Here is a 288,358-nt window from a genome sequence, read left to right as displayed (position 1 = left end):
GCTGACTGAGAATCTTAAGGCTGTCTTTTGACCACAACTGAAACACATGCAGGGATAAATGCTTTTCAAGCAGGGTAAATAGTCCACACAGCACTTCAGTTTACAGTGGAAGTCCTTAGAACAACAAACCTAACTAATCAATTGGAAACAAGCAGCTACTTGTAATGATATACAAACATTTTAAACCAACTCATGAAAATCAAAGCAGTTCAAATTTGCAACCAATTGGTCTGAGTCTGAAAAGAGAAAATATGGTTGATGGTATAAAATGTCTTAATCAAGAGTCCAATAGACTGGAAGTCTTTTTTTAAAAAGTGAAGGGCATGTACTGTACTGTAATGTTCTATGCTCTAAATACATTGTCCTGAAAGAATCTAAATTATGTGATGGATGAATTAATCTTAGTGGTAACTGTGGCTTTTTTGAGTATATTGTTGGTGTGAGAGGAAGAAAAAAGAATGTGATTGCCAGCTCTGGCTGATATTTCTGGCATTTGACTTGCCCTGTGGAATATTTCTGACAGATGTTCTAATCTGCCATTGAAAAAAATCTTCTCTCTGCTCTGACTCAGTGTTAAAACATCTGTTTCTGTTTAGAAAGAGCGGCATTTAAAAGTGACCAACATGTGCCACACACTGGGAATTGTCTTGCTTACATCTTTTCCCAGTAAAGCAATTGAAGATTTATTGCAGTTCAGGGTGGATATGTCTAAACTGTCGAAATGGTGAAAGATTACCACAATGCCACCATGACACAGTATAACATACTTGCTATCTCCCCTGCCCTGCCCCTCCCTAATAAAACGGCTTGAGCATAGACTTTCAGGGCTATCATATATCCAATCCATATGTTTTTCTCGTCCCACCACTCAATTTTCTCTTGACAGGAGCAAAGATGAGTCCATTTGGCCCACCATTTGGTCAAAGCTTTTGAGCGGGATAGTAATAAGTCATATAGTGTTCAGTAAAATCCTTAGTAACTGGAATTCAAGCAACCGGCAGCCTCAAGCAACTGGCAAAAAATTGAGAAAAATATTTTAAAATAAATAGGAGTAAAATAATATGTAAAAAAGAACACAAGTTTAAAATTGTAAAAGTAAATGTAACACATAAACCTTTGGTGAAGATGGGAGGAAATATTCAGCCAGTGGAGCACCTTGGTCGTGCTTTGCTTGAAGCAGCTGTTTGAATAAAGTTGTGTTTGAATAAAATGGGGTCACCCAGGCTGAAGTGACTCTATTAAAATGCCTCCTTATCCCTGTTCGTAAGAGTTGCCCCGATCAGAGGTTTAATCTGTGAACTTGGGGGTGAGGTTAATTATCTTTTATGTTATTGGTTGTCTTTCAGGTGGCTGTGTGGAGGGGGAGGAACCTGCAGATGCAGCGACAGTTAAATGTTTTCAAAGAATGTGACTGAAAATAAAGTAAAATGCTTTAAGGTTTATATATTCATGCAAATTAAGTTTGTTCAGCGTAAGTGTTTTTGTCTTTTAACCTGTTTATTCTTAAATACCCTTATCTGACGACCACCAATTTCCATAGGTGCCAGATACCAGGGATTTTACTGTATATAAAACAGTAGGTCTGAAGACGAATTGAAATTTTCCATTGAAAGAACGATGATGTAAACTTTGTGCTGTAAGGGGATAGAACAGATAGCACAGTGACATTAGGAACACAAGGAACCACAAATCATTATTTAGATTAGACTATGTGTAACGAAACAATGCTGGATCGTGATATAACCATATAAAAGTTTACAGTGCAGAAACAGGCCCTACGAGTCCGCGCCGGTTGTCTTGAACAACTTCACTAGCTCCCCCCTCCCACTCTCCGCCCATAACCCTCCAACCCCCTCACATCCATGTACACATCCAACCTTCTCTTAAATGACAGAAAGGATCCTGCTGCAACTATCTCCTCTGGAAGATCACTCCATTTTGCCACCACTCTCTGATTGAAGAAGCATCCTCTAACATGTTTTCTAAAGTTTTGTCCCCTTACCCTTAATTTATGCCCTCTTCTTCTCTCCATAGGTGTAAGCTGGTGACCATGGCCTCAGTGTCAAAGGACAAAGTTCAGGTCCTGCATTTCAACCTAGGAAGTGGACCCCTTCCAAAAAATGCCAGCTCTGGATTGGTGGCCAATGTATTGTAAGAGTGGCTGTTGCACCTCCAACATCATAAAGGGAGCTCCTAAAATGAATGCAATAAAATGTGAGAAAATAAAAAAAACATATTATTTTATTTTGGTTGGCTGACTCACCTATGAGTCCTAAGTTAGCACCCTCCCTTTATACTAAGTCCACATCCATGAGAAAATTAGGAAAAGAAATATGAGAACAGGAGCACGACAGTATTATATATTATAATGCAATTGTTGACAGTGTAGCAGAATTGATTGCGTTGCAATATAAATTATAGCAATGTAATAGAAATGAACATGTAATAACATGACTGATGATGGTGTAATGGAGGTGGTAGCACTAGAATGTGATTGATACCATTATTAAGTAATTGAAGGCACTGGAATGAAAGTGATGCTATTATAATGTAATTGACTGTGCTGTTATTGGAAGAAAGGTAATGGATGTCACCGTTAAGTAACTGAATGTCAGTAAAATGATAGCCCTATTATGCAAATGATCACAGTATAATGGAAATGTTGATATTACAATGTAATTGATGGCATTGACATAGTTCCATTTTACTGCCCCAGATGCAGAAAACCTAATGATTAAAATTCTATCTTTACCCATATGTACACTTGTGTTTAAAAACTGAAGAGGGGAAATATTGCATTCATACTTCAATCATTATGAAAATTATGTTCCTCGTCCATTCTTAAGTATGTCTGATTATATTAATAATGAGTTTATTGTCGTTAACATTGTGCAATGTACATAAGCACTGAGCAGAAATTTATGAAAACAAACTGCAATAGTAGACATGAAATTAAAAATAGGTAATTGATAGATAGAAAAGATAGATGGTTAATAAATATTCACAGTTGCCATGGTGCCGGGTTAAAAAAGTGGTGTTACAAAGGTGCAGACAGTCCTTTTGTAATGTTGGAGCAGTCTCTGATTAGTGTAACAAGGCAGTGCGGGGGAGGGTTTCAAGATGTTCCAATTTCAGTTTTATTATCAGGGTACATACATGACATCACATACAACCCTGAGATCTTTTGTCCTGCAGGCGCGGCAGAATTACCATTAATTGCTAGTGCGAAAAAAAGCTGTACACAGCGTATACAGTTAACAAATAGAGAACTGTAAACATAAAACAAATGTAAACAGAGAGAATGCAATACAGAGAGAATAGAAAAATCAATAAAGTGCATTAGGCCTTAAATGAGTCCCTGATTGAGTTTGTCATTGAGGAGTCTGATGGTGGAGGGGGAGCAGCTGTTCCTGAACCTGGTAGTGTGAGTCTTGTGGCACCCATACCTCTTTCCTGATGGCAGCAGCGAGAACAGAGCATGTGCTGGGCGGTGGAGGGCCTTTGATGATTGCTGCTGCTCTCCGACGGCAGAATTCCCTGCAGATGTACTCAGTAGTGGGGAGAGTTATGCCTGTGATGTCCTGTGCTGTGTCCACTACCTTTTGGAGGGCTATATGCTCAGGAGTATTGGTGTCCCCATACCAGACCATGATGCAGCCAGTCAGCACACTATCCACCAGACCTCTGTAGAAATTTGCCAGGGTTTTTGGTGTCATACCAAACCTCCGCAAACTCCTGAGGAACTAGAGATGCTTACGTGTTTTCTTCACGATACCATTGGTGTGTTGGGTACAGGAAGGATCCTCAAAGATATTGACTCCTAAGAGCTTAAATTTATACATTCCCTCCACCTCTGATCCCACAATAATCACTAGATGTAAACCTCTGGCTTTCCTTTCCTGAAGTCAATAATGAGTATTGAGCGCACCATTTAGACAAATTTTCAATCTCCATCCTGTACGCTGACTCTTCCCCTTCCTTTAAACAACCCACTAACGTGGTATCATCGGCAAATTTGTAGATGGTGTTATTGTTGTACCGAGCCAGGTGTAAAGTGAGTAGACAGAGGACAGAGGTCTGATAGCCATTGGAAATGAACTGTCCTTGATCCTAGTGGTTTGGTCTTCAGGCTTCTTTACCTTCCACCTGAAAGTAGCATTAAGAGGAAGTTGTGACCAGGATGATATGAGTACTCTATGATATAGGTTTCCTTCTTGAGAATGCCAGTACTCTTGTCAAAGCCTTCTGATTTATTCCTGCCTTTCTCTTTAAATCTTTTCAATGTTTTACTGTTTCACAGTTTGAACCTTTTATATCCAGCAACACACCCATAAAATAATTTGAGGTAAAATTTTCCAGTTCTGAATCTACATTAATAATTCAGCAAGTAACTGGACCAACCAATGGTCACATGGACAACCATCCAATAGCAAGGAACTTGGCCTCCTAAATCCCCAAGGAACCAAGTAAGCTTTTTCCACTGAGGTTAGGTGGGTTACCAACCAGAGGACACGGGTTAAGGGTGAAAGCGGAGAAATTTAGGGGGAACATGAAGGGGAATTTCTTGTGAAACCAGCTGGCAGCTGAAGTAGTGAATGCGGGCTCAATATCAACATTAAAGAAAAAAATTAGAAAGCAACATGGATGGGAGGGGAACACTAGAAGGGCTGAAGAGCTGTTTTTATAGTGCTTTAATGTTCTATGATTCTATGGAATAATTTCAACTTTCCACGATCAGTGGAGCTCCATTAACTTTCATAAACATCCAGTGTAAAGTGTCCTATATTATCAGTGCATTTATCATGAAAATTTTAATTTTTTTAAATTTTAAATTTAAATTTAGACATACAGCATGGTAACAAGCCATTTCGGCCCATGAGCCACAATTACAACTAATTAACCTGGTATGTTCCGAATGGTGGGAGAAAACCAGCGCACCAGGAGGAAACCCACCCAGACATGGGGCAAACGTACAAATTTTCTTCAAACAGCACGGGATTCGAACCCAGCACTGTAATAGCATTGCACTAACTGCTACACTAACTGTGCCATCATAAAACAGAGAACAATAAGGTACAGGTACAGACCCTTAGGCCCATATTTCTGCACTAAACATAATGCCCAAATTAAACTAAAATTCTGCTGCTTGCACAGGTCACATCCCTCTATTCATGTATATTCATGGGTCTATCTAGAAGCATCATAGAGCCTCATAAATTGATTAGATGGAAATCGGATCTATCAGATCAATGTTTTAGATGTGGTGAAGAAATTTGAACATTTTTATACAGAGTTGTAAAATACTTTATTTTAAAATTTTTAAACCACAATAACATCAATTATAATAAAATACATATAGAGATAAAATATTTGGATAATAACAAAAAAGACCCTCCCCAACCTCCCTCTGCCTCCTCACTAATACCCACCCTCCTTCCCCTATATCTACCACTAAAAAAACAAAAGAAGGAGATCATTAAATATATATATAATTCAACTACTCAGCTCTGAAACCAAGATGCCTCACTGGAATGGATTGAGAGCTCAAATCTTCAAACCAAGAATTTTCAAATATGGGCTCCATACCTTTACAAAAAAAATGATATTTGTCCCTCAAATTATATGTTATCTTTTCAAGAGGGATACAAGATTTCATTTCAGTGTGGCATCTTTGCCTTCCTAGAGCTAAATCAGATTTCCACGTAATAGCCAAATACTTCTTAGATACAGCCAAAGCTAAATGTAAAAATTCAATTTGATACATGGTCAATCTTAATCTTAAAGCAATTGTCTTAATATCTCCTAATAAAAACAACATTGGATCAAATTGAAGTTTAACTTTTAATACTTTTTCCAAATATAATTTAACTTGTATCCAAAAGATCTTAACTTTAGAACAGATCCAAGTCAAATGGAAAAAGATACCTATCTCTTCACCACATCTAAAACATAAATATGAAGACATTAAATTAAATCTCTTTTCATTTTTGAGGGGGTTAGGTATAATTGATGTAAAAATTATCTAATCTGTGCCTTACATTTATAACCTTATTCATAATATCTTTACATAAATTCCTCCAAATATTTTCATCTATCTTCTTATTCAAATCAGTTTCCCATTTTAATCTTGATTTATAAATATTTTGTTTAGACATTTTACTTTGTAATAATTTATACATCTCAGAAATAAATTTATTTATATTTCCTTCAGTAAGTAATAACTCTAAAGCAGATTGTATAGGTAATTTTAAACTATAACCTAACTTTTCAATTAAAAAAGCTTTTACTTGATATAACAAAAAAAAAGTATTATTAAGGATCTCATATTTTTCCATCATTCAATTAAAGATAAAAATTTCCTCACTTCAAAACAATCTTCAATATTTTTAATCCCCAAATGATTCTATATCTTCAAAAACTGATAATTAACAGTAAAAGGAAAAAGCTTATTTTGGTAGAAATATGCTTTAGATGAAATCTTACTTTTCCCACTTATCTCATAATCAATTTTATTCCATAATTCAATTAAATGCTTCATTATCAGTGGATCTCTACCAATTAACAATTTTGAATTCCATTTGTAGATCAATTCTTGTATACATTGTTCATCAATTTTAGGTAACTCTACATTTTCCCAAACAGAGGATTTATTTAAATCAAACATTCCACTAATAAATTTCAATTGCACAGCTTGATAATAATTCTGAGAATGTGGAATTTGTAAGCCATCTAATTCCAATTTCCAAGTTAATTTTTCCAAGGATACTCCAGCCATTTTCCCTTTCCATAAACATTTTCTAACTATTAAGATCTTTTTTTAAAATTTGAGGTATTTGACAGGGAATAGACTGAAAAGGATATTGGATTCTTGGAAATATATTCATTTTAATACAGTTCACTCTACCTATTAAAGTTATGGGTAAATCATTCCACCTATTTAAATTGTCTTTAATTTTACTAAGTAAATAATTCAATTTATACAAACCGTCTAAATTTTTAATCAATTTTAATACCTAAATATTTAATCAGATTTTGTGTTCATTTAAGTTGAGCAATTTGTTTACATCGATCATAATCATCCTCAACTAATGGCCTAACCTTACTTTTGTCCCAATTAATTTATAACCAGATATTTTCCCAAAATCTTCTAATTTGTTATGTAGAAAATATGAATTTTCAGTATCTGTTATATAGTTTAATATACCAGCAAACATATTAATCTTATATTCCTCTTTATTAACTTTAATTTCTTTAATACTAACATCTTTTCTTATTAATTGTGCTAATGGTTCAAGTGACAAAACAAATAATGTCTTTCTGATCTAGTTAACGAGAAAGAAGAAATTTGTCCATTAGCGACTACTCTAGCCAAAGGATTTCTATATAAAGTCTTAATCCAATTAATAAATATTGATCCAAATTGAATTTGTTCTAAAAATTAAAATGAATAATTCCATTCCAATCCATCATGAGCCTTTTCAGCATCTACTGACAAAATTAAGGCTGAATCTGACACTTCTGAGAAACATGAATTAAACTAATTAATTTAGCAATATTATCAGCAGAATGTCTCTTTTTCACAAATCTGGATTGATTTGAATGAACTAAATCTGGTAAGTATTCATTCAATATATTCAACAAAACTTTAGCTACAATCTTATAAGCGACATTTAATAAAGATATAGACTCTGGTTTTAATAAATCTCTATCTTTCTTAGGTATTACTGCTATTTAAGCATTTGAAAAAGATTCTGGTAATAAATAAGTTTGGATTGCTTGTTTTCTTTTCTTTGGCTTGGCTTCGCGGACGAAGATTTATGGAGGGGGTAAAAAAGTCCACGTCAGCTGCAGGCTCGTTTGTGGCTGACCAGTCCGATGCGGGACAGGCAGACACGATTGCAGCGGTTGCAAGGGAAAATTGGTTGGTTGGGGTTGGGTGTTGGGTTTTTCCTCCTTTGCCTTTTGTCAGTGAGGTGGGCTCTGCGGTCTTCTTCAAAGGAGGCTGCTGCCCGCCAAACTGTGAGGCGCCAAGATGCACGGTTTGAGGCGTTATCAGCCCACTGGCGGTGGTCAATGTGGCAGGCACCAAGAGATTTCTTTAGGCAGTCCTTGTACCTTTTCTTTGGTGCACCTCTGTCACGGTGGCCAGTGGAGAGCTCGCCATATAATACGATCTTGGGAAGGCGATGGTCCTCCATTCTGGAGACGTGACCCATCCAGCGCAGCTGGATCTTCAGCAGCGTGGACTCGATGCTGTCGACCTCTGCCATCTCGAGTACCTCGACGTTAGGGGTGTGAGCGCTCCAATGGATGTTGAGGATGGAGCGGAGACAACGCTGGTGGAAGCGTTCTAGGAGCCGTAGGTGGTGCCGGTAGAGGACCCATGATTCGGAGCCGAACAGGAGTGTGGGTATGACAACGGCTCTGTATACGCTTATCTTTGTGAGGTTTTTCAGTTGGTTGTTTTTCCAGACTCTTTTGTGTAGTCTTCCAAAGGCGCTATTTGCCTTGGCGAGTCTGTTGTCTATCTCATTGTCGATCCTTGCATCTGATGAAATGGTGCAGCCGAGATAGGTAAACTGGTTGACCGTTTTGAGTTTTGTGTGCCCGATGGAGATGTGGGGGGGCTGGTAGTCATGGTGGGGAGCTGGCTGATGGAGGACCTCAGTTTTCTTCAGGCTGACTTCCAGGCCAAACATTTTGGCAGTTTCCGCAAAGCAGGATGTCAAGCGCCGAAGAGCTGGCTCTGAATGGGCAACTAAAGCGGCATCATCTGCAAAGAGTAGTTCACGGACAAGTTTCTCTTGTGTCTTGGTGTGAGCTTGCAGGCGCCTCAGATTGAAGAGACTGCCATCCGTGCGGTACCGGATGTAAACAGCGTCTTCATTGTTGGGGTCTTTCATGGCTTGGTTCAGCATCATGCTGCATCATGCTGTTTTAATACTTCCATTAATAATATTTTAAAAGATCAAACCAACAACCACAAAGAAGGTGTATTACACAGGAGTAAAGATGAACAATTACTTTATTAACAAAAAATTCACCTTCAAACTTTAATTCAAACACCCCCCCCCCCCCACTTTTATAACAATGCCCACTGGTTACTATGCAAATCTCCATAACAGTGTAAAAGTTATAAATTCCCCAGCCTAAATATAACATACGTAATCAAAGTCTAAGCTGCACTTCCAACCAGCCCACAGAAAAACTTAGACACAGAACAAAGACAAAACACACAAGAGTGACAAAACTTAGATCTCAACCGAAGCAAAGATCATAAACAACATTCAGTTTGTTTGGTAAACTGAAGCCAAAAGATCTTAGAGTTGAGACAGAGAGAGAGAGAGAGAGAGAGGGAGAGAGAGAGAGAGAGGGAGAGAGAGAGAGAGAGAGGGAGAGAGAGAGAGAGAGAGAGAGAGAGAGAGAGAGAGAGAGCACAAAATTCAAAGTTGTCTTGTGTTGCTTGCAGAGAGAGGAACAACTGGCATGGTCCGGATCCTTCTGGCTGCCTTCAGATTGTTCATCCTTTTTGAAATCCCAACATTCTAAACTGTCCTCCAGTCCATGACTCATGCTCTGGGCCTTCTTCCACTCCACAGCACATGCTCAATACGTCTCCCACTCTCTCAGCAGTCCACCTTCACCTTGGCTCTCTAAGCAAACTGTCACTCTTTAACATAAAACCACAAAGCACATAGGCCAATACACAACACAGAACTCTGTAACACCTCCCCTGCTAAAAAAATTTGGTCCACAAGAACAAATTTTTAACAATTAATAGAAGTATTACATAAATAAAATAAACACTTCATTTTTTTTACAATAAGTATGTGATTAGATTCATATCTACCCAGATTAACATATTGACAAACAATCTGCTATTACTTTATCTGTCCCCTTTATGTGTGTAATAATTAAATCATACTCTTGTAACATTAAGCTCCAGTTCACTAACCGTCTGTTCTTATTTTTCATTTTAGACAAAAAAACTAATGGATTATGATCAGTATATATTATTAATGATTTTTGAGCAGTACAAATATACACATCAAAATGTTGCAAAGCTAAAACAAGCGCTAATAACTTCTTCTCAATGGTCGAGTAATTTAGTTGATGGCCATTAAATTTTTTCGAGAAGTACAAAATAGGATGTTCTACTCCATCACCATCCTTCTTCTGTAACAGTACAGCACCAATCGCTTCATCACTGGCATCCACGACTAAAAAGAATGGCTTTTCAAAGTTAGGGGACAAAAGTACAGGCTAATGGCATAAAATGGCCTTTAACTTCAGAAACACTTCCTGGCATGTACCTGACCAGATAAATTTTCTTTCTTTCCAAGTACTTTTGTTAATGGGAGTTCAATTTCTGCAAAGTTTTTACAAAATCTAAGATAGTAGCCATTCATACCTAGAAATTTCCAAAGAGCTTTCTTATTTACCGGGGATAGGGAACGCAGTGATAGCCAATACTTTCGCTCCAACCGGTGCCACCTGTCCCTGTCCTACCACATAACCCAGATAAATTACAGTGGCATGTCCAAACTCACACTTATGCAAATTCACTGTGAGGTGTGCTTTCACCAGTCTCTGAAATAACTGCTCTAATTCAAGCATGTGTTCTTCCCATGTATCCGTACTAATTACTAAATCATTGATATAGGCTCCTGTGTCCTCTAAACCCTGAATTACTGCATTAATCATTCTCTGAAATGTGCCAGGTGCATTTTTAATCCCAAAAGGCATAACATTATACTCATACAATCCTGAAGGTGTAACAAATGCAGAAATCTCCCTGCCTTTCTCTATCAAAGGAACACACCAGTATCCTTTTAAGAGATCAATCTTTGTAAGAAACTTATCTATACAATCATCTATTCTAGGAATAGGGAACATATCAGTCTTTGTCACCATGTTTACCTTTCAATAATATGTACAAAACTTAACTGAGCCATTTAGCTTAGGCACCAGAACATAGGGTGAACTCCAATTTGAACTTGATTTTCAGATGATGTCATTTTTGAGCATATAATACACCTCTTGATCCAACAATTTGCTCTTTTCCTGATTAACTCAGTAAGGATGCTGCTTAATAGGCCTAGCTTCACCAACCTCCACATCATGACAAGCCACAATAGTTCTTCACAGAACATATCCTTAAATTTCATAAGTAATGTCTTCATTTCTTCCCTTTCTGATTTAGTCAAATGCATTAACTTGGTGTTGAAGTTTTGCACCCTGGGACTTATCACTTTCTGTGCTCCATGACCTTCCACAAAATTTATCTGCTCCTTACTTTCCTCTATAAACTAGCACCTTGGTTGGAATCCTAGTCTCCTCCTCAGTCATTTTCTCAAAGTAAGGTTTAAGCATGTTAACGTGACAGACCTGTGCCTCTTTTTGACAATCAGGCATCTCAGTGACATAGGTGACCTGGTTAATTTTTGATTTCACCTTATATGATCCTGAAAACTGAGCTCTCAAAGGGTTTGACTGCATTGGAAACAAAACCAATACTTTGTCGCCAGGTTTAATGTCCCTAATATTTGCTTTTTGATCATACCAAATTTTCATTTTCCCTGAGCAGTTTTTAAATTTTCCCTTGCCATCTCACAAGCCTGATGTAATCTGTTTTTAAATTTGAAAACATAATCCAACGGATTTGATTGTATATCATTATGTATCCACTGTTCTTTCAACAATAGTAATTGTCCCCTGACTTCATGACCAAACACCAACTCAAATGGACTAAAGCCAAGAGACTCCTGGGTTGCCTCTCAAACAGCAAACAATAACAAATGGATTCCTTCAACCCAATCCTTATTATTTTCCATGCAATAAGCTCTCATCATATTTTTCACAGTTAAATGGAATCTTTCCAAGGACCCTTGACTTTCAGGATGATAGGAAGATGACACAATTTGATGGGCTCCAAATTCATACACCACCTGTTGAAATATTCAAGACATAAAATTACTCCCTTGGTCCAATTGAATTTCCCTTGGTAGGCCAAACAGTGTGAAAAATTTTAGCATAGCCTTCACAATTGTCTTTGCTTTAATGTTTCTCAGGGGAATAGCCTCTGGAAACCATGAAGCTGTGCACATGAGCGTTAACAAATATTCATTTCCCGCTTCGGTTTTTGGCAATGGGCCAACACAATCCACTATCACTTTTGAGAAGGGCTCCCTGAAAGCAGGGATGGTTTGTAAAGGTGCCACTGCTGGTCCTTGATTAGGCTTGCCCACCAGTTGACAAGTGTGACAGGTTCAAAAAAAGTTCACAACATCCTTTCTTAATTTTGGCCAATAAAACTGTTTCCTTATCTTTTCTACCATCTTCTTCATTCCAAGATGACCAACTAAAGGTGTGCTATGAGCCATCTTTAATTTCATTCCTGTAAGTTTTGGGAATTACAACTTGCCTTACTACCTCCAAGTTTTCACTGGCAGGTATCACTTGTGGTCTCCACTTTCTCATCAATATTCCATCTTGAGCAAAATAACCTACTGGCACAGTTTCAATTTCCTGGTTAGACAGAATCTTATCTCTTATCCCAGCAAGATCAGGATCATGCTTTTGTCTGGCTATTAATTCTTCTCTTGACAACAGCAAAGCTGGATCCTTACATTTGTCCTCAATGCTTGTCTCCACTACTGGATCATCACAGACTTTCTCTACTTCTACCTTTTTTCTAGACATGGTTCTAGTAATGGCACATGCAGGGTCGGTTTCCAAATCCTTTTCAGACTCATAAACCAATGGCTTACTTGTGAGTTTCACTGCAGGTATGACTTTACCCTCTGCTAAATAATTTCCTAACAAAAGAGAAACTCCATCCACCAGCAGATTTGATCTTATCCCTATTGTAACCGGGCCATTAACTAAGTCTGATTTCATCACTATTCTATGCAAAGGTATAGGCTCTGCTTCACCACCAATGCCTTTAATTAAATTCACATCTCCAGTATCGGTCTCCTCACCAAAATTCAAAACATTGCTTAATACGAGAGAGAGAGAGAGAGAGAGAGAGAGAGAGAGAGAGAGGGAGAGCACAAAATTCAAAGTTGTCTTGTGTTGCTTGCAGAGAGAGGAACAACTGGCTTGGTCCAGATCCTTCTGGCTGCCTTTGGAATGTTCATCCTTCTTGGAATTCCAACATTCTAAACTGTCCTCCAGACCATGACTCATGCTCTGGGCCTTCTTCCAATCCACAGCACCACCCAGTGGTGGTTTATCATCCAAATCCAGAATTTTATTTTACATTTTCTGCACATGCTCAGTCCATCTTCCACTCTCTCAGCATTCGACCTTCACCTTGGCTCTCTAAGGCAAACTGTCACTTTTAACATAAAACCACACAACACATAGGCCAATACACAACACTGAACTCTGTAACAAAAGGCATTAATAAATCTTTAAACCTTTTATCAAATTCACTGGTAAACCCATCTTCACCTGGAGATTTACAATTTTTCATGGTATTTTAAGCCTTAATATCTTATTTCAACATAAACAGAGAATCTAAATCTTTACGAGCATGACAATTTAAAGATGGAAGTTGAAGCTTATGTAAGAATGCATTAATTTTCTCTTCATCATCCGTTGACTGAGATACATATAGCTTAGTATAATAATCTTTTAAAAATCATGTCTTGCAGTTTATAAGTAATTTTTGAATTCTTTTTAACAGCATTAATAGATTTTGATACTTGTTCCATTTTCAATTGCCAAGCTAATACCTTATGTGCTCTTTCTCCTAGTTCATAATATTTCTGTTTAATTCTTTCAATTAATTTCTCTGTTCTGCATTTTCTTATTTATTAAATTCCTGCCTCTTTTTCTAAGACAAATCTTTTTGTAATTTTCTTTCCAAGATTGCTATTTCTTTCTCTAATTTATCTACCTCTTTAAGATAATTTTTCTTAATCTCAGTTGAATAGCTTATTATTTGACCTCTTAAATAAGATTTTAGTGCTTCCCATAAAACAAATTTATTATCAACCGAATTTGTATTTATATCTATTCTTAAATAAGAATCAAATCAATGTGATTAAAATGAATAACCTCTTTCCCTTGGATTCTATTTTCTCCAAATTCCTACCAAATTCAAATCTTTCATTAACATCCAAATTCTTTAGATTTTGTTAAATATTTTTGAGATTTATCTAAAATTGGATCTAAACAGCAATTAAAATCTCCACCAATTATTACATTTTCATTTGATTCCACCAAATTAAAAAAACAAACATCTTGAATAAATTTCTCATCATTTGTATTAGGCGCATAAATATTCATAAGATTCCAATTCTCTGAATAAATTTGACAATTCACCAAAACAAATTATCCCACAAGATTAGTAACTATTGATTCTAATTTAAATTCTATCTTTATTAATTAAAATAACTACTCCTCTTGCTTTAGAATTAAAAGACAAAGCTATAACTTGACCAACCCATTCTCTCTTTAACTTTTGATGCTCTTTCTCAGTTAAATGAGCTTCCTGAAAAAAAAAGCAATATCTGCTTTCAGCTTTTTAATATGAGCTAAAACTCTCTTCCTTTTAATTGGGTTATTGAGCCCATTCATATTAAATGTTACATGATTCAAATTATCTAACCCTGTAATATAATTGCAAAAATACTTGACTCCCATTTCCACCCTGGCACATCTCGGCTCCACAGCCAATCTTAAGAACAAACATCTCCAAAGATAGAAAATAAAGAAATCCCAAAATAATAAAAAATAAAATATATTTTTTTAAAAATACTGATTAGATTCAGCTCTAATCCTCTTTATTACGAGAAATGGCTCTCCCCACTAATGGCATGAGGCTTTGAAAGGAGAAAGCAGGAAAATAGAGAATCCACCTCTCCAGACAGAATATAAAAATATCAACCAGTCAATCAAGTATGGTAAGCTTCTTCAAGATCTCTGTTAACTTGATCATCACCAATTTCAGCTTCATTGTTAGTCGGCTTTTGGCTTTCTGTTAAGAACTCTTCTCTCATTTGATCCTGATTAGTTTCCATTTGCTGAGATGAATAACGTTCCATTTTGTTTATTGTTGGTAATGAATTAGTAAACTCCAAAGCTTAGATTCATTAGCAAAAAATTGTGCTTGATGTTCTCCATAGAAAACTTTAAGGATTGCTGGATATCGAAAAGCAAATTTATATCCTTTCTTCCATAAAACTGACTTTGCTGGGTTAAATTCTTTTCTTCTCTTCACAATAACATTACTCAAATCTGCATAAAAGAATACTCTATTATTCCAAATTATTAAGGGACTCTGCTGTTCCCTTGCTTTTTGAATTGCCTTTTTCAATATTATTTCTCTATCTTAATAATGTAAACATTTAATCAGAATAGAGGGTAGTGGTTGTCCTGGATATGTTTTTTTTCTAAGAGCTCTATGTGCTCTGTCAAGTTCCAATCCATTGAGAACATTTTCAGGCCCCAAAATTTTAGGCAACCAACTTTGAAAAAACTGCACTGGATTAGTTCTCACAAAATCTTCAGGAAGACCAACAATTTTAACATATTTCTTCGATTCTGATATTCCAACATATCAACTTTTGGCAACAAATCTTTTTTTCAGAATCTCCCACGCTGTAAGAGTCTTTTTATCTTATTTAACTGTATCTTTACACTCTTCTACTTCCATATGACAATTTTGAAAATCTTCTTCAAACTTTTGAATTTTAATTTTATCAACAGATTTTATACATTTTGCCATATCTGTCTTATATTACGGAGTCCAGAGGACCCTAAAAACCAGCATCAATAGATATGCACCACAACACAGGGTTACTTAAACAAAAGTAGTTTTTAATTATAATTGAACAAAAAAAATTAAACTTTAACTTATTAATTAGCCTACTTACTTAACCTAGCTAACCTACTTAATCCCCCCTCTAATACTAAGCGTAGGTGTATGTAATGTGAATTTAAGATTTGAAAAGTTATTTGGATCACAGTCCAATCTCATTGGTTGCAGGCAATTCTTGTACGGTGCACAGAAGTTAGCATTAATTAAGTTCACCAGTCTTTGGTATTTAACAGGCAAATAGTTATCACTCAGGAGGGTTCTTGCTGGTTTTCAGAAATTCCTTTTTCAGGACATCCGCACCTGATTCCTTCTCAATCAGTCTTGCTGATGAAACTTGCCCCCTTCAGGGTTCTCCAGATGATCCTCTTTCTTTCAGGTCACCTTTCAGACCGCCAGTCTTCTCTGACCAGACAGCCTTCGAAAGGTTTGCCAGCTTTGTCCTTCTTGAACTGATTTCTGTCTCTCCTCTCTGTTTTGCTCCCTCCCTCTCTGAGAGCAAAACTGCTCTGTCTCTGCCTGCAAAGATCATATGCTCTTCCAGGCAAGCTGCTGCCATTGCTACTTTGTTGCACTTTTGCAAAAAGCACTCTGCAAAAGTGCTGCAAATATTCTGTGATTTAAAATGTGTGTGTGCAAGCTGCTCTAGCAATTCCTCCCAAACCCCCTCAAAATACTCTGTCACACTTCATTACAGTCATTTCTTCATTAATAGCCCCCAATTGTGCAGCAAAATCTGTTCTTAGTTCTGCAAATTTTGTGTCCATTCATTAAATCAAATTGTTCATAAATTTTATGAAAAACCTGTGGATCCAAAGGTTCAGGAGTAACATAATATGCTCCCACTTTACCTTGAGAACATTAGCTTCTTCCTTCATTTTCTGAATCCCCTCCTTGTGACTGTGCCACATATCTTTCTTCTTCCACTCTGACCTCCTCTTCCTTTTCTTCTGTTGACGTTGTCAACGGTTGAACTTGTGTGCAGGCTCTTTGTCTAGCCCTTGTTTGACTAGCGATACTGCTTGCTGGAGGGCCCGCAGGCTCCGTGCTGGTCGTTTCCAATATAGTCACCTCTGCCGTCTTTTTCCTTGCTCCAGCGCCATCTTCTCCAGCTCCCTGAGGAGGTGGCGTTGGAGATTTGATCCTTAACTGAAGAGGTCGCACTGCACATGGCTGGAGAGGAATGAAGATCGGAGGCTGAACTTTCAAGATAGGCCCAGTTTCTTCCAGTACTGTTACTTCTGTTGCAGCCATTTTCTTAACAGGTTGGGCTTTAGATTTTCTTGCAGCCATTTCTTGAGACCTTTAGAAGAACTTTAAAGTTATCCAGTTTTTTTTAAATTAAAAGTCGGGTTTTAATTAATTCTACCAGGAGAGGTGTTTTCCACGTCTTTCCCCTACACCATCACGCTATCCCCCCCCCCCCAACATTTCTTCATTCGACTTGGTTTTGTTTAAAAGTTAAACCTTTTTGTATTTCTATTAGCAATTCTTCGCAACAGGTTACAGGTGTTGTTTTTCCCGTTGAATCCTGAGCTATTTTTGATGGGGAATTTCTAAATGAGATTTATCAGATTTCCAATTGAAATTTGTTAAATTATCTCTGGTGATAGCATGGAAGTGTATCGCTGTTACCTGGAAGTCCGATGTCTCTTTAACATTAGGAAAATGGCAAACAGAAGTTCAGAGTTGTATTCCATTCAAAAAAAAATCACATATAATTTGAAAGTTTCTTGAAGATTTGGAGCCCATTTGCTCAATTATTAGGATTGAAATTATGAATAATTCCTTTGATTCATCCTTTGATTTCTTTGTTTGCTCTAGTTCTGTGAAGTCTTCCCTCAATAAACTATGGAGACGGTGCCTACGCAGTTGTGGTTGCACCTGAGGTGAAACCCTCCAAAGACTTGCTCGTACCTACTTTCGGCCTTGGGGCTGCTCCTGCTGCACAGGTGGTGGAAGTGGAGCCCCGAGAAGATGTGACCACCTAAGCAGACTATCGTGCAGAGGACGAAAATGACACAGTAAGACCTTGTGCGCTCATTGACACACAGGCAGAATACCAGACAGATCCACACCTGTTTTGTGAAACACCTGTAACACCTGATCTAGTACATGTTCTTCTTGAATTAGGTCCTTGTCAGCCAGATCATTTAGACAGTTTTCCAAAAGATGAAGTTGAACATCATTTGAGTGCAACTTGGTACAAGAAGCAAGTTAAAAGTGGTTGTGAAATGAATGAGCACTGGTTGGTTCACTGACCAAGAGCAAACATTATGCTTTGTTTTGCTTGTTGGCTTTTTGCAAATCGGTCGGAGGGTTGGGAGTGATCCAAAAACTGGTTGCAGAATTTTTGTTAAAGGTACACACAAACTTGACAAACCTGAAAAAAGTGAGTCACCAAAAAGCAGAGAAAACTCTTTCACTTACCAACACTCTTTCAACAACAGAACTGCCTTTCCTGGCCTCGTAACGGCAGAAAGGAAAGAGATGGAGGATCATTCTTAGGATGATTCTAACCCGTGTTATAGATGCTGTACTCTATTGGGGAAATCAGGGATTGCCATTCCATGGTCATTGTGAGTATCAAGGTTTAGGTTCCCCAAGTACAAATGAAGACAATTTTATGAAACTTATTAAGGTGTTTGGCAAAAATTATACATTTATTACTGAGTGACCGAAACACAACATTTCTCAGCCCTGGCATACAAAATTATCTGATACAGTCCTTATCAGCCCAGGTTCTATGAAAGATTTGCAATAATCGTTGACTCTACTATTGATATCTGCAGAACTGATCAGTTTTCTTTATCCTTGCATTATGTAACATTAAATGGTGATGCGCTGGAATGATTTATACAATACAGGGCTGGAGCAAGGGCTGAAGAGTTGTTCAATATTCTTCTCCCAGCAATCAAAAACTTAGGGCTGTCAATGTCTATGTGTTAGGGTCACTCTTACAATGGAGCTTGTCATAAAAAATATCGGGTGAAATATCAGGTCTCCAAATGTAGTCTTTATACACTGCTAAGCACAGAATTTAAATTTGGTTCTAATTGATGCAGTAAGCTCCAATATTCAAACCAAGTTGTTTTTTGGAACTCTAAAAACTGTCTATACCTTTTTTTCTGGAAGTTTACCTCATCGTTCAGTACCAAAAGAAGAAAAATGCAATCATATCAAATCTTTCACACTGACTCTAGAGAAACTTTGTAATACTAGATGGTTATCGAGAAAATTTAGCAGTAGAGGTCATCTTGCAGAATTTACCAGCACGACTGGTTGTTCTGCAAAGAATTCTCGATGGTGAGATAAAGAGAAGCTGTTCTACTAAAGAGTTTGCTGAGGCAAAGGGTATACTGGAAACACTCAGAAGTTATGAATACTTAGTTGTTCTTATATTCTGGAGTAAAGTGGGAGACAAGGTTTTCAATTTATCCATATGTTTACAGAAAAGTCATCGAGATCTGGTCACGACTTCTCATATCATTAATCTTTTAGAAAAAGATATGCAAAACGTGTGAAATGAGTATGAATCTCAATTCAAACAGATTGAGAATGAAGCCACCGGGTTGGCTGGAAAATGTGTAATTAATACTGAATACAAGCAGCACTGAGAGCGTAAAAAAAGAAAGATTCCATATAAGCATATAACCATTTACAGCATGGAAACAAGCCATGTTGGCCCTTCAAGTCCGCACCAGTTCACTTGAACAACTCCACTAGCTCCCCCCTCCCACTCTCTGCCCATAACCCTCCAAACCCCTCATATCCATGTACACATCCAACCTTCTCTTAAATGACAGAAAGGATCCTGCCACAACTATCTTTTCTGGAAGATCATTCCATTCTGCCACCACTCTCTGAGTGAAGAAGCATCCTCTAACATTTCTCCTAAAGTTTTGCCCCCTTACCCTTAACTTGTGCCCTCTTGTTCCAACCTCCCCTGCCCTCAGGGGAAAGAGTCTACTCACATCTAGTCTATCTATTTCCTTCATATTTTTAAATACCTCTATCAAATCCCCTCTCAGCTGTCTACTTTCCAATGAATTAAGTTCCAGTCTCCTTAATCTTTCTCCAGGCAACATCCTTGTAAATCTTCTCTGCACCCTCTCCACCTTATCTATATCCTTTCTATAATTTGAAGTCAAGAACTGAACGCAATACAGCTACACGATCCTTTATCCGGAACCCTTGAGGGATAGTGTGTTCCGAATTTTGGATTTTTCTGAATTTCGGAAAGCCCACCCGAATTGTGCTGCCGTATCCACCCCCACCCCCTTCCAGTCATCCGGCTGTCTCCCCCAACTGCTGGTTCCTTGGCTGTCCGGCCGTCTCCCCCAAGCACCGGCCCCTCGGCCGCCTCCCTGAAGTGTTGGCTGCCTGGCCGCTTCCCCCAAGCACCGGTCCTTTGGCCGCCTCCCCCAAACACCAGCAACCAGCTGCCTCCCCCAAGCAGCAGACCCTTGGCTGCCTCCCCCAAGCGCCAGCCACCTGACCGCCTCTCCCAAGCACCAGTCTCTCGGCTGCCTCCCCCAAGCACCGTCCTCCCACCCACCTCCCCCAAGCGCCGACTACCCCTGCCACCTCTCTCCCCACTTACCAGATTTTGGAGCTTTCTGGATTTTAGATGTCCAGATAAAGGATCATCTTGTACTCCAAACCTGGCCTCACCAATGTCTTAAACAGCCGCAGCATCACTTCCCAGCTCCTATACTCTATACCATGATTTATGAAGGCCAGCATACCATATGCCTTCTTAACCACCCTGTCTACATGGGAATCCACCTTCAATGAACTCTGTACCATAACCTCCAGGTACCTCTGTTCCTCTGCCCTCCCCTTAACTGCATATGTCCTATTCTAGTTATTTTTTCCAAAATGCAGCACCTCGCACTTGTCTACATTAAATTCCATCTGCCATCTTTCAGCCCACTCTTCCAAACAAACCAAATCCTTCTGTAATCCAAGAAACGCTTCCTCACTATCCATGAACAAATTGTAGAGGGTGAAGGAATATTTGATGCTCGAAAGAAATTTATAGTTGAATCCTACTTAGTGTCCTTAGATTCTGTTATAAACAGCACACGTAAAAGATTTGAGCATTTTAAAAATGTGGTTCTAAATTTAGTGATTTAGGTCCAAAGAATTTTGACAATGCAGATAATGTGAACAAATTAGAATTTTTAGCAGACACGCACTCAGACGTCATCGACAGTCAAACTCAAATCATGTTAGAGTTTCTTTCATTCAAAGAAGTACAAAGAGATAGAGCACCAGCAGTAAGGCACATTCAAGTGTTGAGAAACTGACCATCAACCATATACTAAAATTCATGATCACCAATGGCATGTGTTCCAATTATCATAACCTGTCCACATTGCAACTCATTTTTCTGACCTTACTACTAACCAGTGCAGTCGGCTCAAACACATAAAGTCCTACCTTGGTTCTGCAATGGGCGAGGACAGATTGTCTGGGTTGGCTTTGGTCTCCATTGAAAGACAGTTGGCTACTGAGGTAGATTATAATAAAGTAATAGATATCTTTGGTAGAATGAAACTGAGATGAAAGAGGCAATATGTTTTTGATATTGCTTCATTTTGTTTTCATTTTAGGTTTAAAATGTAAAATAATTAAATAAAACATGTGTTTTTATTATGTTTTGATTTAAAATACAGATAACAATTATGTACTTCCTTTAAAAGTGTATTAAGTTCCTGAGAGATGTCGGGCAGTTTAACGTTTGCACTGTTGCTGAGTGATTGTGTTTCAGCGGAACATTAAACATCAAACACAATTTGTTAAAATTGTGCTGGCAGTGGCCAGAAAATGCATAGCAGATATTTGGAAGTCTGATTCACATCTAGGTCATAGCACATTGGAACATGGAAAAGTACAGCTATACTCCCCTTGAGAAGATTACCTATAACTTAAGAATAAGTACAACATATTTTTACAAGTTTGGTGTCCATATTTGCAAATCTCAGGTGTAAATCTTGTGTTCTTGAGACCTGCATTGATCCTCTTCAAAGAAAAGTTAGATAGAATATGAAATGGAGTGTACGGCACTTTTCATCAATTCATTCTGCTCTTTCTTTCTATTTCTTATCTATTTGGAGGAACTCAGTAGGTCTTGCAGAGTCCATAGGAGGTAAAGATATATAACCAATGTTTCGGGCCTGAGCCCTTCACCAGGCCTAAATCATTGGTTATATATCTTTACCTCCTACAGATGCTGCAAGACCTGCATTTCTGTGTTTTTACCACAATCACAGCATCTGCAGATGTTGGTGTTTCATTTTAAATATAATAGTTTAATGCTTACTGCTATTTGAATATTATGCAATGACTTGAATTCAATTTTTTCCAGCTGCAATTTGAACTCGTATCCCTGAATTCATTGTCCAGAACACTGATTATGAGCTGTTGAGCTTAACTACAAGCTAATATGTCTCCAACTGGTCTGCTGATCTGGAAACACTCGGCAAGTCATGCAGCCACTGTGAAAACAAAAGCAATGTTTCAGATCATAGACTGTTCAGCAGAACTGTGGAAGAGATCCCAGTTGGATCTTTTTCAGTTCTCATTGTAATGGATTTGTGTTAACCTTTAATTTAATGTTAAATTATGTTTCTTTGATAAAAATGTCTTAGTAAAGTAAATTATAGAGTTAAAATATTGAATCTGTATTCTTAGTAAGTTAGCTGTAGGTTGGATTATGGTCACACACAGGTCACATTTATAGAGAACCATTGTTTTCAGAGAAGAGTGTTCATTCTCAGAGTTAATGTATCTTGGACAGACAGAGCTAATGGATTTCAAGTGGGTCTTAATTATTCAAAGACTGCTGAATGAACTCATCTGTTTTTAATCAAAGCCACTTAAGCCTCTTGAACAGAGATGAGGTCAGAGGTTGTTATGGATAGGAAATGGTTTTGAAAAGGAACAGAATTTTGGTTGAAATGAAAGTGATGGTTGTGTGGTTTCCAAGAAATAGGGACTCATGATGATGCAATGGTCATATGATTTGGAGAAATATATTGCTGAATTCAGACATTTTGAGTTCAGATTTTGGAAGAGTACAGAAGTCAAAAACCCTGTGTCATAGGGGTTGAAACCTTGTTAAAGTCAGGGTGGAATTACAGGAAAGGGGGAACACAAAATCAGTGGCTTTTGAAAGAAGGAAGACCATTTCACTGTCTGTTTGGAAAAGAAGACAGATTTCTACTAGGTCTATTTTCATGTGTGGCACTTCATTTAACCCTCATCTGGTTTGTGACTTCATCATGGAAAAAATAGACACAGTGTGAGTAAAAAATCCAAAAGATATAATGTTTAAAAGCACCTTATAATTATTTCTGAACTGAGAATTTAAGACTTTCAAGCAGAACTAAAATGATGCTGAACTTTTAAAGATTAACTTTTCAGAGTGGGATTTTAATTACACACAGACACATTTAGAGTTTAGAGTTAAGCAAGTTTATAGATAAGTAAGAAATGTTATGTTCTATATAGTTTAATTAAAAACTATGTTTATGAATTTACAATTGCTGTTCCTGTGTTAGTGCTAACAAAATCCTTTTAGTCCCAAACAAAATTTAGAAGAATTGTTAGTTCGTAACATCATAAAGAGTCCTGAACTTGAACCATTAATTGTTTATCTTTCCACAGGTGCAGTCTAAACTGCTGAGTGCTCTCAGCATTTTCTGTTTTTTTGATTTTTTATATTCTCTATTATCACTCTCTCTCTCTCTCTCTCCCTCCCTCTCTCCCTCTCTCTCTCCCTCTCTCTCCCTCTCTCCCTCTCTCTCTCTCTCTCTGACTCAGGTTGGATAATGCTACAAGCCTGCCCCTGCATCCAGTATGATTATGCTGGCCTCATCTACACTTGTGTGCCATTTCACAATAACCTTCAATCCATTAGTCTTTAAAATATTTTTTCATCTCTTCCACTATTTTTTGGAGCTTGTGTAGAGTAATCTAAAAGTTTATGCCAGGTGGAGAAGACAAATGCTATGCTAGCATTCATTTCAAGAGATCTGTGCTGTCATTGTTATATGGTTATATAGTGTATAAGCGTAGAGATGTGTTAATGAGACCCTATGGGGCATTAGTGAGACCCCATTTGGAGTACTGCTTACAGATTTGGGCCCCCTATCTTAGAAAGGATGTGATGTTGTTGGAGAGGGTGCAGAGGAGATTTACTAGGATGATTCCTGGAATGCAGGGGCTGGTGTATGGGGAGAGTTTGGAATCTCTTGAGTTGTATTTGTTGGAATAGAGGAGAATGAGAGGAGATCTCATAGAGACATTTCGAATATTGAAAAGTTTTGACAGAGTGAATGCAGATAAGATGTTTTCCTTGATGGGTGAATCGAGGACAAGGGGTCATAAAATTAGAAGTTATCCAATTAGAACAGAGAGGAAGAAGAACTTCTTTAGTCAGAGGGTCGTGGATCTGTGGAACTCACTGCCGCACAAAGCAGTGGAGGCCAGATCACTGGGAGTATTTAAACAGGAAATGGACAAGTATCTCATTAGTGAAGGTATCAAGGGATATGGGGAAAAGGCTGGGTGTGAGCATAGTTCAGCTTAGTGTAGAGTCACGGAACAGACTTGATGGGCCTGGTGGCCTGTTTCTGTTTTTTTAATCTTGTGATCTTGTGATGATTCTCTGAGAGAAGAAATTTCTGCACACCAAATTTCATCATATCCAAAAAAACCTTGACATATCCAAAAAGGAATTGACATATCCATGTCGGTGTCAAACATTAATTAACCATCAACATTAATTGAATTACCAGCATTTGATCAGAATCTTCTATGCCTCGACAATTGAAGTACTCATCTCGATATTTCTTAATTTGAGTTAGATAACACACATGAACAGAACTCAGATAGAGCATTCCAGATGCCAAATCATCTCTGGCTGAAAAAGCTCTTCTGGTCCTCTCTGAACTTCAACTTCTTAACCCCCTACCTATGTTCTCTAGTTTCTTGACTCCTCTGTTATGAAGATGTTTCTTATTAGGGCTGTTTGATTAGCGTAGCGGTTAGAACATTGCAATTACAGTGCCAGTGACCCAGTTCGAATCTGACGATCCCTGTAAGGAATTTGTACATGTCTGCGTGGGTTTCCTCAGGTTGCTTCAATTTTCTCCCATCCTTCAAAAATGTATGGGGTGTCATAGGTTAAGTGGGTGAATTTGGGTGGCACTGGATTGTGGGTCAGAGGACCTGTTACTGTGCTGTATGTCTAAATTTAAATGTAACATTTTAATTTTTAGCAATATTCTCTGCCCCTCATAATTTGGTATTTCTCTGTCAAGTCCTCCTCACCCTCTGCTGCTCCAATGAAAACAAACCCGGCCATTCCAGACCAGAAAACTAACCAGTTTGGGAAAGAAACCCAACCTATCCAGTATTGGGGTAAAATAAAACAATCTCTCCAGTCACTTCATATGCTTTCACTCCAAATGGGTCTCTTACTCATTGTAATTATATACAAATAGGTGCTTGTGAACCAGGAGCCTGGTTTAAATCTCTTAACATTTTATTAAATTTATTGAAGATCAAAACCTCCCACAGCAATTAGAGAATTCAAAATCAGTTAATTATGTGATTACAATACTGAGAAAACAAATTGATCGCAGAGGGTGAGTCTCCTGAGATAAGCGATGTCCTTCCTGACACCTCAAGCCCTTTCCAGCATCTACAAGACACAAATCAGGAGTGCAATGGAATACACTCCAATTGCCAAGTTTATGGTCATCTGACTGCACGAGTACAACCCGACAAAACTGAGTTCTCCGGCCCTCGGTGCAAAACACGCAGACACACAACCAGACATAACACACATTCAGACAAACGATACTTTTGCAGGAGAAGTATTCATAGGTACAAATAAATAAATGAATATTGTTTTGTAAAATGAGAGTCTTGGATGGTTCGTTTGTGCAGTTCCTTTGGTGCATGTACATAGCAGCAATAATTCTCAAGAAGCTTGAAACCAAGAAGGACGCTCTACCAATCGAAACATTTGCAATCTTCAACACAGGTGCAGCATGGCTGCATTATGCACCATCTATAAAATACTCAGGCTCCTGCCACAGCATTTCTCAAAGCAATGACCCCTCCCACCATGGAAGCATGGGAACACCATCGCTTACCAAATCCCACAGAACCCTGACTTAGAAATATACCACCAGTCCTTCCTCATCACCTGATCGAAATCCTGGAACTCCTCCCCAAAAGAACTGTGCAAGTTACTTTTGCCAAAAGGACTCCCATGGTTCAAGAGGATGGCTGACCACCGCCATGTCAAAGAAATCAGGAAAAGGAATACATGTTGGCTTTGGTCATGACATCCAAACCCTGTGTAATGTATGGATTGTATGTACTCATTGGTTGGTAAAGGCTCGGGCTGGCCTGCCCCCTGATGACACTCTCCCCTGGACTCCTCCCCTGTGACCCAGGCCATAGAGGTCGAGCCACCTCTCCCTTCCCTGCACTTCCCTAGCTTGGATCCAGGCCAGCTCAAGTTTTATGTACAATAAAAGCCTATCGTTCCCCTCAGTCTTTGTCCTTGTGGTTAATGGGGTAACTGGTAGAGTACCTAACACCCTGAAAATGCATATATCAAAAAAATAATTTTAGGAAATACAAAGCCAGTATCAGTAATCAGAAAATTGTCAGTTAATCTTTAATACCCTCTTGGTTAAAATACATCTGGTGCCCTTACCTGTCTATGTGACTCTTGGTCTGCTTAGCTGCCTCTAGAATGGGCCAGCAAGTGACTGCAGTTCAGTGACATTTAGGGCTGTGGAATAAATGCTAGGTTTTCCATTGACAGTCAATTTTTAAATTTAAATTTAAAAAAAAGTTTTATTTGTTTGCACCACAGTACAAACTCATTCTGGCCATTTAAACCCGAGCTGCCCAATTACACCCTAATTAACCTACAACCCCATACATATTGGAGGCTGGGAGGAAACCGGAGCAGCCAGAGGAAACCCCCGCAGACATGGGGAGAGCATAGAAACTCCTTACAGATGGTGCTGGTTTCAAACCCTGGTTCGGATCGCTGGCACTATAACTCCGTCACGCTAACTGCTATGCCAACCTTGCCGCCCTTTCCTGCCTAATCCCTTTAATTCCTGATTACCTTCATGTCCAAAACTCTATCCGCGGCACCCTTGAATATTACTTGTAAATCATTCACGGCCCTCTGGAGTTGAGAACTAAGTATAATTTGGAATGTGAAACAGCTCGATGATTTGCTGGTGGGTGTTGTACATTTTTGTTACATAGGCGTCAAAATCTACCCACTCCGTACATAATGCATTTTGGGATTTCCTGTGATGGAATAAATGGTCAGTATCTCATGCATGAATACTAGAGAAGTGTTTGTAGATACAAAGCTGAGAATAAAAGGATTTAATCAGTGCTCCTTTAAAAAAATTATTGATCTGTGGGATATTCATATTGTGTCATTTATCATAAAAAAAATAGCTGGTCTGAATTCCCTGCAGATTTTATTGGACCCTGGTCTTCATTAATCAAAGCTCCTTCCTAATGCATAGCCTAGAGTTCAGGTTTGTTCACTTGGCAGCAGCAAGTGACTGCTATGAGGAAGTAGCGGGTCATGGGAAAGGTCCTGTCATGTCTGTAGTGGTATACACTAAACAAACAAAGCCACCTGGATCGCGACAACTCTGCCATACAATTTTAGAAAACGTCTGAGGGAATTTGGCAGGTCTGAAAGGAGGTCAGCTCCCATTGTGGTGCCGCAGGCCCATTTAAAGGTGAAGGATCAGGAAAGTCAATAATCACGTCGATCTTCAGTTTTAGCAGTGGCTACAGTGGGTAAAGGGATGAACGGCCTTCAAGTGGTGTACTGCACACTCCATTTGTTTAAGATTGTGGGTTACTTTTACTGAACCATTCTTGAATATATGTGTGAAGTTTGTTGTGGACCAATTTTTAGGGTAAAATTTAGGTGGGGGGTCAACGATTACACTTATTCTACTTTTAAGTACCTGCGTTGTTCGGGGAGCTGGGAGCTCGGGCAGGTGAGTGGGATCGAGTGGTAAGTCAGCATTCAGAGCGTCGGGAGCTCGGATGGGTGGATGTCTGAGTCTTGTGGTCGGTCCACAGTCAGTGCATCAGAAGTTTGGATGGGCGGTGGCTGGGGCAAAAATAGGGGAGTCGACTTTTACATGGTATCGACTACAGGTATTACACATGCATATACGGTAAGTCACATCAACTGATAATTAAAATGTAGGTTAATGTTGTTATGAACCAGGTAATGTTACTGGGCTGTAAACATTACCAATAGGGAAGAAACTCATAGCACAGTCAGAATGATAGTACTTTTCCATTGTGAAAGCTCTTCACATACTTGGGACTTTGCAAAGTGCCTCTGACTGAATCTCCACACCATTCTCAATGGGGGTCCTACAGGCCACCAGGTGGCACAGCACATTTAAGTCTTAGTTTCTTTGCACCTCACCATAAATATTGTTATATTTTTATGGAAGAGAAAAGTACGGAAGAAACCAAACCGTGACTGCTTCACATGGAAGGGGGCCCATAAATTTTGAGTTGTGTCCTGGGCAGGGGTGAGGGGGGGAATATAGCCAATAAAAGACTGAGAATGGCTGCTTTAGACCTGATGATTATCTTCAATCTTAGCCACGTGGCTTGAAAGTAGATAAAGATGTAAACACTGTTGTCTTCGTCATAAGAAAATAAGAAATAGGAGCACAATTAGGCTATGTGGTCCATCAAGCAGTAAAATCTGTCAACACTGTGGTTGAAGTAAAAACACATAATGCTGGAGAAACTCAGCAGGTCAAACAGTGTCCTTTATACAGCAAAGGTGAAAAAAACATTACCGACGTTTCAGGCTCGAGCCTTTCATCAAAACATGGAAAAATGTCAGCAGGCATCGGGCAAAAGTGTAAGCGGGGGGGGGGGAGAGAGGTGTGCTCGCAAAGGCAGAGGTAATAGGTGGAGAAGAGAGGGAGGGGACAGCAGCGATCAAGGGGAGGAGGGTTGGCTGGAAAAGGGAGGGGGAAGGGAAGGAGGAGAACTGAAAAGGGGAAGGGAAGGGGGGGAAAGAGAGCAGCTTAGCAGAAACTGGAAAAGTCAATGTTAGTGCTATCAGATTGAAGAGGGCCCAAATGGAAAATCAGGTGTTGTTCCTCCAATTTGCGGGTGGTCTGAGTGGGATAGTACACAAGGCCATGGACAGACATGTGAGTGTGGGAGTGTGATACACAATTGAAATGGTTGGCTACTGGGAGGTCCCTGTCACTAATGCAGACAGAGCGAAGGCGGTCAGCCAAGTGATCTCCCAGTTTGCGCCCAGTTTCTGATGTAGAGAAGGCCACAAAGGGAGCACTGGATACAGTAAATCAGTCCTGCGGATACACAAGTGAAATGTTGCTTCACTTGAAAGGTCTATTTGGTGCCCTTGACAGTGGTGAGGGGGGAGGTGTGGACAAAGTGTTGCACCTCCTGCGACCACAGGGAAAAGTTCTCGGGGGGGACGACACTTATCGGGGGATAAGTGCACAAGTGAGTCACGCATGGAGTGGTCCCTACAGAAGGCAGAGAGGGGAGGAAAGGGGAAAATGTGTCTGGTAGTGGTATACCGTTGTAAGTGCTGGAAATTTCAGAGGATAATGTGTTGGATGCGGAGGCTGCTGGAGTGCTCCCTCTGGGAGCAAGAGAGGGTCAGGGCAGATGAGCAGGAAATGGAGGAGATGCAGGTGAGGGCTGAGTTGATGGTGGTGGAGGTGAAGCCATGTTTGTGGAAGAAGGCAGACATTTTTGAAGATCTAGACTGAAAGGACATATCTTGGGAACAGATGCAGCAGAAGATGGAGAAATTGAGAGAAGGGGATAGAATCCTTGCAGGGGTCAGGGTGTAAGAAAGTGCAATCAAGGTAGTTGAGGAAGTTGGTGGGCTTGTGATATATGTTAGTGGAAAGCTTGTCTCCCGAGTCGGAGACAGAGAGATCTAGGAAGAGGAGAGTGTTGTCAGAGATGGACCTGGTGAGTTTGAGATCAGGGTGGAAGTAGGCCGCGAAGTGGATGAAGTTTGCAAGCTCATCGCGGATGCATGAGGCAAGATATTTCATGAACCCAACATGGTAATGGCATCGTGAAGAAAGCACATCAGCGCTTCTAGGAGTTTGATGAGGTTTGGTATGACACCAGAAACCTTGGAAAATTTCTACAGATGTGTGGTGAAAAATGTGCTGACCAGCTGTATCATGGTTTGGTATGGGATCACCAATACTCCTGAGCACAAAGCCCTCCAAAAGATAGTGGGCACAGCCCATGACATCACAGCAAAACCCTACCCACCAATGAGAACATCTAAGGAAATGCTGTTGTCAGAGAGCAGCAGCAATCATCAAGGATCCACACAACCCAGCACGTGCCCTGTTCTCTCTGCTGCCATCAGGAAAGAGGTGTAAGTGCGACAAGACTCGCACCACCAGGTTCAGGAACAGCTGCTCTCCCTCCACCATCAGACTCCTCAACAACAAACTCATTCAGAGACTCATTTAAGGACTCTGATTTGTGCTCTTTATTGAGTTTTATCCTCTCTGTATTGCAAGTCACTTTGTCACATTTAGACAATAGACAATAGGTGCTGGAGCAGGCCAAATGGCCCTTTGACATTTCTTTTACTGCTTCACCCACAGGAAAAAGAATCTCAAGGTTGTGTATATACGAGAGTCTCGGGTGATCAGTGTGAGCAATTCCTTTGGTCATTCAGTGTTCTCACTGCCCCTGGGATGAAGCTGTTTCTCAGGGTGGTGCTGGCTCTGATCCTCCTGTATCTCTTTCTCTTACAAGAGCAGCTAAAGGATGTGTGCATGCTGGAAGGGGGTCCTCAATGATTTTGTATGCCCTCTTCAGTCCACGATGCTGGTTGATCACATCGAGAGGGGTGAAGAAGAGTCCAGTGATCCTCTCTACTACTCTTACAATCCTGTGGATTGACATCTGATCCATTTCTCTGGCACCCGTACCACATAGTCGGCCAGGACATTCTCGATTGAGCTCCACATAATGATGGCCGGTAGCCTTGGCCGCTTCATTCTTCTCAGGAAGTGCAGTCACTGTTGCACCTTTCTGAGAAGTGAGGAGATGTTGAGGGTCCATGATAGGGTCACTGGTTAAGTGAACTCCAAGTTGCTGCGAGGTGTGGCAGAAATAAGCAATTCTGCCATTCTGGTCAACCCAAGTGGTTAAGGTTTCAATTAACTGGATTAAGACTAACATGATTTTGGATTGGTCGGTCACACACAGGCATTTGCAGGGAAATTTTGATGTGGTTTTGAAGAAATTATTATAAAAGCTGGTCTCAGTAATCGTCACCACACAATGCTGAATTGTTAAAAACAAAATGGTTTACCAACAAACCTTAAAGAAAGAACGCTGCTGTCCTGATACAGTCAAGTTCATCCAATTGCTCTAAGAGGAAGGTTTCAAAGAACCTCTTAATGAGCATGGATATATTTAATACATCGAGGGTTCAATCTTGAAATTAGGTCTAGATTTGGTACCAATGGTGGAGTGATTACATCCAGGATGATCAGGAGTCCAGAATTAGAGGGTGCAGATATCTGACAATTTTATTTAAGTCCTTATTTTTCATACATAGTTACATGTGTTTCTGAAAAGGATTTACTATTTAGATATGGGAAGTTTGCTTGTGTAGCTGCAAACTGAAACAAAAGTGAAGTTTTAGAAAAAGGGTTTTGCCATTTAATAATTATATTTAATTTATTAATTCTTGCAACACGGGCATCACTGATAATTACAGTCTATATCCACAGTGGTGGTCTTGGGGGCACAAAAAAGCGAGACACGAAAGTCAGCGGACACTGTGATTGTTACACAGACATGCTGGAGGACCTCACGCAGTGTCCCTAGGAGGTAAGGACATATTATCGACTTTTCAGGCCTGAGCCCTTCCTCAAGGCATAAAAGATAAATATGCCTGTTGAGAGTTTATCTCGCTGCTGAAGATCCAGCTGCGCTGGATGGGTCACGTCTCCAGAATGGAGGACCATCGCCTTCCCAAGATCGTGTTATATGGCGAGCTCTCCACTGGCCACCGTGACAGAGGTGCACCAAAGAAAAGGTACAAGGACTGCCTAAAGAAATCTCTTGGTGCCTGCCACATTGACCACCACCAGTGGGCTGATATCGCCTCAAACCGTGCATCTTGGCGCCTCACAGTTTGGCGGGCAGCAACCTCCTTTGAAGAAGACCGCAGAGCCCACCTCACTGACAAAAGGCAAAGGAGGAAAAACCCAACACCCAACCCCAACCAACCAATTTTCCCCTGCAGCCGCTGCAACCGTGTCTGCCTGTCCCACATCGGACTTGTCAGCCACAAACGAGCCTGCAGCTGACGTGGACTTTTACCCCCTCCATAAATCTTCGTCCGCGAAGCCAAGCCAAAGAAAAGAAGAGGTCTGCTTTGTTCATGAATGAGTGAGTCAAACACCAGACTGAGTCGAAATCAAGGTTCTTTATTGCCGGATTGTAACACTTGCAACTAACAGTGTTAGTTGGAGAAGGCGCATTCTGCCGTTATCAGCAAGTGGTGTTTTTTTATACCTCAGGATACGTACTTAGTAAATGATCATACCATGACATTGTCCAATGAATAAACTGTTGCTATCCTTCTCTGTTAGCCTGCTGCACATCATTCTTGTTAGTGCAAAGCTTATCTTGAGTGGACAAGGTCACATCTGCATTCTGTTACTCCTTAGTACTGGGTGACTCCTTCTCCGGTCCCATCTCATGATGTTTTTACCTTACACTCCCGAGATGGAGACAGAGGGATTAAGGAAAGGAAGAGTGTTGCTGTATTTTGGTCACAAAATTGTGCCCTAGGTAAGAATGGCAGATGTCCTTTCCAGGACATTAATGAACCAAATGTTATTTTAATGATAATGTAGCAGTTTCATGCTTACCTTTACTGAAACCATTCAAATAAATCAGGCTTATTTAAGGATTTGTTTTTGTGTTAATGATCATTTCCAGCTGACTTGAGCGCCAATTTCTCTGATAATTGACCCTGCGATATTCGTCTCTGAGGCTGATGTCAGAACATCATTCAAGAGGGTGAACCCTCGCAAGGCGTCAGGCCCTGATGGTGTACGTAGCAGGATACTGAAAATCTGTGCCACCCACGAGCTGGAGTGTTCACGGACATTTTCAATTGCTCATTGCTGCAGTCGGAGGTTCCTACCTGCTTCAAAATTGCCCAGTAGCACTCTCATCTACTGCGAGGAAATGCTTTGTGAGATGGGTCATGGCCAGAGTGAACTTGTACCTAAGTAAAGGACTGGGCCCAGGGGTGCAGTGTTGCTTATGCTCACTGGAGCGGAGTTCCGGAACCTCATCGGGCCACTCTGGCACCTCATTGGGCCACTTTGGGGCTGCTCTAGCACTTCTCAGGGCTTGCTCAATGCAGGATCAATGGCCGTCTTCATTACCCATAACACCCCGCTGCAGGTGGAACTGCTCTGCCAGTGCCAGAGAAACACGAATGCCTGTCGCACCCTCCTATTTTCTATTCTGGACAGATCTGTTTCTTCCACGGCTGGTTGTTCGACATCATAGACCTACAGTTCGTTGTCAATTATACAACGCCAAATGCAACATGCTGGCCATCAAAGTCAGATCTCACGATACCACCTTGTCATCATTTTTGGTGAGCTCCAGCACCTACAAATTTGCACTGCACCGCTGACTGGACCTACTGAAATTCGTCTGCCATCACAATCACTCCACAGCAGATGCAATAGCTCTGGATCACCTCGAAAACAGCAACTCATACATACGGCTGCTCTTCATAGACTATAGCTCAGCCTTCAACATCATTATTCCCTCAGTGCTGGCCAACAAGCTCCAAATCCTGAGCCTCTGCACCCCTCTCTGCAACTGGATCCATGACTTCCTCATCGAAAGACCAGTCGGTACAAATCGGAAACGTCTCCTCCTCACTGTTAATCAACAATGACGCACTTGAAGGGCCTGTGCTCAGCCCACTGCTCTACTCACTCTACACCCATGACTGTGTAGCCAGACCCAATTCAAATGCTATCTACAAATTTGTCGATGACACCACGGTTGTTGGCAGAATTACAAACGGCAATGAGGAAACGTACAAGAGGGAGATAGATCAGCTCGTTGAGTGGTGTAACAGCAACAACCTTGCAATTGATATTAGCAAAGCCAAGGAGATGATTTGTGGACTTCAAGAGGAAATCATGAGAACATGAACCAGTCCCCAAAGAGGGGTCAGGAGTGGAGAGGGTCAAGAACTTCAAATTCCAAATTATTTTCATTTGGAATAAAATTAACCAATATGTAGGAATCAAAGGGGGGCTGTCCCCAAAAACACCCCTGAATCCAAATTGATTAATACCATTGATGGTAGGTAACAAGATCCTGGATACCTGGCATCGAAATGGCATCAGGCGCATAGAGGACTGTTACGAGCGGGGGAAGCTAATGTCATTTGAACAACAGGCATAAGTATGATTTATCAAATAAGATGTTCCACTGCTACCTTCAGATCAGATCTTTTCTGCAGGACAAATTAGGTCCAACTAAGGACCTGCCAACTTGCAGTGACATGGTTCAAAGGGGGAACACACAGAAATTCATCTTGCTTCGAGTGGAAGGACCTAAACCAGGCCTTCACAAATCAAGGCAGAGGTGGGAGTCGGACCTAGGAATAACAATTGGTGAGCGGTGATGGTCCGACTTGTATCGGACCAGCATGACTGCAATCATTAATGTGTGGTACAGGCTGGTACAATACGACTTTCTGCACCAGCTGTACCTGACGCCGCAAAAATTGAACAGATCTAAAGCAGAATTATCAGACCCATGCGACAGAAATCTTTGTGCACACAACCTGGACATGTACCAAGGTAGACCCTTCTGGTTGGAACTAGGACAAGTCCTAAGCAAAATTATAGGTAAAGAATTCCCACAGGACTCAGAGTTGTTCCTGTTGGGAAACATAATGGACCTAAGACTTGCAATGAACCTGTCCAAATTTCAAATCCAATTCAAAATGATCACAATGGCAGTGGCCAGGAAGTGTATAGGGGCTACCTGGAAATCCGACTCTTGCCTGAGCATTACCTGCTGGGACATAGAAATGCAAAACTGTGTTCCCCTGGAGAAAATTACTTACAACTTAAGAAAAAAGTGTAGCACATTTTTTTGAAAATTTGGCAACCATAATTATATTTAATAAGAGCATGATTAAAGAGTGGGCAATCATGCCTTGCCACCCTACATTCCCCATCTATCCCTCACTCAGGGAGGGGAGGGGTGGTGGGCACGGGTTCCATCATCCCATCCCAACCAGGAAAAGTCAAGTGAAAAAAAACAGCCTGAGCACTGGCTGCCGAGTCATGACAAACCCGTAAAACCCTGATATATGTCATACCTTTGTTGTGAGTGTCTTGAATGTTGTGTGTAAGTGCGGTTTGTGAAGTGTTCAGTGTGGGGGGTGGGGGGGTGGGGTGAAGAGGGAGGGAGATGAAACTGTATAAAATGGATAATTGTAAATTGTAGTCAATGGTGACACCATTAACATTGACAACGATAATGTTGATAACTGTTTGAGTTGAAATTTGGAAAATCATAAAATATTCAAAAGAAAAGAACTTCAAATTCCTGGGTGTCAACAAATCCAAAGATTTCTCCTGAAGCCTCCATGTCGATCCGATCACGAGGAAGGCCCACCAGCGGCTATACGTTGTGTGGTTTTTGAGGAGATTCAGTGTTGATACGCACGATCAATTACTCCAAAGGCTGAGCGAGGAATGATAGGCTTTAATACTCAATAGATTTCAGCTGGCCCAACTCCATGAGCTCGAATGAATGGAAGGAGGTAGGGAGGTCGACCTTTATGGCCAGGTCATGGGGGAGGGGTTACCGGGGATCAAGTCATCAAGTAGGCAGAACGGAACAGTATATACCTATCACCCACCGTAGGTATGTCATCGAAGACTTTCAAAAACTTCTACTGGTGTACCAAGGAGGCGATTCTGTGTGGTTGCTTCACTTTTTGGTATGGAGGTTCCAACACTCAGGACAAGAAAAACTCCAGAGGGTTGTTAACTCAGCCTGAGACATCACAGGCACCAGACCTCACTCTACAAGAGGCAGTGTCTTAAGAAAGGACCTCTTATCCTCAGGGACCGCCATCACCCAGCCATGCTCTCTTTACTCTGTTACCCTTGGGAAAAAGGTACAGGAGCCTAAAGACGAGCACTCAACGGCACAAGGACAGCTTCTTCCCCGATGCCATCAGATTCCTGAAAGATCAATGAACCAGAGACACTGCCTCACCTTGACTTTTTCTTTTTCTCACACAATTTCTATTTTGTAAGGTGGTTTTATATAAATGTCTGCACAGTGATGCTGCAGCAAAACAATGAATTTCGTGACACGTTCATGACAATAAATTTTGATTCCAATTACAATCAATGCATTAAGTGCAGTAAAGTAAACTGCATCCATAGTCAAAAGAACAGTAAGACATGAATTAGTGTCTAACGTGACACTAAAGTTTAACATAGCATCTTCTAAACTGTAATTTGATGTTCAGTTCAGATTCCAGATTTATTGTCAAGAGTACATACATGACATCACATACAAGCCTGAGGTTCTTTTTCCTGTGGGCCAGGCAGAATTACTACTTATTAGCAGTGCAAAAAAAAATCTACATAGCATATACATTAAACAAAGAACTGTAAACAGGTAATTAATGTAAACAAACTGACTGCGTAATACAGGGAGAATAAAAAAATTCAATAAAGTGCACAAGATTCCTTAAATGAGTCCGTGATTGAGTTTGTCGCTGAGGAGTCTGATGGAGGAGGGGGAGCAGCTGTTCCTGAACCTGGTGGTGCGAGTCTTGTGGCACCTGCACCACTTTGCTGATGGCAGCAGCGAGAACAGAGCTTGTGCTGGGTGGTGGGGATCCTTGATGATCGCTGCTGCAGTGTTTTCTGCAGATATTCTTGATGGTGGGGAGGGTTTTGCTTGCGATGTCCTGGGCTGTGTCCACTACCTTTTGGAGAGCTTTACGCTCAGGGGTATTGGGGTTCCATTATCAGTCCATGATGCAGCCGGTCAGCACACTTTCCACCACACATCTGCAGAAATTTGCCAGTGTTTCTGGTGTCATACCAAACCTCCACAAACTCCTGAGAAAGTAGAAGCACTGACGTGCTTTCTTCACGATGCCTTTGTGTGTTTGGTCCTGGAAAGATCTGCTGAGATAGTGACTCCCAAGGACTTAAACTCACCCTCTCCACCTCTGATCCCCCAATGATCACTGGATTGTACACCTTTGGCTTTCCCTTCTTGAAGTTAACAATCAGCTCCTTGGTTTTGGTGACATTGAGGGCAAGGTTGTTGTTGGTGCACCATTCGGCTATGTTTTCAAGCTCTCTCCTCTATCTTGGCTCCTGTCCACAGGTTTCACCGTGAGGTTCTTTGATGATCTTGATTCAAGACGCTGGCAGTCTAAACAACCAGTAACAGGCAGTTGTGTCAACCATTCCCTCTAAATTGTGCCCGAGTGCACGCGCACAAACATTAGGCAACCAGCACACAAAGAAAATTAATGTGCACACAGAAGGTTAGTGACCTAAAACCATGCAGTTATAGATGATACTATCAAATGTTACTTCATTAAATGCAATCATATTAAAACCTAGAAATACAGTTTTATTAGCCATGAGAGATAGGCTGTGCCAAATTCATCTTGAAATAATTTCAAGTTGACATTTGCACAAGCATTCGATGCACACATACGTTGGTCACAGGAAACAAAAATTTGCACGAGATTTTTTGCATACACTGACTGCTAAACATTAGAGGGAATACTGATTGTGCCACTTGTGGCATGAGATTAGAGCCGCCCATTGAATCACTTGGTCAGGTGGCCACGCACCGAGGATGTACTTCCATGTATTTTCCCTGACCTACGGGGTGCCTTTTCTGCACTTGGTTATCATGGGAGGTTCTGCAAGTCCGGCCACCATCACCACAGTGATCAGGACTGCAACAACACAGATCTGCTTACAACTCTACAAAGCTATCAGTTTAGTCGGGGCATCAATATGCCAAGGTACAGTTTGTTGAGTTTTTCAGATGCGCACATTTACTGAACGAAAGGAAGGTGAAAAGCAAGACTGGACAACAATTTTTTTCAGAATGTTTGCTTCCTAAAATAAATGGGTATTATGATAGACAACCTCAACCTGAACACAAAGATAATTTCAGATTTGCTGCATCATGTAGGAAGTTGAAGAACCATTAAGTTTACTTTTATTGAGTTTCGCATATTTAACTGCAGAATTGATGCTGCCCTAAAAATGATTTTCATTTGTACTTAACTTCTGATGCCTTTCATGTCAAAGTCAAAGAGTCAACATAGGAACGTAGGAAGTAGGAACAGGAGTCGGCCAAAAATGGCCCCTCGAGCCTGCTCCGCCATTCAATACGATCACGGCTGATCTAACTCCACCTACCTGCCTTCTCCCCATATCCCCTATTTCCTCTATCATGTAAAAATTTATCGAACCGAATTTTAAATATGTTTAATGAAGCAGCCTCAACCACTTCCCTGGTTAGCATTGTCGGCCAGCATTGATGGATTCCAGTTGACCTGATATCGTTTTTCCACGGTCGCAATTTCCTGGTGAAACCTTTCACCACGTTCGTCACCAAGATCAGTCCAAATGCGAACGCAGAAAATAAATTTTCAGTGACATGCTGCACTTCGTAGTTTTGTCTGCTTGAAGTAGACTTAAAATACGACAGGAAATCATAATATCGAAAATAAAACTACGTGATAGCAACCTTTTAAGGTTCAGTGACCCAAATCTATAAAATGCACCCAAAGTGTTCAGTAAACAACATCACCATTGTCCTGTGCAATCATTGGACATTGATGTCCACGTCAAAACTCCTATCTGCAGCCCCTCCCTCCACATTTAAGATGTTTATTACCAAAATATTTATTGATACTGTACCTTTGAAGTACTTTGATATTTAACTACATTATGGTCACTATACAAATGCAAGTTGTTGCTGCTAGATTTGGTTTTAAGTCTGCATTTACAGGAAACGCCTTTGACGCTTTTGGCTACCTTTACCTTGCATACGATGCTACTCCTCTGGAAAAGTAATTCTCACATGAAGTGGTTTGAAGTGTTTTGTGGTGAGGTTCACAAAAACACCTGATGTAGAAGGCGAACCTACTTTGAAAAAAAAATCCAAACACAAAGACGGTGCTTCATTTTAAATATTGCATGTGGCTTGTTTATTCCAGCCTTTTCACTGCCGTTGCCAGGGAAACCTAAACAATAAAAATAAGTACTCTATCCAGCTTTGAATAATTGCCATTTCTGTGGATTTAAGTATCATATTTCACTAAATCCACCTAATTATCTCAGAGCAGGAGTGAGAAACATTTTCATAACATTATTACAAGCTTTAAGAGTGACCAAAGTATGCCGTGGTGGTGACCAGAGAGTGAGACTTACTCTCCAATAGATGGAAGCAGTCTTTAAGCCACAGTTTTGGCAGGTGTCCCCCCAGCGAGCAGGTGCAAGGGAGTGTATTATGGCCGGGTTGCCCTCGAGCTCGACTGTGGCTTTCATTTAGAGTGAGAAAGATGGTAAAAAAGGCTGATTGGAAAGTTCACAGGGGTTCTGGGCAAACACTGCATGCAAGCATGCGTGTGAGTGACCCTACGGGAAAGGTGGGCTTCATTCATTCACACAACTCTGAAACCAGCTGCTGAATTCTCTCTCTCTCTCTCTTTCTCTCTCTCTGTATTCTGTCTCTCTATCTCTCTTTCTCAGTCTCTCTCTCACATACTTTTTTCCCCTAGTCACCCAACAGCAGCCCTATATAATCACAAAAATTTAACTTGCTGTGTTTTCATTTGTAAAATATCAAAAGGTAAATCTTGAAGACACTTTGGGGACTTTCTGTGGGTTTCTGAGAAATATATAGTCAATTTCTGCAGTGGAGATCATACAGATGAGATTGATCAGGGTTTAAACAGGGAAAACTGGAGATGATGGAGTTGAGTGCAATGCACAAGTGTGCTTGAGGAGCTCAGCAGATCATGCAGTATTCATAGGAAGTAAAGGGTAACCAACGCTATCAGGGTATGAGCAAAACGCGTCAACAGGCAAGAGGTCACATGTGAAGAGAGGACGGTAGAAGACAAAAAATGCTGAGAAAGCTCTCCCCACCAGACACATCTTCCCCTCTTGCTTTCCTTTCGGACCGCTCCCTCCAGGTCTCCCTTATCCACTTCCTCAGTGAGCACAGAAATGATAGGTGCTTAAGTGAAAAGATGAGAGGAGAGGGGGCCACAAAACAGTCCTTCACTTCACTTCACTTGTGAATCTGCAGGGGTCATTTACTGCATTGGATGCTCTCAATGTGGTCTCTACTTCAGAGAGACTGGACGCAGACTGGGAGATTGCTTGGTTGAGCATCTTCACTCTATCTGGTCCACAGCAATGACTGCTCAGTAGCCAACCATTTTAATTCCCACAACAACATGTCTATCCATGGCTTCATGCACTGCCAAACTGAAGCTACCCAGCAATTGGAGAAACAATACCTTACATTCTCCAACTAGATGGCATTAACATCGACCTCCTGTTTCCGATAAACCCCTCTCATTCCCCATCCCTCTGTCACCTTTACTCCAGCTCCCCTTTCCTCTCCATTTGGAGAGTGGCACCGTCTCTCATAACTTCCCAGCATTTTTGTTTCCTACCCTCTCAAATGTACCCACCTCTTACCTGTTGGTCTGTGCTCCTCCCCCTGCCACTTCCCCCTCCTTTCCACTCCCCCTCTTCCCATCTTTTCACTCAGGCACCTGTCTAGCTTTTGCTTATACCTTGACAAAGGACCTGATACATTGGTTACCCTTTGCTTCCTACTTGACTTGGTGAGCTTCTCCCGCATATTTGTGTCTTGAGATTTACCAGGATGTTGCCCAGCACAGAACATTTCAGTTAGGTGGAAAGATTCTGCAGTAGGGGTTTATTTTCCTTGGAGTGGAGGCCCTGTGAGGGAATGTTGTCTCAGGGAAGATCTGATAGAAGTATACAAAATTATGAGAAAGAAAGATAGGGTAGATATGGAGAGGGTGCAGAGGAGATTTACCAGGATGTTTCCTGGATTAGAAAATAAGTCTTATGAGGCAAGGTTAGCAGAGCTGGGACTTTTCTTTTTGCAACATAGAAGGAAGAAATGTGACTTAATAGAGGTCTACAAGTTTCTGAGAGGCAAAATTAAGGTAGATAGCCAGCACCTTTTCCCAGGGCGAAAGCAGTTAACACTGGAGGACATGTACAAAATGAAGGGAGGAAAGTTTAGGGGAGAAGTCAGGGCAAGTTTTTTTTAGACAGGGAGTTGTGGGTGTCTGGAATGCCTTGCGGGGGGGGGGGGTGGTGGTGGAGTCTGAAACATTTGGGGCATTTAAGAGACCCCGAGACAGGCCCATGGATGAAAGAAAAATAGAGGGTTATGAGGTAGGGAGGGTTTGTTTTTGGTGGGATAACATCGAGGCCAAAGGGTCTGTACTGTGCTGTAGTGTTCTATGTTCTGTATGAGAAACTTTTCCTCACAGAAAAGATGTTTACAGTCAGAAGGCATTGGTTTAGGAAAAGGTATAGAAGTGAACTGAGGAACAGTATTTCACCCAGAAGATGGTTGTCATCTGGAATGCACTCCTGAGAAAGTATCAGTACCGGCACCTGAATTGTCAAGCCATAGTAAGTATAGAACATGTGCGGGAGTGTGGAAAATGAGTACTTGGTGGTCAGCACGGATAGAGGAGTGGGTTTCAATGACTCATGACCAGAACTGCTTCATTCGTAGAGCAACTGTTTCATAAAAAAACATGCCAAGGCACTTCACTGACTGCCAAAATAAATTCTAAATGTAAGTCACTTAAATTTTTTTTTAAATTAATTTAGACATTCAGCACAGTATCAGGCCATTTTGGCCGCCCAATTTACATCCCATTAACCTACACTGGTACGTTTTTGAATGGTGAGAGTTGAAATCAGAGCCCCTGGGGAAAACCCACACAGACACGGGAGAACGTACAAACTCCTTACAGACAACGTGGGATTCAAACTCATGTCCAGTCCCAATCACTGGCGTTGTAAAGGTTTTCCGCTAATAGCTACGCCAACCGTGCTGCCCTTAACTATTCAAGAGATCAGCCTTGCAAATATACAATGAGTCTTCAAAGATTCACAGTTATCTGAGAGCTAATTCCACATCAATGTCTTAAATGTGCCACTCCATATTCTGGAAACATTAACCTTAGTTCTAGATACCCCACAGGGACAACATCAAAAGCTTGTTGAAAGAAATACATTTTAATGAGACTTTTAAAGAAATATATATTTTTTGGGAGCAAATTCCAGAATTTAGAATGAGAGTTTATTATCATATAAGATAAGCTCAATGTATGGACTAGATCTGAGATTGGAACGTCTTTACATTCAACTCGGCAATATCCAAAATTTTGGTTAGGGGGTAGGTGATTTTTTTGGATTGAATCACGGGGGTCAAATCCCCACAGGATCCGATGTTATTTTTATTGAGTAATATTAAGGCTACAAGGCCAAAATTAAAATTAAATATCTATCAAATTGAATTTGTGTTGATTGTTTTAGCATTTTCAAGGAAATATATTTCAATATCTTGGAAGTCAGAAATAGACTTAGGAATGGAAAGATAGCATACCGAAATTTATAGATGTATACCATTAGAGAAGATTACTTATAATCTGCGAGATAAATATCATGGGTTTTTTTGATGGGGGAAAGCCAGATTTGAAGAAATGAGAAGGGATTTGCAAGGAGTGGTATGGGCTGATTTGTTTTATGGGAAGGAGGTTGAGGAGCATTGGAGGTCTTTTAATGGTGAGATTTTGAGGGTGCAGAATCTTTATGTTCCTGTTAGGATAAAAGGCAGAGCCAAAAGTTCGAGAGAGTCGTGGTGTTCAAAGGAGATTAGAAATTTGATTCGAATTAAAAGGGAGGCCTACATTAAATATAAGAAACAAGGTATAAATGAGGTGCTTGGAAAATACATGGATTATAAAAAGAAGCTTAAGAAAGAAATTAGGAAAGTGAAAAGAAGGTAAGAGGTGGCTATAGCTAACAGGGTGAAAGTAAATCCGAAGGGTTTTTACAAATATGTAAATCGCAAAAGGAGAGTGAAGGGTATAATTGGTCCCTTAGAGAATCAGAGCGGACAAATGTGTGCAGAGCCGAATGAAATGGGAGAGATATTGAATGAGTTCTTCTCTTCAGTATTCACTAGGGAAAAGGATATGGAATCGTGTAGGATAACAGAAGCAAAAGGGGTAATTATGGAAAATGTAGGGATTAGGAAAGAGGGCTTGTTGGAACCTTTGAGGCATATCAAGGTGGATAAGTCTCCGGATCCTGACGGGATTTTCCCCAGGACCTTGAGGGAAATCAGGGAGGAAATAGCAGAGGCTCTGACAGTGATTTTTCAACAGTCACTTGAGGAGGGCATGTTGCGCAGGATTGGTGTGTCACAAACGTGGTTCCTCTGTTTAAAAAGGGTTCCAGGTGTAGGCCCAGTAATTATAGGCCAGTAGATTTGACGTCAGTGGTTAGTAAACTAATGGAAAGTATTCTTAGAGATAAAATGTATAAGTATCTAGAGAGGCAGGGACTGATCAGGGACACCCAACATGGGTTTGTGCAGGGAAGGTCATGATTGACAAATCTTGTTGAATTTTTTGAGGAGGTGACTAGGAAGGTTGATGAGGGTAGAGCAGTAGATGTAGTGTATATGGATTTCAGTAAGGCCTTCGATAAGGTTCCACATGGAAGATTGGTAAGGAAGGTTCAAGCACTAGGTATTAATGTTGAGATAGTCAGATGGGTCCAATGGTGGCTAGAAGGTAGATGCCAGAGAGTCATGGTGGGTAACCATCTGTCAGGATGGAAGCCAGTGATGAGTGGTGTGCCTCAGGGATCGGTGTTGGGTCCCTTGTTGTTTGCCATTTACATTAATGATTTAGATGATAGAGTGATAAATTGGGTGAATAAATATGCGGACGTTACAAAAATAGAGGGAGTTGTGGCTGGTGAAGATGGTTTTCAGGGACTGCTGAATGATTTGGACTGCTTAGAAGAGTGGGCTGAAAGATGGCAGGTGAAGTTTAATGTAGATATATGTGTGAGTGCTTCATTTTGGGAAAAATAACCAAAACAGGACATATGCAGTGAAGGGGAGGGCATTGAGGAATGCAGAGGAACAGAGGGATTTAAGGAGTAATAGCTCATTGTTCTTTGAAAGTGGAATCTCATGTGGATTGGGTGGTGAAGAAGGCTTTTTGATATGCTGGGCCTTTATAAATCAAAGTATAGAATATAGGAGCTGGGAGGTGTTGTTGGCATTGCTGAGGCCAAATTTGGAATACTGTGTGAATTTCTGGTCCCCAAATTATAGGAAGGATATCAATAAGGTAGAGAGGGTGCAGAGAAGATTTACTAAAATGTTGCCTGGATTGCAGAATCTAGAATACAAAGAAAGATTGAGTAGACTGGGTCTTTATTCATTGGAGCGTAGAAGGTTGAGGGGGGATTTGATAGAGGTATTTAAAATTATGAGGGGGATAGATAGAGTAGATGTAAATAGGCTCTTACCCTTGAGAGTTGGAGAGATTGGAACAAGGGGTCATAAGTTAAGAGTTAGGGGAAAAAGTTTATAAATAATATGAGTGGAAGTTTCTTCACTCAGAGAGGGGTGACTGAGTGGAATGACCTTCCGGAAGAGGTGGTTGCAGCAAAGTCTATTTTGTCATTTAAGAAAAGGTTGGAAAAGTGCATGGATGTGAGGGGATTGGAGGGTTATAGGCAGAATGCAGGTAAGAGGGACTAGAGTAGATCACTTAAAAATCGGTACAGACTAGAGGGGCTGAGATGGCCTGTTTCTGTACTGTAATTGTTATATGTTATATGGTTAAAATATAGCACCCATATTTACAAAATTTGGGTTTGCATGTTTAATAGGCTCTCTGAAGACCTCACTTCTTGGTAACCTCCAATAGATTTTATAGTATAAAAATATTTTATTTTCTTGGCATACCTCCAGTTTTTCTTTTTTTCTTCTTTCTGTTTTTTTCCTTTTTCTAGGAGTTGAGGGGAAGGGAGGTGGGAGGATGGGATGGCAGCGTGGGATTATATATACCACACATATAATTTTCTTTAAATAATTTCTGGAATTGAATGTGAATATGATTGTGGTTTAAAATTTATAAATAATTTTTTTTTAAATTTATGGACGCGCTGAAATTCCTGCTTTCTGCAGCTACATGGGTATGTAAAATGCACTAACAAACAATGTATAAATTAAATGACCATATGTCAGAAAAAAAATATATAAAAGGGAGGATAAATACAATTATAGTTTGTGCGAAATAGTGGCAGAATGGAATGATCTTCCAAATGAGATAGTTGCGGCAGGGTCCTTCTGTCATTTAAGAGGTTGGATGTGTACATGGAGGTGAGGGGTTTGGAGGGTTATTGGTGGAGAGTGGGAGGTTTGAGCTAGTGGAGTTGTTTTAGTGAACTGATGTGGACTCGAAAGCCCGACATGGCCTATTTCCGCTATATGGTTGTATGGAAACATGCGATGTTGTAATAGTGCAGACAGATATTGTATGGTCTTGGAATAGTTTATGATTAGGGTAATACAGAGACCTTCAAGACCCTGTTTTTGAACCTAGAGGTCCAGACTTCAGGCTTCTGTACCTCCTGCCTGAAGGCAGCAATGAGAAGAGAGCATAATCAGAGTAATGGGAGCATCTCACATAGATGTCATATACTTTCTGCAGCATTTGCATTCTTATGCCCTCGAGGTTCCAAACCAGGCTGTGATGCAATCAGTCAGTATATTTTCCACAGTAAGTCTGTAGCAATTTGATTGCGCATATGATGGCATGCTGAATCTACCCAGATTCCTTAGAAAAGTAGAAGCGTTGGTGTTCCTTCTTCAATTTTGCCTTGATGTACTGGCTCCAGGAGAAGTTCTCCGACATGTGGAATTTGAAGCTTCTAAACCTTTGCACTTTCATCCTGTAAATGAAGGCAGGCATATGGTCCGTCAGCCATCAACCCCACCCCCCCCTTCCTCAGGTCTGCATAAGTTCCTTGGCCTTGACGTTGGGAGCAAGATGGTTGTTCTAGCACCATATTCTTGATTTCCATCCTATATAAGGACCTCATTATCTGTTCTTCAGCCAACAACAGTGGTGTGGTCTGCAAATGTATAGGTTGCGAGGGAGCTGAATTTTGCTATGTGATCATGAATATAGAGGGGACAGAGCAGGTGATGAAGCAGGCCGCCCTGAGGTGCCCCTTAGTTGATGGTCCCCTTGACCTGCTGTAAGAAAACTGAAGTGGGCACAATACTTACTGAGGCAGGAGTTAATCTTGATGGATGCTCTTTTTGGGTATTGATATGATGGATGCCCTTTTGAAACAGATGGGGACCTCAGACTGTAGCAGTAAACAACCCAGGCAGTTGAAAGCACAATTGAGAGGGCAAACTTGATTGGGTAAAAGGACTGAATTTGGAGCAGCCCAGTGATCTCAGAGGCATGTATGGCTTTAGAAGATTACTAGAATAGAGAAGGGATAATCCCACAAAGGAAATTGAATATGGGATTTTTAAAACTGCCGTGCTGTTGGCTCTACGACTAGTGTAGGTTAGTGAATGCAGCTGTGGTGGAGATTGGGCATTGCTGTTGTTGGGGAAATGGTGCATAGAAGCTATGCATAATTCCAAAGGCCAAGAAATGACCATCAGATAATTCTGGAGAGAGATCTTAGAGCAGGGGTGTCAAACTCAAATTCACGGAGGGCCAAAATTAAAAACTTGGACTAAGTCGAGGGCCAAACTAAATACTTATTGAAAATTTTCAACAACATCTGCATGTTTTCTCTTCTTTCAACATATGTAATGTTAAACTTTAGGATATAACTTTAGGAGGATAATGTTACAGGTCAGGAGTAGGTAGCTCAAGTTCACCCTTCGCTTGACCTGAGGGAAACCTATTTGGTCCCTGTGGAGATGTAGTCAGCATTCACAGGCTGTGTCCATTTTGGCCTGCATCAGGACTCAGCATTTCCTGCTCACTCCTCAGGCTCTAGGCATCTATTCACCCTCGACCCACCATCCCTCTACCTGACCAGTCCTTTACCCATCCTCTACTCACCCCTCACTCCACTCGCTCTGCCTCTACCCACCCCATCCTATACACGCCCCTCTACTGCCTCTCCCCTCAACCTGTTCCTCCCTCCATCTGTCTCTCACCCTCTAATCACCCCTCCCCTACTCGCCCTGCCCCTCCACTTTAACCTCTTCCCTATCCACCCCTCCTTCTACTCATCCCTCCCTCTAACCCTCGCACCACCCTAACTTCCCCTGCCCATTACTCCTCACCTACACCCTCTGCCCACCCCGCTTACCCACCCACTCAGGCCCAGTGCGCTGCTGATCAGCCTTTGCGGACAGCCACCATCTCTCTCTTCACGTGCAGGGCCGAACCAGCCGTCCCTGGGGTCCGCGCGGGTGCAAGCGCTGAAGGCCATGGCGACCGGGAGAAGTGCGCTCGCGCTATGGAAGGGCCGTCCGGTGCCAGTCGCGCGGGGCTCGCGCTGCCCGGGGGCCGTTCGCAGCCTGCCATGCCCGTCGCGCCGACAGGCAATCACAGGCGCTCGCCCATCCGCCGCACCGCTCGACAGGTGGGAGAAGTGACTGGTTGTGCGGGGAGCCTTCCAACCGGCTTGCCGGCTGATGACATCGACAGACTTCTCGTGTTACAATTTCTCGTGTTACAATGGGGAAGGATGTGCAATGAAGGGGGAGGATGGTGGGGGTGACATGACCAAAAAACAGCATCGGCTCTCGCTGCAGGGCGGGCCACCTCTAATACATTTTTGAAATGATCTTGCGGGCCAAATATAATTATATCGCGGCCAAATTTGGCCCCCGGGCCAGAGTTTGACATGTGTGTCTTAGAGATTAGGAAAGAGTAATTGGGTTAAAGGTGCTTCTGTATTCAGGGATCTCCAAACTAAAGATTATAATTATAAGAGAGTTTATCAGGGAATTCAGAAGGAAGGTCTCTGTTGGAATACGACCTCAAAAAATTTTGTATGAATAAGACAGAGAAGCATTTAAAAGAAACCTACTGGATGGCATTAACATCGACTTCTCTGGTTTCTGTTAAACCATTCCCTTCCCCCAGCAGTTTCTCTCTCTGTTTCGGTCTCTCACTCTCCCTCTTCCCCTTTCCCTCAGTCTCCTTCCCCCTCCCTCTTTCCCCCTCTCTCCAGTCTTTATTCAGATGTCTTCCTGTTTTTTGCTTATAACTTGAAGGGCTCAGGCCTTCTTTATGTCCCTTGGACACTGCCAGGCCGGCTGAGTTCTTCCAGCATTTCTCTGTGTTTTTACCATTTAAGAGGAAGCTAGATAATTTTCTTTAGATGTACAGCCCTTTCTGCCGACAAGCCCATGCCACTCAAATGCACCCAATTGACCCCAGTATGTATATTTGTTAATATACAAGGAAGAAAGAAACTGAAGAAGCATCCTGATAGTGTTAGGTGTATTGCACATATACAACGAAGCAAAACAATGTTTCTCCAGACATGCTGCACACACATCCATACATAATACACAACACATAATAATCAATATACCTGTATTCATGAAAATATAAAATGAAATAAATATGTAAAAACATGAGCATTAGCACAGAAAAATTGGACCAAATGTCCATATTTTATTTTAGTTACTTTTTAAAAATTTAGACGTACAGCACGGTAACAGGCCCTTTCACCCCACAAGTTCATGCAGCCCAATTACACCCAAATGACCTACAACCCCTGGTATGTTTTGAAGGGTGGGAGGAAACCAGAGCAACCGGAGGAACCCCGGGCAGACACAGGGAAAACATCCAAACTCCTTATAGATAGCTCGGGATTCAAATTCTGGTCCCGTTAAGCTAATCTTGCCACCGATTCTGTGCAATTACATTTTACATCTAGTATGTAAACTTTGGCCACTTTAAAGTGATATTATGTAAGCAAGGGACACTCTAATTTGAACATTACTAATCTGAAAAGGGAAAATTACGACCATAGGGTCCTTTTCTATGGAAATTTGGTGATGCGTGAATCATGGAATTATTTGCATTTTGAAAATATCATGAATTAGTGTGAAAGCAACACAGTCATTATTCAAGGAAATAAGGGACCTACAGCTGAAGGTAATTACTAGTCAATTAAGAGACTAATTGTCATGCCCTTAATTTATAGACATTGTTTATTCTGTGCAATATTAAGCTGCAATGATCCAGTCACGGCCAATTGTCCACTCACAGTGTCGCCTTCATGTGAGGTGCTCATTAGATGTGAAGCCAGCGACGTTGCGCTGTTGAAGGTGCAGCAGGGTAATCATGAACAAGGCTGACGAACCACAGAAGTGGACATCTGGAGGAATGTTTTTCACTTGTGTTCAAATTATGAAGCTGCTTTTGGGTTGACAACTCCCAGGTGGGGATCTTCCTGGATGTGTTAATACGTGGCTTGACTCCAAATCCCTCCCATCCAAGTCATGCCATTGACTGGATTCCCATCTTTATGGTGTTCTACCTTCCCAAACTAATGAGAGTAGGATTATCATTGTTTAACAGAATAATTCTCCACACAGTAAAATGTCTGCTCCAAGAAAATTTTGAAAAAAAGAGAACTGTTTCTGTTTGCAGTGGAGAAGGGAAAAGAGAGATGGGTTGATGGAGGGGCTAAATCAGTGGTTCGCAATCTATTTCTTTCCACTTTCAAGTAATCCCTATGCCACAAGTGCTCTGTGATTAGTAAGGGATTGCTTAAGGTGGGATGTGAGTGGGAAGGGAAGGTTGAGAATCACTGCTCTAGACCCAATTGTTACTGAAATATTTTGCTTGAGAAAAATTGTCATTGGCCCATTTCCTTTGGAGTTCTTAAACCTTGCACATAACGAGTCAATTAGGTACAATTAAAAAAGTGGTTTTCAAACTTTTTCTTTCCAGCCACATACCACCTTCAGTAATCTCTTACTAATCACAGAGCACCTATGATATAGGGATTACTGAAGGTGGTATGTGGCTGGAAAGAAAAAGTTTGAGAACCACTGAGCTAAATAGAAATTGGCAAAATATTTCCTATTCTGTTTGGGTAGCTTATAACCCAATGGTATAAACAATGAATTTAAGAATTTCAGGTAACCTTTATCCTGGGTGTTCTCCTAGTTTTGCTCACCTCTCCCATCCCCACCTGGTTCTATCTGCCCATCATTCCTTCCCATCAGGTTTTACCTATCTGTGATATTCTGCACCTCTTCCTCGTTCCATCTGTCCATCATCCCCTCTTCACCAGCTGTCACCTAATAGCCTCTATCCCAGCACACCTTGAACATGCTGCTGTGTATTAGCAGCCTTTCCTATTCCCTCTCAGTCCCCATGCTGGGCTTTGACCCACACTGTTGACTTTTGTGCTTGTTGGTTTCTTGTTGTAAACTACGAGAGTGGGACTTGGAATGAGAAGGGGAGGGCTTGAGAAGCATAGGCAAAAGTAGGTGCTTGCTTAAATTTCTCCATTGGCTAATTACTGTGGACAATAAAAGGAAGTTCAATGGCCCAGAGTTGGAATGGGGAATTGAGGCTTTGGTGAGAAGAGGCTGAGGACAAAGAAGCAGGTAAGAAGGGCAAGTTTTTCCTTCTGCTTTTGATAATTTGGTCATGGTACCTTGTAGTACAGTGCAGCAAAGTGATAGCAGATATGGCAGTGGCAGATATGCTGCTCCTGTGGAATCAGATGGGTTCCATGATCTCTCCACCTGTGAGAAGTACAGCCATCTCCAGCTCCCGAAAGATCATATTAAGGAACTGGAGCTGGAATTGAATGAACTGAGAATCATAGGGAGGCTGAGAAGGTCAAAGATAAGATTTCTGAGCAGGTGGTTACCCCATGAGTGTAGGATTCAGCTGGTAGAATAGTGATCACTGAGAAAAAAGGGGAGAAATAAATCAATACAGGGTCACCTTGTGGATATCCTCTCGGCAAAAGGTATACTTCTTTGGATATTGGTGTGGGGGATGACCTATCTGGGCAATGCAGTCGGCAAACTAATAGCACTATGGTCAGTTCTGAGCCTCACAAGGGAAGGATGGAGTCAGGTAGACCGATAGCCATAGGGGACTCAATAGTCAGGATCAGATAGGAGATTCTGCAGTTGCAAAAGAGACTCCAGGATAGTGTGTTGCCTCCTGGTGCTCGGGTCCAGGATGTCCCTGAGTGGGTGCAGAATGTTCTTAAAGGGGAGGATGAGCAGCCAGAGGTTGTGGTACAAATAGGCATGAGTGGGTCAGTGGTCTTGCAAAGTAAGTTTCGAGAATAAGGAAAGAGGCTGAAGACCACAACCTCCTAAGGTGGTGATCTCTGGATTTCTCCTGATGCCATGAGCAAGGAAAGGTCAGAACAGGAAAATAACACAGAAAAATGAGTGGCTGAGGAGATGGGACAGGCTTTCAAGTTCTTGGATCTTTGGAACCTTCTGTGAAAGGGGCAACACGTACTAGTAGGGCAGGTTGCACCTGAACTGGAGGGGAGCCAATGACCATAGAACACTACACTGCAGAAACGGGCCCCTTCGGCTCTTCTAGTCTGTGCTAAATCATTTTTTTTGCCTAGTCCCACTGACTTGCACCATCCATGGCCCTCCACACCTCTCCTATCCATGTACCTGTCCAAATACCTCGTGTTAAAATTGAGCTTGCATTCACCACCTCAGCTGGCAGATCATTCCTCATGCCCACTCCACCACTCTCGGAGTGAAGATATTTCCCTCTCACATTCTCCTTAAACATCCCCTTTCACACTTAACCCATGTCCTCTGGTTTGTATCTCACCTACCCTCAGTGGACAAGGCCTATCTACATTTACTCTTTCTATCCCCCTCTTAATTTTGAACATCTCTCTCAAATCTCTTCTCATTCTTCTACACTCTAGGGAATAAAGTCCTAACCTGTTTAACTTTTCCCTGTTACTCCGTTCCCAAAGTCCAGGCAACATCCTAGTAAATCTGCTCTGCACTCTTTCAATCTTATTGATATCCTTCCTGTAGTTAGGTGACCAAAACTGCACACTATACTCCAAATTTGGCCTCACCAATGTCTTATACAACTTTACCATAACATCCCAACTCCTGTACTCAATACTTTGATTTATGAAGGCCAATATGCCAAAAGCTCTCTTTACTACTCTATCCACCAGTGATGTCACTTTCAGGGAATTATGTATTTGTATTCCCAGATCCCTTTGTTCTACTGCACTCCTCAGTGCCCTACCATTTACCGTGTATATCCTTTCTTGGTTTGTCCTTCCAAATTGCAGCACCATTAAATTCCATCTGCCATTTTTCAGCCTATTTTTTTTTACAGCTGTTCAAGATCCCTCTGCAAACTTTGAAAACCTTCTTCGCTGTCCACAACACATCCAAGCTTAGTATCATCCAGATGATAGATGATAAGCAACACTAGTCCCATCACAGGCTTCCAGTCTGAGAAGCAATGATCCACCGCTTCTTGCCTCTTGCTTCTTCCGTCCAGCCATTGTTGAATCCAGTTCACTACTTCACCATGAATACCTAGTGTCTGAACCTTCCTGACTAAGCTCCCGTGTGGGACCTTGTCCATTGAGCATAAACCCACCCACATCATGATGTCACCCTTCCTTATAATAAAACCCTGTGTATCAGTAGTCATATTAGTCTAATAGAAGGATGAGAAAGCATCACGTCTCCGAGTCTTAATTGTGTAAGTGCTTATACAACAGTGGTGATGAGGATGGGATACAAACCCTACACACATTCCATGTACTAACCATGAGAAAGAAACAACAGAATAAAGATAGAAAACAACTACCTAACAACCCCAACAAATTCCTGCCAAAAGATCAAGGCGAAAGTGCAGCAAGATGGCAGAGGGAAAGTCAGGAAATTCAACGTAGAATAAAGTTGGGATAACTACGTAGAATGGTTGAACAACTACTGCGTAGTCCACAATGTTGTGGAAGGTCCAGTAAACTGCAAACATGTCCTCTTCCTCAGTATAAAGGGCAGCAAAATATTCGGCCTCAAGACCTTGCTGGTCCTGGAGGATCCAAGGACAAAGACATTCAATGAATTATGTACAGCTCTAAGGAACTATTTAAACCCTAAACCACCAGTTATAGCATAAAGGCAACAATTCTATGAAAGGAGACAAGGTCCAGGAGAAACAGTAAGTGAATACCTGGCATTGTTGCGCAAATTGGCGGAGTGCTGTCATTTTGATCAGTTTCTAAATCAGGCACTGCAAGACAGATTGGTGATGGGACTCACAAATCACCAAGCAAGGCAAAAATTATTAGCAATGGATGAAGACGTTACATTATATACATTATAGATTGCATACAGGGCTGCCTGCAGCTCTGAAATGGCAGATAAAAACTTGGATGTGGGTCAACCAGACTTTCTGGGTGGGAGGTCTTCCCACCAACAATGCTTCTGTTGTGGGAAGTACAACCACTGATCAGAAAACTGTTTCTTCAAAAAATTCTAAATGCAACCATTGCAAAACAGAAGGACACATCAAAGCTAAGTGTCCGCTTCTAAAGCTCAGGTGGCCTGCAAATAAATAGTCAGCTAAAGTCAAAACAATTGCAGAGAGAGAGAGGGGCAACCTAGCAAAGATGATGATAACAGCCCAGCGGCTGACCTTCAACTCCTGAAATTTCAGCTCCTGAGATATTACACATCTGAGGAATAAATGGGGGAAACAACAATCTTTATACAGCTAAAAATAAACAGATACGCCCTGAAGATGGAGTTACACACAGGGGCAGATGTATCCCTAATGCCGTTACATGTAAAGGAACGCTTGCTACCATGCCTCCCGGTAAAAACAACTGAAATAACTCTAAGATCTGTTACAAAGGACAGAATCAAAGTGTTTGGAAAATGTACGGTCCAAGTACAATACAAACGACAGCAACCAAAAACACTCTCTCTCTCTACATCGTAGATACCCAGGGACCAGCACTCTGGAAGAAACTGGCTACAACACATTCCCCTAGAGTGGCTGTGTTCAATACTAAATGTAAACCACACGGACACCTCTCAGCCAGAACTCGACCAAATCCTCAACAACTACACAGTGGTTTTCCAACGAGAATTGGGGAAAGGTGTTCAAGCCAAACTGCAATTAAAAGATAATGCAGAACCAAAATTCTTCAAAGCTAGAACAGTCCTATTTGCTATGAAAGGAAAAATTGAGGCTGAATTAAACAGACTAAAACATGCAGGCGTATTAGGACCAATACAACACAGCGATTGGGCAGCGCCCATCGTACCCGTACGAAAAGCAATGGTGAGACTTCTTGGATGGGGGGGGGGGGGTGGTCTCCCCATTTTCTGGTGACCTGCACCAGTCCTCCACTTTCCTGGATTCTGAAACCCCTCGTGACTGCTGCCAATCATAGGCACCGCATTCTTGGGCGCAAACACCACAGATGCAGGATATTAAATAAAACTGACTAAATGGTTCTTTTAACAGACCATTTGAAGCATGTATGGAGCTGATGCCAGTCGGACTGGGTGGCTGGATCCCACAGGAGCATTATGTCTCCGCTCTCCATGGGTCTGCACCAGCGGCAGCACTGCCATTTGCAGCAGCCCTGGCAGAGCCGCTATTCCCAGGATAAGGGAGTCTAAAGCTAGAGGACATAGGGGCATGAGGGGAAAGATTTAAAAGGAGCCAGAGGGACTTTCTTATCACACAGGGAGTTGTAGGTGTGTGGAAGCAGAAGAAGCAGGGACAATTACAACATTTCAAGATATTTGGACAGGTTCATGGATAGGAAAGGTTTAGGGTAGTGTGATATTTTATATTGTACGTAGAAAGGTTTTAAAGGAGATAAATTGTTTTTAGTTTAGGCCACATACAGATACAAACACTTCAAAATAGATCTCATTTAAAATGCCAGAGCTCTGCTCAAGGCACAAATTTTGAAGAATGCCTATAGGACTTCACAAGTAGGTGTTAATTAGAGATGTTGTGGAGTAATGGATTGGTGTTTTGGAAAGCCACAGATGAACAAACTTGGAAGATTAGGTCCAGAGCCACAGTGTATCTGAGTGCAGTTGGCTGTTCTAAGAGGGTAATGTGGTTTTCTCAGAGAGAGAGAGAGAGAATTCAGTTCTACAGTTCAGCAGCAGAAGCTGGGGTCCTCTGGGCTCATAACAGTAGTAATTTCCAACCAGGGGGGCAACACTAACTCTTCATCCCAACAGAACTCTTGCTATCTCACTCTTAAAAGCCCACTTTCCAGCTATCCTCTTAGTTTCAAACATCTCCACCCAATCAACCTCTCAAGTTCCTGCCTAATCCTTCTAACATTAGCCTTGCCCCAATTTTGGACTTTAACTTGTAGGCCAGTCCTATCCCTCTCCAGAAGGATATTAAAACTAATAATAGTTATAGTCCCCTGTACCAAAATGCATTCACACTGTCACTTCAATCACTTGCTCTATCTTGTTCCCTAACAAGAGGTCTAATGTTGTGTCCTCTTGAGTAAGGGCCCTCCAAATATTGATTTAGAAAGTTTTTTTAGACACTTAACAAATTCCACCTTATCCAAATCCTTGGCAATATGGGCAACCCGATTAATATTGGGAAAGTTAAAATTCCACAGTCATGCTACCATGGTATTCCCACAGCTCTCTGCAATCTCCTTATTCAAAGCTCCTCCGATTCCCATTTACTAATAGGGGCCTGTAATACAGCTCCTGGTGGGTCATGGAGAGTTCCCAACCCACTGAGGTTGGGGTAGGTCTAAGATCATGTCTCAGTCCTTCTGGGAGACCTTGGTTGAGGTGAAGAGCAATCTGCCACTGAGGTCAGTGAAGTCATCTGGCCATCTCTCGCCCCTCCCAGCCCTGTGGGATCTGAGGTGAAAACTGGAAGAGAACTTTTGAATCATGCTTGAATCACTTTTAGCAGTAAGCTGTTAATGGAATGGATGCTGTTGTTGCAAAGGACGCTGTCTTGTATCTCAGCTGCCTCCAAGAAGAATCCCTGCACGACTTCCTAGAAATCAGCTGAGAAGGACTGGTAGCAGTGAGGGACCCCTATCACTCTTTTTAAAGCCAACGAAGTCCTTGATGATCTACAAGATGAGCTCATTGGCCCTCAAAATGATTTTGGATTCAGAGATGTATTTGAGACTTTGTCTACCTCTTGAGTTTTGGCCAAAAATAGCCAACATTGCAAAGGAGTGACTTCAGAAGGTCCATGTCCTTCACAACCATTTACCTTTGTGAATCAGGCTTTTCGACATTGCTGGCGTTGAAGACAAAGGCACAAAACCCCATTGAAGGGGAGGCAGATCTCAGGTGACCGTTACCTACAACAGAACCAAGGATGTGGAAACTGGTGAAGAAACTTCAGGAATAGGAGTCTCATTAAAGTGACTTTAAAGTGTTTGCTTGCAGTGTTTTTTGCTCTTGAAAAATGTTAAATAAAATACTTTAAATTACAGAGCTGCCTTTGACTTGAAAATATTTCTCAGTCATTGCCACTAGTTAGTCCAGAAGCCAGGTAGGCCTTAGACTGGAAAAAGGTTAAGAACCACTCGTTTAAGGGGATATGGGCTAAATGGAGGCACATGGGATCAGCTCCAGCAGACATTTTGGGTGACATGGGCAAGCTGGGATGAAGCTCCTGTTTCCATGCTGTATGACTCTATGATTAACCGCATCATTGCAAAAGAATCATGTGCCTAGTGCAGCTTGCAAGCTCCCTGGAGCCTGTAACGTGTAATACTAATGAATATGCATTCTGGCATGCTGCACTTGGGATGGAAGTTTGATTGTTCAGGGTGGGGAGAATGTGTAGAAATAAAACCTTTGGCAGGTGGAGTGGATCATTACACCCTTATTGCCCACACAAAGCCATTAGCAAAAGCCATTTCATTAACTGCTTGTAATGAGCATGAATAAACTATGCACCTATTAATAATGCAGGACTTTTCCTATTTGATACGAGCAGACAAATCCAGTTGATGCTGTCAGATTTCCTAGTTCAAGGACAACCCCAGTGAGCAGAGATCTGCAGAGGAAATTTCCAGGGGTCTCTAGTGCCTATATAACCCTACAGTGGTAGATACTTTAAGCAGTAGCTTTAACTTCCCATGGGAAGTCTAAATTTAGACAAATCTATTTGATTTTTTGCAAAGCATTTAACGTAAATGTGCAGGGACAAGTAGCAGGGAGCTAATTAAAAATTAAAGTTAATAACATTAATATGTCATGAGCTCTTAAATGAGACAACTTGTGTTTATATCACATTTTTAAAGTAGTAAATAATTCCAAGTCAATTTACCTCATTTTACAAATATTTAACATCTGTTATAAAAAGTTGTTAGAGCAGATGAGCAAAGGCTTGGGCAGAGGGATCAGGTTTTAAGCAGAAAGGTTTAGGGAGGGAATTGCAGAAGGTTGGCTCTTGGAGCTAGAAGCAATGATTACAATGGACAACACATTTTATCCTTCCTGACAAAAACTGGGGATTACGATAGACAACTTCAAACTGAACATGAAGATAATTTTGGATTTGCTGCATCACGTAGGAAGTTGGAGAAACATGAACTTTTATTGAATTTAGTGTGTTTAATCACATATTACTGACATATTGCATTAGATCAACTGACCTAAAAATGTTTTGCAGCTGCTTTTTGTTTGTACTCAGCATCTGATGCCGCTTGTGTCAGTGTCCAACAATAGTCAGCCAGCATTGATGGATTCCAGTTGCCCTGATTCCACTTTTCCACGGTCGCAATACCTGAAACCTTTCACAATGTTCATCACTGACTGCACCAAGATCATCAGGGAAGAAGTCCAAGTGTGAATGCCAAATTTTCAATGACATGTTGCACTCCATGCTTGAGTAGACTTAAAATGACAGGAAATCACAAAATAGGCTATATTGTAGCGACACACAACTATCCCATGACTAACCAGCCCCGCTTGTTACACACAGTCAGCAGGGCAGTCATGACAAAGATGGCAAATGCATCTGTCTTTTCCACTCCAGAACGGAAGTTGGCACCCGCGCTTGTATCAGCATGACGCAAGCGGCGGGACGTACGCGTGGTCCCAATGCCAACCTAATAAACAAGCACGCCAAGTTTAAATAAACATTCTGCAGTGACACTCAAACTAACAGCCTGTGTCACTAGTCTGTACAACCACTCTCTCAGAGCACACTACAGTGGTGATCCCCAACGAGTCTCCACGCCCTGAAGACTCAACCAAATGGACCCTGCAGCAGTAGGTGCCATAGCGTTGAAGCTGCCGACCTTCTGGACTAACCGGCCCCGCACTTGATTTGGCCAAGCGAGGGCCCAGTACCAAATCAAGCAAATCACTTCTGATTCAACTAGGTACTTCTATGTCATTAGTTCACTCAACCAGGAGACCGTTGCCCGCATTGATGACCGAATTCAAGCCCTGCTGGAGGTGGGTAAGTATACAGTGTTCAAAACCTCCTTATCAGCACCTACAGCCTATCCTGACATGAGAGTGCAGCCAGACTTGTACACTTAGATTGCCTTGGGGGACAGAATGCCATCCGCACTAATGGACGAAATGCTCGCGCTGGCTGAGGGCCATAAGCCCTGCCTCATGTTTGAGCAAGGCTTTAGGGAGCAGATGCCAGAAAATGTTAGGCCTCCTGCTCGCTAATGCCGACTTCAGTGACCCGCATAAGGTCCCAGCAAAGGTCGACGTCCTTTACTGCACCAAACGCGAAAACTGAGAAGCGGTCCATCAAGTGACCAGACCACATCACGAGTCCATCCATAAGTCCGGCCCCCAACAGCACTACACAAGCTGACAAAACCAACCCCCCACCCCCAATGGACCAACGTCGGTGGTTCTACCACCAGCGTCAGGGAGCCGAGTCACGCAAATGTCACCAACCCTGTTTATTTCAGGGAAATGAGCGGGCCAGCCACCATTAGTGGTTGCCGCGGATGGCCGACAGAACAGCCTACTTCATGTGTGGGACAGCATCTCGGGCCACAGGTTCCTTGTCAACACAGGAGTCGAGATAAGCGTCATTTCATTGACTTCCCTGGAGATGCGCACGAGGCCATGCAGCACCACCCTGCGTGCAATCAATAATTCCACCATTACAACATTCAGCTATAAACACATACCCCTGTGTTTCAGGGAAATGGATTTTCAGTAGTAGTTCACCTTGGCGGCAGTGGACAAACTCCTGCTGGGCGCAGATTTTCTCCAGGCGCACTCATTACTGCTGGACCTACACAGCACACTGAGACATTTCAAACTGTTCCTCTCGGTACTTCGAACGAACCAGCCACCAACCTGGTCGCAGTGGAAAGCGCCAACAACCGTTACACTCACCTGTCACCAACTTCCCTGCCATCCTATGTCCGCAGTTCTCCTCGCCACCACATGGCTTCCCGCACCACATCACAACCAATGCCCCCCCCCCTCCCATTCACTTGCGAACCCACACACTGGTGCCGAACAAGCTCAAATTGGCCAAAGAGGAATTCACGCGCATGGACGAGGTAGGCAGATCTGACAGCCCGTGGTCTTCCCGCTCCATATGATAGCCAACGGCAGTTGGTGACCATGCGCCCACCATTTAAATGAAGCTTCAGTCTCAGACTGCTACCTCGTGCCTCAAATCCAGGACTTCACGATGAACCTCAATGGTGTTCAGTTCTTCTCCAAGGTTGACCTGGTCCAGGGATACCATCAAATACTAGTCCACCCAGGTGACATACAGAAGACGGCCATTATCACACTGTTTGGGCTCTTTGAGTTCCTGAGGATATCGTTTAGCCTGAAAAACACCACGCAGACATTCCAGTGGCTGATGGACGCAGTGGGGTATGACCTGCCATTCCTTTTCACTTACCTGGATGTCATCCTGGTCGCAAGCAGCACACCAGAGGAAAATGTGGCCCATCTCCAACGACTTTTTACTCGCCTGTCCGTTTGGGCTCATGGTCAACCCTGCAAAGTGCGAGTTCAGCTGCAAACAGATCGATTTCCTGGGACACTGCATCACCAAAGACGAAGTAGTACCTCTCCCAGACAAGGTGGACACCATCCTCCAGTTCTCAAAGATGGACATGCTCAAAGGCCTGAAGGAGTTCATGGGAATGGTCAAATTTTACAACAGGTTCATTCCCAATGCCACCGCCATCATGCAACCCCCTTTTTCAACCTGATGACTGCCTCCACCAAGTATCTTCACTGGATCGACGATTCCATGGCTGCTTTCGCTGCCACCAAGGAACCCCTGGCATATTCCACCATGCACATGCACCCACGGATGGATACACCCAAGGCACTCACAGTCAATGCATCCAGTACAACGGTGGGCACAGTCCTCAAACAATGGCACATGGAAGCCACTCGCTTTCTTCAGCCGGCGCCTTCACCCACCAGAACCCAAGTACAGCACTTTCGGCAGGGAGCAGCTTGCCCTCTACCTTGCTGTCCACCATTTCCATTACTTCCTGGAGGGCCAGACTTTCACCATCTACACCAACCACAAGCTGTTAGCCTTTGCCTTCCACAAGGTTTTAGATCCGTGGTCCACTCATCTGCAGAGACACCTGTTGAACATCTCTGAGTTCACTACCTCCATTCGGCATCTCTGGCAAATGCAACATTGTCACAGACACCTTCTCCAAGCCAGCCGTGTGCTCACTGTTGTAGGGCGTCCACTTCTACGCGCTAGCCTGAGTCTAACAGTCATACCCAGAGATGAACTACTTCTGCACAGCCATCACAGGCCTCCAGCTGTAAGACCTGCCTTTTGACAATGGCACCACCACCATTCTCTGCGACATCTCCACAGGCAGCCCTCAACCAGTGGTACTAGCAAAGTGGCAGAGATGGTTTTCGACCTCGTACACAGTTTGTCACACCCTTCCATTCACTCCATGGTCCAGATGATTTCTACCTGCTTCATCTGGGCTGGTCTCCGCAAAAGGGTCACGGAATGGGCACAGGCCTGCCCGGACTGCCAGATGACGAAAGTGCAGACTCACACATGAGCACCCATCCAGCAGTTCGAGCCTGCCTCATGCCATTTCCAAAATGTGCACGTGGACATTGTTGGCCCCCTACCTGTCTTGAGGGGGTACCGGTACCTGCTCACAATAGTAGACCAATACACCCATTGGCTGGAGGCGATCCCACTTCCCTATGCAGCTACTGACACTTGCGCAAGGTCTCCTGTTTCAGCGTTCCCCTCCCACATCACCACCGACCGGGGTGTGCAGTTCATGTCCACTTTGTGGGCTGAGCTGTCCAATCTCCTGGGAACAGAGCTCCATCACACGATTGCCCATCACCCGCAGTCCAATGACGTGGTGGAGCGGTTCCATCGGCAGTTCAAATCGGCCCTCATAGCACACCTCACGGATCCGAACTGATCAGAGGAGCTACCCTGGGTGCTCCTGGGGATTTGAACAGCCCCTGGGACGGTTCTTTCCCGCTCCCACCGGCCCGGTCCAAGACAAGGAAGCCACACTTGTGCACATACGGGAGAAACTGGGTTCCCTTAGCCCTCCACCGCCCTCACGGCATGGTCAGCCTCCCACTCATGTACCTTGCAATTTAATGTCTTGTGCTTATGTCTTTGAACGCAGGGGCGGACACAGAGCACCTTTTCAATGTCCCTACGAGGGACCCTACAGAGTGCTCTGCAGAACGAGTTCTACTTTCACCTTAGATGTCGGAGGCAGAGAGGAACTTTACATATTGGACCACCTGAAGCCGGCTCACTTGGACAAGACCCAGCTGGTCCAAGTACAGCAAACAGCGTGCAGAGGCAGGCCTCCAAAGTGCCAGGATGCCAGCAGCGCTGGTTCGGGAGGGGGGGGTTTATGTAGCGGCGCGCAACTACGCCGTGACGAACCTGCCCTGCTTATTACATGTGGTCAGAGAAGCACTCATGTCAAAGATGGCGACACGCATCTGTCTCTTCTGCTCCAAGACAGAAATTGGCTTGGGTCAGCGATACAGAAGCGGCAGGATGTATGCATGATCTGACTGCCGGGTTAATAAGCGAGCATGAGAAGTTTGAATAAACATTCTCCTGTGACACTTGAGCTAACAGCCTGTGTCTCCAGTCTGTACAACCGCTCTCTCACAGCGCTCTACAATATCTAAAAAAGTGGTATATGATAGGAAAGCTTTAAGGTGATTTTCACGATTAGCAGCCCAAAATACATAAAATAAACCCAAAAGTGTTCAGGAAGCAAAATCTTCTTTGCTCAGTATTATCAGTGAAGTTATTTTTTAAATTGGGAATGGGCTACAATAGGAAGATCATAGGAAAGCGTGAAGCAAGAATGGGCTTTGGGTAGGGCTTGATTAATGGTTCTTTGGTGCATCTTTGTCTCGGTGGCCAGTGGAGAGCTCCTCGCCATATAACACGATCTTGGGAAGGCGATGGTCCTCCATTCTGGAGATATGACCTACCCAGTTGGATCTTCAGCAGCGTGGATTCGATGCTGTCGGCCTCTGCCATCTCGAGTACTTCGATGTTGGTGATGAAGTCGCTCCAATGCTGACACCCACCGACAGCCACAAGCATTCCGTCATCTTGAAAAGTGAAAGTTCCTAAAACGTAAATTCAGCTGCAGTTCCACAAGATATTGCAATAAGGGAGTGAAACATGAAAGTCTACACACACTGTGATCGGGGTAAAATCAATTCCCCGCCCAATTCCCTTGCTGATAGGTCTGCCCATGGTCTCATGCCCTGCCAGTTTGAGACCACCTGCAAAATGGAGGAGCAGCACGTCATCTTCCCTCTGTGAACTCTCTAACGGGATAGCATTAACATCAACTTCTCCAGATTCCGTTAAAACAACCTCCTTCCATCTTCCTCCCCTTTCGCCTAATTCTGCCTCTCACTTTCTTCCCCTTTCCCTCTGTCTCCTTCCATGGAGCCAACATCAAATCTCACCTTTCCTCTTATCGTATCCAATAACACCTTTTGTCTGGATTCCCTCCCATTCTTTCCCCATTCTCTCCCCAATCTATAATTCAGATGCCTGTCTGCTTCTACCTTAAAGAGAAGCTCAGGCCCGAAATGTCAATGATATTTCTTTACCTCTTATAGGCGCTGCGAGACCGGCCAAGTTCCTCCCGCATTCTGTGTGTTTTTAGATATTGAAATGAAGCACACGTCGGGAAAGATGAAGCTTACTTGCATTTGGGATAATAGTGGGTATTCCAAGTCTCTAAGGCCAGACGTAAACCAGTAATGACGACCTGCCTGACAAGGTAATTGAGTGATCTGATGGGTGTGCATGATGCTGTATAGGTCCAGATGCTAAAGTTGTTAAGGAAAAAAAATCTTGTGGAAGGGTATTAAGGAAGGCAGCAGGAGGTGAACTACACCAAGAGAAGGTCTATGAGTTGGGATGAGAGCTAGGCGACGACAGCAAAGAAATAATGTGAGTGCGTGCGACCTTGTGAGATTTTTCAAGATGTCTTTATTCTGTTTTGTTAACTAATTTCAGGTACGTCTGGATCTTTTCAGTGCAGATTAGGTTGGTTGGAACACCCCTTTCACCCACTGATCCTGCAACAAAAGATCATTATTAAAGTGCAAGGTGTTAGCTGTTCTCAGCACTTAATATTCCAAGATGTTTCCTCCTCATATTTCAGGAGGAGGTCTGTGGTACATCATCCCCCACAGGGACATTCTGTTAGTCCCACTCATTTAATTAGCTAATTACAACCTGCTGACATTAAACACTGAATATGGTGTTCAGAGGAAGATCTTTTTCAATTCAAATATTAGTTATCACCAGTGAACATCTGATATGTGCTCCCTAAGGGTATGATGTGATAATTGGTCCCTCCAACATAGAGAACCCCTTGCTAATCTGTTTTGAGCAGCGACCAAGTGTGGCCATCTGTCATTGCTTGTGCAGTTAGATTGCATAGCAATGCTGTGATGAAATAACTGGGTGGCAGCTAATGTCAAGGAGTCTGTAGGTCTGAAGCCTGAACTTCATTGGTTTCCTGCAAGGATGATCATCCTGGCCATGTGATGTAGGTTTCCTTCAAAGCAAGCGTTAGTGGTAGCACTCCATTAGAAGACTGGTTTCAAATCACTTGAGTACAAAGCTTCAGGCTGATCCTCCGGTTCAGTATAGGTTGTATCTCTTATCTGGCAGTTCCCAGGATTTGGCACTTTTGGATCTGGCACTGTTAGTACAAGCTCCTTAGAGATAGCGCCAGTCCCAATCACTGGAGCTGTAAAGGCGTTGCACTAACCACTCTGCTAACTGTGCCATCCATACAGTACTATTTCCTGTTCTACCTTTGATATGTTTGCATAGTGGGTTCCCTTAGGGGTTAATTTCTGTTCTCCGGCCTTTTCTGTGGCCTGGCAATGGCCAGGTCCCAATGTCATCAGATTAAAGTATTAGAGGAGTTCAGAACTGTCACCGTGCTTCCGTTCCAATACGAATGTTAGACTGATGCCTTGTTTGCACTCTTGGGTTGACGAGGGAACCTTTTGAGCAACTTTGAAGTACAGCAAGTTCCCTGTGGTACCTGGTATTTATTCTCAATTTATAATCTAAAATAGAATTAATAATAAGATTGTTTCATCTAGAATCCAGTGGTTCTCAACCTTTTTCTTTCCACTCACATACCACTTTAAGTATTCCCTATGCCATAGGTGTTCTGTGGGAGAGCTTAAGGTGGGATGTGGGTGGAAAGAAAAAGGTTGAAAACCACTGTTTTAATCATCCCTAATTGACTCATTATGTGCACGGTTTCAGAACTCCAAAGGAAATGGGGCAATGACAATTTTTCTCAAGCAAAATATTTGAGTAACAATTGGGTCTAGAGCAGTAATTCTCAACCTTCCCTTCCCACTCACATACCATCTTGAGCAATCCCTTACTAATCACAGGGCACCGATGGCAAAGTGGTGAGTAAGTGGAAAGAAAAAGGTTGAGAACCACTGAGCTACATGTAAATTGCTCTAATGTTTGGCACATCCTGAATTTGTGAAAAACATATTTCTTTTGTTTGAATGCATATATAGAAATCAAATTGTCCTAACAGGTAAATCTTTCTTCCATCCCCCCTCACACATGAAGAAACCAGTTTAAGATAAGGCTTGGCTGACACAAGCCTTCTTCCTCTCTATTCTTGGTCAGCACCACTTAGTAATGAAGTAGGCTATTCACTATTCATGCTCGTGCCACGCTCAGTTGGATCATGGTCAATTTGTATCTCAGGTTTTCATTCATTTTTATTTTTATCCAAGTTCCTTTGTATTTTAATCCAACAAATATCTATCAATAAGTCTTGAAAATTTAATTTGACCAAACACGAGATTTTGTGAGAGATCCCAATTTCTGCAGTTCTGTATCAGGAAACTGCATACAGGTTTTATATATAAATAAAAATAATTGAAGAGCTGAGGTTAAATTAAGATTTAACATTCTTAAGACATAGAACAGTAAATCACAGGAACAAGCCCTTCAACTTATCAAGTCTGTATTAACCACAATGCCAATCTAAAGAATCCCATCTGCCAGCACATCGTCCGTATAACATAACATAACAATTACAGCACGGAAACAGGCCATTAGGCCCTTCTAGTCCGCACCGAACCAAACACCCCTTTCTAATCCCACCTCCCTGCACAATGCCCATAACCCTCCATCTTCTTCTCATCCATATACCTGTCCAACCTTTTCTTAAATAATACAATTGACTCCGCCGCCACTATTTCTCCCGGAAGATCATTCCACACAGCTACCACTCTCTGAGTAAAGAAGTTCCCCCTCATGTTACCTCTAAACCTCTGCCCCTTAATTCTTAACTCATGTCCTCTTGTTTTAAACTTTCCTCCTCTTAACGGAAATAGTCTATCCACATCCATTCTGTCTATCCCTTTCATAATCTTAAATACTTCTATCAAATCCCCTCTCAACCTTCTACGCTCCAAAGAATAAAGACCCAATCTGTCCAATCTCTCCCCATACTCCAGATGCTTAAACCCAGGCAACATTCTGGTAAACCTTCTCTGCACTCTCTCCACTCTGTTTATATCCTTCCTATAATTAGGCGACCAGAACTGCACACAGAACTTCAAATTAGGCCGCACCAACGTCTTATACAATCTCAACATCACCTCCCAACTCCTATATTCCATGCAATGATTGATAAAGGCCAGCGTACTAAAAGCCTTCTTCACCACCCTATTCACGTGAGTTTCTACCTTCAGGGAACGATGTACCGTCACTCCTAAATCTTTCTGCTCTTCTGTATTCCTCAATGCTCTCCCATTTACCACATATGTCCTATTCTGATTCTTCTTACCAAAATGAAGCACCTCACACTTATCAGCATTAAATTCCATCTGCCATTTTTCAGCCCACTTTTCTAAGCAGCCCAAATCCCTCTGCAATCCTTGAAAACCTTCTTCATTATCCACTATTCCACCTATCTTAGTATCGTCTGCATATTTACTAATCCAATTCACCACCCCATCATCTAGATCATTAATGTATATAACGAACAACAATGGGCCCAATACAGATCCTTGAGGCACACCACTGGTCACCGGCCTCCAACCTGACAGACAATTATCCACTACCACTCTCTGGCCTCTCCCTTTCAGCCAATGTTCAATCCATTTGACTATCTCAAAATTTATACCTAAAGACTGCACCTTCCTAACTAACCTTCCATGTGGTACCTTATCGAAGGCCTTACTGAAGTCCATATAGACAACATCCACTGCGCTACCCTCATCCACATTCCTAGTCACCTCTTCAAAAAATTCAATCAGATTGGTCAAACATGACCTTCCTCCCACAAATCCATGTTGAGTGCTCCTGATCAGACCCTATCTATCCAGATGTTTATAAGTACTATCTCTAAGAATTTTCTCCATTAATTTACCTACCACAGACGTCAAACTTACAGGCCGATAGTTGCCAGGCTTCCTCCTTGAACCCTTTTTAAATAACGGAACCACATGCGCAATGCGCCAATCCTCCGGCACTATCCCCATATCTAATGACATTTGAAAAATTACCGCCAGAGCCTCTGCTATTTCCTCCTTCACTTCTCTCAATGTCCTGGGGAAGATCCCGTCTGGTCCCGGAGACTTATCCACCTTTATATTCTTCAAAAGCCTTAAAACTACACCTTTTGTAATCTCTATATTCCCCATATTTACCCAATTTGCTTTTTTTATCCCACATCTCCCAATATCCTTCTCCTTAGTGAATACCGAAGAAAAGAAACTGTTCAATATCTCCTCCATTTCTCTAGGTTCCACACACAGTTTTCCACTCTGATTTTCTAAGGGACCAATTTTGTCTCTAGCTTTCCACTTACCATTAACATATTTGTAGAACTCTTTTGGATTAGTTTTCACCCTGCTTGCCATAGTTTTCTCGTACCTTCTTTTAGCTTTCCTAATTCCTCTCTTAAGATTCCTCTTACATTCAATGTATCTTTCAAACATCTCCTTAACTCCATGCTTCTTATATCTAATGTACGCCTCCCTTTTTCTTCGAACCAAGTTTCCAATATTCCTTGAAAACCACGGCGCTCTCAAACCTTTTGCCCCTCCTTTTAACCTAACAGGAACATAAAGCTTTTGCACTCTCAAAATCATGGAGTCTTACAGGATAGAAACAGGCCTGGCTTGTCTATGCTGAACATTGTGCTTCCGTCCCACTTGTCCACATCAGGCCCATTCTCCATCAATCCATTCCCATCCATATAGTTATCTATAATTTTTTAAAGGAAGCTAATGTACCTGCCCCTCACTTTGTCTGACAGCTCGTTCTATATACCCACCATCCTCTGAGTGAAGAGCTGTCCTCTCAGTCCACTCCTTTATAGTTATGCCCTCTTGTCTTAGATTCTCCTACTCCAGGAAACAATCTGTCACTGTTCATCTTATCCATACTGCTCATAATTTTAAGGACCTCAGTAAGATCCCCTCTCAACCTCCTACACTCTAAAGAAAACATGCCTTGTTTTTCCATTCTAACTCAGCTTCCCTAATCCTGGCAACATTAACTTCTGCTGTGCCCTTTCTGATTTTTTGCAATGTCCAGAGGTACGTAGATAGCCCCATCCTTCGCCGGGTTGGGGTTGGGGGGGGGGGGGGTCTACCTACGTACAGCCAAACGCCACGTTACTGGGGGAGGGTGACATGATTGTTGCATCCCTAGAAAATGGTCTGTATCACGATTTTCCGCAACACATGCCATATCCACATGCTTCGAGAAATACAAATTGGAAAATGTTTATTTATTTGTTTGCACACCTATATTTGTCAGAGCAAATTTTATTCCATATCCCAGATTTTTTTCGGTGGAGATTGTGAAGCTCTTAAGAGCAAATTTCCATGATCCAACCTGCTCAAATGCGGGGTGTCGTCAGCAATACTTCAGAAAACTTTCTAAGATGCACAACAAATTCTGCTCCATCTAATCCTTTAGCACTAAGGCAAAAAAAAAACCCACCAGGAGGCAGTGATCACAATATGACAGAATTCACACTGCATTTTGAGAGGGAGGAGCTAAAATCTGATGTTTTGGTGTTGCAGTTGAGTAATGGGTAACACCGGAGGCATGAGAGAGGAGGTGGCCAAAGTTGATTGAAAGGGATCCCTAACAGGGAAGACGGTAGAGCAGCAATGGCAGGAGTTTCTGGAAATAATTCAGAAGATTCAGGATTCTTTCATCCTAATGCAGAAGACAAAGCATTCTAAAGGGAGGGTAAGGCTGATCAGGGAAGTCAGACAGCAGAAAAACGAAAGAGAAGGCAGGAGACATTGCGGAAATTAGCAGGAACCCAAAGGATTGAGTAGCTTTTAAAAACCAACAGAAGGCAACAAAAAAAAGCAATAAGGGGGAAAAGATGAAAAATGAAAGTAAGCTACCGAATAACATTAAAGAAGACATGACAAGTTGTTTTTGGATATATACTGTATAAAGAAGAAAAGAGAGGCAAGAGTGGACATTGGTAATTTGGCAACAAAGAAATGACAGATGAACTGAATAGGTACTTTACATCAGTCTTCTCTATGAAAGACGTGCCACAAATTCAAGAGAATCAGGGGCATCAGTGAGTGTAGTCGCTATTACTATGGAGAAGGTTCTTGGGAAACCGAAGGCGCTGACGGTATATGTCACCTGGACTGGATGGACTACACCCCAGGATTGTGAAAGAGGTAGCTGAAGAGATTATGAAGAGATAGAGATCTTTCTGGAACTGGAAAATTGCAAATATCGCTCCAATCATTTAGAGGGAGAGAGGCTAAAATGGGAAATATTGCCCAATAAACCTAATTTCAGTGGTTGGCAAGGTTATTAAGGATGAGGTTTCAAGGTACTTGAAAGCACAAGATGAAATAGGCTAAAATCAGCATGTAAATTGCTCTAATGTTTGGCACATCCTGAATTTGTGAAAAACATATTTCTTTTGTTTGAATGCATATATAGAAATCAAATTGTCCTAACAGGTAAATCTTTCTTCCATCCCCCCTCACACATGAAGAAACCAGTTTAAGATAAGGCTTGGCTGACACAAGCCTTCTTCCTCTCTATTCTTGGTCAGCACCACTTAGTAATGAAGTAGGCTATTCACTATTCATGCTCGTGCCACGCTCAGTTGGATCATGGTCAATTTGTATCTCAGGTTTTCATTCATTTTTATTTTTATCCAAGTTCCTTTGTATTTTGATCCAACAAATATCTATCATAAGTCTTGAAAATTTAATTTGACCAAACACGAGATTTTGTGAGAGATCCCAATTTCTGCAGTTCTGTATCAGGAAACCGCATACAGGTTTTATATATAAATAAAAATAACTGAAGAGCTGAGGTTAAATTAAGATTTAACATTCTTAAGACATAAAGCACAGGAACAAGCCCTTCAACTTATCAAGTCTGTATTAACCACAATGCCAATCTGATAAATGAATATTCAGCAAGAAGAATGAAACAGATTATTGAATAGAGAAAAGACTAGAGCTTGAGGAACAACATGCCATGAAGATGACCAGCGTAAAAACATTAGATCAGGCTTCTGGAAAATGAAATAGCCAAAGGGCCATCCCCTAATATTCCAGCAGGTCAATGGGTACCGCAGCCACAGGAATTGAGTCAACTTGAGCAAGGAGCCACCAGTGCCACTGCTAGTGCTTGGATGTCAATGACCAACCCTGTGGAAAGGGCTAGCGACATTCAATCCCTTTTGATCACAACATTTATGAATCTTTCTGAAAGAAGAGCATTTGAACCAGGTTCAACCATGCAAGTTGATCAGACTCAACAATTGATGTCTCTTCGTGTTGCTGAAGAACAGGTCAAGTCAGCGACAAGTCAAGGATCTCCACCAATGCCATCACAGCCTAGGAACCTAGGAACCCCATCAATGCTATCGCTAACATATCAAGGTCCACACCTATGGCACCGGTTCATGTTCCGTATGCTCCATTGACAAGACAACCAATTGCAACCCATGGTGGACAATACATTATCACTCATAGCAAAACAAAATGAAATTTCTGCTATGTTAGCACAGCAACAAGGTTCATATGGTTTACCTAAGAAGCAAATTCCAGTTTTTTAATGGAGATCCATTACAGTATCTGACATTCATGAATTCCTTTGAACATCACATTGAAAGCAATACTAAAAATGCTAAAGATCATCTGTATTACCTGGAACAGTATACTGGATGACAGGTGAAGGAGTTTGTCAAAAGTTGCCAGTATATGGATCCAGACCAAGGTTTCAAAAGTGCAAAAGAATTATTTTATCATCATTATGGCAATGAACATAAAATCGCAAGGGCCCACATGGACAAAATTCTTTCTTGGCCAGTAATAAAATCAGAGGATGTAAAGGCTTTACAAGCATATGCACGTTTTGAGAGGATGTTGTAACACAATGGGAAGTAGTGTACACTTGCAAGAGCTTAATTTGCTTGCTAATTTGACGATTATTGTCAATAAATTACCTTATAAGTTGAAGGACGCATGGAGAACCAAAGCCACAGAGCTAAAGATGCTTTCTGGAAGGGATGCTACCTTTGAGGATGTTGTACAATTTTTGGAATGGCACATGCATGTTTATACCATACCAGCATTTTGAAGTATAAAGGATACTTCAATAGTTCCTAAAGATGTAAAGAAGTCTAAATGATCATCTCAACAGAAACCAGAGGGAAGTACCTTTGTTACTGCTGTGTCAGATAAAAGCATAAGAAGGAACAAGGAAACAAAGGAGAAAGAAGTTCAGACTGTTCAGGAAAGCTGTTTGTATTGCAAAGATAAACATGCTTTATAAAAATGTTCATAATTGGAGAAAAAATTGTATGATGAGAAATTAACCTTTTTAAAGAAGAATGGAATATGTTTTGGTTGTTTGTGTAAAGGACACACCAGCAAAACTTGTAATGTTATAAGATAAAACTAGCAACCACAAAGAAGGCATATCACACAGGGGTAAAGATGAACAATTAATTTATTAACAAAAATTCACCTTCAAACTTTAATTCAAAATCCCCCCTTTTATAACAATGCCCACTGGTTTCTATGCAAATTTCTATACCAGTATAAAACTAATAAATTCACCAGCCTAAATACAACATATGTAATTAAAGTCTGTTATATTTCCAACCAGCCCACAGAGAAACTTAGACACAAAACAAACACAAAACACACAAGACTCACAAAACTTCGATCTCAACCAAAGCAAAGATCATAAACAAAATTCAGTTTGTTTAGTAAACTGAAGCCAAAAGATCTTTGAGAGAGAGAGCACAAAATTTGAAGTTGTCTTCTTGTGTTGCTTGCAGAGAGAGGAACAATGGCTTGATCCGGATCCTTCTGGCTGCCTTCGGAATGTTCATCCCTTTTAAAATGCACAACATTCTAAACTGTCTTCCAGACAATGACTCATGTTTTGGGTCTTCTTCCACTCCGCAGCACCCCCAGTGGTGGTTTGTCTTCCAAGTTCAGAAATTTTTAGATCATTTTCTGCTCATGCCCAGTCCGTCTCCCACTCTCTCAGCAGTCCACCTTCACCTTGGCTCTTTTTTTTTTTTAATTTTTTTAATTTTTTATTTTTCACACCATAAATCACATTAGCCATGATATACACTTTTTCTTTTTCACACATATACAGTGACTTTTTCTCCCCCCCCCTCCCTCCTCCCAAGCCACCCCCCCTCTCATCCATTTTAGGTATACAATCTAGGTTGCATTAAACCAGTCAGACAATGTTGTCATTCAACAAAAATACACCAGAAATTCTACTGAGTCCATTCTTTTCTTTTCTTCTCCTTCCATCAACTTAGGTAATGTTTGTCCCCGGTAGGTTTTCGCTATTGTATTTAATGTAAGGCTCCCATACTTGTTCGAATATTTCAACATTATTTCTTAAACTATATGTTATTTTTTCTAATGGAATACATTTATTCATTTCTATATACCATTGTTGTATTTTCAAATTCCTTGGCTCTTAAAGGCAAACTGTCACTTTCCATCACAAAACCACACAACACATAGACCAATACACACCGCAGAACTCTGTAACAGTAATAAGTGACTCAGTTGTGATATACGCAGTTTAAAACATCTCAAGTTACTGCATACTCAATGAAGTAAAGTTGAGAAGGATGTCAAACAATCTGAATCAAAGACTGAAGTCACAGTCAAAGAGAATGCTTCAGTTTTAGTTCAGACAAACAGTCTTACTGCAGCCGGTGACAAAGCCATCTCAATAGTTCCTGTACAGGTTAAAGCTAAAAAGGAAGCTTTGTACTGAAGACCTATGCATTTCTTGATCTAGGAAGTACTGGATCATTTTGCACTGTTGAATCAATGAATAAACTTAATCTTCATGGTAAAAGATCACAAATCTCGTTGAAAACAATGAATGATGAAAGGAACGTTGAAACTAATATAGTTTCAGGTTTACAGATTGCTGAATTGAATGGCAATGACTTTTATGATCTTCCAAGTGTGTATACTCAGGAGACTATGCCTGTGAATAGGGAGAATATTTCCTATCAGGATGATATCAAACAGTGGGATCATCTAAAAGACATTTGCTTACCCAAGATTTATGCTAAAATCGAGATGTTAATTGGATTAGATGAACCAAAAGCTCTCGAACCTCTAGAAGTAATAAGGAGTCAAAATGACGGCATTGCTCAGATGGTCAATTAACAGACCATCAAGAGAAAAAATGAATAATGATCTGGAGTCATTAAATGAAAATGTCAACAGAATTTCAGTTGTGAAACTTAATGTTTTGTGGGAACAACAGTTTAAAATTAATTTTCCTGAATATCGCAAGACCCTTAGAAGGAGGATAAGCAGTTTCTGGATTTAGTTTGAAATTCTGTTAAACATGTTGATGGTCATTACTGTATAGCATTACCTTTGTAGAAAAATTTGTATGCCAAATAATAAAAGAATTGCACAGAAGTATTTGCTGAATTTGAAGAACAAATTCAAGAAAATTCTTCCTTTCATTTGGAATATATCAATGTCATGTTGGATATGATAACCAAGGGTTATGTAGAAAGGTATCTGAAGATATCTTGGAATGGAAAGATGGAAGAAAATACTATTTACCTCATCCAAAAAAGGGGAAATTACGTGTAGTATTTGATTGTGGAGCATCATTTCAAGGAGTTTCATTGAATTCTAAACTTTTACAAAGTCCAGACTTAACCAGTACTTTCATAGGTGTTTTAATAAGATTTTGTAAAGAACCTATTGTGATTGCAGCAGATATTGAAGCGATGTTTCATCAAGTGAAAGTACCAGCAGAAGATCGTGATTTTCTACGATTATTATGGTGGCCTAAAGGCGATTACAGTAAAGATATGATTGAATACAGAATGACAGTTCATTTATTTGGAGCCCCTTCATCACTGAGTTGTGCAAATTTTGCTCTCAGGAAATGTGCTGAAGATAAATGAAGAGCAACTTAGTTCTCAAACTATAAATCATCATCAGAAATTATTTCCATGTTGATGATTGTCTTACTTCAGTGGTTTCAGAAAAAGAAGCAATAGATCTTTATCAAGAATTAAAGGAGATCTGTAATAAAGAAGCTTTATTCCTTATGAAATGGATTAGCAACAGTCGAGATGTGCTGGATGTTATTCCTGAGGAAGAAAGAACAAAGGAGATAAAACATCTTGACTTAGATTGTGACGTTCTACCTGTCGAAAGAATTCTGGGAGTGCAATGGTGTGTTCAATCTGATGTTTTCAAATTCAGATTTGTTTTGAAAGAACGGCTTTTGACAAGTAAAGGTTTTTTTTTGCTTGTATCCTCAATATATGATCCTTTGGGAATAATTGGCACCAATAATATTAATAGCCAAGAAAATTTTGCAAGAATTGTGCAGAAGAACATTTGGATGGGACGAAGCTATACCAGATTCCATCGCACAAGATTGGATGAATTGGATTGAGAGTCTTAAAATGTTAGAAAGTTTCGAAGCTGACTGATGTTTTAAATCAACAGAGTTTGGAATTGCCATGTTTGCTCAGTTGCACCATTTTGCTGACGCAAGCGAAGGTGGTTTTGGTCCTGTCAGTTATTTACTACTGCAGAATAATCAAGAGTGAGTACATTGTGGATTTGTAATGGAAAAAGCCAGAATGGCTCCATTAAATCCTATTCTTCTAAATGATGTACTGAGAGTAGGAGGAAGATTGGAAAAGGCAATAATGCCAGAAGAAGTAAAGCATACAATGATCTTAACTGAAGAATTTCATATTTCTGAATTAATTGTTCAACATATACATGAGAAACAAGTCATGGTGGTTATAATCACATATTATCAGAACTGCGCCAGAAATATTAGATACTTGGTGCTTTGTCGTTGATCAAAAGAATAATATCAAAATGTGTTAATTGTCGACGTGCAAATGCTAAACCTGGATGACAGCAAATGGCAGATTTACCACAAGACAAAGTTTTGTCTGATGAATCCCTATTTACATACATGGGAATTGATTATTTCGGTCTTTTGCAAGTAAAACGAGGAAGAAGTATTGAAAAACGATACAAATCTAATTTTACAGGAGCTCAACTAGAGTTACGAAAAGCAATTCAAAATTGGAATTAACATCAAATTCATAATTCGTTACTTCAAAAGGAAATTAATTGGATATTTAACCCACCTACAGGATCACATCATGGTGGCGTGTGGGAAAGAATGATTAGATCAATCAAGAAAATTCTTAATTCCATTTTGAATGATCAAATGTTGAATGACAATCTTCAGATATTATTGTGTGTGATTGAAGCTATTTTAAATGGTCGTCCAATAACTGAAGTTTCTATCAATTCAAATGATAGCGAGACACTTACAACGAATCATCTTTTACTTCTTAAATCTAAACCTTTAATGCCTCCCGGACAATTTCAGAAAGAAGATATCTATGCAGTTTATTGTGAATTTTATCTTGGAAAAGATGGGTTAAGGAATATATTCCATTATTACAAGAAAGACAAAAATGGTCTTAAGCTAAACACAATTTTTTTATGTGGAGACGTTGTAATTATCATGGATGATTCTGCACCAAGAAATTCTTGATTGCTGGGTAGAATCGTGGATACAGTTCTGGACAAGAAAGGTTTCGTTCGGCAATTGCAGATTAAAACCAAGACTAGTTACTTAAATCGACATATGAGGAGCTCGTTCGCATTCTTGGAATAACCATGGGAGGAGAGTAAGCTCACTCGAGAACTTTTCTTTAAATTCATTAATATACTTTATTATAATTCTTTTTTTTTTAAACCTTATTTAAGATTTTATAACATGAATAACATATAGGATTACATTTAAAAAAATTAAGAATAAAATAATAAAATTACAATACAGTATCAGTAATCTAAATAAACTATATCCTCCCAAATAATTATTACACATTAATAACCCAACTCAAATTAGTCCAACCCTCCCTTTCCCCCCCAAAATAAAGAGTGAAGAATTAATAAAGTTAATAATATGTAAGAAAAAAAAACCCACTTACAAACAAAAACATAACCGATTAAAATACTAACAAAATGAAAAGTAATTAATACTAAAATATCAGACTTAAAAAATATATTTAAATCAAACTTAAATGCATATATTTAACAAACGGAGTTAAGATGAAATATATATTTAACTCAAACTTAATATAAAAAATTAGTAAAGTTAGTAACATTATCTATCAAAAATTCTTAAACAATAATCAATTCTTTTAAAAAAATTGTAGCATGAAAAAAAGATGAAAAAAAACTTTCTCTATAGAGATAAACCTTCACCAAATATCAACTAACTTCACATCTATCATCATATTAGTCACATAAACCACCATCTTAAAACAAAATTCAAACCTCATTAAGCATTATACAATTCAATTTTAGTACTCTTCCACCATTTTTCCCTTTTACTCTTGAATAGTTATCCAATAAAAGCTCCAATACCACATTTAAATATCCCCAGTCATTACCTTAAAATTCAGATATCCAAATAATAAAAACACATCTACAACGAAATCTATATCTTCAACAAATGGAGCATAAACCACAAACAAAATTCAAGCCTCATTAAGAATTGTACAATTCAATTTATAACTTTCACCATTATTCTCTTCGTTCTATAACTAAAATAGCAAAATAATATACACCAGAATTACCACTCCTTTCACCTTAAAGTTAAAGAAAAAATTTTAAAAAACTTATCCATCCTATTCACATTTAAATTTCAGATATTCCTTATCTACTGAATAAACTTTACAAAAAAACCACATCAATTTTTAGTTTTTTAAACAATCAAATACTTTCTTATGCTTTTTACTCTTTAATCTAATAATACAAAAAAAAGGAAAAAAAAAAACGGGTAGGAGGTTAAAAATACCCCCTCCTGTCTAAACCGCGCAATGCGGTAACTCCCAAAAAAAATGGGTGTGAGATAACTCACACGTAGCAGATGACTTTCAGGAAATAGTGCCTATCCAGTTCTCTCCCCCAACTCTCACTTCATCTTAAACATCATCATTATTTAATATAACATATAACATAACATAACAATTACAGCACGGAAACAGGCCATTAGGCCCTTCTAGTCCGCACCAAACCAAACACCCCTTTCTAGTCCCACCTCCCTGCACAATGCCCATAACCCTCCATCTTCTTCTCATCCATATACCTGTCCAACCTTTTCTTAAATAATACAATTGACTCCGCCGCCACTATTTCTCCCGGAAGATCATTCCACACGGCTACCACTCTCTGAGTAAAGAAGTTCCCCCTCATGTTACCTCTAAACCTCTGCCCCTTAATTCTTAACTCATGTCCTCTTGTTTTAATCTTTCCTCCTCTTAACGGAAATAGTCTATCCACATCCACTCTGTCTATCCCTTTCATAATCTTAAATACTTCTATCAAATCCCCTCTCAACCTTCTACGCTCCAAAGAATAAAGACCTAATCTGTCCAATCTCTCCCTATACTCTAGATGCTTAAACCCAGGTAACATTCTGGTAAATCTTCTCTGCACTCTCTCCACTCTGTTTATATCCTTCCTATAATTAGGCGACCAGAACTGCACACAGAACTCCAAATTAGGCCGCACCAACGTCTTATACAATCTCAACATCACTTCCCAACTCCTATATTCCATGCAATGATTGATAAAGGCCAGCATACTAAAAGCCTTGTTCACCACCCTATTCACGTGAGTTTCTACCTTCAGGGAACGATGTACCGTTACTCCTAAATCTTTCTGCTCTTCTGTATTCCTCAATGCTCTCCCATTTACCACATATGTCCTATTCTGATTCTTCTTACCAAAATGAAGCACCTCACACTTATCAGCATTAAATTCCATCTGCCATTTTTCAGCCCACTTTTCTAAGCAGCCCAAATCCCTCTGCAATCCTTGAAAACCTTCTTCATTATCCAACCTTTAGAGCAAAAGTCCCAAGGCCAAAAAGAATGTTAAATGTCCCAAACACAATTTTCTATCCATTCTGCTGCCATACCGTGGATTTCATGTGATCTGGCCTACCACGTGGAACCTTATCCAGTGCCTTATCCCTTTTTTAAAAAAAAAACATTAGAAAAAAAAAGGACAACTCTTCTTTTAATCAGCTCCAACTGCCAAGTCACCATTACAACCATTCCTTCTTGGAGCACGGCTCTTTTCTTCCATCTCTTGTCTCCTTAGAGATCGCGGCGGACTATGTCTCTGTTGAAACTGAGTAATTGGCAGCTCTTGAGCAAATGCTATAGCTTCCTTTGGAGAATCAAAGAACTTTGGTTGGTAACCATCTTGAAAAACCTTCAAAACAGCTGGATATCTAAAGGTTGCCTTGTAACCTTTCTTCCACAACAACTCTTTAGCAGGATTGAATTCCCGTCGTTGGAACATAACTTCTTGACTCAAATCCGCATAGAAGAAAACTCGATTATTTTGAATCATCAAGGGTGATTTTCTCTGTTGTGCATTTCTAATAGCCACTCGTAAAATTATTTCTCTGTCGTAATAATTCAAGCAACGAACCAAAACAGGTCTTGGACTTTGACCTGAAATAGGTCTTCTACGCAAGGCTCTGTGAGCACGTTCCAGTATTATACCTTCCGGGAAATGTTCTTGACCCAGCACCTGCGGAATCCATTCAGTAAAACATTTTCTTGGGTCTGGTCCCTCCATACCTTCCAGCAAACCAATAATCTTTATATTGTTCCGTCTGGATTAGTTTTCCTATTATAATTCATTTATTTCATTTTAATTTGTTTATATTTGTTTGAAGTTGAGTATCGTTATCATTTACAATATGCTTTGTTTTACTCATCGTTATGAAGTGCGAAACTGTGAAATGTTTATTTGATTTTATGAATGAAAAATTAAAGCTATTTACAGTTGCAATTACAAAGTTTAATTTATTTGGATGAATAAGATGCAATACAGAATATCGAGGCTTACGATTTCTTTGAAGGTGACGTGTTTTGAGATTGGGAAATAGTAGAAGCTGGGAAGTGTCATCTGCAAATAATTTAGTTTTAAAGAATACCACAAAAGGAACTAGTTGTGAATAAAAGTGAAGAGGATACCTCAAAGCATTGGCTCTGGCAGTTGAAGGCACAGTAGCGAGAGATTGGGGAGTTGTCAGAGTTTATCAAAATAGGGAGGAGAAAGGTCTTGGATTAATTTGTAAGTAAGAATGAGAATATTAAGAATTAATATTTCTCTAATTTTCCTTCAGTAAATTAAACTTGGGTGGAGTCCAAAATTGATTCAAAGATTACTGCCAATTAATAAAGGGAGAAACTAACAGGAAAATATCCATAGCCTGTTAGGATGAAAAATACAGATAAATGCAATTCATATGATGAAGAGACATATATTAATCACAAGGTTATTATTATGATGTGCATTAGCATAAAGTCTGTACATAGAGATCTACCAGTTAAAACAATCTCCATGGAATCTTTCAGTTTCATGATCTCCAGGCAATAGATTATTTTTGAAACACAGTCGCAGTTTTAATGTGGGGAAAGGGGATGCTTATTTATACAGAGCAAGCTCTCCAAAACAGCAAATAACACTGGACAACAAACTTTTTCTAAAGGAACGCTTCATGAAAAAACTGTGTATTACTGACAACTTCAAGCTGAACACAGATAATTTCAGATTTGCTGTTTCACATAGTAAGTTGGAGAATTGAGCCTGTTTAATCATATAATGACGCCGACACATTGCCCGTTAGTTCGACGGACCTAAAAATGTTTTGCTGCTGATTTTCATTTGTACTCAGCATCTGATGCCCCTCATGTCAGTGTCCAACAATAGTCGGCCAGCATTGATGGATTCCAGTTCCCGTGATACCACTTTTCCATGGTCGCCATGTCCTGGTGAAACCTTTCGCCAAGTTCGTCACTGACTGTACCAAGATCAACAGAGAATGTGAATACAGAAAAGGAATTTTCAATGGCATGCTTCATGATTTAGTATTGTGACAGAGTATATAGATATGTTTTGGGGAGATAAATTGGGCAAGGTTTCTTAGAGTAGGTTACATACAAACACTTTAAAATAGATCTTATTTGAAATACTGGATCTCTACTAAGGCGAGACAAACTGGCTTTTGCAAGAGCTTTGAAGAGTGCTCAAGAGACTTCACTAATGGATTGTTGTTTACAAAAGGCGACAGATGAAAGATCTCTAGAGCTACAAATTGTCTGGAAGAGAACTTGCTGTTTAAGAGGGTCATGTGGTTTTGCAAGCAAGGAGCGTCAAACAGCCTTTCTCTCGAAAAGAGAGAGAGAGAGAGAGCGCGCGCATTATGCAGTGTTACAGCCAGCAGAGGCAGCTGGGACTGGAATAGGACAAGCTGGCAAGCTTGTGGAAAGCTCCATTTGGAAAACGGCCTGGTCAAAACCCTTGTGGGTCATGCAAAAGGAGAGGACTGGTGGTCTAATGTTTCACTTGGAATAGGAGAAACAAAAAGGAACTCTGTGGTGATCTGAAAGAAAGAGGTTATCATCTGGAGAACCCTGAAAGGGAAAGTTTCATCAGCGAGACATTGGAGTCGCTGATTAAAAAGGAATCAGTTGTGGATGCCGTGGAACAACAAATCTCTCTGAAAACTGATAAAGTCCTTCCTGAGCGGTAACCATTTACCTTTCAAGCACCAAAGCCTGATGAACTTTATAAATGTTAAATTCTGTGCACAATATAAGAATTGCCTGCAACCAGTAAACTTGGAGGAATGAGAAGTGAGATTGAACTATGAACCAAAGGACTTTTTTGAATTTACACCCACATTACATACACATGCACTTAGAATTAGAAGGGGGTTAAGTTAAAGTGTGATTCTATTTTCATGTTTAAAGATAATTAAAAGCAACTTTTGTTTAAGTAACCATTTGTCTTGGTGAATATCTATTGCTGCTGGGTTTTGGGGTCCTCTGGGCTCATTCCAGTATGCTTGAAGTAAACTTAAAATATGACAAGAGATCACAAAATAGGTTATATCTAAAAATTGGTACATGAAAGGAAAGTTTTAAGGTGATTTTTGTGATTTGCAATTCAAAAATCCATAAAATACATCCAAAAGTGATCAGGAGGAAAGTCTTTGTTGTCCAGTGTCATTTGAATTCCTTTTAACACTGCTTAGGGAAATAAATATTGGACAAGACATAATGTACCATATTTGATGGCACATAATTCCCACTTTTCTTCAAACAAATGGCACAGAAATATCCCCGGGTCTTATACGGAGAGTTGAAATTAGGATGATAATGGTGAGTAACACCGACATGATCATCGTCACTGTGTGGCTCTCGAGCTCCACCACTATCTATCTTTGGGAACTGGTGCCGGGCTGTCGGGTCTCGCTCAATGGTCCCCACACTGATCCCACCGCTACCAGTCCCTAGACTGATCCCACTGGTCTTCTCCCCACCGACAGCGCACCAACAGTCCCCACACTGATCCCACCGCCCTGTTCCACACCGGGAGAGAGCGGGGCAGCGGGACCAGCGTGGGGACTGACAGCCAGCCACTGGGAGAGAACGGGGCAGATGGTCCAGCACAGGGATGGACAACGGCGGTTTGCTTTTATAAAATGTTTTCTGCTATAACTAAGCTGCTTTTATTTTCTCTTGTACATTACAGCAGAATTATTATTAAAATAAACTTTTCCTGTTGTCTGAGTTGCATGTTTTGTCCAAGTTTTTTCTGCTATACTGCAGCTACATATTTCAATAAGATTGAATGCTTACCCACAAATACACTGAAAAATTCTTAATATTCCCTGCAGAAATGTGGGTGAGGGGGATCTTGTATGCCATTAGACACAATACATTTTCCTCTGCACGTCCTTTATATTTTATATTCATCTATATCTAATCCAAAAGTCAGAACCTTTTCCAATGCAGCATTCCCTGAGTACCTTGACTGAAAATCAGTCTAACATTTTGTGCTCACATCTTTCACTGAGACCTGAACCACAGATTACCATTCAGGCAACTTTTTAATCTGTAAACATTACTTTAAAAAGTTTATTTTTGGGAATAATTTCATGAGAAATGTAGTAAATACCATCAGCTAATGCACACAAAGCATCATTCTAAAGTCTTATCCGCAAATTATATTAGAAGTGAGAAAGTGTCAGATATTTGGTGGTGAGGGAACACAAAAATTGTTCATTGCACCACTATCGTGTTCTATAATAATAGGTAACCTCATTCTGTATTTCACTCTAATCCAACAGATATGCCCTCCATTGAACTGATAAAAGAAAAATGTTAAATGAAACTGTTCACAGTATTAAATGATAATTTTACATTTGAGATTCCACAGTTTCAATTGATTATGAAAGGTTCTCATAGTCGCTCACCTCAAACACTGGCTTTCTTCTGTGCCAATGTACCAACTAATGTACAGGGAGGATATCTTAGTAGGTCACTGATCCCTTCATTAAGAACAGGTGACATCCGATGTTTTGTGTGTTTAAATGGTTGCACCATGTATTCAGTATCATTAGATCTAATTACATCCCTAGTTAATTATAGAAGATGATTAATTACAACAGGTACTGTCTGGATTAGCACATCTCCCAGATGTCATGGTTATCTCTCCCTCACATCTCCTCGTGTTTGAGTTTCAGAGAAAGTCAATGTAACAGCATCTTAGCTGCAACTCTGTACAGCCATTGACAATTGCAGCCCACTCTCAACTACATTTGCCAGTAACTGCTGGGAACAGATATAAAAAAGGAATGTGTTATTTATAAGATTTATTGGAGACTTTATGTTGGGGTTTGAGCCTGGTTCTTCATTTGGGGCAGCTGTTTTATTGACATCCCTGCTACACTGCAGGTAACAGGGCTACCAAGCAGATGGCTTGTAAACAATTACATTTATTTTGGTCATCCAAATGATATTCTCCAGCTGCTTTGTGTTTACACCCTTTATCTCATTAAGGTGTTTGAAAATGGATAAAATTATCAGAGAGACTGGGAACTCGTTGCAATTTAATCGGTTGTGTGTCCAAAATTCTCTACAATTCTGGATGGTTTATTTGGAAAAGGCAGGGTGATGTGGATTTTATGTTTTGTTTTTAAACCCCTAACTCCAGTCTTTGGGTGTTTGAGACCATGTCCAGTCATTATCAGTTGGTATGCTATATTCCACAGATATCAGGATACAGGAGGCTAGAGGTCTAATTCACATAGGGCTTGCATGTTAATGAGATGCTGGACCCTACAGCAATTGCTTTAGTTTTCTATTTGTAGCAGTCCTGGTTTGCTGACCGATCATTACAATTCCAATACCTGTTTAGGTATTATGTAATTATAATGAGAAAAGGCCCCGGTCTGATTTTGAGGTACATTAACGGCAATGGTGAGATGGAGATCCAACCAAAAGAACTGGAGTATTGCTGATCTAACTCATTTTTTGAACTGTCCTAATTTATTTCATATCTGAACCCTGCAATCTATCAAATCCCAAAGGCCCACCAACTGCGAAATGCTGAGACTTATTTTCATCCAATCCTAAACAGCCTTTTTGTCCTGAGACTCCGACTACTGGGACTAAGCTCCTCAGCTAGAAGAAATATTTCCCTGTATCCAGCCCTGCAAATTTGTTTCTCCAATCTTTAAATACAACAATATTGTTATATACATTGTACAATGTGCATATGCACCAAAATTCTTGCTTGCTGCCTGTACCCAATGATGCTCCATGCTTTGAATTATTCCTTTCTATAGCCGCTTTCAGGTGGAATAGCTGGGAGAATGCGGCTCCAGAGCCAGCTGCAGGTGTGTATGAAGCCGCATTCAGGTGGCAGTGCTGAAGGCGCTGTTCTGGCACCTGAAAGGTCCACAGCGGGGAGAGGCGCTGCAGAGGATACGCCGGCTCCTGTCAACTCTGGTCGTAGTCCCACCCACTTTCAGGTGCCAAGGGGGAGCGCTCGGAAGCAGAGGATACACCTACCCAAGGAGGGTTGGGTAAATACTCCTTGGGTCAGGGTTCTCTGCTTTCAAGTGGCCTCCCAACAGTCGCATTCGGGTATTTTAGGCGGCTTTACGTTGGGGTATCCTGGCCACATGAAAGCGGGTTATGTAGGAAGTTAAAAGAAGTTATTTTGTTTCATTCTATTAGAATTTTAAAAAAAAGTTACTGAGAAGGTACTTACAGTGTGAAATTCAGATTCATATTTATTGTCAGAACACATACATGACACCCCATACAACCCTGAGATTCTTCTTCCTGCGGGCCGGGCAGAATTATCACTTATTGGTGGTACAAGCAAAACTGCACAATGGGCACCTGTAAACAAATAAACAAATGTAAACTTCCCACTGTGCAATAAAGAGAAGAGAAAAATATTGACACTAACTTGTTGGTAATTGATTCGGCATGTTCTTCAAACAGAGAGATAAGTTGACCACAAGGCCAGAGGTAGAATGGTGAACCTTCGACAGCATAAGTTGACCACAAGGTCAGAGGCGGAATGGTGAACCTTCGACAGCATAAGTTGACCACAAGGCCAGAGGCGGAATGGTGAACCTTCGACAGCATAAGTTGACCACAAGGCCAGAGGCGGAATGGTGAACCTTCGACAGCATAAGTTGACCACAAGGCCAGAGGCGGAATGGTGAACCTTCGACAGCAATTTTCACTGAGCATAAATGGGTCAGTTATTTGCATTTTAATAGTGACAAGCAAATCTTGAGCATATTTCCCAGGAAATTCTGTTCCAATTTAAATAAGACAATATCCTTTATGGCTGGACATAAAGATGCAGGATTTTTCAGTCCCTTGAACATAAGATCATGGCTGTTCTGTAACCTAAATGAATATACCCACTTTTTTCCTATTTCCCTTAACACTACGATTACCAAAATTTAAGATTAACAATTGGGCTGGCATCAAAGCCTTTGTGGAAGAGAGTTTGAAATTTATACAACTCTGCCTGTAGAAGTGTTTCCTGGATTCTGAAAGACCTGGCTCTAATTTTAGGCTAAGCCCTGTGGGTCCTGGATTCCAAAACAAGGGAACATCAGCAAAGCCACCTACCCCCCCCCCCCAACCCCCACCCCTGCCCCCACCTCCAGCCAGTGGAACAAACTAAATTGGTAATAAAGGACGAGAAATTAGTGGGAATTCCTTGGTTTTTTTTTTAATGAAGCTGTTTGATAAAGTTCCAAACTTGAAATCAGATCAAGGAATGAAATATGACAATATTGGTGACTCAGCTTTCACTTCAGGCATTCTTTGATGTTACAATATGTATTAATTATGTGGGAACAAGAATGTGAAGTTGGTTAGTCCCACAGGCCATAATTTTTTCTATGTTACATCCAGATGTAGCTTGAATGGAGTTCATCATAAAAACATCATTAAAGCCAGTTCCTTAGTTTCACTTGGTTTCAATTGCTCATCCCCAACTGTCCTTGAGATGTCACTGACGTGAAGATACTCCCAAGCAGTTGTTGGGAATTTTATTTCCAGGTTTTAGACCCAGCAACATGGAAGGAAAAATAATCCTTCAAGATTGGATGCAAGTCAGTGGGACTAGGCAGAAAAAGGGTTTGCACAGACTAGGGGCCAAAGGGGCCCGTTTCTGTACTGTAATGTTCTATGGTTCTAAGTTGGTGTGAGACTTGGAAGAACAAGCAGGTAGTCATGTTTCCAGGTACCTGCTGCTTTTGTCCTTCTACATGGCAGAAATGATTGGCTCAGATGTTGTTGAGAAAAGTTTGCTCCTATCAAGCATACTATTTTACCCCAGAAGAGATATTAGCAAATGTGCTTATAGAAGGCACCTCAATTTTTTTTTATTTTTCACACTATAAACCATACTGACCAAAATACATTGACATTTTTTCTCTTGAATATATAGTGTCATTTTCTCCCCTTTTTTCCCCCTCCCTTCCCTCCCTCCCTCCCCCTTCCCATTTATTTAAAGTTCAATCTATAAGATACATTAAACCCGTTAAACAATGTCGTCACTTAATAAAAATAAACAGAAATTTTTGTCCTTTACTTTTTTACACTGAGTCAGTTCATTTCGTTGTCTTCTCCTTCTGTCATTTTAAGTGGTGGAGGTCCGTGGTAGGATTTCTCTATTGTATTTCATGTACGGTTCCCATATTTGTCCGAATATTGTGATATTATTTTTTAAATTGTTATTTTTTCTAATGGAATACATTTATTTATTTCTATGTACCATTGCATTTTTTTGCTACAGCTAGGGCTATCATAACAAATCTTTTTTGTGCTCCATCTAAATCAAGTCCAAATTCTTTATTTCTTATATTACTTAGAAGGAAGATCTCTGGGTTTTTTGGTATATTGCTTTTTGTGATTTTTGCACCTCAATTGAGGGAATTAATGAAAGAATCATGTTGTTTTCAACCAGACTCCAATCATGGTTGTATGAACTATAGCTGGAACACTAACACACAGTTTGAATGAGAAATATATCAGATGGGCAATAAATGTCAACTGTGACATCAAAGCTTATTTGTCTTTGGGGTTATTATCATAAATGGGGACTTGCAGTGCACAAATTATCCTGTTTCCTACATTACAGTGAGGTACGGTTGCTGTAGAGAAATGGATCAGAGGTCAATCCACAGGGCCATAAGAGTGGCAGTGAGGATCATTGGAGGCTCCCTTCCCCCCTCCCCCTCATTGAAGTGATCAACTGGGATAGTTTTCACTGTGGACCCTTTCCACCCCATCTTTCAGCTTCTCCCATTGGGGGAGATACAGGAGTATCAGAGCTAGCACCACCAGGCTGAGGAACAAGCTTCTTGCCATGGGCAGTGAGAATGCTGAACGACCAAAGGACAAGCTGCTCACACGAACCATCCAAGACTCACATACGCACAAAGCAATGTTTATTTATTGCTTTGTACATATAAAGACTTGTCCTGCATATGTATTGTTTGTCTGGTTGTGTGTCTGCATGTTTTCCATCGAGGGATGGAGAATGCTGCTTTGTTGGGTGGTACTTGTACAATCAGATGATAATAAACGTGACTTGACTTAATTGCAATGCACATAAAACAATTCTTTGGCTTCGTTAGATCTTCCAAATAAGCCAACATATGACTTTGTGTTCCCTATGCCATAGGTGCTCTGTGATTAGTAAGGGATTGCTTCAGATGGGATATGGCTGGAAATAAAAAGTTTGAAAACCACTGCTTTAATCGTATCTAATTGACTTGTTATGTGCACGGTTTCGTACCTCCAAAAAGAAATGGGCCATTGACAATTTTCCTCAAGCAAAATATTTCAGTAACAATTGAGTTGAGAGTAGTGGTTCTCAACCTTCCCTTCCCACCCACATCCCACCTTAAGCAATCCCTTACTGATCACAGAGCACCTATGGCATAGGAAATACTTGAAGTGGTGTGTGAGTGGAAAGAAAAAAGTTGAGAACCACTGTTTTTGAGTGAGAATTGTACCTAATAACAAATGAACAGGAATACCAAAATATATAAGCAGGATGAAAGAACTGTGGCTCCAACTCGATCCTTTTGACACACACATCATGTACCTTATCGAGGTGAAGCAATGGACACATCTGAGCAAGGAGAGAAATATTAACCAAATTCTATCATGTTGACAATTCTTGTTATCAGACAGAGAGGAATCATTTATAGAATTAATCAGTTCAAGGATTCATCTGCTGTTGTTGTGAATGCTTTTGGGTCCAATAACCACAAAATAATATTTTACTTAAATGTTCACCACAGGGAAGATGCCTTCAAAATCTAGCTGGTGCTCTGCACAACCCAGAAAAATATTTTGAGGCTTACCTCTTTGTTGTGAAGTGTGGCATGGCCTAGATTGGTTATCTTGTGTAAATCCATAGTGGTTACAGATAAAGAGCCACACAAATTCAGTGCTGTAATTTGCTCTATTGCTTTTGTCTATGTAGCAACTCGATGCAAATTTCACAGGGGCAAGAAAGAAGAGCGAAGGTTTTCGAGCCGATTGAAGGCATTGGGATTCATCTGAGCCACTTATTCTTTTTCATAGCACTTCAGATAAATATCTACTGAAATCTGGAACCTGCTGAGAGCCAGATGGTAGGTTTCCAAGTCCAGAGATCCAGAATACTACACAAGGTGAAGGTACAACCTACTGAAAACCATCTCCCGGGCGAAATGGAGATTCTGGATGAGAATGAAAACAACAGGATACCCAACTTGTAGCAGGGTCTAAATGCTAAAAACCCAAACCTAGTGAAGTAGGAGATAGCGAAGCTTCACTCCCAAGTGCCTTCCATGCCAGATTTGTGCGCCAGAACAAGGATGAACAACGCACCCACACTGTGTCCCCAAAGATCCTTCATTGTCAGTATCCAAGGATGATGTTACGTGCTGTTTTCAGGAGAGGGAATTGAACAAAAGCATCCAATCTGGACAGAGTACCCGGGCTGAGAACTGAACACGTGCTGACCAACGGCCAATGTATTCACAGATATCTTCAACATCTTATTCTGACAGGATGTGGTAGCAATTGTAGTAGGGCCCAAGAACAATGTGGTAATCTGCCTAAATGTCTATCAACCAGTGATGTTCAATCCACAGAGATGAAAAGTTTTGAGAGGCTGGTGTTGAAGCATATCAGTTTGAGAGAGGACATGGATCCGTTCCAATTTGCCTACCACAGTAACAGGTCTAGAACAGATGCCACCTCACTGGCTCCACACAAAACCCTTGAGCAGCAAAGATGCTCTTTATCGACTATAGTTTGGCATTCAACAACATCATCCCCTCAGAATTAATCAGCAAATTCCAAGGCCTGGGCCTCAATACTCCACTGTGTAATTGGTTCCTGGATTTCCTAACCTCCAGACCACAATCAGTGAGGATTGGCAAGAACACCTCCTCCACAATCTCCATCAGTACTGGAGCAATGCAGGGTTGCATTCTTAGCCCCCTGCTCTACTTGCTTTACACCCATGTCTGCATTGTTCAGCATGACAGCACCATTTACAAATTTGCTGATGACATCACCATAGTGGGCTGTAGAAAAAAGGGCAACGAAACAGCACACAGGAAGATCGAAAACTTGGCTGAATTGTGTACTAACAACAATCTCTCACTCAATGTCACTAAGACCAAGGAGATGATTGTAGACTTTAGGAAACAAAAGCCTGAGGTATATGATCCAGTGATCATTGGGGTTTCCGAGTTGGAGAAGGTGAGCAAATTTAAATTCCTGTGTTACGTACTAGACCAGCAGCAATAGAAATTCACCAAGACAATGGTATCTTAAAACAATAAATGTTATTAATAACTATTAACAGCATAACATTTCCTACTTAACTCTAACTGAACTTCACTATGTGCAAGTAAGTGTGTGTGTGTGTGTGTGTGTGGGTGGGTGGGGCAAAACCCAACCCAATACAGTTTAGGCTTAATTCTAAAGAGATGGTTTTAAAGGTCAGTCTCAGAAAGCTTTTGTGTTGAAACTCAGTCTTTACTGCTGTTCAAATGATTATGGAGTAAGTGTGAGGCATCAGACTTCTCAAAACTCATAAATTTCCTGTAGAGTTGTTTTCAAAGAATTGTTTCTTCATACAAATGATTTTCCTCTCTTGCATGGAAATTTCAGAACTAATTTTTCTGAAATCCACAATAATTTCACAAACCCAGGCAAGGGTTTCATGAAGTAGCCATGAAGAAGTGGTCATGATGAATCTGTCCTCTTTTCAAAGAGGCAGTTGAAGTGGCAGAATTTTTCAAAACCACTTTTTCACTTTTCCTCCTTTTCGTAAGGAGAACACAACCAGTCCTCCTTCTCCAAAGGATTGTTACTGGATTTCAATCCTATGTGACTTACAGGTCAAGCACCTTCTGGTTTCAAAATGTCTCTGTTTCAGTGATATGTTCTCTGAAAATGACTTTAAACATGTGACTTGGCATCATTGCTGTCTTTGAAGTTTCATCTCTTCCAAAAGTATGAGTGGATATGACTCCAAGTTGTCTGCTGAGACCAGCCAGCAGAATGGTTGTGCGTGCACACAGATGCTTCTGAGCAAAAACCTATTGTTTTCAGTTTTCAATGGCAAACAGTCATAAGATTTTCATGACTGCTTACAGCTTTGAATTAGCAGTCACACTGTCTCTTTAAGCAAACAGGCTTCCAGCAGAACAATGAATAAGCAAACAAACGGTCTCCGAGATCTGCCAGCTGCCATTTCAAAGGACTCTCTGAGTGTAATTATGTGCATCTATAAGTGTGCCCCCAAATCCAACCCACAAAATAACTTTACAAAGAAATATATATTTTATTACTGAATATTAATAATAACACAATTCTGTCTCACCCATAAGCGAACTTTGGACATTGCTAATCAGGAATAGTGTCATAGCTGCGGAAAGAAAGGATGTTGTGGAGGGATCATCTACTGTTAGTAGGGTTGGAAGAACAAACAGGAAGGGAGTGATCAGTCTATTTCAAGTATTCTGTAGGCCCTCCAATAGCCACTGGGCCACTGAGGAGCAGATAAGTAGGCAGATTTTGAAAAGATTCAAAACCAGCAGCTGTTGATATGGAGACCTAATTCCCAAATACCGGCTAGCACCTCCTTTGAATGAAAGGAATAGATGGGGTAGAATTTGTGATGTGAGCCCAAGAAGGATTTCTGACAATTTGTGGACATGCTAACGAGGCGAGAGGCCATACTGGAACTATTACTTGGTTACGAACCTGGTCGGTTAAGGGACATCTTGCTGGGTGAGCATTTCAGAGCATCATCAGACCTGTAATCGTCCATATATAACCATATACGACCATATTAAACCATATACGACCATATTAAACCATATACGACCATATTAAACCATATACGACCATATTAAACCATATACGACCATATTAAACCATATACGACCATATTAAACCATATACGACCATATTAAACCATATACGACCATATTAAACCATATACGACCATATTAAACCATATACGACCATATTAAACCATATACGACCATATTAAACCATATACGACCATATTAAACCATATACGACCATATTAAACCATATACGACCATATTAAACCATATACGACCATATTAAACCATATACGACCATATTAAACCATATACGACCATATTAAACCATATACGACCATATTAAACCATATATGACCATATATGACATATAACCATATATAACACAAAACTCAAAACGGTCAACCAGTTTACCTATCTCGGCTGCACCATTTCATCAGATGCAAGGATCGACAATGAGATAGACAACAGACTCGCCAAGGCAAATAGCGCCTTTGGAAGACTACACAAAAGAGTCTGGAAAAACAACCAACTGAAAAACCTCACAAAGATAAGCGTATACAGAGCCGTTGTCATACCCACACTCCTGTTCGGCTCCGAATCACGGGTCATCTACCGGCACCACCTACGGCTCCTAGAACGCTTCCACCAGCGTTGTCTCCGCTCCATCCTCAACATCCATTGGAGCGCTCACACCCCTAACGTCGAAGTACTCGAGATGGCAGAGGTCAACAGCATCGAGTCCACGCTGCTGAAGATCCAGCTGCGCTGGGTGGGTCACGTCTCCAGAATGGAGGACCATCGCCTTCCCAAGATCGTGTTATATGGCGAGCTCTCCACTGGCCACCGTGACAGAGGTGCACCAAAGAAAAGGTACAAGGACTGCCTAAAGGTGCCCGATGGAGATGTGGGGGTGCTCCCAGAATCACAGTGTGGCTTTCGCGCAAATAGAGGAACTACTGACATGGTCTTTGCCCTCAGACAGCTCCAAGAAAAGTGCAGAGAACAAAACAAAGGACTCTACATCACCTTTGTTGACCTCACCAAAGCCTTCGACACCGTGAGCAGGAAAGGGCTTTGGCAAATACTAGAGCGCATCGGATGTCGCCCAAAGTTCCTCAACATGATTATCCAACTGCACGAAAACCAACAAGGTCGGGTCAGATACAGCAATGAGCTCTCTGAACCCTTCTCCATTAACAATGGCGTGAAGCAAGGCTGTGTTCTCGCACCAACCCTCTTTTCAATCTTCTTCAGCATGATGCTGAACCAAGCCATGAAAGACCCCAACAATGAAGACGCTGTTTACATCCGGTACCGCACGGATGGCAGTCTCTTCAATCTGAGGCGCCTGCAAGCTCACACCAAGACACAAGAGAAACTTGTCCGTGAACTACTCTTTGCAGACGATTCCGCTTTAGTTGCCCATTCAGAGCCAGCTCTTCAGCGCTTGACGTCCTGCTTTGCGGAAACTGCCAAAATGTTTGGCCTGGAAGTCAGCCTGAAGAAAACTGAGGTCCTCCATCAGCCAGCTCCCCACCATGACCATATATAACCACATATAACCATATATGACCATATATAACCATATATGACCATATATGACCATATAAGACCATATACAACCATATGTAACCATGTAACCATATATATATATATAACCAGATGTAACCAGATTTAACCATATGTAACCATATAACCATATATATGACCATATATTACCATATACAACCATATATGACCACATATGACCAAATATATAACCACATATGATCATATATTACTATATATTTGGCTTGGCTTTGCAGACGAAGATTTATGGAGGGGTAAATGTCCACGTCAGCTGCAGGCTCGTTTGTGGCTGACAAGTCTGATGTGGGACAGGCAGACACGGTTGCAGGGGAAAATTGGTTGGTTGGGGTTGGGTGTTGTGTTTTTCCTCCTTTTTCTTTTGTCAGTGAGGTGGGCTCTGCGGTCTTCTTCAAAGGAGGTTGCTGCCCGCCAAACTGTGAGGCGCCAAGATGCACGGTTTGAGGCGATATCAGCCCACTGGCGGTGGTCAATGTGGGACAGGCACCAAGAGATTTCTTTAGGCAGTCCTTATACTTCTTCTTTGGTGCACCTCTGTCACGGTGGCCAGTGGAGAGCTCACCATATAACACGATCTTGGGAAGGCGATAGTCCTCATTCTGGAGACGTGACCTACCCAACGCAGTTGGATCTTCAGCAGCATGGATTCGATGCTGTCAGCCTCTGTCATCTCGAGTACCTCGATGTTAGGGATGAAGGCGCTCCAATGAATGTTGAGGATGGAGCGGAGACAACACTGGTGGAAGCGTTCTAGGAGCCGTATGTGATGCCGGTAGAGGACCCATGATTCGGAGCCGAACAGGAGTGTGGGTATGACAACAGCTCTGTATACGCTAATCTTTGTGAGGTTTACAGCTCTGTATACGCTAATCTTTGTGAGGTTTTTCAGTTGGTAGTTTTTCCAGACTCTTTTGTGTAGTCTTCCAAAGGCGCTATTTGCCTTGGCAAGTCTGTTGTCTATCTCATCGATCCTTGCATCCGATGAAATGGTGCAGCCGAGATAGGTAAACTGGTTGACCGTTTTGAGTGCCCAATGGAGATGTGGGGGGGTTGGTAGTCATGGTGGGGAGCTGGCTGATGGATGACCTCAGTTTTCTTCAGGCTGACTTCTCGGCCAAACATTTTGGCAGTTTCCGCAAAACAGGACATCAAGCGCTGAAGAGCTGGCTCTGAATGGGCATTTAAAGCAGCATCGTCTGCAAAGAGTAGTTCTCAGACAAGTTGCTCTTGTGTCTTGGTGTGAGCTTGCAGGCGCCTCAGATTGAAGAGACTGCCATCCGTGACCATATGTAACCATTACCATATATGACCATATACAACCACATATAACCATATATGACCATATATGACCACATATGACCTGAGTCTTTGCCGACACGAGCGTTGAAGTCGCCAAGGATGACAACCTTGTCGGCTGTAGGGGTGCATTGAATGAGGTTGCGCAGATCAGTGTAGAACTTGTCCTTTTCTGCTGGTTCCGCCTGGAGGGTTGGAGCATAGACACTGATGAGGGTGATGCGATGCTTTTTTTGGAGGGGGAGTCGCATGGACATGATCCGGTCCGAGTGGCCTGTCAGGAGGTTTTCGAGTTTGGAGGCAATGGAGTTCTTGACCATGAAGCCTACACCAGATAGGCGTCGTTCATCCATAGGCTTGCCAGACCAGTAGAGTGTGTAGCCCACGCCGCTTTCTTGGAGGCTGCCTACATCTGCAAGGCGGACTTCACTGAGAGCGGCTATGTCGATGTCAAGTCTGAGGAGTTCATGTGCGATGAGGGCAGACCGACGTTCAGGTAGGTGGCTGTCAGCCTTGTCTAGCATGGTTCTGATGTTCCAGCATGCTAGCTTGAGTTTGTGAGCATTTTTGAGGGGGAGGACGTGGATGGGGAGGACGTGGACATGTCCTCGGGCCTGCTCAGAGGAGCTTTTAGGTGGAGTGCAGTGTGCGCAGTGCTGGCCCCACCCTTTACACCCATGGTTTTTGTGCCGTGGCCAAGCAAGCTGGGACGTGGCAGTGAGGTCCTTGGGTCATAGGTTTTATATCGGAGTGGTCTTCTCCTATGCAAGTTTCTTACCCGGGCTGGAGGGGCCTGCCTCCCCTCCTAGGTCGGACCATACCTGGTCGCAAATCACCTGTGGACATGGCCTAGGTAAGTTTAATTGGGTTCTCTAACTACCTCTTAGGTAGGTCAGGGACCCGGTTGGATTCTGACGGGGTTGACCGAGTCACACCCTTTCTTACTGTTGTGTAACTGGGGTGTAACTGGAAGGCAGCGGCGGCCCCGGCCCCAGTCCGAGCAGAAGGTAGGCGGCGGCGGCCCCGATCAGGGCAAAAGCGAGGGGGAGGCGGCAGCCCCGGCCTCGGTAGAGTGAGGCAGGCGGGAGGCCCCGGTCCGGGCAGAAGCGAGGGGGAGGCGGTGGCCCCGGCCTCGGCAGAGCGAAGCAGGCAGAGGCCTCAGTCTGGGCAGAAAGAAGGAGGCGGTGGCCCTGGTCCGGGCACAGGGAAAGCAGCGGCGGCCCCGGCCCTGGTCCAGGCAGAGGGTAGGCAGCGGCGGCCCCGATCCAGGAAAAAGCGAGGGGTAGGCAGCGGCCCCGGCCTCGGTAGCCACATATAACCACATATAACCATATATAACCACATATAACCATATATAACCACTTACAGAGAACAGGTCAGTTCGGCCCTACTAGTCCATGCCATAACAAATCCCCACCCTCCTAGTCCCACTGACCAGCACCCGGTCCATAGCCCTCCAGTCCTCTCCTATCCATGTAACTATCCAATTTTTCCTTAAATGTAACCAATAATCCCGCCTTGACCACGTCTGTCGGAAGCTCACTCCACATCCCTACCACCCTTTGCGTAAAGAAATTTCCCCTCATGTTCCCCTTATAATTTTCCCCCTTCAATCTTAAACCATGCCCTCTAGTTTGAATCTCCCCCACTCTTAATTGAAAAAGCCTATCCACGTTTACTCTGTCTGTCCCTTTTAAAATCTTAAACACCTCTATCAAGTCCCCTCTCAATCTTCTACGCTCCAGAGAAAAAAGGCCCAGTCTGCACAACCTTTCCCTCTAACTTGAAATCCTGTCAACATTCTCGTGAACCTTCTCTGCACTCTCTCTATTTTGTTTATATCTTTCCTATAATTTGGTGACCAAAACTGTACACAGTACTCCAAATTTGGCCTCACCAATGCCTTGTACAATTTCATCATAACCTCCCTACTCTTGAATTCAATACTCCGATTTATGAAGGCCAACATTCCAAATGCCTTCTTCACCACAACATCTACCTGAGTATCAGCCTTGAGGGTGTACTATTTACCATCACTCCTAAATCCCTTTGTGGCTCTGCACATCTCAATAGCCTACCATTTAATGCATATGACCTATTTAGATTTGCCTTCCCAAAATGTAACACCTCACACTTATCTGTATTAAATTCCATCAGCCATTTCTCAGCCCACACCTCCAGCCTTCCTAAATCACCTTTTTAATCTACTGTAATCTTCCTCACTGTCCACAACACCACCAATCTTTGTATCATCCGCAAACTTGCTTAACCAATTCTCCACCCCTACTTCCAGATCGTTAATATATATAACAAACAGTAGTGGATCCAGGACCGATCCCTGAGGAACTCCACTAGTCACCGGCCTCCAATTGGACAAACTATTTTCTACCACTACTCTCTGACACCTCCCATTCAACCATTTCACTACCTACTTATTTATACCTAATGCCTCCACCTTTTTTCCTAACCTCCTGTGGGGAACTTTGTCAAAAGCTTTACTAAAGTCTAAATAGACAACATCCACAGCTTTCCCTTCATCGACCTTTTTTGTAACCCCCTCGAAAAACTCAATCAAGTTTGTCAAGCATGATCTACCCCTGACAAAACCATGCTGATTACTCCCTAGCAATCCCTGTACCTCCAAATATTTGTAAATACCATCCCTCAGAACACTTTCCATCAACTTGCCCACCACAGACGTCAGACTCACGGGCCTATAATTCCCAGATTCAAATTATTGAGAATGTGAACAAGTGGGGACTCATCATCCATCCCCGCCCCACTAATCACACCCTGCAGTCTGTAAACGATGCAGTTATTACTAATCATTTTTTTTCTGTCCATTAACAATCTTCAATACCCCAACCACATGTAATCCTAAGTTTGTTCAATAATCACGTGTGCTAGTCATTGACATCCTGAAATAAACCACATCCACTGATTCCCCTTTTAGCTATTCAGTGCATTACAACCTCAAAAAATCATTAGGTTTATTCAACATTTATATATATATATATAGTCAACTCTCCAATCCTATAATTATTTCCTAAGTACTCTGTTACTACATCTTTAAATAATAAGTTCTAGCATTTTTCCTATTTCTGTTGACAGGGTAATTGGTCTTTAGTTTCCCATTTTCACTCCCCTTGTTTTCCACATGCTTTTCATTAATTCTTCAAAACTGGGTTCCTCTTTTGGGAGAAAGAATTCATACTACTCAAATGTTCAAGTCCTAAACAATGTCTGGTACTTGGAAAGATTGTGATGGCAGCCACACTTCATCTCCAGGAAAGGAGCATTCCTGTCATAAGCTGGATCCTCTGCTCAAGAGGGGAGTAAGATTTGAATTCATAACTTTCAGACTCAGAAGATAAGTACTATCGACTGAGACACAAGTTGGAGATACAAGTGGTGTTTATTAATATTTGAACATATAACTCTACATCATGTGTCACAAAGCAATTTTTAGTTCCTGTGACCAATATTCCAAAGTTAATTTATGAGATATTGACAAAGCCTGCATTCTTAATTATCCTTGAGTAGTTCTTGAACCTTTGGAGTTCAGATGACAATAATACTACAGTGCTGTTTTACAGGGAATTTTGTTATGTTGACCCAATGAATAGAACAATCTGTTCTGTAGCTGAAATTGCCCTGTAAAATTATTCAAAAAATGTATTATCTACCCTGTCATGCACTTTATAATTATCAAACCAACTTGAGCAATATATTTATAATTGAAAGTGGGAACTTTTCCATGCCCTCGTTATCTTAGATGGGACTGACTAAGAGCTTGGGAGATGAAGGAACCCTAGATTGATTCCTGTTTCAGACCATTTTATCAACCATACCCAATGAGTTGCATCCCAAGACACGAGCTGGGTTTACTTATCTGTTTATGTGCTGCAATTTGTAATTAATTCTTGATTTAAAAAACAGGTATATATCGGTGTTTCTGCCTAGAAATTCACAAGAGTCAGTGGTACCAAAGCCCAGTGTATCATGCGCTGTCAGTGAGATCCAGTTCTACTTCAATGTTATCATTGATATTTAGCCTATTTAGTGGTATGGGGCTGGGGATTGCTCTTAGCAATCAACTTTCATCAGCTTGCCTCATCAGCTCTGAATGGATCAGTCTCTATAATTGCCAGGGCAACCATCATGACTAAATAAAGAGCCCCAAACACTGCATTATACATATGCACACATATTGGAGATGGTACGTTGCTTTCAATTACTAGCACCAGCAGCAGACATCAATTTGAATGTAATGTAGGAATCAGAATGGACTTCTTTATTGAAGACATGATCAATATTTGGCATAATGTCAGGCAGGGTAATGATGTAAACGATCGAATCAGGGTTGTGCAAAGTACAGGAGCATGCTGTAAAGAAGGGAAATGTTTGTAATGTATGAAGGACTGAAGTCCTAAACATTTCATATTAAACAAACTAGCTTGAAATGAAGCAAGGTTGTCATGGTAGCCAATTTGCACACAGCAGCATTGTACAAATAGCAACAAGGCCAGCTGGGTTAATTTATATAGCTGTAAGATAAATGGCGATCAGCAGTATGGGAGAATTCTGTATTGTTCTTCAACGAGCTTCAGTGTCCTGAAAGCCCAACATGATGGAATATACTCCATTTGGCTGAATAAAGTGCAGCCGCCACAATTTGAGAAATCCCACAGCACCCAGGACAAAGCAGCCTGTTTGATTGACATACAGTCAACCACCCTCGACATCCACTCCCTTTTCCATAACAGATTGCAGCTGCAGTGTTCCACATTCAGCCAGGGTGCTCTGAATAGACAGGTCAAATGAGAGGCTGTTACCACGAAGCAGGACAAAACAGAGACATTACTCCTGCGAGTTCCCCTCCGAATTGCACACCGAGCTGAATTAGACATGTATCATTGGTTCTTCATCAGCACCAGGTCCAGAAACTGGAACTCTCATCTCAACAGCATCAAGAGGGCACCTTCACTAGGAATGCAGTGGCTCAAGAAGATGGATCACTCCCACCTTCAGATGATGGGCATTAAAAGTTGGCATTGTTAGGGATGATCCGATTCGAAAACAAAATATTAAAAGAAAGCGACAGCAGAACAAGAGAAGAAACAAGAAGACCAACCTGTGCATTTCTGATATTTAATTGTTCTAGAATACTGGGAAGCTAGATACCTCTTTGATGAGATTCCCTGTTATTAAGGGATCTATTTCTCTTATTGCCCATCTGGGGCCGTGATATAAAAAAATGTGAAATCTGTATAAATCTTTGATTTGATCAATTTTAAAAATGAAATTTTTAAAGCCTTTTCTTTATATCTTTCATGGTGCCTCAAAGGTAGTGACTCAGCACATAGTCACTATTGGAATATAGAAAATGTAGAATATAGAAAACTTGCACATTCAATCATTAAATGTGATGTAATATAATGGGGGTGCAGTTGTGGTTCCCAGCTGGGGTGCATTAGTGATTACAGTAAGACTTGAATAACAGAGTTAATTTAGTATCAAAATTCACTGGAAGATTTGAGTTACCAGAAAGGTTGGATAGGCTGGGTTTTTAATTCCCTGGAGCATAGAAGGCTGAGAAGTGATCAAAAAGGAGGGAGACAAGATCATGAAAGACATGGATAAAATGAATGCTCAATCTTCTCCCCCAGGGTAGACAATTTTTGAACTAGAGAGCATAGGTTGAGGGGAGAGGGGAGAAATTTATGGAGGGACCTGAGGGGCAACATTTTTACTTGTCCATATCTGGACAAGCGAGCTACCAGAAGAAACTGTAGAAGCAGGTACCATTATAATGTTCAAAAGACATTTGGACAGATAGGTGGACAGGAAGGGTATAGAAGGATATGAACTAAATGCAGGCAAATGAGACTAATCCTGAAGGCCAAAGAGTCTCTTCTGTCTGGGATGAGGATTACATAATCACTAATTAAACTAATAGGAGCCAAAGGAAATATTTCAGGTGATAAGCAAAGGCTTGGTCAAGAATAAAAAAAGCAATATTGGGAAGGCCATGAGGTTTCATTCAGAGCCACACGTCTTAAAAGTAGAATTTTTTGAGCCCAGACTTTGCAACAGGCCTATTATATTCGTGGGTGTGGGGCAAATTAAAATGAATCCTGGCATTGGAAATAGTACAGAATCAACCACACTCTAGTGCCATGTTGATTCTAGATAAAATAACCACAGCAACCAGGCTGTATGTGTTTGAGACACATTCTTCCAATATCAGTTCATTGCATCCTTTGTAGTTTGACTGACAGATACTCTTAGTAATTATAGACCCTAGACCAGTCCACAGTATTGTGGCTTGCCTTTCCTATTATTTAACCATTGTCAGAATAAGACTCCCTTTTAAACAAAAATGTAGTTAACAATCGACATGATTAAAAAGTGGAGTGATTTTTAACTAAGGCATTCAGTTAATAGTAACTTTGATTAAGTACTTCCCCCACCACTCTGACCATACAGCTGAGTTTGCTGGTTCCCAGTGACAAGGGATCATTTCCAGGTCTATACTGCCACTCAGAGTCAAATGTGGTGAACTGCGCATATCGGATTTTGTTGAACGTTTCCTCATCTAACTTCTAATTTATTCTTTGCAGTGGAGATCTTCTGAACGTACCCATTTTAAAATGAGGATTAAAATCTATTTGCCATTATTTTGCCTCTTTCCCATTGATGAATATCTTTACATTATCCACAACAAAATTATTTTTTTGGTGTTGATGTGAGTTTGATGTCATATGCGGTGCAATACACAAAATATTCCGTCTGGGTACTCTCCAACCAGATGGCATTAACATCGACTTCTTTGGTTCCTTTTAGGTCCCTTCCACATCTCTCTCTCCCTCTCTCCCTCTGACTCTTTTCCTTCAGCTCCTACCCTCTTCCCACTCAGCCCCCCCCACCCATATCCACCTATGACCTCTTGCCTGTTGGCTTGTTCTTCACCCCCTACCCTTTCTTTCCTCCCCCCCTTACCTTTTTATCCAGCCTGCCTGCTTTCTGCTAACACCTTGACGAAGGGTTAAGTTCCAAAATGTTGGTTATATACCTTTATTTCCTATGATGCTGCGTGACCTGCTCTGTTCATCCAGTACTTTTGTGCATTGCCCTATATTAATATCCAAATCATTTATATATGTAATAAATAGCAAGGGTCCAGTACCAATCTCCACACTAGTGTGATTTTCTGTAACAAGGAAATCATTAAATCTACAAAGGCACTAATTACCATACTGAGACAGAGCAGTGGTTCTCAACCTTTTTCTTTCCACTCACATCCCACTTTAAGTAATCTCTGTGATTAGTAAGGGATTGTTTAAGGTGGGATGTGAGTGGGAATGAAAGGTTGAGAATCACTGCTCTAGACCCAACTGCTACTGAAATATTTTGCTTGAGAAAAATGGTCATTGGCTCATTTCCCTTGGAGTTACGAAACTGAGCACATAACGAGTCAATTAGGTACGATTAAAACAGTGGTTTTCAAACTTTTTCTTTCCAACCACATCCAACCTTAAGCAATCCCTTACTAATCACAGAGCACCTATGGAATAAGGAATACTTAAAGTGGTACCTGAGTGGAAAGAAAAAAGTTGAGAACCACTGCACTAGAGAATTCTTCTCAGTGCTGAATGTATGCCATGGATGCTGGTCAATGTATCACAAACACACAATTGAGTTTTCACTAATTTACGAGAAATTGTCGGGAATAATACTCTTAAATTACAAGGGGAACCTTGGACTTTTCTCCTCCTTGGAACTTAGGAGACTCACCACAACCTTTGGTTTATTCACCCAAACCAGAGCAGTCAGGCACTCAAGACTGATCCACTGTACATTCTGAGTAGGGATACATTCAATAATGGATTCAAAGCCTGGAAAATCCAGTGCTGGTTGATAGCAGCACATTTTTTTTGTTTGTTTTTTTTAAAACTTTATTTATTTGTTCAAAATACAGATAATAAGTAACAAATATAACAATAGAAAAAGCATGAACGATATATTTTATATATATATATATATATATATATATATATATAAAAGAAACAAAAAGGAAACCCCCCCCCTTTCAGCCAACTTTCCTAAGGAGAGCCATAAAGAGAAAAAAATAAAGAAAAATTAAGCATACGTATTAAGATCTAATCACTGTAAATCAAAATGTAAATATTCTGAATATAACAACCACTTATTAATTAAAAAACTATAGTTATCACGTGAAACATATGTAATTTTTTCCATTATTAAACAATATTTCATCTCATTAGGCCATCTATTAATATTAATCATATTCGTATCTTTCCACATATTTGCAATACATTTTTTCGCTACAGATAATGCTAAATATACAAAAGCAAGTTGAAATTTATCTAATCCCAGACCTTTCAGAGGTTGCAAACTACCCAATAAAAATACTGTCAGATCTAAAGGTATCTTATACAGGTATTCCAGAAACAATTGTACTTTCTTCCAAAAAGATTGTGTATATATATATATATATATATATATACACACATTTATATATATATATATATATATATACACACATGACCAAACCGCATGAAAAAAAATTCCAACAGCGTTACCACATCTAAAACACAAATCTGATTCATGAAAACCATATTTTTTTTAGCTTTTCAGGTGTTAAATATAATTGATGTAAAAAATTATAATTAATCATTGCATAACGTGCATTTATCAGTCTAGTTACACCATCATAACAAATATCTGACCAATCATCCTCGGAAAAAAGTAAAACCAATCTCTGCTTCCTATTTACCTTTAGATTTATCCCAACCCTTTTTATCCATACCATCCTGTAATATTTGATACATAACTGAAATATAACTCTTCTCTGGTACCTTCATAAGAAAAGTCTCAAATTTAGTCATTTCAGGTAAAGTCATATCTCTACCAAACACATGCTTTACCAAAGATCGAATTTGATAATAAAGAAACAAAGAATTCTTATCAATACCATAACTATCCTTCATCTGATCAAAAGATACTACCTTCTTTAAAACAATCTCCCAAATTTTCCACACCATTAAATCTCCAATGTAATAAACTTCGATTATGTATTGAAAAAGAAATAAGTTGATTATTATACAACGGAGTCAAAGCCGACAATTCACCACTAGAACCTATCATTTTCTTTTTCTTTGTCCATAACTTCATTAAATGTTTTAGTATAGGCACATTATGTTGCTGTAACAAATTTACATTTCATCTAAACAAAAATTGATGTATTTCAAATTCAAAAATATTTGCCATCTCAATTTTGGTCCAACTAGGGGGCTGTTCCAGATCCATCAATGAACTAATAAATTTAAGTTGGGCTGCTTCATAATAATTTTGAAAATGTGGTAAACGTAATCCCCCTAGTTCATATTTTCAAGTTAATTTATTCAAAGCTACTCTCGAAAATTTACCTCTCCATAAAAACTCCCTAACCATTTTATTCAAATCTCGAAAAAAAATATTATCAAGTAAATACGGAATAGATTGAAATAAATATTGTATACATGGAAAAATATTCATCCTAATTGTATTTATTCTACCCAATAAATTAATAGGTAAATCTTTTCATTTAATCAAATCAGTTTTAATTTTTTTTATTAATGGAACATAATTTAATTTATATAAAGATTGATAACTGACATCCATAATTATACCCAAATACTTAATTCGATCTGTCTATTTCAAGTTAAGAATGTTCTTATAAGCTGAATAATCTCCTTCACTCACCGGTAATATTTCGCTTTTTTCCCAATTAACTTTATATCAAGAAAGACGTACATATTGCACCCCTTGAAATGCAAACGTGATCGAGCTGGATTTGTTAGGTACACCAATACATCATCAGCAAATAAATTAATTTTATATTCCTCATCTAAAACTTTCTTATCCTGTATCTGTGTATTCTGTCTTATCATCTGTGCTAAAGGTTCGATCACTAACGCAAACAAAGTTGGTGATAAAGGACAACCTTGATGAGTAGATCGGGTCAGTTTAAACGGTTCCGAAATCAAACCATTCGTCAGTACTCTGGCTACCGGTTTACTATATAAAGCCTTAACCCAACCAGAAAAAAAAGGACCAAACTTAAATTTCTCCAAATCTTTGAACAAAAAATTCCACTCAACTCTATCAAACGCTTTTTCGGCATCTAAAGATATCACCATCGGGTGATCTGAAGATTGTCGAAATCTATTAATCAAACTAATTACATGTAAAATATTATCCGAGGCATATCTATTCTTTATGAAACCTGTTTGATCCATATGGATCAACTTAGGTAAAAACTTAGCTAATCTATTCACCAACATTTTAGCTATAATTTTATAATCTACATTCAATAATGAAATCGGTCTATATGAAGATACTTTCAAAGGATCTCTATCTTTCTCTGAAATTACCGTAATTAAAGCACTAGAACAAGACTCAGGCAATTCATAATGTTCTCCGACCTGGCGTAGTACATCTCCAAACACTGTAGAGAAGTCATCATAAAAGACTTTATAAAATTCGACCGAGAATCCATCATTACCAGGCGATTTACCATTCGGCATTTCCGTCATAGCCATTTTAATTTCCGAGTCAGTAAATGGTGCTTCCAACTCCTGTATATCTACATCCTCTAATGTTGGTAAGTTCAATTGTGATAGAAAAAGATCAATCGATCCGTTTTCTTGCTTTCCATCAAATGTATATAATTTTTTATAAAATGAATAAAATTCATCATTAATCTCGCGAGGTTTATACGTAATAAACGAATTCCATCTAACAGCATTAAGAGTCCTCGAAACCTGTTCTTTCTTTAATTGCCATGCCAATAACCATACCATATAACCATATACGGAGCGGAACCTTATGTGCTTTCTCTCCCCATTCATAATATCGTTGTTTAGTCCTATTAATCATACACTCAAATTGATAAGATTGCAAAGTATTATATTCCAAATTCAACCTAGACAATTCTATTTTCTGATCTTCTGTAACGTCTCTCTGAAATTCCTTTTCTAACTCACTAATCCATTTCTCTAACTCAAGACTCTGATTTAATTGATTCTTTTTATAATTTTAGAAGTATAACTAATTATTTGTCCTCTCAAATAAGCTTTCATAGCGTCCCATACTACAAATTTACTTTGAACAGAATTAGAATTTTCTTTCAAAAAAATTAATTTGTTCTTTCAAAAAATCAATAAATTCCACATTTTTAAAAAAACTTTATTTAAGATTTTATAACATGAATAACATATAGGATTACATTTAATAAAATTAAGAATAAAATAATAAAATTACAATACAGTATCAGTAATCTAAATAAACTATCCCCTCCCCAATAATTATTACACATTAATAACCCAACTCAAATTAGTCCAACCCTCCCTTTCACCCCAAAATAAAGAGTGAAGAATTAATAAAGTTAATAATATATGTGAGAAAAAAAACCCACTTACAAAAAAAAACAAAAACATAACCGATTAAAATACTAACAAAAAGAAAAGTAATTAATACTAAGATATCAGACTTAAAAAATATATTTAAATCAAACTTAAATGCATATATTTAACAAATGGAGTTAAGATGAAACATATATTTAACTCAAACTTAATATAAAAAATTAGTAAAGTTAGTAACATTATCTATCAAAAATTCTTAAACAATAATCAATTCTTAAAAAAAAAATTGTAGCATGAAAAAAAGATGAAAAAAAACTTCCTCTATAGAGATAAACCTTCACCAAATATCAACTAACTTCACATCTATCATCATATTAGTCACATAAACCACCATCTTAAAACAAAATTAAACCTCATTAAGCATTGTACAATTCAATTTTAGTACTCTTCCACCATTTTTCCCTTTTACTCTTGAATAGTTATCCAATAAAAGCTCCAATACCACATTTAAATATCCCCAATCATTACATTAAAATTCAGATATCCAAATAATAAAAACACATTTACAACGAAATCTATATCTTCAACAAGTGGAGCATAAACCACAAACAAAATTCAAGCCTCATTAAGAATTGTACAATTCAATTTATAACTTTCACCATTATTCCCTTCGTTCTATAATTAAAATAGCAAAATAATATACACCAGAATTACCACTCCTTTCACCTTAAAGTAAATTCCACATTTTTTAACAGCATTATATTAAACCTCCAACGATAAGCCACTTGAACTTTTTCAGAAGTTATATATGTAAAGTATAACAAAGAATGATCAGAAATCACCCTACTTTTATATTCCGCTTGTTGTATTTTCCCCTGTAGATGTGCCGATACTAAAAAAAAGTCAATCCTTGAAAATTATTCATGTCGAGCTGAATAAAAGGAGAAATCCTTCTCTGTCGGGTTAAGACGTCTCCAAATATCACTAAATTAAGATCTTTCATCAACGCTTGAACCTGAACTGCCATTTTAGATTTCTTAACTTTCTTCGGAGACTTATCCAATAAAGGTTTCAAAACACAATTAAAATCACCACCAATTAAAACATTCTCATTAGCCTGACTCAGATATAGAAATGCATCCGAAATAAATGTTTCATCATCTTCATTTGGGGCATAAATATTAAGTAAAGTCCAAAAATCACTAAAAATCTTACAATTTAATTTAAGATACATCCTGCCTTTTCCTCCATTGATTGTAATTCAAAAGATAAATTCTTATGTATCAAAATTGCTACACCTTTAGGCCTGGAATTAAATAAGGAAGAATATACATGTCCTACCCAATCCCTCTTCAATTTCATACTTTCTTTGACATTCAGATGTGTTTCTTGTAAAAAAGCGACATCAATTTTCATTTTCTTAATATACGCCAAAATACGATTACGCTTAATCATACTGTTTAAACCCTGAACATTAAAAGTAGCAAAATTCAACTTTGATATATCCACTAATATTACTAAAAACTAACAAAATCGATATATAAAGATTCAAATCAACATAAATAGGCCCTCCAATAGGAGAAAATGAAACCACAAATTAGAAATTAAATAAAATAAAATTTTAAAAAATTTAAAAAAAAAGTAAAAAAAAAAACCCCAAACGAAAACTACCAAGAGGTAGTAATCCCCAAACAAAACTTGGGTGTGGATCACCCACCAGTGGCTGATGACTAATAGATCATAGAGCAAATCTCTCTCTCCCCAGCCAAACAAAGAATGACAACAAAATATCATAATGACATAAAAATAAATTAAGAATAATAAAGTTCTTCTATTCATCCAAGAGATTCCAAACTCGGTGACCCCATTTCAAGAGGAATTGGACTCTTTCCATTCGCATTTCTCCCATTTCTTCCATTTCCAGGACAACAAGTTTTTTCTTTAGGAGACAATGGTGGACTACGTCTTTGTCCTCTTACATCTGGCAACGAATCAGCAAAACTCATTGCTTCACGCTCATTCTCAAAAAACCGAGATTGAAAGTCTCCACAAAACACCTTCAACACTGCCGGATAGCGAAAAGTAGATTTATAGCCTTTACGCCACAAAACTTCTTTAACTGGATTAAATTGACGCCGACGCTGAATAGCCTCTTGATTCAAATCAGGATAGAAAAAAACTCTACTATTCTGAATCATTAACGGAGCTTGTCGTTGTCTCGCATTTTGCACTGCTAGACGAAGTATCGTTTCTCTGTCCAAATAATTCAAACATCAGATTATCACGGGTCTCGGTGGTTGACCAGGCAGAGGTCTTCTTCTTAAGGCTCTATGAGCTCTTTCCAATACCAGACCTCCAGAGAAAAATTCCTGCCCCGGTATTTGTGGAATCCATTTGGTAAAAAAACGAAGAGGATCCTGTTCTTCCATACCTTCTGGTAAACCAACAATCTTCACATTATTCCTTCTACTTTGATTCTCCAAATAATCTACTTTCCTCTCTAACTCCCGCTCACGTTCTCGCAATTCTTTAATGGATTTTTCCACCTCCAACACTTTTTCTGTATTAGAAGCCACTTGTTGTTGACATTCCAAAAAAGCAGCCTGAATTTTTTTTTTAAATCTTCACAAGATGCTTCCACACGTATTTTAACTATATTCAGTTCTAAACTTATCCTTTGAGTCATTTCATTCATTATAGGCTGGATGATAGCGTTTAGCTGTTTACATTGTAATTCAGAAAAGCTCAACCCTGCTTTCTCTAACATAGTGGCAGAACCAGGTAACTGCAGATCCTGCTGCATCTCAACAGTTTAACAGTTTTACTGTGGGTCTGGACTCCCAGCGACGGCACCCCGACTTCCTCAGGGGGTCGACGCTGGTCTCCCCCCGCAACCCGTTGTTTCAAAAACTCACGAAAGAGATCAAGATATTCAGATTGGAATACTTCCTGAGGCATTTCAACCAATGGAGTCGTCTTCTTTCATGCTCCCTCCGTTAAAGTCGGCAAGCTGCCAGGATCGGGATCCACTTCGGATCACGCAACTTCCTCCTGAGAACGGATAATTCCAGCGATGTCCTTCTCCTGGTGAGTAGTAGTCATTTTTTCAGCTCCCACAGGCAATTGTTGTGGCTTAGGCATGGAAGAAATTAAAGCTGAAGTTGTAGCAGGCTGTTTAGGCCCTAAATCTTCAGCACTCCGAAAATGTAGTTTCTTCTGCACTTGAGGTTTAATCTTTTTACCATTAATGGCCATAACAGTTCCTTGGTACTTTAAACTAAGTTTTAAAAAATTTAAACTTGAAACCAAAGACTTAAAAATGGGTTCTTAAAAGTCTGGCCAGAGAGGTCGAGATTACATGTCCAGACTATACGCCATCTTGCCACGCCCCCGATAGCAGCACGTTAACGAGAATGTGGAGAGGTGAGTGTGTCACGGTGATTTTTTATTAAAAGCCACCATTGATCACTGTGGTTATCACAGAATATTGAAACATCTGTGGAACTGTATCTAGCAAAGAAGCAATATCTTAGAGGATAAAACAGAAACTATTGAGAATAGATTTTTTTCTGTGTGCCTTTTAATGATCTATTGTGCAAGGCCCTACCCAATGTAGCAACAAAGGCAAATTGACAGAAGTTCCAAAACTGATCTATAATCCTTGCTGAATCAGCTCCTCTCATGCCAGGAAGAATTAGGAAATGGAACACACTTTAAGAGTCTTATTCCTGATTATGACAGGTGTGTCCTAGTGGAGAGGATCAATCTGATTCACACAGTTAAAACTCTCATAATTCTTGCTCTCAACTTAAACAAGGAAACCTATATTCACAGATGTAGCTAAGATCCATCCCTGTGAAAGAGAGAATTTTTAAAAATTACTTAAATATTTTACATTAAGACTAAATATTCCCAACTGCACTCACAATTGATCGCTTGTTATTCCATTAAACCATCTGTTGTAAAATTCTTTAACTTTCATGAGTGATTTTTCAGTTAAGTCCCAGGTTTCATCCCATTTATTTTTCTCTGGACTGGTGTAGGTCATCATATTTTCTGTGTATTGCAATAAGGATTTCAAGAATCTGCAGAACAAAAAGTATTTATTGCAAAGAGGTAAATGTAATTCATTCAATCAAACCATGTAGTCAGAAATGGTACAGTCATCATAGAATGAGTAGAGCCGCTGACTCTCTGTTCCAGTGACCAAGGTTCAATCTTGATTTCTGGTGCTATCTGTGTAGAGTTTGCATGTTCTCCCCCTGATCATGTGTGTTTCTTCCATCCCCAAAACATCTATTAATTGGAATGTGATCTTAATGTGTAGGCAAGTGAAAGTGATAAAATTCAGGGCAGTTGAGGGTGGGGGAGGGAGGAAAGAGAAATAATTAACGAGAATGTGAAGAGGATAAACAAATTTAGGGTAGGATTAGTGTAAAACAATTAGGTGTCTGTTGGACACTGTGGACCCATTTACCAAAGGTCCTCTTATGTACTGTAACTCTTTATGACAATGTATGCTGAAATGTTTCATGCTTGCTTAGTATTTGTGGCACTTAAGGATATTTTATGGTTCATGCTTTACTAAATATTTTGATCTAATTGCCTCATGCTTTAACCAAAATGGATGAATATAGATCTTAGGAAGCAATTTTTTAAAGAGGGTAGAGCCCACTGTAAGAAAGGGTTCTTCTCAACAATTTCAATTTGTGCAGGTCCTTTCATGTAAAAAAAACTAGCCCAACTTATACCTGAAAGCCTCACACAAACATCATCAAACAATACATTTCACAAGTTGGCGAGTGAAGTAGAGGCTTGAGAGGAGTGAGAGGCAGAAGTTTAAGTGGGGAAATCTAAAGCTTAGGTTCAAGACAACTGAAAAATAAGCAGCCGGATCAGAATCAGAATCAGAATTTATTGTCATGAACAAGTCATGAAATTCGGTGTTTTGGGGCAGCCTCACAGTGCAAACGTATATATTATAACCATCTTATGACATTACTTTAAAAAATAAATAAATAATAACAATTATAGTGGATGAAAAGTAAGGCAGTGTCTTTGGTTCATTGATTATTCAGGAATCTGATGGCAGCGGGAAAGAAGCTGCCCTTGTGTCACTGAGTGTTCGTCTTTAGGCTCCTGTACCTTTTCCCCGATGGTAGTGAGTGAAGAGGCCATGGCCTGGATGTTGTGGGTCTTTGAGGATAGAGTTCTTTTATAAGACACCACCTCATGTAGATGTCCTCGATGGAATGAAGTCTGGTGTCTGATGTCGTAGGCTGAGTTAACAACCCTCTGGAGTTTATCCTTGTCCTGAGAGTTGGCGCCTCCATACCAGGCAGTGATGCAACCAGCCAGAATGCTCTCCACAGTACACCAGTTGAAGTTTATAAGAGTCTTCAGTGACACACCGAACCACCTCAGACACCTCACAAAGTATAGCCGCTGGCAAGCCTTCTTTGTGATTGCATCAACAAGAAGGATCCAGGACAGATCGTCCGAGATGTGGACAACCAGGAATTTGAAGATCTTGACCCTCTCCACTACTGAGCCCTCGATGAGGACTAGGTCATGTTCTCCTGACTTCCTCCTGAAGTCCACAATCATCTCCTTGGTTTTGCTGACGTTGGGTGCAAGGTTGTTATCATTAAACCGTTCACAAGCTGATCTATCTCCCTCCTGTACGCTTTCCCATTGACGTTTGTGATTCTGCCGACAACTGTGGTGTCATCGGCAAACTTGTAAATGACATTGGAATTGCGCCTGGTCACTCAGTCATGGGTGTATAAGGAGTAGAGCAGTGGGCTAAGCACGCATCCTTGGGGTGCGTCTGTATTGATGATCAATGAGGAGGAGACGTTGTTTCCAATTCATACTGACTATGGTCTTCCGATGAGAAAGTCAAGGATCAGAGTGAGGTACAGAGGCCTAAAGTTTGTAATTTCTTGACTAGAATGGAGGGAATAATGATATTGAAGGCTGAGCTGCAGTCTATGAAGAGCAGCCATATGTATGAATTGCTGTTTTCAAGATCCAGAGCTTATTGATGAAGACTGATGATAGCCCTCTTAGAATTATAGATGTGATGGAAGAGAATTTTGTCCAATTAATGACACCAAGTCCTTTGTCATCACACTGTAAAAAAAGGAAGAATTCTCCTACTGGCAAGTACAAGTGTCAAAGGAATCAAAATTAATCAAGTATTTTAAATTTGTTGAAAGAATGGGTGCTTCTTTATCGTCTTTTCTACCACCATCTCTGCCCTTACCACCTCTCAGTAGGGAGCAAGGAATACATGTTAGTGAAAAGAGAAAGTTAACTGCTTCTTCCCACTGTGTCCAGAAAACCAACTCACCACTTTCCCTTCAAATCACACGTTGGGAATAAACCTCTAAGGGATATGAGGAAAATACAGGCTAATAGGATGAGGTAGGCAACTTGGTCAGCATGGACAAGATGGGCCAAAAGGCCCATTTCTAAGCTGTATAACCATGATCTCCATTTCTTCATCATCACTGGGTTGCACAAGACATTTCCAGGACTATAGGAAAAGTTTGACCACCTTGATTGCAAAGAGGGATAGGCAAGAAAGCCTAAATGATTTCTTATTTTGTAGTTCAAATATGCTGAGATTTATTTCATTGGGAGCAAATTCAAGGAGAAGACTCATTTTCATGATCTCAGACGTTTTAGGGATATACAAGAGTGTAAAAATTAGAAGCAGAAATAGCCATCAACTTGCTCTGCCATTTAATAAAGCATTAATTGATCTTTTATCTTGGCACAATGGTCTATAACTTCCATATATGTCAATTCACCTTGTTTGAATATAATGTGAGTGAGCATGCACATGCCTCTGGGCCAGATTCCAACCAGTCTCATTCCGTCTCTATTTCTCTACAATCTATTTTCATTTGATTTTTTTTGCCACTTGTGTGCACACAAGAGTAATTCACACTGCCTGATTAATCTGCCAGCACATCTGTAGAATGTGGAACCAAGTGGACAATCCAGCAGGAAACCAACATTCACAGGCAGAATGCACAAACTCCATTCAAACACCCATGGTTATGATTGAACCAAAGCCCCTAGAACTAGGAGACAGCAGTTATACCAGGTGTACCGTCACTACTTCCCCTGGCAGCACAGTCCTGATTCAAGCTACTTGCTGCATAAAAGTATTTCCTCACTAGTTTTCATTCTCCCAACCAAATTTTCTGGTCCCATTTACAATCTAATCTTTTATCATTTTCAATACCTGCAATAGATCTATTTGTAATCTCTTCTGTTCCAGAACCTAATACAATTTATCCGGACAACTCCCAGAAGAAATTTAAAGTTAATTATAAGTAGAATCAACAAAACAAAACAAAACTAGACATTTACCATTAGCATTTCCCATCTGTATCCATAGACTGCATCGCAAAGGGTCAATATCAGGTCAGTTTGCATTTTGTTTTATTTATATATCAATTATATATTTTGGGTCCCTGTACATTAGATACATAAAATTAATGAAATATATGAGCCCACTGATGAGGCAACATAGTCTGAGGTACTTACTTTAAATAAATGTAGCTTTTTGAAGAATCCATTTCGCTCATCTGACGTATATTGAGCAGTTCCACTGTTACTAGTAGAGTAATTATGCTGAAGGTAGAGTGCAAATACTCAATACTACAAGACAAAAGAGTATCCAATTCTGACCGTTTGAATGCAACAGGCAGTGTAGCACAACACATTACACCTGACTTGCAAATATTGCTTCTCCTCATTGTTGTTTGGTCAACGTGTTGACATTCCTGAACATGGAAGTACTTGTCTACCAGTGAATCAAGGCTAATTTCTTTGTTCATATTTAAAGGCAAAGAGTGACATGTATTAAATGTTGGATTTGCCACAAGAAATCATTTGAGTGAAAATGAAAAGATGGAAAGAAGTTGCCTTTATCAGAAATTCAATTCATTAGCTAGGTTTTAACATTAGAGCTGAACTATACATGAAGTATATTTGGGGTGTTCCATTGTCAAGAAGGGAGCTTCTGAATTTCATAACTAGACTTTTACAAAAGTTTAAAGCATCTTTGCACATAAGCAACGTAGGAAACTCTCACCTGCCCAACATCCGGAGATAATTCTGCCTCTGGCGTGATCGGAGTGATCTGTTCAACCATTGTTGGTAACGAGTTGCAGCGCCACTTGTGACGTGCTCTGAAACAGTCAGGCACTGAAAGACCACCTTCCTCAGCAGGGCCACCACTTCCAAAACAATCCGAGGACAATACAAAGTGGATATGGAGCTGGCCAGCAGCTTCGTTACCAGGTGAAGTTGCCTGAGGTGGAAAGAACAATCCTCAGTGAAGACAATGCACCAAGCATGAAAAGCTTGAGAAGATTACATTAAAAACTTTCATTTATATAGAATCTTTAACACTGTAGAGTGTATTTTAGGGTAGTTATTGAATTAAATGTTATATTAAAATAGATAAAGGTGACAGAGTAATAATTTGTTTTTATCCTTTCAAAAAAAGGCAGATTTTCCCACAGCATACTCCATTTGCCAAATTTGCCCACTCATCCAACCTACCTATATCCCATTGTAATCCATCAAAGGATCTTTAACCCAAACATGTCGTTTCATTTTTCAGATAGTTTCTGATCTTTTGAGTGTTTGCAGCATTTTTAATTTTTTTAATATATTTCTAATTTACAGCATCTTCATATATTTTTTTCATTTTTTCTTTTCTAGATTGTGTGTCTCCCTTAGCACTTGCTAACCCAGATACCTTTGTGTCACAGACAAATCGGGCTACTGTACCCTTGATTCCATCATTAATACAGATTGTATATCACAAGATCACAAGACCAAGGTACAGAAGCAGCCACTAGGCCCATTGAGTCTGTCCGTAAATCTACACTAAGCTACTCTACACTAGTTCCAATTCCCGGCCTTTTCCCCATATCCCTTGATGAGATACTTGTCTATTCCTTGTTTAAATATTCCCAGTGATATGGCTTCCACTGCTGTATGCGGCAGTGAGCTCCACAAATCCACGACCCTCTGGCTAAAGAAATTCTTCCTAATCTCTGTTATGGACAGCCTCTAATTTTCAGACGATGACCCCTTGTCCTCGATTCACCCACCAAGAGAAACATCTTAACTGCATCCACCCTATCTAAATCTTTCAAAATATGAAATGCCTCTATGAGATCTCCTCTCATTCTCCTCTACTCCAACAAATACAACCCAAGAGTGCCAAATGCTCCTCGTACATTAGCCCTTGCATTCCGGGAATCATCCTAGTAAATCTCCTCTGCACCCTCTCTAACAACATCACATCCTTTCTAAGATAGGGGGTCCAAAACTCCACACAGTACTCCAAATGAGGCTCCATAGAGCCTCATCAACTCCTCTTTACTCTTCTACACTATTCCTCTTGAAATGAATCCCAACATAGCATCCACTTTCTTCACTACCAATCCCACCTGGTCATTGACTTTTAGGTTTCCCTGCATGAGGACACCCAGGTCCATCTGAGGTCTGAATTTTCACCCCATCCAAATAGTATTCTGTCTGTTCGTTTCCACTACCAAAATGTACAACTGTACATTTCTCTATGTTAAATCTCATCTGCCATAATTTTGCCCAGTCTCCTAATTTGTCTATATCCTTCTACAACTTTACGGTTTCTACTACACTTCCTACTCCGCCACTTACCTTGGTGTCATCCGCAAATCTGGCCGCAAAACCATTCATACCACAATCCAAATCATTAATATAAATTGTAAACAGCAGCAGCCCCAATACTGACCCCTGCGGAACACCACTAGTTACAGGCAGCCATCCAGAACGGGAACCTTTAATTTCAACCCTTTGCTTCTTGCCTATCAGACACTTATCCAGTTTAATAACTTCCCCGTAATTCCATGGACCCTCATCTTATTTAGCAGCCTAATATGCGGCACCTTATCAAAAGCCTTTAGAAAATCTAAATAGATAACATCCACAGCCTCTCCTTTGTCTATCCTACTTGAGATGTCTTCAAAAAACTCTAATAGGTTAGCCAGGCAGGATCTACCCTTTTAAAAACCATGCTGACTTGGACCTATCCTGTCATGCATCTCTAGGTATTTCATCACTTCATCCTTGAGGATTGATTCTAATATCTTCCCAACCACCGATGTCAGACTAATCGGCCTATAGTTTCCTTTTTTATGTCTCCCACCTTTCTTAAAAAAGAACCACATTTGTGACCTTCCAATCTTCTGGAATCTCTCCAGAGTCTATCGATTTCTGGAAGATCATCGCCAATGGATCTACAATCTCCAAAGATGCACCTCATCTGGCCCAGGAGATTTATCAATCTTTAATCCGTTTAGTTTGCCGAGCACACTTTCTCGAGTAACCCTAACTGAATCTAACTCTACTCCCTGAAGCCTCTGACTCCGGGATATTACTAATGTCTTCCACGGTAAAGACAGACGCAAAATATTGATTAAGCTCCTCTGCCATCTCTTTATAACCCATTACAATTTCTCCCAGCATCATTTTCTATAGGTCCTATGTCAACATGTGTCTCTCTTTTATTTCTTCTCTATTTGAAAAAGCTCTTAGTATCCTTAGTATAATAGAGGCCCCAGCACCAATGTCTATAGCACACCAACAGCAACTGACCACCAATCCAAAAAATGATCCGTTTATCCTGTCTCAGTTTTGTGTAAGTCAGCCAATCCCCAATTGATACATTAGAACCAAATCTTAACTTGTGCAATAACCATTGAGGTTACAGAATGTTTTCAGAATTATACCAAGTAGAGTCCCTGCTGGTTACAACTTCAAAAGAACAAACAAATTTATCAAACATCATTTCCCTTTCATAAAACAATCTGCTTGACTGTCTTGTAATTTTCCAAATATTCAACTCCAATCTTCTCATTAGCTATCCGGCACCTCCAAGCTACTTACATCAGTAGGACTGCACAGTGACCGTGCCATCAAGCTTATTGCAAATCAGCATCATGTGTTCTAAACAATCACAAGGAAACAATCAACAATTTCAAGGACATCATACTTACTCTTCAGCTGACAAATGTTGTGATATATTCAGTTCTTCATCGTAGACTGGCTGTAGTCTTTTCATTAAGTATGAAACAAGTTCCTCCACAAGGCAACCAGAAATATTTTGCATTCTTGGTCCTGAGCTGCAGTAATGTGGTGGGGGGAGGGTAGACAGTAGACAATAGTCAATAGGAGCTGGAGTAGGCCCTTCGGCCCGTCAAGCCAGCACCACCATTTTACAGATCATGGCTGATCACTACCATCAGTACCCCTTTCCAGCCTTATCCCCATAACCCTTAACTCCATTTTGATCTTCAGTTTATTTATCTGAACATTAATTTTACATTCAATAAAATTATATTCAGTATATTCACCATATTCTACTTATGCATTAAAATATTTCCTCTGAGAAGAGGTTATACAGCTCAAAATCTAAGTTTATCTTTTATTTCACTGACATGCAATTTTGATTAAACGGAAAGACAATATTCCACCTACACAATGGTTAAGTGATATTATATGTTATCTAAGTCTAGAAAAAAATTAGATATGCTCTTCAAGACTTAAATATCAACTTCCAAAAGACATAGGGCCCCATTTATGGACTATTATCACAACCTTAAAAAATTAGGGTGCTTAGATGCTCTGGTGCTGTGCTGTCTGGACAGACTGGTGTCATTTGATTCCCATGTAATTTTTTAACCTTGCTTTTTGATTGAGGGGGTTTTGATTTATAAGGTTTTTTTATTTTCTTTTTTTGCTTGGGATTTTCATTCTTTTGACTTTGATAATAGATAACCTGTTCAACTGTGAATAATGTAAACATTAACAAAATTATTATAGAAGGAGAATTGTGAACCTTTTTGTGGTTAAATCTTATTTTAGAGATGATTGTGCTTTGGATTTTCTTATTATGACAATATCGTAATAATGTTTTAATTGTTTTTGTTTTGAATCTTGTAGCACGTTGTATAATTGTACTGTTCAATTGTTTATATTGTAGAACACCAAAAAAATATTTTTTAAAAAGAAAAAGTTATACAGCACAGAAACAGGCCCTTCAACTTCACTTTGCTGATCAAGGAATCTCCCTCATCTCGTCCATTTTGCCTGAATTCAGCCTCTGTCCCTTTCAACCTTTCCTATGCAATTATTTGTCCAAACGTAAAATCATAGTTCTCTTCCAAAGGATAAGAAGTTGGTAATTCAGCCCCTTGACCTTATTATGCCATTCAATTAATTTATTTTTTAAATCTAGAGACACAGCACATTTCCATGGAGATACACCCATGTGACAAATTAACCTACTAACCCCATGTCTTTGGAACATGGGAGGAAACCAGAGCAATCAGGGATAACCGTTACAGACACGGGGAAAACAAACTCTTTGTATACAGCAGTGGATTGGTATCCAATTTGCTGGCACTGTAATAGAGTTGCAGCTGGATGGCAGCTAAATTACTGCTTCAGTGCCATTTTTCTACACTAACCCTATAATTCCCGCTCTTCATCTCCAAATATCTACTGACCTGTGTCCTGAACATACTCAGTGATTGAACCTCTGCATTCCTCTTGGGTGCAGCAATCCAAAGATTCATTATTCTCTGGTGAGCAGGTAATGCTCTATTTCATTTCTAATGAATGGCTGACTCCTCAGCTCCCTGGTTTCCCAGCTAGGGTAAACATCAGTTCTGCATTTTGCTAACTTTAGGCCTGGTCTACCGTGTATCTCCTCAAACGACAATCTCCTGTCCGATGGATCAGTCTGGCGAACCTTCATTTTGGAAACAATCTCTTCATACCTTCTTAGCAATGTTTAAGTTATTAAGCTCATTTTCCTACCGTGGTCCTTCTGCCACCTGCCCTATTGAGGGTCTGGGAATCTCATCCCATTTTCGAAGGCCTCCAACGCAGTGTTGAAGCTATTAGAGAAAGCAGCTGAATAATCAACACTGATCACTTTAATAACAGGCATTCAGCCACTTCATTCAATAGTGGCCAATTTCATCTGTCCATATTCAATGATATGGCCAAACAATGAGAGTTCCTGCCTTTAATAATTCAGAACTGGAATTAAGAAATTCCTGCTCAAAGCACCACCTACACCATAATCAATGCAGCATTATAAACAAATAGACAGGATCAGAAATTAATCAAAATTGGAGCAAGCTTCGGATTATCATATTTAATTACTTTGAAAATGGCGATTGACAAGAGACTAATGCTGGCTCTGTGTTGCCTGTAAATATTTCCTGCCATGGGAAAATGGAGTACTAAATCTTTGAAGAGGTTTACACAAATATTGTACCCTGTATTCTAAATAAAAATTCAATCGCATCCACTTAAAGAAACAATGCATGCAATACAGATGAGACTGTGTATCACTGGCAAAGGCTAATGTGCCACATTCAGTTCTGCAGAAATCAAACATTTAAAAGGACATTCAATTAGGAATGGGCACAGAAATTCTGTTGGAAGTTTTGATTTATGAAAAATAGCAGAAAATAACAAGAATACCTGCTGTTTAAGTCTTCCGATGGGGTGGAACCGAGAGCAGTACGAATGAGTAGAACTGACAATTGCCCTCAAGAACTTGTTTTCCTAGATTCAAGGAATATGCATCAGCTGACATCAAATGTGCATATGATTTGAAAGTGCCACATCTCCATCGGGCACACAAAACTCAAAACGGTCAACCAGTTTACCTATCTCGGCTGCACCATTTCATCAGATGCAAGGATCGACAATGAGATAGACAACAGACTCGCCAAGGCAAATAGCGCCTTTGGAAGACTACACAAAAGAGTCTGGAAAAACAACCAACTGAAAAACCTCACAAAGATAAGCGTATACAGAGCCTTTGTCATACCCACACTCCTGTTCGGCTCCGAATCATGGGTCCTCTACCGGCACCACCTACGGCTCCTAGAACGCTTCCACCAGCGTTGTCTCCGCTCCATCCTCAACATCCATTGGAGCGCTCACACCCCTAACGTCGAGGTACTCGAGATGGCAGAGGTCGACAGCATCGAGTCCACGCTGCTGAAGATCCAGCTGCGCTGGATGGGTCACGTCTCCAGAATGGAGGACCATCGCCTTCCCAAGATCGTATTATATGGCGAGCTCTCCACTGGCCACCGTGACAGAGGTGCACCAAAGAAAAGGTACAAGGACTGCCTAAAGAAATCTCTTGGTGCCTGCCACATTGACCACCGCCAATGGGCTGATAACGCCTCAAACCGTGCATCTTGGCGCCTCACAGTTTGGCGGGCAGCAGCCTCCTTTGAAGAAGACCGCAGAGCCCACCTCACTGACAAAAGGCAAAGGAGGAAAAACCCAACACCCAACCCCAACCAACCAATTTTCCCTTGCAACCGCTGCAATCGTGTCTGCCTGTCCCGCATCGGACTGGTCAGCCACAAACGAGCCTGCAGCTGACGTGGACTTTTTACCCCCTCCATAAATCTTCGTCCGCGAAGCCAAGCCAAAGAAGAAAAGAAGATACAAGTAATGAATGCAAGAATTGGCTACTTACTGTAGAGATTTTGTTTCTGTTTCCGAAGCAGCAATATAGTAAAACAATGGCTACTGCTACCACATGACTGGCCATTTCTTCAGGAAATTTCTTCAAATCTAGTTCACCATGACTTAGGTGGTCTCGGATCCGTGGGCCTTCTTGATGGTTTAAAAGATCCCAAAGGATTTCCTGCAAGGAATGCACATTCATCAGTTGGTTTGAGTCAAGATTTTCGTATTGTGACAAATTACATTTTATATTGTATATAGATATGTTTTAAAGGAGATAAATTGTGCGGGTTTTTTTTAGTGTAGGTCACAAACAAACACAAACACTTCACAACACAGATCTCATTTAAAATGCCAGAGCTCGGCTCAAGCCAAGTGTCTTTGCAAAAATTTTGAAGGATGCCTATAGAGAATTCACAAGTAGATGTTAACTGGACATTCTGTGAAGTAATGGATTATTATTTTGGAAAGCAACAGATGAACGGTCTCGAAGATTAGGTCCAGTGCCACAGTCTGTCTGAATGCAGTTTGCTGTTCTAGGAAGGTCATGTGGTTTTGCAAGCAGAGAGTCAAATAGGCTTTTCTCTGAGAGAGAGAGAGAGAGAGAGAGAGAGAAACAGAGAGAGAGAGAAACAGAGAGAGAGAGAAACAGAGAGAGAGAGAAACAGAGAGAGAGAGAAACAGAGAGAGAGAGAAACAGAGAGAGAGAGAGAATTCAGTTCAGCAACACTAGCTGGGACTGGAACGTGTCAAGCTGGCAAGCTTGTGAAAAAAACCATTTTGAAGACAGGTTGTGAGTTCTTGGTTCAGCCTATTCAAAGCCCTTGTGGTGTGTACAAATGGAGATGACTGGCTGTATAATGTTTCATTTGAGATAGCGGAAACAAAAATGAGCTCTGTGGTGACCTGAAAGAAAGAGGTTATCACCTGGAATACCCTGATGGGGGCAAGTTTTTTCGGCAAGACACTGAAGTGGCTGATTGAAAGGAATCAGTTTGAGTCCAACGAGCAACAAATCTCTCTCTGAAAACCGACAAGAACCTTTCTGAGCAGTAACCATTTACCTTTCAAGCACCAAAGCCTGGTGAAAATCATAAATGTTAAATTCTGTGCACAGTATAAAAATTGCCTGATACTAGTGAACTTGGAGGTGTGAGAAGTGAGATTGGACTGTGAATCAAAGAACTTTTCTGAACTTATACACACATTACATACACATGTGCTTAGAATTAGAAGGGGGTTAAGTTAGGTTAAGTTAATAGTAATAAGTTAGAGTTTGATCCCGTTTTCATGTTTAAAGATAAATAAAAGCAAATCTTGTTTAAGTAAATATTTGTCTTGATGAATTTCTATTGCTACTGGGTTTTGGGGTCCTCTGGGCCCATAACAGTAGACATTAACCTTGTATTTCAATAATTTTTTTCTAGTTTTCCCAGATCCTACTACCCTTCTCATAAATACAGTAATATCCCATTTTCAAGCAACCGGCAAAAAAAAACCCAATAGGTAAAAAATACAAAAGTTTAAAATTAGCACCCCTAGTGGTTAGTTTGCCAATCACGCAACACAAGACAGTGGCAAATACACTTACCTGACATCTACCAATCCCCATAAGTGCTCAAATCGTAGGAGTTTTACAGTATTTACAAACTGTAATCATCCCCATAATTCTTGCTTCAGGGTACTCCTTATCCTCATATTACACATTCCCAGAACTCTTATAATGCTATTTCACTCTACTTAAAATTCTAACATGCAAGATAAAAGAGACTGATGGAACATTCATAATTATTTTTCTCTGGGAACTTGAACCATATTGAAAACAGTTCACTAGATGCCCTGACACACTAGAAGACCCAAGAATTGTCATGTGATATGGTCTTCATTCATGCATGAGGCAGGAAATAATGGTACAAAAAAGTAAAATAATAACATAATTGCATCAGCTTCTTCTCTCTGTGGTGCTGTGTATCTGTATTTACCACGACAATTTACCAACAATCTATGCTGGTCCAACCACGTTGATGCAATGGCCAGTAAAACACACACCTCTATTTCCTCAGAAACCCAAGGAAATCCAGCTTATCTCCAAACACCCAAAGCAAGTCGGCGTGTCTCCAAAATCCCAAGGAAACCTTTTACTAATTTTTATAGTTGCTCTAAAGAACATATCATGTTCAGATACACCACACCTCGGGTCGGGATAGATTGCTCTGCCCAAGACCACAAGCAACTACAGTGAGTTGTGAATGCACCTCAGGCCATAATGTAGAACAACCTCCCTCCAATTATTCCATTTGCATCTAATATATCGATTGCTTGGGAAAGCAGTCAATAGATGAGATGATTCATCCCACCCCAGCGATACTCAAAGAATCTTCTTCCTCCTCTCATCAGGTAGAAGATACACAAGTTTGCAATAAGTGTGACATACCATTATGGGATCTCCTAGGGTTTTTGGAAGCTGGTTTGTATCATTATTCTCAAGGTATTTTGCCAGCATCTGTAAAGACAGCCTCGTAAATCTTCTTGATTTCATAACCAGTCACAGAATGGTTACAGCACAGAAATCATCATCAATACCATTTTAAGAGTGATTCCCTTAGCTCTTCCCCATTCTCTCCACCATAAAGCCCTACAAATTCTTTCCTTCCACATACTTACCAACTCTCTTTTGAATGGCCTAAATAAATCTACCTCCTCTATTCCCCGAGGCAGTGCTTTTTGTTTGGAACTGCTGGGTCTGTAAAGTTATTTTTTTCATGTCACTTTCGGTTCTATCATCTTCGTTCTATGTCCATTTAGTTTTGACTCTATGCACCAAGTTGTGGTTGAACCAAATTTTTAAGGATGATCATGTGTTCTTTGTTCTTGTACTTGATGCCTCCATTTAACACTTTCTAAGCGCCTCCATCATAAATATGCACATATACCCCCAAATCTCTATATTTCTAGAATTGTACTTGTTATTTATATTGCCTCTCCTCATTCATCCCAACAAAATGTAAAGGAATATATGTCTAAGCACCAAATTATATTTACCTAAAGTTTGTTCAATCTGCCTCTAAATTTTCTGTTATCTTCAAATTTGGAAATTATATCCCATCAACCCAAATCTAGATCATTAATGTAGATTGAGAAAAGGCCTTGAGGAACTATACTTGGATTCTTTCCTTCAGTCTGAGAAGGGGGAAATTTCTTCAAGCAAAGGGTGGTTGGGATGTGGAATGAGCTTCCGGCGGAGGTGGTTGAAGCAAGGACGTTATTTACATTTAAGGAAAGACGGGATAATTACATGGAGGGCAGAGGATTGCAGGGGTATGGACCAGGTGCTGGTCAGTAGGACTTGGAGGGTGGGGATTTGTACCGGCATGGACTAGTAGGGCCAAACTGGCCTGTTCTGTGCTGTATATGGTTATAACACCCCTTCACTGCTACGGTTTATTTTATGAAGCCAATTTTTAAAATTCATCTAAATGTCGCTATCTCATGACTTTTAATCCTGTTGAAAAAAGGAAGAGTGACTGTGATGACTTAGGAGAAACCTGTAGCACTTTAGAGAAGGGATGGCTGGAACAATCAAGGTCTGAATCTTATTTTAAAATAAAGAAACATTAAAAATATAATTACCACACTGACACTATTCCATCGTCTCCAACTAGTGGGAAGGATATTGAGATGTAAATTTGCAGGGAAATTGTGCAAAAGCCATGATGGATTTATTCTGGAGGACTGCAAGCATCTAAATAGATGAACGAGGATAGCAAACCATTTGGGACAAAGAGGGCAGGCGCTTTTGTTCAGGAGAACTCTTATTCAGGTTTCTGGGACAGAGGGAAAGATGACATTACTGGACTTGGTTGTGAAAAAATAGCCTGGCCAAATGGAACAAGTGTTTCTGAGGGAACGTAGAGGAAATGTCAATCATAACATTGAGAATAGTCGTGGAAAAAGGTGTAGCTTTACAAAGGTTACAGTGGATGGAGAAGGATCGACTTCAATGAACTGAAATGAACACAAAAAATTAGAAGTAGCCACCTAGCTCCTGGTTAAATTGCTAAGGGTTAATTGGCATCAAAGTTTAGTAAGCCTAACTGTAAAAGAGCAATGGCAGTCCTTTAAAGAGGACATGTTTACAACCTAGTCTGTGTATTTCATGAAGGACATCCCTTCTCTAAAGTGCTGCAGGTTTCTCCTTGATTCTCACACTCATTCTTCCTTTTATCTCTCCCTGATCTGAATACTCTGTATCCAGGAGCATTTGGAACCAATTCCTGCCCTTTTGAGCTTTAACCATTTTAATCAAATTTGGCTAGCAATGCCAACAACTTACCAATGTCATTTTATACATTTCTTGCATTTACATAATACAATGTAGACTGACTGATCTTGTCTTCTTCTGATGCAGCCTTTTTGAGTGAAAGCAAATGACTCCTGACTGTTGAGATATAAATATAATCACGACGCTATTGTTCTCGCCAATCCGTGCAGAACTCCCACTGGTGAGAGGGCCCGTAACTGGAGAATAGATCCAAGGTCATTGGCAAAGAACATTGGAGGCCTTGGGTAGGGAGAATTATCAAGTGTATTATGACTTGCAATGTATTACATGAAAACAGATGCAGTATTTACCTTCAAAAAGAAACTGTGAAGAAAAGTGCTTGCAGCGTCATAGTAGGAAATTGTGAAGCACCAGGTTTCAAGGCTTGCGCTGGCTCAACGTGCCAGTGCCTCCATTTGTGCCAATGTGCTCAATGTGCCAGTGCCTCCATTTGTGCCAATGTGCTCAACATGCCAGTGCCTCCATTTATTTTGCATAATTTAATGACTCTTGCAACCCTCATTCAAAAATTGGTTCCCACATGATCAGAACAGGAATAGTGAGAAGGGAGTAGTTGGTGGCTCTCGTGAAACTTACCTCATCAAATGTGGTATAAAATGTCGTGGACTGCAACAAAAGAAACAGAATTTAGAAATTTAAGCTTCAGCAATGTTCCTCCACACTCCAATTAAAACAGCACCTCCAAATAAATAACAGGCAAAAAACCAAATGTGCAATCATACTTTGAAGCAGGAAAGTCTTACAATTAAGCCATAAAACTGGTCCTGATAAACCTCAACTTTGTTTCTCTCTACTTAGATGCTCCTGATCTGTTCTGAATTTCATGGTTTCCTTTTGAATACTCAGTTGCCTTTCATTGACTTCTCCATTTCAGTTGCCTTCATGAGAGAATAGTTATTGATTTGTGAAAAAGGATGGTGGGCTCTGGAATTTTACAGCATACTTTTCTCCCTTTTGCCTATATGAAGCTTCAATACAGAGTAAAAGCCCACTGGTGTGCACAACCATAAGGACTGCTATCCCCCTCCACCTGCTATCTATAGGATTCACTAAGGGTCAACATTCAAGCAATGATTTGCATGTATACACATAAAATTTAAAAAATAAAACCAAACATGCAGGTCCTTTGAAATCAATGGATAAAAATAATTGGGGGTCAGCAGTTGGAAAATCATGGTCCACAAATCCAACATCAGTCATTCCCACATTTAAATTTAACAGATGAGCTGGAGACTTATAATCTCTGTACAGGTACTCTCCAACTTGTGACCTATGTGACTTACATCCATCTTCATATTGTTAGGTCTGCTTTGTTCATGAATGAGTGAGTCAGACACCAGACTGAGTCGAAATCAAGGTTCTTTATTACCGGATTGTAACACTTGCAACTAACAGTGTTAGTTGGAGAAGGCGCATTCTGCCGTTATCAGGAAGTGGTGTTTTTTTATACCTCAGGATAGTACTTAGTAAATTATCATACCATGACATTGTCCAATGAATAAACTGTTGCTATCCTTCTCTGTTAGCCTGCTGCACATCATTCTTGTTAGTGCAAAGCTTATCTTGAGTGGACAAGGTCACATCTGCATTCTGTTACTCCTTAGTACTGGGTGACTCCTTCTCCGGTCCCATCTCATGATGTTTTTACCTTACAATATGCAACTGAATTTTTTTTAAATATTATAAAATTTATGCAGTTTATAATGTATTTGACAAACTGTAACAGGGATACAGGGCTAAAATGTGCCTTGTTCATTGGTGTCCTGGGGTCTGTAGGCTGAACCTGGCCATCTTGATTCCTGTGCGCATGTGCGAGTCTTTGGTTGGTGCATGTGCGGTGGGTTCGCGTGTTGGAGGTAAGCTGGCGCATGCGCGAGAGTTAAAGATGCCAATTCAATATCGTTAGGGCGCTTCACTCTCGTGCATGTGCACCCGAACTCCAATACTCAAAACGCACCATGCATGCACCTACCAAAGATTCACGCATGTGCACAGGAACCGAGATGGCCATGCCAAGCCTATGGACCCCGGGACCCTGACTAACAAGGTAAGTATGCAATTCGAACATACGTCCATTCTGAGATACGACCGGTCATCCAGAATGGAACACGGACATATGTTAAGGAGTACCTGTATTGCATACAATTCAATAACTTGAGTTCAAGGCCACATGCTGATGAGAATTTAAAGGGTTATAAATGTAAAAAGTTGCATATCATCATATCATCCCATAGTGCCAATCTTTCATATCTTCAACAAAGGAATACAGCAGTCTAAGTTGGCTCAGCATCATCTTCTCCAAGTATCGGCAATAAATGCTGGACTTTCCACCAATGTCACATCCCCAAAAAACAAAATGTAATAAAGAAAAAGAACACAAGTAATAGGTGAATCAGGAATTAGTAACTAGATGATATTAAAATGTGAGTTCATAAACTTTCTAGGTTCAGGGAGGTTTGGAATTTCAATACCTTGGGAGGGCTTAGTATAGGTTTAGTTACCAGCACCCTGCTTTTTCATCATTTGCTTCTACAATTTGAAGATATGACACTGGAAACAATTTTCAATTGCCACAATGCAGCCAGAAAGGTTGTTTAATTTCCCTTAACTGCTCCAAGTGTAAAATAATATTGAAGGTCTAGGATTCCTGAGCCAATGAAGTTCTATTATTTATATAATATCTAGTTATAATCTCAGAACCTCCTAACCAATAAATTACTCTTTAATTGCTCTGACATCAAGTCTGCTGTTTCATAGATTTCCCTTCAGTTCCAGAAGTATGAATGCATTTACCTCTGCAGTTAGAAACCTATAGGGACAATCATTAACTATTGTGAAAATTTTCCGGAGTCCAGTCTCCAGCTGAGGTAGTAATAGTATTACACAGTCCGCATACCTGTGGAAACAAGAATCAGAATGAATACAAAATAACACCTGGGCAGCAAGAAAAGCCTCCAGCATTATTTGCTGTCACATACCACACACTGAAAATTGCCAAATATTACAATTTCCTTTTCTTATTTCTGTGTATACTAAATCTATCTTCAAATATGTTGCTTCCCCACCCTCCTCCGAAGGAAAAGATTGGATTAACAGCTGTATAAAACTCTGATAAAGACTAGTTATAGAGTTAAACCCCATCGTTTGAATGGCCATGACGATTGTTATCCCCCTCCACTTGCTCTCTGCCTGGGAGAGAGTCTTAAAAATTACAGGTTGGAGACCATAAACACAGCCAGACCCAATGAGTTTTTTTTTTAAATTTCCAACAGACAGGTTTTACCATGCTTTTCATTTACTAAATGGCTTGCTAGATCATTTTTGAGAGCATCCAGATCATCCCCATTCTTGTTATCTGTAATCACATGGAACTGGATGAAGATAAAGAACACCAGTTAACCAGTTAAATGACAAACTGGAAAAAAAAAATCAATGTTCACATTCCTTTTGTAAATGGACTGAAGCATTGTCTTCTTTATATTTAAGAAACTGTCAAGAGGAAAATCTTTCAAATGTTTAATATTATTACATACAATGCCCATTGTTGGAGGTGCTGCTCTTGGAATCTTCTGAATTTCAGTTGGATTATTATGGCCCTGCCAATATTGATAACATTACTTTAAATGGACTATCTTATGAATAATGTGACAGTTTGGAGCACAAGAGACTGTTCGTATATCATTTGTCCATCATCTAACTCATTGGCTGTTGTGATGTTCCCGATGAGATGCTCCACAGAAGTTTTAAAGTCAATAAAGCTTCATAACTTTACTTGAAAAGCCAAGTGTAACAGCAAAATTTTGTTTGGAAATTATATGGAGAAATTCTCTTAATTTTCTCTGTCTTCCTGCTTTCTCACAAGACACAATCCTTAGACAATAATCAATACCAAGAACAGAATATATCTTGTATACATGTACAGCAGCATCAATCTTACCGTTGATTTCTGTAGGCTGCAAATGCCTCTCTCCAGTAAGGCAGCATTATCTCCACTACAAAATCAGATTTACCAATTAAATCTTCTGCTAAAGTAATGGCCTCCTCATTAATATCTGTTTTAGGAAAAGGACAAAGGTATTTTACACTTGGTTATTATTGTTACTTCAGTCTATTATTTGCATTTCGCGGACCCTTTTGAAATCTGCCCGTTTGTCCATTATCTTGCTTTGCTGCTTTCAATAAAAGATATTTCCACCATCTGCCGCAAAAAGTTAGTAAAATTTGGTTTGTGTCATTGTAGTTATGGAAGAAAAACTGGCATAAAAGTAATCAATGAAGGAAACAGATACAGCAATAGAAGGGAACCCTCTACATATTCTTGGAACATTAGCATTAGGCTGAGCCAGAGTCCATTCAGCTGGATCTGGAGGTGTACGTGCATAACTCCAGGAAGCTGTATTTAGGCTCTCCCAACATATGCATGAATGAAAGGTTCTGTGAGATGACTTCCGAGTGGCCAACTATTTTAATTCTGTTGACACACTGTCATGTCTGCCAAAACAAAGCCACACACAAATTAGAGGAACAATGCCTTATATTCTGTCCCGACAATCTCCAACTAGACGGCATTAACATCATTTCCATTTAATGCTTCCCTGTCTCTCTTTTTTTCCTATCCTCCAGCTCCCTGCCCCATTCCTTTCCTTCTCCTATTAGAGAGCTTCCCTCTCCCCTCTCATTTCGCAGCTTTTTTTCTCTTCTACCCTTCCATCTATATCCACCTATTAACTGTACTCTTCCTCCCTCCTCTCCTCCTCCCCCACCTTTTTACTCAGGCATATACCAATTTTTTCTCATTCCTGACAAAGGGCGTAGGCCAAAAACATTGGTTATCCTTTACTTCCTATGGATGCTGTGTAACCTGTTGTTTCTCCAGCACATTTGTGTATTGCACTTAACTCCAGCATCAGCAGATTTTCTTGTTGAGGAGCACAGGCTAACAGATCAGAGGTAATAGTTGGGTTCAGGTGGGAGGGTAGAAGAGTAAGATGATGAGAAGTGATGGAGGAAGAGGGCAGAGTGCCAATATCAGTCTCCAAACTGACAGCATCAATATAAACCTCCAATTTCCCTAATCCCCTCCCCCAAGGTATCTAGTTTCCTATCTATCTCTGTTCCTTTAACTCCCTACCATTTGCCTTTCTTCTCCTATCAGACAGCTACCCTTCTTAACCTTCTTCCCTGCCACATAATTTTTCACCTCAAATAATGCGTAGAAGTTGTTCAGTGCATCTGGGAGGAGGCATCACCAACACAAGCAGATGGTGTAATCTTGTGGTTGATGATATCTTGAATCCCCTTCTACATGTACCGTTAGAAGTCAACAGGTTGTATGTGCTGGAAATTTTCAAAGTGCATCTATTTCAATGCAAGGAGTAATGTAGGAAAGGCAGACGGGCTGAGAGTGAGGATTGTCATGTAGAATTATGACATTCTGGAAATTAGTAAAACTTGGTTGCAGGAGGGGCAGGACTGGCAACTCAATGTTCTGGCCTTCCGTTGCTTCGGATTCAATAGGACAGCGGGGATGAAAGGGGGAGGAGTTGCATTGCCCATCAGGGAAAATATCACAGCTGTGCTCAGGCAGGAATGAGACAGGACAGGAGGCAGAAGTATGTGAAGGGGAACATTTTGGATACAGTGCGCCTCACAGAAATGAGGCCTCTGCGAGAAACAAGCTCACAAATGGGCTGAAAAATGGCAGCAGATGGAATTTAATGCAGACATGTGAGGTGTTGCATTTTGTAAGGACAAACCAAGAAAGGACATACAGGGTAAATGGTAGGGTTCTGAGAAGTGCAGTAGAACCGGGGGACCTTGGAATACAGATTATATAATTCCTTGAAAGTGGCATCACAAGTGGATAGGGTTGTAAAGAGATGTTTTGGCATATTAGTCTTCATAAATCAAAGTATTAAGTTTAGGAGTTAGGATGCTATGGTAAAGTTGTATAAGACATTGGTGAGGCCAAATTGTGCACCATTTTGGTCACCTAACTACAGGAAAGATATCAATAAAATAGAAAGAGTGCAGGGAAGATTTACTAGGATGTTGTCTGGACTTCAGGAACTGAGCTACAGGGAAAGGTTAAACAGGTTAGGACTTTATTCCCTGGAGCATAGAAGAATGAGGGGAGATTTGATAGAGGTGATTAAGATTATGAGGGGAATTGAGAGAGTAAATGAAGATGGGCTTTTTTCCACTGAAGGTAGGTGAGATAAAAACCAATGGTCTTGGGTTCAGGGAAAAGATTTAGGGGGGACTTCTTCACACAGAGTGGTGAGAGTGTGAAATGAGCTTCCATCTGAAGTGGTAAATGCAGGCTCAATTTTAACGTTTAAAAAGAATGGGAGAGGTATGGGTTGGATGCAGTTCAGTGAGACTGGGCAAAACAAAAAAAAGGTCGGCACAGACTAGAAGGTCCGAAAGGGCTTGTTTCTGTGCTGCAGTGTTCTGTGGATCTATGGTTCTCGATGGGACAGCTCATTGTGTCTATAGCAGTTAAGTAAAAGCTGCCTAAAACTTGAGAAGATGTGAATGCACCACATCTGACACCCTTTCCCTTTATAATTTTGATGAAGAGTTCCATAATTAATTTCCCGCTTTATTTTGGGCTGCTTACCTGGAAATATAACAAGTTCCTCCAGCTGATTCAATCTGAAATAAGGTCGATGTCGGGGCATGAAATCTCTCTGCAGCTTCTGCCCTAAACCAGCTGTAAGCAATAACAGCATAGAGGAATACCTTGGAAAAAAATTAAGCAACAATGAGATACATCTTTAAATTGAGTTATCAATGTGTGTCAATAACAAGTTGGAACAGTGTACACCAAATATGACCTAACAAAAGTTTTAGACAGCTGCAACATGACATCCTGACTTCTGTACCTATTGCCCCAATCATTAAAGATTAGAATGCTGTGCACTTCGTGGACCACTATACCCACTTAATAAGATTATCTTTTTGGAGTTGGGGGGAGGGGGAGATAACTCTTGTCATGCTTGTAACTCTTCTGTATTTCCAGTGGTCGGCTCTCAGCTGTTCTCTGGGTAATTAGCAATAGGCATTAAATAGCAACCTTGCCAGCAACACTTACATCATAGGAATGTATTTAAAAATCCTTACATTGGCGGGATTTCTGTAGGAGCTGCAAATCCATGCCACAAGATGTTGCGGAGATTTAAACTTTGTGGTGACCCCAGGAACACTCTGAGAACATTCATCTGCATTGGGACAACAAGGCACAAAGCATTAATTGACTCCGATCTAATTTACACGTGGTACGAGGCATGACGACAAATTTAATACAGTATGACATCTATTTGCTTAATACACAAAATAACTTGTTGGTCATGTTTGTTGACTGGTGCAGCAATAACAAAAACTTACCACATTTTGTCCAAACACTGTAGCCAGCTCTTTTGAGGCCAACAGATCTCTCAGAAGAAATGGACAGTCTTTTCCAATCATGAGATAGACCTAACACACAAGAATGTCATTATTGCCACCTCTGCTGAACATACCTGCAGTTGAATCTTTTGTCAGAACTGATGCAAGTGGTATATTTAGAACCATAGAACATAGGAAACAGGCCATTCGGTCCTTCCAGTCTATGTCAACCATTATTTTGCTAGTCCCATTGACCTGCTTCCATTCCATAACCTTCCAGATCTCTCCAGTCAATCTATCAAATTTATTCTTAAAACTAAGGATCAAGTCCACACCCACCACATCAGATGGCAGCTCATTCCACACTCCCACCACTCTCTGAGTAAAGTAACCCCTAATGTTCCCCCTAAAACTTTCCCATTTCACCCAAAAACCATGTCCTCTTATATTTATCTCTCCTAATCTCAGTGGAAAGAGCCTGCCTGCATTTATTCTGTCTATACTCCTCATAATTTTGTAAACATCTATCAAATCTCCCCTTATTCTTTTTCAATCCAAGGAATAAAGTATTAACCTGTTTAATCTTTCCCTGTAACTGAACTTCTGAAAACCTGGCAAATCCTAGTAAATCTCTGCACAATTTATTTTTAAAAGGTTTGCTTCCTGAACAAATATTGGAGATTATGATAGACAAATTCAAACTGAACACAAAGATAATTTCAAATTTGCTGCATCACCCAGGAAGTTGGAAAAATATTAATTTTTTTAATTGAATTTAGCACATCACATAATGATGCTGATACACTGTTTGTTTAACTGACTAAAAAATGCTTTGCAGCTGATTTTCGTTTGTACTCAGCATCTGATGCCTCTCATGTCAGTGTCCAACAATAGTCAGCCAGTATTGATGGATTCCAATTGTCCTGATACTGTTTTTCCATTGTTGCAATGGCATGGTAAACCTTTCACCATGTTCGTCACTAATTGCACCAAAATCAGCAGGGAATAAGTCCAAGTCCGAATGCAGAAAATTATTTTTTAATGGCATGTTGCAATTCATAGTTTTGGGTGTTTGAAGCATGTTGTCAATCAGCTGGATATAGTTTGGTGCTCTGTAGCTTCCAAGAAAATTCTCAACAACATCTTTAAATGCCCTCCATACTATTTGCTCCAGCTTCACTAGCAGATCTTTAAACTGCCTGTCATTGATAAGGTGTCTAATTTGTGGACCAACAAAAATGTCTTCCTTAATTTTGGCATCAATTATTCTTGGAAACATCTGCCTCAAATAGTGAAATCCATCACCTTCCTTGTTCATTGCTTTCACAAAATGTTTCATCAATAGGAGTTTTATATGAAAAAGAAGCAGAAATATAACTGACGGATCGACACATATGCCACACTTTTCTGACCTGGAACCAAATGCTTACAGAGCAGTCAGTTCATTTTAATGTAATGTGACTCTTTAGCATGGCTATCTCATTCACAAATGAAACAAAAGTACTTGGTATATTCAAGCTGCATTCCTAGTCGCAGTTGCCAATATTTTTAGATCACCACAGATGTTCCAGCTGTACTTGTACTAAATGTATTTCAACAAAAGTTCCATGTTTCTTTCAGGTGCACTGCATAGCCAATGGATCCTGAAGGGTAGACATTGCCATTGTGTAACAGGAGAGTTTTTAGGCTTAATTTTGATGAATCTATAAAAAGATGCCATTGTTGTGGGTCATGCACACAACTCAAAGCCGCGAACAACCTATCAACATCAGTGCAGAAACAGAGGCTGTCAACCTGCGTAACTAAGTATGTTAAATGTTCCTGATGGCTCTGAAAGACAGAAATGTTTTTACGTGGTGACAGCAAACCCCATCCTTGCTTTTGGCAAACCTTAGTTCTTGATCAGGTCATTTATTTCTGTCTGTCTCTGTTATCAGATGAGGATAACCAGGGATAAACGGTTCAACATCTGGATCAGTGTCATTTTCCACATGTGGTTTGTGCAATGTGGTATCTTCACCTGCCTCATCTCGGCTCCGGAACTGGCAAACTGTCGTCATGCAGCACTGGTCTCATAGCAGAAGGCAGATTATGGTATTCAATAGATTCTTTTTTTTTTTAAACAGAGAAGCCAGGTCAGACAGAGGTAACAGTCCATCATGTGATCCTTCTATTCTTGCCAGATCATTGGGACTGCAAATGGAATTGACTTCGGAGTATCTCTGAGCCAAGCTCTCAGGTTGACTGCATATGTAGCACAACAAATGTGGGGAGCCCAGGGTTTGTCTCGGTCGCCAATTTTACAACCAAAGTAAACGTCATAGGCTTTCTTAATAAGTGCGTCATGCTGCGTCTTTGAGCTTTAAGCATATACAGGGAGTCCCCAGGTTACGAACATCTGACTTATGAATAACTCGTATTTACGAACAAATTGTGCCCCAAATTCGCACATGCATATAATGCTACCTCGCGAATGCCCCTTCTGGTATGCAAAGCATCGAAGGAATGAAAGCGTGTTAACTTTTAATTATGATCTTGTGGCAGCCCCTCACAGCCTCCTCAGGGTGCCTCACAAAATGAAGGACAAACGTGACAATCCAGCAGGCTGCACGAGGCCAGCATCACTGCCCTCCAACTGACCACAACTAAAGGACCTAACTGGCCTATCAAGGAAAGCGGATTAAAAATGCACCAATCAGCGCTGAGGGATCTTTGACTACGCCCCTCAGCTTGAGAATAAAAGCAGGGCTATGAGCAAATAAAGTTGAGTGTGTTAACTACACCCAAGTGGGGTTAGTGTCGCTCTTTCTGGGAACAGCATGTTCTTTCTGAGCTAACCTGCATACAGCTATAACCTCTCCTGCGCTATAGGCTCCACAGAGCCGTAGCTTGTAGCAGCTACCTATAATCGTTTATCTTTTTTTCCCTATCTAAACAGTTTTAAGAAGTTTCTTAATTTTTTTTAAAGTACTAAGACAAACGTATAACTAACTGATGCTAAATAAGAACTATATGCACCTGTTTTGACTTATCTACAAATCTGACAGAGGAACGGATCTCATTTGTAACCTGTACTCACCACAAATGTAACAGAATGGATTGCAGTTGTTGCGACGTTGACGAGACATTTCTGCTATACTGAATCTTCCTAAAGACTATAAATGCTATTGTTAAGTACACTCACCATGCTATTGCCTGAAGAATGTGTGGATCAACATATGTTCTATCTATATCAATGTAATGCATAGCATCTGTATATGTGAGCTGGTTTTATAGCCTTTCATTATTTATCCTGTAAAAAACAATGCTGGAGAAACTCAGCAGGTCAAACAGTGTCATTTATGTAGCAAAGGTAGAAATACATAACCAACTTTTTGGGCTTGAGCCCTTCGTCAAGGTATTAGAGGATGGCCTCAAGCCTGAAACATCGGTAATGTATTTCTACCTTTGCTACATAAAGGACACTGTTTGACCAGCTGAGCTTCTCCAGCATTTTGTGTTTTTACTTCAAACATGGTGTCGACAGATTTTCATGATTTACTTCAGTATCTATCTTGACTAAGTAAGCCCAAGCCTAAGGCAATATTTGCTACCTCAGCAGTGCATTCCCAGGCATGCTTGAACTAACCAAAACTGCTTGCTTGTGGGCAATATACTGGTAGACTTAAAATATTTCAGGAAATCCCAAAAATAAATTATATCTAAAAAAAAGAGGCACGTAATTGGATATTTTAAGGTCATTTTTGTGATCAGCTGACCAAAATCCATAAAATACACTCTAAAGTGTTCAAAAAGCAAAAAAGCCTCATTGTCCTGTTTATATCTCCAGCATCATTTTTTAGTGGTCCTACCTACTCTCACCTCTCCTTTATTCTTTATATACTTGAATGAGGTTTTTGATATTATTTGCTAGCCTACTTTCATACGTCATCTTTTCCCTCTGAATGAATATTTTTAGTCACTTTCTGTAAGTTTATAAAAATTTCCCAATCCTCTATCTTTCTAATTTTTGCTTCCTGTATGTTCTCTCATTTACTTTCACGTTGGCTTTGACTTCCCCAGTCAGCCGCAGTTTGACATTTTTCCATTTGAATATTTTCTCTTTTAGCTACATATCTTCCTCATTTCTTGCAGAAAATTTATCCATTGCTGCTCTGCTGCCCTCCCTACTAGTGCCCCTTCCAATCTCCTTTGGCCAGTTCCTCTCTCATGCCACTGTAATTCCCTTGACTAGATTGACACACCAACATATTTGACTTTAGTTTCTCTTTGTTAAATCTCAAATTGAACTCAATCATATTGTGATCTCTGCCACGTAATGGTTTCTTTACTCTAAGCTCTCTCATTACCTCAGGTGCATTACATAACACCCAACCCAGTACAGCTGATCCCCTCGTGGGCTCATCAATAAGCTACTCAATAAAGCCATCTCATAAGCTTTCTACGAATTCTCTCGAGATCCAGTCCCAACCTGGTTTTCCCAATCTACCTGCATGTTAAAATCCCCCATGACTACCATAACATGGCCCTTCTGACAGGACCTTTCCATCTACCATTGCACATCCTGTCTACTGTTTGGAAGTCTGTATATAACGGCCAACAGTGTCTTTTTATCCTTACAACCTTAACTCAACCCACAATGATTCGATATCTTCTGTTCCTATGTCTCCTCTTTCTAATGATTTAATGTTGTCCCTTTCCAACAGAGCTATGCCATCCCCCACCCCTCCCATCTCCCCCCCCCCCACCCCACCTCTGATTACCTGCCTATCCTTTTGATACACTGCGTATCCTGGGACATATAGCTCCCAATGACAAATTAGTCACTTTTAAACATCTGTGATTCCAGCAAGATATCACATCACTTCTTTGCCCAATATAAGTATTCAGAAGCTGAGAGTGAAGCCCACTTTTTGAAAAGGCTTACACAGAAGGAATTCTTGGAGGAGATTCATGTCCAGTTAATTCCTCCTCAAATGCTGGCCTGGCCTTCAGCTGTCAAATAGGAACCACCCCCCCCCACCCACCATCCCCAGCATTACCTTTCAAATGTCCATTCTTTCCTCAACCATGCCTCCCACCTTCAAATTACTTCTGAAAACTCTACCATTTTGACCAAGTCTTTGGTTACTTGTCTCAGTACCAACATAAGTACATTGTGTCAAATTTGAATACCTATGTGAAGCAGAATAAAGGAGGAACTGCAGATGCTGGAATCTTGAAGAAACTGAGATGCTAGAGGAACTCAGCAGGTCAGGCAGCATCTTGGGGTAGAAATGGTCCAATCTCTGTGAAGTGGTTTTGGATATTTTACTACTTTAAAAGTTCAGGCTGCAAATTGTTGCAGGGAAGCAAACTAGCAGAGATACTTTACAATCTATGTTCAGTATTCAGATCCTAATCAATATTAACCTGCAGACTCATCTCAGTAAAGCCCATCAGTCTATCTGTTTTGCTTCACTGTGAAATGCATGCAAATAAAAAGCCTACAATTTTGGTTTTGTTACTTTAATAACCTTTAGCCTTTTGTACCGACTTATTCTTTGATTTGTATCCCCTCTCTTCTGTCACAAAGGGGAGGAAAATGACAGACAAGTTAGCTTGATCTCTGAAAGTAGATATCAGTACCGTACTTATAGGCAACTTATTGAAAGTTTATGACTTATGAATGAGGAGATGTTACTGTTTGCATAAGCATCTAGTATTGATCACAAATAAGTGTGGCTTATCATTGCATTTAAGCCAAAAAATTCACCATATTCTATGCCACATTATCATATTTCCAGGCATTTGGTGTGATGAGCATTGCATGGGATGCTGCAAGAGATCTGAAAGTGAAAGATGTAACTCAATTAACAATCCAGGTTGCAACGCATTCACAAGTTCAAATCCTACCATTCATTTCCTATAGGGAAGGAAATCTACCATAATGGTGGTGGTGATGAGATGTTGTTCTCATGTGCACACACTAGTACAATGTACAAATAAACCAAAATTCTTACTTGCTTCAGTCAAACATGTAATTAAAAGTACTCCAATTATAAAGGTATAAATTAAATTCCCATAGTCTGATCTTCTTGCAACCTCAGACCCACTGGTTGTTTGTTGGTTTGTTTTCCAACTGCAATAGAAGTGATTCTTATTTATTTCCTGAAATAGCACACCAACTGTCTTAGTTCAAGGGCATTTAAGGGTGGACAGTAAATTATGGCCTTGTTACCAAATCTAATTTTCTGTGAACAAATAACAGAATGGACATCAAGAGGCCCAAAGTCTCAACTTTTTTTTGAAACCTCTAGATAGCTAGGAAAAGTGGAAGCACTTTCATCCTTTATTAAAAAAAATTAATGTTGCTAAGGTACGTACATTCCCCAAAGCTCGTTCCAGGCATGCTGTTAATTTCATCAAACCAAGAGCTATGGTTGTATGTTGTGAACTCTTGATAGCCTCAAACACTTCAATAAATACCTGAAATATTAAACACGAAACTTTGATGAACTTTTCATGAAACCTGTTTGCCAGTTTGTAGCAATGAATAAAACAGCAAGGTGTAACTACTTACACTACATCTAGAAACAGAGCAGCAAAACAGTGGATATTTTTCTAAGGACTGGAAGAAACAAGGGATACAAAGAGAAAGCTAGAACAATGTCTAGAATTTCAATGATCAGCTGGCTTGCAGGTACAAATAAGAAGATTCAGAAACAGGCAAGTTAAGCCAGCCACCGCCCCACTCCCTTCCCACTTCAATGTGATCATGGCTGATCTGTCCTGGGCATCATCAGCTTTTCTGTCCCAGTTCCCCATATTCCTTGATATTTCAAAAAAAACTCTTTTGAAATACACTTTGCCCTCAATGGTCTGTTCTAGATAATTCCAGTGTTTCATAACCCTCTGCAAAATGTACTAATGCAAGTCAGTTGTAAATGGCTGTCTCCTAATCGTATTCCAGATTCTCCATGTGGAAAAAAAAATTCAACATCTATCCTCTCATATCAACCCCACTCCCAGAAAATCTGTTTTGATAAGATCACTTCTTCTGAACCCAATAAAATACAGACTTATTATCATCGGCCAATTATTGCAGAACAATCCTCTCCTGGTGTGGGCTCATCAGCATTTTGAACAATTGTAACAAATGCTTCCCCATTTATAGCTCTTGCAATAAAAACCAACCTGCCATTTGCTTTCTGAATCATTGCTACAACTGACTGATAAACCCCTGGGATGTGTGCTTCTGTATTTTGCTCATCTGCAATCTTTTTCCATTAAAGTCGACATTTAGATTCCTTTGTGAAATGCGTGACTACACACTTGCCCAAATTAAACTTCAGTTGCGAATGACAGCATTCTACTGCTTTTCTATGCTTTTTGTTTTATGAATTATTTGTCTTGTTGGTAGAGCAATCTACTCAATCCCACTCCACCTCTCCCCCATTCTAGACATTGTATGTCTTCAAATCTCGAGATAAATGTAATTGAGTATGCTTCCACTACCCTTTAAGTGTGAATTACAGATTGCAATGGCTGCATGAAAAATGTTTCCAAATCCCTACTCCAACAAACCCCATCCTTCTACATCCAATTGGTTACTCTTTCACAATCCACATGCTGATTAAATCAGCATTCAGATTTCAGATTTATTGTCAGAATACATACATGTCATCATATACAATCCTGAAATTCTTTGTTCCTGCAGGCGAGGCAGATTCACCACTCACAGGCAATGTAAACAAGTAAAGACATGCAAACAAACTGACTGTGCACAAAAGGAGAAAAAAATGCAAAAGAGTCCTTAAATGAGTCCCTGATTGAGTTTGTTGTTGAGGAGTATGATGGTGGAGGGGTAGCAGCTGTTCCTGAACCTGGTGGTGCAAGCCTTGTGGCACCGACACCTCTTTCCTGATGGCAGCAGTGAAAAAAAAAGCGTGTCCTGAGTGGTGTGGATCCTTGATGATTGCTGCTGCTCTCCAACGACAGCATTCCCTGTAGATGGTGGAGAGGGTTTTGCCTGTGGTGTCTTGGGCTGTGTCCACTACCTTTTGCAGGGCTTTACACTCAGGGGTATTGGTATCCGCATACTAGACCGCCATGCTGCCAGTCACCACACTTTCCACCAAGCATATGTAAGAAATTTGTCAGGGTTTCCAATGTCATACCAAAACTCCACAAACTCCTGAGAAACGAACTGCACAGAAATCGAGCCTTTCAACCCATCTCAACCAAGCTAATTATGATGCCAATCTGCACAGATGGCATTGCCAACTTCAGACCACTATCACTTCCTATCCAATAATTTTTAAATAATGTAATAGCATCCACTGCCACTACCTTTTCTGGCAATTCATTCCAAATACTCACACTCTGGGTAGGAAAAACTTGCTTCTCAGATTACATCCTCGGATTTTTCCCCTCGTACTTCAAACCTGCACTGTGTATTTCTGGACTCCCCTGCCATAGAAAAAAGATTCTGATCATCCACCCCAAGTATACCCCTCACTTTTGTAAGATCACCACACATTCCAGTGAGAACAAGCCCAGCCTATCCAATCTCTCAGAATAACTACAGCCCTCCATTCCAGACAACTTCCTGTGTATTTCTTCCATACTCTCTCTGTTGTATACTCTGTTCTATACTCTCTCTGTGTATTTCTTCTATACTCTCTCTGTTGTACACTCTGTTCTATACTCTCTCTGTTGTACACTCTGTTCTATACTCTCTCTGTTGTACACTCTGTTCTATACTCTCTCTGTTGTACACTCTGTTCTATACTCTCTCTGTGTATTTCTTCTATACTCTCTGTTGTATACTCTGTTCTATACTCTGTGTATTTCTTCTATACTCTCTCTGTTGTACACTCTGTTCTGTATGCTCTCTGTGTATTTCTTCTATACTCTCTGTTCTATACTCTCTCTGTGTATTTCTTCCATACTCTCTCTGTTCTATACTCTCTCTGTGTATTTCTTCTATACTCTCTCTGTTCTATACTCTCTCTGTGTATTTCTTCCATACTCTCTCTGTTCTATACTCTCTCTGTGTATTTCTTCCACACTTTCTCTGTTGTATACTCTGTTCTATATGCTCTCTGTGTATTTCTTCTATACTCCCTCTGTTGATACCACATCCTTCCTAGAGCATGAATTGTGCACAATAATCCATGAGTGGGCTAATCAACTGCAAAATGACATTCCAATTCTTCTACTCAGTTCCTGTGAAGGCAAGTACCTTTTCAACTTGTGACACCACTTTCAGAAAGCTGTGGCCTTGCATCCCAAGATCTCTCTATTCATCAATAGTCACAAGGCTGCTGCCATTTACCCCATATGTCTTAATAGTATTTCACCACCTAATGAACCCAGGATGGCAAGAAACTGAATCAGGAAAAGCAAAGGGCTAACCTACATTGGTCAATACTGATATTAGAAAGCATTCATTTTGACTGAAAATATTAATGTTAATTTGTTGACTTTACCTCTGGGTTGTTTGTCCATATGAACCAAACACCATATTGGTCGTTGAACTGCTTTGTGCTGAGAGACAGTAGATATGAATGAACAGTTTTACAAACAGGTCCCAGAAGCCTCACACTTTCTGCATAATTCAGATCATGTTCTGCTGGAACAATAATTACAATTAAGTTATCATACTTTTCCTCAGTGTTGTTACAAAATTTCACACTAATTCTAAAATAAGCAAATGGCTACCCATGTCCAATGTGCATAGATTAATTGTAATAGTCTCCCAGCAGACTTGCCCAGATGTAGTCACAATATGGCTCAGATCTTCATTATCAACATTTTCCAGCCCAAGGCGGCAGACTAAATGATGCACAGTTTCAGAAAGGCAGGTGGTTATCTGTTCACTTGTTGCCATTTCGAGAGGATTGTAATTATTTTCCCCAAGTCCTTCAAAAGAACAATTAATATAAACTGAATTAGTTTGTGAGAATAGTTTAAAAATCTGTACTTCCCCTTTTAGATTTAGTAACATGGTCCATATCAGGTGGAAAAAAGCTAACATTTCATTACTGTTCTTCACAGCCTTGGCTCATCTCAAAAGATCTGGATTCAATCTTTGTATCTTGATGGTTCTGAAAAAAAAAGTAATAGCTAAATTTTCACAAGGCAAATTCCTAAAAAACAGTAATGACTAACAAATTCATTTGTTTTCATAATCATTTTGAGATAAACAAGCACACTTGGTCTTTGAAATAATATAATTGTCTTTACAACAACCCTCCAATAGCATTAAGAGATGTCAAAGCCTAAATTTAATGCTTCTCCCTTGAAGCACCACTTTCACAGCACTACGCTGAAGTATTAGCATATGCTCAATTCCCTTCACTGGGGTGAATCCATAAACATCGACCCAGCTTAACTTGGCTCAATAGGTTTCTGAGGGAACTAATTTCCTTTTCTTCCCCGTGCCCCCTGCCATTTTCAGGCCTGCAAAATTAAAGGGAACAATGCACTAGGAGCTAGAGTAGGCCTCATCAATGTGGTCACTCATCAATAAGATCACAGCTGATCTGACCGTGAACTAGGATTGCCATTCCAAAGGAGGTCATGGTCATAGGTCACCAGAAACCTGCACAGTGTGTTTGCATTTAAACAGTATTGCAAAAACAACAAATACAAACATACCGAATATATATAGTAATGTATGGTAACCTATGACCATGTCCTCTTTTGGAATGACCACCCTACCATGAACCTGAACCCATGTCCACTTACATAGAGAATTCCACAGATTCACCACTCTCTGGGAAAAGAGATCGGAGTTTTGATCGAAAAAACCTATTCACCCGAATCTTGAGGCGATGTCCTCTAATTCTGATCTCACCTGCCAGTGGAAACAATCTCCCTGTTTCTGTATTATTTATTCCTTTCATAATTTCATGTGTCTAAAAGACCCTGCTCATCCCTGTAAATTCTAATGAATATGGTTCCATGCTACATAATCTCTCTTCATAAACATATTTGCTTCATTTCCAGAATCAACCTGGTGGATCTCCTGCACAGCTTCCATTTCTTAAGTAAGGAGACTAGAAGTGCACACACCACTCCAGGTGCAGCCTCACCAGTATCCTGCACAATTACAGCAGAAATTATCCGCTTATAAGTTAATTCCCTCTAGCAATTAATGCCAACATCCTGCTGTACCTGCAAACTAACCTTTTGCAATTCTGGTACAAGCACTCCCAGGTCTCACTGCATAACAATAACTGCACTTTTTTCACCATTTAAAATGTGGTTGCATTTACTACTTTTCCCTGTAAGTGGATGACCACACATTTACCAATGTGTACTTCCTCTGCAAAGTGGAAATAAATGTACAATTCCTCAGTCAATCAGACCCAAGTAAACAGACTGCTTCAAGAGTGATTTTATATACGTAATTTTGTATGATATACCACCATTTTGTTCGGGCACCTGCCCACATTTTGTGCATACCTTGATGAAAGGCTCAATCCTGAAACATTGGTTACGTATCCTCAACTTGGCTACATAAAATACTACTATACTCACTTTGACCTGCTGAGTTTCTCCAGCATTGACAAAAGGCAAAGGAGGAAAAACCCAACACCCAACCCCAACCAACCAATTTTCCCCTGCAACCGCTGCAATCGTGTCTGCCTGTCCCGCATCGGACTTGTCAGCCACAAACGAGCCTGCAGCTGCCGTGGACTTTTTACCCCCTCCATAAATCTTCGTCTGCGAAGCCAAGCCAAAGAAGGAGAAGATCTCCATTCACTGCATCTTTCTGCCATAATTATTCTCCATTTATTGAAGGAAATTCTAATTTTCTGCTCTAGTTTGTTTATTGTGCAATAGCCTGCTTGATGTAGGCTGTACTTTCATTTAAACTCTAGCTCATTCATAAATACAGAACAATATCCCACAGTATTAGTCATCAATTTAAAAAAAAACATTCCAAATAGCAAGGTGCACATCTCGAGTCTCCCCCTATCCTGTACAATTATAACAGGCTGGTAAAATTGGCTCCAACTATGCAGAATTCCTGAGCAGGGATTTATTTTTAAATGACAAGCCAGAGTTTCCATTCTGTGATAAATGCCTTTGAGATCAAGATTACAGAAATCAATGCAAAAGCTACCCCTCCTTGCAAGTTAAACCATCCTTAACCCCCAAGCCTGTCCCAGCAGCCAAGCTACCAATGATCCAATAAGACAACTCCAAGTGATGACCAGGGATGGATATCCCAGCTCCATTCTGGCTTTCACATTGAGAAACTTCCTCCTCAATGCCACTAATTCATCTCTTCTTCACACTGTCTGCAACTCCCTCTTCTAGAGCTGATGAAAGATCTGCAACAGAACAGATTCTCTGCTTAATTCAGGGAGCACTTGCATTATTGCCTTTTTTTTTTAATTAGATTTCCATCTTCTGCAGTTTAATTTAGTTTTATTTTGTGCACAATATTTCAGCTGATGTAAGTCAAGTTAAAAAAAAAAGAAAAGCCAGCTCCATCAGTGGACACTTCAAGGACAGGTGAGCAGAGATTTTGAAAGTGCTCTGCCAAAAAGAAGTGCCAGAAAAAAACACCATGCTGGAGAATCCCAGTAGGTCACCGTTAACTGAGTTTCTCCAGCATTTGTGCTTTTACTTCAACTATGTAGACTTTCATTTTAAAAAGTGCAAGACTTCAAATTGATCTAAAAAAAACCTATTGTGGCGGTACACCAAACCTGCCCCGCTTGTCACGCACACGGCGGGGCAGCCAGCCAAAGTGGCGCCATCAGAGGATTCCTCCCGACCTCGGCACCGGGCTCAGAAGCCCGCGCTTGGCGACCCACGTGACGCCCCGGTGATGTCGGGGCCCCCCCAGCCCGGTTCTCAGCCAGGTCCGGGCTGGGAGTATAAGACCAGCCAGGCAGCCTGCAATAAATCAGTTTTTGCTCACTGAACTCAACCCGTATGGTTGTGTGATCGTTCAGTTAGCAGAGTAGCCGCCGCTACACCATACTAAAACATATGTGCCAGATGTGGCAAAGAATAAATAGATGTATTGGATTGAAGGTGGGGATATCTCCTAAATGCCCTTGGCCCAGAACAATTTAATACCTATAACTTTGGGCAATAAGATCCTGGACACCTGGTGCCAGAAAGAGATCAGGTGTATCGAGGATTGTTATCGTCAAGGGCAGCTCATGTCATTCAAGCAGTTGAGGACCAAATATGAGTTATCAAATAGAACATTCTTCTGCTTTCTGCAATTAAGATCTTTTCTAAGGGATAATCTGGGACTTGCCTGACTGTAGTGACGTGGAGATTCTAATTTGACAGGGGAATGTGTGTAAATTTATCTCTAGAATGTATTCCATATTCCAAACTGAGGGCCAGAAACCAGGCTTACATCAGTCAAGGAAAAGATGGGAGTCAGACTTGGGCATAACAATTGATAAACAACAGTGGGAAGATTTATGTCTGAATAGCATGACGGGAATTGTCAATGCCAGACACATGCTGGTGCAAAATAATTTCTTGCATCAGTCGTACCTCACACTGCAAAAATTACATAAGTCAAAGCTAGCAAATTCAGAAATGTGTTTTAGGTGTGGTGTTGAGGTAGAACTTTTGTCCACTCCACCTGGCTGTGTACAAGGGTGAGATCCTTTTGGGAAGACCTGGGGGACATTCTGAAAAAGATTATAAAAGTGGATTTGTGAAGGTCACCCTGTCAGTAGCCAGGAAGTACATAGAGGTTATGTGGAAGTCCAACTCTCAGCTAAATGACACAAGATGGAATATGGAAATAGTGTTGCATTCCACTGGAGAAAATCACTTACAGACTAAGGAAGTGATATGACACATTCATTGAAGTGTGGCAACCTTATCTGAAGCACAAAGGTGCACAGATAAATTTACACTTCCCCCACCCTGAATAAATAAATGAATAAAAGAAACAATCTGTTCTGGTAAGAGGGGAATCATTGATTTCACTGGTATTTATGTGTTTTTTTAAATTTTTTACATTTCTGTATTCTTTTATTTTTGCATTTGTATAATTTAAGGGATGGGGAGGGAGCAAGGGAGAGAATAGACTTTAAGTTATATTGTGTGAAAAGAACATAATGCATTGTTTGTTGAATTTACATGAGTCTTTGAAAATCCTAAATAAAACATTCAAAAAAAAGTGCAAGATTTTGGTTTTACTTAGGATCAAAAGGCCTAACTGAAACAGGGCTTGAACAGAAATTGAACTAAAACTGAAATTGGATAGGGAAATTAGAGATTATTTGTTGAATTTTAGGAAACATCTAGAATTATGACCGATAATTGGCAATAGACTCCATGGATGACTTCTGTGCCTTGAGAATCTTCAATTCAAGCAAATAAAAATCTAATATTGAAAATCTTAAAAGAGAGTACAGGAAATATTCTGCAAGTCTACATCCAGAGAAAGGGAAGTTAACATTCTTGGCTTGGCTTTTTAAATGAAGATTTAGGAAGGACTGTAGACACAAGCATGTTCTTGAAGCCTGCACAATGGATTTTTTAGTTGGTGCGCAGTAGCGGCCCCACCCTTTACAGCCAGGGTTTATCTGCCATGGCCTAGCAAGCTGAGACAGTGGCAGCCCAGCCCTCCAATCGTACCTGTGATGAGAGTGTCCTTTTCCTAGATGGATGGTCTGACAAAGCTAACAAACTCCTTCTGCCCAGATTTGAAATCAGTTTTTCTTCTCTTAGGCTGGCTACCAACCAAGGCTAACAAGCCCAGCCGACCCATCCAGTTATACCACCGGACACTCAGTCACACCAAGAGGTAGCAAACTCGGTGAAAAATGGGGGACACCAACAAGGTGGTGTTGCTACAGACACACTAATGTAGGAGAGACCATTTGCAATGACCTCCTGCCTGGCAAACCATACAGTCACCACATGGCAATCTCCACACCAAGAAAGGAGAGGCAATGCATTACGCATGCACTTTCCCTGAGCTCTCGATCACTCCAGAGATTGAGTCACAATTTCATTGCCATAGACTCCATGGGTGACTTCAGTGGTGCGAGAATCTCCAATTCAAGCAAATAAAAACTAATTATTGAAAATTTTAAAAGTGAACACTGGAAGTATTCTGCAAGCGTACGGATAGAGAGAAGGAAAGTTAACATTATTGATAAAAGATTAATTACAACTCAGAAAGAAAGAAATTTTACAGATGCAAATGATAAATAAACACTTGAAAATGGAGAGTTGAAGCCCAAATGTCAACAGTCCCTTCCCCACCACCTACTGGGCCCACTGAACGTTTTCCCTCTGCAGCCTGCTGTGCACATTGTGGTTCAGAGAGCAGGCCACAGATAATGCACACAGGGCAGGCCAGATAATGAGACCAGGCCACAGATGATGTACACAGGCCAGGCCACAGATAATGCACACAGGGCAGACCACAGATAATGAGACCAGGCCACAGATAGTGTACACAGACCAGGCCACAGATGATGTACACAGGGCAGGCCACAGATGATGTACACAGGGCAGGCCACAGATGATGTACACAGGGCAGGCCACAGATGATGTACACAGGGCAGGCCACAGATGATGTACACAGGGCAGGCCACAGATGATGTACACAGGGCAGGCCACAGATGATGTACACAGGGCAGGCCACAGATGATGTACACAGGGCAGGCCACAGATGATGTACACAGGGCAGGCCACAGATGATGTACACAGGGCAGGCCACAGATGATGTACACAGGGCAGGCCACAGATGATGTACACAGGGCAGGCCACAGATGATGTACACAGGCCAGGCCACAGATGATGTACACAGGCCAGTCCACAGATGATGTACAGAGACCAGGCCACAGATAGTGTACACAGGCCAGGCCACAGATGATGTACACAGGCCAGGCCACAGATGATGTACACAGGCCAGGCCACAGATGATGTACACAGGCCAGGCCACAGATGATGTACACAGGCCAGGCCACAGATGATGTACACAGGCCAGGCCACAGATGATGTACACAGGCCAGGCCACAGATGATGTACACAGGCCAGGCCACAGATGATGTACACAGGCCAGGCCACAGATGATGTACACAGGCCAGGCCACAGATGATGTACACAGGCCAGGCCACAGATGGTGTACACAGGCCAGGCCACAGATGGTGTACACAGGCCAGGCCACAGATGGTGTACACAGGCCAGGCCACAGATGGTGTACACAGGCCAGGCCACAGATGGTGTACACAGGCCAGGCCACAGATGGTGTACACAGGCCAGGCCACAGATGGTGTACACAGGCCAGGCCACAGATGGTGTACACAGGCCAGGCCACAGATGGTGTACACAGGCCAGGCCACAGATGGTGTACACAGGCCAGGCCACAGATGGTGTACACAGGCCAGGCCACAGATGGTGTACACAGGCCAGGCCACAGATGGTGTACACAGGCCAGGCCACAGATGATGTACACAGGCCAGGCCACAGATGATGTACACAGGCCAGGCCACAGATGATGTACACAGGCCAGGCCACAGATGATGTACACAGGCCAGGCCACAGATGATGTACACAGGCCAGGCCACAGGTGATGTACACAGGCCAGGCCACAGGTGATGTACACAGGCCAGGCCACAGGTGATGTACACAGGCCAGGCCACAGGTGATGTACACAGGCCAGGCCACAGGTGATGTACACAGGCCAGGCCACAGGTGATGTACACAGGTCAGGCCACAGATGATGTACACAGGCCAGGCCACAGATGATGTACACAGGCCAGGCCACAGATGATGTACACAGGCCAGGCCACAGATGGTGTACACAGGCCAGGCCACAGATGATGTACACAGGCCAGGCCACAGATGGTGTACACAGACCAGGCCACAGATGGTGTACACAGGCCAGGCCACAGGTGGTGTACACAGGCCAGGCCACAGATGATGTACACAGGCCAGGCCACAGATGACGTACACAGGCCAGGCCACAGATGACGTACACAGGCCAGGCCACAGATGGTGTACACAGGCCAGGCCACAGATGGTGTACACAGGCCAGGCCACAGATGATGTACACAGGCCAGGCCACAGATGGTGTACACAGGCCAGGCCACAGATGGTGTACACAGGCCAGGCCACAGATGGTGTACACAGGCCAGGCCACAGATGGTGTACACAGGCCAGGCCACAGATGGTGTACACAGGCCAGGCCACAGATGGTGTACACAGGCCAGGCCACAGATGGTGTACACAGGCCAGGCCACAGATGGTGTACACAGGGCAGGCCACAGATGATGTACACAGGGCAGGCCACAGATGATGTACACAGGGCAGGCCACAGATGATGTACACAGGGCAGGCCACAGATGATGTACACAGGGCAGGCCACAGATGATGTACACAGGGCAGGCCACAGATGATGTACACAGGGCAGGCCACAGATGATGTACACAGGCCAGGCCACAGATGATGTACACAGGCCAGTCCACAGATGATGTACAGAGACCAGGCCACAGATAGTGTACACAGGCCAGGCCACAGATGATGTACACAGGCCAGGCCACAGATGATGTACACAGGCCAGGCCACAGATGATGTACACAGGCCAGGCCACAGATGATGTACACAGGCCAGGCCACAGATGATGTACACAGGCCAGGCCACAGATGATGTACACAGGCCAGGCCACAGATGATGTACACAGGCCAGGCCACAGATGATGTACACAGGCCAGGCCACAGATGGTGTACACAGGCCAGGCCACAGATGGTGTACACAGGCCAGGCCACAGATGGTGTACACAGGCCAGGCCACAGATGGTGTACACAGGCCAGGCCACAGATGGTGTACACAGGCCAGGCCACAGATGGTGTACACAGGCCAGGCCACAGATGGTGTACACAGGCCAGGCCACAGATGGTGTACACAGGCCAGGCCACAGATGGTGTACACAGGCCAGGCCACAGATGATGTACAGAGGCCAGTCCACAGATGATGTACAGAGACCAGGCCACAGATAGTGTACACAGGCCAGGCCACAGATGATGTACACAGGCCAGGCCACAGATGATGTACACAGGCCAGGCCACAGATGATGTACACAGGCCAGGCCACAGATGATGTACACAGGCCAGGCCACAGATGATGTACACAGGCCAGGCCACAGATGATGTACACAGGCCAGGCCACAGATGATGTACACAGGCCAGGCCACAGATGGTGTACACAGGCCAGGCCACAGATGGTGTACACAGGCCAGGCCACAGATGGTGTACACAGGCCAGGCCACAGATGGTGTACACAGGCCAGGCCACAGATGGTGTACACAGGCCAGGCCACAGATGGTGTACACAGGCCAGGCCACAGATGGTGTACACAGGCCAGGCCACAGATGGTGTACACAGGCCAGGCCACAGATGGTGTACACAGGCCAGGCCACAGATGGTGTACACAGGCCAGGCCACAGATGGTGTACACAGGCCAGGCCACAGATGATGTACACAGGCCAGGCCACAGATGATGTACACAGGCCAGGCCACAGATGATGTACACAGGCCAGGCCACAGATGATGTACACAGGCCAGGCCACAGGTGATGTACACAGGCCAGGCCACAGGTGATGTACACAGGCCAGGCCACAGGTTGATGTACACAGGCCAGGCCACAGGTGATGTACACAGGTCAGGCCACAGATGATGTACACAGGCCAGGCCACAGATGATGTACACAGGCCAGGCCACAGATGGTGTACACAGGCCAGGCCACAGATGATGTACACAGGCCAGGCCACAGATGGTGTACACAGACCAGGCCACAGATGGTGTACACAGGCCAGGCCACAGGTGATGTACACAGGCCAGGCCACAGATGGTGTACACAGGCCAGGCCACAGATGATGTACACAGGCCAGGCCACAGATGATGTACACAGGCCAGGCCACAGATGACGTACACAGGCCAGGCCACAGATGGTGTACACAGGCCAGGCCACAGATGGTGTACACAGGCCAGGCCACAGATGATGTACACAGGCCAGGCCACAGATGGTGTACACAGGCCAGGCCACAGATGGTGTACACAGGCCAGGCCACAGATGATGTACACAGGCCAGGCCACAGATGGTGTACACAGACCAGGCCACAGATGGTGTACACAGGCCAGGCCACAGGTGATGTACACAGGCCAGGCCACAGATGGTGTACACAGGCCAGGCCACAGATGATGTACACAGGCCAGGCCACAGATGATGTACACAGGCCAGGCCACAGATGACGTACACAGGCCAGGCCACAGATGGTGTACACAGGCCAGGCCACAGATGGTGTACACAGGCCAGGCCACAGATGGTGTACACAGGCCAGGCCACAGATGGTGTACACAGGGCAGGCCACAGATGATTTACACAGGGCAGCGAATGAAGGGCCTCCAACCAATCAGTCAGACGCACAAACAACTGTCCCGTTCTCCCAGCAGCAGCGAAGTGAGTTGCGGTGATAAATGGCTGCGCTCCAGTGTCTCCAGTCCCGAGAACCGGGGATCGTGGCCCGGAAACATCGCCGTCACTTTCCGCCTCGAAGGACCGAGTGCTCGCCGCTGACAGGAGCCATCACCGCGCCACGGACGTTGCCCTCCCATTGGCCAGCCGCTCTCCCGCACGGGCCAATCGAAGCTCTCCTGCAAGGACGTCTCCTTTGATTGACGTTCGCACGAGGCCGGTCGTCATAAATCACGTGCCCCCCCCACCCCCCCACCTCCCGGCAGACGATCCGATGCGCCATTGGCCCAAAGGCGGGTGACGTCGTGCGCGGTTGCGATTTTTTTCAAACAAGATGAACCGGTAAACGGTCACCCCTGTGGAAGGGAGAATGGAGGAGGAAGAGCAGCAGCAGGCCGAAGGGTCTGTTGAACTGGATGAGTTTAAAGCCAACGTCCTTCGGAGCCGGATGAGGCTGCCGATCCACTCCAAGCTCTCGAAGCCGCCCGAGAGTCGGAAGCAGTCCGCCCGGGCCCGCAGGGCCAGCGTGTTCGAGGAAAACGCGGTATGTCGCTGTTCGCTGCCCACTGCGTGCCGGTGACCGATCCCTGTCAACGTCAGGAAACGCTGCCCCCCGTGAGTCACGTGGCTGGAGTGGGTTGGCGCGCCCTACACCTGTCACTGTGCTCGGAGACCACGTGATCACAACTTGGCATGCCTGGATTGGGTGGCATTGTGGTGATATGTAATGACACCACTGGGATGACCCCTGGTGACCTAGTGGTGTCATTACATATCATCACCAGCATGACAAGGTGTGACCACGTGGTCGCCAGGCACACACCCCAATGACTGGATTGGGCATCAGGTTGGCATGAGAAGGTGTGATCAAGTCTCCAGGCACACACCCCAATGACTGGATTGGGCATCAGGTTGGCATGACACGGTGTGATCAAGTCTCCAGGAACACACCCCAATGACTGGATTGGGCAGCAGGTTGGCATGAGAAGGTGTGATCAAGTCTCCAGGCACACACCCCAATGACTGGATTGGGCATCAGGTTGGCATGAGAAGGTGTGATCAAGTCTTCAGGCACACACCCCAATGACTGGATTGGGCAGCAGGTTGGCATGAGAAGGTGTGATCAAGTCTCCAGGCACACACCCCAATGACTGGATTGGGCATCAGGTTGGCATGAGAAGGTGTGATCAAGTCTTCAGGCACACACCCCAATGACTGGATTGGGCAGCAGGTTGGCATGACAAAGTGTGATCAAGTCTCCAGGCACACACCCCAATGACTGGATTGGGCAGGAGGTTGGTGTGCCAAGGTGTGATCATGTGGTCTTCAGGCACACACCCCCATGACTGGATTGGGCATCAGGTTGGCATGACAAGGTGTGATCACGTCTCCAGGCACACACCCCCATGACTGGATTGGGCAGCAAGTTGGTGTGCCAAGGTGTGATCAAGTCTCCAGGCACACACCCCAATAACTGGATTGGGCAGCAAGTTGGTGTGCCAAGGTGTGATCATGTGGTCCAATGACGATTGGGTTGGTGTGGCAAAGTGGCCATGTGGTCTCCAGGCACACTGCCCCATAACTGGATTGGGTGACAAGTTGGTAAGCCTAGGTGTAATCTTGTGGTTTCCGGATTCCACCCCCCCACACACACCTACACCTGGGTGTGATGGCACTTGCAGGAAATCAGTTGCCCAGCACAGAAGCAGTCCCTTTAAACATTAGAAATAGGAGCAGTAGGCCATATGCCCCATTGAGCCTGCTCCCCAATCAATTAGATCATGGCTGATCTCATGATAGGCTCATCTCCACCCACCTACCTTTTCCCCATATCCTTTAATTCCCCTACTTTGTAAAAATATAACCAACCTTGTCTTAAATATACTTACTGAGGATGCCTCCACTGCTTCAATGGTCTGCAAATTCCTTTGATTTACCAACCTCTGGGGCAAAGTAGTTCCTGCTCATATCCTTCCTAAATCTACTACCCTGGATTTTGAGGCTATGTCCCCCACTTCTAGTTTCTCCTACCAATTGGAACAACTTGCCTATCTATCTTAACTATGCCTTTCATAATTTTATATGTTTATATATGATTCCCTTTCATTCTTTTAAATTCCTGCAATTACAGCCCCAGATGACTCAATCTCTCCTCATGGGCTCTACTCCCTTGTCTCTGGAATCAAGCTGGTGAGCCTCCTATGCACCATCTCCAAAGCCAATACATCCTCAAGTAAGGAGACCAGAACTGCATGCAGTACTCCATAAGTGGCTTCACCTGTACTTCGTGTAGTTGCAACATAACCTCCCTGCTCCTAATTTCCTCTTGTAAAGAAAGCCAACATTCCATTTGCCTTCTTGATAGCCTGCTACACCTGCAAGCCAACCTTTTGCGATTAATGCACAAGAACTCTCAAGTCTTTCTTCACGGCAGCATGCTGCAATTGCTTGCTATTTAAATAATATTCGGACCTTCCAATTTTCCTTCCATAATGGGTAACTTCACAGTTACTAACATTGTACTCCATCTATCAGATCCTTGCCCACTCACTTAACCTATCTATATCTCTGCAGAGACTCTCTATATCCTTTGCACAATTTGCTTTTCCATGTTTCAATGCCTCCCAACTCCATCAATTTAGTGTCATCAGCAAACTTGGATGCGCTATGGTCTGTACGCTCTTCCAGATTATTGTATATCATTAATAGTTGACGGATGCTGCTGACCCCTGCAGCACACCACTCCCCACTGATTGCCAACCAGAACCCCTGTATCCAAACTCTGCTTTCTATTGGTTAACCAATCCTCTATCCATGTTAATTCATCACCCCCCTCCCCTTCAACTCTGCATCCTTATTTGGGCCACCATGGCCCATCAATACTAGAATTATATGGCAGAGAGGCATGCCCTTGTCCTATTTTGATAACAATTAATAAAAATCATATAATCACATTATTTAAAACTTAATTAATATATGTTGATTTATATCAAAGGAACAAAATCAACAAAGAAGCAACACCATCTCAACCCCAACTTATCCCTCCCTCCCAACCCCTACTACCCCTACTAAAAAAAATCTAAATTTCTAAAATATATAATAAACATAATTATATATTGAATTGGGTTGCTTCAGAAGACATTCAAAGAACAAAAAAAAATTTCCCTTAAAAAAAAAATTATTTTTAAGGGAAGACTTCTCCTGTATGGAGGATTCAAAAGAGTTATTTATAATTTCAAACCCAATGTTCAAGCATATGGGCTCCAAATCTGTAAAAATATAGACTATTTACCCCTCAAATTATATATGATTTTAAAAAAATGGAATACAACCTTGAACCTCTATGCCATCTTCCTAATGTCAATGAAACATCTATGATTTCCAAGTAACAGCAATACATTTCCTTGCTATCACCAAAGCTTGTTTAACAAATTTCAATTTAAAATCTGATAAAGATCATTTGGAGACATTATTTTGTAAATAATTTAATGCTTCATAAACTTCTTGCTCAGTAAAAGGTCTATCCATATCATCTTTATCTATCTCAGTTAATCTAGGTATTTGTGACAAATAATTATCTATAATAGTCTCATCCTATAATAATTCTGATGTATACAATTTTTCATAAAATTCCCTAAAAGTTTCATTTATTTCTTGTGGTTTCTTTATTATTATCTTGTTGTATCGCATTAATCATTCACAAAGTCTGTTCTGCTTTTAATTGCCACGCTAAAACTTTACGTGATCTTTCTCCTAATTTATAATATTTCTTTTTGGATCTTAATATCATTTTCTCTGTTCTTTACATCGACATTGTATTATATTGTAACTTTTTATTAATTAAGCATCCATGTTTATCCCTCTGATGGTGATTTTTGAACATCTTCTTCCAAATCTGTTATTTCTTTTTCTAATGTATCTATATCTTTCATATAGTTCTTATAAATAAGCTTTTAAAGCATCCCAAATAATAAACTTATCTGTATCACTAAATAATTCAATATGTTGTCTTCTAAAAGCCCTTTCTCATAACAAAGAATTTAATCTCCACCTGACTGCTGTTTTTCAGTAAATTCAAATTCCATCAACAATGGAGAATGATCAGATATTATTCTTGCTTTATCATCAATGTTCAAAACTCTTGATTGATTTTGAGCCAAAAGTAAAGAAAAAAAATCAATTCTAGAGTATGAATCCAATCTGTTAGAATAAGGTGTCTAGGATGTTCCCTTCATTAAGTATAACATGCGTCACTTCCTTAGATATAACTATTGTTCTTGATGATCTGTCTAATAAAGCATCCAAACAAAAGTTGAAATCACCTTACATAAATGTCCGCCAGATTCAAAACAAATCTTGTAAAAAAATTTTCATCATCAATATTTAGTGTATTCCTCTGAAAATATTTGACTATTTACCATTATATATCTACCAATCCTCTAGCTTTAGAATTAAATGAAGGAAAAGCTACTTTATCTACCCAATATCTTTTCGATTTTAGGTGTTCTTTTTCAGTTAAATGAGTCTCATGTATAAAAGCAATATCTACTCCCAATTTCTTAACATAAGATGGAATTTTCTTTCTTTTTATTGTTTAGTTAATGCCATCAATATTCTGACTCACAGTCTTAATTTTCCTCATTTATAAAATCCCTTTTTATCACTTTTTCCCAGGAAGAATTCCCACAAAATAATTTGATCCTGAGAGTCATCATCTGCAATCCCAATACATTAAAATTATTCAAATGGAATACAATGTACTTAATTACTAAAGTAAAAGAAAGAAAACAAAACAAAATAAACATTTCTCCCCAACAAGTGCTGGAAAGACCAGCACTACATCCCTCCATTTTATGGGTCTTGGCCAAGCCACAAAAATACATTTAGACACCAGAAATCAATTTAACACATCCCCCAACCCCCACGGGGGGTGGGTGGGGGGAACTTGATTTTATCAACAATTCCATATAATATAAGATTTTTTTCATCCATCAGGAGAAAAAAGGGGGGTAAACTCTCCCCCCCCCCCCCCGGTATATTATTAAATTAATTGCAACAAATCAGTACCTTCTGTTACTTGAATTTTAGACAAACTGAGCATATTCTTCAGCTTGAACATAATTTGTAAAAAACATATTCTGTTGACCTGGTACAAATATTTTCAAAGTGGCAGGATAACGCAACAAAAATGTCCAAATGTCATATAAAACTTTCTTAACTGGATTAAATTCAAATCTGGATAAGAAAAAGATCTTATCGACTTCATAGTTCAAAGGTCCATATTCTTTAGCTCTCCTCATCACCAAACTAATAAGCCTCTCTCTACCCTGGTAGTTCAAAACTCTAATCAGGATGGTGGACACATGATGGAGTAGTAACTGGTTAGGGAAAACCAACCCTCCAGAGAAAGTTGAAAAAAAAGGAAGAAAACCAAAGCTGAGAAGTAAAACATAAAAAAGTTGCAAGATAAATAGTATAAGAACCTGAAGATGGCTCCAAAGAAAGAAAAGACTAAAACGATAAGTAAGGAAGAGGTGAAGAAATCACCAGAAAAAAAAACTGGAAGGCTTTACGGGAGTCCGTGACCAGGGAGCTCTCCCTAAGAGGATGGCCAGAGCTGCAAAGCCGGTAAGCAGGCAGGTCAAGGGCGACGTCCCATGGGGCCGTCTAGAATGCTGGCTTGTGGAGCCAGAAAAAGAAATCCATATGTGTGTTATACATACTAAAGAAGACATCGAAGGGAATGGACACCAACAGCAAGACGCTGATACTATAATAGGAGAAGCCAGGGAGAAAGCAACGATAGAAGCAAGATCAACATGGAGCCAAGAAATGAAGCAAGAGAAAGAAGATCAAGAAGAAGATAAAGACATACAAGAAAAAATACAAGGTTAAAAAAAAACAAACACCGATGGTTGATAAGGAATATTTTGACAGTCAAATAAGGATTTTAATGGAAACAATAATGGCTGCGTTCAGAACCATTAAAAAATATGCAAGAAACAGATGAAAAATTCAAAGAACGGAGAATGCTGTGGCAGAAATGAGAAAGCAAAGTGATGAAGTGGAAGACAGAGTGATAGTATGGAAATGGAGGTGAAGGAATTAAGAGAAAAATTGGAAGATAGAGATAAGGAAATTAAGAAGATACATGACTTAATGGCCCAAAAAATTGACATTTTAGAGAATTTTAGTAGATGTAAAAATATAAAAATAGTGGGCCTGAAAGAAGATGAAGAAGGGGCAGATATAAAAGGATTTATAAAAAGATGGATCCCACAGATCTTGGGAGTAGAAGAACTCCAAGAAGAAATAGAAATTGAAAGAGCCCACAGAACATTGGAGCCAAAGCCGCAACCACAGCAGAAACCGCGTTCGATGCTAATAAAACTACTATGATATACAAGAGAGAAAATATTGGAACTGGCTATTAAAATAGTGAAAGAAAACAAGGAACTATTGGAGTATAATGGAAAAAAATATTTTTTTTACCCTGATATAAGCTTCGAACTTTTAAATAAGTTTAAGGAGTTTAACAAAATCTGTACTATGGAAAAAAAAAAGTTACGACTTTGTGTAATGGCATCCAGCAGTGTTTTTTTTTAAACTTTATTTAAGATTTTATAACATGAATAACATATAGAATTACATTAAAAAAATTAAGAACAAAATAATAAAATTACAATACAGTATCAGTAATCTAAATAAACTATACCCTCCCCAATAATTATTACACATTAATAACCCAACTCAAATTAGTCCAACCCCCCTTCCCCCCCAAAATAAAGAGTGAAGCATTAATAAAGTTAATAATATATGTGAGAAAAAAAACCACTTACAAAAAAAACAAAAACATAACCAATTAAAATACTAACAAAAAGAAAAGTAGTTAATACTAAGATATCAGACTTAAAAAACATATTTAAATCAAACTTAAATGCATATATTTAACAAACAGAGTTAAGATGAAACATATATTTAACTCAAACTTAATATAAAAAATTAGTAAAGTTAGTAACATTGTCTATCAAAAATTCTTAAACAATAGTCAATTATTTTTAAAAAATTGTAGCATGAGAAAAAAAAGATTAAAAAAAACTTTTTCTATAGAGATAAACCTTCACCAAATATCAACTAACTTCACATCTATCATCATATTAGTCACATAAACCACCATCTTAAAACAAAATTCAAACCTCATTAAACATTGTACAATTCAATTTTAGTACTCTTCCACCATTTTTCCCTTTTACTCTTGAATAATTATCCAATAAAAGCTCCAATACCACATTTAAATATCCCCAATCATTACATTAAAATTCAGATATCCAAATAATAAAAACACATCTACAACGAAATCTATATCTTCAACAAATGGAGCATAAACCACAAACAAAATTCAAGCCTCATTAAGAATTGTACAATTCAATTTATAACTTTCACCATTATTCCCTTCGTTCTATAACTAAAATAGCAAAATAATATACACCAGAATTACCACTCCTTTCACCTTAAAGTTAAAGAAAAAATATAAAAAAAACTTATCCATCCCATTCACATTTAAATTTCAAATATTCCTTATCTACTGAATAAACTTTACAAAAAAAACCACATCAATTTTTAGTTTTTTAAACAATCAAATACTTTCTTATGCTTTTTTTTATAAACACAAAAAAACCCTTCACTCTTTAATCTAATAATACAAAAAAAGGAGAAAAAAAAAAGGGGTAGGAGGTTAAAAATACCCCCTCCTGTCTAAACCGCACAATGCGGTAACTCCCAAAAAAAAATGGGTGTGAGATAACTCACAGGTAGCAGATGACTTTCAGGAAATAGTGCCCATCCAGTTCTCTCCCCCAACTCTCACTTCATCTTAAACTAACATCATCATTAATTAATATTCCTTTTTTTAAAAAAAACATTAGAAAAAAAAAGGACAACTCTTCTTTTAATCAGCTCCAACTGCCGAGTCACCATTACAACCTTCCTTCTTGAAGCACGGCTCTTTTCTTCCATCTCTTGTCTCCTTAGAGATCGCGGCGGACTACGTCTCTGTTGAAATTGAGTAATTGGCAGCTCTTGAGCAAATGCTATAGCTTCCTTTGGAGAATCAAAGAACTTTGGTTGGCAACCATCTTGAAAAACCTTCAGAACAGCTGGATATCTAAAGGTTGCCTTATAACCTTTCTTCCACAACAACTCTTTAGCAGAGTTGAATTCCCGTCGATGGAACATAACTTCTTGACTCAAATCCGCATAGAAGAAAACTCGATTATTTTGAATCATCAAGGGTGATTTTCTCTTTTGTGCATTTCTAATAGCCACTCGTAAAATTATTTCTCTGTCGTAATAATTCAAGCAATGAACCAAAACAGGTCTTGGACTTTGACCTGAAATAGGTCTTCTACGCAAGGCTCTGTGAGCACGTTCCAGTATTATACCTTCCGGGAAATGTTCTTGACCCAGCACCTGCGGAATCCATTCAGTAAAAAATTTTCTTGGGTCTGGTCCCTCCATTCCTTCCGGCAAACCAATAATCTTTATATTGTTCCGTCTGGATTGGTTTTCCAAATAATCAATCTTTTTCACCAAATTTTTATTTTGAGTTTGTAAGTCTTCGACCATTTTGGTCACATCTGAAACTTGATCTCGTATTTCGTCTATATCTTCTTCACACGAATTAAATTTATCTCTCACTTCAAGCTTAAAAGCTCCAAACTCAGCCATCTGTTGAGAATTTATTTCTATCAGAGTATTGAACCTAGTACCAAGTTCAGTCATAATCTTAGATAATCCCTGCATTGTATAAGATAATTTAGATTCAAGATTCACAACAATCTTTTCAATTGGAAGAGATTCTGGCTCAACAGATTCCTGCTTCTTCTGCATAATCAAAGGGTCTTCTGTTGTTTCCTTCATTCTGGTTGCCTTCCTTGTAGTACAGCTGCGTGTGGAAACCCCAGCCACAGCCTCTCCAGCAATGACTGGAGGACGCTGGCCGGGATTTTCCCCAGTCCATAATGTGTTAATTTCTCCCAGTACATCAAGTTGTATAGGTTCTTTTATCTCAAAAGGTGCAGTTTGCAGTGCCACCGCTACAGTTGACAAATGCCTTTCCCCAGCCGGTACTTCAACTGATGTTACTACAAGTGGTTCATTCATAACATTGCCATCAGATGCTACTGCACATGTGCGAACCTGAGTAACTCTTTGTTCTAAAGGCTGTTTGGCGCCCTCTTTAGAGGGCTCTACCGATGTAATATTGAACTCTACATCCGAAAGCTGTACCTTTCTCCTGGGATCCATTTCAGGCTGAGTCTCGATGTCTTTCCTGTAGGTAGGCTCCAAAACTTGAACTTTTGGTTGGAAAATGTAGTTTTTTGATAATCTGTTGTCGTTTGTTTTTGCTCTTTTCCACCAATTGTACCATCATAAGTTAAATTAACAGCACTGAAGTTATCTAAACTTTTAAAGAATTTTAACGGGCATTTCTAGACAAAACAATAAGATAGAGTCAGGAGAGGACTGTAAGGCACGTCTGATCCTTACGCCATCTTGCCACGCCCCCCACATCCAGCAGTGTTGAAGATATCCATCCCTGGTGGGAAAAATAAACTGTTTTCAGATCCAGAAGAAGCTCGGTGCTTTGCAGATCAATTACCAAATAAACAACAAGAGGGGAAAGGAAATACTAAAAGGACTGTAAAGATAATGTATATAAATAAGTTTGAATGTTAATAGTTTGAGTACAGATGTTTAAGAAAAAAGGGAAAAAAGGCTTTGTTACATTTTTTAGAATAATATATAGTGATTTCTCTGAGGGAGGGTTGGGGAGGGGGGAAGGATCTGTCCACTGCGAAATCTGTTGATATTTGTGGTATACACTACAACCTATGTAAAAAATGGAGTTGTGGTTGTCTTGCGAGGTAGCAAGGACAACTCAATAAAGGGGGATTTAATGTGGTTTTTTTAATATTTTTATATAGTTTTTGTTATCTTCCTACTAATTGTGTCGTCGCGTATACTAAAGTGTAAGGAAAATCTAAAGAGTGATTTTAGAAGAAGGGAGATGGAAGGGTTGAAAAGGTGGAATAAAAATATATCAGGGTCTAATACAATATGAAGATTATATAGATTATTAAATACAGATTGAATATCTTTCCAAAATTGTTGTAACTGATCACACAACCAAACAGCATGTAAAAAAAGTACCAGAAACCTGATCACAACGAAAACAAAGATCTGACTTACTAAAGCAAATTTTTTAAAATTTTCGGGTGTTAAATATAATTGATGTATAAAACTATAATTAATCATCGCCAATCTAGCATTAATCAATTTTCGAACACTATTACGGCAGATTTCAGACCAATCTTCTTCAGTTATTGTTAAATTTAAATCTTTTTCCCATTTCATTTTATCTTTATCCCAATCTATTTTACTTTCACTTTCCAACAAAATACGATACAAACCTGATATATAACCCTTTTTTGGAAATGAGAGCACATATTTCTCAAAATCAGAGGTGAAAATGGATGGATAAGGTTGATACATTGAAATATATGACTATTAATATTAATGGAATTCACAATCAAATTAAGAGAAAAAAGTTACTGACACTACTTATAAAGAAAATAGACATAGCATTTATACAAGAAACTCACTTAACTGAGTTAGAACATCATAAATTGAAGAGAGTCATGTTGTGGCATTATCATACAATTCAAAAGCCAGGGGAGTAGCTATTATTTAATAAGAATTTGCCAATTAAGATAAAGAAAGTAATAAGAGACCCAGCGGGTAGATACGTAACGATGATGTGCCAGATTTATTCAGAATCTTGGAACTTGTTGAACATCTTTGCACCTAATGAAGATGACCAGGAATTTATGCAGGACATTTTTTTTTAAAGATAGCAGATACACAGAGACATATTTTACTAGGGGGAGAATTTAATTTTAACCTTGACCCATCAATAGATAAAACCGGGAAGACTATTACAAAAAAATAAAGTAGCCAAATTTACATTAGATTCAATACATGCTATGAAGATAATTGATATATAGAGAAAACAACAGATGGAACATATAGATGGAAGCTAAACCCAATATTGTTAAAAAGACAAGACTTTCAAGAATATATGGAACAACAAATTAAAATATATTTTGAGACAAATTTATATTATGGGATGCAATTAAGGCCTTTATTAGGGGACAAATAATTAGTTATATGACCAAGGTTAAAAAAGAATATGGTCAGGAAATAGAGCAGTTGGAAAAAGAGATAGTAACTATTGAGAAAGATTTAATTAGAAGGGAAAATATAGAAAAAAAGAGAGAATTGACAAAGATACAAAGTGGAGAAAAATGTTATAAAATAAAGCAAAGATATTATGAATTATGAATAGGGGAGAAAACCCACAAAATATTGGCTTGGCAACTAAAAACAGAACAAGAAACAACTAACATAAAAACAAGGAAGGTGGATAAACAGATCTCATATAAACCATTAGAGATTAATGAAAAAAATTATAAGCAATTGTATCAAACCGAAAACCCAGGGAAGAATGACAAAATATATTAGTTTTTGTCAAACATTGAATTACCTCATTACAATTGGAAGATCAAAATAAGTTACAAAAGCCCCTGACAATTACAGAAATATATGATACACTAATGACATTACCAAACAATAAAGCTCCAGGCAAAGATGGATTTCCCACAAAAGAATCTATTAAGTACACCCCTCTTAGAGGTAATGAAACAGATGAAGTCGACCCAGAATTTGTCTGCCTCATTTAAAATGGCAATAATGACAGTAATTCCAAAAACAGGAAAAGACCTGTTGTCACTGACTTTATATAGACCAATATCTCTATTAAATATAAAGTGGTAAAAATGGATATGTTTCAGACCACTTTAAATTGAGTAGGTCAACAAGACAAGGATGCCCATTACTACCTTCCTTGTTTGCCTTTGCTATAGAACCTTTGGCAGAGCTGATAAGAAAAGAACCTACGATAAAGGGAATAAAAGTAAAGAATTTAAAATTAGTTTATTTGTGGATGACATTATAGTATATTTAGCAGACCCAGATAAACTAATAGAAAGGTTATATACAAAATTGAAAGAGTATGGGGCGATATCAGGATACAAGGTTAATATGGATAAAAGTGAAGTGATGCCAATGAACAAAGTTAATTATACAAAATGTAAAAGGGAATCCCCTTTAAATGGCAATCACAGCCCATACATTACCTAGGTATAAGGATAGAAAATAATTTAAATCATTTGTATAAATTAAATTCCCAACTGTTAATAAAGAAGATACAGGAATATTTAGAGAAATGGAAAGATTCACCACTAACTCTAATAGGGAGTGTAAACTGCATCAAGATGTATGTATTTCCACAGCTAAAATACCTGTTCCAAATGCTATTGATTCTCTTCACAGGGAATTTTTAAATTAAATTAAATAAATTAATAAGAACATTTCTATGGAAGGGTAAAAAATCAGGAGTGGCTTATGAAAAATTAACACGCGCATATAAACAAGGAGGATTGCAGCTATCAAATTTCAAAAACTATTACAGGGCAGCACAGTTAAGATATTTAGCAGATTGTTATCAGATGGGAGAAAAAGCAGCTTGGCTCAAGATCGAGTTATATAAATTAGGAGAAAAGGTCCCTGAACATTTACTCTATAAATGAGATGAGAAACTGATGCAATATAACAATATACCAATTCTACATCATACACTAAAAATATGGAAGTGAAAATACATCTGGAATGAAAGATGATAAATTATCAAATACCAAAAATGTTATTAACACAAAACCCATTCATTCCTTTTACAACAGACAATTTATTTTTAAGGAATGGGCAAGAAAGGGAATTAAAAGAAAAAAAGATTGCTTTTTGGGAAATCATTTATTGACATTTGAACAGTTAAAAAATAAATATGGAATATCACATGGTGCAATATTTTCATATTATCAGTTGAAAACTTATTTAAAAGAAAAGTTGGGAACTAGTCTAAGATAACCCGAGAGTAGTTGCTATGAATACTTAATTACAGACATGTGATAGTTAAAAAAAAACTATCACAAACATGTATAGAAAATTGGAATATGAGGGAAATGATGAAGCAAAATATAAACCCAAACAAGGTTGGGAAAAAGATTTAAATCTATGAATAGAGAATGAAACATGGAAGGAACTATGTTCAGGGACCATGATTAATACAATAAATACTCGGTTTCGAATGATTCAATACAATTGGCTCCATAGACTATATGTTACACCTCAAATGTTAAAAGAAGGAATCCAACAATATCGGACAAATGGTTCCACTGTAAACAAGAAATTGGAACAACAATACACGCAATTTGGACACGTACAAAAGTGATAACTTTTTGAGAGGATTTAAACCTAATATTAAATAGAATTACAAAAATAGGATACCAAAAGAGCCAAAAATCTTCCTGTTAAACAACATAAAAGATAAAGAATTAGGTCTAAAATTAGACAGGGTTCATAAGATTTATCATGATCGCACTCGCAGCCACAAAGAAGTGCATAATGATAACTTGGAAAACAGAAACAACCTTAAAGATACAACAATGGTCCATAGAAATGAACAAGGGTATTCCATGAGAAAAAAATTACATACAATCTAAAAGCCAAATATGCTCTATATGAACAAATTTGGGAACCATACATAAAGTTTATTAGAAACCGCCAATTTCAGACCTCCATCTCTTGAAGTGATATTACAATTAAGAAAATAATTAAATATGAAATATTGGATGACACAATTTATTTTTCTTCTCTTTTATGTTCTATCATTTATTTATTTATTCTTTTCTTTCATTTCCTGCTTTAAGTTATAGGGGCTGGGGGGGAAGGAAGGGAAATGAAAATGTCACTGTGTATATATTAATACTGAATATTTGTATATATTGTTACTGACGTGGTTCATGGTGAAGTACTAAATTTTAAAAAATATATAATTTTTAAAAATTTAACCAGGATAGACTGGGGTCTATGGCTTGTACTCAGCTTTGGTCTCTGAGTTCTATGATCTCTCTCAATTAAAATCTTGTCTTCAAAATGTTCCTTCCCAAGTATCATAAGTATCTATTCTTTAAAAAAAAACAAATCACATCTTCTTCTCTACCTTCAGACAACCACACTATTTTAACATTATTTTTTTCTGCTATAGTTTTCCAGAATATCAAATTTCTCCAACAGTTTTTCATTCATCGATATCAAATTAGTCATCGTATCTTCAGACATATTAGATCTCTTTAATATGTTGCACCTCCTCTCGGACATCTTGAACCTTACTTCTCCACTCTTTGTGAAACGTTATTCATCACCTTTAATGCATGATCCCCTTTAATGGTCAAATCTGTTTCAGCTTGCTTCAATTCTTCAGACAATTTAAAATTACTTTTCAAAGGCAAAGTAATTTTTATTTGAAGTTCATCTATTTTTGACTCAATCTTATTCATTTCCTTCTTAAAAGTCTTTCTTGCCTCTAGTCTGCTCTTCTTCTGAACTTGACATTTCTTTTTCACCCTCGTATTCTTCTGAAGCCTCTTCCACTGGAGATGTATCCCCTTCATGTTCAGATGTTGAAATGCCAGACTGCCCCTTTAAGAGACTTTGCATTTTTTCCCAACTTTTTTTTCTTCTGTACCGCACATGCGCGATGCAGTTTTTCCTCCAACGCCATCTTTACGGGTCACCGTGAAGTAGGCTCCAGAGGAAGGTCCCTCTCTCAGGTCCTCATCAGCGGATCCAGAGAGAACTTCAGCGGCCTGCTTCGTTGCTAACGTTTGCCCAACTTCTTTTTTCTTCTTCTCTTTAAACTTTTTAGTAGGAGTTAATTTAGGTGACTTCTTTTTAGGTGACATCTTTCTTCTGTGGAACACTTTATATTAACTTTAAAGTAATTTTTGTAAAAAAAACTTTTATTAAAAGCACTTTTTAAAATTATTCCCATGGGAGTCATAAGGGTGCGTACTGCTCCTCTCGGCATCACGTGATGTCCCCCCTCCTAAAGTTCTGTTGCACAGAAACAGGCCCACCATGTTTATGCACCCCTGTATCTATTGGGGTGGGGGGGGAGAGAATACAGCTCCCTCTGGGGATCTCAGCAATTTCAGGGGGGGGGGGAGGGAAACAGACTGAAATTATAAAATATTTATATTTCACAGGGAAGGGGGCCCATAAACTTTGAGAAGAGTCTTAAGGGGGCCATAGCCAAAGAAGGTTGAGAATGGCTGATCTACACCAATTCCATTTGCCACCCTGGATCCTGCCTTTGTGCTTTGACAATTTGATGTTTTGGTGCTTCTGTAATAATGTTTTCTGTAATAATGTTTCAGCAGGTGCATTCCTTCCTTCAGCCACCATTAATGAGGGCGGGAGGGGGTGGGGGGGAAGGAAACCCTTAGATTCCTTCTAAAAGTACTATCTCTCACCTAAACCTATACCCACCACAAGATAAATATCACTATCAACCTGAAAGACTGGCTTTTGACTTTCCTGATTGTGTGTTGGCCACATTGGTAGGTCTGCAGCTACATAGAAAGTAGATTGTTAAGGGTGCTGCAAATAGACCCACCAAATGCTCACATTTATTAAGAAGCTACTGATTATCCATTTCCTTGGACCTCTTTAGTGAAGTGAACTGGGTGAAAGTGTTGCTGAGTACAAAAAGAAATTGACCACAATGTCCAAGTCCATCATGATGCCAATTTAAACTAATCTTATCTGCCTGTAAGTGGTCTGTATCCATTCATTCTCAGCCTGTTCATGAGCCTATTGAAATGACTCTTAAATGTTGCTATTGGCACTGCTTCCACCAATTCCATTGGCTGCAGGTTTCAGGTGCCAACTATCCCTGTTTACCAATATTGGCAATTGTCCTTGCCAGTCAAACAAGTTAGCTTTTTCTGTAATAATGCATTTTAAAATTAGCTTTGTATTGAGTTAAATTATAATGCAACTTTGTATATGTTCATTCATTTTTCTGCATATCTTTATTAAAGAATCTGTAAATAAGAAAGTTTCCAGCAAGCAAGATATCGTTACTAGAAAATGTAATTACTATCAATTTTCTTTCTGAATTAAGTTTCATGAGATCCTAAAGGAAAGACTACATGATACTATTCTTCAAGTTGTACATACAGACAAGAGTGAACTAGATGAAGATGATGATGTTTTTGAAGAACCTTTGACATTGAAACCTAGTCTGGTGAAACAAAAATTAGCCAATACCTACAAAATGGTTCCAGATAAGGAATTTAATTTTGCGGCAGTCGCAAAAAGAGTAGATAAGCTCTTGGAGGTAAGGTAAAACACAGCATAGTTTTGAAAAGATAAATGGGAGTTTTAGTAAATCTGATGTTTGTGTGTGAAGAATTATTTCTCGAGGGTGCGATCTATCAAGTTGTTTCTCATGGAGATTCCTTCAAAACCTATATGGCAAAGAAACCGGACTTATGGCCCAATTTGTCAATGAAGTTGTTTACCAGAGCTGGTCCCATTTGACTCAATCTGTACAAACCTTTCTCATCAATATACGTATCTCAATGGCCTTTAAACATTGGAATTTTACCTGTGTCTATACTTCCTCTAGCAACTCAACCCATTCCTGTGTTAAAGCTGTCCCATGGTCCCTTTTAAATCTTTTCCCTCTCATCTTAAATGTAGTTTTAGGTTCTCCTACCATGGGAAAATGTCTGTTACTGTTCACCTTATCTAAACTTATATATATACTGCTCATGACTTTGTAAGATCACCACTCAGACTTCTATACTCCTTGGGATGAAGCCCCAAGGTAATGAAAACCAGATTTAAATATATTTCAATTGGAGAGAGAAATATTTGAATGGTCAAGAATCATGGACTATGAGAAACTGGCGATCAGCTATGAGTATATTGGATAGTGAGGCAGGATTGGGGTAAGTAGATGCTGTAGCTTGTTCTTCTATTTATTTTGTGTTGGATATAGATCCTTTCACAATGGTTAAAAATTGTCATATAATTGAGGGTACCTTAAAATTTAGAATGACAATGACTGAAAAAAGATGAGATGGAAGGTGTCTTCTTACATTTGGTGCCAAATTTTGGCCTGGGGATACAATTGCAGGAGACAATCATTATTAAAATTGTATCTCTTCATCTGATGTAATTATAGTTTAGAGGCATGACTTCTGTTTTTTATTTGCATATCTGATAGTGAGTTGAATACTTGGGCAGAGCATAATGACTTGTCATTAATTTAAAGTACCAAGAATACACAAGTTCCTAATGTGTATATAAAAACGGAAAATTATAGAAGTCAACAGATCAAGCAACAATGAAGAAAGAAACAAAAGTTAATGTTTCAGATTGTTTTGTTTTGCCCAAATATTGTGACAGCCATAATTCTTTGGGGGTGGGAGGTGAGCGGGAGAGTGAAGTGGGGGTTCAGTTTAAAAATTCCATATTTGTTCCAGCAACTCAAGTAACACTGGACAGTTTTTTTTTTAAAGTTTTCTTCCTGAAAAATTGGGGATTATGATAGACAACTTCACGCTGAACACAAAGATAATTTAATATTTGCTGTATCACGTAGGAAGTTGTAAAAACATTAAATTAACTTTTAGCATGTTTAATCATATAACGATGTTGACACATTGCATGAGTTCAGCTGATCTAAAAATGTTTTGCTGCTGATTTTTGTTTGTACTCAGCATCTGATGCCTCTCATGTCAGTGTCCAACAATAGTCGGCCAGCATTGATGGATTCCCATTGCCCTGTTATGGCTTTTCCATGATCACAATGTCCTGGTGAAACCTTTCACCATGTTCGTCACTGACTGCACCAAGACCAGCAGGGAAGACGTCCAAGTGCAAACGCAGAAAATGAATTTTCAATGACATGTTGCACTTCATAGTTTTGTCTGCTTGAAGTAGACTTAAAATATGAACCAAAATCACAAATATAGGTTATATCTAAAGAATGGTGCATGATAGGAAAATATTTAGGTGATTTTCATGATCTGCAGCCCAAAATCCATAAAATGCACCCAAAAATGTTCAGGAATCAAAATCTTCATTGTCCAGTGGTTAAACTCGCTTAAAATAATATTTTTAAAGAAAATATTATTGCTCCCCAGAGTTGTCATTTGTCCCACAGCTAAATTTCTTCCACTTCCACAATCTTGACAGAACTTCTGGTGAAATTGAGAGGACTCAAAAGTTTCCTTCTGTCAGAACGCTGCTTCATACTGCCCTCCTTGGGAATATGCAGATACATGAAAATAACAGAAAAGGAAGATGGATTCCAGTGCTTTTGACTTGGATGATACAAATACTAGTGTGGGATAAGAGTGTGGTGAACACTGAACTCTGAAAATTGCAGAGATTATTAAGGAATTTAAACACATTGGGTCCCAGTACTTTAAAATTCACTTCAATGGTGATTAAAAAGCCCAGTGAGTAAGAGGGGTGAGTGACTGTCTGAAAAGGGATTGAGGCAGCAAATTTCTAGTAAATTGTTTATGGGGCAACAGTGGGCCATATGAGAGAATAAATGAATAGTTAAAATTTGATAGCTGTGTACAACTTGTTTACATTGCCTATATTTTGGATGCATCAATTTACAGTGCAGTAGGGAAGTAGAACATTTATTTAGAATTGAGAAAAGCCAATATAGTTTTATTTCTCTCTTTTTTCCCCAAAAGGATAGACTAAGAAATAAGGACCTTGATAGTAAACATTTTAAGGCATTGACTCTTTCCCTTTCTGATGACATAAAATCTATAGCAAAAGAGTTGGCACCTGAACGATTTAAATTAATCGCTAGAGTTTTCATGGGAGAATTGAAAAATCAAGGTTTAACAGTAAGTATACTTTCTTAAAAAAAATTGTTGACAAAACTTTAAAATGCAAGTCCGTTTATTATCCAATTGTACGGTTACAACCCAATGTATGATGATGGGTTACAACCCATCATCTTTTGCTCTGTAATATTTTTGTCCTTAGTACAAAAACATGCAAACACACTAGACATAACAAACATGCAGACAAATGATACAAATGCAGTATATATACACATTCAAAAATGAATAAATATTGTTTAATAAATAGTAGAGTCTTGAATGGAATGAGCAGTTCATGCTTATTTAAAATAGGCCAAACTTGTTTGTTAAGCCCAAGAAGTGGATCCGTCACCTCATATTTAAAAAAAAATGTCTGGATTTGTACCTGAAGAGCTAAGGCCAGGAATCAAGTACTGAAATGAGAGAGTTGGTTTTGTGATTCACCAGAGACCATTGTTAAGACCCCTGCTATTTTTTTAATTTGAGTTGATGACTTTGATTTGTGTGTGAGGGGCAAGATTTCACTATTTGAAGCTAATGTAAAATGGAGGTGTGGCAAACTGCAAATGATAGTAGACTGCAGAACTCAAGCAGATAGAATATTCAGACAAATTACAAGTGAAATTTAATGCAAGGAAGTGTGAAATTATACATTTTGGCAGAGAAGCCTTAAAAAGTGTCAAGATATGGTCCATAATTCTATTAAATGCATCAACACAGGCAAATTATAATTACTTAATAACTGAGAGTTCCATCTATAAATAAACTGATCCATCTTCTCAGTAAAATCTGAGATAATTCAACCTTAGCCCATATCAAATGTTTATCTACCTCAAACATCTGATTAATAAATTTCAACTGTGCTGATTCATAACAATTCTGAAAATTAGGAAGTTGCAAACCTCCTAATGCATACTTTCAAGTTAATATCTGTAATGACACCCTTACCATTTTACCTTTCCTCAGAAACTTACTCATCAAAGCATTTAAATCTTTAAAAACATTTTGAGGAATCTTGCAAGGAATAGATTGAAAAATATATTGAATTTGAGGAAAGATATTCATTTTAATACAATTAACACATCCTATTAATGTTATAAGTAAATCTTTCCACCCATTCAAATCATATTTAATTTTAGACAATAAAGGTAGATAATTCAATTCATACAAATGATTACAATTACTGTCTAATGTAATACTTAAATACTTAATCCGATCTGACCACTTAAATTTCACAATATGCCTACAGAAAGAATAATCCTTTTCAGCTAAAGACATAATTTCATTCTTTTCCCAATTAATTTTATGACCCAATATTTCACCACACCGCTCCAATCTATCATGCAGATTCCCCAAAGATTTCAAAGGTTGTGTTCAATATATCAAAACATCATCTGGAAACAAATTTATTTTATATTCATCAGCTTTCTCCTTAATGCCTTTAATATTACTATCTTGTCTAATCATCTGAGCCAAAGGTTCAATAACCAGTTAAAATAGGTCTGATGACAAAAGCCAGCCTTTCCTAGTTGATCTGGATAACATAAAAGGTGAAGATACCTGTCCATTTGTCACAACTTTAGCAGTAGATCTATATAAAGCCTTAATCCAACCAATAAAAAAAAAGACCCAAAATTAAATTTCTCCAAAACTTTAAATAAAAAAAACTCCATTCAACTCTATCTCTGCATCAAGAGAAATTACCATTGTTTGGTCAGACAGAAAGTCACCACTTTGTCCAGCACCCCTTACAGAAACCTACAGCACCTGGTGTTCCTCGGTGGTCTCCCCTCCAAGTATTGATGAGCCCTGAGCCTGCTTAGCTTCCGAGATCAGACAATCTCATGTGGTTTCAGGCTATTAGGCTTCTGATCACACTAGGAATAATGTGTTCAAGAGAAGGTGCAGAAAAGATTTACTAGAATGGTTCCAGTGTTGATTAATGTGACTTACTAGGACAGATAGAAGAATCTAGAGAAGTTCTTCTTGAAGTAGACAAAGTTGAGAGAAGATTGATAAAGATGTGCAGAACAAAACCAGGTAAGCATGGAGAAGCTGTGACTTGAATGGACAGAATAAGTAAATGAGGATGGATTTGGAATTCAGACAAAAAAGGAGCATTACCTGAAAGTGAGATGGATGCACAATTTCTTTAAAAGGGAATTGGATTTTTTAAATTGGTGGTGGATACTAGAGCAAGAAAATAGGAAATGAAATAGCTGCATTGCCCTGCAAGAGCAAGCACAGACTCTATGGCATACGTGGCATCATCTTGTGCTCTGTAATATTTTTGTATTGAATTCAATGTAGCATGTTTGAAACTATGGTATATGTCATCTAATAGATTACACTTTAATTCCTTAGATTGCCAGCAGATTTCTCTGGGATCCGGAACATGATAGTTGGTGCGAAAGTTGCTTTAAAACGACTTCATTTTTTGTAGTAGGGATTGTGTATGCTGTTTATTTTGAATAGCATTACTAAAATTTAATGGTTATTGTTTACTTTAAATTTTAAAGATTTTTTTCAAAGGTAAATTGTATTTTGTTGAAGAATTTAAACATAAGAATTAAAGTATGCAAACATGGAGTATAAAGTTGATTGTTTTAATTCAATCCAAAATAATATTCTGCACTTTCAGATTTAGATAATAGTCAGACTTATTTTGGGAACTACTTTGGAGTCCAAATAAATGTTCATGATTTGGAACCATCAGTAGTTATGAATAATATATAAAATTAGAGATTAATTTGGAGTAAACAGTTTATTTAATGGAAGACACCAAAAGAAAGTGCTATGGCAGGCTGCGCCAAAGGAAAACACGGGCACAATAATGTTTGGGTCAACACAGCTTTATTCGACTCACATAAAGATCTAGCTGGCTGCTAGTTGTACTTACAGTGAACCTGGAGGAGAAAGCGAAAGGACACGGTTGGGACCTCGGCTTCATACCATGGGCCCTTTGGGCCCACCTGGTGGTCAGATGTCATTAGGCCGGTGCCATGTCTCTAGGCCACCTGTTGGCCGAAAGATGTACCACAGCGCATCATTACAAGTGCTACAAACTGTGACTTACTGAATGTATTCAATATATTTTTAATTTTTCCTTTAAACATTGTATTAAGATTAAATCCAAGCAATTTTACTCAGAAATGCATTTTGAGAATTGTTGAACATGGCAACACCAAGAAAATAAGAACTAGGTCCCTCAAGCCTACTCAAGTATTTAATATAATTGTAATTAACCAGTGAGTACTTCCTTGATCTTTCAAATATTTATATATTTCCATCTTAAATACATCTAATGAAGTGGCCTCCGACACCTTCAAGAGCAGAGAATTTCAGAGATTCATCATTCTTCAAAAAAAAAATGTATGCACAACACTTTTAAATGGCCAGGTCCTTATTTTGCAACTATGTCCTTCCATTTGTGACTCCATTTAGTGAAAAAAATCTCAGTGTTGATCTGTCAAGACTCCTTTGGATCTTGTATATTTGAATAAGGTCACCCTTGTTCTTCTAAACTTCAAGAAATACTGACTCAAACTGTCTAGCATCTCTTGACAAGACGACCTTTTCATCCAAGATGTACTTCACGTTGACTTGCCTGGATATCAAACAAAAAAAGTTTTTTTCCCCCCTGTATTGTGGCATACGTGCCAATAAACGATTCCATGAATGTGGTGAATCTCCTTTGGACTAATTTCAATCTATTCTATATTCTTTTAAGTAAGATAACCAAAAAATGCACACAGTACTTACCTACACCCTTTATGGCTAACAAAACTTCCCTGTTTTCAAATTCCAACTCCTGCTTCACAATAATGGTTAAAATGGCTTCTTCGTTACTTGCAAACTTCTTGTGACTCATGCAGAACCTCCAGGTCCCTCTGAATTTCACTTAATTGTATTCTCAGTTTAGGTACTCCACGTTTCATTCTGCTTATCAAAATGTATGGCTTTGCACTTCTCCGCATTAGACTCCATTTATGAGGATTTTACTCAATCACTTTATCTATATTCTGCTGCAGAATCACAACATCCTCATCCTGCATTCTCATTTATTTTCGATAAACTTGAAAACCTTGCATTTCATTCCCCCCTCCAGGTTGTTAAGGTTAGTAGTAAACAATTGAGAACCAAGAACCAGTTCCTGGGGTATCCAATAATTATATCCATCCTGCTTGAAATTGATTAATTTATTCCAACCCAGTTTTCAATGAGACAACCAGTTTTCAGTCCATGCTAACAAGTGTCTTCCAACCCCAGCTTCTTGTGTGGCACCTTATCAAGGCCTTCTGGAAATCAAAATACACTACATCTACAGGTTCTCCTTGTCACATTCTCAAAGAATAAAGCAAATTTGTCAAACACTATTTGCCTTTCATTAAACCATGGCGACTAAAGGTGTCGGTGCCACAAGACCCCCACCACCAGGTTCAGGAACAGCTGCTCCCCTTCCACCATCAGACTCCTCAACGACAAACTCAATCAGAGTCTCATTTTTTGGGACTCTGACTTCTGCATTTTATTGGTTTTATTTTTCTCTCTCTCTTGCACAGTTTATTTACTTGATTTATAATCTTCTTGAATACCGTTTTTTTTTGCACTACCAAAAAGTGGTCATTCTGCCTCGCCCACAGGAACAAGAATCTCAGCATTGCATGAGATGCCATGTATACTCTGTCAATAAATCCAAAATCTTTTTCTAATCTTAAATAATCTTTGGTGAAACTTAGAATTTTTGTTTCCAATTACTTTAAATCTCATCCCTGATTAGTGACCCTCTAAAACAAATGATCTTTTTGTTTCATCATAACATTCACAAATCACAATTAATAAATCAATTGATGAAGCAGAATTATTCACAGAATGGAATAGAATTTTTATAGGGACAACCAAATTTTCTTCTGTCATTTTGGCAGGAAATTGACAAATGGTGTGCAAGCCTTCTGTGAAGGCTCATCTTCACAGTTTCTGCTGTCTAGATGCACAAGTATCCCCACTGAGAAACAATCAATCTATTTTCCCAAGTGCCATTTCAAACATATTATCAGTTCTGAACACCTTTTTAAAGCCAAAACAAAATACCAAGTTACAAAAGAATTCCAAAGTTCAATCTATGAAGAACAGTGGGACAGTGGTGCCTTTTTACAATCAAATCGGGTATTTGCTCATGTTTATTTTTTTCCTGCTCTGCATTTCACACACCTTCTTTTGTCTGTGTTCTCACTGTTTCTATTCACTCATTGCCCAGTGTGGTGAATGTCGGCCAAGCTGCCTGTCTCCCCTCTGGCGAGCCTTGCTGTATATGCATCTATTGTCTTTCATTATTGTACCATGAGTTTCTGCTAATAAAAGCCATAATTATTGTTTGACCACATTGTCTTTGTCTACTTCATCAACTGGCACTTCAGTTTTATTAGCAGAAATTCATGGTACAATAATGAAAGACAATAGACGCATACAGTTATATCCAAGGGGAGTGTCCTTAACAGTAGAGATATGCACAGCCAATGTTAGTACAGCAAGGCTCGCCAGAGGGGAGACAGGCAGCTTGGCAGACATTCACCACAGTCTTCCCCCACCCCCAGCAGAAGAAGGGTTAATATCAAAAGGTCAGCTGCTAGGAAAGACTGAAGCAAGCGACACATTAATGCCATGTTTGCCCTTGATGAGAGTGGCCACTACAAGCCATCGATATCTTTCGGTTCGCTGGATATCTCCACAAATTTAAGGCTCTGGAAACTCTCGTGGAGGTAGCTGTCAGCACTCCCCGAGTCTATTAGACAATCAAGAGTCTCACCATTCACCTCCCCCTTCATAGTCAACCATTCCAGTCCATAACATCCCCCAAGCTTTGGCTTGTAACTTACAAAAACTGTACGGGATGTGTAAAGTTACTTTAAATTTGCAGGGACATTGCCTGGCTGATGTGTGGCTCTTTATTATGCCAGAGCTCTGCGCCCCTGTGGTACTGGGGTTAGATATTCAATCTCAGATGAACAGTGTAGTGTTAAATTTAGGTGAGCCACTACCCACACTTACCATCCCCTGCACTAGTTACTGCGGTCTGTCCACATTAAAGATCAAAACTCCCTCCATTTTCAATGATCTATCCCCCGAGTGTCGGCCGATTGCCACTAAGAGCCGTTCTTACAGCAAAGAGGATCGTGAGTTCATCACAGCTGAGACCCAGAGATTGCTTAAAGAGGGAGTAATTGAACCCAGTAAGAGTCTGTGGTGAGCCCAGGTGGTAGTTGTGAAAAATCACACCAAGAAACAACTGGCTACAGTTGTCTGACTACAGCCAGACAATCAACCATTACACTAACCTGGATGTCTACCCCCTGCCATGCATCAATGAAATGATTAATCAGATAACGCAATACAAAGTGTACTCCACTATCGACCCAAAGCAGCTTACCACCAAATCTCCATTTTAAAAAAAATGAACAACCCTTTTCAGACTTTGAAGCTGATGGGGGGTTATACCAGTTTAAAAGGGTATCTTTTGGAGACACTAATAGTGTGTCAGTGTTTCAGAGGGAAATGGATAAGATTGTTAGGATGTATGAGTTACAGGGTACGTTTCCCTATCTGGATAATGTCACTATCTGTGGGAAAACACAGGCTGAGCACGATAACTTAAAGAAATTTTTAGCAACAGCTAAAGAACTCAACCTTACATTTAACGAGGGCAAATGTGTGTTCAACACGACAGAGCTACCCATTCTGGGCTACATTGTCCGCAAAGGTGAAATCTGCCCCGACCCGGAAAGAATGGCCCCCCCTTTAGAAGTTACCACCCCCAAACTCAGCAAAAGCCCTTAAAAGGTGTATGGGATTCTTTTCCTACTACTGCAAATGGGTTTGGGACTATGCCACGAAGGCACGCCCTCTGTTTGACACTAAATATTTTCCTCTCTCTCCAATGGCCTTGAAGGCTTTCGAGAGAATTAAAGCTGATATTGCCAAAGCTGCACTCTCATCCATTGACGAGGATGTCCCGTTCCAAGTGGAAACTGATGCCTCAGATTGTGCCTTGGCAGAAACCCTTAATCAAAAGAGCAGACCTGTGGCATTCTTCTCCCGCACATTAAGCAGACCTGAACTTAAACATCCTGCCATTGAAAAAGAAGCCCAGGACCTTTAAAATCTTTGTAGGCTACAGATTCTTGATCAGTGACAAGAGTAAATTTTCTGCCGGCTAATAAAGTGTCTCCAGTAGTGAACAGCTTCAATTTTTTGGGAAAACCAAAAATGCTGAAAATTCTGTCAAGTGACTTAATGGCAAATGCTGACTAGACGTCAGGGCAGGGCCACTCTCATCAAGGCAACCCGACCTTTTGAGAGGATTAGCTTAGATTTTAAAGGGCCGTTATCTTCCAACAACAAAAATGTATATTTCCTTACTGTAATCGACGAACATTCCAGGTTTCCCTTTGCGATACCCTGCCCTGACGTCTCGTCAGCATCTGTCATTAAGTCACTTGACAGAATTTTCAGTGTTTTTGGTTTTCCCAATTACATTCATACCGATAGAGGCTCAGCATTCATGAGCGTTGAACTGCGGCGAGCCCTGCTACGAAAGGGGATTGCCACCAGCCGTACCACAAGCTACAACCTGCAGGGCAATTGGCAGGTTGAAAGGGCTAATGCTACAGTCTGGAAGACTGTTAATCTTGCTTTAAAACACATTGTTACCCGGTGGCAGGAGGTGCTGCCTGAGGCATTACATTTTATTTGGTCTTTATTGTATACAGCAACAAATCAAACACCTCGTGAATGATTGTTTGCCTTTCCTAGGAAATCAGAAACCGTGATGGACTGGCCAGCCTGTTTATTTGAGCCTGGAACCATGCTGCTGAAGAGCCACGCTCGGGTGCATAAAACAGACCCCCTAGTCCAACCAGTTCAGCGACACCAACGACGCTCGTTAAATTCCCAGACGGGAGTACTGACACTGTACCCTTAAGAGATCTGGCCTCGCCTGGTTTGCCCCTTCCTCGCACCCCTACTCAGAGGGAGCCTGAGAGGTTGGACTCATCCCCCCAGCCTGTGATCCCTAGTCAGCTTTCAGATGGCTATGCTGAGGCTCCACTGCCTGGAGGAGGTCCAGAAGCCAATCCTTCCCACACTTCAGACCCAGGACCTGTACCAGTTCCCAAGGTTGGAAAGGAGCCGTCTGTTTTGAGACGAAGCACCAGAATTCGTAAACAACCTGATAGGCTGACATACTCATAAAACATCTCATTATATTTCGATTGTTTGCTAGATACTGGCGTATTTTGGCTGTTAGAGTATCTCAAGGCCAAACATGGTATCCATGTATCGCTTGCTTCAGTCTTTCCTAGCAGCTGTCCTTTTGATTTTAACTCTTCTTCTGCTGGGGGGGGTGGGGGGGGGAGACTGTGGTGAATGTCTGCCAAGCTGCCTGTCTCCCCTCTGGCGAGCCTCGCTCTACTAACATTGGCTGTGCATTATCTCTGCTGTTAAGGACACTCCCCTTGGATATAACTGTATATGCATCTATTGTCCTTCATTATTGTACCATGAGTTTCTGCTAATAAAAGCCACGATTATTGTTTGACCACATCGTCTTTGTCTACTTCATCAACTGGCACTTGACCCAGGCACTCCAATTTTTATCCTATCAAAGCAATACGACTTCCTCCACGTTCTCTGCAAATTAACAAGGTTCTTTCATCTCCTTTTTAGTTATAACAAATGCTAGTTCACCTGAAACTTTAGAGTGAAACACAAAAGTGTGCAGATGCTGTGAATGTAGCAAAACACAGAAATGAGGAGGAATTTAGCAGGTCTAACGGCGTAAGGATATATAACCAACAATTTTGGCCTGAGCCCTTCAAGGTATAAGTAAAAAGCAGGCGGGCATGTGAATTAAAAGGCTGAGGAGAAGTGAATGGATACAGAGCCTGAAAGCAGCAGGGCAAGCAAATAGGGACCAGTAGGAGAAACTCATGGAACTCCAAAAAGAGGAGGAGAACTTCAAGGTAGGATCCCCTCAAATAGATTTTGCAGTGGAGCAGCTGAAACTTCAATTCTGTTTCACTTTCCACAGATGTGGTATGACTTGTTGAGAATTTCCAGAATTTTGTTTTTACGTTAGATTTCCAGCATTTGCAGTTTTTTTTTGATTATCTGTCTCTGAACCCTCGCAAGCTGTCAGGCCCAAACTGTACCTAGCAGAGTACTGCAAATCTGCACCAACTAACTAGTCAGGGTGTTAACAGACATTTTCTATCTCCCATTGCTGCAGTCAGAGGTCCCCACCTACTTCAAAAGGGCATCAATCATCCCAGTGTCCAAGAAAAGTGAGCTGCCTCAATGACTAATCGCCCAGTAGCATTAACCTCTGCTGTGATGAAATGCTTTGGGGGCTGGTCATGGCCAGAATTAATATGTACCTAAGCAAAGTCTGGACCCACTGCAATTCACCTACCATCACAATCATTCCACAGCAGATGCAATATGGCTGGCTCTCCACTCATCTCTGGATCACCTCGAAAACAGCAATTCATCGACTACAGTTCAGCCTTCAACACCATTATTCCCTCAGCACTGGCCAAAAAGCTACAAGCTGGTGGGGGGGTGTGGCATCATGATGTAGGGGAGAGATGTGATTGATCATCTCTCCCAGCAGATTTGAATAAAAACCCATTTTAAGTGCCCTTTAAATATATAAAGTTCTTAAGTTTTGTTATATGCAACTAAATACAAGAATGAAAGAAACAAGAGCCCAAACAATGAAAAAAACTATTTTAAAACAATCAGTAAGTTTGGAAGTTCGGCCTACCTTGGAATTGGAACCAGGTACTTCGAGTATTTCCTCTCCTCATATTCAGCATCGACAGTCAGTGATGGTGACGCTGGCACCTGAATCATGGAGCCCTGGTAAAGATGGTGCCCGACAATCTCCCACTGAAGCTGAAGAATGTGTGCATATGAGCAATATTTAGAGCATCTTCCACCCTGGGGGAGGGAGGTTGGGGGGGGGGGGGGCGTGCTCATCAATCCAGTGAGTCTGGAACAGCAGAGTGCAGGCCCCAGACCCGAGGGGGGGGGGGGAAAGTTCAAGTATTTGAAGAAGGAGTTAAAGGAGCTGGTAAAGTGAGAGAAGAGAGGCACCAAGAAACCAGCTCTGAAGATGATCTGGTTAAGTGATCAAGAAGAAGGAATGTATGAGAAGTCTGTTGCTGGTCAGGGTAGGCACATCTCTAAATGTAGGGATTGCTTTGAATTACAGTTTCAAACAATGTCACCACAGATTTCATTGGGTTTTACATCTGTTAATAGTAAATTGGCAAATGTTATGGAAGATATTTCAACTGTTAAAACTGAATTATGCAAAAGTTCAAGAAAAAGTTAAGAAGATGGAAGATAGTTGGAAGATTTCATCTGTGGTATTGAAAAATGTCAAAAAAAATCAACATGTATGATGATTCTTTTCCGGGATGGAGGATTGAGAAAGCTGATTATCGAAGAAAATTGATTCATTGGAGAATCAGAGCCGTAGCAATAATGTGAAGATCGTGGGGTCACCTGAAGATTTTAAAGGGTTGGAACCGGTTAAATTTTTTTCAAAAATGGATACCAGATGTGTTAGGAGCTGAAATGTTTCCGGATGGTTTGGAATCGGACAGAGCACATAGAGCTTTGAGAAAAAAAAAACATGCCTGGTCAACCACCTTGATCTGTTTTGATCAGGTGTCTGAGATATCAGGATAGAGAATTAATTTTAAGATTGGCAGTTCAGAATGCAAGGCAACATGGAGGTCCTTTGATGGTTCAAAACAGAAAAGTTCTTTTACGTAGATGTCAGTCAAAATATAATTAAAAGACGTAAAGTATTTAATTCAGTGAAAGCTGTTCTTTGGCAGAAAGGTTATAAATTTGCTTTCAGATTCCCTGTGGTTTTAAAAGTTTTTTTATGGAGAGTATGGATCTCAGTTTTTTGATGATGCTCGAGATGCTTTGGTTTTTGCAAATTCTTTGCTGGATCTTAAGAAAGATCAGTCTTCGTCACCTCAAATGTTGAAAATAAATTGTCATGGAAAAGGGATTCAGAAGGGAAAAATAGAAGAAAGATCGGTTGGAAGAGATGCAGCAGAACGATTCATGTGATTCTAAAGATGTTTCGATGGATGATGATCAAGTGAATAAAGAACTGGAAGAAGCTTTATCATATTTGATGTTGTGGACTTATATAATGTGGTTAATCTGTCTGGGGGAGATGTAATCTCATTGTAGCTCAGCCAACACCATCACTCACTTCGTTGCTTACTTCATGTTTTAGGGGGAGTAGTACTTGGTACTTAAGGGGAGGGGAAAGGGGCTTTGGGGTTTTTTTAAATATTTATTTGTATTTTTTTTAATTCTTTGAGGAGAAGTGTTTTATTTTGTTGAGATGGAGAACTGGCTGCATGGATTATGGTGATTAAATAGTAGATGGCTAATTTAAAATTTGCTACATTTAATGTGAATGGGCTCAATAATCCAATTAAACGCAAAAGGGTATTAACTTATATTAAGAAATTTAAAGTTGATATTGCGTTTTTGCAAGAAACTCATTTAACAGAAATTGAACATCAGAAGTTGAAAAGAGACTGGGTAGGACAGGTTATGTATTCTTCTTTTAATTCTAAAGCTAGAAGGGTGGCAATTTTAATTCATAAAAACTTACCTTTTACCTTAGAGTCAGTGAATGAGTTAGTTGGAAGGGTACTGATAGTTAATTGTAAAATTCTTTTCAGAATCTTGGACTTTGGTGAATATTTATGCATCAAATGTGGATGATGAGATGTTTTACAGGATGTTTTTCTTAATTTATCATATTCTAACAATTAAATTATAATTGGGGGTGACTTTAACTGTTGTTTAGATCCTTTGGTTGATAAGTCAGGTAAAGTGATACTTAGGAAGAAGATGACTAAGAAATTGTTTATTTTTGATGAAGGAATTTAATTTAGTTGATATATGGAGGAAATTAAATTCAAAATAGAGAGATTATTCGTATTATTCAGCTCAATATGATACTTATTCTAGAATTGATTTTTTTGTTGTCATCTCAATTAATGAATAATATAGTTTCAACTGAATACAAATCAAGGATCTTGTCAGATCATTCATTGGTTTTATTAACATATGCGAAAACAGATAAGATGGTTTGTTCTTATCACTGGAGATTTAACTCTTGTTGAAAAAGGATGAATTTTGTAAATTTATTAATGAACAAATTCAACAGTTTTTTGTTATAAATGGGGATTCAATGAATAGTAAGTTTGTATTGTGGGATGCTTTAAAAGCCTTTTTAAGGGGTCAAATTATTAGTTTTACAGTTTAGTTGAAAAAAACAATACTTAGAAGAAGTAGACAAGTTGGAAAAAGATATTAGTGTGTTGGAAAAAGAGTTATAAAGGGTAAATTAAATAAGGAGAAAAAAGTAATCTGGATTCTATGAAATTGAAATATAGTAAATTATAAACATAGGGTTCAATGTATATTACAAAGATCTAATCAGAAATATTATGAGTTAGGGGAAAAGCACAAAGTTTTTGCATGGCAATTGAAATCTGAACAAATGTTTAGAATGATAAAGGCAGTCTGAAGTTTCTTACAGACCTCAAGATATTAATGAACAGTTTAAATAATTTTACTTTAAAAATTATATATTTCAGAAATGTGACAAGATGATGATAAAATAGAGGGGTTTTTAAATAGATTGTATTACCCATATTGAATGATTGGACTAGGGAACAGTTAGAGAAACCAATTGATTTGAAAGAGATTAAATCAGTTTTGAATTCAATGCTGAATCATAAATCTCCAGGAGAAGATGGGTTTACTGTGGAATTTTATAAGAAATTTCAAAATTTATTGCTTCCAGTGTTTGGTGAAGTTCCACGATAAGTTTCGGATACACAATCTGTACTGGAATCATTTTCACAAGCTATTATTACGGTAATTCTTTAAAAAGATAAAGATCCTCTGAATCCTGGTTCTTATAGACCAATTTCATTGTTGAATGTTGATTATAAAATCTTGACTAAGATTTTGCCTAATAGATTGGCACAATACTTACCAAAGTTGATTCATATTGATCAGACAGGTTTTTATTAAGGGTAGATATTCTGCAGATAATGTATTTAAATTAATTAGTTAAATAAATATTTCTCGGTAAGAATCCAACTTACCAATGTCCTATCATTGGATGCCGAAAAGGCATTTGATAGGGTGGATGGGTTTTTTTAATTTAAAGTGTTGGAGAAATTTCGGTTTGGATCAATGTTTAGAAGTTGGATTAAGGCAATATATAAACAACCCAGAGCTAGAGTTATGACAAATGGGGTTTTGTCAGAGACTTTTAATTTAGAGAGATCTACTAGACAAGGTTTCCCTTTATCACCAGCATTATTTGCATTGGTGATCAAATCTTTAGCTCAATTAATAAGACAGGAAAGGAATATAAAGGGTATTAAATCAGGATTGGTGAATTATCTGGTTATAAAGTGAATTGGAATAAAAGTGAATTTATGCATTGTCTGAAGGTTGTAAAGGAGTGGTAGGTTTTAAATGGTCAAATCAAATTAAGTATTTAGATATTAAAGTAAATAAATGTATAGATCAATTATTTGATTTAAATTATTTATCATTAATTTCTGTAATAAAAGATAATTTAAATAAATGGAAGGATTTACCATTAACTTTGGTGGGTAGAGTAAACTGTATAAAAATTAATATATTTCCTCGGCTTCAGTATTTTTTTCAAAATAAACTTTGTAATGTTCCTCAAAAGGTTTTTTAAGCATTTGAATACAATGGTTAGGAAATTTTTATGGAAGGTAAAATTAGCAAGAGTTTCTATGCATAAATTAACATGGAAATATAAAAATTATAAAGCTGCTCAATTAAAAATTGTAAATAGAATGTTTGATTTGGTTAGTCCTTCGACTTGGGAAGATTTTGAACTAAATAGAATTGGAGAAGATAGAAGAGATTTTATTTATAAATGGAATGGTAAATTAATATGTTTTTATAAATCAGGTGTTTTATTTTATTCCATTTGATAGGTATTTGGGAAGGGGTAAATAAAGAAATTGGTAATCAAGGTAAATTGTCTAGATATATTCCTTTGAATCAGAATAAATGTTTACCTTTTACAGTTAATAATAACCTCAAAATTTGGGATCAGAAAGGGATTAAGATGATAAATGATTGTTTTGAATTGAGTCATTTTTTTTACCATTTGAAAGATTGAAGGAAAAATATCAAATACCTACTCATACACTTTTTTGTTATTACCAAATTAAATCAATGTTGTATGATTAGTTTGGGAGACATTTGCTTTTACCTAAAGAGTCGAAATTTGAAATGTTGATGGAAGGAAGAAAGGTTTTATTTCTGAAATGTATAAATTGTTGCAGCAGAAAATGTCTAAAATTCAGATGCATAAATCATGGCTTAAATAGAGAAGAACTTGGAAGTTGATTTTGATAATGATCATTGGAGAAATATTTATAGAGATAACATGACAAAAATTGTAAATGTTAGGTATAGACGTAACCTACAATTTTATACATCAATTATATTTGACTCCGGAACATCTGAAAAGATATAACATGAGTGTCACTGATCTGTCTTTTTGTCGTAATGATCAGAAAGGTACGTTTTTACACTCAGTCTGGTTTCGTGATAAGGTTAGGTTTTTTTGGTATAGGGAAAGAGATCATTTACAGAATATTTTGAAAATAAAATTTTCTTTAGATCCCTATTTTTTTTTAATTGGAGATATTAGTGAATTGGGTTTGTTTTATAAATTAGATAAATTTCAAATGGCTTTTTTGAGATTAGCTTCAGCAGTGGTGAGGAAATGTATAGCTAGTTCGTGGAAAGATCAAATGGATCTTAATTTACAAAGATGGCATTTAGAATTAAGGTTGTGTATTCCATTGGAGAAGATAACATAATTTAAGGGATAAATATTATGTATTTGGATTATTTTAATTTGAAAACTTAAGGATAGGGTTTTGAGTGCCGCTGAGTCTCCTTATCATATATTAAGTGAACTGTGTTTTGTATTCTCTTCTTTTTCTTTTTTTGTGAGTAGTTAGGGGGTTTTGATGCAAGATAGAGGGAGGGTGTAGTTTTGGGTTTGGGCTTTTTTTTATTTGGTAGTTTTTCTGTAAACCATGTTTAAATTTTGATATATTGTTATACTTCACTGGTTGCTTCTATTCTTTCATAAATAAAATATTTTTAAAAAGCTACAAACTCTGGACCTCTGCACCCCTCTCTGCAACTGAATCCTTGACTTACTCATCAGAAGACCGCAGTCAGTATTAATTGGAAACATTGTCTCCTCCTCACTGATTATCAACACAGGCACACCTCAAGGATGCGTGCTCAGCCCACTGCTCTACTCATTATACGCCTATGATTGCATGGCTTGGCACAATTCCAATGCTATCAAATTTGCCAATCACACCACAGTTTTTGGCAGAATCACAAACGGCCATGACGAAGTGTATAGGATGGAGATAGATCAGCTCGTTGAATGGTGTCATGCCAAGCATCTTGTGTTCAGCATTAGCACGACCACGGAGATGATTGTGGACTTTAGGAGGAAGTCAGGGGAACATGACCCATCAAGAGCTCAGAAGTGGAGAGGGTCAAGAACTTCAAATTCATGGGTGTGAACATCTCTGAGTATATGTCCTGGAGCCTCCTTGTCAATGCAATCATGAAGAAGGCTCACCAGCAGCTATACTTTGCTAGAAATTTGGTATGTCACCGAAGACTCTTGAAAACTTCTACAGGTGCAGTTAGGGTCTGGCTGGTGCATCACTTTCACAATGACTAACTAGTAGATTGGCCATTCAGTGAACTGGTTAAGGAAGCCATTTTTGCCTTTCATTCTGGACCACTGTTAACCAGTTCTGTGTGTCCTTTCACTCATCACAAGGCATCCCCGGGAACTGATGATGTCTGAGTGACACATCGAGTAATGGTGGACTGACCCTAAATCCTGATCAATGTATTATGATGTTGTATTTAAACAAAATGAATCATGTCTAATTATAACATACCAGTGAGCATTATGTACAGCACAGTATGAGCTCTTCAGTCCCTGTTGTTGTGCCGACCTATATAAACCATTATAAATTTATAAAAGATCGTGGGGAAAGTGATATAAAATACAAAGCATCACAATTTATAAAGACTTTGAGAAAGTTTTAGTGGCAATAGCACACACTTTATAAAGACTGTGGGAAAGAGCGATGGTGGACCTGCCCTCCCAGAATTCTGAGCAGCAGAGAAAGGGATCATGGAGGGGTCCCGCTCCCACTGCGACTTTCCCACAGGCCTTTAGAAAGGTTTATACAGGTTAGCAAAATTTATATCTTTTTAATCTTTTGTTTCCTTCACATACCTGCACTCACGCAAAAATGTCATCAACACGTCGCTACTTTGTCCCTGGATGGTCCATGTCCCTTTCACACTGGGCTAATCAGCACAAAGGTATCAGTTGATGCTGGGGATGATACAATCCATCATTTGATGCCTTGTGCTGGTTAAGGAGCGTTCACACTGGACCTTTAACCATTAGATTAGCCATCAATTACCAGGTCAAGGTGTCAGTGTGAAAGGGGATGTCTAGTATGGAGACGCCAACTTCAGGGTGATAAAACTCCAGGGGGTTGTTAACTCTGCCTGCGACATCACAGGCACTAGCCGTCACTCCAATATGGACATCTACATGAGGTGGTGTATTAATAAACCAGCCTCTATCCTCAAAGACTCCCTCCACCCAGACCATGCCCTATTCACTCTGCAACCATTGGAAAAAAGGTATAGGAGCCTGAAGACAAGCATTCAGCGGCACAAGGACAGCTTTTTTTCTCCATTGCCATCAGATTCCAAAGACACTGGCTTACATTTCGTGCATTCTTTTGTGTTTTTTTTTATTTATCGTTGTTAAAGTGGTTTATATGAATGGTTGCACTATGAATGCTGTGGCAAAGCACCGAATTTTGTGACTTGTTCATGTCAATAAATCCTGAATTTGGTTCTGATTTTGACAATCGTTAAGGAAAACAAAAATTCAAGAAATTTAAATATGAATCAATTGTGGTACATAAGGAGGCTGATTTTGGCCAGAGATTAAAGAATAGCATGTAAAGCATGTAGTGCAAGATTTGGCTGATTACATGACTGTAGACGAGATAGACAACAGACTCGCCAAGGCAAATAGCGCCTTTGAAAGACTACACTAAAGAGTCTGGAAAAACAACCAACTGAAAAACCTCACAAAGATAAGCGTATACAGAGCCTTTGTCATACCCACACTCCTGTTCGGCTCCGAATCATGGGTCCTCTACCAGCATCACCTACGGCTCCTAGAACGCTTCCACCAGCGTTGTCTCTGCTCCATTCTCAACATTCATTGGAGCGACTTCATCCCTAACATCGAAGTACTCGAGATGGCAGAGGCCGACAGCATCGAGTCCACACTGCTGAAGATCCAGCTGCGCTGGGTGGGTCACGTCTCCAGAATGGAGGACCATCGCCTTCCCAAGATCGTGTAATATGGCGAGCTCTCCACTGGCCACCGTGACAGAGGTGCACCAAAGAAAAGGTACAAGGACTGCCTAAAGAAATCTCTTGATGCCTGCCACATTGACCACCGCCAGTGGGCTGATATCGCCTCAAACCGTGCATCTTGGCGCCTCACAGTTTGGCGGGCATCAACCTCCTTTGAAGAAGACCGCAGAGCCCACCTCACTTACAAAAGGCAAAGCAGGAAAAACCCAACACCCAACCCCAACCAACCAATTTTCCCCTGCAACCGTGTCTGCCTGTCCCGCATCGGACTTGTCAGCCACAAACGAGCCTGCAGCTGACGTGGACATTTACCCCCTCCATAAATCTTCGTCCGCAAAGCCAAGCCAAAGAAGAAGACCTTGAGAACAGCAGGAATTGCAGAGGGGGAGCAGCGAGAAAAATTCTCAAAACTTCTTCAATGCAGAACATATAATATACTTCAGAAGGCTTTAAAATCAAGGTCTGGATATTTTTTACAAAGAGTTGTAGGAAGAGATTCAGACATGTTGGGAGCTAAAAGTCTCCCAGCTGACTTTGAAGCAAGAGGTCCCAAGACCAAACAACGACAAGCCCCCTGAACAGGCTGGTGGAAGAAGGTGGGGACAATCCCAGGCAGGGGTGTTTTCTGATAGTGGGTTTAGCCCTGAAGATCCAGGTGAAAGGACTCTCCTGGTTCATATGGAGTACTAAAAATTTTCAGCTTATCCCAGAAGCTGTCTTCTGGACTGCAGAGAACCAACTTCCAACAGCAAAGCAAATAAAATCAAATGCATCCAACATCATTAAAACAACAGGATGCCACAGGAACTTGCCCCTGATCTACTTCTCCAAAGTACCTAAATTGTTAAGAGAAAATATCATTTTCCATAGCTCTTCCTGTTTAATCACACAACAAAATCTATGTATAACATTAAAATAAGTGTCTGCACTTTTTATATTTCTATTATTAATTCCTGTGCACCAAATATTGGTGGAAATTCAGCACAAAACACCATGACTAATTGGGCAAAATGCTGGCCTTTACCTAAAACATTTTATTGTCTATACATTTTTTATATGCATATTAAAAAGTTTCCTCAATCTCAAGATATTGTCAAATTATTAATTAATGGGTAGTGATTACGTTGTTGGCCAAATACTTAAAAGACAATCAACAACAGGAATTGAAATTCCATAAAGGCTATAACCTAGGTATAGGTAAAAGTGAAATATTGTCATTGACAATTTAAAATATTTTAAATTTAGCCACCCATCACGATAATAGGCCATTTCCAACCCACGAGCCTGTGCCACCCCAAATTAACCAACAAACTATGTACGTTTTTGGAGGGTGGAAGGTAAGTGTATAAGTGAAAATGGCGGCACTGCCGCTGGTGTGGACCAGGGGAGAGCAGGGAGAGGAAACACAGCGCTCCTGCGGGGTTGAGCTGCCCAACCTGACTGCCGTCAGTTCCGTACAGGCTTTAAATGGCTTGTTAATGGAGCCGATGGTTTTTTAAAAATTCTGAGACTGTGGGGTCTGCACCCAAGATGGTGGAACCCACGAGGGGTTCAGACTCCAGGGAAGCAGAAGACTGGTGCAAGGCACCAGAAAACAGGGAGATCATCCATGATTTGAGAAGAAGCAGAGGAGACCCATGGGACAATGACCATGCTGGCAGACCATTGAGGCGCTTTGAGGTTGAAGAACACATAGGCAGTGGGCTGACAGAGATCGAGGCGAGGAACCCACGTGGGCTGCTGGTGAATGCTGTTGAGGGATTCAAACCAGGCAGAAGACTTCTGGAGACTGGCTGAGGGGGTACCAAGTATTGGAACTGGGATGTGAGAGAGTGCCAAGGGCGCTGAATGTTTCCTGATCGAGTCAGAGGTTCAGATTTGGAGTTCGGCTGCTGGTGGTTTGGACTGGACTCTGTATGCCTGCAGGGGGTGTGGCAGCACTGGAGGCGAATCCACGGACACTCAGTGACTGGGGGGAACTCTCTTTTGCTTCTCTACCTCTGATGGTAAGAGGTGCTTCAGACAATTTCTGCCAATGTTGAATTTGCCTTGGTGCAGACTAAAGCAAATTTTGTGTAATATTGCACTGTTCTTACATGACAATAAAGGAATCTTGAATTGGAGCACCTGGAGGAAACCCACATAGACACAGGGAAAATGTACAAACTCCTTACAGACAGTGTGAGCTTTGAAGCTGGGTTTCTGGCGCTGAAATATTGATGTGTATTGAACTAGTTCATAATACCTATCTACCAACCTTGCCTTTTCCGACGTGCATTTGACATCAAGATGCTTGATTCAAAAAATGTATAAAGTGAGCCACCTGGTTCCTCCTGACAAAATGCCTGGAGCTTCTTTGTGTCATATCTAACACTGTTTTGCCAGAAATACAAGCTTAAGGACTCACTGCATCACCCCGACACTGACGTCCATTAGATTATGTCTGCAACACCTGATCCATGACAGGTACCAAGGGTTTGGTCTGATCATGATCAAACGAGCTCCAAAGCAACAATTGAAAGGTTGCCACAAGAATATTTATGTTGAAGTTCTTAAGGATCCCAGAACGTTAACTCCTCTTGAGAGAATGTTTCATAGATGATCACTTGTAGGAGCTCTGAAGTCCACCATAATTGGCACTTTTGAAAAGACTCAACTTCTTGGCTGAAAACAACAAGTCCAGCTTGATGATAAAGATCAGGAGATCCAGAGACTAATGGCATTACCGGCACACACCTACCAGCCACCTTTGAATCACTCCAGTTTGCATACACCCAAAACAGGTCCACAGCAGATGCTATCTTCTTGGCCCTACACACAGTCCTGGAACACTTGGACTACTCTTTATTGACTACAGCTCCACTTTTAACTCAATATTACCAAGCAAACATCCCCAAGCTATGTGACCTTTGACTCAGTACCCTCTCAACAACTGAATCTAGGACTATATCGTAGACTGGAATCAGAGAGGAGTAGTGATAGCATCTAGGACATACAAGGAAGATAGAGGACTGGGAAACTTTTAAAAACTTAGAGAAGGCAGCTAAGAAGCTGATTAGGAAAGAAAAGAGAAATTATGAAAGGTTAGCAAATAATATCAGAGGATTCTAAATGCTTTTTTAAGTATATAAAGAGCAAAAGAGAGACAAGAGTAGACATAGGACTATTCAAAAATGACACTGGAGAGATTGTAATGGGAGACAGGGTGGATAGGCAGAGGAACTGAATAGACATTTTGGATCAGTCTGCAACTGACATGAGTAGCATACTGGACTCTCAAGGGTATCTAGGAAGTGAAATGAGTGCTGTCAATATCATGAGAGAGAAGTTACTTCGGAAGATAAATGGTCTATGGGTAGAGAAGGTCTCCCGGATGGAATGCATCCTCGAATTCTGAAGGAGGTTTCAGTAGAGATTGTAGAGGCATTGGTTATGATCTTTCAGGAATCAAATGGATTCTGGCATGGTTCTAGAGGACAGGAGAATCACGAATGTCACTCCACTATTTAAGGAAGCAGAAAGGAAACTTTAGATCTATTAGCCTGACTTCAGTGGTTGGAAAGATGTTGAAATCAATTGTCATAGATGGGGTTACGAAGTACCTAGAGGAGGATCATAAGATAGGTTCAAGTCAGCATGGTTTCCTTGAAGGAAAATTATGCCTGACAAACCTACTACAATTTTTTGAGGAGTTAACAAACAGGATAGACAGGGGAGAAGCAGTGAATGTTGTATACTTGGACTTTTATAAGGCCTTCAACAAAGTGCCACATATAAGGCTGCTTAACATGATGAGAGCTTATGGAATTAGAGGAAGGATACTAGCATTGGTTAATAGGCAGGCAACAGAGTGAGAATAAAGGGATCCTATTCAGATTGTTTGCCTGTTATTAGTGGTGTTGCACAGGGATCAGTGTTGGGGCCTCTTCTTTTTACATTGTATATAAATGATTTGGATAATGGAATAGATAGCTTTGTGGCTAAATTTGCAGATGACACCAAAATAGGTGGCAGAGCTGGTGGTGCTGAGGACACGGAAAGGCTGCTGAGAGTCTTGGATAGATTAGGAAAATAGGTAAAGAGATGGCAGATGAAATACAATGTTGGGAAGTGTACGGTCACGCACTTTGGTACAAGAAAAAGACAGGCAGACTATTATTTAGATAGAGAGAAAATTCAAAATTCAGAGGTGCAAAGGGACTTGGGAGTCCTCGTGCAGGATCCCCTAAAGATGAACTTCCAGCTTGAGTCAACAGTGAAGAAAGCAAATGTTGGCATTTATTTATCGTGGAATAACATACATACAAGAGTAGGTAATGATGAGACTATAAGGGTGCTGGTGAGACCTCGCTTGGAGTACTGTGAATAGTTTTGGGTGCCTTATTTGAGAAAGGACGTGCTAGCATTGTAAAGGGCTCAGAGAATACTTACAAGAATGTTACCAGGAATGAAAGGGTTAGCATATGAGGAATGTTTGTCTGCTCTTGGACTGTACTTGTTGAGTAAAGAAGGATGAGGAGGGACCTCATAAGAAACATTTCGAATGCTGAAAGGCCTGGACAGAGTAGATGTGACAAAGTTGTTTCCCATGGCCGGGGAGTCTAGTACAAGAGGCCACAATTTCAGGATAAAAGGATGTTAATTTAAAACAATTTAAGGTTTGAGGGAAAAGGTTTAAAAGGTACCTGGGAGCAACATTTTAAATCAGAGACTGATCCACATTTTGAATGAACTTTCAGAGAGAACACCTAAGAAATACAATATGTGAAAGAGTAGGCCATCACACCCAACCTGCCATTCAACAAGATCACAGCTGATCTGGCCATGGATTCAGCTCTACAGACCTGTTCTTTTACCCATAACCCTTAATTTCCCCAATCATGCAAATTTCCATGTATCTGTGTCTTAAATATATTTGATGAGGTAGTTTTTACTTCTTCCTTGGACAGAGAATTCTCCCTGGGAGAAGCATTTCCTCCTTATCTCGGCCATAAATCTACTCTCTCAATTCTCATAAGACTGAGGAACAGAAATAGGCCATTCAGCCCATCGAGTCCATCTTGCCATTTAATCATGAGCTGATCCATTTTCCCACTCAGCCTCACTGCCCAGCCTTCTCCCCACAACCTTTGATGCCCTGGCTAAACAAGAACCTATCAATCTCTGCCTTAAATACACGCAATGATCTGGCCTCCACAACCACCTCTGGCAACAAACTCCACTGATTTACCACCCTCTGGCTGAAGAAATTCCTCTGCATGCATCTCAGCTATATTCCCCAGTTCTAGACTGAAATACTAGTGGAACTTTCCTGCTTCTATTTCACCTGTTTCTATCATAATTTTAGTTTTACTCAGATGCCCCACTCAGGGAATAGAATTCCAAGCAATTTAATCTCTCCTCATAGGCTAGCCCCTTTATCTCCAAAACTCAATCAGGTGAACCTCCTCTGCCCCACAAGGTCAATATGTCCTTTCTCAAGTAAGAAAGACCAGAACTACACTCAGTACTCTAGGTGCTGCCTTACCTGTACCCTCTCCAGTTCACCCTATTGAGACCATCTGAAACAAAAGTGTGGTGATATACCGCTAGCCGACTGCAGGGGGGGGGGGCGATCACTGGACCTGCAGGAAGATCACCGGAGGACAGGCCACACCAGTTGCAGCATAAACTCCCAGCTTTTCAAACCCACTAATGAAGAAGGTCAACATTCATTTGCCTTCGATTACCATTTACACCTCCAAAACAAACTGTGATATTCGTGCACAAGCACTCCCAAAGGCTGGACTCTACAAATATTGTTTTATGAGTAGGAAAGTCTCGGTTGGTTAGTGTGAGCAATTCCTTTGATCGTTCAACATTCTCACTGCCCGTGGGAAGAAACTGTTCCTCAGCCTGGTGGGCCTGGCTCTCAGCCTCCTGTATCTCTTCCCCGACAGGAGCAGCTGGAAGATGTTGTGTGTGGGGTGGAAAGGGTCCTCAATGATTTTGCACACAACCCCGGTAGATCATGTCGAGAGGGGAGTGGTCTCCAGTGATCCATTCCGTGGAGCTCTTTCTCTGCAGCAACCCATAACACACTGTGATGCAGCCAGCCAGGACGCTCTTGATAGAGCTCCTATAGGTTGACATAATGGTGGCCGGTAGCCTTGCCCGCTTCAGTCTTCTCAGGAAGTGCAGTCACTGTTGCGCCTTCCTGACAAATGAGAGGTTGGTTGTCCATGAACACCAAGGAACTTGGTGCTCTCCACTCTCTCCACCACAGAGTTGCTGATGTGCAGCAGAGGGTGTTCTACGCTGGCCCTCTCAAGTCCACGATCATCTCCACCTTGTCCACATTGAGATGCCCGTTGTTGCTCTCACACCATTTCACAAGAATTTCCTCCTCTTCTCGTTGCTGACGAGGCCGTCCGCCGCCACGTCATCTGGAAACTTGATGATACTGGTGGAGCCGGATCTGGTGATGCAGTCGGCGTCAGGAGCGTTAAGCGGGAGAGGTCTGAGCCCACAGCCCCAAAGGGCCTGTTGCCCGCTGCACGACTCTATATTGCCTGATGATGTGCACACTCTGAAAAATCACTTCTTTGAAAATAATTCGAGGTGGTTGTTCGATCAATGTGACCTTTCTGCGATGCACGGCCGCCGCCCAAAACTCGAGAAAGACTGTGCAACAGGCTTGATTCAGTTCAAAGTCCCTGCTCCAGTGGGAGCTGCACTGCAGGGACTGGCTCGGGAGGGGCCGGCCCAGGATGAGATCCCGGGCGGTTGATTGACAGCCCAACGGGTGGAGTTTGGTCGAGTCAGCTCGGTTGATTGACAGCCGGCCGGGTGTGGCCTGTCCTCCGGTGATCTTCCTGCAGGTCCAGAGATCGCCCCCTGCAGTCGGCGAGCGGTATGTCACCACACTTTCGTTTCAGAGTGAGCGAGGCCACCGACCCACTCTCAGGAGCACCCCAAATTGGGGCTTGCAATGGACATGTGCACTGAACCCATGACAACAATTAAACTGTTTGCAGTGGCATGAATCACTTCCTCATATTCCAAAGCTCATGATTCTGCTCTGGTTGCGCCAGCACCCGGAGCCAAATCTGGATTCCAAGGCTCGGGATCCGGCCAGAGTTGGCGGCCAAGTGGGCCGACCATGACGATGCCCGGGTGGTTGCAGGAAAGGCTCATGGTCGGGATGCCCGGGTCGTTCCAGGGAAGCCTCATGGTCGGCCCCACTGGCCGGCGAGACCCAGCGCCGTGAAAATGGCGGCGGCCGCCGCATCCGCGGGCCGTCTGTGCGACAGCAACCCGGCCACTCCAGGAGCGCAGTCCGGCAGGGTGAGTGGAGGGAAACGGCGCCCTCAGTCCCTCTGCCTTCCGGACGACTGAGGGCCGGGCCGGGCCGGGCCGGGCCGGGCGATCCTTCCCTCCGCTGAGCCGGGGGTGGGGGGGTTTGTTTCTGGGCGCCGCCCGCCTCGGAGAGGCGGCGAGGGTTGATTATGTGTTTGCTGCTCAGGGAAACAGCGGGAAGGTCACGCGGTCGGTGCAAAGCGGAACAATCTTTGGGGGGGGTCCTGGTGCAAGGGCCTGTCTCCCACCCTAAGGGCCTCTGCAATCCCGGATGCTTCCAGCCACCAGGACCAACCATGCCTATACAAGAATGGTGTTTTTACTGAACCCTCTCCTAACTAGAGAAGTTAGGGCTTCACAGCAACTGTGGGTCTGTTCCAGGCCCTTCGTCCCATCGTGTTGTGCTGACACTCAACAAGCTAAACCTTCCCAACCTTCCACCCATAACTACTGTTTTTCTTGTATCCACGTGCCTGTCTCAGAGTCTCCACCACCACCCTTGGCAATGCATTCCAAGCATCCGCTGCTCTCTGTGTCCTCACCTTGCACAGATGCCCTATGGTGTTTACGACTCTCGTGCTGGCTGTCCCCACCCTACCTTATTGCTTCTCAGAATCTCCTAGATTTCCATTAAGTCACCGCCCATCCTCCTTTGCTCCAAAGAGAAAAGCCCCGGCTCTGTTAACCTAAGCCACGTTCTCCAATCCAGGCAACATCCTGCTCAATCTACTCCACATCCAATCCTTTCCACCTCCTTCCCGTAATGAGAGGACTGGACCTGAACAGAGGGATTTGCACAAGTTCTCGATGGTAAATGCACAATAGGGTGAACCTGCTCTGCCCAGTATTGGAGAGTGAGACAACCAAACAAGGTTCTTTGCACAGAGCAAGGTCCCATGAACAACACTGTAACAGCATGTTGTGGAGTGAGTCAATTATTGATCAAGGCAATCACATTATCATTTGGGAGATGAGTTAACAGTGGTTCATTGGGAGAAATTTTAAAAAACACAAAGTGCTGGAAGCACTCGTCGGGTCAGGCAGCACCTGTGGAGAAAGAAATGGTGGATTAGATTTAGAATTGGCCTGATATGAGAAAACTGTTGATGGAGGGATGGTTCTCTGACTGCAAGGGTGTGGTCAGTGGCAATTCGTAGCATCACCGTTTGGAGAAAAAATGTAGATTATATAATTAGTAAGTTTTGCAGAAGACGATTGTCAAAGAATACAACAGAATGTACAGTAAAAGTCCATGACTTCTGTGTATCTGTGGTGCTTACGCAATGCACACAAAAGGCCGCTGAATTTAAAACAAATTTGAGAGTTTTTGAGAAGTCCAGATTCTCGGGTGATCAGGATTTCTGGCATCTGGATTTTTGGACTTTTACTGTACATTTGTTGCAGATGGTGTTTAATCCAAACTAAGAGGAGATGCTTCACTTTGGGAGGTGGATTGTAACTAGAATATTCAGGAAATTTAGACATAACAGCACAGTAACGGGCCATTTCAGTCCACGAGCCCGTGCCACCGAATGACACCCAATTAAACTACAACTCCAGTACGTTTCAAAAGGTGGGAGGAAACTGGAGCCTCTGGGGAAATTGGACTTAGGCACAGGGAGAACGTACTAACTCTTTACAGACAGCATGAGATTCAAATCCTGGTCGAAATCACTGCTGCTGTAAAACTTGGGCTAACCACTACACCAACTGTGTCACATGATGGCAGAAACCTTGGAAGCATTGAGGTACAAAGTGGACCGTGGGTGCAAGTCCACAGCTCCCTGGAAATTGTAACATGAGTGGACAAGATGATAAAGAAGGCGTATGGCATGCTTGCCTTTGTCAGTCAGGGAAATGTGTATGAAATTTCGGAAATTACGTTGCAACTTGGTCAGGTGATATTTGTGTTAGTAGGCCCTTTCAAACTGCAGCACCCGGGTAACTCTCCTGGGACCCGTCTACAATTACTGGATCGAGGGCGCTGGCAGAGAGGTTCCAGTGGAATTATGGGTAAGGAAAACTGCTATTGCTCCCACACTCCCGCATTCACCCATCGCTGCGAACCAAAGTGGCGTTCGTAGCGATAGCACATCGCGACCCATCTCTTGAAAAACCCTCGATTGCAGCCCCCCCCACTCTCCCCCCTCCCTCAACCAATCACGCCAGCAACTTCTCTCCCCCCTCCTCAATTGTGGCAGCGGTCTCTCTCCCTCCCAATTGCAGCCCCCCCACTCTCCCCTCCCTCCCAATTGCAGCCCCCCCACTCTCCCCTCCCTCCCAATTGCAGCCCCCCACTCTCCCCTCCCTCCCAATTGCAGCCTCCCACACTCCCCTCCCTCCCAGATTGTGGCAGCAGCATCTCAGCCAGGGGTTTCCCTGCGACACAAGCGCTGATGTCACCAGAGTAACTGGGTCAGGCATTTCCCTTTTCAAACTGCCAGACCAAGGCACTTGGGTAAGTTATACGTGGTTCACTGACCACCTCTGAGGTAGGTCAAGGGCCTGGTTGGGTTGCTACCAGGTTGATAGGGTTGGACCCTTTCAAATTGCCATGTATCCTGGGTTACTAACCATGCAAATTGCCTGATTATCCCCATTTTACACAACTGTTTGAAAGGGCCTATTGTGTGCAGTTTTATTTGCTGCAATATAGGAAGGATGTAGAGGTGTTGGAGAGAGTGGAGAAGATGTACAATGGGATGTGCAAAGGAGGGAAAAATGTAGAAATATTATCTATATTTTATGTTCTATTTTAGTAAAGTTGCCTTGGGGTTTGGATCAGGGAAAGACACTCACAGATCACCTTTTTAAAGCAAAGGCACCTAAGTTCAAAGTTGTAAACGGTATTATGTATTATTATTTTTCAATTGAAATACTATAACAATGGATGTTTACTCATGAAGACATCTGTTCAAATAAGAGGCCATCTGCTATATGACTCCGGTGTTTGGGAAACTGAAACTAAAATGAGTATTGCTCAAGCCAGTCATGTGATTAAGATACTTGAATAAACCATTTTAATTCATCAGAAAGTAATTTGGAGAACCAGAATTAAAGTGACTTCGGGGAAGATGATCACTTCTGCAGCTTCATGTTAGAGGAAAGCAGTGTTTGCTGTGGCCATTGTAACTGACCCGTATCTGGGTAAAGAAAGCAAAATCATTTTTTCATTTGGATCGTGACTGTTTTTATGGTTATTTCATTTAACCCTTGCCTGAGTTTGTGGAAATGTCAAGGAAAAGGGGAATTGTGAAAAATCATTTGTATGAAGAAACATATCTCTGAAAGCACTCGACAAGAATTTGAGTTTTGAGAAGTCTGATGACTAGGTGTTATGAGCCCAGAGGACTCCAAAACCCAGCAGCAATAGAAATTCACCCAGTCAAGGGTTACTTAAACAAAAGTTGCTTTTAATTTTCTTTAAACATAATAACAAGATCAATCTTAAACTTATTACTATTAACTTAACCCCCTTCTAATTCTAAGAGCACATGTATGTAATGTGAATATGTTCATGAAAGTTCTCTGTTTCACTGTCCAATCATTCACTTTTCACTTCTCCAAGTTCACAGGTATCTGGCAATTCTCATACTCTGCACAGAATTCAATATTTATAATTTTCACCAGGCCTTGGTGCTTAAATTTAAATGGTTACTGCTCAGGGAAGGTTCTTGTTGGTTTCAGAGAGAAATTTGTTGCTCGTTAGACACACACAGACTAATTTCTTTCAATCAGTCACTTAAGTATCTTGCCGAAGAAACTTGCCCCATCCTGGATTTTTCAAGTCATAACCTCTTCTTCCAGGTCTCGACAGAGTTCCTCTTGATTCCCTTATTTCAGGAGAAACACTCGAGCCAGTCATTCCCCTTGTGAGGACTACAAGGGTCTTCATCAGGCTGAACCCAGAACTTACAACCCATCTTCAAAATGGGGTTTTCAACAAGCATGCCAGCTTGCCATTTTGTAGCCTCAACTGCTACTGAAGAACTTCTCTCTCTCTCTCTCTCTCTCTCTCTCTCTCTCTCTCTCTCTCTCTCTCTCTCTCTCTCTCTTCCCCCCCTCTCCCCTACCCCCCCCAAATAGAAGAATCATTTGGCTGTTTATTTTTCTTTCTGCTTGTAAAAACCATATGACTTCCTATAGGGCATCAAACCCGATCTTTGAAAGGTCTTATCAGCATTCTGAACCTGGACTTTATTATCCAAACACAATAGATCAGCATTTTTCATGGCTTCTACAAAGCCAACCAGAGTCTCAACATCCAGCTTCACCAGAGCTCTTGCATTTTAAGTAAGATGTCTTTTGTGAAGTGTTACTGTTTGTGAAGTATCACCTACACTAAACCCCCCCACAATCTATCTCATATAAAGACATATTTTACCCGTTACTATTCTAACATTACCCCATAGCACTCAGTGTTTCACCTACTCCATAATTACTGTTGAACATCAGTTTAAAGAATTATTTTCAACACAAGATTTCTAAGATTGAACTTTCAATGGACTTTTCAGAAGCTGTACTGGTTTGGTGATCCACACACACACACATTTGCGCATAGCTTGGTTTAAGTTTAAATTTAAGTAGGATGTTCTGTTAATAGTTATTAATAACATTTATTGTTTTAAGATACCATTGTCTTGGTGAATTTCTATTGCTTCTGGTCTATGATGTAAAAATGTTTTGAGCTGGAACCTTTTGTCAAGGAATGAGCAAAAAGCAGGCAAGCTCCTGAATAAAAAGGTGGGGGAGGAGGGAAGAAGGGCGGGGGAGGTGTGGTGGCCAACAGCCAAGAGGCCCAAGGTGAATGTGGTTAGGAGGGCATCATATGTCAGGAGTAAGGTGGAATTGACATGGAGCTGAGAATTGCATGGAAAGTGTTAATCAAGGTGCATAATGTAGACAGCAGGTCAGAGGGTAACTATGGAAGAAATTTTATGAAGGTTGACACTGTCACTAACAATAATTGAGAACAAATCTGTGAAAGAAAGTTTGTGCCAACAGCTTTGAGTATTGGCACTAAGATATTTGGCAAACAGCCCGTTTTAATACAACATTTGTTTATCAAGATATTATTTAAAGTCAAGCCTAAACCAAAGTCAAGGATGTTAACAGAGATTATTGACATTTTCTCCTTCACATTAGATAAAACTAAGATTTTAGTACCAAAAAAAAATGAAGGCTTTAATGTACTAATCACAAGTTTATTCCATGATGTAATCCTATTTCTGTAACAGCTTGTTTGTCTCTATGTATAAATGTATGTGCTTGTAAAGAGTAAATTTTAGCAGTGGAGACTGCTACCAACTCTCCATAATATATCATGTGAAATAGTCTGTGAAACGGATTCCTTCTGCTAATTTCGTTGACATATTTGGCGTAGTTGGCAGTATCCCTTTTAAAACAGGATCGAAAGTTAATTTTGTTGACAGGTATCAAGGTTAGGTATTTGACATTGGTAGAGAAAGAGATGCCATTGGAATGGAATCAAGTCAGTGCCACCTCACTCAATTGAATGACAAAGGAGAAGTGTTGAGGGAGAACATCATGGTCAACCATGCGAGTTCTTGGCAGTACACTGAGTCAGGTCACTCATCTGAGTGCTACTGGTAACCCAGTACTACCTGTCACATTGTTGGGCGGTTGGCAACTAAACCAACTCCCCCACCAGGCTTTCCTAGTGCAGAGGGTGGCTAGACACCCTGCAGGATGAAAAACGAGACCTGTCGAGGGGCAGACGAACCCTCTCGTAGAGTCAACAGCCATCTAACAAATGTGCCATGAAGCACAGAAAGGGCATCTCTTGCTTCAAACCTCGGTCTGGCCCTTCACTGCAACAGAATTTCCCACAGCTGTCTTGGACCTCACCATGCTGCTGGATCCAGAAGGGGATGTCGAGAGGGTGGGTCTGGACCTGTGTAAACCCTCTACTCATCTAAAATCTAACTTTGTTTTGGAGGAGTGGGGTATCACATATCAAACCCCACAAACTAAAAGGAACCATTATTCTATTGGATAGATAGCTGGAAGAAGAGAAGACATTGAGGGAAATGAGGGCATTCATACAGATTTCCTTTTCTGACTCTAATAAGTGCCACATTCATGTGCTGCCAGAAATGAAACCGGCATTTGAACCATAAGCCAAAAGCAACCTGTTGGAGGAACTCAATGGGTCGAGTGGCATCAGCAGGGGAAAGTTGATAGATTGTGCTTCTCACTTCTGCAAGTTCACTGGTATCAGGCAATTCTTAGACTGTGCACAAAATTTAACATTTATGAATTTTCACCAGGTTCCGGTGCTTAAAGGTAAATGGTTAGTGCTCAGGAAGGTTCTTGTTTGTTTCAGAGAGAGATTTGTTGCTCGTTGGACTAACCATATAACCACTTACAGCACAGAACAGGCCAGTTCGGCCCTAGTAGTCCATGCCGTAACAAATCCCCACCCTCCTAGTCCCACTGACCAGCACCCGGTCCATACCCCTTCAGTCTTCTCTCCATGTAACTATCCAGTCTTTCCTTAAATGTAACGAATGATCCCGCCTCAACCACATCTGCCAGAAGCTCATTCTACATCTCTACCACCCTTTGCGTAAAGAAATTTCCCCTCATGTTCCCCTTATAATTTTCCCCCTTCAATCTTAAACCATGCCCTCTTGTTTGAATCTCCCCCACTCTTAAATGAAAAAGCCTATCCACATTTACTCTGTCTGTCCCTTTTAAAATCTTAAACACCTCTATCAAGTCCCCCCTCAATCTTCTATGGTCCAGAGAAAAAAGCCCTAGTCTACACAACCTTTCCCTGTAACTCAAACCTTGAAATCCTGTCAACGTTCTCGTGAACCTTCTCTGCACTCTCTCTATTTTGTTTATATCTTTCCTATAATTTGGTGACCAAAACTGTACAAAGTAATCCAAATTTGGCCTCACCAATGCCTTGTCTTCTTTCTTCTTCTTTGGCTTGGCTTCGCGGATGAAGATTTATGGAGGGGGTAAATGTCCACGTCAGCTGCAGGCTCGTTTGTGGCTGACAAGTCCGATGCGGGACAGGCAGACACGGTTGCAGCGGTTGCAGGGGAAAATTGGTGGGTTGGGGTTGGGTGTTGGGTTTTTCCTCCTTTGCCTTTTGTCAGTGAGGTGGGCTCTGCAGTCTTCTTCAAAGGAGGTTGCTGCCCGCCAAACTGTGAGACGCCAAGATGCACGGTTTGAGGCGATATCAGCCCACTGGTGGTGGTCAATGTGGCAGGCACCAAGAGATTTCTTTAGGCAGTCCTTGTACCTTTTCTTTGGTGCACCTCTGTCACGGTGGCCAGTGGAGAGCTCGCCATATAACACGATCTTGGGAAGGCGATGGTCCTCCATTCTGGAGACGTAACCCACCCAGCGCAGCTGGATCTTCAGCAGTGTGGACTCGATGCTGTCGACCTCTGCCATCTCGAGTACTTCGATGTTAGGGATGAAAGCGCTCCAATGAATGTTGAGGATGGAGTGGAGACAACGCTGGTGGAAGCGTTCTAGGAGCCGTAGGTGATGCCGGTAGAGGACCCATGATTCTGAGCCGAACAGGAGTGTGGGTATGAAAACGGCTCTGTATACGCTTATCTTTGTGAGGTTTTTCAGTTGGTTGTTTTTCCAAACTCTTTTGTGTAGTCTTCCAAAGGCACTATTTGCCTTGGCTAGTCTGTACAATTTCTTCATAACCTCCCTACTCTTGAATTCAATACTCCGATTTATGAAGGCCAACATTCCAAATGCCTTCTTCACCACACCATCTACCTGAGTATCAGCCTTGAGGGTACTATTTACCACAACTCCTAAATCCCTTTGTTGCTCTGCACATCTCAATAGCCTACCATTTAATGCATATGACCTATTTAGATTTGCCTTTCCAAAATGTAACACCTCACACTTATCTGTATTAAATTCCATCAACCATTTCTCAGCCCACACCTCCAGCCTTCCTAACTCACCTTTTAATCTACAGTAATATTCCTCACTGTCCACAGCACCACCAATCTTTGTATCATCCGCAAACTTGCTTATCCAATTCTCCACCCCTACTTCCAGATCGTTAATATGGCTTGGCTTGGCTTCGCGGACGAAGATTTATGGAGGGGGTAAAAAAGTCCACGTCAGCTGCAGGCTCGTTTGTGGCTGACCAGTCCGATGCGGGACAGGCAGACACGATTGCAGCGGTTGCAAGGGAAAATTGGTTGGTTGGGGTTGGGTGTTGGGTTTTTCCTCCTTTGCCTTTTGTCAGTGAGGTGGGCTCTGCGGTCTTCTTCAAAGGAGGCTGCTGCCCGCCAAACTGTGAGGCGCCAAGATGCACGGTTTGAGGCGTTATCAGCCCACTGGCGGTGGTCAATGTGGCAGGCACCAAGAGATTTCTTTAGGCAGTCCTTGTACCTTTTCTTTGGTGCACCTCTGTCACGGTGGCCAGTGGAGAGCTCGCCATATAATACGATCTTGGGAAGGCGATGGTCCTCCATTCTGGAGACGTGACCCATCCAGCGCAGCTGGATCTTCAGCAGCGTGGACTCGATGCTGTCGACCTCTGCCATCTCGAGTACCTCGACGTTAGGGGTGTGAGCGCTCCAATGGATGTTGAGGATGGAGCGGAGACAACGCTGGTGGAAGCGTTCTAGGAGCCGTAGGTGGTGCCGGTAGAGGACCCATGATTCGGAGCCGAACAGGAGTGTGGGTATGACAACGGCTCTGTATACGCTTATCTTTGTGAGGTTTTTCAGTTGGTTGTTTTTCCAGACTCTTTTGTGTAGTCTTCCAAAGGCGCTATTTGCCTTGGCGAGTCTGTTGTCTATCTCATTGTCGATCCTTGCATCTGATGAAATGGTGCAGCCGAGATAGGTAAACTGGTTGACCGTTTTGAGTTTTGTGTGCCCGATGGAGATGTGGGGGGGCTGGTAGTCATGGTGGGGAGCTGGCTGATGGAGGACCTCAGTTTTCTTCAGGCTGACTTCCAGGCCAAACATTTTGGCAGTTTCCGCAAAGCAGGACGTCAAGCGCTGAAGAGCTGGCTCTGAATGGGCAACTAAAGCGGCATCATCTGCAAAGAGTAGTTCACGGACAAGTTTCTCTTGTGTCTTGGTGTGAGCTTGCAGGCGCCTCAGATTGAAGAGACTGCCATCCGTGCGGTACCGGATGTAAACAGCGTCTTCATTGTTGGGGTCTTCTACTTCCAGATCGTTAATATATATAATAAACAATAGTGGACCCAGGACCGATCCCTGAAGAACTCCACTAGTCACTGGCCTCCAATTGGACAAACAATTTTCTACCACTACTCTCTGACAGCTCCCATCCAACCATTGCTGAATCCATTTCACTACCTCCTTATTTATACCTAATGCCTCCACCTTTTTTCCTAATCTCCTGTAGGGAACTTTGTCAAAAGCTTTACTAAAGTCTAAATAGACAACATCCACAGCTTTCCCTTCATCAACCTTTTTTGTAACCCCCTCAAAAAAACTGAATCAAGTTTGTCAAGCATGATCTACCCCTGACAAAACCATGCTGATTACTCCCTATCAATCCCTGTACCTCCAAATATTTATAAATACCATCCCTCAGAACACTTTCCATCAACTTGCCCACCACAGACATCAGACTCACGGGCCTATAATTCCCAGGTTTACATTTGGACCCCTTCTTAAACAGCGGAACCACATGCGCCACCTTTCAATCCTTTGGCACTACCCCCGTGACCAGTGACATCCTAAATATCTCTGTTAATGGCCCCACTATCTGTCCAACAAGCCTCCCTGAGTGTCCTTGGGAATATTTTATCCGGTCCCGGAGATTTATCCACCTTTATCTTTTTCAACACAGCCATCACTACCTCCTCGGTTATCCTTATATGCTTCATGACCTCCCCATTATTTTTCTTTACTTCAACTGGTTCAATATTTTTTTCCCTAGTGAATACCGAGGCAAAGAAATCATTCAAAATTTCCCCCATTTCCTCTGACTTCTCACTTAGCCTACCCTCGCTATCTACAAGGGGTCCAATTTTATCCCTCACTAATCTTTTTCTTTTAATGTACCTAAAGAAACCCTTTGGATTTATTTTTATTCTGTCTGCCAAAGCCTCTTCATGCCTTTTTTTGGCCTTTCTAATTTCTTTCTTAAGATTCCTTCTACACTCCTTGTAGTCCTCCTTCAAATTATCAGCTCCCTGCTCTTTATACCTCTTGTACACCTCCCTTTTTCTCCTAACCAAATTTCCAATATTCCTCGAAAACCAAGCCTTCCTATGACTTCCAGCCTTTCCTTTGATCCTCTGGGGCATATCTACTCTGTACCCTCAAAATTTAATTTTTGAATATCCTCCATTTTTCATTTACATCTTACCTCAAAATATCCTGTCCCACTCAATGCTCCCCAAATCCCTTCTTATTCCTTCAAAATTTGCTCTTCTCCAATCCAGATCCTCAACTTTAGGCCTCTCCTTGTTCTTCCCTAAAACTACCCTAAAACTAACAGAATTATGATCACTAGACCCAATTGGTTCTCCAACATTAATGTCCGCTACCTGATCTAGCTCGTTCCCTAACAGGAGATCCAGTATTACACCATCCCAAGTCGATTCTTCTACTAACTGATTTAGAAAACAATCCTGAACACATTTAACGAACTCTAGCCCATCCTGCCCTCTAACCGTATGGGTATCCCAATCAATGTGAGGGAAGTTAAAATCTCCCATGATCACTACCTTATGATTCTCACACATATTCGTTATCTCCCTACAAATTTGTTCCTCTAATTTTCTTGGCCCATTTGGTGGTCTGTAATTAGCACCCTCATGCCTCCTCCACCCCTCAATTCCACCCAAACAGCCTCACTGGATGATCCCTCCAGACCATCCTGCCACCTCACGGCAGTAATGTCCTCCTTAACAAGCAGAGCAACTCCTCCCCCTTTTTTTTACCCCCTGATCTATCACATCTAAAACAAATGTATCCTGGAATATTAAGTTGCCAGTCCTGCCCCTCCTGTAGCCAGGTCTCACTAATTGCCACAATATCATGACCCCAAGTATCTGTCCATGCTCTAAGCTCATCTACACGCAAACTGATTTCCACCACTCAGTCACTTCAGTGTCTTGGTGAAGAAGCGTGCCCCTTTGTGAATTTTCCAAATGATAACCTCTTCTTCCAGGTCACCACAGAGTTCCTCTTGTTTCCCTTATTTCAGGAGAATATTTAGTCAACCATTTCTTCTTGTGAGGACTACAAGAATTTTCAACAGGCTGAACTCAGAACTCACAACTCATCTTCACCACCTGCTCTGACTCTCTCTCTCTTTCCCTCCCTCCCTCCCTCCCTCCCTCCCTCCCTCCCTCCCTCCCTCCCTCCCTCCCTCCCTCCCTCCCTCCCTCCCTCCCTCCCTCCCTCCCTCCCTCCCTCCCTCCCTCCCTCTCTCTCTCTCTCAGAGAAGAATCCTGTTTTCTTTCCTAACTCTCCTTGTAAAAAACAAACCTAATCCTTGTACAGCCTCTGCCTGTACATTTTTCCCATTCGCACCTACTTCTGAAGTTCCTTCCAAGGCAATTCCATTGTCTCTGCAAAATCACGGAGCCTGAACGTCTGGCTTCTGCAAAGTTACGGAGCCTGAATGTCTGGCTTCAGCAAAGCTCTTGCATTTTAAAGTGTAAGTATCTGTTTGTGAAGTGACCTACACTAAACCCCCCCCCCCCCCCCCACAATCTACCCCTTTTAAAAATATATTGTTTATAATATACCCCATAACAAGGGGAAAAAAATGATTAGGAGCGAAATTAATATTAAGAACTAGAGACAAGGTATGGAAAATACTTTCCCAATAATTGGAAAGCAAGGAACATGACTAAAACATACAAAATAATGTACCTTCTTTAGTCTTACATCTATCGCACTTTGATGAGAAATTAGAATAAAATTTAGCCAATTGAACTTGATGTATAAATTGCAATAATGAATGTTGGGCACATAAAGAAGATGAATCAACCAATTTATATTCTTTCTGGTGGGCTGCAGGATGATGCAGAAGATACTTCAAACGATGATGCAGCGAGTCAGCCTGCCAAGCGCCGACGCATGGGTTCTGGAGACAGCTCAAAGAGCAGCGACACCACTCAAGACTTCAGGTACAACATTATTCAGAAAGTAAAATTCCCACATCTTTTCCTTGCCTCTCTGGATATGGCCCAATAGTTTATCTCTTATTACCTCTCTGGACTTCCTTTGAATTCAGAGGCATTTTCCTTCAGGATTCCAACATTTCTGCACACAGGAGTTCGGGCCTTTTCAAAATTCCATTGAGTGCCATGTGCACAAAATACATAAAAGCTTTCCTTTGTTTGCCACACAGAGAAGCACTGCTATCATCATTGCCACCAAGATGAGGAAAAGAAAGCGAAAGATAATCCCTTCAGAGACATCAAGTGTCTGTGGGTCCCACCACCTGCTCTGATTCTGCTGCCTCCCGCGTCCCTGTATCTTCTGTAGCTGCAAGGTCCAGTCCAAGCTTGGATACGAGTTTCCCTCAGCCCCTGGTTCCAAACCCCTGATTGGGAAGCTATCAGTGCCCGAGACCCTCCCGAACCCTGCTCATCATCAGCACCCTCTCAAATCATGGTCCCAATGGTTTCCTGAAGCAGCCCAGTAGCCTACGGCCTGGTGTGAGTCCTTCAGCCATCAAGCCCCATGCCGATCCTCTGCTGTGGTTTCCAAACCATTGGTCCTCTCCCAGGCTTCTCCAGGGGAGGGCGACAGTGTTCATCCATTCTGGTATCCTCTGCTGGTCTTCTGATTCCTTGGAAACCCTGGAAATATGGGCTGTCAAATATGGATGCCTCTATCTTGGATGTCGACCTCAGTAGAGCTTTGATGTGCAAATTGCCATCAGCCCCATTCTACAGGCAGTTTAAGTCTGAACGGGGGGATGGCCAGGCAGTAGACCCTGTGGAGGAGAATTGAAAGACTGTGTCTCCATTCCTTCCAGGTCCATAACCAGCTGCACCTTTATACCTTTGCACCATCTCTAATTTTAATCAGTTTACTGGTAGCATTTACATTTTCACAAGCCAAATACTAAGTGTTGAAATGAGTCCTGTTATGAGCCCAGAGGACCCCAAAACCCAGCAGCAATAGAAATTCACCAAGACAAATAGTTACTTAAACAAAAGTTCTTTTAATTATCTTTAAACATGAAAACAGGATCAAGCTTTAACTTATTAATAACCTAACTCAACCCCCTTCTAATCTAATTCTAAGTGCACGTGTCTGTAATGTGTATATAAATTCAGAAAAGTTATTTGATTCACAGTCCAATCTCACTTCTCACTCCTCCAAGTTCACTGGTTGCAGGCAGTTTTTATACTGTGCACAGAATTTAACCTTTATGAATCTTCACCAGGCTTTGGTGCTTTGTTACCGCTCAGGAAGGTTCTTGTCAGTTTTCAGAAAGAGGTTTGTTGCTTGTTGGGCAACCACAACTGATTCCTTTCTGATCGGCCACTTCAGTGTCTTGCCGAAGAAACTTGCCCCACCAGGGTTTTCCAGTTGATCTCCTCTTTCTTTCAAGTCACCACAGAGTTCCTTTTCTTTTTCCCTTATTTCAAGTGAAACATGACACAGCCAGCCATCTCCTTTTGTATGGACCACAAGAGGAGGCTGAACTGAGAACTCGCAACCAGTCTTCAAAATGGTGTTTTTCCACAAGCTTGCCAGCTTGTCCTATTCCAGTCCCTGCTACTGTAGAACTGAATTTCTCTCGCTCTCTCGCTCTCTCGCTCTCTCGCTCTCTCGCTCTCTCGCTCTCTCGCTCTCTCGCTCTCTCGCTCTCTCGCTCTCTCGCTCTCTCGCTCTCTCGCTCTCTCGCTCTCTCGCTCTCTCGCTCTCTCGCTCTCTCGCTCTCTCGCTCTCTCGCTCTCTCGCTCTCAGAGAAAACCACATGACCCTCTTAGAACAGGCAACTGCACAGACAGACTGCAGCACTGAACTCAATCTGAGTCCATTCATCTGTTGCTTTCCAAAAACAATAATCCATTTCTCCACAGCATGTCCAATTAACACCTACTCGTGAAATCCTTATAGGCATTAAAAAATATATTTTACTTAAAATTTGAAATCGAATAACATTGATACAAACATCACATGTTTATCAAACGCCCCCCAAACCTCCCTCAACTACCCCACTAACACCTGCTGTCCTCCCCTACTCACCTACAAAATCTTTCAATAAAAACAAACGTGATCATCTTTTTAGCTGTGGAAGCAGAGATATCCACCGAAGCGGACCGAGAGATCAAATTTTAATACCAAAATATTTAAATATGGGCTCCACCCTTTTACAAAAAAAGGTATTTATCTCTCAAATTATACGTTATCTTTTTTAAAGGAATACAAGATTTGATTTAAATGTGCCATCTTTAAAATATTTAGTTGGAAAAATTAGGTCATAGTTTAAAATTATCTTGGCAATCTCCTTCAGAATTATTACTTACTAAGGAAGATTCGAGTAAATTTATTTCTGAGCTGTATAAGTTATTACAAAATAAAATGCCTAAATCGAAGGTGAAATGGGAATTGGATTTGAATAGAAAGATAGATGAAAGTGTTTGGAGGAACTTGTGTAAAGACAGTATGACTAAGGTCATAAATGTGCGATATAGGTTGGTACAATGTCATTTTGTACATCAATTGTATTTAACTCCTCAGAAATTTTTTTAAAAATTGAACTTAGTTCTTCAGATTTGTGTTTCAGATGTGGTCAGGAATTAGGTACTTTTTTTTCATTCGACTTGGACTTTTTTTAAGGTTAATAATTTTTGGTTACAAATCAAATTGTTTTTAGAGCAGATATTAAAAATGAATTTACCATTTGATCCATTGTTATTTTTATTGGGGATATTAAGTCAATTGCCTTAGGGTTGAGATTGACTATGTATCAAATTGTATTTTTACGTTTGGCTTTGGCTGTTTCTAAAAAATGTTCTATTACATGGAAATCTGACTTGGTTTTAAGTATGAAAAGATGGCACATTAAAATTAAATCTTATAAGCATTCTTCAAAGTTTGTGCAAAGGCACCCGGAGCCTGGACTGTCTGACTTGAGCAGAGCTCTGGCATTTTAAATGAGGTCTGTTTTGAAGTGTTTGTATCTGTATGTGACCTACACTAAAAAAATATCTGCCACAATTTGTCTCCTTTAAAACATAAACAATGTAAAATATAACATAATCTGTCACAGTCACCTTTCTGACTACCTCTGTTTTCATGTTTGATGCTCTTTAAAATCTTTCACTTTTGGCTGTTTGCCCTGACATTTCTTTTTGACTTGGTATCAAATATTGATCTCATGTAACCCCTTACAACTCTGAAGTTGCTATGTAAATGCATTTGTTGTTGCTGAAATATTGTTCGAGAATCATATCATTTTGCATATTTATGCCATGCACAGGACTTATTGGGATATTTGCAGTGTAAACTGTAAAATTCAGTTGTACCAGAACTTTTAAATTAATGTTTCTTCTCAGCTCAACCTATTTTCCAGCAGAGATGTTGACGGAGTATAAATGGCCAGGTGATGATGCAGGGGAGTACTACATGCTTCAGGAACAAGTTAGTGAATACTTGGGCGTGACTTCATTCAAGCGTAAATATCCAGGTAGGCTTTCCTGAACTGCAAATATTCTTTTGGACTGCAATTAAATTTAAATGCAATGAATAACTGAATAAAAATCTGAATATTCATGTATGCCATTAGTAGACCATTCAATCCAAATCTGTAATGGTCACAATTTTACAGAGGAAATGTTGGCATTTTCTCACTGACAGCAGCTTTAGGTTTCTGATCAAGCACAGATAACACTGGAAAACAATTTTTTTTTCCCCCAAAGGTTTGCTTCCTGAAAAAAAAATGATAGATAACTTCCAAGCTGAACACAAAGAAAATTTCAGATTTTCTGTATCACGTCAGAAGTTGGAGAAACATGAAATTTACTTTTATTGAATATAACATGTTTAATTACATAATAATCCTGAACCAAGTTCTTAGGTTAACCGTACATGCTGCACAACAACTGTGAGGAGCCAGGGTTTGTATTGGTCACAATTTTACAACTGAAGTAGAGCTCGTAGACTTTCTTAATGAGTACAGTCATGCTGTGTTTTTGAGCCTTGAGCTTAAATTCACCACTGGTCCAGGGTGATAACATGGAAATCCCTGCCTTTCCATGAGGCCTCAAGACAGCACTCTGGTTGGATTGCTCTTGGTAACTTTGGAGTTGATTCAATAGTCACCAGCGAGCTCACTTCATACTGGAAGTTCTGACCTGATGGCATGCACCATGATACAGAATGTATTGTATCTGTTGTGGCATTGACTAGACGTTTCTGCTGTATTGAATCTTCCTAAAGACAATAAATGCTATTGTTAAGTACACTCACTATGCTATTGCCTAAATAACATGTGCTCTATCTATTATCAATGTAATGCACAACATCTGTACATGTGAGCTGCTTTTATAGCCTGTCTGCATCTAACCAGGTCTAAGACAACATTTGTATAGCACCTACAGTGAGTGCATATCCAGGCATGCTTGAAGTGAACAAAACAGGTTGCTTTGTGGGTAATATACTAGTAGACTTAAAATATGACTGGAAATCCAAAAATAGGTTAAAGCTTAAATTAAAAAGTACGTGATAGGAAAGTTTTAAGGTGAATTTCTTGATCAGCTGTCCAAAATCCATAAAGTACACCCAAAAGACAAAATACATCCAAAAGAGAAAAGAGGGTGAGCAAATTTAAGTTTTTGGGGGTAATTTTCTCGGAGGATTTTTCCTAGACCCAACATACCATTTGCATTATGAAGAAGGCACGTCAATGCCTCTAGTTCCTCAGGGGTTTGCAGAGATTTGGTATGGCATCAGAAACCCTGGCAAATTTCAACAGAGGTAGGGTGGGAAGTGTGCTGACTGGCTGCATCACGGTCTGGTATGGGAACACCAATACCCCTGAGCTTAAAGCCCTCCAAAGGTAGTGGACACAGCTCAGGACATCACAGGCAAAGCCCTCCCCATTGACAGGGAGCGCTGCCCTCGGAGAACAGCAGCAATCATCAAAGACCCACAGCACCCAATGCACCCTCTGTTCTCGCTTCTGCTATCAGGAAAGAGGTGTAGGTGCCACAAGACTCACACCACCAGGTTCAGGAACAGCTGCTATCCTCCGCCATCAGACTCCTCAACAATAAACTCAGTCAGGGACTCCTTTAACATGTCTTACTTGTCCACATTATTGATTTTCTTTTTGTTCTCTCTACAGTATTGCACAATCAGTTTGTTTTTATTATCTGGTGATAGTTATTGGTTTGTTTACATGTTTACACTGTGTACAGTTTATTTTTTGCACAAGCAAAATGGTGTGCCCGCAGGAAAAAGGAATCTCAGGGTTACATGTCATGTCTATACTCGGACACTAATCGGACAGTGTTCAGGAAACAAAATCTTGTATTGTCCAGTTTAAGTTTTGAACTCGCAAGTTATGGTGTTTCTGATTGCCTCCCTTCTGCAGGTACATCACTGTTAATTGTAATGGAGTGGACCAATTGCAGGGCTTAAAGTATATATTTTATTTACATTTTTCGTGTTTTTTTTAATTAGAATTTAGAGTCCACCGTGATTTAATTTGGTTTTGAATTTTGGAGACATTTGACGTGCTTGACAGCTTGGTCAGCCCTGATAACCTCAAGACCATGGAGGAACTCAGCAGGTCGAATCAGAGGGAGAAAAAGAATGGTTGGCTTTTTAAGCCAAACGACCAAGAAATATTGACCATTCTTTTTCTCCCTCTGATTCGACCTGCTGAGTTCCACCAGCAGATGGTGTTTAACATGGTGTTCCAGCATCTGCAGTCTCCTTGTTTTTTTTCCCCAACATTTTTTTTTGAAGGAGAGGATCAAGGTTTCCTGAATTGCAGTTATGCTTCTCTTCAAAAGTAACCTTTTATATTTAAAATAGTTCATTAATTGGATTTGTGTAGCCAGGATCAATGGTGCTGGTAGTTTTTGCTTTTATCCTGATCCAATGCCATATTAAAACAACATGCATATCTCAATGGTATTATCAGAACTTGACACAGACATGTAGATAGACATAGGCATACAGCACGGTAACAGGCCATTTCACCCATAAGCCTGTGTCGCCCAATTGTACCCAATTAACCTACAACCCCCGGTACGTTTTAAATGTGGGAGGAAACCGGAGCCCCATGTAAACATGGGGAGAACGTACAAACTCCTTACAGACAGTGCAGGATTCAAACCTCAGTCCTGATTGCTTGTGCTGTGTAACAGCATTGCACTAACCATTGAACTAAGCCACCCCTGATTATATTTGGTTCTCTCAAGACTTTCTTGGCATTGATTCAAATACATCCTCCTTGATAAGCAGCACATTGTCTATGATATTTTCAATCCCTGAATTAAAGTTCAATAGGCTCAAATGTTTTAATTTAGCCAAGACTCAATGGATTGATGACATTTATAGCCCCAAACCCCTGTTGGGCATGGAGCCCTAATATTAAAACTTTGTGGTCTTTCAGAAATGAGAAATCTCAAACAGAATACTGCAGGTTTGGATCAAAAACAACCCACTCTTGATCTGTCAACCAGTGTGGAGTTGTTGATTATCTATTGCTAATAGTTTGAAATATTCTCTGATCTATATGCAATGAAAATGCCTCTGCCAAACATAAATGTGATTACTGCCTTGTCAAAGGGTACAAGGCCCTGATTATTGTTTAGTTATGGTTTTGCCCTGATCTTGGCTTAATCTGTTTAGGGTATATGCATTTGTTAGAAGATTTATTTGCTCAACAATCACAGTAACTTTTAAATATTGATGAAACGTGACTTCCTAAAATAAGTGGCCCATGTCCTTTGACAGACCTGGAACGGCGTGATTTATCGCATAAAGAGAAGCTTTATCTAAGAGAGATGAATGTTATCACAGAAACGCAGTGCACCTTGGGTAAGTTTCAGTTTGTGTGGATGGAATTCCAATTGCATGTTATCAAAAACAATCACACCGTTTATTTCTTGGATTTGAATGCCAGTGGCAAGGCCAGCATGTGTGGTGCATCCTTCATTACTCTTTGAATTTGTGCAGCTTGTTTGACCACTTCCAAACTCCAGTCATGTTGGGGGGGGGGGAATTTGCTTTCATTAATGTTGATTTAAGAATATGTATTGACCAAAACACCGGAGTGTTCTTATTCTTTGAAATAGTGCTGTGGGATATTTTATGATCACTCGATAGCTTTGGATTAATAACTCATTTGAAAGATAGTTCCAGCAGATACTGCATGAAAATGTTGGCCTAGATTTTATTTTGGTGCTGGGGAAAGACTTGAACAAACACTGTTCTGATTCTGGGCCAAACCTTTGAGCCACATCAGGCAATTATGATAACACTTTATCATCAACAAAAATATTTTTCATTATTTAGAAATTCCATGCTAGAAGTTCAAGTACCTCAGCAGTAGCCCACAGTTGGCAGAATATGTGGAAAATAGTTTAAAAACATCTGAGCTGCTGGAGAAAAAAAAGGACCTCTGTTGGAATTTTAACCAACGTAGACCATTGTGATCAATGCCTTAACTCTTTATGGAAAATAAAGCTCATTTCCATTTCGCCTGATTTCTCTATTGGAAAACTTGTATGATTTTTTTTTAAACCCTGCTTGGTTTTGCTTGCAGTGGACTTTGATAGGGCTGCATTAGCAGAAGAGCAGTTGATTTTCAGTTTCCCTGCAAATGATTGGATTACAGAGCCTGACATTTCCATTATCGGGGTAGATGATCAGTTTGCACCAAAGATAAACTACAGTGGCGTAGGAGAAACATTGATGGTGGAAGTTTGAGCTGCTGGAGAACTCAGCAGGTCAGGCAACACCCATGGGCAGAAATGGTCAGTTAGTGCTTTGGGTTGAGACCGTTTATCGAGAGTTGAATTAAAATGGGAAGACCTTAAGAATTTGCTTGTCACGTCAGTGTGAAATGACGAGTCCTGTCTCTCATCACAGTTCGATTTCAGGACATATCCTCACACTTTATTCAAACTAGCTGTAATATTTACCATAGGAGCAGTTGGTCATCCAGCCCATCGAGTCTCCTCTGCCATTCAATGAGCTCATGGCTGATCTGATGATAGGCTCATCTCCACCTATCTGCCTTTTCTCCATATCCTTTAATTCCCCTACTATGTAAAAATCTATCCAACCCTACCAGACATTTTGATTGCTTTTATTTAATAATATATTATAATTTGTGTTAGTCAGACAAGACAACATAGTCAGATGGCAGATCTTTTCAGTGATTTATTACATGATATCAACTATTTTTCCTTTATGGTGAATGCTTGGGGCAGACAGTGAAGCCTTCTCCAGTTTGTCTTCTTTTCCCCAATGAATGTGGTAAAAAGGAATCAACCAACGTTTGAGAACGAGTTCTTAACCTCAACAGAAATCTCACAGGCCATACATGGGTCGGAAAACAGAAATGTGAAGAGACTGCTTTCACTTGTGGAAGAATCTGAAAATAGTGGCCATAAATAAGATAGTTGTTAATAAATTCAGAAGGGAGGTAAGAAAAAAAAAAACTTTTACTTGGGGAGTGCTGACATTGTGGAATTTGCTACCACAGAGAACAGTTGATAAATAGCTTGGCTTTTTACAAAAGGAAACAAGATAAGTAGATCAGTGAAAAATTAAATGTGTTGAGATAGAATAAGTTGAATTGAATCGCACTGACCAGGCTGAATGACCTCTGCATTATAAATGTTCTCATAATTTTATGTACATTTTAAGACCAATGCCAAGATATGGGTAATGTACGTAGATCTATTTTTTTTGTTATCAGACAACGAGAGAAACTTTTTATCAAGAAATGCACACTAGAATCTGTCCATAAATGGAGGAATGTCAAAAATAAAAATGTGACAATGCAACATAAATCGAGCAATTGAGTTTTTATTTACTTTTAAGTTGGTCCTTAAGTAAGTTGGCCCTTTTTAAGTTCGTCACATGGCACAACAGTTAACATAGAAACATAGAAGATAGGAGCAGGAGTAGGTCATTCGGCCCTTCGAGCCTGCTCCACTATTCAACGAGATCATGGCTGATCTTAAAGTTCAGTACCCCGTCCCCGCCTTCTCTCCGTAACCTTTAATACCCTTATACTGAAGAAATAGATCTAATTCCCTCTTAAATATATTTAATGAACCTGCCTCTACTGCCCTCTGTAGCAATGAATTCCACAGATTCACCACCCTCTGGGTCAAGAAATTCCTCCTCATCTCGGTCCTAAATGGTTTGCCTATTATCCTCAAACCATGGCCCCGGGTTCTGGATTTTCCCATCCTTGGAAACATCCCATCTACATCCATTCTGTCCAGTCCTGCCAGAATTTTATATGTCTCTATGAGATCCCCTCTCAATCTTCTAAATTCCAGCGAGTACAATCCCAATTTGCGCAATCTTTCCTCATAAGTCATTCCTGCCATTCCAGGTATCAGCCTGGTGAATCGCCTCTGCACTCCCTCCATTGCAAGAACATCCTTCCTTAGATAAGGTGACCAAAACTGCACACAATACTTCAGGTGGGGTCTCACCAAGGCCCTGTATAGCTGCAGTAAGGTATCCTTGTTCCTAGACTCAAACCCTCTTGATATGAAGGCCAACATAGCATTTGCCTTTTTTAACCGCCTGCTGTACCTGCATGCTCGCCTTCAGAGACTGATGTACAAGTACCCCTAGGTCTCTCTACACTTCCCCGTCTCTTAATCTATTGCCATTCAAATGGTAATCTGCCCTCCGGTTTGTATTACCAAAGTGGATAAAAGGAGAGGTAGTTTTTTTTTTGTTTTAAAGCTGTTTTCACACAAATACATACAGTACCCTTCAAAATATTTGGGACGAAGAGACTTTTTTTTTCCTTTTATTAGCCCCTGTGCTCCACAGTTTTAAATTTGTAATCGAACAATTCACATGTAATTAATGTGCACATTTCAGACTATTCAAGGTTATTTGTGTACATGTATAAATTACAGCACTTTGTAAACAAAGTCCATTCATTTCAGGGCACCATAATGTTTGGGACATTTATCTTCACAGGTATTTGTGAAAACTCAGGTATGTTTAATTGCTTCATGGTGCGGGTATAAGAGAGCTGAGCTTGCTTCTCAGCTTTTGATCACCTTTGGAGTCTGTTGTTGCCACTTTTCAACCTGAGGATCAAAGTTGTACCAATTAAAGTCAAAGAAGCCACTATGAGGCTGAAAAACAAGAGCCAAACAGTAAAAAATATCACCCAAAGCTTAGGATGACCCAAAATCAACAGTTTGGACTATCATTAAGAAAAAAGAGCGTACTGATGAGCTCAGTAATCACAAAGGGACTGGTATTCCAAGGAAGACCTCCACTGCAGATGACAGAAGAATTCTCATCATATGCCCGACGGATCAGAAACATACTTCAGGAGGCAGGTGTGGATATGTCAATGACTTCTGTCTGCAGAAAATTTCGCAGTCCATTCTCACTTCTCATTCCTCCAAGTTTACTGGTTGCAGGCAATTCTTATACTGTGCACAGAATTTAACAGTGATAAAATTCATCAGGCTTTGGTGCTTGAAAGGTAAATGGTTACGGCTCAGGAAAGTTATTTTCAGTTTTCAGAGAGAGATTTGTTGTTCCAGGGCATCCACAACTGATGTACTTCCATCAGCCACTCCAGTGGCTTGCTGACGAAACTTGCCCATTTTGGGTTCTCCAGATGAAAACCTCTTTCTTTCAGGTCCCTACAGAGTTTCTTTTTGTTTCTCTTATTCCAAGGGAAACATTAGACAGCCAGTCCTCTCCTCTTGCATGAACCACAAGGACTTTGACCAGGCTGTCTTACAAATGGGCTTTCCATAAGCTGGCCAGCTTGTCCTGTTGCAGTCCCAGCTGCTTTTGCGGGCAGTGACACTGTACAAGTGATCTGTGTGTGTCTCTCTCTCTCTGCGCTTGCAAAACCATCTGGCCCTCTTAGAACAGCAAGTTCTCTTCCAGACAGAAGCAGCTCTGATATGCTCTTTCATCTGTTGCCTTTTGTAAACAACCATATAACCTGTTTACAGCACAGAAACAGGCCATGTCGGCCCTTCAAGTCCGTACCGGTTCACTTGAACAAATCCACTAGCTCCTCCACAAACTCCTGAGGAAGTAGAGGCTTTCTTCATGATGCCATTGGTGTGTTGGTTCCAGGAAAGATCTTCCGAGATGGTAACTCCCAAGAACCTACATTTGCTCATCCTCTCCACCGCTCTGTTCAGAAATCTGATGGTGGAAGCCTCCGTCAAATGGAGCTCTTCAGCTCTTTTCATTTTTCTTTTGATTGAACTAAATTCTAATGATAACCATTCTTTTAATGACCTAATTTGTTCTTCGAAAAAGGCTTCATCTAAACTTTGTCCTATTTTACCTTCTTTCCTTTGAAATTCTTGGTCTGCTTCCTCCTCTTCTTCTTTGTCTGTATCTATGTCTGTGTCGTCTTCTTCTCTTCTCTGTATCTTTGTATCTTCATCCTTCTCTGGTGAGCTGCTTCTGTATCCTTGCTGGGCCTCCAGCTGCTGTGTGTCTCCTGTTGTTTCTATTCGTGAAGTCTCTTGAGCACTCTTCAAAGGTCTTGCAAAAGCTCTGAGGCCCTGATGTGTCCAACATTGGGCAGAGCTCCAGTATTTGAAATAAGATCTGTTTTAAGTGTTTGTATGTGACCTAATCTAACAAACCTTCTCCAATTTATCTCCCAAAAACATATCTATATACTCTGTCACATCTCTAAATTAAAATAGTCTGTTCATCATATAAAGGATAGTGGAAATCCAGAGCTCTTTCCTCTAAGAAAGCTATGATAATTGGATCATTCTTAAAAATGAATGTCTGAAGTTTTAAGACCTTCATTTGGTCAGCGAGCAAAGGAAATGGCACATGAAGTACAGCTCAGTCAGGGCGAATCAGTCTTGATGAATAGCCTTTGGCTGTCCCTATGTTTAGTTAAATTTACAACAGGAAATTATTTAGGAATACCATTTGCAAAAATAATACATTCTTATTTCAAATGATATTTAAATTGTAGAATCTGGTCATTCAATTATTAGTGAATAATGGGATACCTTTATGAATGAGGGGCTCTTGTGACTAGAAAATGGATGATATATATAAAGCTTTAGAATGCATGCTCTTACCATGTGTGCAATCTCTGATGGTATCACTAACATTTAGTGATCCTGCAGGTTAAATCATAGTCCAAGCCTCATTGCCATGTCTATTCTGCAAACGATTGGCCAGACCTGTGCCCTGCGCTTCGATGTTTCTGTCAAATGCCTTTTCGGCTGTTTCTCGGTGTCCTGTGGTTTCAGAAGTCAGGAATGTGCTGGGCTGTACAATACAATTTGCTGTCACAACACAAGCTGCTGTTCAGAGACATTGAGACCATCATTCATTGATCATTGCAGTCTCTAGTAAATTGGATTAATACTTTAATCATAATATCTATGAACACGAGAGAGAGAGAGATATGGATAGAATAAATTCCTTTTGATTAAAGTAATTGGCATTCTTATGGACGTGCTATTGTTTATCCAGATTTCAAATGGGGGATAAAGCTGTTCTTGAAGATATGGTGTTATGAGCCCAGAGGACTCCAAAACCCAGCAGCAATAGATATTCATCGACAAATGGTTACTTAAACAAAAGTTGCTGTTAATTATCTTTAAACATGAAAACAAAATCACACTTTAACTTATCACTATTAACTTAACTAACCTAACTTAACCCCCTTCTAATTCGAAGCGCGCGTGTATGTAATGTATGTGTAAGTTTAGAAAAGTTATTTGATTTCACAGTCCAATCTCACTTCTCATTCTTCCAAGTTCACTGGTTGCTGGCAATTCTTAGACTGTGCACAGAATGTAACATATATAAAGTTCACCAGGCTTTGGTGGTTGAAAGTTAAATGGTTACTGCTCAGGAAGGTTCTTGTCGGACTTCAGAGAGAGATTTGTTGTTCGCTGGACACCCACAACTGATTTCATTTTTCATCAGCCACTTCAGTGTCTTGCCAAAGAAACTTTCCCCCTCATGGTTCTCCAGATGATAACCTCTTTCTTTCAGATCACCACAGAGTTCCTTTGTGTTTCACTTATTTCAAGTGAAACATTAGACAGCCAGTCCTCTCTTCTTGCATGAACCACAAGGGCTTTGACCAGGCTGAACTCAGCACTCACAACCTGTCTTCCGAATGGGGTTTTCCACAAGCTTTCCAGCTTGTCCTGTTCCAGTCCCAGCTGCTGCTGACTGTAAAACTGCTGAACTGATCTCTGTCTCTGTCAAAGCCTGATTTACTCTCTCTTCTTACAAAACCACATGACCCTCCTAGAACAGCAAGTTCCACTCCAGACAGTCTGCAGCTCCGACAAGTTCCTTTTTGTGAACAACAATCCATTAGTGAAATCTCTTGGGCACTCTCCAAAGCTTTTGCAAAGGCTCTAGGCACAGATAAGTCTAGCATGAGCAAAGCTCCAGTATTTTAAATAAATCTGTTTTAAAGTGTTTGTATGTGGCCTACACTAAAAAAAACCTGCCCCAATTTATCTCCCAAAAACTTATCTAATTACAATACAAACACAACATAATCTGTCACAATGGGAACTTGCTTTGGGGATAATCGGAGATCCAAGTGTTTGGGAATATATCAAGAATTGTGAGAAGAATTAAAGGCATAAATGTTCAAATTTTTAAATGGTGTTGGACCTAGCAGACTGACATGCTGTTCATTTACATAGATATTTGAAATGGTCAAAATCCTTTGTTTTAGGCTTAACTGCTCTGAGAAGTGATGAAGTTATTGATCTGATGATCAAGGAATATCCAACCAAATATGCTGAATATGCAGTGGTTCTGCAGGAAAGAGAGCGGCAGCAGATCACGGACCGATACAAGGAATATTCGGTCAGTACCAGGAACTGACCAACAATTTAATAGACATAACTGTGCTTAATATTTAACGCTTATTGTTTTTTTTAAATTCACTGTTACTGTCTGTAACAGTAACATAAAGATTGTGACCTTTTCCTTGCCTCATGAATGTGTGAAGTTACGGGCCTGACTTTTCCAGAGGGTGGGTCACCACTCAGACTTGCTGCCAAGATTAAGAAATGGCCTGCACTTATCATCTGTGTATCTGTGAAGAGGACGTGTTGGATGAGAGAACCCAGACCCAGTTGGTGAGGCTCTGACTAAATCAGGGCCTCGCACAATGTAATCAGTTCATATGGGTGGTGAGAATGAGCCCTGTCTGACAAACTGCTGAGAAAACACTTCCTGCATGGCAAAATAATGCCCCAGTTTGCCTGCTGACCTGACATTAAGGAGCATTGGAAAGCTATTGAAAAAGGTGGGGGGGGTTAAGGAATGGAACATTAAAAAAATATGTATTTGGCTAAAAACACTTCTAAATTTAAAACACAATTTTTTTTTTTAAACTAGTCTGGTAGTAAAATTATTAAGTTACTTGCCAGCAGCTTGAGTTCTTGACCATTAATCAAATATTAGTTTGATTCCTTCTTTGGTAGTTGGGGAAATTAAATTCAAGTAATTAAGATTTTATAGTTGGATTCATGGTTATCATGAAGCTACTAGATTATAATAAAATTTCATCTCGTTCATTGCTGCCCTTCGAGACAGTTAATGCCAAAGTTGTCAGTACAGTCTGGATCCCTTTGAACAAAATAACAAGAAAAAAAATGCACTTTATTACATTTGTCTAAAATAGATGTCAAAATCTAGTCATGTAAGGGTTGAGCATGGCCCATGGGCAGATTCCTGAGCTTCAACACAATTCCTCAATATTCATGAGCTTGCATTGAAAAGTAGTGGCGGGTTTACCAGCAAGGCAGTGGGTAACTCTGGGAGAGGGGTGGGGGGAACTCTTGCTTCTCTTCCTCTGACTAAGAGGTGCCTGACAATTTCTGATGGTGAATCTGCCTGCCTTATGGCAGACTAAAGCAAATTTCATGTAATATTGCACCTGTTTTATTACATGACAATAAAGGAATCTTGAAGATTCTGTTGGCAAGCATAGGACTGTTGTGCTATGGAGTCATACAGTGCAAATGTGAGTCCTTCAACTCACCTTGTCTGTGCCAACCATGGTCCTTACCTACGTTCGTTTCATTCACTTGCATTTGATCCGTAGCTTTCAAGGTGAATGTTCTGGAGACATGGTGTCAAATGAGCCAGTAAATTGAGTATGGAACTGAAGGCAAATTCAGAATCCTGTATTTCCTTCTGCAGCAATTGCAGTTACAAAACACACAGAAGGTTGAGCCCAGTAAAGTTCCAGAGTATATCAAGAAAGCTGCAAAGAAAGCTGCAGAGTTCAACAGCAATTTCAACAGGGAACGAATGGAGGAGAGGCGAGCATACTTTGACTTGCAAACACAGGTAAGGACTGAGGAGATTACAAACTCAAAGTCCGATTGTGACGCACAATTAGTGACCAAGACGTTTTGCTTATTACATGTGTAACACAAAAATGTAGACACCGTGGTTGAAGTAAAAACACAATGCTGGAGAAGCTCAGCAGTTGGATTTAGGGCTTTAAGGGCTCAAGCCTGAAACTGCCAAAATGTTTGGCCTGGAAGTCAGCCTGAAGAAAACTGAGGTCCTCCATCAGCCAGCTCCCCACCATGACTACCAGCCCCCCCACATCTCCATCGGGCACACAAAACTCAAAACGGTCAACCAGTTTACCTATCTCGGCTGCACCATTTCATCAGATGCAAGGATCGACAATGAGATAGACAACAGACTCGCCAAGGCAAATAGCGCCTTTGGAAGACTACACAAAAGAGTCTGGAAAAACAACCAACTGAAAAACCTCACAAAGATAAGCGTATACAGAGCCGTTGTCATACCCACACTCCTGTTCGGCTCCGAATCATGGGTCCTCTACCGGCACCACCTACGGCTCCTAGAACGCTTCCACCAGCGTTGTCTCTGCTCCATCCTCAACATCCATTGGAGCACTTTCATCCCTAACGTCGAAGTACTCGAGATGGCAGAGGTCGACAGCATCGAGTCCACGCTGCTGAAGATCCAGCTGCGCTGGATGGGTCACGTCTCCAGAATGGAGGACCATCGCCTTCCCAAGATCGTGTTATATGGCGAGCTCTCCACTGGCCACCGTGACAGAGGTGCACCAAAGAAAAGGTACAAGGACTGCCTAAAGAAATCTCTTGGTGCCTGCCACATTGACCACCGCCATAAATCTTCGTCCGCGAAGCCAAGCCAAAGAAAGAAGAAAGAATACATATACTGTAAAGGACACTGCTTGACCTGGTGAGTTTCTCCAGCATTGAGTTTTAACTTATTACATACTTATTAACCACAAGTTTGATGATCTGCATACTGGTTGTATCTAGTAATTATAATTTCCTGATGTAGCACAAGTACATCATTTTAGCATTGCTCTGTCCCCTGGCAGGTAGTGCACACAAATCCAACAACCCAAGTTCGATCCTGGTTACAACTAATTGTATGGATAGATCTGAAAGTAAAGGAAAGGGAAGAACTTTATCATAGAATTTACACCTCCCTTCAGGACCTTCTCGAACGAGATTATAGCTTTTGAGGTCCCTAGCATTACAGGCAATGAATTACCCTTTGAAACCTGCAGGTACTCCCGTGATCAGTGTTCTATCTGTTTGGAATCTTTATTCTCTGCATAAAAATTCCTTCTTACCTGATCTGATTGACATGGAGAAAAGAATTGGGCATTTCTATGAGGATTCGATTTTTGTTTTGTTTGTTGTTTTGATGTTTCCTAATTCAGGTCATCCAGGTGCCGCAAGGGAAGTATAAAGTTCTTCCACCAGAGAGGACGAAGGTTGGGGCTTATCCTGTTGCTCTCATACCTGGCCAGTTTCAGGAATATTACAAAAGGTAAAAAAAAGAAGAAAAACAATTCCCTTTTGTGAAAGGACCAATGGCTACTAAAATGTGTTTTTATTTCTAGTTACACAGCACATTTGTTTATTGTCAAGTGCACCGACACCATGACAAACTTAGTTTTGCGTGTTTTATCCTCTACGTAATACAGCCTTGTCATTATAAGGGAAAAATGCAAGGTATGGTGTTAAAGAAGAGTACAGTAAGTACGAAGCATCATTTTAAATAAATTTAAATTTACTATATTTTTTAAAATAAAATTTTACATTAAAAAAAAGTTTAAGATACACAGCATGGTAACAGGCCCTTTCAGCCCATGAGCCTGTGCCACTCAATTTACACCCAATTGACTTAAAATCCCCGGAATGTTTTGAAGGGTGGGAGGAAACCGGAGCATCTGGAGGAAACCTATGCAGACATGGGGAGAGAGTACAAACTCCTTACGGGCAGCATGGGATTTAAACCCCAGTCCCAATTGTTGGGACTGTGACAGCATGGTGCTAGCCATACCACCATACCTTGTACTATTGAAATGACAATTGAAGAGTCTGATAACAAAAGGAAAGAAATTATCTTAGAATCTGGTGGTACTTATTTTCAAACTCTTGTATTTTCTGTCAAAGCATTGGTGGAGTGGGGAGGTGGGGTTGGAAGGGAGTGTGATTTGGGGCATACAAAAGACAAAGGAAGGAAAACCCAACACCCAACCCCAACCAACCAATTTTCCCCTGCCACCGCTGCAACCGTGTCTGCCTGTCCCGCATCAGACTTGTCAGCCACAAACGAGCCTGCAGCTGACGTGGACATTACCCCTCCATAAATCTTCATCTGCGAAGCCAAGCCAAAGAAGAAGAGAAGATGTCCTTTAATACGTTGACAAGGTAGAGTTGGTGGAGGGGAGGCTGATTTGTGTACAGTGACACCAGAGACTAGATGCTGGAATCTGAAGCAACAATCTGCTGGAAGGGGCTCGGCTCAAAGCATTTACCCTTCTTTTTCTTCCATTGATGCCACTTGACCTGGTGAGTTCGTCCAGCAGACTGTGTTTCGGCTGATTTGTGTAACGTTCACACTTGCAGATCCTTGTGGTCTTGGGCAGGGCAATTCCTCTACCAAGTTCTAGTGCATCTATGAAAATTTGCAGATGTTCAGGTGGGGCGGGTGGAGGGCAGTTTATTACTTAGATTTCATTGCAATAGATTCTCTACCTCTTAAATATATATAAATATAAAGTGTTTTTAAACATATATTTCCTGTTTTTGATATTGCATATTTGATTGTATTATCTTGCAAAGTCCACACTTGCCAAATTAGCATTTGAAAAGTATTTCACGAGAATTTTCATAACTAACCAATTTTTGGAACGTCAAATGTTCTCACATAAACGACAAGTTCAAATGCTTTTAATTTAATTAATTTTTAATTTAGATACAGTACAGTAACAAGCTACTTCGGCCCACAAGTTGGTGCAGCCCAATTTACACCCCATTAACCTAACAGGCAGCAAGTATCGGAAGTCAGAATCAAACCAGGTCCCGGAGCTGGTCGGGGCAGCAGCATTAACTGTTGAGGTTTATCAAGAGGTTTAAAAAGAAACCACAGGGCTTTCATTTGGTGGCAGTCTTACGTTTTATATTTCTATTCAAAAGTGCTCTTCTAATTAATCTCTTAATATTTATGTCTGGCTTGTAGCAGTTTTCATGTGATGGAAAATAAAAATTACGCTCAATTTTGAATGTTAATCAATCATCAATGTTATTGTACTTGCTTTATTAGATACTCTCCCAATGAACTGCGTTACCTTCCTGTAAATACAGCCTTGTATGAACCACCTTTGGACCCAGAATTGCCAGCACCTGACAGTGATGGAGATTCCGATGATGCGGAAGATGGCCGTGGAGAGGATGAGCGAAAAGAAGATAAAGGTCTTTCGGTAAGAAATCAGCCAAACAGATGCCTGGCTTTAAGAATTGTCAACCTAAGGAACAGGATATGTTCTTTCGATTTGGTGCATAATGACCTTTTGGACTTGCAGATTTCAGGTGGTGATCCTTCCCATTTGTGGTCTATCTTTGGTTTCTGTACTATTACTGTTTCTTGTTAACTATAATTCCTCTTTGTTCTCACTTTCTCTTTCACTGCATCGTGTTTACCTCTAGCTTTTTCTTTGACCTACAACCTTAAGTCTTTTTCCTTCTCTGAAGATGCAGGCTAACTTGCTGAGTACTTTCCTCATTTCCCGCTTTTCATTCAAATTTCCAGCATTTTGCTTTTATTTTTAGATCTAAATCTCTTATTTCTTTGGGCACTGTAAAATTTCACTGTCTAATTTGCACTAATGTACATTTTATGTGAATAAATCAAAAATAAATTCCGTTTTAATTCAATATAGTCTACTTCTACTAAGGAGAGGGCAACACAGTTAGCTTAGTGATCCAGGTTCAAATCCAGCGCTGAGTTTGTACGTTCTCCTCATGACTGTGAGAGCTTCCTCTGGGTGCTCCGGTTTCCTCCCATCCTTAAAAACATATGGGGGGGGGGGGCCGGTTGTAGGTGGTTAATTGAAGTATTTGGGCAGCATGGCTGTTACCGAGCTGCATGAAAGAAGAGTAGCAGCTAAGCATTTATTTGGACAAAAAGTACAGAATGATGGTATGACTACAAACAGTAAGCCATTAGGATTGATTTAGTTTATCATTATATTCATGTAGTTTTGAGCTACTAATGGTGTCTGGCTTGGTAACAGTGCTGCATTTAATGGAATTAGGTTACCAGTGGAAACTTTCTCAGTTAGTTGTAAGCCAGTACTCCGATGCAGTGCAGGTGTTTTTTTTTAATCTATTACTTGAAGTCTTGCCTCCTTCAAGAGATGCTGTTGTGAGATAAGGATTTCCTTGTTCTTGTTTCACCTACAAGAGGATTTAAGGCTAATTTTATTATAAAGTTCCAGTCTTATTGAGACAGCACCATTTACAAAACCTGTATCATTGTTTCCTTCGCCATATTCTCTGATTCCAATATTATCCAAATATTTTCATTCTCTGCTTCTGAGTTATCAATGTTGACTGAAAAAAAAAATTCTCTAAAACTCAATGACCAACTCCTTATCCTGAGACTGTAGCTCCCAGTTCTTGAGTAGGAATGCCTAACTCTACCCTGGCCTGTGACAATTCTTGCTGTGACCCATAGTTAAGCATTGCAAAGGTTTTTTCACAGAACATGGATGTTCCTGGCTCTACATACTTTTCTTCCCCATCTCTTGCTCCTTAACAGTTGAGGCGTAAGGGGGTGGGGAGAGGAATGTGGAATTTTAACAGTGGATAACAATGTCTGAAGGGAAGTAAACAATGGGATGGCATCCAACTAATGATATGGGGAGGGGATGAATTATACTGATGGCATCAATGAGGAGACTGGGGACAGGCAACAAAAATCATTCACAGGTACTCCTGACTTGTGTCCATCTACACATTCTACTGAATTTTTTTTAAATAAAGAAAAAATATATAGTTTACATGGATTATGTTGGATTTGACAAACTATAACAAGGTATTTAAAATTATGAAAGGAATAGATAGAGTGGATGTGAATAGGCTCTTTCCCCTGAGGGTAGGGGAGTTTGGTACAAGGGGTCATAAGTTAAGGGTTAGGGGGCAAAACTTTAGGAGTAACATAAGAGGAAGCTTCTTCACTCAGAGAGTGATGGCTGAATGGAATGATCTACCTTGCGGCAGGGTCATTTGGCAGAGGCTAAATATGAGGGGATTGGAGGGTTATGGGCATGGGAGTGGGTAGGTGAACTAGTGGAGTTTCACATAAATCGGTGCGGACTAGAAGGGTCAATATGGCCTGTTTCTGTACTGTAAATTGTTATATGGTTATATGGATACAGGGCACGTAAGAGCCAAAATTGCATATGTACCTTGTTAGTCGGTGTCCCGGGGTCTGTAGGCTGGTCGTAACCATCTTGATTCTTATGCGCATGTGGAATCAAGATGGCCGTGCCCAGCCTACAGACCCCTGGAAGCTGAATGACAAGGTAAGCATGGACCAGAATATGGAAAGATTCACCAAGGTTGGTTGACAAATTCAGGAAGCTTTAAGTTGTTATCATTAAATTTACGATGAAAAGAAGGATTTAATTTAAAATGTTTGCTTGAAGACTTCGGTACTCCACATGCATGGGCAAAATTCCAACTTGTGTCCATTTCGAGATACAACCGATCCTTCGGTCCCCATTACAATTGTAAGTCGGGGAGTACCTGTAAACTGAAAGAAGGGACGAACCAGAAGAAAGATGGTCTCAGACTCCTTCATAAGGAGCTAGTGGGTTGGAGCTCTTTATCACATTAGAAGATCCAAGACTTATTCAGTGTTAATTCGAGTTTTGTGTAAGTGGTTTATGCCCTTAATGTTCCCAAAACCAAGGAGCTGATTTTTAAAAAATATTTTATTTTAATTTTGTAGTCAAACAAGTATCAAGAATTAATCATTAAATACATAAAGTGGGGAAAAAAAATCATTGATACAGGTTGTCCATAATTCCAAATTACCCCATCTCTCCAAATAAAATCTCATGATTGAAAAAGGTAAATAGAAGAGAAAATGAGTGAAGAAAAATAAATAAAGAAAAAAAATAGGAATTGTCAGGACCTGGAATCCACTCCAGAAAAAACCTAACCCTGTGTGGAGCAAATATGGCCGCCACACATGCAAAAACTTATTATACTTTTTTAAAAAATTGTAAGTAATTTTCTCCAGGGGAACACATGTAGAATTATGCATTTCTACGTTCCATCAGGCAACGTCCAGAAGGGAATCAGACTTCTAGGTGACTACAATACATTCCCTGGCCACCACCAATGCAACTTGAAGAAATTCTAATTGGTACTTAAACAGCCTCATTTTAGGTCTTAATTCCACAATATTTCCAAGGAGAAACAATTCTGGACTTTGTGGAAATTGGTTCCCAATAATCGAGTTTAATAAAATTCTTAAATTTTCCCAAAAGGGTTACACTTTAGAACATGACCAAGTGGAATGTAAAATGGTTCCTGTTTCTTCACCCCATCTAAAACATATATCTGATATATTAGGATTTAATTTATGTAACTTCTGCAGTGTAAGATATAACTGATGCAAAAATTTATATCCCACCAGTCTACATCTTGCATTAATCATACTCGTCATGCTCGTCTGACATAGGTCAGACCAGTTCTTATCATCAATACTCATGTTCAAGTCTGATTCCCACCTTTGATTTGATTTGTATAACTCCCGCTTGCGAGTGCCCGATTGAAGTAGAAAATACATTACTGATGTAAATTTCTTTGTGATCCCCTTTCTAATCAGAATCCCCATTTCACTGCACTCTGGTGGAATCTTGGTCGGTCCTAATTCATCTCTGAAAAAAGCTCTTAACTGAAAGTAGCAGAAGATGGTATTATTATGAATATTATTTATTTTTAACTGTTCAAATGAGATTAATTGCCCTTGTACCTAACAATCTTGGTCCCTTTACGGGACCACATACGTAGAATTTTATTATCCTTTGTGAAAGGAATTAATCTATTTTGAATCATGGGTGTTTTTGGAGTTATTTTCCTTTTTGATCCAAATGTTCATTTTGTGCCAAATATTCAAAATGTGCTTTATTAATGGTGCTTCCTTTCCACCAGAAATAAATTTAGCATCCCATTTATATAAATAATCTTCTGCTACTCTCTCCGACTTTGTGCAGTTCATTTTCCACCCACGAAGGCTTGCCTCTTCCGTCAAAAAGAGAAGTGACAAATCTCTTCAGGGCCGCCCATTAGTAATATTTAAAATTGGGAGTTGTAACCCTCCAATATGATATTTCCAAGTTAATTTTTTCATGGATGTTCTGGCTAATTTAACTTTCCAGAGGATTTTGAAAGAATTTCTGTGGTAATGGTATTGGAAGAGTCTGAAAAAGGTATTGTATATGCGGGAATATATTCATTTTAATACAATTCACTCTTCTGATCAATGTTATTGGAAGATTTACCCATTTAGAGGAGGCAGTTCCTCTTAATCAAATTTTTTAAATCTTCATCCGTTTTGGTCTTCAAGTATTTAAACCCATTCTTAGGCCATCAAAAAAAATACCAAGGGGAAAATGTCACTGTGTATATTTAATGAGAAACATTTGTACATATTTTTGTTGATATGGTTCATAGTGCGATAAATAGAAAGTTACAAAAACAAAAAAAAACAAGGAGCTAATTGTTGACTTCAGGAAGGGAAATCCAGTGATCATTGGGTGAGAGGGTAAGCAAATTTAAGTTCTTGGGAGTCACTATCTCAGAGGATCTTTCCTGGACCCAACACACTAATGGCATTGTGAAGGCCTCTACTTCCTCAAGAGTTTGCGGAGGTTTGGTACGACATTGAAAACCCTGGGAAATTTCCACCAATGTATGTGCTGACCGGCTGCATCATGGTCTGGTATGGGGACATCAATACCCCTGAGGATAAAGCCATCCAAAAGGTAGTGTACACAGCCCAGGATATCACAGGCAAACCCCTTCCCACCACCAAGAACCCTGCTGTCGAAGAGCAGCACCAATCATTAAGCATCCATACTACCCAGGAGAGAGGTATCGGTGAAACAAGACATGCACCATGTTTCAAGAACAGCTGCACCATCAGTCTCCTCAACAGCAAACTCAATCAGGAGGCCTTTTCACACCGCTAGTGAGGGGTGACCCTACTGATGGAATTCCTGAAATTCCGGGAAAGGCAGGACTTGCCGAGCCTTTCACACCGTGGTCCAAATTCCCTGTAATTTGCCCTCCTCAGCAATTTAGGAGGGGGGATCTCGCCCCCCAGCGGTGACGTAGTGAGCGATGTATTACATGCTCACAAAAAGTCCTACTGGAAGTGGGTGTGTGGGTGGGTGGGTGTGTGGGTGGGTGGGTGTGTGGGTGGGTGGGTGGGTGGGTGGGTGGGTGGGTGGGTGGGCGTGTGTGTGTGTATGGAACATGACTAGCTCGCAAGCTTGTTTGAAACCCCATTTTGAAGACAGGTTGTGAGTTCTGAGTTCAGCTTGGTCAGAACCCTTGTGGTCCATACAAGAGGAGATGGCTAGCTGTATAATGTTTCACTTGAAATAAGGGAAACAAAAAGGAACTCTGTGGTGACCTAGAGGAAAGAGGTTATCATTTGGAATACCCTGATGGGATGTTTGTTTGGCAAGACACTGAAGAGGCTGATCAGAAGGAATCAGTTTGTGGGTGTCCAACGAGCAACAAATCTCTCTCTGAAAACCAACAAGAATCTTCCTGAGTGGTAACCATTTACCTTTCAAGCACCAAAGCCTGGTGAGGATGCATAAATGTTTATAAGAATTGCCTGCAACCAGTGAACTTGGAGGAGTGAGAAGTGAGATTGGACTGTGAATCAAAGAATTTTTCTGAACTTGTACATACACGTGCGCTTAGAATTTGAAGGGGGTTAAGTTAATAGTACTAAGTTAGAGTTTGATCCTGTTTTCATGTTTAAAGATAATTAAAAGCAACTTTTGTTTTAGTAACCGTTTGTCTTGGTGTATTTCTATTGCTGCTGGGTTTTGGGGTCCTCTGCGCCCGTCACAGGTGTCTCGACCTTTGTTTCTCCAGTATTTCACAGCGATATTTGTATACTCATCTGTTGCCTGGTTTGTACTCGTCTCTACTGGTTTAATGATCCTCAGCAGATGTTTGAATTCCTTATTTTTTCTCTTTGCCCATCAAGGGAAGAAATGCTTTTGGTGTGACTCTTGTTTTAAAGTTATTTTGGATTATTGAGAGAAGTCTGCTGTTTCTTGAATTTAAGATTTTTGGCATGAATTCTGGAGTAAAGAATAAATTTGAAGTTAGTAGATTTTCAGTGACTATGTTTATTTTCATCTGCCTTTTGGTTTTTTTTTGTATGATTTAATGTTGAATCACCAGCTGTAAATGTTGAAGATTTGTATTTTGGTTGTCTTTAGCTCGTGAAATTTTATTTCTGAAATTTAAAGATACAGCACGGTAACAGGGCCCCATCCGGCCTTGAGCCTGAATTTAAATCTATTGAATCCTCTTGTAATTTCGCACCCACTGGTTTTGCACCTTGCTCTTTTTCCTCAGGATACATCTTCTGGGAGCACGACGGGCGGTGAAAGTCCGACTGAACATCAAGATGACTCATCGCAGGGAAAGCAGACACCAAAAGAAAGAGGAGCGCGAGCTGTGAAAGATGCAAAACGCAGTGTAACACCCAAATCAGTTACTGGGTACAAGGTAGAAGATAAAAGCCCCTGAGACTTCCTTTCTGATGAACCGCTAGCTGATTTTCAATTTTGTTTGGGTAGAATTGGTTGGCCTGCACTAGCCAGAGTTCACTATTGTACCTCTTCCATTTATTGCCCTCTGCTTCCTTACCTTAAGCTATTGTATTCCATCTGAGGCTTACTGGTGAAGTTGCCTGGATTCTTTCTCCTATCGGAACTGCAGTAGGCTTGTGCTTTACCTCGAATCTTCCTCGACTCTTTCTGCTGAAGCCACTGCTCCCCTCATACATGTGTACTATATGACACATTTAATTACTTATTTTACTGCTATTACTTTCTAGTGATTCTATTGCTAAAGAGAGTACTTTATATAAAAGGTCAAAGTTGTATTTTTGACAACATTTTTGACATTAACATGTTTTTACCTTGTCACTTTATTTTGGCAGCATTATGTTTTGCTGGCTTCCCTCTTTTCCTTTGGTTGTTTCAGGCCAGTGTTGTGCTTTGTGTAAGTACCTAAATGTTCATTTAGAATAATTTGCTTTGGAGTGAAATCACAGAACTAGGACTCTTGGCACTGTCAAGTTGTCAGATTCAGAATGACTGGCACTTGGACTATGACCAAAGCCCATCGCACAGTGTCCTGTGGCCAATAATTCAATTTGGCAGCTTGTGTTGTTGTGAAATAATAATGCTTCAGCCTCTTTACAAGATATTCCACTAAATCCATACGTTTGAAACACAACTGCCCATTCTGACTTAGAAGGAGAATGTGGTTCTTTTTAAATGAGAAACAAACTTGGGCTTAAGTTTTAATTGTTCACTACAGTCATTGAGGTCTGTTTCTGTCTGTTGTAGGGACTGAAATTGTATCTAATTTGTAACTTTGTCTCTCATACCAGTTTCAGTTTAGAATGTTGGTGTGAATTTCCTAAGAGCTTTGTAGAAAATTGAGCTTTGCAGCAACTTTAAGGGTCACAGGAAGGAGCATAGGTATTGAAAGCCATTTTAAAATAAGGCAAATTCCCAAGCACTTGTGTGTCAGTGATTGAAGCTGCTTTAATGCATTTATATGCATCATTTCCGTTAATTGAGTGTGGACTTAACATGGAAGATAATGAATGAGTCTTGGAGTCACCGTATATATAATCTCATAGCAGTGTTCAGATTTTACTGCCCAAAATAAGGTTACTCTGTGGAAATATTTTCCAAGGAATTTTTTTTTTTTTGAAGTTGTCAAGATTACAAGATTAACATCAGTGATTTGCAATGGAAGGTTAACTACTTTTAACATCACTGTCTATTAATGTATGTAGATTATCGAAGAAGTATACACGTGTACAACAAACAATGCGATTTTAATTTTGAGAAGGTTTTGAATCTGGTAATATTCTGGCTGTTATTTTAAATGTTTGAATAGGTTGGCCATGCCAGTGTCTTGCTCCCCAGCCTATCCTCTCTTACACAGTAAACAAGGTGCAGAGTTGATTGAAAGCGTGTGTTGAGCTGACTGCTGTCAACAAGGGCCACAGTAGGAGAGTGCACATTGGCCACAGAGGCCCTTGGCTGGGGTGTACCAATTGATCCTAGAGAGGGTAATCGAGCCAGTGGAGCCCTTTTTGTTCCAGTTGATGATCATTAATGGGCACATTGGCTCATAAGGGTTATGCAAGGTGGAAGCAGACTCTTCAGCCCAACTCATCTATGCCCAACAAGATGTGTGTCTACGTAAATCTTATTTGCCCAAGTTTGACTCATCCCTCTAAAACTTTCCTATTCACGTACCTGTCAAAAATGTTTTTTTTTTAAATGTAATTGTACCTGCTTGTATCACCGCTTTCTTTGTTTAAAATTTAGATCTTCAGCTCGGTAACAAGCCCTTTCTGCCCAAGAGCCCTTGCTGCCCTATTACATACAATTGAACAGTGGGAAGAAACGCGCAGACTTTGGGAGAACGTAGACAGCACAGGATTTGAACCCAGGTTCCAGTCGCTGCCACTGCATTGTGTTAACTGCTACGCTCACTCTGCCACCCTTTGTGTGCGGAAAAACTTTCCCCTTAATTTCCTTTAAATCTTACACTGCTCACCTTAAATTATTCCCTTTACTTAGAAACTTCCCTACTCTCGGGGAATAAAACTGTGACTATCTACCATAACCATGACCCTAATAATTCTATAAACCTCTATAATGTCACCCCACTGTCTCCTTTGTTCCCAGGTAAACAGTCCCAGCCTATCTTATCTCTCCTTATTTTTCTCCAGTCTCGGCAATGTTCCTGAGAATCTTTTCTGCATCATCACACACTTCCAATAGCAGGGTGATCAGAACTGCACACAACACTCCAAGTGCCGCCTGACCGATGATTTGTACAACTGTAACGTGACATCCCAACTTCGATAATCAAAGCCTCGGCCCATAAAAGCAAGCATACCCTACGCCTTCCCCACCTGTGTCACTGCTGTCAGGAAAGTTTGTACTTGTATCCCAAGGTTCTCTCCGGGGTCTTGTGTTGTGTATGTCGGGGTGTAATCCATCTCTTGCGTTGTGTATGTCGGGGTGTAATCCATCTCTTGTGTTGTGTATGTCGGGGTGTAATCCATCTCTTGTGTTGTGTACGTCGGGGTGTAATCCATCTCTTGTGTTGTGTACGTCGGGGTGTAATCCATCTCTTGTGTTGTGTACGTCGGGGTGTAATCCATCTCTTGTGTTGTGTATGTCGGGGTGTAATCCATCTCTTGTGTTGTGTATGTCGGGGTGTAATCCATCTCTTGTGTTGTGTATGTCGGGGTGTAATCCATCTCTTGTGTTGTGTATGTCGGGGTGTAATCCATCTCTTGTGTTGTGTATGTCGGGGTGTAATCCATGTGTTGTGTATGTCGGGGTGTAATCCATCTCTTGTGTTGTGTATGTCGGGGTGTAATCCATCTCTTGGCACTTGGCCTAAGTTGAATTCTGTCCCTCTTACTCACATTCCCACTTGATCTCGATCTTGGGAAGACTTCACTTTCTGCTACACCACTAATTTTATAAACCTACTAAAGCATGCCACCTATATACTCTTGCAAATCGTTGAAATATACACACTGGTTAGAGTTTTCCAATCTGAAAAGCAACCCTCCACAACCACCAAGCCAATTCTGTATCCGATTGATTTAAACCTTCTGGACCAGCCTAGCGTGCAGGAGCTTGTCAAAGGCACTGCTCAAGACCATGTACCCAGCATCTATTGCTCTGCCCTTGTCCATCCTCTTGGCTGTGGCCTAAAATGAAACAGCAAACTTTGAGAGACAGGATCTTCGATAAATGAGGCCACACTGATCATCTCTAATTGTTTCTTGCATTTACAAATGCAAATTAATCCTGTTACCTCAGAATTCCTTCCAGTAGATTTCCCATCACTGATGTCAGGCCCACAGTATATAGTTCCCTAGCTTGTCCTAGTAGCCTTTTGTAAATAAAAGGGCAACATTAACCATCCTCCAGCCTTCTGATATTTCACTCTTGGCCAACAAAGATGCTTGTATTGATGAGAAATAAGACCTCACCCATCACCCAGACCTCCACACATAACACTGTTCCTAACTGGATCCTACTCTCTCCCTGGTTGCCCTCTTGCTTGAAATATACTTGTGGAATCTTAGTTTTCTCCTTGACTTTCATTGATATCTCATGATCCCTCTTTGCCCTCTTAACTGTACTTCTAAATCCCTTGTATTCCTCAATGGACCCACTTGATCCCAGTTGTCTGTACCTGACATGTTCCTCCTTTCTCCTGACCAGAGCCTCGATGTTCCTGATCAACCAGAGTTCCCCAGTCCTGTCAACCTTAAAGGAAAACTGGAACTTGTCCACTCTCTCTCTTTCAAAAGTCACCCATTTGCTAGCAACCTCTCTCAAGCGTTGATTAATACAGAATGAGATATCCCTCTTTTGAGGAATGAGAAGAGGAGGGAAAATCTGAAAGATCGGACGCTGTTTGTTTAAAAATAAATAAATTTTGTACGCTCTCCCTGTGACTGCATGTGTTGCCTTGGAGTGTTCCAGTTTCCTCCCACCCTTTGAAACGTATCGGGATTGGAGGTCAATGAGGTGTAATTGGGTGGCATGAGGTCATGAGCCGGAAGGGCCTGTTATTCTGCTCAATTTCTAAAGTTAAAAAAAATCTAAACCGAGCAATTATCACCATTCAGCACGAGAACTAAGCGGTTTCATTTTCAAGAGCAGTATAAGTTAGTATTTAATTTTTTAATATAAATATCATTACATTCTTTAATCAGTGTTTTCTTTACACTAAACAGCTACCATAATCTATGAATATTATCTATTGAGCTCAGTGTGAAGTATTGTGGAGCCTTTTAGTGCCTAACTGTGTCAAACTGTTTCAAGTTGTTGTTCATTGTGAAATGCCTGGAGAAAAATGCACTCCTGCTAACTAAGCATATTGTCCAAAAGGAGAACTTCATTCTTAGTAATTCCAACATGCTAAAAAGCTTGTTTTATTGTTCTGATATTTAGCTTGTTTCTCATTGAATAGTCTCTTGCTTTTGAGCTCAAGGTGATGGTTTTATTGCTTTCTCTTTTGAACCATTTCACCACTTATGTACAATGAAAAATGCTAACTTTCAATTATTAAATTGAATGGAATAGCCTGCCTCAAAACTATGACAAGACAGCAGGTTGGAAATGGAGCCTTGTGTTGGTAATTTGAAGACATTATGGCAATTTCACACCCCTGTGTTCATTTTCATTCATCACCGTTACTCCACAGGAAAAGCTCATGCCAAGAAATCTGGAACAGGTTGAGTCCTGGCTATTGCCAGACCACAGAAAATGCTGGAAAACTGAAATTGACCCCCGAAGGGAACCCCCTATGTAAACATATCAAAGGTAGAACAAAGCTTAAAATAGGAAATAGTACTGTGGGGGTGACACGGTTAAGTTAGCGCAGCATCTTTACTGCATCAGCTTTCTGGACCAGGGTTCAAGCATTGTACACACCAATTTATAATTTGATTGAAGAATGCAGAAATAACGTGAGTATTTCTCAAGGAGATGACAAACCATACTAGCAGTATATATTTGTGACTAAGTTAGTGCAACTACCTTCACAGCGCTAATGTTCAGAACTAGGGTTCAAGCCTCGCGCTGTCTTGTAAGGAGTTTGTACTGACAGCAACTGATTCAAATGGTAGTTGCCGGACTACAGAGCGACAGATAAGAGAGGTACAACCTGTATAGGGTACAGGTGTTTAGCATTAGACTAAACCTGGTTTTCTAGATATTCTATAAATGCTATCTATATTTAAGGCTTAATGACCTGTGCAGAATAGGATGCTACAACGGTGAATTTGAGCGTTGGATATTATTTGGGAAACCTTGATGGGAAAAGGAAGGAAAAAATGCATCTTTGGTTCCTTGTACCAAACGTTTGACTTAAGCAGAGATGGGTGTGTGGAAATGAGTACAGCTTTGGCCAATACGCGTCACTACATTTCATGCTGTTGGCCAAGGGAAAATTTTCCTGCTGAATTGGAAATAGAAGCATTAAGTTAATTGACTAAACTTTTGATGTTCCTTTTCCTTTTGGTTGAGGAATGATGAAGGAGCACTGTGTTAATGGTACGTTTTGATGACATTGTAAACAATGTTTTAATTTGGATGTCCAGGAAACCCAATAAACAATAACAAGCTCATTTTAAGTGGCACTCAATGTAACAAAAATATCCCAAGGGACTTTTCAGCAAATACATATTAGGGCAACCGATCAATGATTTGGTCCGAACATCTCAGTAAAAGGGGTAAAAAGGTTCAGGGAATAAATTCTAGAGCTTGGGGCTTTGGCAGCTGTCATTGATGGAGTGATTAAAATTCTGACTTGGCGGATTCAGATTCAATTGCAACAATTAATTTTCTCCAGAATCAATACAGTTTAGCACAGGAAATGGTTGAGGAACTTTCCATTCATATGTTCTTCCAAGTGAGTTATGAATAATGTTATCATACTGCTGTGCTTGAGACAGGGAACTCCCAACTGTAGATCCCTTCACTAATACAGATAAATGGTTAGAAATTTTGGATATTTTAACTGGTGTGTGGAGGTCATTTACTGTGGTTGTGAATGCCACTGGTTGAAATAAAATTTAAGGATCTGCAGTTTTTATAGAATGAAATGAAACTTCTTTCTTCCATAGCAGAACCGTCCGACGTGCTAGTTGTTTTCTTGCTGCTTTCAGAAGGTCATAGCTTAGCTTCAAGCTCCATGCTAGGGTGAAGGCTGTTGTGAAGGTGTGCACTGTGTGCCTTCTGTTGTCTGAGATGTAACAAATGGTCTCACGTGCTGCAGGATTGTTTTCCACTAATCATTTTAAAAATAATGGCGTATCATTAATCTGTCAGAGAGTTCACTTTACACAAATGTGGTATTTCCCTTCAACGGACTGAACAAGTGCTCAATATGAGCTGTTACATTAATGAACAGAAAGTGCAGAATTTTCCACAACAACTCACCTGTTCAAGAACAATAGGGATTGCCAGCCTCTTGACGCACATTACTTACAGGCCTTCTTGGATGCGTCTTTTACACTGTGGCACAATAACAGCTGAGGATGTACAAAGGTCTGAAAGAGAGTGTTGGGGAGACATCAATGGAGGATTCAGGGTTAAAGGCCAAAGCCAGAATATTGATTTTGAGATGCAAGTTGAAATCCCAGCATTAACCCTTTAACTGCCAGATCATTATAAAGCAGGCGGGAAGATTCAAGATTCAATTTAAAACTGTCCTATTACATTAAATTCCTTTTTGCCTTCTGCAAGGCAGACAGATTCACCACCAGCAGAAAGTGCTTAAGCACCTCTTACATTTCGTACAGTCAAATTTCGAGTCAGAGAAAGAGAAGCAAAAGAGAGCCCCCCCCCCCCCCCCACCAAAGTCATCAGTGTCCATGCAGCCACACAGAGTCCAGTCCAAACCATTGAGAACCCGAGCTCCAGATCTGAACCTCCAACACGGTCAGGGACCCCTTGGCACCCCCTCACATCCCCGTTTCGATACCTGGTACTCCTCCGGCTAGTCTGAGCCAGTCTCCAGCAGTCCGCAGCTTCTTTGGGTTCCTTGTCTTGAGTCGCCAGCAGCCCACCACTTGCACTGGTCCTTCAGCTGCAGAGCCCCCTCACTGATCTGCCTCTGTGGTCACAGTCCCATGGTTGGTCTCTTCTGCTTCTCCTTCTCAGACTGTCGTTTGGTCATTTGCTTTATTCCAGATTTATTATTTCATGTTGGATTTAAATTCCGTGGTTTTCATCTCGCATCTCGCAGTCAGCTTGGGATCACTGCATTACCCTTTAGCCCCCAATCCTCCATTGCTGTTTTCCAGATGACATTCTGTTTCCACTCTCAGTCTCACTCTGCATTTTCTTCACACTTTCCAACATTCTTCACCGAAGAAACTCTGCCATCTTTACACAGTCCAGCCTTTGTGCGTCAGCTGATTCACAGTAATGTTGTCGACTGCCTACTGCCCTCTGACTTGGCCTTGGCAAGCGTTTGGTTCGCAGGAAGTTAGGAATAGATAATAAATGCTGACCCAGATAGCGATGCCTGCATCTTGTAAACGAGTACATTTGAAAAATGGTAGGCATATAATTGACCTTGAATTGGATGTTGGCCAGGCAAAGGCAGAAATATTCTTCAATTACAAGTCCTGGGTTGAATGAAAATGCAAAAACCTCTTTGCTTGATCTTGATGAACTTTGACAGAGGTGTTTGAGAATTTCAGTGACTTGTCCATATCAAACATCAGTCTGTTATAATGTGCATTAACTGTACAGCATTAGTTTTTAGTTCTTGGCAGTATTATTAAATGACAAAACATGACAATAACTTTGTAAAATAAAATATTGGCACAAAGTAACATCTCTCACAACCATCTTTCAACTGCACTTTTTCAACAGACACAGATACAGAATACTCTGATATCTTGCATCCTATGCATACAAGCACTTTTTAAAACATGTAGCTATTTGTGTCTGTCTTGATGGTTGTAGGATGATCGTAATTTATTGAGTGGGTGATGTACAGTTTCTCCTAAAATTGCAGAACTTGAAGAGAAACTGTAAAAGAGGGTTACAACCAATCTGAATTGTTCTTTCTGATATCACTGAGGGCTACTGCTCGAGGTATCAGTACAATGTTTTAATGCTCAGACATTAGATTTTATAGTTTTCTGAACGAAGATTGTAGAAGTTAAGATGTTTCATTGTTTGAATACTGTAGAATTAATTTTATAGTGTGATATTTGAGGCCCTGTGTTTCAGTTCTGCATCCTCTGTTACCAAAATTTTGATGTAAACTTTTAACATCTGAACTACTTTTTTTTTTAAATAAAACATTAAGCCGATTTTAAGAGTGCCTCTGTCATCTTTTAGCGAGTAAATAGTAAATAAGCCTAACCTAGACTATCAACAGTCCAGAAACCAATCTTTCGGGAAACTTGTACATTGTTGCACCATAGCAGTCAGGACAATGCTATTACATTGCCAGCGACCCGAGTTCGAACCACCACTGTCTGTAAGGAGTTCGTACAAACCTGCGAGGGTTTTTTTCCAGGTGCTCCAGTTTTCTCCCACATTCCAACAGCGTGGGAGGCTAATTGGTCAAGTGGGTGTATTTGGCAGGGCGGGCTCTTGGGCCAGATAGGTATTACCATGCTGCATGTCTAAATTGAGATAAAAAATTAATGCTTAGATGATGATAACAGCTGCATAAGGGTATTAGAATGTAATTGATTTAAAGTTTTTGGGGTAATTTGTGAAATTAGTTTAATGATCTCCAACTTTACATACTTATGCTTGACGACTTGATGTCAACCAATGAGCTGGATGCAGGATTGGGTGTACAGTATGTCTGGTCTTACAGAAAGCTTCTATTGTATAATTTTACACCATTGTATAATTTGTCTTTAGTAAAGAGCAGAGGAAGTAGAACTTAGAAGTGAAGCAGCGCACCCCCTCCTCCCCCCAATCTAAGCATGGAATGAGGAATGATTACACACCATACGTTCTTCAGTTTTCAGTCACTTGTGCCAGTGGTATTACCAGGCGTGACAGACAATGTGATTATCCAATTGTCTTGAAACCGCATATTCGCTGAAGCATTTCTTTTAATTAATGAAGGTGTTTACGTGATCAAACTGTTTTAAATTATTTTCAAAATTGGATAACAAAGCAAGCAGCAGATGGTTTTCATTGTTAGAAAGCAGGAGTAGGCGAATTGACCCTCGTATCTACTCTGCCGCTCAGTATTATGCTTGAACTTGATCAAATCCAATTTCCTATTCTGTGTATATTATCCTTTGATTCCCTAACAAAATGTAATCTCTCTTAATGGGATTGCCTCCAGAGGATGTTAGAATATTTCTATTGAATCTGTTCTCAGGAATTAATCTAAACCCAGTATACTATGCCCTTAATTGTGCATACAGTACACCATTTGTAGCCTCAGGAAAACCCTATCCAATTGAAGCAATTTTTTACTCTGCACCCAACTTTGTGCAATAAATGCTAAAATACAATTTGCCTTCTTAATTAATGTATTTGCTTTTTTGCCATGAATACAAAGATGCCCCAAATCCCTCTGAATGTTCCTATTTCTACATTCCATATTTTTTAATGGAATCATTGAATTTGTGTTCTTGTCACACCCCTGATGTTTACTAGTTAAGAGGGACTCATGACCGGTTTGTACTTAAATGGAGACCAACTGACCGTACTAAGTGGAGTAGGCTCATTGCTTGGGGAAACGCATCCAACCACAGGACTGGACTTGTCCAAACTGGAATCTCGGTCATTGCAGGTTCTTCAAAAAACATAATATAGTAAGTTTCCTGCCAAACATTCCTCTATAATACTCCATCTGCTACCTTCCTGTCTTGTATTTTAACTGTTTTATATTTGTTTCTTCCCTTCTTCCTCGTGCTGCACCTTCCCAACCACCTTTAGATAAATTACCCTTAGTCCCCTCACCGTATTAGTTCGTATGGATTGTAAGTTGAGATTCAGCACATTTGTTCCCAGCGTCTGCAGATTTTCTTGTTTAACTCTAGCTGAGATTGACTCTGATTCTTGTAATCATCAGTTGTTCCTTGCCATCCTAAAAATATAATGATCATTCGTCCTCTTAGTGACCTGTGTAAACCATCATAAATGTTCTGCGTTAAGAATGGTAAAAATTCATGGAGGACTAAAGATGAACCATTCTACTTGTGTTATTTAGATATGAAATAATCTGTAATTATAGGTCAAATTGTTTCAGGAGGTAGGAGGGGTGTATATCGTATCGCCTAATGATGTTCCCAATTGGTTGATTGGTTGCAGTTTTGTTAGAGTTATTATATCGGGGATTGTTCCTGCTTCTAAGAGGGTTCGGCTCAATTTTTCGTTTCTACTTCCTACCCTTATAAATTCTTATAAATAGATAGCTTCACTTTAATTACTGTTGAGAGAAGTTTGATTCCTAATCATTAAAAGGAAAAGCCTTGCTCTTGAATATAGTAAAGTTGATGCAGATGTGAGGGATGCAATGTTTTGAACACACACAGCTTGTATATCTGTGTGCATTTTCATTCCTTAGAAAATTGCAGTTTGGGAATAAAATGCTTCCAAGTATATAAATTTGGTTTTAATCTCTTCTCTAAATGTCCTTGTTTTACTGTGCTTGATTCCAAAGTAGGATGCATCATCTGAATTCCTAATTACTGTTCATTGTAGACATCATTACTTGTGGTTTTCTATCTTGGTAGTAAATGCTATATAGTCTTAACCTAATTTTGTTCTTCCCAAGATTGTGTGGTGGAGCTTATTCTATCTATGCATGCTCGAAATGTACCATATATACTCGTGTAATCATCAAATTTTTTGGACCAATTTTTTCTGGGCCAAAAAAGGAGGGGGGGTTAATTTTTTTTTTTACACGCGGATCAAACTTATGACCTCATGAAGTACCCATGTCGTTTCAGGCATCAGGAGCTTGGATGGTCGGGACAGGGTGGTAAGTGTGTGATCAGAGCGTCAGAAGCACAGATGGGCAGCAAGTTGGGGGAGGATCTGAGGCTGGGAGCTTGGATGGGCAGATGGCCAGAACGTCATGAACTCCGGTTGGCCAGGCCTTGTGTCCGCTGCCAGGATGTCAGAAGCTCGGATGGGCAGGCAGTTGGAGACAAAAATGAGGGGGGGGGGGGTCAACATTTACATGGGTCATATAAAACACCCAATTTTGAGCCACAAAAGGGAGGGGGAGGAGGTTTCGACTATTGCACGGAATTGATGATTCTACAAGTATATATGGTACTTGTATCAGCAGTTTATTTTTGGTATGTACCATTATGAGGTTAATAACATAGCGTTTAAGGTAAAATCACTATTTAAGTTAGATTGCTGGTTTGTTTATTTTGTATCCAGAAGAAAGAAAATCTTTTAAAGCCTGGATTCTCTTTGCACCTGCTGAGCCCTTACTCTGTGTTCTGGACTACCAGGTTCAAGTGACATAATTTTTACAGTGCTGTTCTAACTATTGCCCTTCCAGCCTAAAATCATTCCAAATGCAATATGTGGGATTTGTCTAAAGGGTAGAGAATCCAACAAGAAAAACAAACCTGAAGCACTCATACACTGCTCCCAGTGCGACAATAGTGGTAAGTTGGCCTGAGTCAGCCAGTGAAATCATTTTGTCTTGAATGTAACATCTCATGCATTGAAAACATCTTTGCTTTGAAAATAATTGTCAGTGAACTGGCTAAAAAGATACTTGTCTGTTAATAGTGAATTGTTACCTCAGATTACTCGTGATAAATCATTCAGTTGTACAATACAAATAAAAATATGCAAATATCTTTTTACTTTTGGGTATTGGTGTGTAAGAGAAGACGACCTGAAGGGTAAACTGTATATTTTTTTCATATATTTGATTGAGGAATTGGTATTGCTTTAAAGGTACAATTCATTCCAAAATAAATCTTCAGAAATCCTTCTGTTAAACTTAAAGTGTATTGTCTAGTCTCCATTATCACAAAAATCAACAAAGATCTTTAACATTGCAAAATAATTTTGTGACTGATCTCGTGAATGTGCTTTCACTTGTGACAAATCCATTCCCAGGCCCCTTCCTGTTAAATCTCAATGAATAGAGAAAGATGGTTGCCATAAATATGTGTGTATAATGCATTTTGAGTATAATGTGACCCCCATTTTTGAAGGGAAAAAGGGAGAAAAATTTTACCCCTTGTAGAATTCGACCCCCTCCCCTCACCTGTCCAATAAGCGCTGCCATCTCTCTTCCCCTTCGTCTGCCCAATTCGCACTTCCGTCTCTCTTCCCCTTGTCTACCCGATTTGCGCTGTTGTAAATATGCGTGTATAATGCGACCCCCTACTTTGAGTACAAAATTTTTCACATTATACACGCATATTTATGGTTAATGTGGATCTCACTAACTTGATATTGTTGAGGTTCAACAGCTCAGATCATGTTAAGAGCAAATTAACTCAGTATGTGAGTAGATAAAGAGGTAAGAAGATGCTGATGCAGTGAGATGAAAGGGAGGAGCTTTAATATTGGCAGCTAGAGTGAGTTGCTTTTTTGGGACAAACGGTAGTAGAATGGTTCAGCTAATAGAATGGCTGCCTCATGGCTCCAGTGACAAAGGTTCAATTCTGACTTGTGCCGCTCTCATTGTGGAATTTGCACGTCCTCCCTGTGATTGATGGGATTTCTTCCAGGTGCTGTGGTTTCCTCCCAAGTGCCAAAGATGTGAGCTGGTTGATTAATTGACCCTAGGCTAAGTGGGAGAATTTGGGGAAAGTTGATGAGAATATGGGATGAACTTTGTAAAAAATGGCATTGGTGTCGAATCAGAGGATGAGTGAATGAATAAGGGTTTATTGTCATTTATAATGTACAGATCCAATGAAAGTCTTGCTTGTAAATGGGTGCTCAGTGGCCAGTGGGATTGAGTGGGTTCAAAGGCCAATCTCCATGCTGTTCCACTCCCTGTGGAGGATAAATACTGGAATAGATATGTTGGGCTGAATTACCTTTTTCTCTGCCTTAGGTTTCAGCATTAACTTAAAAAAATGTAGAGTAAACTTGCAAGTTGTAGCTACTGAAATTGTAAAGGTTTCAGGATAATGATTTTAAATCACTTTTTCACTGATCTTATTTTGAGTGGATAACATGCTGATGCTTCCCTTAGGTCATCCATCCTGTCTGGATATGTTTTCGGAGTTAGTGGCTGTAATAAAAACCTATCCGTGGCAATGTATGGAATGCAAGACATGCATCGTCTGTGGTCAGCCGCATCACGAAGAGGAAATGATGTTCTGCGATAAGTGTGACCGTGGGTATCACACCTTCTGTGTGGGAGTCTCTGCCATCCCTTCAGGTAACTTGCATCAGACAATAAATTAAAGTAACTCCTAATTGATATATTTTGCTGTGAGCTAGAACGATCATCAGGACTGAAAGGTTGACAGATAAAATTATTCAATACACGAGAAAACTACCTTCAATTTTCGATTGGTGCATTTCCAAAATATTATTGATGGTTTACTTGCATGTGACTTGATAGCAAGAACAGAGTTATTTTATTGTGGAATACACAATGCCTGATTCCATAGGACTTGGTCCTGTTAATTGTTTTGTGCATTTAAATACTGTGAATAACTCATGATGCTATTAAGAAATACAGTAAAATCCCCATTATCCAGCACTTACAGGGATCACAGATGCTGGAAATGCAAATTTTCCGGTTGACTGAGACTCACTCTTACAGAGCCTAATACACCTGTATTAAGAATACATCATTTAAAAGACAAAAGACAGTGCAAAATGTAAAGTAATTTGAAAAAAATTATATCGTAGTCTTTAATTATGTAAACTTCATTTTAATCAAGTGATTCCCGTAACTTATAAATTTTAAATTTGCACTAACCATCATAATTGACCCTTTCCTCAAGTTGACAGATAAAGGTAATAGCTAATAGTAGTAAAGATATAGACTCTTAACTTTGAAAGAGTCACCCCAGTGGTGAGCAGCTCTTCATTCTGGTGTCCCGGTCAGGCCTTCGGTGCAACCTGACTCACCTCCACGCAAATGTCGCGGTCAGGCCCTCAGTGCACCTTCCTTTAAATTTGAACCCCATTCGCTGACACTGTAACAGCTATGCTAACCATACCACTGTCATAATTAAACCCCTCCTCCAAGTTTACAGATAAAGCCTTACCAATAAGCTTAATATTAATAAAGATAAAATCCCTTACCAGGAAGGGATAAGGAAACGCTTTGGGAGAGTCACCCCAGCAGCAAGCAGCATCGGCCGGCTCTAATGCTACCATTTTATTCAAACTCAACTTTATTCAAACAGCTGCTGTGGGCGGGGCATGACCAGGGCACTCCGCTGGCTGAATGTTTGCTCCCAAGGAATTGTGTGTATTTTTTATTGCTAGTTGATTGAGTTTCCAATTGATTGAGTGCAATATAATGGGGATTTTTACTGTACAGGTAACATGGCAAATGGGATTTTTATACTTTTAAAAACTCCACTTAAGTTTTACATTTAGCATTAGTTTCAGCTCTTTTATTTTCTTTTTTATATAGATTGATAGTGAACAATTTGTAAGGAAGCCAAATAGACTGAGAGCTAATATTGAACAGTCTCTACGTGTTCTTGATCTTTTGAGTACAGTAAGTTCCCAGTAATCCTAGTTATGTGAGTACTCACTTTTAACATTATCCAACCTTCTTTCAGGTCGTTGGATTTGCGATTGCTGTTCAAATGTCCCTCCCACAACTAAGAAAGGGTCTCGGAGAGGAAAGAGCAACAAAGAAGGTTAAAGGATGGAACCAGTCCAGGAATAGTGGCTATATTAAAGTCTCCAATTCAGCATTGGTCACTTACCAGTGACAAGAGCTTTCAGGATCTCACTCTGTTTTTATAAATATACTTTGTACGGAAATTATTTTGAACTAAATAAAATGACAGGTTGAAATGGTTGCAGGTGGTTGAGTGGATTTATTTTTAGGTGACATTGTGCAAACTGGATTGTTAAGCTGAAAAGGTGAATCAGTCTCATGAATAAGGCCTTAATTCTCTTGTTTGCTTTGTAAATTATGGGCAATGTGCATCTAAACCCTTTTTTAAATCTATCTCTACTCCATATTTTATACCCTAATCTTTCAGTACTGAAAGCTTGAATTAGCTAAATATTTTTAGATTTAATGCTCCAATTATCCTTTTTTTTGCACAAACTTGAACTGTGAATATTTATATTTATTATCTCAGCACATTGTAATTCTATTTATATTCTTGGTAAATCGTTCATAACTGTGCGGCTGCAGCAAGGAAGAATTTCAGTGAATGTATATAATAATAAACATCATATTCCAGAAAGGCAACTAGATTTCTTCCATCCTTGTGCTTGAGATTACTTGTCTCAACACCTCTACCCACCTTTGCACGAAGGACGTAACTTCTGTCTACTGTATAAGTACTATGTATAGCAATCTCCCTCAATGTCAGCAAGACTAAGAACTACTCAAAGTCCTCAACAAGAGCCTGCTCCCATGTCTGCAATGGGGCTTAGATGGAGATAGTAGACAGCTTTAAGTTCCTGGGAGTAAATATCTCCAACTATTGTCCTGGGCCAACAACGTTGATCCAATGGCCAAGCAGGTGCATCAACACTTGTACAGGAGCCCAAGGAAATTTGGCATGTCCCCCCTGTCCCTCAGCAACTTCTATAGATGTACCATCAAGAATATTCTATTACTGCTTGTATGGAAGCTGTTCTGCCCAGATCATAAGTGTGACAGATTATGTTATATTTTGTATTGTATATAGATATGTTTTAAAGGAGATAAATTGTGTGTGGGGGGGAGGGGGGGTTAGTGTAGGTCATAAAAAGATATAAAAACTTCACAAAACAGGTCTCATTTAAGATGCCAGAGCTCTGCTCAAGCCAGACAGTCCAGGCTCCAGGTGCCTTCGCAAAAACTTTGAAGAATGCCTATAGAGACTCTACAAGTAGGTGTTAATTGGACAGGCTGTGGAGTAATGGATTATTGTTTTGGAAAGCAACAGATGAAAGGACTGAGAAGATTGAGTCCAGTGCTGCAGTCTGTCTGAATGCAGTTTTAAGAGGGTTATGTGGTTTTCTCTGAGTGAGAGAGAGAGAGAGAGAGAGAGAGAAAATTCAGTTCTACAGTTCAGCAGCAGTAGCTGGGACTGGAACAGGACAAGCTGGTTGAAGAACCCCATTTTGAAGATGGGCTGTGAGTTCAGCCTGTTCAAAGCCCTTGTCCATACAAGAGGAGATGGCTGGTTGTTTCATGTTTCACCTGAGATGAGGGAAACTGAAAAGGAATTCTGTGGTGTCCTGAAAGAAAGAGGTTCTCATCTGGAAAACCCTGATAGGGCAAATTTCTTCAGCAAGACACTGAAGTGGCTGATTGGAAGGAATCAGTTTGTGTACAACAAGCAACAATCTCTCCCTGAAAACCAACAAGAACCTTCCTCAGCGGTAATCATTTACCTTTCAAGCACCAAAGCCTGGTGAAATTCATGTTAAATTCTATGCACAGTATAAGAATTGTCTGATACTGGTGAACTATAGAGGAATGAGAAGTAAGATTGGACTGTGAATTAAAGAACTTTTCTGAATGTGCACTTAGAATTAGAAGGGGGTTAAGTTAATAGTAATAAGTTAAAGTTTGATCCTGTCTTAATGTTTAAAGATAATTAAAAGCAACCTTTGTTTAAGTAACCGTTTGTGTGAATTTGGTGAATTTCTATTGCTGTTGGGTTTTGAGGTCCTCTGGGCCCGTAACATTTGGGGATCCGTAACACAAGAAACTGCAGAGTTGTGAACTCTCCTCAGACCACAAACATCGCTTCCCTCCATTAACTACATTTACACTTCCCACTGTCTTGGAAAATCAGCCAACATTAAAAAAACACAACCCACTCCACCTCCACTTTTCAATCTCTGAATGGGAAGAAGAGTCAAGAGTGTGAAATCATATACACCACATTCAAGGACAGATTCTTTCCTGCTACCATCAGACTCCTGAACAAAACTAACATGAATAAAGTGATATTACCCTTGATTTCTCACGATAACTCTTCTACGTTTTATTCTACTGTATGTACATATGGATAGACCTGCTGGTTAGTACACAAAACAAACCTTTTCGCTATCTCTAGGTCATGTGATAATAAACTTGAACAATGCAATTAAACAGATATTATTTTAAACATCTCAGCTGTCTATAAAATTATGATAATTGGATGTTCTACAATAGTTCTTCAATTTACTACCTCCATGCGCTAATTTCAAGATCCTCCTCAAAGCCTACCACTTTGGTCACCTTCCATAAGTCTCAATTCTCGTGGCTTTTTTTCTTTGTCATCCCATTTACAAATCATTTTAAGATGACACTGTTATGTGCAAATTGCAAATAGATTTACTGTTGAAAATGTGGTTCTCCAAAATCAGAGCTACATCATGACATAAGAAGTATTTTAAGGGAGGTGATTATGCTCTCATTATTCCAATTCTAATCATTTTCCTGTGGCAGGTCATACTATATGTACATGCCAGGTTCCTAGTATAGGGTAACAAAAGATCCAGGAGTTGTATCACCCAAAGATCTAATCAGAAGCCCCACATTGAAGAAAGCAATAGTAAGAGCTGATGTGGCAGGCTGAATGGAGGGAGATGGGGTCAAAACTAGTGCATAAATCGAGACGGGAGCCATTTCAGCATTTGCATCAGATAGGAGCAACTAGCTTTTGAGCGTTCACTAAGTCACTTTAAAAATCAGTGATTGGTACGAAGGTAAGAACAGGACGGTTGAGCTCCTGGGTTGTGTCGTGTGCTATGAATTGTATAACTGGGGGTAGAACTTGAACTTGGGTGAGGTGTGGTTCTTGTCTCTTCAGAAGGTCATGGCATCGGAGAGAACTTAATTAGGGCTTCTGCTAGCAAGATGGAACTTCCCTCTCCCTGCGGCTGTCCTTGAGCCTTTGTCAGTTTTAATCCCATCCAACAATACCTTAGAATATCCTTTTTCATTGTGGCTGTCCAGGATCACCACTCCAATATGCCTTTTGAAAAATCCTTATTTATCAGCATGCTACTGTTGATTGCTTTAACCCTTCCCTTCTTTCTCTCTCTGTCCTTTCAAGATGCTGCATGATAACTTGCCTCTTCTATTAGGCTGCCCAGCTCTTTAGGGCTCTATCTTTTTTTTAATCGTTCTATGAATATCTTAGACTGTTTCCCTCTATTCAAGGTACAAAGTGCTTTTGGCTCTGAATAATAACGTGTCAAGTCTTACTTCAGGACTTGCATGTTGTTGGGACATTATATGTGCTCTTTAAGCAATTTTCCAGAACAGGATCATGGTTCTGAAGGGTTGGAAATTTCTGCCTTATTGTATTCTATTGAAGTTTCCTTCATAATAAATTTCACAGTTTCCCTCCTGAAAATATCACTTATGGAATATAAACTCTATTTTTGAGTCATCCAATGTTGTTCCAGTATTTAATGAAAAATGAAAGATTTTCCAAGACAGCATTCCACTATCCCCTCATTTCCTCAAATATTTCTGGATGCGTTCCATCTACTCTTATTACTGGATAAATGTTCAAGTAGTTAAGTTGAGCCATTTTTAAAAAGTGCTATTTCTCTTTATTGGATACATTTATCAAGCAAATAATTCTGAATGCTAACAATTTAACTTAAATTATTGTTTGAAATACCTATTTTATGTTTATACCATCAACTTGTTTTTTTCTCTAACAGATTTCAGCTTTCTTATTTGATGAAGCATCTCATATTCTACATGATCTAGCCAGCACGATTAAATCTTAAGTCCTTAAGTCCCATTCAACCAGTATTTCACTATTTGTTTGACTTGTATCGGAACCAGGCTGGCCACATCTCATTTTTAAAACCCTCATTCATTTTCAAGTTCCTCCGTAGGGTCACCCCTTCATCCTTGCAATGTCCTTCAACGTCCTATCTCCCTGAGATAGTGCACTTTAATTCTGATCTTATGCACATTCAACTGCTTTCAAAATACATTTTCAAAATGTGTTTGAATCACTGCACTTATTCTAATCCAATGTTTTAAGGAGTGCGTGAATTGGCCAGTTGATCCATTAAGAGCGCTCTGCCATCTAATAAGATTACGGTTGATCTGATTGAAATCTCTGCGTCACTTTGATTTAATTGTGATTATTTTTACCGTCTTATCAAGAACTTATCCACCTATTTTAAAAATGTTAAGACTCTGCTGTCATCCTCTGACAGGAAGAGATTTGCAAAGTCTATAAACCCTCCTGGAGAAAATAAATCCCCTCTCTCTTAAATGATGATCCCTTACTTTTGAACAGTAACGACTCATTCTGGATTCTCCCACAGAAGGACATGTCCTCGACATATCCTCTTCAAGATCAAGGCCCTTCAGGATTATTTCTTTTTCTCCTAAATTCATACCTGAAGGAAGGTTTGGGAGGATGCAGAATAGCTCAGGTGAACAATAAGGTGAGGTTGGACAAACTTGGATGTTTTCTCTGGAACTTTGGAGGGTGAGGGGGTGACCTGATAGAAATAAATAAAATAATGAGATAGAGTGGAAATATTAAAAACGAGAAGCCTATATTTACGGTGAGGGGGAAAGTTTAAAAAGTTTTCGGAGGCCTGTTTTAATGTGCACAGAGAGTGGAATGCTCTTCTGAGGGAACTGATAGAAACACATACAGTGCCAACAGTTAAGAAGCATCAAGACTGGCAGTGAATAGAGAAATAAGTACTATGTGCAGACAAATGGCATGACTTTAGATCAGTGAATTAATGGATGAAAAGCCTATTCCTGTGTTGCAATATTTGGTTCAATGCACCATACCCGTGACATGGTCACTTCATTGCTTGATATAATTTTATTACTTTTGTATTTCATTTCCCTAACAATTGTAAAAACATTATATTGACTTTCCTAATCACTTACTGCAGCTGATACTAAACTTGGCGAATTATGCTTGAGATCACAGTTTATCTGATTGGAACTGGATCTCAAGACTCTGCAATATCACATTATTTAGATACTAAGCTTTCTTTTTCTTTGCACTGATGAAATTGATATTGATTAGCTGTTTCCAGATATTTGCAACACTCATGTAACCTATCCCTGTGGTTTACCCATACCCATTTCACATTTTTCTTTCTAATCTCTCCTTGTATTATCAGTCCATAACATTGTGAATGTGTACCTGGACCTGAAGTGAAGAGGCAGAAATGTTTCCAATCCCATCATGATGGCTGGGCAATTTTAAATTCAGTGGTGAAATATGCACTTGTTTCAAACCTTTCTCAACGAAATCTGCTATTCTTACCCAGTCTGGTAATTGCATGCAACGAACTGCCACTCAATCTGCATTCCTGTAAATAAACAAAAAGAAATTGCTTGTTGTCATTGGATTTAACTCTTTTCCAGAAATTCTGAAGGCATTCCCTAAAATATACCATTCCTTGACCAAGCTCTGTTCATCTTTTCTGATATTTCCTTTGTGTCTAATGTTTGGCCTGGAAGTCAGCCTGAAGAAAACTGAGGTCCTCCATCAGCCAGCTCCCCACCATGACTACCAGCCCCCCCACATCTCCATCGGGCACACAAAACTCAAAACGGTCAACCAGTTTACCTATCTCGACAGCACCATTTCATCAGATGCAAGGATCGACAATGAGATAGACAACAGACTCGCCAAGGCAAATAGCGCCTTTGGAAGACTACACAAAAGAGTCTGGAAAAACAACCAACTGAAAAACCTCACAAAGATAAGCGTATACAGAGCCGTTGTCATACCCACACTCCTGTTCGGCTCAGAATCATGGGTCCTCTACCGGCATCACCTACGGCTCCTAGAACGCTTCCACCAGCGTTGTCTCCGCTCCATCCTCAACATCCATTAGAGCGCTTTCATCCCTAACGTCGAAGTACTCGAGATGGCAGAGGTCGACAGAATCGAGTCCACGCTGCTGAAGATCCAGCTGCGCTGGGTGGGTCACGTCTCCAGAATGGAGGACCATCGCCTTCCCAAGATCGTGTTATATGGCAAGCTCTCCACTGGCCACCGTGACAGAGGTGCACCAAAGAAAAGGTACAAGGACTGCCTAAAGAAATCTCTTGGTGCCTGCCACATTGACCACCGCCAGTGGGCTGATATCGCCTCAAACCGTGCATCTTGGCGCCTCACAGTTTGGCGGGCAGCAACCTCCTTTGAAGAAGACCGCAGAGCCCACCTCACTGACAAAAGGCAAAGGAGGAAAAACCCAACACCCAACCCCAACCAACCAATTTTCCCCTGCAGCTGCTGCAACCGTGACTGCCTGTCCCGCATCGGACTTGTCAGCCACAAACGAGCCTGCAGCTGACGTGGACTTTTACCCCCTCCATAAATCTTCGTCCGCGAAGCCAAGCCAAAGAAGAATATTGAAATGTAGCTTGAATTTGTTTATGAATTGTAATACCATATCAATGTCAGTGGGACTTGATGAAGGCCTTTTTCATTATGAAAAGAATCCTCAACTGCCGTTGAAAACTTGGTTTCGCATGAAAAGGTCTTCTGTATGGGTGGATAACATGGATACTCCACACAAGCCAAACGTTGAGAAGATTTCACACAAACACTTTTGCATGTTGCTTTGTCTTGAGCCTGCCAAAATGAAGTGCCAGAATATGCTGATAGTTCAAACGGTGTAACAGTGCTCGGTGCTATTAAATCAAGCGTGTTCATCAAAATAAAATGTATTTGCCCAAAGAGCAGAGTTAGAAGATGCGACAAGTAAGAAAACATAAAGCAAAGAATCCACATTGTTGATACTTGCTACCAAAATACATTAATGACTTACTGGAATGGACAAAGGTTGGGAAAGGATTTGAGTGACAATGATGTGCCAGAAAGGAGGAAAGACAAATGATATTGACAGAAGAGTCTACAGGTCTAGAAATGTAAGGTTTATGCTTATTGATAATGTGCCTGTAAGCAATATTTTCCTTGGATATAAGGCAACCTCTACTCGGTTAATTTTTACACTCGCTCTGCATACAGCTGGCGTTAGCAGGATGAAAATTTGTTTGCTCCTAATGACTGATGCCCTAAAATAACTTTGTACAGGATTATCTCCATTCCTACTAGACAAGGATCTATTATGTGAAGATAAGCACAAATTCAACTGATTTGAAATGTGTATTAAATGGGACAAAATTGTGCTCCAAGCAAGGGAGCACCCCTGACACAAAGAAATCTATCCCTTGTTTTAAACATGCAGAAATATCCACAGATGCTGACAAAAGATTGACTTTCAACAGAGCTTTACACTCAAAAGCAAAGCACTGGAGATATTGGAAATCTGGAATATAAATCAAAAATGCTGGAAGATCTCATCAGATCATACAGCATTGGTGGAGAAAGAAACAGAATTTATTGTTAACCTTTCGTTAGATGGGAAGATGGTCCTGACCTGAAATGCTCACTCTTCTTTCCGTAGAAGTTGTTGGACCATGCTATTTTCTATTTAACAGTGTCAGCTAATCCTCAGCAAAGCTCAGACAAAAGAATAATGCTTCGGATTTAAATTCGGTACAACTTTGCTGTATATAAAGTAAAATTATGGTCATGTTTCCTTTCTAAAATCTTTATTGCAATATTAATTGAACCCATAGTGAGAGCACTGAATTGATAAGTGATTCAGATTTGGACAGAGTAGAGTCAGTGAATAATTTATCATTTAGTCAACTTGGGTTTATTTGGTTATTTGTAACTGCCCAAAAGGGTAGAAAAAAATTCTGCCTGACCCAACATGACTATCATTAACTTCAATGGACAAGAATTTGTATTTAAACTCAAGGTGATCTGAAGAGGGCTCCCTTGCACAGTTTTTGAGAACTGTTATCATGGAGACTGCAGGTTAAGGCTAAAATCTACATCCAGAACGAAAGCTTTGGCACTCAGCTGAGAGATGGGCTACCTAATTTCTCTCATGATTTGGTCTTAATCATTCATATGGCAGCATGTTTGGCACAGTGGTCAACACAAAGCTAGCGATTGGGACCAGGGTTCAAATCCCACGCTGCCTGGAAGGAGTTTGTACCTTCTCCCCGTGTCTGCATGGCTTTTCCCCGGGAGCTTTCGTTTTCTCCCACCGTTCAAAACGTACCGGGGGTGGAGGTTAATTGGGTGTAGAAATTGGGCAGCCTGGACTCATGGACGTGTTACTGTATGTCTAAATTTTTTTAATTTATAAGAAAACCAATTCAAGAATTTTTAGAAATTAATCTTAATTTAGTGGATAATAAATTTTATTTTGTGGGATGCTTTGAAAGCTTATTTAAGAGGTCAGTGTGATAGTACAGACCTATCACCAATGTATATAGTGTATATAGTTACAGTATCTAGACTGTGCTTACACCGATTGGCTGAGAGCTTAGCTACGCCTACTGACTGGGCCTTAAAGGGCTGTGTCCCTAGCCAGGTCGGATCATTCCGGACTGGTCGGCCACCTGTGAAGAGCTCCTGTCTTTTGCTAATAAAAGCCTTGGTTTGGATTATCAAGTCTTTGGTTCTTTCGACGAGCTCTACAGTCAGATAATGTTATTCAGCTAAAATTAAGAAGGATTATACTAAAGAAGTTGATCAATTGGAAAGAGAGAGAGAGTTTGGAAAAAGATTTGCAGAGAAATGCCTTATGATGAGAAAAATGAAAAGTTTAACAAAGAAGAAATTTTATGATCTTTCCTTCTTCATGAAGCTCCATAGAACCTACCTCTTTAAACTATTGTGACAATAAATGCTGACCACACCATTGATGCCCGGATCCTGCAAAATAAATATTAAAAAAAATAAGTGGTTAATAAACACAGAGAAGGAACCTACTCCTGCTGTATGACTCCTAAGATCATGCAACAGTGGTTACAGTCGAAAAATTCTGGCTAGTAAATCTACTAATTTGTTACCATACTCCTCCAGCACGAGTATTTTCCAAAATATTTATTGTGTCTTGAGAGGCTTAACAGCTTGAATTTTATATTCTTTTGTTTTATAATATTGATTGATCAGTTGATCCTTCATATGCTCATTTCAAAGGAAACCGATTATTCTGCTTTAAGATTGATTTCTGGGATGAGAAGAGATGAAGTGCTTCCCAAACATTCTCAGGCTGCCGCCCCCTTGGCTCCCAGGCCACATCCCTAGTGCACACGCACACATGCAACGAACGAACACGCAACAAACGAATGAACACACGCCACAAGCACACACCTCTTGGTACAAGGTCATCTGCAAATTTCAAACAGCAATAGTCTAACACTATAAACCACCGCCACGGCCAACCACACCACCACTCCACTCACCGGAGCTGCAGATACCATCTCCTACCAGTATCCAGGCCCTGGTTGCCAACCCAACGGAACTTCCAACGCCACCGACCCCCACCCCATTCCAGGCTCTGACCCCCTACTCACCGCAGTTTCTGATGTCACCACTGCCGACTCCAGCACTGGACCTGCAGAAAATGCCGGAGCATTCCTCGCTGACTTGTCCCATGTGGCTCCCGACACAGACGGCATCTGGATCCATGATCTCTCTATTAGATCCAACTCCTCCTTCCCTAACCTCCCACTACTCCACCCCCATCCCCCTTCTACCCTTCTCTTCCCCCTCTCTCCTTTTCCCATGCACTTCCCTAACCCTCTCCTCCCCAACCCTTGTCCCCAGCCAATGCCCCCCCAACACTCCTCCCCCTCCAACCTCTCCCACTTCTCCATCCTTGACATCTCCAACCCTCCCCTTCCCCCCAACACCCTCCACCACACCAACTTCCACTCTGACCCTTACCTGGTTTTTATCATCCCATCTGACCTTCCCTTCTTGGAGGAGCAGCACTCTATCCTTACCCACACCTCCTCCATGCTCTGCTCATCTGCCCTAACCCCCCCCCCTCTCCAAGAAACAATAAACATAGAATCCCTCTTGTCCTCACCTACCACCCCACCAGCCTCCAATCCAAGACATTACCCGCCGGAATTTCCGGTACTTACTGCAGGACCCCACCACCAGACACATTTTTCCTTCTCCTCTCTCAGCCTTCCAAGGGAGTCACAGAGAGAGTGGTCCCTATGGAAGCAACACTTCACCTGTACCTGCAAAGAACTAATTTACTGCATTCAGTGCTGTGGTGATACACCACAGGGGGAAACCTGTGTACCTGCAGAAGAGCACTGGAGGAAAAGGCAACACCTGGCCTGCTGTCAATCAGCCAACCTGAATGGACCAAGCCCCACCCGGTCAGCTGCCAATCACCCTCCAGGATATAAGCTAGATCCAACCCCTCAAGGTCAGTCTCAGAGCTTTGCACAGCACTCTCACAGCCAGCTCTGTGGAAGTTTATGTAGAATAAAGCCTATTGAACAGAGTTTATGTTTTGTGTCTTCTTTCTGCTTGATAGCACAGGTCCACCCTCTGTGGCCTTCTCTGCATCAGAGAGACTGGTTGTAGATTGGGAGATCGCTTCACCCAGCACCTCCTCCCTGTACCCAACCATTTTAATTCTGAGTCACACTCTCAAGCTCACATGTCTGTCCATGGCCTTTCACACTACCCCACCCTGACCACCCGCAGATTGGAGGAATAATGCCTCATTTTTTGTCTGGGCACCCTCCAACCCCATGGCATGAACATTGAGTTCACTGCATTCCAATAATAAGTTTGTCTTTCCCCCCTTCCCCCTTTAACCAGCTATTCCAGTTCCTACTTCCTTTCTCTCTCCACCTAGCGTAGACTCCTCCCCCCTTCCACCTATCATCTCCCACCCTCACTGTTCATTATTATATAACATATAACATATATAACAATTACAGCACGGAAACAGGCCATTAGGCCCTTCTAGTCTGCACCGAACCAAACACTCCTCTCTAGTCCCACCCACCTGCACAATGACCATAACCCTCCACCTTCTCATCTATATACCTGTCCAGCTTTTTCTTAAATAATAAAATTGACTCTGCCACCACCATTTCTCCCAGAAGCTCGTTCCACACCGCTACCACTCTCTGAGTAAAGAAGTTCCCCCTCATGTTACCTCTAAACCTCTGCCCCTTAACTCTTAACTTATGTCCTCTTGTTTCAATCTCTCCTACTCTTAACAGAAATAGTCTATCCACAAAGACCTAATCTGCCCAATCTCTCCCTGTACTCTAGATGCTTAAACCCAGGTAACATTCTGGTAAATCTTCTCTGCACTCTCTCCACTCTGTTTATATCCTTCCTATAATTAGGCGACCAGAACTGCACACAGAACTCTAAATTAGGCCGCACCAATGCCTTATACAATCTCAACATCACTTCCCAACTCCTATATTCCATGCAATGATTGATAAAGGCCAGCATACTAAAAGCCTTCTTCACCACCCTATTCACATGAGTTTCTACCTTCAGGGAACGATGTACCGTTACTCCTAAATCCTTCTGCTCTTCTGTATTCATCAATGCTCTCCCATTTACTACGTATGTCCTGTTCTGATTCTTCTTACCAAAATGAAGCACCTCACACTTATCAGCATTAAATTCCATCTGCCATTTTTCAGCCCACTTTTCTAAGCAGCCCAAATCCCTCTGCAATTCTTGAAAACCTTCTTCATTATCCACTATTCCACCTATCTTAGTATCGTCTGCATATTTACTAATCCAATTCACCACCCCATCATCTAGATCATTAATGTATATAACGAACAACAATGGGCCCAATACAGATCCCTGAGGCACACCACTGGTCACCAGCCTCCAACCTGACGGACAATTTTCCACTACCACTCTCTGGCCTCTCCCTTTCAGCCAATGTTCAATCCATTTGACTATCTCAAAATTTATACCTAAAGACTGCACCTTTCTAACTAACCTTCCATGTGGTACCTTATCGAAGGCCTTACTGAAGTCCATATAGACAACATCCACTGCGCTACCCTCATCCACATTCCTAGTCACCTCTTCAAAAAATTCAATCAGATTGGTCAAACAGGACCTTCCGCCCACAAATCTGTGTTGAGTGCTCCTGATCAGACCCTGTCTATCCAGATATTTATAAGTACTATCTCTAAGAATTTTCTCCATTAATTTACCTACCACAGACGTCAAACTTACAGGCTGATAATTGCCAGGCTTCCTCCTTGAACCCTTTTTAAATAACGGAACCACATGCGCAATACGCCAATCCTCCGGCACTATCCCCATCTCTAATGACATTTGGAAAATTACCATCAGAGCCTCTGCTATTTCCTCCTTCACTTCTCTCAATGTCCTGGGGAAGATCCCGTCTGGTCCCGGAGACTTATCCACCTTTATATTCCTCAAAAGCCCGAACACTACATCTTTCGCAATCACTATATTCTCCATATTTACCCAATTTGCTTTTTTTATCTCACATATCCCAATATCCTTCTCCTTGGTGAATACCGAAGAAAAGAAACTGTTCAATATCTCCCCCATTTCTCTAGGCTTCACACACAGTTTTCCGCTCTGATTTTCTAAGGGACCAATTTTGTCTCTAGCTTTCCTCTTACCATTAACATATTTGTAGAACTCTTTTGGATTAGTTTTCACCCTGCTTGCCATAGTTTCCTCGTACCTTCTTTTAGCTTTCCTAATTCCTCTCCTTAAGATTCCTCTTACATTCAATGTATTTTTCAAACATCTCCTTAATTCCATGCTTCTTATACCTAATGTACACCTCCCTTTTTCTTCGAACCAAGTTTCCAATATTCCTTGAAAACCACGGCTCTCTCAAACCTTTTGCCCCTCCTTTTAACCTAACAGGAGCATAAAGCTTTTGCACTCTCAAAATCTGATCTTTAAAAGACTTCCATCTCTCTACTACATCCTGCCTATAAAACAAATTGTCCCAATCCACACCCTGTAAGTCCTTTCGCATCTCCTCAAATCTAGTTTTTCGCCAATCAAAAACCTCAACCCTTGGCCCTGACTTATCTCTTTCCATAATGACATTGAAGCTGATGGCATTATGATCACTGGACCCGAAGTGCTCGCCAACACTAACCTCCGTCACTTGACCCATCCCATTTGCCAACAGTAGATCTAACACTGCTCCTTCTCTGGTCGGCACCTCTACATATTGTTGTAAAAAACTATCTTGCACACATTTCACAAACTCTAACCCATCCAGTCCTTTCACAGAATGCTTAAAATAATGAGTACGGTTGGTAGATTTGGCTTTGATAAGGTTAACCTAATTTCCGTGCAGTTGCAAATTAACTTCGTTGAACTTTGTGAATACATCTGACAAGGAAGCAATGTCATGCTTGATGTTTCTTAGTTCATCACACAGAACAGAATTGGAGTCTTGGAAGAATTCAACAACTGTTTTAAAAAGTGAATAGAAATATCTCAGGCAGTTTCCCTTTGACAGCCATCTAACCCTAATGTATGCAACAACAAGCATTCTAAATCTACATCATTCTCAGTGCAGAGCTGTCAAAACAGTCAGGAATTGAGAGCATGTGCCTTGACTGCTGTGATAACATTGCTTACTGATTTGTGAAGTCAACCACTTATAGTTTTTGCAACCAGATGTGGCCTGTGGGTTACACAGTGCACCGTAAACACACCAGAAACAGCTTTTATCAAGAAACTGATGAAGCCACGATGACGACCCATCATCGAAGGTGCCCCATCTGTTGCACAAGCAAGAATGATGGTAAGCGGGATGGCTCTCTCTCTCTGAAAAAATTCTCAACATCACAAAATACTGACTTCCCTTTTGTATCTGTTCCTAGTTGTCTTGCAAATAAAAGCTTTGGAAGTAAACTTTCATCTCTGATGAAACGATCATAAACAAGAAGCAGATTCATGGCCTTGCAGGGTGGACTCATCTCATTGTAAGCCAAATGCTGTTGTCCAAACCATGTTGCACAATGTTCCCTCAATGTTTTCTGCCATTTCATCCAATCTTCTTTAAACAGAGTTATCAATGAAAGGAATAGCTTTAATTTGTTTAGGCGTTTGGTGTAAAAATGTCTGCAGAACCTCACTTACTGATGACAGAATAAGCTCTTCTCCAATTGTATGAGGCTTGCCAGATCTAGCAAGGAGGAATGAGGCGTGTATGATGCAGTCAAACCACCACTGGACTGTTGTGAAGTGCTAGCAAACATATTTCCAATGGTTTTCCGTTTCTGGAAGTTTTCTTGAAGTGACTGAAAATAAGCTAATTTTTTGCCTGCTTTATCAAAGTGTCTTCAAATATTCAAGAAGCCTATAAGGATTCATGGCTTCATTTGGAAAGACTCTCACACAGCAGGCACATGGGTTTGCTGTTGGTTATTTGGTGCTGATACAAACCCATATTGCAGATATTCCACACTATTATGCCTACACTCCATTTTAGCTTGCTGTGCTGCAGCCACATTTTATTCTGCAACAAAAAATATGTTCTTTGACGATGAAGCCTTTTGATGTATATCTTTTTAAAAACAGCAGTGGGAAGACAAAGTATACTGGTTGGAGATTTCAATTTCTGACCAGATCCAATACTGAATAAATTAGCCAGAACAGTGACAAGGGCAAAAGCCGCAAAACCGACACTCTCATTTATGTAGGATTTAAATTTGATTGATATATCGAGCTAGCTTAACTTTGTAGAAAGAGACTAGTCAAGGGCACATGATTCACATGCAAGGATTGATTTGCTTTTTAATGTCTATCCAGAGCTTCCGGGAGAAATAGTGGCGGCGGAGTCAATTGTATTATTTAAGAAAAGGTTGGACAGGTATATGGATGAGAAGAAGATGGAGGGTTATGGGCATTGTGCAGGGAGGTGGGACTAGAGAGGGGTGTTTGGTTCGGTGCGGACTAGAAGGGCCTAATGGCCTGTTTCCATGCTGTAAATTGTTATTTTATGTTATGTTAAAAAGAAAAGTGGTAAAAATTGAATATTTGGTGAGGCATTTATCAGATCATTCGCCATTAACTTTAACTATTATAACAAAAAAAAAGAAAGTGTGTGTCGATGGCATCTCAATACCACATTGTTGAAAAGGAAAGACTTTTGTGAGTTTATTAAGAGACAGATAGAACTATTTTGTGAAACTAATCTTTCTTCTACTGATAATAGATATTTTTTAATATGGGATACGGTTAAAGCTTATTTAAGAGGACAAATTATCTCTTACACAAAAAAAATTAAGAGAGAATATGCTACCGAATTGGATGGTTTGGAGAAAGATGTAACAAAACTGGAAAAAGAATATCAAAGAACAGGGTTACAAGAAAAATATAGTCTATTAGAGAATTTTTTTAAAAATTGAGATATAACACATTACAAATGTATAGAAGAGGAAAAAACAATATTGAAAACTAAACAAAAATATTATGAATTAGGCTGTGACAGGCCTACAGGACCCCAAAACCCAGCATCAATAGAAATTCACCAAGACAAGTTATTATTTCAACAAAAGTTGCTTTCAATTATCTTCAAACATGAAAACAGGATCAAACTCTAACCTATTACACTATTAACTTAACTTAACCTAACTTAAACCGCTTCTGATTCTAAGTGCATGTTTATGTAATGTGTGTATAAGTTCAGAAATGTTCTTTAATTCACAGTCCAATCTCACTTCTCACTCCTCCAAATTCACTGGTATCAGGCAATTCTTATACTGTGCACAGAATTTAACATATATGAATCTTTACCAGGCTTTGGTGCTTGAAAGGTAAATGGTTACCACTCAGGAGGTTCTTGTTAGTTTTCAGAGAGAGAGAGATTTGTTGTTCGTTGGACACAAACTGATTCCTTCCAATCAGCCACTTCAGTGTCTTGCTGAAGAAACTTGCCCCATCAGGGTTTTCCAGATGATAACCTCTTTCTTTCAGGTCACCATAGAGTTCCTTTTCTGTTTCCCTTATCTCAGATGAAACATTATACACCCAGCCATCTCCTCTTGCATGAACAGCCTGAATTAAGAACTCACAACCCGTCTTCAAAATTGGGTTTTTCATGTTCCAGTCCCAGCTACTGCTGAACTGTAGAACTGAATTCTCTCTCTAACTCTCTCTCACACACAAACACACACACACACACACACACACACACACACACACACATACACACAAAACCCTCTTAAAACTGTAAACTGCATTCAGACAGACTGCAGCACCAGACCCAATTTTCTGAGTCCATTCATCAGTTGCTTTCCAAAACAATAAACAATTACTCTACAGCATTAACACCTCCAATTAACACCTACTTGTGAAGTCCTTATAAGCATTTTGCAAAAGCACTTGAAGCCTGGACTGCCTGGCTTGAGCAGAGCTCTGGCATTATAATGAGATCTGTGTTGTGAAGTGTTGGTGTTTGTTTATGAACTACACTAAAAACCCACAATTTATCTCCATTAAAACATATCTATTATTACAGAATCCAGAGGACCCCAAAAACTAGCAGCAATAGATATGCACCACAACACAGGGTTACTTAAACTAAAGTAGTTTTTAATGATATTTAAGCAATAAAACAGAATTAAACTTTAACTTATTACTTAACCTACCTAACTACTTAATCCCCCATCTAATACTAAGCGCGGGTGTGGGTAATGTATATTTAAGATTAGAAAAGTTCTTTGGATCACAGTCCAATCTCACTGATTGCAGGCAATTCTTGGACTGTGCACAGAAGTTAGCATTAACAAAGTTCACCAAACTTTGGTGCTTAACAGGCAAATGGTTACCAATCAGGAGGGTTTTTGTTGGTTTTCAGAGAGAGATTTCTTTTCCAGGACGTCCGCAACTGATTCCTTCTCAATCAGTCTTGCTGACTAAACTTGCTCCCTTCAGGGTTCTCCAGATGATCCTCTTTTTTTCAGGTCACCTTTCACACCGCCAGTCTTCTCCATTGACCAGGCAGCCTTCCAAAGTTTGCCAGCTTGTTCTTCAGGAACTGATTTATGTGTCTCTCCTCTCTGTTTGACTCCCTCCCTCTCTCTTTTTTAAAAACTTTATTTAATATTTTCAAAACAAAAACTTTTACAAAATCCATAATATGAAAATGAGAACTACAACTATCCCACCCTTCCCCCCCACCCTCAACAGACCTCACAAGGGAAGCATTAAAAAAATAGGAAAAATAAAAACATATTACTGAATTCATACATTTCAAGTAAGGCGACCACATCTTAACAAAAAAAAATCATAATTATCATGCAAATTATATGTTATTTTCTGCATATAAATACAGGACCTCAACTCATTATGCCAACAATTTACATTTATCTCAACTTTTTCTTTCCACAAAGTCGTGACACATTTACGCGCTACCACCAATGCTAAATGTAAAAATGCTGTCTGAAACTTATCGAACCCCAAGTCCATAAATGGAACAATATAACCCATCAAAAAATTTGGAGATCTAATAAAAATTGAATTTTAAACAAATTTGAAAGAAAATCCCTAATTTTATACCAAAATGATTGAACTTTATCACAAAGCCAAACAGAATGTAAAAAAAGTTCCAACACATGATCCAAATCTAAAACACAAGTCTGAATTACTAAATCCATATTTTCTCAATTTTTCAGGGGTTAAATATAACTGATGCAAAAAATTATAATTAATCATACTATATCTTACATTAAACAATTTATTCACACTATCAAAACATATCATCTCCCAGTCGGCCTGATTAATATCAGAAAATTAAATCATTTTCCCATTTAATCTTGGATTTATCTACATTTTTTTATCCATAGTATCTTGTAACAAGGCATACATCTCTGAAATAAAACCCTTATCTGAAATAAAACCCTTATCTGAAAAATGAGAAATCATAAACTCAAATTTCGTTAACTTAGGAATTTTCATTTCTCTTCTAAAATGTATCTTTCACTAACGCTCTAATTTGATAATAAACAAAGAATTCACAGAAATCCCAAATTTCTCTCTAAGTTGATTAAATAATAAAAGTTTACCCTCTTCAAAACAATCCTGCAATAACTTTATTCCTTTAATCTGCCAATTTCGTAAAAATCTGTTATTCAATGAAAATGGAATCAATTTATTTTGATTATTGGGGCTTGAACCGATATTTTACTTTTTGGGCCTATTAATAAATTCCTTTTGGTCCAAATCCCTAACAAATGTTTCAAAATTGGTACATTATATCTCTGTAATAAAACAGAATTCAATTTAAGTACAAATTGATGTGGACAAGGTTCCAATATGCCAGCCAATTCTACCCTAGCCCAACTAGGGGGGCACAAAACAGCTAACATATGATTAAAAAATCTTAATTGAACTGCTTCATAATAATTTTGATAATGGGGTAATTGGAACCCTCCCAAAGCATATTTCCAAGTCAATTTACATATCGCTACTCTAGCTTATTTTCCCTTCCATAGAAATTCTCGAACTTCTTTATTTGTCTTGAAAAAAAGATTTCGAAAGAGAACAAGGAATCGATTGAAAAAGATACTGAATTCATGGAAAGAATACAGTTTACTCGACCTATTAATGACAAAGGTCATTTAATCAACTCAGCTTTAATCTTTCTCATTAACGGTACGTAATTTAAATTATGCAATGATTGAATATTTACATCAATCATTATCCCTTAAATACTTAATTTCATCAGTCCAACGGAATTTAGTAATTTGTCTAAACTGGTCATAATTTCCATCAGAAATTGGTAATATTTCGCTTTTATCCCAGTTCACTTTATATCCTGATAATTTACCATATTTTTCTAAACATTCTTGCGAGTAAATTAAAGATCATTCTGGATTAGTTAAATATATCAAAACATCATCAGCAAATAGATTAATCTCATATATTCATCATCTACTATCCTTATATCTCTAATATTCTCATTCTGCCTCATAGCTTGAGCTAACGGTTCAATGACCAATGCAAATAGAGCTGGCGACAGAGGACAACCTTGAGGAGTTGAACGTGATAATTTAAAGAAAGAAGAGGTTTGACCATTTGTTGACACCGTGAGCAGGAAAGGGCTTTGGCAAATACTAGAGCGCATCGGATGTCCCCCAAAGTTCCTCAATATGATTATCAAACTGCACGAAAACCAACAAGGTCGGGTCAGATACAGCAATGAGCTCTCTGAACCCTTCTCCATTAACAATGGCGTGAAGCAAGGCTGTGTTCTCGCACCAACCCTCTTTTCAATCTTCTTCAGCATGATGCTGAACCAAGCCATGAAAGACCCCAACAATGAAGACGCTGTTTACATCCGGTACCGCACGGATGGCAGTCTCTTCAATCTGAGGCGCTTGCAAGCTCACACCAAGACACAAGAGCAACTTGTCCGTGAACTACTCTTTGCAGACGATGCCGCTTTAGTTGCCCATTCAGAGCCAGCTCTTCAGCGCTTGACGTCCTGCTTTGCGGAAACTGCCAAAATGTTTGGCCTGGAAGTCAGCCTGAAGAAAACTGAGGTCCTCCATCAGCCAGCTCCCCACCATGACTACCAGCCCCCCCACATCTCCATCGGGCACACAAAACTCAAAACGGTCAACCAGTTTACCTATCTCGGCTGCACCATTTCATCAGATGCAAGGATCGACAATGAGATAGACAACAGACTCGCCAAGGCAAATAGCGCCTTTGGAAGACTACACAAAAGAGTCTGGAAAAACAACCAACTGAAAAACCTCACAAAGATAAGCGTATACAGAGCCGTTGTCATACCCACACTCCTGTTCGGCTCCGAATCATGGGTCCTCTACCGGCACCACCTACGGCTCCTAGAACGCTTCCACCAGCGTTGTCTCCGCTCCATCCTCAACATCCATTGGAGCGCTTTCATCCCTAACGTCGAAGTACTCGAGATGGCAGAGGTCGACAGCATCGAGTCCACGCTGCTGAAGATCCAGCTGCGCTGGATGGGTCACGTCTCCAGAATGGAGGACCATCGCCTTCCCAAGATCGTGTTATATGGCGAGCTCTCCACTGGCCACCGTGACAGAGGTGCACCAAAGAAAAGGTACAAGGACTGCCTAAAGAAATCTCTTGGTGCCTGCCACATTGACCACCGCCAGTGGGCTGATAACGCCTCAAACCGTGCATCTTGGCGCCTCACAGTTTGGCGGGCAGCAACCTCCTTTGAAGAAGACCGCAGAGCCCACCTCACTGACAAAAGGCAAAGGAGGAAAAACCCAACACCCAACCCCAACCAACCAATTTTCCCCTGCAACCGCTGCAACCGTGTCTGCCTGTCCCGCATCGGACTTGTCAGCCACAAACGAGCCTGCAGCTGACGTGGACTTTTACCCTCTCCATAAATCTTCGTCCGCGAAGCCAAGCCAAAGAAAAAAAAAGTTACAGGATTATTATATAATGCCTTCACCCAACCAATAAAAAAGGGTCCAAACTTATATTTCTCCAAGATTTTAAGTAAAAAAATTCCATTCAACCCTATCAAAAGCTTTTTAAGCATCTAATGCAACTGGTTAGGTTGCTGACGTGAAGCATTGATCAGTGAAATCACTCTAAGAATATTATACCTATTTTTAATAAAACTAGCCTGATCAGCATGTACCAATTGTGGTAAATATTTAGCAAATCTATTTGCCAATAATTTCGCTATTATTTTATAATCCACATTTAATAAAGAAATTGGCTGATATGAAGCTACTTTCAAAGGGTCTCTATCTTTTTTTGGTTTTATTGTTATTATTGCACTTAAACACAAATCTGGTAAAGCTTGTTCCTGGGATACCTGATGAAGAACATCCATAAATAAATTTTCTTCATAAAAAACTTCATAAAATTCAACAGTGAACCCATCATCTCCTGGAGACTTCCCATTAGGCATTTGTTGAATAACATTCTTTATTTCTAAATCTGTAAAATGAAAATCCAGTTTCCTCACATCATCTTCCCCTAATATTTGCAAGTTTAATTCTGCAAAAAAGCTTCAATGGAACCATCTTCTCAAACTCCCTCAGAAGCATATAATGTTTTACTCAAGCTGAATAAAAGAGCAGAATAATTTCTGATCAATCATTGTTATTCATGTCTTGTGTTGGGCCTAGAAATTATTCAATCAACCTTTCGGTGGAGGTTTAATGCAATGTTATTGAAAAAAACAGAATTTGTAAAATTCATTAAGGATCATATTGTTTCCTTTTTAGATTTGAATAGGAATACAGTTCAGAGTAATTTTACAGTATGGGATGCTTTGAAGGCTTTTTTACGTGGTCAAATTATTAGCTATGCATCAAAGGAAAAGAAGAAATTTTTGCCAGAGACTCGGTCATTGGAAAAACAGATCGCTGATTTGGAAAAAGAATTTCAGAGGAATTGTACGGAGGATAATAAGGCAGTTTTGACTAAATTGAAGTTAAGATATAATACATTACAAACATACCAATTTGAACGTTTGAGTCAAAGATCTAAACAACGTTATTATGAGTTAGGGGACAGAGCCCATAAAGTTTTGGCATGGCAATTGAAAACAGAACAAGCATCAAGAACTATTAACACTGCGAGGAAAGATAACTCCGTTACTTTTAAACCTCAGGAAATCAATGACCAATTTTTATCATTTTATCAGAAACTCCCTCCCTCTCTGAGACCAAAACAGTTCTCCTCTGCCTGAAAAGATCACATGCTCTCCCAGGCAAGCTGCTGTCGATACTTTGTTGCCTCCTGCAAAAAGCACTCTGCAAAAGTCCTGCAAAAATTCTGTGTTTTACAATGTGTGTGTGCAAGCTGCTCTAACAATTCCTCCCAAACCACCTCTAAATACTCTGTCACACTATATACAATATAAAATATAACAATCTGTCACAGGCCACACAAAAATCTATCTAGGCACTTAAAGGCAGAGGAGTCCACTAGGACAATGTTTCTCTAGCTTTTTCTTTCCACTCACATACGTCCTTAAACTAATTACTAATCACAGATCACCTATGGCATAGGGAATACTTAAAGTGGTATGTAAGTGGAAAGAAAAAGCTTGAGAACTACTGATCTCGGATGATAAATTCAATAAAAACAGAGGCCGATATTATGACATTTTAGACAATATTATATGAAACTGTAGAAATCAAAAGTATTAGGAGACTAAAATGAGATGGATGAATTTTTAGTATTGAACTTCCAAAATTTGAAGATAGAGAATGGGTTGATTTAGATGCCCCTTTCACAAGAGAAGAAATGGAGACAGCTTTGGGCACTCTACAAGCAAACAAATTTCCAGGGGAGGATGGGTTTCCTCCTGGGTTCTATAGACAATTTTCATGATGGATTTATTGGACCAGGCGATGGAGACCCAGACCCAGACCCTGTCTCGACTGCTATAATTGCAGTGCTGCCGGAGAAAAGTAGAGACCCATTAAAAACCTTATCATATAGACCTATATCACTCCTGAATGATGATTATAAAATATTGGCAAAGGCACTAACTCGTAGACTGGGACAATATTTACCAAAATTAATACATACAGACCAGGTGGGATTTGTTAAAGGAAGACATTCTTCATATAGTCTGGGTAGACTCTTTAACATAATACATACACCAAAATCAAAGATGAATTCAAGTTTAACAGTCCCGTAAGATACAACAAAACCATTCGATCTTTTTGAATGGTCTTTTTTATTTAAAACATTGAAAAAATTTGGTATAGGCAAAAATTGTATAAATTAAACTCTTAATCATAAACCACAAACCAAAATTATAGCTAATAATCAGATGTCAGCAGTTTTTCCCTCGAATAGATCAAGAAGACAGGGGTGTCCTCTGTCCCCAGCACCTTTTATCCTAGCAATTGAATGGCTGGCAGAGATTATAAAGGGAGATCTGGATCTTAAAGGGTTCAAAGTTGGACAAGAAGAACATAAAATTAGTTTATTTGCTGATGATGTGCTATTATATATGTCTGACCCGGCTGAATCTTTGATAAAATTACAAACAATGTTAGAAAAATATGGAAGAGTATCAGGTTATAAAATAAATATGGACAAGAGTGAGATAATGCCACTGACTAATTTTGATTATGAAAGATATCAAAATGGTAGTAGATATAAATGGAAGACAGATGGAATTAAATATTTTGGAAGAATGATGGATAATAATTTACAGAATTTATATAAATTTAATTGCACTCCTTTAGATTTACAGAAATGGAAAGACCTGCCGATTAATTTAGTGATAAAAGTAAATTGTATTAAAATGAAAATAATGCCAAGATTACAGTATCTTTTTCAATCAATGTCTATTGCACTAGCTAAAAATGTCTTTAAATGATTAAATAATTATATAAAGATATTCCTATGGAATAACAAAGTGTCAAGAATTTCATTGGAAAAGCTAACATGGGATTACAAACTTGGAGGATGAGGCTTCCAGATTTTAAGAAACATTATTTATCAGCACAAGCAAGATTTTTTATCATTCCTCTGCAAAGAAGACAATTCCTCCTCTTGGATCTGAATGGGATTGATTCAATAAAAGAAGGGGCTTTATTTACAAGTAGAATGTTAATTTAAAAAAAGGCAGACAACCCTAATATTAATGCATATGATGAGAAAATGGCAAGAAATAAATCAGTGTATTGGAAAAATAAGCAGGTATATCACTGAGGACACCATTATGTAAAAATGTGATGCTGCCTATCAATCTGGGTAACAAAATATTGTATTCATGGTATGACAAAGGAATAAAATATATTTGTGACTTATTAGGAGGGATCTCTTATGTCTTTCTTTCTTTCTTTTCCAATGTTTTTATTATTATTATAATTTATAAACACATACAGTTCAAAGAGATATGAAAAATACATAGTAAATAACGAATTAATACAGAGATATTAAACAATAATATTGCAGAATAAAAATATATTATAAAAAAAAATTTAGATCAGTTTAGAGTATGAACTATCTCTAAAAAAATGATATACTTAATAAAAATATATAAAAAAAAGAGAAAAAAAAACCCCAAAAAAGGAAGAAAAAACAAATCTGAATTAAAAACTTTAAAAAAAAACCTACCGATATAGCTAAATCACGCCGATCACTCCGATCTCATCTAACAGCCCAATTATCATACATAATCATAAAAAGAAAACAGAGCCAGATCAACTCACCACAAATGAAAATATTGAATAAATGGTCACCAGGTTAACTCAAACTTAGAAGGGGATTCATAGACAGAGTTTCTAATTTTCTCTAAATTTAAACATAGTATAGTTTGGGTAAACCATTGGAAAACAGTGGGAGGATTAACCTCTTTCCAATTCAATAGTATAGATCTTCTAGCCATTAGTGTAAGAAAAGCAATCATACGATCCGCAGGAAGAGATAAATAAGTCAAATCTATCATAGGTAATCCAAAAATTGCAGTAATGGGATGTGGTTGTAAATCAATATTCAAAACGGTAGATATAATGGAAAAAATTTCCTTCCAATAATTCTGTAAAGAGGGACAGGACCAAAACATATGTGTAAGGGAAGCTATTTCCAATTGACATTTATCACATATAGGATCGATATGAAAATAAAAACGATGGAGTTTATCTTTAGACATATGAGCTCTATGAACAACTTTAAACTGTATCAGTGAATGTTTTGCACATAGAGAAGAGGAGTTTACCAGTCGCAGAATTTTATTCCAATTTTCATTGGAAATATGAAGGTTGAGTTCTCTTTCCCAATCATTTTTAAACTTTCCAAAAGTCCCAGAATTTATTTTTGTAATTATATTATATAATTTAGATATCACACCTTTTGGAGGGAATTTTGAATATAGTATATCCTCTAAAACAGTCGTAGTCACTCGATTGGGAAAAGAGGGTAAAGTCGAAACTAAGAAACTCCTAATCTGCAAATATCGAAAGAAATGAGATCTAGGTAAATCATATTTCATGGTCTTATGTCTTGAAAACAATTAATAAATAAGTACTGAGTAGCTAATGGGACTTTCTTTTGTTTTCTCTGGCTAAGATCGTCCTAAGAGAAAGATTTGGTCCAAACTTGGCCCCACCTGAAATTAGTGAAATTGAGCGAATGATTTGGCTGGGGAATACACCGAAATTTATAACCAAAATGTGGTATGCTCTCCAGAATGAAAGTGCAAAACCAGGTTTACAGAGATTGAGAGAGAGATGGGAATCAGATTTAGATGTTGCAGCAATGGAAGGACATTAGTCTGATTGGTGTTTGGATAGCATGACATCAATTATAAATGCAAGATATGGATTAGTGCAATATAACTTCCTTCATCAATTATACCTCACACCACAGAAGTTGCATAAATCAAAATCTGAAATATCGATGATGTGTTTTAGATATGGGACAGATATAGGAACATTTTTACATGCTACGTGGTCTCTGTGAAGGTAAGACCTTTCTGGTAGGATATTAACAAGGATAAGGGCAGTGGCCTTCCTGAGCGACCCAGAGCTTTATCTTTTGGGCAACTTTATTGAAATAAGCAATAAACTAATTCAATTCCAAATTTCATTTGTTTAAAATAGCCTTTGCAGTGGCTAAGAAATGTATGGCAATTACTTGGAAATCTGACTCCCCTCTACATATACCATGATTTATGCTGAGTTGAATAGTTGCATACCTATGGAAAAAATTACATATAACTTAAAGAATAAATATGACATATTTATCAAGATATGGCAACCATCAAAAATCCAATAGGAGAAAGATTTAAATATACAAATTCAGGAGGAGATTTGGTCAAAATTATGTTATGAAAGTGTTACAAATACAGTAAATGTTAGATAGGAAATGAATCAATATAATTTACTTCATCAATTGTATTATATTCCACATAAGTTGAATGGATTCAATCCTAATTATTCAAATAAGGGATTTCAATGTGCAAAAAAATAGGGACTTTTTTGCATTCATTGTGGTCTTGTGAATAAGTGGAAAGGTTTTGGATTGAATTGAGTTTATTATTAGGGAAAATTATGAAGTTATTAGGGCAAAATATCAAAGGAGCCAAGAATATTTTTACTTGCAGATATTTATGAAAATTATTTAAAATTGAAATTGGAAAAATACCAAGAAAAGGTTGTAAGTCTTGCAATTGTAACTGAAAAGAAATGTATAGCAATATCATAGAAAGATGAGAGAGAAGTGTTATTAAGTAGATGGTATAATGAGATGCAAAATTGCATACCATTGGAAAAAAATTACGTATAGTTTAAGGAATCGAGTTGAAAATTTTTATAGTATTTGGAAACCATCTATGGATTTTATGGATAATTTTACATCCACCTCTTCTATCTTATCCTCTCCTCTTAATTAGTCATTTTTAATAACAATTAATATTTGTCTATGCTAATATTATTGTATATTAAATGGTACGTGCTTCTTTCTTTTCTTACTTTTGGGTGGGGGGGATGGGGAGAAAATATATAAAAGTACTTTTTTTGTATCATTGTCTATGGATATTCGATTAATGTTTTATTCATTTTTTCCTGTAATGATGCAAACAATGAAATAAAAAAATTAGAAGGGGGTTAAGTTAGGTTAAGTTAATAGTAATAAATTAAAATTTGATCCTGTTTTTATGTTTAAAGAAAATTGTAAACAACTTTTGTTTAATTAATAAAAAAAATCACAGCCCAATTATAATTATAATAATAAAAAGGACAATAATAGATGCTGCTGCAGCATAAATGCAAGTGACTTCCCCATATAGAATTTTTGATGCTCAATATAAATATGAGTCCTGACTGTGTGGATTTATACTCTAAAAGGGAGGGGTTGCTTTGTAAGAAAAAGTTTTATATATATTATTGTGACAGAGTATTTAAAAATATAATGTTTTGGGGAGATAAATTGGGAAGGGTTTGTTAGAGTAGGTCACATTAAAACAGATCTTATTTGAAATACTGGAGCTCTGCTAATGCTAGACATATTGGGGCCTCAACAGCTTTTGCAAGAGCTTTGAAGAGTGCTCAAGAGACTGTACTAATGGATTGTTGTTTGCAAAAGGCAACAGAAGAAAGAGTATGCTGGAGCCACTGTTGTCTGGAGGAGAGCTTGCTGTTGTAAGAGTGTCATGTGGTTTTGTAAGCAGAGAGAGACAAACAGGCTTTCTCTCTGAGAGAGAGAGAGAGAGAGAGAGAGAGAGAGAGAGAGAGAGAGAGAGACACACACACACACACACACACACACACACACACACACACACACATACACACAGATCATTTGTACAGTGTTACAACCAGCAAAAGTAGCTGGGACTGGAACAGGACAAGTTGGCAAGCTTATGGAAACCCCATTTGTAAGATGGTTCATGCAAGAGAGGAGTGGCTGCCTAATGTTTCACTTGGAATAAGGGAAACAAAAAGGAACTCTGAAAGAGGTTATCATCTGGAGAACCCTGAAGGGGAAAGTTTCATCAGCAAGCCATTGGAGTGGCTGATGGACGTACATCAGTTGTGGATGTCTTGCAACAACAAATCTCTCTCTGAAAACCAACAAGAACCTTCCTGAGTGGCAACCACATTTACTTTTCAAGCATCAAAGCCTGGTGAACTTTATAAATGTTATATTCTGTGCACAGTATGAGAATTGTCTGATACTGGTGGATTTGGAGAAGTGAATGATTGGACTGTGAAACAAAGAACCTTCCTGAATCTACACACATTACATACATGTGTGCTTAGAATTAGAAGGGGGTTAAGTTAAGATAATAGTAATAAGTTAAAGTTTGATCTTGTTATTATGTTTAAAGAAAATTAAAGGCAACTTTTGTTTAAGTAACTATTGTCTTGTGAATTTCTATTGCTGCTGGGTTTTGGAGTCCTTTGGGGTCATAACAATACACACACTTTGATATTGGAGTGTTTACTCTATATATTTAAGGAAAAAATAAAAATAACCTATTAAAAAAAAGAGTTGAAGCAGTTGGACATGAATATAATTTAATCCATGGAATAAAACAAAGTCCAAAATTAAATTTTTCCAAGTTTGTATATAGATAACCCCACTCCACCTGATCAAACACTTTTTCTGCATTTGACAAGAGAACACATTTCAGGATTGCAGAGGGAGGTGAATACAAAATAACTAATAAACAACATACATGAAAATAATTATAATGATTTTTAATAAAACCAGTCTGATCTTCCAAAATAATTGATGGTAAAATGTTCTTCAGCCTACGAGCCAAAACTTTAGCCAAGATCTTTATATCAATATGCAATAAAGAAATTGGTCTGTAGGAGGATAATTCAGTTGGATCTTTTCCCTTTATCGCTATGAAGGATAAATAAGTTTCATTAAAAGATCATGGAAGATTGCCCTGTTTAAATTATTTATTTAACACAGAACGCAATAAGCAATTTAGAAAACGTTTTGAAAAACTCTACAGGATACCCATCTGGACCTGGAGTTTTACCTGACTGTAATAAAGAGATTGAGGGTACAGCAATGAGCTCTCTGAACTCTTCTCCATTAACAATGGCGTGAAGCAAGGCTGTGTTCTCGCACCAACCCTCTTTTCAATCTTCTTCAGCATGATGCTGAACCAAGCCATGAAAGACCTCAACAATGAAGACGCTGTTTACATCCGGTACCGCACGGATGGCAGTCTCTTCAATCTGAGGCGCCTGCAAGCTAACACCAAGACACAAGAGCAACTTGTCCGTGAACTACTCTTTGCAGACGATGCCGCTTTAGTTGCCCATTCAGAGCCAGCTCTTCAGCGCTTGACGTCCTGTTTTGCGGAAACTGCCAAAATGTTTGGCCTGGAAGTCAGCCTGAAGAAAACGGAGGTCCTCCATCAGCCAGCTCCCCACCATGACTACCAGCCCCCCCACATCTCCATCGGGCACACAAAACTCAAAATGGTCAACCAGTTTACCTATCTCGGATGCACCATTTCATCAGATTCCAAGGCCTTTGGAAGACAACACAAAAGAGTCTGGAAAAACAACCAACTGAAAAACTTCACAAAGATTAGCGTATACAGAGCCGTTGTCATACCCACACTCCTGTTCGGCTCCGAATCATGGGTCCTCTACCGGCATCACCTACGGCTCCTAGAACGCTTCCACCAGCGTTGTCTCCGCTCCATCTTCAAAATTCATTGGAGCGACTTCATCCCTAACATCGAAGTACTCGAGATGGCAGAGGCCGACAGCATCGAGTCCACGCTGCTGAAGATCCAGCTGCGCTGGGTGGGTCACGTCTCCAGAATGGAGGACCATCGCCTTCCCAAGATCGTGTTATATGGCGAGCTCTCCACTGGCCACCGTGACAGAGGTGCACCAAAGAAGAGGTACAAGGACTGCCTAAAGAAATCTCTTGGTGCCTGCCACATTGACCACCGCCAGTGGGCTGATATCGCCTCAAACCGTACATCTTGGCGCCTCACATTTTGGCGCAAGAAGACCGCAGAGCCCACCTCACTGACAAAAGACAAAGGAGGAAAAACCCAACACCCAACCCCAACCCACCAATTTTCCCCTGCAACCGCTGCAACCGTGTCTGCCTGTCCCACATCGGACTTGTCAGCCACAAACGAGCCTGCAGCTGATGTGGACATTTACCCCCTCCATAAATCTTCGTCCGCGAAGCCAAGCCAAAAAGAAAGAAGAATAAAGAGATAGCAAAAATTATTGCATTTTGTGAAAGAGGTTCTTTCAAACTCAAACAATTATTCAGAGAAAGCACAGGAATATTTAAGTGGTCAAAAAAAATTAAACTGTTATCATTAATAGCCTAGAATAGAATGCTCCGAAGGTATCATCTATTTTGGAATGCTCTATAGTAAAATTACCATCATCCATCCAGATCTTAGTAATTTGTCTTTTAGCAGCAATTCCCTTCAACTGATTGCAAGAGCTTGTAAGAATTATCACCATGAATATAAAACTGACATTTGCACTTTAAAGTTGATGTTCAATTGGGTAGGTTGAAAGAAGATCAAATTTAGTTTCAAGTTTACCTCTCCTTTTATATAATTCTGGATTTTTAACTTGTGCATACGGTTGATCTGATTAACTAAATATAATCTTTCTTTTTTTTTAGCCTTCCTCTTTATATTACCATATAACAAATAAATTTCTGTCTAAGATAAGCTTTCAAAGTGTCCCAAAAAATCAAATTAGAAATTGTTGAAGAGAATTTGTGTTAAATAAAAAAAGTTTTTTATTCCTCCATAAATTTCAAAAGTTCATTATCTGAGAGTAGAGTTAAAACACCTGTGCTTCTTTGTCAGAGGGAGATCTGGAAAATTCATAGAAGCATGGTCAGAAATCACTATACTCTGATATTCACATGATTGGGTTAATGAAATCTATCAATTATCTATTCAAAAATAATCAATCTGCAGTTAAGTATGATGAACAGGAGAAAAAAAGAATACTCTCACCTATTGGGGTTAAAAAAATGCCATACATATGAGATACCAAAATTTGATTTTTTAAAAATGAATTACAGAAGCAGATATGCTCAAAGTAGAAAATTTAGAGGTGAACGATCAAAAGCAGCATTTAACCAACAATTAAAGTCTCCCCCCAGCACCAAAAAGTAAAGACTCAAATCTGGTAGAGCTGTAAAAAAACTTTCAAAAAAAAAAAATCCCACATCAACAACACTTGGGCAGTATACGTTAGCGAAAGCTACCATTTTATTATATAATTTGCCTGTAATTATAATGTAGTGACCATTTTTATCTGATATAACATCATGATGCATAAAAGGAATGTTTTGGTTAATTAAAATAGAAACCCCTGGCTTTAGCATTGAAGGGGAAATGAAACAGTTGCCCTCTCCATTTTGACACAAGGCGAGAATTATCACAGCTATGAATATGGATTTCTTGATGGAAGACAATCTCAGATCTCAATTTTTTTTAAAAAACTTGCCAAGACTTTCCTTTGCTTAATTGGATTATTTAAACCTTTCACATTCCAAGCAGAATTTATTCATGATTTTTAATTAATGTCATGAAGAAAACCAGGCACAAATTATGACCAAACTCCAGGTGGCCACCATGAAGCCATGCAGTAACACAGCTTACACTGAACTTAAAGACCAGCGCCTTAAAACCAAAATACTCACCCTTCTTCCCAAACAACCAAATTCAGAATGTTGCTGTTTGAAACAGCAACGAGGCAAAAGAAATACATTTTAACCCCAAAAATCTTCAATGTAAATTCTAACTCATTTTCTCAAAAAAGTTATCATTTATGTTTCCAAACAATATAAACGTATTTAAAGCTACAACCAAAGTGAAAGACAATGAAATTACATTGAAGATTCACACTCAGGTCACTCTACGAACTGTTTATTTGACACCGGAAGCACCCAGAACTTCATCCACCCGGGTACTCATGGTCTGCAACACCAACAAGCCGACCCCCCTAAACTCGACCTGTGGCCTCTCTACTCTCTGGGTCCCCTCACCACCCCAGTTTGAGAATCTCATCCCTGACTGCAAGCCAATATCCACTAGGAGCAGATGATACAGCCCTGGGGTCAGAGCCTTCATTAAAGCAGAGGTCAAATGACTCTTAGCGGAAGAAGTCATAGAGCCCAGCCCCAGCCCAGGGAGAGCCCAAGTAGTGAAGAGCAGAGAGAAAAAACGCTTGGTCATTGACTACAGTCAGACCATAAACAGTCATCCTACTAGACGCTTACCCACTTAATAGTCAAAGAGATCGCCCAGTTCCAGGTTTTCTCAACCATCAACCTCAAGTCAGTTTACAACCAGCTATCAGTCCGGCCTGAGGATAGCCCTTACATTGTTTCAAAGTGGATGGCAGCTTCTACCACTTCCTCCGTGTCCCTTTCAGAGTCACTAACAGGGTCTTGGTCTTCCAGAGGGAGATGGACTGCAAAGTCGATGACTATGGACTCAAGGCCACATTCCCTTACCTGGACAATGTGACCATCTTCAGCCTTGATCAGCAGGACCATAGCGCCAACCTCCACAAGTTTCTCCAGGCAGCCAACAGCCTCAATCTGACCTATAACTAAAAGAAGTGTGTCCTTAGCACTTCAAGGCTGGCTATCCTGGGTTGTGTGGTGGAGAATGGTGTTATTAGGCCAGATCTGGATCGCATGGAACCCCCTGATGGAACTCCCATTACCCCAGACCCTTAAGGCCCTGAAAAGGTGCTTGGGCCTCTTCTCCTACTATACCCAGTGGATCCCCAATTATGCGGACAAAGTCTGCCCCATGATAAAATCAGCCACTTTCCCCGTCGGCAGAAGCCCAGATGGCGTTCACACGCATGCAGTAGATGAATCCATCCCCTTTCAAGTGGAGAGTGATGTGTCTGACTTTGCCCTGGCCACCACGCTCAACCAGGTGGGCAGGCCCGAGGCATTTTTTTCCAGAATCCTCCAGGGCCCTGAGCTCTGGCACTAAGTCGTCAAGAAAGAGACCCAAGCCATAGTGGAAGCTGTGCGCTAATGGAGGTATTACCTGGCTGGAAAATCGTTCACCCTGCTGACTGACCAACGTGGAGTCACTTTTATGTTTAACAACAAACAGCAGGGAAAATTTAAGAACAACAAGATCCTGAGGAGGAGAATTGAACTATCCACCTACAACTACGAGACCTCAATGAGCCTCCTGATGCCCTGTCCCAGGGGACATGCACCAACATGCAGCTGGATCGCCTCCAAGTCCTCCACAACAACCTCTGCCACCCCAGAGTCACTAGGCTCTATGTTGTAACTGTGCATACCTGAACTCTCTTTACTTCCTCGACAAAAAAATGGAGTAAGCCATTCAGTTGATTGATGGCTCCATTGGTAACACCCACTCCTGGTGACTGGGTCGCTCTGATCAGGCCTTCCCCTTTTGAGCTGTTTTACTCATACGAGTACTTGGAAAGGCTTTACTTGTTTGTGAACTCTTTGTGAAGTTCGTAAAGGTTCCTGTGGCACATTGGGTAAAATCTCATTTTCCTGTGATGGTTTCTGCAGTTCAAAAGTCTCCAACAGAGCATCCAAGCTGATTTGCTCATGTGTCTCAGCAAAGTTACATTCGGTTGTCACAACTGGTTGGCATGTCTAGACTATCTGTCCATTCCAACCTGCACATGATAGAGAACGTACCCGACCTTCTCCACAGCTGCCACTCATCTTACTTAAACCTGAAGTCTCGCAAAACTTTCTTTGCTTTGATCCACCCCAGTGGTTGAACTGTCTTTCCGTATCCAAATCTTTACATCCAGGTTCTGACTTTTGTGGGGAAATAACGTCAAATGGTGTTCTAATTTTCCTACTGAAGATGTTATCAGCAGGCAAAGTGCCACCAGGAGTTTGTGGGTTTGGAGTGATCCTGTAATTTAAAAAGAATATCTGCAGGCTCTCCTCCATTGGACCCTCCCCCTTGGCTTTGTGTAAAGCCCATTTGAACATATCCACAAACCGTTATGCCTGACTGACCATTGGACTGTGGATGACATGGAGGCGAGCAAATACGAGTGATGCCATATTGTTTGCAGAATAAATCGAGGTTGACTGCCGCGAATTGTGTCCCATTGTCCAAAATGTTGCAGGAGAACCAAAATGATTGAACATGGACTTGAGTTCCATAATTGTAGCCGATGCAGTTGATCGGGTTACTTTGATGATCTCCGGCCATTTGGAGTATGGCTCCACTACGATTAGATAATACTCCCCATTAATTGGTTCTGTATAGACTATATGAAGATGATTCCATGGCCCGCTTGGTTGTGGCCAGGAATGTTAATTCGTCTTGACCAGGAATTTTGCAGCTGAGGCACATCGTATACATGACCATGTTAGTTGTTCAATCTGGTCATCCATCAGAGGCCAATAAACATAGCTTTGAGCAAGTGCTTTTCCTCGATTTGAGGATGTCCACTGTGAAACTGTTTTAGGATTGCTGATCGCAGAGTTTGTGGTATCACAATCCTTTCTGCAAACAAAAGACAGCCATTAGAGATTGTTAATGATTCTGGTCTTTTAAAAAATGGCTGAATTTCCATTCTTGGATAAGTCTTTGACCATCCTGTACGATGGTAACACATTTTCTCTTGAAAAATGTCATCTTCACTGGTTGCTTGTCTGACTCTTTCTGCTGTAACCGGCAGAAAGTTAATAACATCTTTAGATACCTGGTTGACCTCTGCCTCTACCTAGAGTTCCACAACAAGAATATGTTCCGGTTTTGTTTTCTGTTCACTAATGAGTTGAAACAATGCATCAGCTTGTCCGATACTTGTAGTCGGCAGATATTTAATTTTGAAATCATACCCAAGAAGCGCGGTTGCCCGTCTTTGCAGTCAGTTTTCCGTGTAAAATGGAATTCCTTTCTTTGAACCAAATACTGTGAATAATGGCTTGTGATCTGTCAGAAGAGTGAATTGCCACCCATATAAAGTCTACTGAAAAGAAGTCTTCATACTTTTTGTACTAAGTTTCAAAAGTGCACGACTCTGAGTCATAATTAAACTCAGTGATGAGTTAATTAATGTGTCTGCAGATTTTTTTAACTGCATCACCTTCCTCATTGATTGAAGCTCCAATGGTCATTTTTGCTGCAAGCTGGTCCATTAGCTTTGCTTCTATCAGTTCAAAGCTCTCTTGCTGTTGTTTGAGGACAGCTTTGAGCTATTGCATTGTTACTGACATTTTTCTTCAGCTTTGTCACCAAAATATGTTGTAACTGTATCCAAAATGTTTGGACTGTATGCAAAGCTGAGAAATCTAACTCTCACTTTGAGTTTATTCAGAGTTTTAATGACAGATACAAAGTTTCACCAAACCACATCTGAACTCCACTTCCTCTACAAAAAATGGAGTGAGCTATTTATAGAAATTTACACATGCTTGACTTCAAGGCACAAGATAGCATCATGAGCCAATCAGTTGATTGATAACACCACTCCAATGGTAACACCACTCCTGGTGACTGAGTCACTCTGATTAGGGCATCCTAGCACTCTACCACTTTGTTAGTGCCCGCAACCTCCTCTACTTGGTCAAAGACATCAGGGAGTTAACACACAACTGCCCAGTCTGCGCCGAGTGCAAACCCCAGTTCTATCGGCCGGACAAAACCCACCTTGTCAAAGCCACCCACCCCTTCAAGCGGCTGAGCATGGACTTTAAAGACCCCTCCCGCCAACCAACAGGGATGTGCACTTTACAAACATCGTGAACGAATACTCCCATTTCCTCTTTGCCAACATCTGCCTGGATATGACCATGGCCACCATCATAAAGGCACTGCATGGCATCTTCACTCTGTTTGGATACCCCTGCTATATCCATAGTGGCCAGGGCTCCTCCTTTATGAGCAAGGAGCTGTGCCAGTACCTGATAGCCAAGGGCATAGCCAAGGGCATAGTCATACACAGGACCATGGGCTATAACCCCTGGGGGAGCAGACAGCTTGAGTGAGAAAATGCCACTATCAAAAGGGCTATCCACTTCTCCAACATGCTCCATGCCACTATGTCCCTTCCCTGTATGGCCACGAACGCAACACCACATGAAAGGCTCTTTTCCTTCCCCAGGAAGTCAGCATCCAGAATCACACTACCATCCTGGCTGATGAACCCTGGGCTGGTGCTGCTCTGAAAGCACATCAGACACCACAAAACTGATCCTCTAGTTGAGAAGGTTCATCTCCTCCATGCCATCCCCCAATATACCTATGAGGAGTATCAGGATGGTCTCCATCTGGGACCTGGAGCATGCTGGAGACCTCTTGACCAACCGGCCAATCCCCTCCACCGGTAACCCCGACCAACTGGTCCCACCTGATTTCACGCCCCAAACTCCAACGGACACAAACAACACAGCACCACAGTACCAACACCCCTTCAGCCACTGCCTGTAGCACAAGACCCCACCCCACCTGCGACGGTCGCAGAGACAGGCAAGACCACTGGTCAGTCTGAACCTATAAGGGACTTTGGAACTACAATGAACACTAAACCACACCAACCTGACAGACTTTGTTTAAATAGGATAGGTGAATGTGGTGCTATCACTATGTGCATAAATGTATATTTGTGCTGTATGGGCTAGCCCACCCTCTCAAACTGTGACTCCAAGATATCCCTCCCAGATATCCCCTGTTATGCTCAAACCTCTCCCCAGTACCTGCCTTGGAATCGGCCCAGCAACATGTTAGCTGTGCTGACACTTTAAGGTGATTAAAGGCTATTAATCATGATTCTCTGTCTGATTATGGTTGATTGGCAGTAAGACTACAGAGCTAATTGCATTGCTATTATAGTTTATTTTTTTCTGCTGCATTTTGTTGTGATTGGCATGGTTTTTACGAAGAACATATTTTTTGTTGCAGAATAAAATGTGGCTGCAGCACAGCAAGCTAAAATGGAGTGTAGGCATAATAGTGTGGAATATCTGCAATATGGGTTTGTATCAGCACCAAATAACCAACAGCAAACCCATGTGCCTGCTGTGTGAGAGTCTTTCCAAATGAAGCCATGAATCCTTATAGGCTTCTTGAATATTTGAAAAGACTTTGATAAAGCAGGCAAAAAATTAGCTTATTTTCAGTCACTTCAAGAAAACTTCCAGAAACGGAAAACCATTGGAAATATGTTTGCTAGCACTTCACAACAGTCCAGTGGTGGTTTGCCTGCATCATACACGTCTTATTCCTCCTTGCTAGATCTGGCAAGCCTCATACAATTGGAGAAGAGCTTATTCTGTCATCAGTAAGTGAGGTTCTGCAGACATTTTTACACCAGGCGCCTAAACAAATTAAAGCTATTCCTTTCATTGATAACTCTGTTTAAAGAAGATTGGATGAAATGGCAGAAAACATTGAGGGAACATTGTGCAACATGGTTTGGACAACAGCATTTGGCTTACAATGAGATGAGTCCACTCTGCAAGGCCATGAATCTGCTTCTTGTTTATGATCGTTTCATCAGAGATGAAAGTTTGCTTCCAAAGCTTTTATTTGCAAGACAACTAGGAACAGATACAAAAGGGAAGTCAGTATTTTGTGTTGTTGAGAATTTTTTCAGAGAGAGAGAGCCATCCAGCTTACCATCATTCTTGCTTGTGCAACAGATGGGGCACCTTCGATGATGGGTCGTCATCGTGGCTTCATCAGTTTCTTGATAAAAGCTGTTTCTGGTGTGTTTACGGTGCACTGTGTAACCCACAGGCCACATCTGGTTGCAAAAACCATAAGTGGTTGACTTCACAAATCAGTAAGCAATGTTATCACAGCAGTCAAGGCACATGCTCTCAATTCCTGACTGTTTTGACAGCTCTGCACTGAGAATGATGTAGATTTAGAATGCTTGTTGTTGCATACATTAGGGTTAGGTGGCTGTCAAAGGGAAACTGCCTGAGATATTTCTATTCACTTTTTAAAACAGTTGTTGAATTCTTCCAAGACTCCAATTCTGTTCTCTGTGATGAACTAAGAAACATCAAGCATGACATTGCTTCTTTGTCAGATGTATTCACAAAGTTCAACGAAGTTAATTTGCAACTGCACAGAAATTAGGTTAACCTTATCAAAGCCAAATCAACCCTCTCCACATTTCTGCCCAAGGTACAGTTACTCAAATGTAACATAGCCCATCTTGAGCTCTTCCAGTTTCCAAACCTCTCTGAGGAGGAGGAGAAGAGCATATCAAACGATGACTTTCAAATGTATTGTGCACACCTCGATGAGCTGCATGGAGATATGTCTAACCGATTTCAGGATTTTCTTTGCTTAAGATACCAGACTAGGTGATCAATCCATTTCTCAATATCAGCAATGAAGAGGAAGAATTGTCTTCACTCCAAAATGATATTGAACTGAGGCCCAGGTTCAAAAAATCATATAAAGATTTTTGGTTCCAAAAAAACATTTCTGACTGCTACCCTGCACTATGGAACAAATATGCCTTCCCAACATCATATTTAGTAGAGCAAGGCTTCAGTGCAGTTGCCCCAGCTTCTTTTCAAGTAAAGGAACAAATTGAAAATTATTAAGCATAGGGATCGAAGACTTAGTGTGTTCCAGCATGATGTTGAGAAGCTGATGTCCCTGCACCAAACATATCATCCCATTAAAACTATAAAGACACTGTTGAGTTGTTGAGATGCAAATTTACCCTTTCATTTTGCTAAATAAAAATGGTTTAAAAAATGTATTTTTGAAATACATATGACTGTATATAGTGTTAGATTAGTTGCTGTTTGAAATTTGTAGTACACCTAATACCAAGGAAGAGGTAGGTGTGTGTGTGTGTGTGTGTGTGTGTGTGTGTGTGTGTGTGTGTGTGTGTGTGTGTGTGTGTGTGTGTGTGTGTGTGTGTGTGTGTGTGTGTGTGTGTGTGTGTGTGTGTGTGTGCGCGCGCACGCGTGTGTGTGGGTGGGTGGGTGGGTGGCGCTAGGGATGTGACCTGAGAGCCAAGGGGGGTGGCAGCCCAAAAACGTTTGGGAACCAATGATCTAAATCTTTCATTCTCCAACGGGATACCATTCAAGGTTTTCCTTTAAGTCCATTGCATTTTGATTTGGCCTTAGAGCCTCTCACAATTGCATTTCACGATTGCAGAAATATTTCAGGGATCATTAGGAAGGGAACTGAATATAAAGTTTCTCTTTATGCAGATGACCTTTTGCTTTGCATATCAAACCCTGATATTTCTTTATTTTCGATACCATCCTTACTTTCTCAATTTTTAGGGTATAAGTTAAATCTGCAAAAGAGTGAACTTTTTGTTTTAAATTCTCCTGTACTAACGTATTCTAATTTTCATTTTAAGATTGTGAAAGATCAAGGAAAGCAATTTAAATAAAGCTCATCTTCAAATGTCTAAAAGGAATGGTGGCTTGGTGCTTTTTAATTTCAGATTTTGTTGTTGGGCAGTCAAAATGTGTAACCTTATGTTCTTGTTACAATTTCATAATCAAGTTTATCACCCTGCATGGGTAGAAATGGAATTAAATTCCACCAAATGCTTCTATCTCAACATTTCTTGGGTCGTTGCTTTCTTTTGTTTCATGTAAACTAATTGACAATCTGGTTATTAAATACAGTTTGAGAATATGGTGGCAGTTTGGATTTCAGGAGTTTTCTCTCGCAAGCCCCATTTTGTCCAATCACCTTTTCCAGCCTGACTCGCAAGATTCCACTTTTAATAATTAATATAGATTGAGTATTAAATATTTTAAAGACATTTTTATCGATAACAGTTTTGCATCTTTTGAACAAATGGTTGAAAAATTCAATTTACCAAATGCTCATTTCTTCAGATATTTACGAATCAGGCATTTCATTCAATCTCAGATTCCTGATTTTCCTGGAGCTCCCAAGGTGAATATTCTTGATACATTTTTTTGGATTACAGCCTTCCGGTAAAGGTTTATTATCTGTTATTTATGACAAGTTGACTGGTCTAAAACATGCATCTTTAATCCAAATTAAGAATCCCAGGGAGCAGGATTCTTATTTTCAAACTGATTAACACTACATCTCTGTGGGCTCACCACTGTCTGCTGCAATTTAAAGAGGTAAATTGGGTCCACAGGTCTAAAATCAAATTATTTTGTTTTTACTCAGATATAAATCCTCACTGTGATAAATGCAAAATAGGCAATACTTCTTTAATTTGTATGTTATGGATGTGCCCCAGTTTGGAAAAATGTTGAAGAGAAGTTTTTCAAACATTATCAGTGATTCTCATTCTTAAATTAGAACCAAACACTTTAGTTGCTCTGTTTGGAATTCTTGGAGAAGACGATGTTTTACTCACTCCAATTAAATGTCACATTTTATCTTTTACTTTGTTTTTAGCCAGATGTGCTATTTTGATTAAGTGAAAAGATAATACCCCACCTATTCATGCACAATGGGTAAGGAACATAATGTCCTGTTTGAATTTGGAAAAAATTAGATATGCAATTAATGATTCAAACATTAGATTCCAAATGTTATGGGGCCCGTTCATGGACTATTACCATAATCTCTTGGTTCAGTGTTAATACAGAATTTAGCACTGTGTTGTCCCACTTCAGAGTGAGCTACTTTGCTTCATCAACATTAACTTTCAACCTTGTTTAGAGTCAGGGGTTTGGAAATTTAAACTTATTATGTTCATTCTTTATTATTATGCTTTGGGAATTCATATGTATAATTATTCTTGCAGTGCTCTTCTTTCAACCTTGTTTAGAGTCAGGGGTTTGGAAATTTAAACTTATTATGTTCACTCTTTATTATTATGCTGTGGGAATTCATATGTATAATTATTCTCACAGTGCTTTTCTTTTTTCAGTAGCACATTCCATAAATGTATTATACAAACTTATTATTAATGAAAATCAATAAAAAAAAATTAAAAAAACTCTTTTATTCCTAAATTTTATTTTATCAATTATTTTATTAATGTTTCTTTGCCCCCTGCCCCCCAACCTAAAGTATCTAATTTTCCTGTAACCTTTCTCACCAGGTTGGATGATTTACTCTGCTTCTGAGTATTTGGGCTACACTTGTAATGAATTTCAAATAGACTCTGCATCTAGTACAAGATGAACGATCCAAAACAACACAATGTTCCTCTTTCATAGCACAAAATGTTCTTGCATGCTTTCTTTGGAGACTTTTCTGAAAAGATGCAACAGTTCAAGTTCAGGATTATTATCAAGCACTGTGAGAATAATTATACATATGAATTCCCACAGCATAATAATAAAGAATGAACATAATAAGTTTAAATTTCCAAACCCCTGACTCTAAACAAGGTTGAAAGAAGAGCACTGCAAGAATAATTATACATATGAATTCCCAAAGCATAATAATAAAGAATGAACATAATAAGTTTAAATTTCCAAGTACAACCTGACCAAAGTGCAAAAACATGCAAACACACATACAGATAATGATACATATGCAGTACATATATATACAGAATGATGACACTCTCCTCCACAGCGCCTGTTTTAAATGTGTGATCCTGGAAATAGATAGTTCAGGCACAAATGAAATATTGTGTCCAATTCTGGGCACTGTACT

At 40.3% G+C, this 288,358-nt stretch overlaps 2 protein-coding genes across 13 annotated transcripts; one reads left to right on the top strand and one right to left on the bottom strand.

Annotated features, from left to right (window-relative positions):
- Positions 1 to 84,380: 84,380 nt before the first annotated feature.
- On the bottom strand, positions 84,381 to 242,367 carry LOC138760342 (endoplasmic reticulum membrane-associated RNA degradation protein-like). 8 transcript variants are annotated; one of them, XM_069930796.1, is made up of 23 exons: positions 242,288 to 242,367; positions 242,030 to 242,120; positions 240,853 to 240,981; positions 238,775 to 238,884; positions 141,653 to 141,724; positions 141,339 to 141,539; positions 141,107 to 141,249; positions 138,000 to 138,101; positions 131,634 to 131,723; positions 131,370 to 131,467; positions 130,867 to 130,988; positions 128,182 to 128,296; positions 127,038 to 127,140; positions 124,821 to 124,850; positions 122,337 to 122,405; positions 119,913 to 120,083; positions 118,895 to 118,978; positions 118,220 to 118,299; positions 116,395 to 116,520; positions 113,433 to 113,651; positions 112,883 to 112,996; positions 109,246 to 109,404; positions 84,381 to 84,510 (listed from the first exon to the last, which is right to left on the bottom strand). In XM_069930796.1, the coding sequence occupies exons 6-23, from the start codon at positions 141,505 to 141,507 to the stop codon at positions 84,471 to 84,473; spliced, it is 2,034 nt and encodes a 677-aa protein (XP_069786897.1). In that variant the 5' UTR covers positions 141,508 to 141,539; positions 141,653 to 141,724; positions 238,775 to 238,884; positions 240,853 to 240,981; positions 242,030 to 242,120; positions 242,288 to 242,367; the 3' UTR covers positions 84,381 to 84,470. The 8 variants fall into 8 exon arrangements, with proteins under 8 accessions (XP_069786897.1, XP_069786896.1, XP_069786901.1 ...); XM_069930795.1 differs by lacking the exons at positions 240,853 to 240,981; positions 242,030 to 242,120; positions 242,288 to 242,367 and adding an exon at positions 239,319 to 239,788; XM_069930800.1 differs by lacking the exons at positions 238,775 to 238,884; positions 240,853 to 240,981; positions 242,030 to 242,120; positions 242,288 to 242,367 and adding an exon at positions 151,357 to 151,694.
- Positions 151,356 to 247,310, top strand: phf10 (PHD finger protein 10). Of its 5 annotated transcripts, XR_011355548.1 has the most exons (13): positions 151,356 to 151,644; positions 206,974 to 207,083; positions 210,477 to 210,607; positions 213,889 to 213,972; positions 220,856 to 220,989; positions 222,334 to 222,483; positions 223,874 to 223,983; positions 225,766 to 225,922; positions 232,122 to 232,274; positions 243,846 to 243,954; positions 245,511 to 245,699; positions 246,915 to 247,001; positions 247,066 to 247,153. XR_011355548.1 is itself a non-coding variant. In XM_069930803.1 (12 exons), the coding sequence occupies exons 1-12, from the start codon at positions 151,471 to 151,473 to the stop codon at positions 247,149 to 247,151; spliced, it is 1,587 nt and encodes a 528-aa protein (XP_069786904.1). In that variant the 5' UTR covers positions 151,356 to 151,470; the 3' UTR covers positions 247,152 to 247,310. The 5 variants fall into 5 exon arrangements, 3 of the variants coding, with proteins under 3 accessions (XP_069786904.1, XP_069786906.1, XP_069786905.1); XR_011355549.1 differs by lacking the exons at positions 246,915 to 247,001; positions 247,066 to 247,153 and adding an exon at positions 241,982 to 242,139 and having other exon boundaries at positions 245,511 to 245,602; XM_069930803.1 differs by lacking the exon at positions 246,915 to 247,001 and having other exon boundaries at positions 247,066 to 247,310.
- The last annotated feature ends 41,048 nt before the right edge of the window (positions 247,311 to 288,358 follow it).

Source organism: Narcine bancroftii, chromosome 4 (genome assembly GCF_036971445.1).
Source record: "Narcine bancroftii isolate sNarBan1 chromosome 4, sNarBan1.hap1, whole genome shotgun sequence".
NCBI classification, from domain to species: Eukaryota; Metazoa; Chordata; class Chondrichthyes; order Torpediniformes; family Narcinidae; genus Narcine; species Narcine bancroftii.
Note: the sequence above shows the minus strand (reverse complement) of the source record. Positions and strands in the feature narration are given on the sequence as shown.

What these genes read in the sequence shown, in the direction of transcription:
- phf10 (XM_069930803.1), top strand. Translation starts at nt 151,471, where the DNA reads ATGGAGGAGGAAGAGCAGCAGCAGGCCGAAGGGTCTGTTGAACTGGAT. An exon ending in ACCGATACAAGGAATATTCG is followed by an intron (nt 220,990 to 222,333) that starts GTCAGTACCAGG and finishes TTCCTTCTGCAG; the next exon opens with CAATTGCAGTTACAAAACAC. An exon ending in AATCAGTTACTGGGTACAAG is followed by an intron (nt 232,275 to 243,845) that starts GTAGAAGATAAA and finishes TTGCCCTTCCAG; the next exon opens with CCTAAAATCATTCCAAATGC.
- LOC138760342 (XM_069930796.1), bottom strand. Translation starts at nt 141,507, where the DNA reads ATGGCAACAAGTGAACAGATAACCACCTGCCTTTCTGAAACTGTGCAT. An exon ending in TCGGAAGACTTAAACAGCAG is followed by an intron (nt 118,300 to 118,894) that starts GTATTCTTGTTA and finishes TTTCTCTAATAG; the next exon opens with CTTCAACACTGCGTTGGAGG. An exon ending in CAACATTTGTCAGCTGAAGA is followed by an intron (nt 113,652 to 116,394) that starts GTAAGTATGATG and finishes TTTCCACCTCAG; the next exon opens with GCAACTTCACCTGGTAACGA.